This window comes from Cryptomeria japonica, chromosome 10 (genome assembly GCF_030272615.1).
Source record: "Cryptomeria japonica chromosome 10, Sugi_1.0, whole genome shotgun sequence".
Lineage (NCBI taxonomy): Eukaryota > Viridiplantae > Streptophyta > Pinopsida > Cupressales > Cupressaceae > Cryptomeria > Cryptomeria japonica.
In genome coordinates this window covers 218,170,254-218,458,611 of record NC_081414.1, presented here as the reverse complement: position 1 = coordinate 218,458,611, position 288,358 = coordinate 218,170,254, and the positions used below count along the sequence as shown (strand labels likewise).

Sequence of the window (288,358 nt, the reverse complement as noted above, 5' to 3'; positions counted from 1 at the left end):
GGTAATCTTCATATGTTATGGTGGATCTTTGTTGTTGTTAGGCTAGGGTTTTGTGGTTGAATTCATTTAGTCTTTCAACATTGTTGTTATCCATTTTCACCATAAACAGTTATTGTTACAACTCCAATAAATATGGTCACACATCTAATCAATGTAGGACAAAGTCTGTTAACAATTATCAGAAGGCAAAATTCAAAGGGTTTTGTAAAAACTGCAATAGATATGGACATAGTACCGAGAAGTGCTGGCTTAAGCAAAAGAACTATATGTGGTCTACACACCGAGCAAATGCTAGAGATCACCGAACTCACACTTATCCTTACGGACAATATTCTGCAGTACCATGGGATTACAATACATGGATATGAGGTGAATGTTGTGGAAGATATGGACATATAAGTGCCAACTGCTTTATAAGGTTTGGAATGAACAACCGAAGATCATGGAGAAATCCTGGTATGGCATGCTTTCATTGTCACAAAGTTGGACACTTAGCTGGAGATTGCAGAGATCAACCTAGAAAAGACACTAAAGAAATAAAAGAAAATTTGAAGATGATTTGGAAAAATAAGGAAATTGTGTCAAATGAAGAAAGCATCTTACCTACCGAGTTAGGTGCACCTATTCCAAATTAATCAGTAAAGGTATGAAGGGACTGCATTCTCTCAAAGTTAAATCTTAAAAGTTCCTATTTTATCATGTACTTAATTCAAATCTGCATAATTAAGATGTATTAGTAAGTTTGAAATTCTATCAAAGTCTTTTGAAGCACTATACAGGAAACCTGTCAAGCCGGTGAATACAGAAAGCCTGTCTAGTCGGTGAATGAAGGAAGTTTCGTTACTCAGTTAAAATGGAAAAGGAGAGTAAATCAGTTAAAGAGGAATCGAGTGCATTTAATGTTTTTGACCTAACCCGCAAAAAGTTTGATAAGGCATATTGTGTACTTAAAAGCATTTTCGCGATCATTTTCAACTTACCAAGTTTTTGAGAGAGCAGAGCAGAGCGAACCCAAGGCAATCAAACCTCCTACAAAGCAATTCAAGGTATTTACATCAATCTCAATACATTGTTAAGCTGGTTTATCGATCTTATCTAGTTGCCATTATCTGCTAAGTATAAAGCGTCAGTCATTTGAAAATCCTAAAACCTTAAGGATTCTTTGTTAGCTTTTATCTGAAGTCTACAATGGCACCCAAGATCCAAGATCCCATAGTTGTCAAGAATGTAGAGAAGCCCTCACTAAAATACTCTTTGACTCCCAAAGTCGCATCAGAACTGGATGACAAAACCGCCCTTTCACTCATCCCAGATGGAGTGTTGTTAGTAGAGGATGTGAGATTCTTCACCAAATGTCGTGTTGAAGAACTCGGTCATGTTGAAATTAAAGACACCTATGATGAGTTGTGCACCAATGGTAAATTGAATAGAAAGTATGAACACATCAAGATCAAGGGATTAACTGAAGCCCTAACCTATCCCTGTGTGTTCAAACCATAGTGGGTCAAGTTTGTTCTAAGCAGAGTTCATGATGATTTCATGTGGCTAGAAGAGCAACCATTTAAGATTACCAAGGAAATCATTCATCTGATTACCGATTACCCCATTTATGATCATGCCCGAGCCCAAAAGATGATATCATAGAAGGAATTGATCAGTTTAACTGGAGTGGAATCTGATTGCAGAGGATTGAAACTAAATAATGTCATAGATGAAGAACTAAAGTTTTCCATTAGGGTAATGGGTTACTGTTTCTTCCAATCGGCAAGGGAAAACAGTGTACCCTGTGCAGCAGTAGACCTGGCCTACAAAATTGCGAAAAAGGGAATGAAAATTGATCTATGTGAGGTGTTGCTGAAGAACCTATTTGAAAATCTGAACACCATCAGGAAGCCAAAGAAGAACAACTTGGCTAATACTTTAAAGTTTGGATCATTACTGGTATGCATGCTTTTCTATTTTGAAAAATTCTTTCCATCAGTTGGTAAAGTTGTTTGGGAACTACACCGACCAATCACCCATCAGATTAATGAATTCATCAAGAAATTAGGAGATAATTTCAATAATATAATGGATGATTACTTCAGTAAATTTTAGGAAAAAATGCATAACAAATATAGGATTCCACCCCAGCTAGTGGAGAGATACAAAAATGATATATGTTTTGAAGTTGACACCGATTATTGTTATGTGAATGTTGTGGAACCGAGGACTCAATCTTTATCACCGATGGGTTACGAGATTGACTTTGAGATCACACAACAGCAAATTGATGCATTTCTCACATTACCGAGGCATGCTATCGAGCTAAGGTATGGAACCTATGAGGAAGTAAACGAAAAGGTAAAAATGAGCATTGTAGTACCCAAAGCTACTAGAAAGGCATTGTCAGAGAAATTCGGAGAAGAATCTTCCTCTACACCTGTCAAAGGCACCATTGCCATTACCGAAGAGGAATCTGAAGCCCAAGAGGCAGCTATAACACTGACCATTGAATTGCCTAAGGGAAAAGTGTTGAAGAGAAAGAAACAAGACACATCAAAGGCCTCACTGACTCCACCTCCAGTAAAGCAACCTAACACAAGAGCATCTGCAGCCTCACCGAGTAAGAAAACAAAAAGTGTTACTGCTCCCAAGGTAACAAAGACCTACAAGAAATCTACTCAGAGACTCATTTTGGCAAAAGAGTTTAGTGATACCGAATCAGAGGATGCAAGCAAATTCTAGATTGTCAAGAGCAAGAAGGTAAATATACATAGTGTTGAAAACTTTTGTGCTAATCTGAAAGAATGTGGAGGATTTGGATCATTTAGATATGTCAAGTATGAAACCAGGAATAATGATGAGAAGAGACAAATTGAAGAAGCTGTCATCTGCACACTTCTAAAATTTTGGTTAGCTCCATTGGAACTAGCTAAGTCACTTCCGAATGAACTTTACTTGCATATTGATAATAGGTGGAAGTATGCAATGGACTCAGAGAAATAGATCAGAGAGAGAAGTCTGGCTCATCTATTTCCTGACATGTCAGTAGCTGAAATAAAGGAACATCTGACAACCTACAACTCAAAGTTTCTTGTCAAACAAAGAGCCTTAAAACTGATGAATGGGTTGTATATTGAAGTGGAAAATGAGACAAAAGCCAAGTGGTAGGAAATATTTAAAGTCAAGGATGCCAGTGAGTAAGTTACAGTTGAAATTGTTGATGTCACCGAGCAAGATCCTGATGTTACCGAGAAAGACCCTGCTAACACCATTCAAATAGATGAAGATGTCATGGATACAGAGGCACTAGAACAGGAAATGATAGAAGGCAATGCATATGCAAAACTTGTATCTAGTGAATCAGTCTTGGAACAAGTTCAGCCTTATCCACGGGTCAAACAACCTGTCTCAACCGAAACCCCTCATGACACGGAGCAAGGCACCGAAGGTCACAAGTCTACACCAGGAGAAGGTACTACTCAAGAACAGACATCTCAAGCACCTTCTAGCACTACAAATGTTGAAACTGAAACACCGAGTACCGAGACACCAAAGGACTCTACAGAGGCTAAAGAAACCGATCAAAGTGTTACCTCTACCAAGCAACCTACCGAGGGTCATCAAGCCTCACAAGCCCTTGTCTTAGTTCCATCGATGAAAGGTAAAGAAAAGAAGATGAAAAAGCATAGTTTTAAAGTTGATTTGTCAAAGCCAATAATATTGCCCAATGTAGATATATCAAAATTAAAGGGGCAAGAACTCATTGATTTCGGTGAACTATGCAAAGAAAAGGCCGAACAAGAGAAGCAAATGGCCATTCAAAAGAAAAATAAGGTACTTCAGAAGGTGAAAGCACTCTCAATAGATATGCTACCTAAAGCTACAGTATCAACAGATGCAGCCATCCACATTCAACTGGATGAACTCCTAACAAAGATAGAGACATCTGGAGTAGATGCATCGGAGTATTTGAGCAAGCTAAAAGACAAAGAGTTCACTGCAAAAATGATAGAAGAGGTACAGAAAGCTGTAGCTATTGGCAAAGTTAAAATTGTCAAATTTATTGCTGAGTTGACTCCTCAACTCAAGCACATTCTTTATTTATTTCAGAAACTCTGCACATTTTATTTATTCATTAAAGACACTAAGAATAAAATAGAGGCAATTGAGAAAGAGATTACTGATCTCTCAAGCAAGTTGACCACAGAGCCAAATTCAGTTTAGAATTTTTACACAAAACTACAACAGCTCATGGCTCAACAATTGGACCTAAGAAATGAAGAACACAAGATCCGGATGGACATAATGACACTTTAGACATTATTCCTTCCTCATCTTTCATCCGTCCAAGAACAGATCAACCGAGCTACCTCCTTATCTACTACACAAGAGGGAAGCACTCTAGATGGCTTAATATCACTATTGGCTGATATTCAAGCACATAATTCTTTAATGGATAGTGTAAAGAATGCTCTCTCTGTCACTCTCACCGAAGCCTGGACCAAGTACAAATCCATTTTTGATCGGTTACCACCCCCAAATGGTAACTAAGTTTTGATGTTTGTCAAAAAGGGGGAGTAATATGTTACAGTACTAGGGGGAGTGATACAGTATTTGATACAGTATTGGGGGAGTGTAGTATTCAAAGAATCAAAGTATCAAATCAAACAATAGGAGTATAGTATACATGGGGAGTATACCAAGCAGAGAACACAGAGTATCCAAGAGAAGTGAACCAAGTAGTAAATAGAACAGTAAGAAAAGCACACAGAACAGATCATCAAGCATGCAAAATCAGAAGTTTTGTACAGTATATCGATAAGGGGAGTATATATGGATATATTATATTATTGACTATTGTATATACTGTCAGCATAGTCAAATTTTGCAAGTATATAGATTATTGAGTTATAACTTTGAAAGTAGTTTTTGTCAAACATCTCAACTAATGTCAAAAGGGGAGATTGTTACTACTTATCAAGTTGCCATTAGTTTTATGTCAAAGTTATACTATATACTCTGGTCAGTTATCTCTACCAAGACATTCAGTCGGTATGAACAGTCTAGTCGGTTACAGAAGAAAGTAAGTCTCAAAACGTAGTATACACCGAGCTGTCTACCGAGTATCATTTCATGTCTACCGAGTAGCAAAGATGACACACCAAGTTAATATACACCAAGTGAAACGTGTTACCAGATTCATTGAACCTAGACATGCATATGAAAACATGTTACAAGATTGAGGCACATCTAACCATCATCACATTGGAAATTGCACTTAAAGATTGTGTATGATTTTGAGGTCATCTAACCAATGAAATAATTTGCATGGTTATTCATTCGATAAATCATATTTGTAAGATTGAAGCAATGAATGGATCACCGTCATAAGAGATATATTTATACAACATTAGTGAAGAATTAAATAGTGAGCGTGTGTGTACATGAGTGTAAGAAGACTGTTACAAAGACACAGAGGTCACCGAGAAGGTTTTCAAAGAATAGTCGAAGAACAGTGTAAACAGAAGGGTTTACCGAGTTACTATATGGGTTACCGAGGTATGCTATAAGCAAGGTAACTTATTCTGAGCACATAGAATCTGCTATAACATTCTAGATGTAAAGTTGCAGATATTTGTAATGATTTTATTGTAATATTTTGAAGTTGTAAGAGAAACCTTTAACAGGGTAAAAGACTCTAATCAAGTCTATAAATTGTAAAGCCTCTAACCAGGTGTAACATTTAGTTTAAGTGTTGTGAAATCCTTTAGCAACGTAGATCTAACAAATCTTGATACTCCTAACAGGGTAAGCTATCAGAAATAGCTAAACATGTAGCTCTAACCGATCACTCTTTATTATTGCAGTAGTGAAGTTGTGGGTGCCATCCCCACCGCAGTTTTTCTCTCTAACCAAGATTTTCTGTGTAACCAAAATATATGTGTTATGGAGTGAATCATGTATGATTGTTATCTATTTGTTTTAGCTTTATATTATATTACTGCACTATTTAGTTTATACATAACAGTAAAGTTATTATTGAAGAAAAGTTTTGGAGTACTATTCACCCCTCCCCCCTCAGTACATTAGCTTTCCATATTGGGCCTAACACAACTATACATGCCTCCAAGGTATACAAACCAAGTGAATAACATCTCATCAAAACATATGCAACCTGTAACTTGCAACCATAAGCACCAAGTGCAATACGTGCCACGTATGTACACCAAGGAACTCCCATTACATAGGTAATGTCAATATCAGAAATGAATCCACTAACAACATATCATAGAAGTGTAACCATGTAGTATCAAGAACATCCTCATCAAAATAAACATCATGTAAACCGATAACCTGCAAGTACCACTCTCACACCATGTCTCCAACATTCTCCCATATTCTCCATACCAACAAAAGAAAGAGATAAAGTAACCTCTATGCCATCTCCCACATGATAACACATGAACACAAAACCAGTGAACACATAGCTCCAAACAACCTCCAACCAATGTAATGTGAATACGAACATCTAGGAAGATAACTGAAACAAAGAGACAAAACGCTGCAAATCAAATCATGTAGTATGTCCTTCTACCCACACCTGTAATTGCTAAATGTACCAAGTATGATTCTCCATAAAAACCCCAAATGAGAATAGCATAACAACAACCAAAAACCCATTCAGTCCCTTGGACCAAACAAACATATATAACATGTAATCAACATGGATGTAAGCCTCTCAAGAAAACCAAACTAATATCCATTCTCAATCCCAAGGGAATATGCCCAGTATAAACCATCTCCCAAACTAATATCAATAACTACCACCATCATGATAATAACTCAAATGCACAAGGAGATAACCAATGCCATACATCTCTCAAATGAATCATCCAGATCTAACCATCTCCATAGCTCAAGATCCATATATTATGAAAGATAAGCATAAACATAATGCACCTGAAAGGAAATAATGGGAAATACCTCTCAAGTAGTAAATTGTCGAGTAGACCAAGAGTGGGGAATGAGAATGCTCATCCAAGATATCCAAGTCATCATGACTCATCTAAGAACAATCTCCTCTCAAGTCCATACTAGGTGAATGCTCCTCGGACTTTCTGCTAAAACAACAACCTGCCTCAACACATGCCTCTAATCACAAGAGACTACTAGCATCACCAACATCCTCCAAGTATCCATGAGTACCTATAATTGATCAATCCATGTCAAACTCCAAATGCAACATAGCATCACCATTAAGTAATCAAGCAAATAATCATGTACCCAATACAAATAGAACTACCAAGATCAATGTCAAAGCCCCAACTGTAGAATTAGGAACATAAACATGACAACATGACCTATTCATCTCAACCAAAGAGATAACATGCTCCACATGAACATATCAAATATCCATATCATGCCAAAACTTAAAACTAGTATCAAGAGTGCACCATGACATAATATCAACCATCCTATCAAACAAGGACAACATGTCAAATGAAAGCATAAACCACACCTCAACCAAGGACTCCTTGAGCCCTCAAGATGTAAACATCATCAAATATCATGAAGATCACCATCTCCTACAATCACCCACAAATGTGAAAGATCCTTCTGCAATAACAGGATCTAAGGCATCCTCCAAAAACATGCACACTAAGAAGATCATCCACCATCCAATGGAGAATACACATCACTGCTATAATCTCCAATTGAACTATGATACCAAGCTCTCCATAGCATCATGATAACCATCTCCTAAATGAAGATCATCTAGGTCTACACACATACAATTGAAATGTCAACAATATCAAGTAAACCATGAACTCCATCTCAAGAATATACAAAACCACCAACAAACAATCAGGATCAAACCCTACACCACCACATCACATTGTCAAAATCTCCCACTGAAAGTATATAAAAGCTATCCATGATAATATGATAAAACCATCCTCTAATATGAGAATCAACCAAATCCATCTAACAATCAAAGAACTCAAAGTGCACATCATGAGCTCCCAAAAGTCAAAGTAACCATGATCCTCAACCAAGAAGATATACCGCCATAACCAATTAGAAAAACATATCAATTCATAATCAATAAAAGCACCTACGAATCCAACCATGTCATGCCAAATCTCCTAATTAAACACAAGGAACAACCATGGCATCATGATCACATCCACGAAGCAAGCATCTAACTCAATGAGTCCAACCTGTCAGCATCACATAGTCAACCATGTAGGTCCCCCATCATGATTGTATCTGGTAACAACATCTCTCCTCACCATGAGAGCAAAATCAGCAAACCATGTGTGTGAATAAACCAAGCCACCAATCTGAATATGCATAAAAAATGAAAGGTTTATGGGCATAGACAACCCATATCCAAACTATAAATGCAATCTTGTAAGTATAGACCACCTACAACACTGCACAACTTGTAGACCAACCAATGCAACATGCATAACCAAACCAAACCAAATCAATATCCATGTCATCATAAGAGCAATATGAGATACAACACTGAGTATACAATGACATCAATCAAAATCTCCAATATGTAACATGCCATAAACTCATATTGTCACCATAGTCAAAAGAACCCATAAACATCTTAGATAGAAATATCAGCATATAAATCATGTCAAACCTTCTCTAAATCTGAACTAATGTGTAGTGCTCTCCAATAGCTTTCTTTTGACTATTCGAAGTCCAAAATCCGACTCCATATGCTCAAGTTATGACCTCTCAAAGCCATAAAGGTACCTATCAGTTCTAGCTGACATTTCACTACCCAAACAGAAAAATATGGAAAAACTAATCATATATTCATGAAGTACACTGAGTCACCTTTCCAATGACAATAAGAAGTCAAAAAACCAACACCATATGCCCAAGATATGCTCCGTAGAAGAAGAAAAGCCAATTAGGCTATATTTGCAAGCCTGGACTCCAAAAAAATTCTCCAATATGCCATAAAAATCATATTACAGTTATCTCCAATATGCCCATAAAATAAATTTCCATTTTTTTAAATTTAAGGTGGAACCCACTAGCTGGGCCCACCCACCATTCTAAGTGGCATATAAAATATTTCAAATTTATTAAACATGGCATATAAAATAACACTTAGGCGACATTTCAAAGTTTTATTTAAAAACTTTTTAAAACAAATTTAATTTTTAATTGGGCTGATTTAAAATTTTGTTTGTTGAATTTTTTATTTTTTTATTACCACTAGCGGGTGGTGGGTCCCCACTCGACCGAGGGTTTAAATACCGCCAATCGGTGGACCACCCGCCTGCACCGACAGAGCAACCAAGAACTAGTAGCCATCGAGCTTACTGGCCCCGCTGCTGCTCGGGCTAACAGCCCTGCAAACTTGTCGCCTCCGTGCGCAGGGATCACGGGGGTTGGGATGGGATCTAACCCCCTAAAAAACATTTTTTAATCCTTTTTTTCTGTTTTTCAATATTTTTTTTATTTTCAATGATTTTTTTTTCAATTTGATTTTCAAAAAGTTGACGGGATTTTAAATTGCAGGATAAAAAAAATAAAAAATTCTAATGAATGTGTAGGCGGTACGGTCATACCATCTAAACAAAATTCAACTCATTCCTCTGTCACCAAACAGGGTCAAGTTATATATCAAAATTCATCTACCGACCTCCTTGATCACAACCATGAGGTCCGTTTTGTCCCACGAGGTCAAATATGAAACTCCACCCCCAAAACCCCCAAAATGCAAATCAAAGGAAACCCAATTTGAAACATTTTTTTATAAAACCAGATCTGCAACTAATGTCAACAAATCTACAACCCACAACTTGCAAAAAACCCTCATATGTTGTCTTGTCTTTCATTCATACATGCATTCATGGATTCCAACTAGGGTTATAAACACCATAAAACCATATAGCTCTGATACCACTTGAAAGGAAACTTGCAACCAACTTTATGACAATTTCTACATAACCCAATTGAGATCTTAATCAAATCAACATATAAAATCCACATGCAAAGACCATGAAAATGTGACACAAAATATACCCTGGGAAAACCCTCATAAGGGAAAAACCCAGCCTCCAAAAACATCATCCACCATTTATTATCAACAATGCGTCCATTGCAATACAACTATGGAAAGCTTATGAACCCCAGCCATCACAAGCCATCAACAAGCACTCCATATGAGAAAGCATAAATCCACACATCCCATGCCATGTTTCCAACCTTCAAAAATGCTAACCTAGCTAACTGACCAACCCAAACAACTACCCTTGTGGTTGTTTTTATAAACACAAGCTCCCATAAAACCACCAAATGGTATTACATCAAACCATTTGCCCAAGACCATGCGACAATAAAATATAATATTTTTCCTACCTACCCTTGACCCACATTTAATATTGGGTACTTCATCACAATTGCCTTCCCCAATATTAAATAAATACAATATAATAATACCAATGTGTCAATACAACTCATCAAGTGGTTACAAGAATATTCCGAGGGAATCTCTACATGTTGCACGTCCATCTAGTTGCTCCTAGGTGCAACAATACTATATGATATTACAATATAATTCCATGTCCACTTCACACAATAATAAAATAATATATCAATAAAATATTATTATGCAAGGTGTACAACGCCATTTTCCCAATAGTTGATCGAAGGTGACATGAGTTCCTTCTACACACGTTAGGCTTAGGTTGATAACCTTGTCAGTCTAATGTTTTGGCGTGTGATGTCATGTTAGCATCATGTGGTATATTGTTCAACTCTATATTGGGTTGCCTTGTGAGTTATGATTATTTAATTAATTATTAATTAGTTAATTGGTTTATAAAGTTTATTAATATTAAATTAAATTAATGGATGACATTGATATTTAAATATATTTGCATATTTAATTATTAGTGAGGGTTATTATTATTATTATTATTATTTATTAATGTTATTTTTTGGGTCACAATATTTGACATTTGTAATTATGTATGTGGGAGGTATTACGGTATTGAGTTTAAATTATATTGGCTAGAGCATTTATATTTATTTGTGCATTTAATTGATTTAGTTATTTAAGTATTTATTTATTTGTTGATTGAGTTATTTATTTATTTATTGTTCATTTAATTATTTATTTATTGATTGGTAGTTTATTTAATTGTTATTTTTTATTTTACTTACCCTTTGTTATGATTGGCTTCTTGGGAATTGTGTTTGTGAGATAATATTATTTAATTGTTTATTTGTTTATTTATTTTACTTCATTTTATTATTGGCCTTTGGGAGTGGTACATGGAGACTAATATTATTTATTTATTCATTGTTTAATCTTTTATTTATTTAATTATTTTATTTACCTACCCTCTTTTACTATTGGTAGTGAGAATTGGAGATTTAAATAATATTATTTTATATTATCGATTTTTGAATGGTTGGTAAGAAATTATATTTTTTATTATTTTTTATTGGATGGGAGATTATATAGTTTTGGATTAAGTTTTATAAATTGAGCATTTTGAGAATTTCTGGGGGTTCTTTTTGGCTGGAGAATTTTTTTGTATTGTCTGAAGATTTTGGTTTTTGATTGGAATGGAGGTTGGCTTGGTTTTCGTTGGATTGTGGATTGTGTTTTTTCAGCTTTCATAGGCCATGACTTCAATTTACCAGTTTGTACCTTCTTGCATTTTGATTCCTAGAGATTGTTTGTGGGAAGGAAAAATTGGGGTTTGTTGTATATAAACACATATGCATATGTGTGTGTGTGTGTGTGTGTGTGTGTGTGTGTGTGAGAGAGAGAGAGAGAGAGAGAGAGAGAGGGGGGGGAGGGAGAGAGAGAGATCTTGGGTTATTGTATTTTAATGGCTAGTCTCAAATTGGGAGCTAGGATCTTATTTGTCTGTGTTACTGTGAATGTTTGAGTCCGTATGGTTGAGCTTCTAGTAGTTGAATTTGGATACCTATGTAATGATAGATTTGTTCATTGTGCCTCGAAGGGCTTGAGATTTGATTATTTCTATGTTGTTAGGTGTTTTGTTTTGTAAGTTTGGTAGCCTCGTTATTTTGAGTGCTAGTATGATTTTCTCTATCGGGAGTTTTCTTCCTGAGAAGTTTTAAAAGGTATTGTAATGTTGGTTGTTTATTATTATGATGTTTCCCTTGATTTTGAATGCTTGCGCTCATGTGGTTTGGCTTTGGCATCAATTGATCTTTTTAAAGTTATTCATTCTACTTAGTCGATTAATTTATGTCGTGCCTGAGACTATTCAATTCTATCATATATGTGCTACCATTTTAGTCATATGCGCTAGAGTTTGTTCCATATGTGCGAGCCTATGGCATGTATGCACTAACTTGGAAGGTGAATGTGCTATCTGTTTGTATATATGCATTGCACAGTTATGCAAATTTGTTGTTTTGGTGTTCATATGAGCCATCGTTTTGAGTATATGCATTGTCGAATTAGGCATATGTGTTATTTCGTGTTGCATATGTGTTGTACTGGTCTTTATAAGAGCTATTATGTCTTGCAAGTGTTATAGTTTGGTGAGAAAAAGTGCTACTCTACTGTGTATATGCTCAATTCTGGTTTATAGAGGTGCCAAAGAAGGTTCTGTATGCATTGTTTAGTTGTGCAAATGCGCTAGACTGCCCTGATTTTTGTTCTATGGTCTTTTTGTATTTTTTAGTCAATTTTTTTGAGTCTATGTTTGTACCAGAGGTTGTTTTTGGTTCGAACCTATGATTTCCAGGAATGGGCTTATTGATCAAAACTAATTTTATTTGATCAGAGATGCTATTTGTATTGTTTTATGGGTCCATCAAGATGGTTTTACCTTGTTGTGGAGGAATACATTATTATGACTCCAACAAGATAATTTGTGCCTTGTCATCAAGGATTGTATTGATTATGGCTGAGCAAGAGGGATTGTGCCTTTCTCTTTTTTTTTTAATCATTTGATGAGGCTCTTGGTTTATGATGTGATTGGAATTTTGGTTATTAATTCAGATTTGTATATGATGCTATGGTAAATGTCTTCAAGAGTCAAAAGGAAAATCTCAATGTTAGTAGGTTAGTTCAACCATGAAACTAAAAATCATCCAAAGCATATCAAAAGAGATTCAAATAAACATGAAAGAAGTGTAAATAACAAGAGAAAGGGAAAAGAGACTTCCTAAGATGCCTCCATTATAACCTTGTGATACTTATCCTTTGTTGCTCTCCTCTCCAAGTCCCAAATAAGTGAATCTCTCAGCTTTTAGCACAAGCCATGGATGTCATATGGAGATTCAAGATTGTTTAAAAATGCTTTAACAAGATGCTATGTAAATAAAAATGATGATGTTATGAGAAAGCTCTAAATGTCTATGCTAACACCAGTATAGTAACAATACTCTAATGCTTCCTTCTTTGTTTGAAAGTGAGGGCTCCTTTTATAGGGAAAAATGTTGATTGAATGGATAAGACTGAGTGATCTTATGAAGGGCTAGGATTTATGGGTTTGTGATCCATGGGATGGTTTTCAATCCAATCCCATGATGACAAATGTCAACATGAGATAGCTTGAGAGGAGAGGAAGGGAGCATTAAATGCCTGAGGGGACATGAGGGTAACCTCATGTGGTTGGGGTTTTTGAATAAAGTTTTTATCCATGGATAAAGTTTTTACCCAATGGGTAAACTCTTGTGCAAATTTACCCAAGATTAAGCTTTTACCAAAGGGACAAGTCCCATGTGGGTTGGAGTGTTGAAAGAGGAAATGCATTTAAGATTCTATAAGAGCCTTAAATGACCTTTGAAGACTTTTGGGGGGAGGTTTTGGATTAGGATTGTGTAAATGATTAAGAGTGGAATTAGGCTAAGTTGGAAGGGGTTAGAAGAATCTAGAAGGTGGTAAAGTAAGCAAGTGGGCTAGGTGGGTGAGAGAAAATAATATTTTATTTAGAAATAAAATCTATTTATTTGTGTAACTTGCATTTGTAGGAAAATGCAAGTGAGGGGAATTTTAAATAAATATTGATTTATTTAAAAGGGGAATTTGATTTGTGATTTTAAATAAATGTTGAATTTATTTAAATGAGAGGAATGAGGGAAATTAAATAAATCAGATTTATTTAATAATTGGACTATAGTTAGGGATTTTAGTTTAAATAAATTTATGCAATTTATTTAATTAAAATAGCAGAATGGGGGTTGAATGAATTAATTAAATGTGAATTTAATTAATAGAGGGGTATTAGTACATTAAATAAATATTAAATATTTATTTAATTAGTAGACAACTTTATGTGTCTACATTATACATATATGTGGATTTGAATGAGCCTCCTTGTTGTTGTATTGTTGTTACCCTAAGGTCTTGGAACACAGTTAGGGGGAGTGGTCTTTCATGTGATGGTTGGGGTCATGAGAGATAGGTTGTCAAGAGGTTCCTTGTAAGGATGCTTGGATTCTAGACCACTAGGAACACGTTGAAAGTTTTCTTGTGTAAATAAGTGATAACCTTAATAATTAATTAGATGGGATGGGTAATTAGGAATCATATAATCAAGATAATAATTTGGTTTTGGTGCCCCACTTTATATCCATGAAGTGGAGACTCAAGATGAGCCTGGGAAGACTGTGGAGATGGTAAACCGAACTCCCTTGACTCTCTCATAGGTTGAGATGGTTCTGCATTACTATCAAGGTAACACATATAGTTCTCGTGGTTCTTCCTTCTATGTGAGGATAGTATGCAATGAAACTCTTCCCTACATGTGTCCTTGTTCCTTAAGACATGTTTGCTGGAAAGACTCTGGGAGTTTATGCTTTTGATTTAGCCTTGTGATGTGATTTGGATTATTATTCATGTGGGTTTTTTTTCAGTTGAGGTTGTTGGTGTTTATGTCTTTTGGTTGTTAGGTGTCATCCTAGGTGTGGAGTGTATGTGGGACCTCATGTCATTCTCTATAGCATGAGGGGCGATTCCTTATGGTTCCACATGGTCGGGTGGTTTGATGCCTTCTTCCATTGGGATATTCTTCGTTGGATGTTTGTGTGCATGGATGTGGATATTCTATCTCTTTAGTTGAGCTTGGATTCGTGGAGTATATGTTATGCACTCTTGTATTGGTTGGAAGATATTATTGTAATATGTATCATGAGATGGATATATTTCTAGATTGGAATTTATCTATCTTGATTTAAGAGGATATTGTAATCTTGTAAGTTATGATGTGTAATTGAAGATGTGGTATTTATGGTTAGTGGATATGGTTCTTGTTAAGAAAGATATTCTCCTATTAATTTTAGCTTATAGAATGTATATTATGTAATGAGCTTTATGATGGTTTGGTTGCTTCTATTAATGAGAATTAATTAGGCATAGTATAATGATGACATGACATATGTTGTTGGTTATTAATTATGTATATTTTATGTCATTAAAATAAGGATTATGTTCTAGTCTTGAGTGACACCCTACAATATGGTTTGGATAATGAATATTTTTTAGAATTGGTATTTAGTCATGTATTATGTATTGAAAGTAAGGGGATTAGGAAAATTGGATTTGGTGAACCTAAAATGAATATAAGGAATAAATTGGTAATTGGGTTTATGTCAGCATGTCTTCATGGTAGTATAGTCTAAATGAAATATTTCTACATTCTTGTAGAAGTAATGTTAGGAATGAATTATAGAAGGATTTATAATGTGGTAAAGATTTTATGATGTAATCCATGTTCATGTTCTTAGTGGTATGTTAAGTATTGGCATTAAGATACCCTAGGGAAAGATAGACTATGTGATGTTATTTATTTCTGCTTGAGTACTTATGCTATTGTGATCACAATTGTAAGTTGATTATGTGCATATTTAGTTGATCATTAATTAGATGTACATGCTTAATGTGAGAAATGTGTTGTAATAATATATGTTCTAAACAAAATTATTATCTCTATTTGTCAGTTGGTTTGTTAATTTCTCTAGGGTATTTTTGTAGGCATTACAAGATAAAATCCATTATTGAATCTTGGAGATCGAAGATTGAATACTAATAATTTAGATTATAGCCACTCGGGAAAAGGTTACTTGAGGTATTGTGACTCTTTCAGAGTTTAGATCATTGTTTAAGATGCTTAAGTGTTGGTAATAAGTTGTTTGGGATAAGTTATGTTGTAGCATAGTTAATTTTAATAGTTTTAGAAACCCACAACAATCACTGTGTCATTGAACACTCAACCTATACCAAGAATGATGCAATCAAAATTACTTCTATCATATTTATGTTTCCAGTTTAGTTTATTGCTTTCAATTAATTTCTTATAAACAACCAACAGAAAAAACTAGAAGCCTTTTCTAGTGTAGATATACTACCGACATCATCCAAGAAGATACACTTCCTCGATTGATAATTTAATGATCCCATTTGAGTTAGTAGGTTACTTGATAAGGGATTTGTCGATCACTTGAGCCATATGCATTGTGTTTTTTTCTCAATCTACTACACTTAGATGGAGTTAGTCACATTTATTTTATTTTCTCTTTTGGAGAGTAGTTTTTTCCCATGTGGTTTTCTCCTTTTCTTTAGTTATGAGACTCATTTTTTTTTACATGGGTATCTCATTAATTCTTGTAGTAGAGACCTATCCATCCATCCATAATTTCATTCGTGATTAGGTTTTTATCTTCACCCTAAGTTGTACTTAAGGGGGATATTGGAATAAATAGGCCAATCACATAGTAATCAATTAATCACCAATTAATTATTTAGGTCTCGTTTTACTTTATTCACTTAAGCTAAAATTAGGAACTCTACTTTCCTTATTATTAGATTGAACTTATTTTAGGTCATTTTGTACCATTGGGTAGGATGAGGGCACTTATCACAATTTAATATAATTAGATCATCTAGGATTTTGTTCAAGTAATAAAGATAATTACCAAATTATTTAATTAATTAGGTCCTTTAATTACTTTTTCCTGAAGCCAAACTTAGGTACTTTTTTATATAGAGTTGTGCTTTTCTAGATTTCATTCACTTAGTGGTACTTTAGTTTAACTGTAGTTGATCTTAATTTAGCTCCTTCATGCTTTAATTATTTTATCCTAATTTTAGGATTAGGACATCTCTGTCTTTTTATAAATTAATCCTTTATTCATTGTATCTCTAATATTGTGTGTGCAATCAATACAAAATGTTCAGGTTGTTATTGAGCATATTATCTTTGCTTGATCTCTTCTGTACAATAGGTGTTTTTCTTGCAAATGATTCTTAGCTCTTGTGGTTGTATCATCAATGTCTAAATGGTACCAAAGCTAGGTTTGTCAAGTTCCTATTCACATGCTTGAGGGATCCAACCTTGTGTGATTTTTCTATGCACATTGGGGTCAAATGGAGGTTGTCATCAAGTTCACAATGTCCCAAAAACCTAAGATTGATTGTTATTTCATCAAAATTTGAGCAATTGAAGTTTTGGGTTAATTTGGCTAAGGACATGAAAATTAAGGGAAAATCTAGGGGTAGCTGAAAAATCTAGGCACTTTGGAGAAAAACAAAGGTCACCATCGCACTCAAAAGGCCTAAAAATCCTAAAATCACATGTCAAATCATCAAAAAATGTTATCAACATATTCTAGGCATGAGACTTTGTACCATACCTGTATGAATCTTGTACCAATAGGCTATACCTTCCACCACAAATCTGCAATTTTTTAATTTTTGGTCAAAACATTTTCTTTAAAACAAGGTCAAATTTTTCAGCAAAAAGGACGTCAAATTTCCTTGAAAAGCACAATGTAATTTCCTATGTAGGCCCTCTATTATCCCTTGTCAAACACTTATGTTAGCGCTTTTTTTGGCTTTTTCAAGTTTAGAGGTTTTCTAGTAGTGGGCATCATATTTAGCAACCATCTAAATTTAGTTGAAGAATACACAAGGAATCTTTTTGGAATATTTTGATAAAGTGATTTTTTTTCAAGCAAAAAAATATTCTAGGAATATTCCACTAACATTGAAGTAGTATTATCAACCCATTGATCCATTTCAATCCTCCAAATCCTAATCAAACTAGGTATGGTTTTTTGCCATAACTTGGGCATATAGGCTCAAAATCGCACAAACAAGATATCATCAAAAAGTTGGATCTAGTGCCAATCCAGATCTGTAGTGGGTTTTGTCAAATTCTACTCCAATTTTTCGTACCAGGCCTCCAAAGTCAACCTTTAGTTTTTCACTTTCAGGGTCATACCTTACACATTCAAACTCTATTTTTTGATAACCAAATATCATCAAAAAGCTCTCTGAACCGTCTATTCAAATCTTCGATCAATTTTTCAAGAATATTCACTAGGTTCTTAATGATCTTAGTTTTTGTCATTTCTTGATTTTCTAATTTTTAAGCTTATACAAGTGCAAAAGGATTCGTTTTCTTGTTGTTGGTGGATAAAATCACCATCTTTCATATTCCTATATATTTCCCTATCCTTAGCTTAATCTAAAAACCAATTTCTAATGGTAGACCCATCTATTGAGAAAATTGCACCCCACAACTATCATAGTTGGAAGACCACAATGACCAAATTACTAAGGTCTAGGGATTTATGGTCTTGTTTAGATGAAACTCAACTCAATTTGACTCATCAGTTTGAGATCGTTCAATGTATAGAGAAGATAAATGAGGCTATGTGTTTGATTGGCTTACATGTTTCAGATAGTCTCCACTTCCGTATTGATTCTTGCACAACTCCTAGGGCTATGTGGCTCAAATTTGAGCAAATTTTTGGGGGTATTAATGAGTTTCATGCACTTCAATTTGAGACAAATTTGACATCATTGGTGCCCAATTCCTTTCTTTCCATTAAGGACTTTCTAGAGAAGTTTAAATCCATTAGATCACAACTACAAGGTTGTGGCAAGGAGAAGACTGACAAGAAGTGCATCTTCCTAATTTTTTCATATCTTCAAGGCCAATTTTAGTTCTTTGATTCCTCCTATCATTCCACCATGGACTCTTTGGGTACCACATTCACTATGCTTTCATTTGAGGTGTTTTTGTGAGCGCATGAAATAGGAGCAAGCCAAACTGTTATATCTAAAATTCACTTTCTAGTTCCAAATATTAGACCTTGGTTGCTCAAACTCCTACATCTATAGGGGAAAAAAAATAAGAAGATGAACACAGGTACACAAACTACTCATATTTCTATAGAGTCACATACACGTGATTCAGATTATTGCACCTCTTCCAAGAGGTCTTCATCTAGGAAGGACAAGCTTGAGTGTGCTTATTGGACCAAGACAAGATATGATGATCATTAGTGTTATTCAAAGAAGATTGATGAGCTAAAAGATATTAGGTAGAAGAATCATATTCAATTGCCTTCATCTAGTGCATCCTCTTCCATCACTTTAGGACCTACACATTTTGGGTCCTTCTATGACACATGGTGAAGACATGATGAAAGACCATGCTTTGTTTGCAAAGACACATATTTAGTCCTATAGTTAGCTTCTTAATACATGAGCCTCACACCATACATGACAATGATAAAAGGGTATGTTCTCTTCTTTTGAGCATTGTGCATTTCTATAGATTTTTAAGGTTAATAAAACTTACATGAGTGTTAATGGGAGTGGTTCTATTGAGGTTGATGGTGGCACATTCAATAATGTTCTTTATGTTCCTTCATTATCTTCCAACCTCCTTTCCATTTACCAGATTACTCATAGTGGGAAATGAAAGACATTTGAGTTCACCCTTGATTCAGTAATCATTAGATGTCTTCATAGTATAGAGATCATTGTAGTTGGTAGTGCTGATCATGCATCTCAATTGTATGAGTTCTCTCATTTTTCTCCCATTATGCATCCAATTCCATTAACTAGTCTACCTCTCATGCATCAAGAGTAAATCAGGTTTTCAAGGAGAGGTTTAGTAAGTTGAACCTATGTGTGCTTCAATCATCCACAATGGTTCCTAAAACTTGTGTTGATCCTCCTCCACATCCTGCTTCTTCAGAGATTTACTAGTTCAATTCAACAAGTTGATTGTTCCCTTCTAGTTTTAGCAGAGTGGGATGAGTATTTGCCAAATATTATAGCGTTGTTTAATACATCACACACTCCAGACACTAGGGACATGATTAAGAATATTATATTCCTCTTTGATGGCAGTTTGAGAATTCCCATCATTCCATATTTAGTGCCTTTAGAGGTTGTTCATTAGGTATCTACATAGTTGTTGGCATCTATTTTAGTTTATTTGGCATATCATGATATAGACATGTGGACATTTGAGAATTCTTCCATGTCACACATCAAGATATTGTTCCTTCCATATACTTTCATGGAGTTGCTTCTACATTGGCCATGGGATTTATTTCTTCCAAAGTGGAGGAATGTTGTTTGTCACTCTTGGATCATCTTTAGCTTTCAAGCATTCACCTTAGGCCTTGGAGATTCTCTCTTATTAGGGGATGAATTCTCTCTCTCTCTCTCTCTCTCTCTCTCTCTCTCTCTCTCTCTCTCTCTCTCTCTCTCTCTCTCTCTCTCTCTCTCTCTCTCTCTCCTCTCTCTCTCTCCTCTCTCTCTCTCTCTCTCCTCTCTCTCTCTCTCTCTCTCTCTCTCTCTCTCTCTCTCTCTCTCTCTCTCTCATGTAGTGGGATACTCATTGTACTATTATGATAGATTCAGTACTTGGGGGGATAGCTTGAGTCTATGCTTGTCACATGTAAGTTCTCTTTTTAATTTCCTTTTCTCTCTTTTGGAGAAGAGTTTTTTCCCATTGGATTTTTCTCCCTTTCTCTATTTGTGGGAGTTGTATTGCTTTGCATTGGTTTGTACATGAGTACCTGATCAGGCCTAGTTGTTGAGACTCATTCATGCATGATTAGATTTTTAGTTGCTCCCGAAGTTAATCTTAAGGGGGGATATTGGAGTAATTAGAACAATTATCTAATTATTTAATCGATTAGGTCCTTTAATTACTTTTAAACTTAAGCTAAACTTAGGTGATTTTTTATCTAGAGTTATGATTTTCTAGCTTTAGTTTACTTAGTGTTACTTTAGTTTAGCCGTAGTTTAGCTTAATTGAGCTCTTTCATTGTTTACTTAGTTATCCTAATTTTAGGATTAGGGCATCTCTTTATTTTTATAAAGCAAGCCTTCATTCATCGTGTCTCCAATATTGTGTGTGCATTCAATACAAAATTCTCATGTTGTTATTGAGCATATTATCTTTGCTTTATCTTTTGTGTGATTGGTCTTTTGCTTGTAGATTGTTCTTGGCTCTTGTGGTTGTATTATCAACTTCTATAGGTTTTACCTAAGATTTTATTTTTTCTTTATAAGAATTCATTTGTACATTTTAATCCATCCAATATTTAGGTTATTAAAAACAATGCACATACAATTGCTTTTTTTGAATCCATACTTTTCTCAAGATTGTATAATATAATCAATAGCTTTTCCTCTCTAGATGTGATATGTGTTTTGGTTGTAGATTATTTTTGGGAGCTATGAGGTTCATTATCAACTCTAACATCTTAGAGTTTAGGTCATTTATTCAAGATCTTATAGTGATTCTTGATAACAAGGTTATATGTCTTCTGGATTCACCCCTTTGGGGCACATTATACTAGAAACCTCTTCTTTGTTTATATAATCCCATATTTCATATATATTTGACAACATTGAAGAAATAACTTTCCTTTTGTATAGTATTCCTCTATCACCTATTACCTTGTTACAATTGAAAGTCACTTATTTTAGGAGTTATAGTGATTCTAAGTACTAGATTTCTTCATGTTTATAGGATTATCTTCATTGGTAGGTCTACTTACAAGATATTTCAAATTTATTAATCACACTCAATATTTCGGTCTTGATACATTATTAAGGATATATGTCTTCTCTTTGATGAAAAATTTGATGTTGTTGGATATTCCTCTCTTGATGTATATTCCCCACCTCTACATGCTTACATGGTGACACAACCTATAATTACTAAATACTATGATTCACCTCAATCGTCATTTATGTTGATCACTTCTAAAATGTTGGGAAAATGGTGTCTCAACCTTGCGTTTACATAAGATTACTATTTAAAGTAAGCTTTCATTCAGGCATGAAATGGTGTGAAATTCTTCCTGAAGCTTCTGATTGGTTAGATAAGCATGTTGGTAAAGTTACGTTGCAAGATCACAACTAGTTTTGAAGATATTAAAGTTTTTGTTTTGGAGGGGTGCAATTAAAGGTTTAAACTTAATTTTGGGAACTTTAGAACCTCTGAAATGCCCTAAAAAGTGGACATAAACAAAATAGAGGTCTATAAGGCAATAGATCACTTCGTGAGCTTTCTGGTGCTTCAAACAGTTCATCAATTAGACACACGGTTCACAAGTTATGGCCTCCATAAGTTTGTACTCCTGAAATAGGAAATATAATTTGTATCAGACACATAAATTATCTGTAAAAGGGAGGGACACATATTGATGTGTGTTTTAACACGTCATAGGGCATCTAGAAGGGAGATAAGGTCGGCTACACCTTATTGGGTGGTTTTAGCCCATGGTTTTGTAATACCGTTTGATGATTTCTTGTATTGTATCTCCTTTATACAAAGTGTGTGAGATAGAGGTTGTGTGTAAGAGTCTTGTGACTATTGAGTTACCTCCAAATCTCTAATTAGTGATACTGATGCGAAGAGATTTCTCTACGAGTATATTGTAATTTGTTTTTTATTGTTGATTAATGATGGCATGATGAAAGAATAACTATCCGGTAGAATACTGAGAGGGGGGGTGAATCAGTATATTGAAAAACTAATGTAAAGCTCCCAAACTCAAACTTAGTCACACAAAGTAAACATATCTCAGTCAAGATCAATATTCAAAAGAATACTTGGCATCAACCGGTTTAACTGTTATGATAACTTAACAATAAACAACTTCAATCTTGTAAACATCAACAATGCTTAATCATGACTCAACATATTCATCTCTCAATGCTTCTACTTAACATGCCTTATCGGAAGTTAACCAAATCAACAAATAAGAACATAACCACAAAAGAATTCACCACTTAACACAAATGTTTCTACGTGCAAAACCCAAATAGGTAAAAACCATGATGAGATGAGACTCACAAGGATAGCTATCTGAACTCTTCTGAAGTTTGCCCTGTTAGGAGCCAAGCCTGTTAAAGCTTTATAATAAGTCATGTTAAGAACTAGTTCCAGTTAGGAATCACCCGGTTAGGGGATTTACAAATATGCCTTGATGAAAAGCACAATACCCTGTTAGGAGTAACATCGCTGGAGGATTCGAGAATCCAAGCTAATGGACCACCTTGTTAGAGGATTTAATGAGTAACCAAGCTTGTTAGAGCTTACCCGGTTAAGGGATTTCACTTCTGTTGTAATTGTTAGAAAACAACATGTTTTCTTGATCTGTTTGAGTAGCACTATATTTGTTTGATCAGATCCTTCTAAGCTTCAATCTGCCTTCACTCAAAGTGCAGATCCATTCACTGGTTAGGAAACTACACACTCAACAGGTTTCTATAAATCTTGCCAACAACCTTTACAAACAACTTCATCGACCTTAAATACAAATCGGTTAGGTTGGTAACTGTAGCGTCATAAATTGTACGCACTTGCTAGGGCGGTACAATTTCACACCTAGTTTAGCACCCGCCTTGGCGCATTTTGCATTGTATTTCCCCTTTAGCACTTAATTAATTAAATTATTTAGGTCTAAGGTTCTATTTTATCATCTCCCATATCATAAAGTTGGGCCCTTTTCATTAAAGTGTGCCCCTTTCATTTTATTCTTCCAATACATCATTTAATCAAAAACCCTGATTAGGTCCTATTTCGAACTTAGGGGCTTGATTTCGGGGGTCAAAACATCTCGAAATCACCTGTAACTTCGGGATTCTCTCTAAAATCATCATATCCGACGGCCCTGAAAATTTGGTGAAAAGTGGTCGGGACCATGGCGCCCGGAGAGGACCATGGCGCCCGGAGTGCACATGGTCCTGAACATTTTTCCCAAAATTTTAGAAGCGTGATCCAATCATAAAATAAAGCTTAACCCCAAGAAATTGGTGGGAGATTCAATCTCTAGGTCGGCCAAAAGTTGAAATTACGACCTAGGGTTTCATATATAAGAGCTCTCTTTCTTCATTTGAAAGGATCCAAATTTTTGGTTTCAGGGACCTTCTATGCAGCGAAAGAGCAGATCTTTGAAGACTTCAACAACATTCAATATCCATCCATCAAGCATTCATTAATTTCATTCATCCATTTAGGGCTTTGAAGACATTGAAGAGTAATAGGGGATCACCGACTGAAGATTGGCTTGTACCCCTCCCTTGGGGTTGGGTATGATTTCATGTTGTTTTCATGTCTTTGCATAAGCCTCATTATATCATTTGTATTCATGCTTTAGATCACTTTGCATCTTGATTTGGAGCATTTACATTATCATTTACAAGCAATTAGGGTTTACTTTCTAGGTTGCTCTAGTTTGCTTACTTGCATTTTAGGATCTTGCACACACACAAGGTCTGCACACAAATTACTGTTACCATACAACTTGGCTATTCGTGGAGGTGGAAATCACCAAAGCGGGGATTTGACTAAGGCAAAACCCTATATAGCCACCCACCATACCTTTTCAAATATAAGTGCAGGTTTTGGGATTCGGACGACGCCGCAAGTTGCAGATCCGGCAGAAGCAGACAGAAACTGAGCTGCACACCAAATTTCAGTGCAAAAGACCAGGACAGGGGCGTGGGGTGCCCTAGTCCTTCCAGGACAGGGGCACTGGGTGCCCTAGTCCTTCTATCAGACAGCAAGTTTCAACATTTTTCTGACAGCTTTTCAGGTTGCAAAACAGCAGTTTCAGGGGCAGAATCAGGATAGTGGCGCCCACATCCCCGTCCTGAACATTTTCACTCAAATTTCAACTCCAGGTACACATCTGCATTCTTGTCTTGTCCTTGTGTTTACAGCTTTCCATTGTTTAATCTTAATTCTGCAATCTTGTTATTAGTTCATACTTGAACTTTAGGGTTAGGAATTGAACTTGCATCATTTTATCTATCATTTACAATCTTCTCTAATTCTGATTTATGTTTTCAAATTTGAGTGTTTATGCTATTTCAAAATCAAATTTGTATTTACAAGTTTTAATTTCTTGCAAGATTCAAAAATCTAGAGGAAATTTTTGTTATTACCCTAAATTTTTCAATTCAAAGTTGAACTTGTGGATAGCTTAATTGGGATCAATAATTTCAAATCTGATTTAGGAACTCATTTGAATCATAAATTTCATTTTCTAAATCTACATTCTAAGTGCTTGCATTGGTTAAAATTAAATATTTCCTTCTATTTTGCATGTGCTATCATTTGAAAGAGGAAAATTGTTGTCATGATGCATTCATTTCATAGATGTGATAATGGGTTAGCTTCCCTTGTTTCAATTTTTCCTTCTTCTAAAGAACCTCCCCCCATCTATAACAACATTTTAGTGCCTAAAAGAGTTGCTACCAATCCCTTTGAGACTCTCCCATGCTCTAAGGATGAAGACTTTAAGAGTGATCTTGACAATTCTCCTAAAATGTGCCCTTCCTATTTAGCTATCCTAGAGGAAGAGAATGATATCATAAACACCTTTCTTAATGTTACTTCACCTTCCCTACATGATACCTCTCTAAGTGAAAAGGTATTGATGGACATTGAATTATTTTTTCCTAAAGTTGGTCCTTCCAATGGGGGCATGTTAGTGCAACAAGAGGTTATGAACACTTCTTTCAAAGATCTCCTTCCTAAGCATGAATCTTTGTAGAAGTCTGTTCATGTTCCTCCTAAAAAACACTCCCTTCATGAGGATCCTTTTGTGCAAGAAGATGACATTATCCCTACATTCCCTAGTGATGGCATTTCCTTTTCCAACAAAATTCCCACTAGAGATGATGAATTAATGATAAATGCTTACCCTTCTCCTAAAGTGTGTCTTACCCATAAGCATCCCTTAGAGAAAGAAGATGAAATAATAAGAAATTTCCTTAATTCTCTCTCCCCTAAAGATCATATTGAACATATTTTGAGGAAAGAGGATGAGTTTAACACATCTATTGATGCTCTCCCTCCTAAGGATGAGGAGTTAATAAACAATGTTATCTTCTCTCCCGAAATTGACAATACTTCAAACATTCCTTTCAACAACTTCGCTATTTGGGATGAACCATTAGAATAAGGTGTAGATTATTCTCTACCCCATGAGAGAACCCTAGCCAAAGGGGATGAAATCAAGATTGAAAAATCCCTTGATAGTTTCTCACTTTCCCTGAATCTCAATTATTCTCCCTTTCCTCAACTTGGTTCTACTCATAAGGAAACCCTAGTTCAAGGCAAGATGGTTAACATCTCTTTCAAAGATCTCCCTCTCAAAAGTGAGACTTTAGAGAGTAATGTTGATCCTTCTCCTAGAGAGTTTATTCCCCATGTAGATCCTTTGATGATAGAGGATGATATGACTTTCCCTAGTATTACTCTTCCTCCTAGAACATCAATGCTTATCCCTTGTCTCTCCCCTAAAATTGATTTAATCTGTGATAAGATTTTAGTGCAAGAGAAGACTATCAATAATTCTTCCAACACTTTTGTTCATTCCTCTAAACCATCTTCAATCAATTTGATACATGTGAATGAGACACCTAACAAACCTCTCTTCACTATCCAAGGTGTTTGTCCTTCTCAAAATTCTCAACCTTTGAATAAGCCTATCTTAGTGGTTCAAGGTGGTTATGCTAATGATTCTTTTTGCACTCCTAAAAAACCTATTATTACTGTGCAAGGAGGTTATTCTACTAAGAGCCCTTATGAGTATGCTAAGCAACTAACTAGAGAGAGTTATCATGCGGTTGCTCATACCTATAACACAAGAAACAATAGGCAACCTAATCCTCCTCCAGTTAGCCCAACTTCACTTCCTCCTTCTCAACCAATTATTCCACAAGCTCCACGTATTTCACAAGTTCTCGGTAAGGAATATGATCTCATAGAACAACTTAAAGCTACCCCTGCTAAGATATCCCTTTGGGATTTGATCCAAACTTCTTCCGTTCATCATGGAATGTTACAAGATGCCTTGAAAGATTTGAATGTTCCTCCACCTAATACATCTAGTAATATAGTGTCTTTGGTTAACTCTATGATGAATCCTAAAGCTCAAATTGTGTTTACTCAAGATGAGTTGCCTACTAGTGAAATTCAACATCAATATGATCCCTTGATGATTGTGGTTATCATAAATGACACTGCTATAAGATGAACACTGGTAGATAATGGTTCTGGCCTTAATGTGTGTAGCATTAATCTATTGCATAAGATGAATGTGGATACATCCCTTATTGAGCCTGACTCTCGTCCCATTCGAGGCTTTGATAATGTGGCTAAGTCTTCATTAGGTATTATCACCTTGCCCATCACAGTGGGACCTGTTACTTTGCCTACTCCTATCCATGTTATGTCGGGAAATCTAACATACAACCTGTTATTAGGGAGACCTTGGATTCATGGTATGCAAGCTGTCCCCTCTACATTGCATAGACAAGTTAAATTTATTTATAATAATAAGACATATAACTTGATAGGTGATACTAATTTTCAAGCTTGTTTGCAAACATCTACTTCCAAAGGGAGTTCTTCTAAGCCTTCCTCTTCTAGTGATGACTCGTTAAACAAGATACCTATGGATGAATCATCACCCTCTGATAATCAAAATTCTTTGGAAGAGTCTAAAGTTCCTGAAGAAGATTCTTCTCAACTTGAATCTACACATGAAAAGGCTTTTGATCCTGAGAAGGTTCTCGTAGAAGACGATTGGGGATCTCTTGATTTCAATCCCACCTTTGTAGGTGAGTATAGGGTTCCTCCTAGAGAGCTTAAAGTTAAAAAGAAGGAAGAAACTAGAGATCAATCGGTCTTACCTGAACCTATGAGCAATAATTTTGTGGCCGCTTCTCAAACTTCTTCTCCTCACACCTCTAATTCTGAAGAATTTGATTCTTTGTCTTATGAAAAACCACCTTCTCTTTCTAAAATGGCTAATTGTTATGGCCGTGGTTTTCATATTTTGGCTAAGAGTGGCTATAGTGGAAATGGTTGTGGCACAAATGAACAAGGAATTAAAGTTCCTTTAGAACATAACATGCATGAATATTCATTTGGACTTGGATATAATCTTTCTAAGCCCACCAAAGCATCTAAAAGACCATCTCTCAATGTGAATGCTATATTTAGTAGTGATGATGATCTCACTTCAACTAAATCATCTTCTACTTCTATCAACTCTCATTCCCCTCATAAGGAAATCTTGGCGATGAACAAATCTCTTTATGAATCCCCCCAAATTTCTAAATCCACTTATGAATCTTTATCTCCTACTCATCATAAAGTCCTTTCCTTTAGGGATAAGGCTCTAATAAATTACACTCATCCCTCTTCTAAGATTTCTTGTGACTTTTCTTCTTCAATTTTTATCATTTTATACATGGTTTTGATCTCACTTATAGTTGAGCATTTAGCATGTCATATTCAAATACCTCATTCAATCTATCATGTCTTTAAATAACATTAATGGCTATTATGTTGCTCATCATTATGTGACATTGGTAGCTCATTTACTGGGGGCTCATTGTCATTCATGATGGTACAATTTCAAGTGCAATCATATTTTTAAAGCAACATAATAGCCTAATTTTTCTATGTTATCTCTTGTTCCTATGGGGACAAGAGTGATTTCATACATCTCTTTTTTTTATGGTTAAAATTTCCCTTTGGGGTAATAGTGTGGAAATATTGATCATCTTTTCTTTATAATCCTCTTTTCCTAGATATGGGAGAAGATGTGTATTCTCTTTCTTATCCTACCCACTTCTTGTGAGGAGCATTTTACATACACTAATGTCTTGCTTGCATGAACTCATGTGAGTATGTAGTACATTTTGCTTATGTCTAAATCTCTCCCTAGAAGATTGTGTAAGTCCTTCTCATTGTCCTTATCCTTGGGAGGCAATGATCTCTCTCTAAGGATCCACTTTTTCCTATTTCGTGGATGGTGTGAACTTTATTACTTGATGTTATTCCTTGTATGCATTTGTTGTTGTTTGTTCAAGGATTCTCTCTTACAAGAGGTGTAAGTCCTTGACTACAACCTCTTTTGCACTTGGTAAAATACATCCATAATGAATTCACTCTCCCAATTGGGTTAAAAAGAGCGTCATCCGTCATTAACAATCACTTTCTCTTTGCTTATGACATAAACATTACACTTTTTGAACAATGGGTCATTCTCGGAACCAGAGCATAGACTCTTAGAGCGAGATGTCACGCTTTTGTACTATATATATATATAGGTTGTAGCATACTCGAGCATAGACTCCTATGAGGTGCTTCTAACCTCCCTTACACACACATGCACAAGGTTGAGTGGAACTAGCAGCATAAGGCTAGACTTTCTCACTCTCCTCCCTTACATGGATCACCTAGACAGACTCTAGGGGCTGGTTTTCCATGTCCTTTTTCCCATGGATCACCTAGACAAGATCTAGGGGCGAGAAGTCCATGTTTTCTCTCTCACTATTCTTCTCATGGATCACCAATGTGTGTATTCATGCTTTTTTCCTTTCTTTTCTTCTCTTTGCTTTTTGTTTCCATTTACATCCTTCATCTTGTGTTAGAGAACTCTCAAATTCTCACACTCTTTGTTGTGTTGGAATTGAGATTTAGTCCTCTTTCTTACCAAATGATTCTCCATTAGTTTATGATCTCATATCAAATCTTCTTGTGAGCGTTTGTCATCAATATTCTTTAACAATTCGAAGTGGTAAACATGATACCCTGTTTCAACTCACTAAAATTAGCAAGCCGAAACAGGGGGGGCATATAGCTACCCTCAAATTTTCATCACCTTCCTTAGTAAGCATTAGGTGATTTTGTGATCTAACGTGTGTTTTGTAGGGTGCAGTTCCTAACTGTGTACTGCAGATACCGCTGGGGGCTTCGTTCGACAGACTTATGGATATATCCTTTTTCAAATAATGTTTACCTTCTTGTACTTTAGCTTGCATATGCACGTAGTGTTCATATGACCGCTAAAGTGGGGGCTAAATGTAGTGTCATAAATTGTACGCACTTGCTAGGGTGGTACAATTTCACACCTAGTTTAGCACCCGCCTTGGCGCATTTTGCATTTTGCATTATATTTCCCCTTTAGCACTTAATTAATTAAATTAATTAGGTCTAAGGTTCTATTTTATCATCTCCCATATCATAAAGTTGGGCCCTTTTCATTAAAGTGTGCCCCTTTCATTTTATTCTTCCAATACATCATTTAATCAAAAACCCTAATTAGGTCCTATTTCGAACTTGGGGGCTTGATTTCGGGGGTCAAAACATCTCGAAATCACCTGTAACTTTGGGATTCTCTCTAAAATCATCATATCCGACGGCCCTAAAAATTTGGTGAAAAGTGGTCGGGACCATGGCGCCCGTAGAGGACCATGGCGCCCGGAGTGCACATGGTCCTAGACATTTTTCCTGAAATTTTAGGAGCGCGATCCAATCATAAAATAAATCTTAACCCCAAGAAATTGGTGGGAGATTCAATCTCTAGGTCGGCCAAAAGTTGAAATTACGACCTAGGGTTTCATATATAAGAGCTCTCTTTCTTCATTTGAAAGGATCCGAATTTTTGGTTTCAGGGACCTTCTATGCAGTGAAAGAGCAAATCTTTGAAGACTTCAACAACATTCAACATCCATCCATCAAGCATTCATTAATTTCATTCATCCATTTAGGGCTTTGAAGACATTGAAGAGCAATAGGGGATCACCGATTGAAGATTGGCTTGTACCCCTCCCTTGGGGTTGGGTATGATTTCATGTTGTTTTCATGTCTTTGCATAAGCCTCATTATATCATTTGTATTCATGCTTTAGATCACTTTGCATCTTGATTTGGAGCATTTACATTATCATTTACAAGCAATTAGGGTTTACTTACTAGGTTGCTCTAGTTTGCTTACTTGCATTTTAGGATCTTGCACACACACAAGGTCTGCACACAAATTACTGTTACCATACAACTTGGCTATTCGTGGAGGTGGAAATCACCAAAGCGGGGGTTTGACTAAGGCAAAACCCTATATAGCCGCCCACCATACCTTTTCAGATATAAGTGCAGGTTTCGGGATTCGGACGATGCCACAAGTTGTAGATCCGGCAGAAGCAGACAGAAACTGAGCTGCACACCAAATTTCAATGCAAAAGACCAGGACAGGGGCGTGGGGTGCCCTAGTCCTGCCAGGACAGGGGCGCTGGGCACCCTAGTCCTTCTATCAGACAACAAGTTTCAGCATTTTTCTAACAGCTTTTTAGGTTGCAAAACAGCAGTTTCAGGGGCAGAATCAGGACAGTGGCGCCCACGCCCCCGTCCTGAACATTTTCACTCAAATTTCAACTTCGGGTACACATCTGCATTCTTTTCTTGTCCTTGTGTTTACAGCTTTCCATTGTTTAATCTTAATTCTGCAATCTTGTTATTAGTTCATACTTGAACTTTAGGGTTAGGAATTGAACTTGCATCATTTTATCTATCATTTACAACAAAGGAATAGAAATCCTAATAGGTAGCTCATGGCTCTCTCTTCTACAAAAAGAAGTAGCCAATTATGTGATACCTCTAGGCTCTTTCGTATTCCACAAATGTGTGATTGAAAGTGAGATTAGGGCATGTTTGCTTAGTTTCACTTTTTCTCCTACACAATAACACAGCAAAAACCTAATTCTCATCATCAAGATTAAAAAAAAGTCGGTACAATCTTGATCCTTAGAAATCATGACAAGCTCTTCACATTCTTCAAGAAAATTCCAACCGCTCCTTGATCATTGCTTCATTAGACTTTATAACTCATCATGCGTTGGGCATTAGATGCAATCCACTTTTCTTCTTCCCTAGACAAAAAACAAACGTGCCAAAACAATTTGAACTTATCCTTATATAATGATCACACATGTCTCCATCATTACCACTTATCAGATAATAAACCATCAAACTTGATCGGTTAGGGTTTAACAACTGATAGGGTTTATCAGTTACATTGCACAGAAAGGTTTAACCCTTTACACTGGTTCACCAGTTCAACTCACAAAATTTTACATAGCGGTTTACAACATCTTTTATAAATCTTTTCTTACTGGTTACTAGCCAATATCAAAAACAACAATATCAGCAATAACATGAATACCATTACCGGTTCAATTGACATTAATGACAACATATCATTAATCCAATCTCTATGCAAAATGCCAACAAACTCAAAATGCCAACAATCTCCCCCTTTGGCATTGATGGCAATACAAATATCAACGCCTCTGATATCTATTGAGATTGGTGAATAGGAATCTCGGTTTACATTACCAAGTATTCACCTTGCTACTATCTGTCTTCAGCCTGTCGCTGGTTCACCTAATCAGACACATAATTCTTTTCCTCAATCACATAATTCTTCTCCCCCTTTGATAGCAATGCCAAAGTGAAAGTAAAAAGAAAATGTAATTCTGCTCTCACAGTGCATCAACGTAATTCTGCAACATGATGCTCACCCTGTGGAATACATCCACTTCTTCATCAATCCATGTAAAATTCTGCAAGTGGTTCAGGGACTGATGCAATCAGCATCATGCTCAACTAACTTCATGAAGAGGGACAACCCCCAATTGAATTCTAAGATACTCGAAAGTGGTCTTGGGCAGAGGTTTGGTAAAGATATCTACAAGCTGCTCCTTGGTAGAAACATGCTCCAAGATAACATCTTTACTTTGAACTTTTTCCCTCAAGAAGTGATATTTCAATTCAATGTGCTTAGTCCTTGCATTCAAAACAAGATTTTTTGAAATGTTTATTGCACTTGTATTGTCACACAAAATCTTTATTGGTTCTGAGATTTCCATCTTCAAACCTTCCAAAATGTGTCTCATCCACATAGGTTGTGTGAAATTCATATAAGCTGCTACATACTCAGCTTCAACAGTAGATTGTGAAGTACAACTCTACTTTTTACTACTCCATGAAACTAGCCTTCCTCCTAGAAAGAATGCTCCACCGGTAGTACTTTTTCGGTCATCAATATTTCTTGCCCAATCAGCATCTGTGTATGCTTTCAAATCAAAATTTCCACCATATGGATACCATAACCCATAGTCAACAGTACCTTTCAGATATCTAAAAATTCTTTTGGTTGCCATCAGATGTGCCTCCTTTGGATTCTTCTGAAATCTAGCAACAATACCAACTGCATGGGCAATATCCGGTCGACTGTGAACAACATAGTGTAATTTGCCAATCATTGACTTGCATTCCTTTTCATCTACAGAATTAGATGCATCTTCCTTGGATAATTTACAACCTGTAACCATTGGGGTTCCAACTGGTTTACAGTCACTCATACCAAAAGTCTTCAAAACCTCTCTCACATACTTGGATTAAGTAATGAAAATACCATTCTTCATCTGTTGTATCCGTAAGCCTATGAAATTTTTTATTTCCCCTACTAATGACATCTCAAATTCATTATTCATTTCATCTACAAAATAATTACTCATGTTATCATTACCTCCAAATATAATATCATCAACAAATACTTCACTGACCAGTATTTCATCTCCTTCAGACTTGAGATAAATATTGTTGTCATCACTGGTTCTAGCAAAGCCTATCTTCATCAGATGAGTATGAAGCCATTCATACCATGCTCTGGGTGACTGCTTTAATCCATACAAAGCTTTATGCAATTTGCATACCATGTCTTCCTTTTCTGTCAATGCATAACCGCCAGGCTGCTCTATATAAATCTCTTCTTCCAGTATCCCATTCAAGAATGCAGACTTAACATCCATATGGTATACCTTGAACTTCTTATGAGCTACAAATGCAAGCAAATGTTCTGACACCTTCTGGTCTTGCTACTGGTACAAAATTTTCTCCATAGTCTTCTCCTTCTTGCACATAACCTTCGCATATTAATCTTGCCTTATTGCGAACTACAAAACCATCTTCATTTAACTTGTTTCTAAATACCCATTTAGTACCTATAACATTCTTGTTTACCGGTCGGGGTACCAGGGTCTAAGTGTTGTTTTTCTCAATTTGATCTAGCTCCTTCTCCATAGCTTTCACCCAATGATCATCACCAAATGCCTCCTTAGAACTTCTAGGTTCAAAGGTGGAGATCATGCAAGAGTTCTCTCTTATTCTCCATCTAGTTAGTACACCGACATCCTTATCTCCAATTATCTATTCAGGATTGTGATTCAATCTCACATACCTAGGAATAAGATCATCATTCTCTTCAGGTTTAGCTTCCTCATTATCATGTTTCTTTGAATTCATTTGTTCTGGTTGAACAAGTACATCCGTATTTTCTTTACCAGTTTTTGATTTAACAGTTTTAGGTTCCAAAAGCAAAATGCAAGGATCTTCATCCTTCTTCTCAGAACTGGTTCCTTCTGAAACTTCAGGACATTCATCTACACGAACTTCAACACTCTCAACAATTTTCTATGTCTGGTTGTTGAAGCATTTATAGGCCTTACTCTTGGTGGAATAGCCAAGAAATATGCCTTCATCACTCTTAGCTTCAAACTTGCTTATGTAATCACCTCTTTTAATAAAATATTTGCTTCCAAATATCTTAAAATAGCTATCATCAGGTGATCTCCCATACCAATATTCATATGAGGTGTTGTCCTTACCTCTTTTCACCAGAACTCGGTTCATTGTGTAAACACTTTTACTTACAGCTTTTTTCCAAAATGTTTTTGCTACGTCTCCTTGTATCAACATAGTCCTAGCAGCTTCAACCACTGACCGGTTGTTTCTCTCTGCCATACCATTTTGTTGTGGTGTCCTTGGTGTAGAAATCTATCGCTTGATACCATTATCATCACAATACTTAGTGAACTCCATAGAAGTGAATTTGTCGCCTTGATCTGTTCTTAGACATTTTATCTTTTTGCCACTCTCTTTCTTAGCTAAGGCTCTAAATGCCTTGAATTTACCAAAAGCTTCATTCTTATCCTTCAAGAATGTGACCCACATTATCCTTGAACAATCATCAGTGAATATCATGAAGTATCTGTCACCTTGAATGCTTCTTGTTCTTATTGGTCCACATGGATCTGTATGAACCAAATCTAACAAGTTCTCTACTGAGAAGGACTTGCTCTTAAAAGTTGAAAAAGTCATCTTTCCTAGTTGACATTCTTTATAGAGAGCATTAACCGGTTTGTCTAGCTGAGGCAGACCTCTTACTATCTTAGACTTGCTTACTTTAACAATATTGTCAAAATGTATATGACAAAATCTCCTTTACCAAAGCCAGCTATCATCTAATTTTGCAATCAAACAGTTGCTAACTTTATGATTGAGATGAAATAGATTACCTTTGGTTTGTTTCCCGGTTGCAATCAATTCACCTTTATAGTCAAAGATTTTGCATATTCCATTTCTAAACTCCAGTGGGTATCCTCTGTCATTAAGTTGTGCCACACTTAAAAGATTGTGCTTTAGGCCTTCAACCCAATAGACATCATCAGCACTGCTCTTCCCATTAAGAGAAATAATTCCCTTACCTTTAACCATACAGGGTGAGTCATTGCCAAATCTGACAACACCACCATCAAATTCCTTCAAGGAAAGAAATTTGCTCCGATCACCGGTCATGTGATGTGAACAACCACTATCAATGATCCAATCATCAGAGTTATCCATTCTGGATACTAGTGCCTTTTGATCTGATATTTCTTCCTTAATAGCTACAAACACAATATCTTCACTATCATCATCATCAAATTCTTCATCCGGTAATACCACTATCAATAGCTACAAGACAATCTCTCTTGCCTTTACCCTTATACTTCTTAAATTTGTCTTTCTTGTATTCATTTTCACCATTAGGGCAATTTGCTTCTATATGACCAATCTTGTTGCATGCAAAACATTTTAAAGTTAGCTTACCTCTATATTTACCAGTGCCTCTAGGGAGCTGTTTTGTCAACAATGCTTCAAGTTCCACTAAGCAATCTTCATCATCAACATCTCTGTTGGATCTAGATTCATAGCTATGGCCGATATCTCTACTTCTTCTCATAGTTGAGTTAGAGACAGAAGCTCTGAATATAGATTCTAATTTTTGTACACTACCATCATAGCCATTTAGTTCAAAAGCGGTAAGTTTGCCAATAATAGAGTCAAGAGTTACCTTTGTCTTGTCAATGGATTTCATCTCTTGAATAATTGCAACTCGGATAGCATAGACCGGTAGCAGGGTTCTCGGTACCTTACTAATTACTGTGGCATCTTCCACTTTCCCTCCTGCACTCTTTATCTCTCCAACTATCTCTTTAATTCTTTGACCATACTACTGGATATTCTCACCTTCATACTGGATATTCTCACCTTCATACATTCTCATATCATCAAACTTTCCTCTTAAACTCTCCTCTTTGGCAATCTTGACATGTTCATCACCGCTATAAATCTCTTCAATTTTTTCCATACTTCATATGCAATTTCAAGACCATGAACATCTACATATTCAACATCAAACATGAAACTGATAATAGCCTCTAATGCCTGGTGATTTTCTTGTTATTCTTTCTTCTGATCATTAGTCAGGGGTCCAGTAGGTGTAATATACTTATTTTATATATGATCCCAATACTGACTACCAAGACTCTTAATGTAAATCTTCATTCTGTCACTCCATATTCTATAGTTATCTTTGTTGAACTTCAGACCTTCTTTCTTCATCATGATCTACAAGATCTTTTCCTCAAGTTGTTAGGCTTTTAGATTAAGAGGACCCGAGATGCTCTGATACCAATTGATGGTATGATGAAAGAATAAGTATTCGGTAGAATACTGAGGGGGGGGTGAATCAATATATTGAAAAACTGATACAAAGTTCCCAAACTCAAACTCAGTCACACAAAGTAAACATATCTCAGTCACACAAAGTAAACATATCTCAGTCAAGATCAATATTCATAAGAATACTTGACATCAACCGGTTTAACAGTTATGACAACTTATCCATAAACAACTTCAATCTTGTAAACATCAACAATGCTTAATCATGACTCAACATATTCATCTCTCAATGCTTCTACATAACATGCCTTATCATAAGTTAACCAAATCAACAAATAAGATCATAACCACAAAAGTATTCACCACTTGACACAAATGTTTATACATGGAAAACCCAAATAGGTAAAAACCACGGTGAGATGAGACTCACAAGGATAGTTATCCGAACTCTTCTGAAGTTCACCATGTTAGGAGCCAAGCCTATTAAAGCTTTACAATAAGTCTCGGTAAGAACTAATTCTGGTTAGGAATAACCCGGTTAGGGGATTTACAAATATGCCTTGATGAAAAGCACAATACCTTGTTAGGAGTAACCTCGCTAGAGGATTTAAGAATCCAAGCTAATAGACCACCTTGTTAGAGGATTTAATGAGTAACCAAGCTTGTTAGATCTTACCCGGTTAAGGGATTTCACTTCTGCTGTAATTGTTAGAAAACAACAGGTTTTCTTGATCTGTCTGAGTAGCACTACATTTGTTTGATCAGATCCTTCTAAGCTTCAATCTGCCTTCACTCAAAGTGCAGATCCATTCACTGGTTAGGTAACTACACACTCAATAGGTTTATATCAATCTTGCCAACAACCTTTACAAACAACTTCATCGACCCTAAATACAAATCAATTAGGTTGGTAACACAACAAAAACCTAATTCTCATCATCGAGATTACAAAATACTCGGTACAATCTTGACCATTAGAAATCATGACAATCTCTTCAAAATTTTCAAGAAAATTCCAACAGCTCCATGATCACCACTTCATCGGACTTTGTAACTCATCATGCGTTGTGCATTAGATGCAATCCACTTTGCTCCTTCCCTAGACAAAAAACAAACGTGCCAAAATAATTTGAACTTATCCTTATACAATGATCACACGTGCCTCCATCATTACCGCTTATCAGATAATAAACCATCAAACTTGATCGGTTAGGGTTTAACAACTGATAGGGTTTATCGGTTACATTGCATAGAAAGGTTTAACCCTTTACACCGGTTCACTGGTTCAACTCACAAACTTTTACATAGCGGTTTACAATATCTTCCACAAATCTCTTCTTTCCGGTTACTAGCCAATATAAAAAACAACAACATCAACAATAACATGAATACCATTACCGGTTCAATTGACATCAATGACAACATATCATTAATGCAATCTTTATGCAAAATGCCAACAAATAATATGTGGGGCAACTTTTGGAGTGTGGGGCTTTTTATCCCGAAAGGGTTTTCCCCACTTAAATCACTGTGGTGTGGTATGAATGTTATTTATGAGTATTTATGTTAAGTTTTTGTAATTGTTGTGATGATTTGTAAAAGTTTTTGCATTACCCTCCTCTCAAGATTAGTGTAGGAAGTTGTTCCGCTACTTAACTTCCTTACAAGTGGTATCAAAGCTTGATCACCTTTGGTTTTAGTTGTGGGTTGTTGGGTTTTTTGAACTGATCCATATTTGAGTGGGAGCTTGTGCAGAAAACACTTTTTGATCTTGTTGCAGAAATTTTAATATGGCAAGTTCGTCAAGGAAAATAGAGGTGGAGAAATTTAATGGAATGGATTTTGAGATGTGAAATCTAAAGATGGAAAATTTGCTAATAGATCGAGATATATGGGATTTTGTTGATGCGAATGTCTAAAGGCCCTCAAATCCTACTGCGGTTGCTCGGTATGATGTTATGGACCAAAAATACAAGGGTCTAATCAAACTATGCCTAGCAGACTCTATTCTGAACAATGTCCATGAAGAAAACACTATAAAGAAGCTATGGACTAAGATTGGTGAAATGTATCAAGTGAAATCTTTATTAAATCAGATTAACTTGAGGAAGAAATTGTATTCCTTGAAGATGGAAGAGTGTGGACAAATCACATAGCACCTGGAAGCATTCAATATGTTGGTGGCTCAATTAGTATCTGTCAATGTTAAGATGAACGAAGAGGAGAAATGCCAGATCTTGTTTTGTTCTTTGCCTGATTCATGGGATTCTCTTGTTTATGACTATTGGTAGTACTTCTATTGTTTTAAAGTTTGAAGATGTGGTGGGTGCCCTACTTGGTGAAGAGATGCAGAGGAAGGTATCCCTCAGTTCAAAGAAAGCCCCAACTGTTTGTGGAAGACCTAAGGAGAAAGACAAGAAGAATAAGAAGTGTGATAAGTCCAAATCGAAAGGAAGATCAAAATCTCCTAGAAAGTCCAAAGGCATTTGTTACAATTATGGTAAACCAGGTGACATTCGTAAGGACTGCAAAGAAGAAAAAAAGAAGAAAAAGAAGATTGATTCTAATTTTGAGTTTGAGAAGGAATATGGTGATGCATTCATTGCACCTTTGGCGACTCACACAAGTAATGATGCCTAGTTAATTGACTCAGGTGCATCTTTTCATATGACTGCCAATAGAGATTGGTTTTTTGAATATGAAGAATTTAATGGAGGTAAGGTGTACTTGGGTGACTATTCACATTTAGACATTGTTGATTGAGGTAAAGTTAGAATCAGTTTTTTTATGGTAGAATAAAAAAGATTAATGGCGTGTTGCATATCCCTGGATTAAAATGAAATCTGTAATCTGTGAGAAAATTGATAGATGCAGGTGTGCATGTAGTCCTTTCTGAAGTGGGATGTATGATGATTAAGGGTGTTATGGTAATTGCTAGAGGTGTCAAGTTTGGTACTTTGTATAAGCTAGATGCATACATTGTTTAGTGTAATAGCACTTCTGTAAAAAGTAAATCTGTGGAAGATTTGAGGGTTTCACCTTCAACGGATGGAAATGGGTTTTGGGTACCTAAGGGTTCTCTTTCTTCTAAAGCAAAGTTACCTGCAGAGAAGACTATGTTATGGCACTAGAGGCTTGACCACATTGGAGAAAAGGGTTTAAGGACCTTGAAAAATAAAAACCTTGTTGAAGGTTTGAATGAGTGTAATCTTGACTTTGATTTTTGTGAGCATTGCATTTATGGAAAGCAAAATCATGTTTAGTTTTACTCGAGTTCTCATAAAACTTGTGGTGTTTTGGATCTTATTCATTCTGATGTGTTTGGTCTTGTAGATGTTCCTTTGATTGGAAAATCCACATATTATATTTTATTTATTGATGATTTTAGTAGATGGACATGGGTATATTTTCTAAAGAGTAAATCTAAAGTTTTCGGTCGATTTAAAGAATTTAAAGCAATGGTTGAGTTGCAAACTAGAAAGAAAATTAAATGTTTGAGGACTGATAATGGTGGTGAATTTTGCTCTAATGATTTTGATAGATTCTATAAAGACCGTGGCATTAACGAACATAATTAAACTTTGTATTCTCCACAACATAATAGAGTTGCATAAAGAATTAAGAAGACACTAATGGAGAAGGCTAGGAGTATGTTGAGTGGTGGTGGTCTATAACAAAAGTTTTGAGTTGAAGTTGTTGCCACTGCTTGCTACCTAATTAATAGGTCTCCTACATTAGCTCTTGTTGATAAAACTCCTATGGAAGTATGGTCAGGTCACAAGCCTTCATTGAGACATCTTAGAGTTTTTGGTTGTGAGGCATATGCACATGTGTCAAAAGAGAAGCAGACAAAGTTGGAGAACAAGGTTGTGAAATGTATCTTCATTAGGTATAGTTATGGTGTGAAAGGATACAAGCTTTGGGACCCTGTTGCACAAAAGGTAATTCATAGTAGAAGTCTTATTTTTAGAGAAATTAAGTCTCCTTCTATTACATTACAGCTAGAACATACTAAAAAGGAAGATGTAATTCAATTCCCTTCTACACCTAAAAGAGTTGAATCGAGACCCTTAGATAAACAAGAAGTTGAGGAGAGCTTGTCTAGCTTCGAATCTTAAGAAGAGGAGGAAGAACCTCCAACTCAGCTTGTTTGAAGGTCTACAAGACATAGACAACCACCTAAAAGGTATTCACCTGATGATTGGAGATGTATTTTTTCTTTGAATACTAATGTGGATAAACTAAAATATGTAGAAGAGGAATTAGTTATGAATGATGCAGAATCCTGGAAGATTGTTATGGAAGAAGAAATGACAGCTTTAGAAAAGAATGACACATGGGATCTTCTACCATTGCCTGAAGGATAGAAACCTATTGGTTGTAAATGGGTGTTGAAGAAAAAGATTGGTTTGTATGGGAGCATTGAGAAGTATAAGCGAGGTTGGTTGCAAAAGACTATTCTCAGGTTGAGGGGGTTGATTATGGTGAGATATTTTCTCCTGTTGCAAAAATCACATCCATTAGATTTTTGCTTTCTATTGTTGCTGCTTATGATTTAGAGGTTGAGCAAATGGATGTGAAAATTGCTTTCCTTCATGGTGATTTTGAGGAGGATATTTATATGAGATGACCAGAGCACTATGTGGTAAAAGGTAAAAGTAATTTGGTCTATAAATTAAAGAAATCCATGTATGGCCTCAAACAGAGCCCTAGAATGTGATACCAAAAATTTGATACATATGTGTTGAGTTTGGGATTTGAGCGTTCTAAATCAGATCACCGTGTTTATTATAAATTTGATGGTGGTTATTTCCTATGCATTGCATTGTATGTTGATGATATGTTATTCATTGGTAAAGGGAAAGGTATGGTTTCAAAACTAGAGTCTCAACTCACTGCTAAATTTGAAATGAAAGACCTTGGTGCAGTGAAACACATTATTGGGATGGAAATTAGAAGAGATAGAGTGAACAAAAATCTATGGCTAGGCTAGAGTAAGTATGTGAATTCAATGTTATAGAGGTTCAACATGAAGGATTGTAGACCATTGTATGTTCCTTTTACGGCTGGAACAAAATTATCTATTGCAGATTGTCCTACATCCCCATCGAAGATGGAATACATGAGCATAATGCCTTACCCGAGTGTAGTCGTAAGTTTAATGTATGCTATGGTCTGTACTAGACCCAACATTGCCCAAGCAGTGGGAGTTCTATCTAGATATATGTCTAATCTCGATAGAGTTCATTGGGATGTGTCATGCCCACTCTTGGGCACGAACGGAAATTTTTTTTTTCTAAAATACTTACTAATTAGCGACTTTCTTAATTAAAATATTCAACTGAATGCGATTTACTTAAATAAAAAAAATACATTCTGGATTAGATCTTAACTATATTTGCGTAATTCGAGTAATTAAATCCAATTGAAAAACACGGTTTACTAAGTTATCAATGAACTAAGATTTCTCCCAAAACGGAAATTCACTAAGCTTCATTAATAATTAATTAATATCCCAAAATGGCGAATTAATCTCGACCATATACCCTTTTAAAATTTATCTTATTTATCTATCTAATCCACTAGGATTCCTAATTTAATTATCCTGGTAGTTTAAAAACATTTTATTTAATTTGAAACATCGATATTTAAAATTCACTTTATAATCTTTTACTAGATCTGACCCTCTTGGTCCTACAAAGAACTTAATGTTTACTCCCCTTTATTATTATTATATTATTTTTTTTTTATCTCAACTACTAAAGAATTAAAATCCCCCTCAATAAATTAAACCCTCTTAGAATTTGAATTCTCTCTTATAAAAATCCTCCTATAAGGTTCCATCCGCATTTACCCAATATTTAACGAAATATACAAACCTTAACTTTACACCTAACAATTTTAATTCAAACTTAATATTGATACCTATTTATATATATATATTTATAAATTGTCACATACCCATCTGCAAGTTCACTTATAATTCTTATATGTATGAGTTTATAATGATATATCAATAGGGAAGGGGAAAAAGTGGTGCTTATCTCCTTTTTGAGAACACAATTCCATCTTATTTTTTTTTTATTAAGATTAAACTTCCCCCCCACACCCATCTTTCTATTTTAAAAGCAATGGTGCGTTGCCCTAACCCGTAACTAGGGTTAGGGCAAGTTTTAGAACATCTTTATTTTTATTCTTTTTTGTTTATGCGCGAAGTATGTCGCGTGCAGGGTGAGTGGAGGAGAGTCGGCGGCTGAGATACAGCGTGCAAGGCGGCCGAACCCAACCTCCACCCCACCCCTTTTATTTGCGTTGGGTTACACGTAGCCGGGCGGGGGTTTTACCTTGGTTAATCCGCAGCGAGGGGAGCGGGAGCGGCAGAGTGAGAGGGAGCCGAACGGAGCGTCCCATCTACCCGGCGCCGTTGACCATTTTATGCAGTGCGGAGAGGTGAAGGCGGGGGTTGCCACCGGTTACGGCAGCGCCGCCCAGCCTGCGGCCCCGCAGGACCTGGACGACACCGCCCACGGGTCTGCGGTCCCCACAGGCCGTGGGCATCGCCGCCCAGGGGCTGCGGGTTCTGCACCCTGGGGGCGCTGCCGCCCGGTGCCGCGGCCGCGTGAATCCCTAAACGCCACTTTCTTGATGTTGTTTACTGGTTAAAAAGGGTGAATAATATAAATCGTGGGGTATGCTTTGTGATATGTTTTTTTTTAACAAGGTTAAAGCATTTCAAGTTTACGATATGCCCTATTTTTTAAAAAACATTTATAAATATAAATATATATATGTGTGTGTGTGTGTGTGTGTGTGTGTGTGTGTGTGTGTGTGGGGTTATGTAAATCTGGTAAAATAGCATGCATGAGGGCCTCTGTATGATAACAGACAGATTCTCTTATAAGGAATAAATACATATATATAAATATATATATATATATATATATATTTACATATATATATATATTTACATATATATATATATATTTACATATATATATATATATTTTATATATATTTAATCTTATTATCAGATTTCCTTTTTTTTAAGATTAAATCTGTAACTAATCTTCATTGTATTCTTTTATTATTACTGATTTGGAAGAACAGAAGATAAAAGAGTATATATATATATATATATATATATATATATATATATATATATATATATATATATATATATATATATATATATATATATTGTATATTACCATTTAAATCACATGAAAACCCCTTTTTTTTTTGGCATAAAGAATTGTTCATTTATTCATTGCAGTTTCATTACTAAGAAAAGAAAACATTTATATATATATATTTCTTTTTTTTAAATACACTAAGACTGAATGCAAAACTCTAAAAAAAAACAACTAGACTACAACTATTAGGATTTCTTTTTCTGCAAATAATGGAAAATAATTTACTGTTTTTAACTAAATATACAGCAGCATATACTTGAGGAAAAAGGTATAACATCTAAAACTTTAAATTTCAGCTTACTTAATGTGCATACATTTCCCCTTTTTTTTTATATGCAAAACATTGAAATCAAGATGCAAACTAACACTTTATTTTCTTTTTGCAAAAACTACCAAATAGGAAAACACATGGGTATACATTGTCAAATATAAATACAAGGTTAAAAAGGATACAAAATAATTAATATTACAAATGGGATGAAACCCCAGCAATGTTTTTTTTTTTTTCTCTACACAATAACTTGGAATTAATACAACTTTTTTTTTGAAGGAGGATACTACAACATTGAATGCTTCCATTTCTTCCCTATTTTTTTTTTTTTTAAAAAAAAACATTTTTCTGCAACAAAATCAGCCACATAGCTCTTTAATCCAACTTTTCCCATTCCCAAGCAACCTGTAATAAAACATATTTTGACCATGGGAAGCTCACCTCCCAGCCTAGGCTTACTAGAAGCCACCCCCGAGCTTGGAGAACCAAGCACTAGACGGGTTACACACATACAAACCCCACAACAAACATAGAAACACATTTACATACAAATATCCCTTTCCAAGCTACACATTCACCACTTTCATGGTGACTCTCCCATGGGTGGAAGTGGACCAAGTACCTATGGGGAGAATGCATGCCAAAAACAATACTACATTAGCCACCTCATGGCAACACAAATGCAACCCAAATACTTTCACAACCTTATGCCCCCCAAAAAGGCTCAAGGCCATATATGCTCCCCTTATGACCCCCAAATGCATACACAAGGCTATGCATCAAGGGTCACCAAGGACTCCCTTGAGAACACTCTCCATAAGGAGAGCCTCTCACCCATGGCTATCAAACTCCTTCCACCCCAAGATCTTCCTACCCTCCCAAGGATAGGAGATCTTGGACACTCCCAAAAACCACAAGAAACACAAACAAATACATAGAAAGGAAAACTACACATATTAACTTCAACCAAAAACTTCATAAGCACAATCTCACAACAACTCTTTCATTTCACAAAACAACACAAATTATCATTTACAACATAACAAGAGAAGGAAGGGAGTAACCAACCTTATTCTGCCAAAAGGTTTGCTAACTTTAGTTGGGGATGAGCTGCCCAATTTCCACTATCTTTTCTCCCAAAATTCCACTAAAAATGCCAACTCCTACTAACTTCTTCAACACAAACAAAATCTCCAAGAAAGGAGAGTGGGTGATTACTCACTAAGTTTGCAAATTCTTGCCTAAGAAGGCCTCTCACACACTTCCCAACCCCTTGGGTGAGGTGTGAGTTCCCATTGGTTGCCCTTCCCAAACTCTTGCACATTACTCAAATTGGAAAGGGAAAAGGTGGAAGAGGATGGGGAAGAGAGTTTAACTCCTAAAGGGAAGGTTCTCTATCCTAGGGAGAACTTTCTAAGTTCAATTTTCGTGCATCTTGGAATTATCACTTTTTGAAGTGACTTCATAGTCACATGGGAGAAGCCACATGTTGCAAAACACCCCTAACCCATAGGTATACCCTTAGGACCTTTGGAAAAGCCTAAAAACTTACCCTAGGAGTCCATTAAACCCTTTGGAAACTTCACTGAAGTTTACCTACGGGTCAAGCATGAGTTGACCACTCCCATGACTCCCTACCCAAGACAAATTTGGGACCACACTCATGTTTTTGAATGGTTTTGGTAGAAACAAAACTCCCTCCAAGAGACAAGTCAAAATCAATGACACTTAATCAGCACATGTGTCAAGTGACACAACAAAAATTTAATATAAAAATTACACATGGAAATTGTCCCTTGAAGGATTACACATTAACATATAAATTAAATTTTACACTCAAGCATTATACACATCACAAATAAAATACATTACAAGGGGAGGGGTGTTGTCTCTCCAAATAGACAACTCCCGGCTTAACAAACGCACACTGGTCTAGGCTTGGTTCTCCATTAAATTCCATGGTCACATGGATAATTTCCTGCACATCTCAATTAACACATTAGTAACTCCAAATAATCACAATTATTCATAATCAAATACATGGATTCCATTGCAAATCAAACACTCATACATTAGGCAACAATAATTCAATATCTCCTTTGGTTTCAAATTCAATTTCACATAAACAATTAACATAATTTCCCAAAATTGAACCATTCATAAATAAGCATCATTTTCTTTCATCAAAATAAAATCCTGCAAATTCCCAATAATGACATTCACCATCATAATGTAATTCTATTCTAGAAATCATATCTAAAGATTCATAATCATCATGCATGAAATAAAACATCAACATATGTCAGTGTGATCCAAATCATGGGATCATATAAGTTCTAAGTCCATAATGCATAAAATAAAGCATCCATAATAGTCTCAATATGCAAATAACTGAAAATGTCAAACTGAATCGGGGTAGGGCCTCACAGGATGCAGTCAAAAGAGTCTTCAGATATTTGAAGGGTACCTCAGAGTATTCTTTGTGTTATCATGGTAATTCAGTTGGAGATGTGATTCCCCTTGATATTCATGTTTATGTGGATTCAGACTGGGTAGGTGATATTGATAGTAGAAGATCCACCAATGCTCATGTGTTTACTTTATTGGTGGTGCAATTAGTTGGATAAGTAAGTAATAGGTTGTGGTTGCTTTATCCACTACTGAAGCAGAGTCTATGGCAGCTACTCATGCTTATAAAGAAGTCATTTGGCTTAAGATATTGTGTTCAGACATTGGAATAAAAATAAGAAGCCGTGATAGTTTATTGTGATGGTCAGAGTGAGCTCTTCCTAGCTAAGAACCCGACATTTCATGCCCATACCAAACACATTTATGTTCAATATCATTTTATCAGAGATATGGTCGAAGATGGAAGGGTGAAGCTGGTTAAGGTAGAAACTTTCATGAATGTTGTTGATGCTTTAACTAAGGTTGTGAGCACATAGAAGTTCAGATGGTGTTTAGATTCTATGGGCCTCATGGCCCCTAGCAATTGATTTATTGTGTTGATACTCCCTTCTCTTGCAAGGTATTCTATAATGCCCTGCCAAGAAACCCTAAAGGAAACAACAACAAATACTTGAAAAGAGTGATTTAAAAAAAAAAAAATACAGAACACATAAGCATAAAAGATAACCATTACAATAGAAGTTGCACATGCGGAAGACTTAACACAAAATCCTACAAGGTTTCCCAACATGAATTACTTAATTAAACTAATCTTTCTTTAAGGTCAATTAATCCATTTAAGATATGCATTAACCAATAAGAACTTAATTATACAATTCAATGATTGTTTATACATTGCACGTGATAACAATAACATTACTACACTTCGTTCATTTTAACACATTCAATTACATTACATCAGTGATTTAATTAAAGATAGAATTTCCTAACATCTAACTCACATCATAGTGCATTTCTTTACATTGCAAGGATACTTAGTATTACAATAGCACTTATACATCAAGTCACATATAAATTACATAATGATTACATCAAATCCCAACTATGACAAAGACATACATATAATATATGATACAATCAACCACGTAAGGGTCGAAGAGATAAAAACATGATTTGAGGCATCAAAGAGGTTCCAACTCATACAATGGAATGGAATGAGTCCAAGAGAAACATCTAGAGCACTTGTGAAGCTAATCCATCACAAGAAGGCACAAACAAAATACCCAATGGAAAGTGGCACTACCACCCGACCATGTGGCCCAAAAAGGAACCACCCCTCTATGCTAGGAGATAGTACTAAGGCCCTCAAGCAAGCCACAATGAAACATCACATGGTATCACATATACATCAGGTACTCACACAAGACAAAGCATACAAATATGACTCTCACAAGAGTGCTCCAAGTAAAATCAACACATGACTACCCACTAGTGAACATAAGGGAAGAGTGTCATCACATAGATGGTATGGGTTATCCTGGTAGGCCTCTATAGGCCTCGACCCCCATCTTAAGTTATCCCAGTAGCCTCTTCCGAACCCCTAGACCCCATCCATGACTCGTACGGACCCAACAAACCTTTCATGAAGACAAGGTAGTTGGTTTGCCATTCCAGGCCTTCCCACTGCATCCCGAGTCTATACTAGCACTCAACCATGAGCGGGGCACAATTAATCTCAATTAATGTTTGAAACCCAAACCCAGTTAATTAATTTAGTTATCACTTATTTAAAACAACTTTCGATGGGTTATCCTGCTAACCTTTTTGGGCGCGACCCCCACTCAAAAGCCACTCTTCCTTATGACACTACACAACCTCCAAAGAACCCCAAGGCAAAACACAAAATCTAACTAACATAAGGAGTTCAAAAATAAAAATTGAAGAACAAATTGATTAAACAAACCTTCTACTAAGGTTAAACCACTGGAGGTGTGAAATGAACAACTAGTCTATCCACAAGACAAGACCAAACCAAAATAAAGAATTACAACCATACTTAACACTTAATCACTTAATTGCACAATCATCTTGCATTCAACGACATACCAACATAGACACAAAAATATTCTTTCAAATCAACATCATAATCTACCAGTCAGAATACTTACTCAACATGAAACACTTGCACTCTAAACATATCCACGTTAAGGAATCCTAACGATTACTCAAAATATAATTAAAAACTAACATTTTATAACTGCAGCTCTTTCAATAACTGACTCTTTCATGATAAAAACACCACAATAGGGAATAACACATAAAGATGGTCTAAGTAAACATACACCCCAAGTAATCTTGAGCAATGCTTGATATAAAAACATACACCCTTAAAAAGAATAACAACAACTTATAAGCTAAATAAGCCATCACATTGTTAAATCTTTTTCCGATTAAAGCCAATTTGGCTAAAACAATTTGTATTTGCCTTCCAAATTTCAAGTTAATGAAAATAACATTTAAAATACTTTTGGTAACTACATTCAATATATAAATCAAAATAATCTTTTCAATTAAAAGTCATATTGACTAAATGTAATTGATGGCTAACAATATAAACTTTATTTTCACAAAATAAATTGCGATTACGTCTAATCAATCTTTAACATTTAATTTTCAAACTACATATTATATATATATATATATATATATATATATATTTACTAATTAAAATTCCAAATCCAAAAATTATTTTAAAAATCCAATAACCACTAAACCTCTTATTAATTTAAAAATTATAAACACACACACATACACACACACACACACACAAATCTTAATTTAATGCCACTGAAACCATTTTAAAAAATAAAATAAAATAAATGATAAATATCGAACTGCGGGTTTGTTTTTGGGGTCGAGAGGCACCACGCTGTGGTGCCCTCTCCCCACGTCATGGGGTTGGGGATGCACAATGCCCCCCCGCCACGTAATCAATTTTTTTTTTGTATATATATTTAAAAAAAAAATCTCACTGTAGAATTCCACAAATAGTATAAATTTAATTTTTATAAATTTTTTTAACACAAAATTTCATTATGAAATTACAACATGAAGCTTCCAACAACATTTAAAATAACCAATCCAAATAGGGTATGGACATTTGCCAACAAAATTTATTGGTGAAACACTCATAATAATAATTTAATAGCCTGAATTGAAGATTCAACAACAAAATTTTGAAGATATTTCACAGACTAAATTCTCTTCCCAAACAGGAAATTGAAAAGAAAATTCAAAACCCCAAGAACTCATTTTGCTCAAAAAGGAAGGTATAAACTTCTTCCCATTCACTAAATTAATAAAACCCAGCCATAAGAACATCCCCAACAACAATTCTTTCAACCAGACAAAGGAAGGAAACAAACAATCACAAAAACACAAGAAATTTTTTTTCAAAAAAAGGAGAGCAGAGCAAGAGAAGCAAGCAACTAACTTGCATAAGCATTCTTGCAGAAATTTTGAGGAAGAGCCATCCCCAATCCTCCCAAAATTTTGCCAGAGTTTTTACTCAAACCCCAAAATCACAGAGAGCGAGAATTTTCCAACATGAGGAAATAATCCCTCTTTTCCAAAAATAATTCCAAATATAAAGCCATTTCCCCCAAAAATCTATTTTAGGGCATAAATTCATTTTTTTAATGAAAAAATACAAAATCCAATTTCCTTTTAAAACATTTGCATGACTATTTTAAATAAACAATTCAATTTTTAAAATTTTTTTCAACACAAAAGTCAATAAATAGTTTAATAACTAATACTAAAATTCAACTTTCTTTCTCTTTTATTTTTTTTAACAACAATTACTCAAAACATAATTTAATTTTCACTAATAATTCAACATTCACTCTAACTAGACAATTAAGAATAATCGATTGTCTAATTAACCACAAAAAAGATCTTAATTTAATTTATCTTTAATTCCATTTAATCAACACAACACACATTAATTACTCATTAACTACTCAAGAAGGGATTAATCAATCACACAGAACACATAACATGCAAAAATCAACTTAAACCAAAATAGAACATGACCCACATACCAACGTCAGAAAAGTGGCCTACTTGGTGAACCGACAGGGTAGACAAAAGATTGACGACGCTCACAACGAGCAAGGATAGGGTTAACATTAGGGCCTTAGAACCATCTCCACTTCCATAGGGTTAATTAGGTATTCTCAGACCCGTGGATCCAGGTGGAGTCGATACCTTGTACCTGCAATTTCTTGTATCACCGAACCACGCATATATATATATATATATATATATATACACACAAACACGGTAAGCACATCGGTGAAGGAGAATCGTGACTTTCCATGTCTCACCAAAATGAGTGATGAAAAATCATCTCCTCACACCCCATACACTTCCACACAACATGACAACATACACATAAAGCAACTTACACATGAAGCAAATTTGTTAGTCCATCATTAGTAACACATAAATAAACTTGATATTTCATTTTTTATAAAGTACAATACAAAAGAAGAGTTTACAACTACCCATCAATAAACAATAACGCCTAATCAATATCTATTCCTCAATGAGCAATAATGCATATTCATATCCACCTAATCACACTCCAAAGCATAATACTAGATTAAAGCATGAGACTCACAATAAATCAACCACCCACATAAGCCACTAAAAAGTCAACCTTGGTCAACGAGGTCAAAAAGGGTCTAAACAGGGTAGGGGTACTACATGTTCGACAAGTGGGAGATTTGTTGGGAAAATGGTGTCTCAACCTTGCATTTACATAAGGTTACTATTTATAGTAAGTTTTCATTTGGGCACGAAATGGTGCGAAATTCTCCCCGAAGGTTCTAGTTGGTTAGATAAGCATGTCGGTAAAGTTATGTCGCAAGATCACAACTAGTTTTGAAGATATTAAAGTTTCCATTTTGGAGGGGTGCAATTAAAGGTTTAAAATTAATTTTGGGGACTTTAGACCCTTTTAAATGCTTGCAAAGTGGACGTAAACAATGTAGCAATTTACGAGGAAATGGAGCACTTCACGAGCTTTTTGGTGCTTCAAACGGTTCATCAATCAGACACACGGTTCACAAGTTATGGCCTTTGGAAGTTGTACTCCTGAAATAGGAAATATAATTTGTATTGGACACATAAATGAGTTGTAAAAGGGAGGGACATGTGTTGATGTGTGTTTTAACACATCATAGGGAATTTATACAAAGTGTGTAAGATAGAGGTTGTGTGAAAGCGACATACAAGCACATAAGCACTAGTGTTTATACGAAGTGCGTGAGATAAAGGTTGTGTGTAAGAGTCTTATGGCTATTGAGTTACCTCTGAATCTCTGATTAGTGGTACTCCTATGAAGATTTTGCTCTACAAGTATATTGTAATCTATTTTTGATTGCTAAATAATATATTGGGTGGCTTTTGGAGTGTGAGGTTTTTCTCCCGAAGGGTTTTCCCCACGTAAATCACTGTGTTGTGGTATGAATGTTATTTATGAGTATTTATGTTAAGTTTTTGTAACTATTTTGACGATTTGTAAAAGTTTTTGCATTACCCTCCTCTCAAGGTTAGTGCAGGAAGTTGTTCCACTGCTTAACTTCCTTTCATAAAAGAGTGCCCATTTCTTGGTTTAGTTCTTGTATTGATGTTGGGAATCATTCGGGTCCTATTTGGTACTTGAATTGATTCACCAACACTCATCATAGTTTAACATCAATTTTTTTGAGAAACATATACATATATCTTTGTACATTTTGGTGTGGGTGAGGTGTTTTACCTAATTGGTTTATCACCTAATTCATTTTAACACTAAATAAGTTTACTTAGGGTACACATAAGATACTTATCACTTTATGTATCAATTCATAAGGTTAAGAAGAATGTCATAATATAATGCAATCTCATGTCTCACCTTGGTCTATATAACCAAGGGGTTTTCTTTGTATTTTCATTTGATCATAATCGTGTATTTGCATCCTTTGAGATAATAAAAATATTTTCTCATATTTGGTATTTCTTATGCTTTCACTGAAGCTCCTAGATCTTGGGTGGCTACATATTTAGCAAAATATTTCATGGTATAGAGAATTCTATACCAAATGTACGGTACTCCCTCCTCTAGAGGGTTCTCTCTACCTCTCTTTAGGGGAATATCTTTGTGTTTAAGTACCTTACATTTCCTTGTTGCTAGGAGCCATTTTTGTTTCCTTTCTTTTTTGGGGTGATTTTCTATTTGATATAATTTAAGTACTTATAAATCTCCTCTCTCTCTCTCTCTCTCTCTCTCATCCATTTCATGCTTCCTTAGTGTCATCTTCTATAATTATCCTCCTATTACCACCCTTCATTCCATATTTGGAGTGGGAATTCAATATGCATGTAACTTGAAGTTTCTCTCTTCCAAAAGGAAGGTGCATCATTCATTATAAAAGTACCCATTTCAACACACATACATATACATATGTATATGTACATGTATATATACACATATGTATATGTATATATATCTACATATATGTGTGTGTTTACATATATATATATATGCATATATACATATACATATATATGCATATATACATAGACATATACATATATACATATATATGTATATATACATATATATACATATATACATATAGATACATATACATATACATATACATATACATATACATATACATATACATATACATATACATATATGTATGTGTATGCACATGAAAAATTTGAGAAACCCAACTTCTCAGAACCCAAGATCACTTGTATGCAAGAAAAACTGTCACAAGAGAATAATGGAGACAAAAAACCAACAATGGCTCTGAAGAAGGAAATTATCATTCAGAGAGGGAATTGAAAAAGAAATACAATACAATCCTTATAAAAGGAGATTGTGCAACCCTAAAAGGTGTACAACCCTAAATGAAAGTGTATTTAATAATTAGAACAATGCATAACTAAGAGAATCTTAAGAAGGAATAAAAGGTGACTTAATTAAACCAATTAAGTGAAATTGACCTTTTACTCTAACTATATATATATATGTGTGTGTGTGTGTGTGTGTGTGGTGTGTGTGTGTGTGTGTGAGTGAGTGTGTGTGTGTGTGTGTGTGTGTGTGTGTGTGTGTGTGTGTGTAATATGTCATGGTCTTTCTAGCACTTAAAACAATTTGCCAATCAAACACTCGGTTCAAAAGTTATGCCCTCTAGAAGTTGGGTTTCCAGAAATGGGGAATGTAAAAATGTGTTGGACACATGAATGAGCTATAAAATGGAGGTACATGTGCTGGTGTGTATTTTGACACATAATAGGTCATCTTGGATTAAAGATAAGATGAGTGCCACTTTAATGGCTAGTTATAGCCCATAGTTTTGTAATCTCATTCGACGGTTTCATGTATTATATCTCCTATACACGAGGTGTGTGAGATGGAGGTTGTGTGTAAGAGTCAAGTTTAGATATTGACTTATCTCTAGATCTCTGGCTAGTGATACTCTTGTGAGAAGCTTGATCTGCAAGTATATTTTAATTTGTTATTCATTTCTAAATAATTTATTGGATAAATTTTGGAGTGTGGGTTTTTTTCTCTCTCAAAAGGGTTTTCCCCACGTAAGTCATCGTGTTATGGTATGAATGCTATTGTGTTATTTATGTTTATTTTTTTCTTAACTATTGTAACTATCTTAAAAAATTGCATTACCTCGTCTCAATATTAGTGTAGGAATTTTTTTTGTGACCTCAAGTTCCTTACAAGTGGTATCATAGCCTAATCACCTTTTGTTTCAGTTGTAGGTTGTTGGGTTTTTTGAACCAATCTTGATTTGAGTGGGATCTTATGCACAAGAAACTTTTTGATCTTGTTGCAAGAATTTTAGATGGCAAGCTCATCAGGGAGAATAGAGGTGTATAAATTTTCTTGAAGTAATTTTTAGATATGTGGAAGCTAAAGATGGAGGATCTGCTAATAGATTGAGATCAATGAGATGATGTTGATGCGAATGTCTCAAGACCTATAAACCCTATTGCGGTTTTTTAGTATGATGTTATGGACTATACAACCAAGGGTATAATTATATTATTCTTGGCAAACTATTTTCTAATCAATGTCAATGAAGAGACCTTTGCAAATAAGCTATGGAATACGCTTGGTGAAATGTATCAAGCTAAATCTTTATTGAATCAAATTTTCTTGAGGAATAAATTGTATTCCTTGAGAATGGAAAAGGGTGGACAAATTATAGACCACCTAAAATCCTTCAATATGATGGTAGCTCAATTGGAATCTATTGGTGCCAAGATGGATGAGAAAGAGAAATGTTAGATCTTACTTAATTTTTTGCTTGATTCATGGAATTCTTTTGCTATGGCTATCGATAGTAATTTTGTTGTTTCAAAGTCATGGTGGGTGCCTTGCTTATTGAAGTGATATGGAGGAAGGTATTCATTAGCTCAAGGGAAGTCCCAACTATTTGGGGAAGATCCAAGGAAAAAGGCAAAAAGAATGAGAAGCATGATAAATCCAAATCCAAGAGGAGATCTAAATCTCTTGGAAAGTATAAGGTTATTTGCAGGAATTGCAATAAACCTGGACACTTCTTCAAGGACTTCTAAGAAGAAAAGAAGAATAAAAATAAGAAATTTGATTATGACTCAAAGTCTGAGAAGGAAGATGGTGATACATTCATTACAACTTTAGCCACTCATGCAAGTAAGGATGCATGGCTAATTGACTTAGGTGCATCTTTTAAGATGAATTCCAACAGAGATTGGTTTTTGAATATGAAGAATTTAATAGAGGTAAGGTATACTTGGGTGATGATTCCCATTTAGCTATTATTGGTCGTGGTAAAGTTAAAATTAGGTTTCCTAATAGTAGAATAAAAAGGATTAGCGGTGTGTTGCATATCCTTGGAGTAGCTTGAAATTTATTAGCTATGAGAAAACTAATAGATGCAAGTTTGCAAGTAGTCTTCTTTGATGCATGATGCAAAATGGTTAGAGGTGCTATTATGATTGCTAGAGGTGTCAGATTTGGCACACTGTATAAGCTAGATGCATATACTATTGAGTGTAATAGTATATTTGTGAAAAGTGAATCTATGAATACTTCATTAGAAGAGGTGAAAGTTTCACCTTCAGTAGATGGTCATCGCTTTTAGGAACCTAAGGGTGATTTTTATTTTGAATCAAAGTTACTGTACATTTGACTATATTATGGCACCAAAGTCTTGGCCACATTGGAGAAAAGTGTCTAAGGATCTTGAAAAATAAAAAACTTTATTGAAGGTTTGAATGATAGTAATCTTCATTTTGATTTCTGTGTGAGCATTGCATTTATGGAAAATAAAATTGTGTTCAATTTTACTCGAGTTCTCATAAATCTTGTGATGCATTGGATCTTATTCGTTTTGATGTGTTTGATCCTAAAGATGTTCCTTCCATTATAAAATTCACATATTATATTATATTTATTGATTATTATAGCATAAGGACATTTGTATATTTTCTAAAGAGTAAATATGAAGTTTCCAGATGGTTTAAAGAATTTAAAGTAATGGTTGAGTTGCAAACTGGAAAGAAAATAAAATGTTTGAGGATTGATAATGGCAGTGAATTTTTCTAATAATTTGATAGATTCCTTTAAATATTATGTCATTCATAGACAAAAGAAAACTCTATATTCTCTGCAATAAAATGAAGTTGCAGGAAGAGTGAATAGGATGCTATTGGAGAAGGCTACAAGTATGTTGAGTGGTGCTAGTCTAGAAAAAATGTTTTGGGTTGTTGCCACTACTTGTTACCTAGTTAATATGTCTCCTACATCAACTCTTGTTGATAAAATGCCTATGGAGGCATGGTCAGATCACAAGCCTTCATTGATACATCGTAAAGTTTTTGGTTGTGATACATACATGCATGTGCCGAAGAAGAAGTGAACAAAGTAGGAGAACAAGGTTGTAAAATGTAGCTTCATCGAACACAATTATAGTGTGAAAGGATGCAAGCTTTGGGACCCTATTGCATATTAGGTGATACATAGTAGAAGTAATATTTTTAGAGAAACTAACCCTCCTTCTGTTACATTACAACCATAATAGACTAAATAGGAAGATATAATTCAACTTCCTTCTACACCTGAATGAGTTGAATCAAGACCCACAAACAGGCAAGAAGTTGACGAGACCTCATCTAGCTCTAAATCTTTAGAAGAGGAGGAAGAACCTCCAACTCAACTTGTTTAGAGGTATACAATACATAGACAACTGCCTGAAAGGTATTCACTTGATGATTGGAGATGTATTTTTTCTTTGAATACTAATATGTATGAACCTAGATATGTAGAAGAGACATTAAGTATGAATGATGTAGAATCCTAGAAAATTTCTATGGATGAAGAAATGGAAGCTTTGAAAAATAATAATACATTAAATATTGTAATATTTCCTAAAGGACGTAAATCCGTTGTTTGTAAATGAGTGTTAAAAAACAATTGGTTCAGATGGAGGTATTGAAAAGTATAAAGCAAGGCTAAATGTGAAAGGCTAATCTCAAGTTGAGGGTGTTGATTATGATGAGATATTTTTTCCAGTAGCATAAATTACATCCATAAGCTTTTTGCTTTCTATTATTGTAGCTTGTGGTTTAGAGGTTGAGCAAATGGATGTGAAAACTTCTTTCCTTCATGGTGATTTGGAGGAGGATATTTATATGACACAACTGTAAAACTATGTGGTAAAAGGCAAAATTAATTTGGTTTGTAAATTAAAGAAATCTTTGTATGGCCTCAAACAAAGCCTTGGGATTTGGTACCATAAATTTGATGTATACGTGTTTAGCTTTGGATTTGTGTGCTCTCAATTAGATCACTCTATTTATTATAAATTTGATGGTGATTATTTCATGTACATTGCATTATATATAGATGATATGTTATTCATTGGAAAAGGGAAATGTACAATTCAAGAACAAAATTCTCAACTTGCTACTAAATTTGAAATGAAAGATCTTGGTGCAATGACAGAATCCCAAAAGAAATAAATATCCTCTCCAAACTTATTGGCTACTCCCTCTTTAACTACCCGAGCTTTATCCAAAAGAAAAACCCATCTTCAATCCATCAACAAGAAAATAATTTTCCTTATCCAATAATCAATAAAAAAAATTGTTCTTTCTATTCCACACATACAACCATTCTATTGACTTATACATTATGCAATTACAAAGGCAGGTTTCCTTAATATCTAAAACCCAAGAGATAGGAACAACATCAACAACTCGTTGGTTGAAGTTTCAAAGCTTTGATACCATGTTGAAGTTTCAAAGTTATGATACCATGTTGAATTTTACAACACAAAATATTGCAACACAAGCCTACAAGTTCAAATGACAAACAAGAAAACCTTCCACAAACGAGAGCTGCACAAAAAAATGCTATATTACTCAAAAGCAAAGAATACAAAATTACAGGGTGAATTACAATTGTACAATTTGAGGTGCTTATAAGAAAGAACAAAGATAAATTTAGGAGAGCTAAAGTGCAAGCATGAGGTCTTCATCTGAGTCACATGTAGTGCCCTTTTCATTTCATTGCATGTCTCGCTTTTGGAGAGGAGATTTTTCCCACATGGTTTTTCTCCTTTTCTCTGCTTAGAGAGACTTCATTGGTTTGTACATGGGTACCTAATAAGGCCTTTTGTTGCTGAGGTTTATTTTTGCATTCATGCATTTAGAGTTTTTCTACTTACTCTAAGTTTAACTTAAGGGGGGTCTTAGAACATATTTATTGCTTTTTTACAACTAGTTATACTTTTTTTGCTTAAGTTCACTCAGGATTGCTTATTTTAGTTGTGCACCTAGTTTAGCTTATAGTTGAGCTTAATTTAGCTCCTACTTTGCATATCTTTAGTTCTTCTAATTTTAGGATTAAGGCATCTCTTGATTTCTATAAAGCAAGTCTTTCATTCATTGTAATTGTATCTCTAATATTGTTTTGTGCAATAATACATATTTCTTTGGTTGTTATAGAGCATACAATATTTTATTGATCTCTTTTGTGTGATAGGTGTTTTGCTTGCAGATGATTGTTGGCTCATGTGGTTGATCATCAACTTCTACAACATTTCCTTAATTATGGCACGTTGAAATTTTTATTAAAAACTGCAAAATCTTCAAGACTGATGCTAGGGCCATTTAGATACATGCAACCTCCAATGATATACATACAAACATACATACATACATACATATACATAGACATAGACATAGACATATACATACACATACACATACACATACACATACACATACACATACACATACACATACACATACACATACACATACACATACACATACACATACACATACACATATATAGACACACGCACACACACACACACACACATTTATATATATTTCATTTGCTTTTAAAATACTTAATCTTGTACACACACATGTATCTTCATACATATATACACATATCATTGTAATTGATAGAGTAATAATATTTATTCTTCAACTTTAAACAATGATCACTTAATGAATGTTAGTCTAGATAGGGGTTTCATATTTTGAATAAAGCTAGCACTAGACCTTAGATAAAATTATATTGACATAGGCTCAAGACAACACAACACACGATGAGATACAAGGTACTCTAGAAAGATAGAATAAACCACATACCGATATGTAACATGTAACCTATGTGTGTGTGCGTGTCAAACTTGAGATGACATTACTTTCTTGTTCACAATCTCTATAGTTCTCTCTTCGATGATACTCTCCCTCTCTACGTATTTCTAGCTTAAATGCATGAAAAATTAAAAAATTCAATTTATTATTATTTTTTAATTTTATATTATTTTATCTTCACTTCCACCTCTCAAATCCCACTCACTTTGAGTTTAATTGATCAACCATTTTTGTCTATCTCCGTCATGCAATCAATTTTGTCTATCTCCATAATGCAATTAGTTAACTTTGTAATTATCTCAATCAATTCATCTTATCAAGTCTCCACCATTGATCATGTCATATAATTACATTGAAGGCCTATTATACTCACCTATGGATGAAAAAAGTCTTCAATAAAATCTAGAAGCATTTAATTTGAACACTTAAATACATAAAAAAATAAAAAAAACAATAAAAACTAGAAGCATTTAATTTGAACACTTAAATACATGAAAAAAAATTAAAAATCAATTTATTATTATTTTATCTTCACTTCCACATCTCAACTTCCATTCACTCTAAGTTTAAATAATCAATCAATTTTGAGTATCTCCATCATGCAATAAGTTAACTTTGTAATTATCTCAATCAAATCATCGAATCTTCTCATCAAATGTCCACGATTGATCAATACTAGACAATCTATAAATTTGTAGTTTAATAATAGATTAGAAATAAAACCCACTTTTTCTCAACTATAAGGCTAAGAAGGAATATAAAATAAAAATATAATGCTATAATAATAATAATAATAATAATAATAATAATAATAATAATAATAATAATAATAATCTAGTCTTAATAGATTTTTTTGATTTGATCAATAGTTTAATAGAAATATAAGAATATAATACTTTTTTAAGTTGAATAATGAACAAATATGATATCTTCGATGTACTTTACCTATATTTTTCTAAAATAGGTATACTAGTCTATAAAATAGTAGTATAATGATATATAAAAAATAATTTTATAATTTAAGAGGGATTAAAAGTCCAACATAAAATCCACCTTTTTTTCAACTATAATAAAAATAAGAACATATATAAAATAAAAATATAACTAGTATACCTATATTCTAAAAAAAATATATTAAAAATCAATTTTTTGTTATGGATATTTGTATGTCATTGTAATGCCTCTCGACATAATTGACATAATGATATGATAATATAATAATAATAATGTAATCTTAATAGTGTTTTTTGCTTTGGTTAATAGTTTTTTATAGAAATATAATATTTTTTTAAGTGGTAGACATACTTTACCTGTATTCCTCAATTTAGAAGTAACTTAAATAGATAGACATCTAAGACTAATATCTTTTAACAACTTTTATATAGATTCAATGAAGAGATCTATATCAAATTTAACTTAAGATAGAAATCTAAGACTAATATCTCTTAACAATTTTTATATAGATTCAATGAAGATATCTATATCAAATTTATTTAATTTTATATACATTATTTATTGATGAACATAAAAGTTTGTTTTACTTTTCTTTAGATTAGTAAACTATTAACAATTATTTTATTTCACATTGTTTGTTTTAGATTAAAATTATTTTATTTGTAATTTTTAAAATTTTATTTTATAATTTAATTTTTTCAAAATATATTTGTTATATTTTAAATTTTTTATGTAGAGCATTTAATATATTTATAATATATATGCTAATTATATATAAACGTTGATATTAGCATATATGGTTTATTTTCTAGCATATTATTATTGGCAAATCTTAATTTATTTTTAAGCGTTTTATTAATAATAATTTAATATCTATCAAGTAAATATTAAATTAATAATTTAAATTATTGAACTTATAAATTAATAAATTTTTATTTATTTTATTTTTTATATGTAGCATTGCACATATATATTAAATTATAAATATAAAATAAGTCAAAATAATGAAATCTGGAAACTTGAAATTCTAAATTTTAATAAAGTGACATTATTTAATTGAAATAATGAAAAAAATTACTCTCTCTATATATGAATGTGTATGTTAATTATGAACAAAAGTTAATATTAGCATATTTTTCTTTTAAAAGAATTATAGATGATTGATTGAAAATTTTGACATTTAGAAAAGGGCTTATTTTAGATAGATTTAAAAAAAAAAGATCTACTAATTTTATTCTATTTCTTTTATTTTTATTTGAAGAACTATTTTTATTTGTTTAAAAGTAATTTTTATAATTATAAAAATTTATTTAAGAATGATCTTATTTTATTTACTTAAGAGTTATTTTATAATTTTAGTTTTTGAAAAATATGTCAATTTTAAAATGATTTTTGTTAACACTCATATCATTATACTTGATTTATTTATTACTATAATTTAAATTTTTTGAAAAAATATTAATATTTAAAATTCTCATGCAAAAAGATAACAAGTACCCATGATTTCATGAGTTGTCTCACCATAAATATCTAGTCCCTTGGTAAAGTGTTTTATAAGTTCTCTTTTACATCATTTCATCTAATGAAAGCCGTTTCCTCGCATAATTTATTTAACAAAGAGATATATTGAAAACATGGGATGTTTCTCATCTCTTTGAATAAGAAAAGGACTAAACTGACAACGCTGGCATTCCCATAGACTATTTTTAACATCGACTTTAAAAGATCTATGCATCTACATAAATTTTTTAAATACATAATATTTTATAAAAATTTTTAAATATGTTTTTTAAAGACATTAAAATTTTCTCTTTGAGAAATACACTGTCTTGCAACGTAAGTGCCCTCTCAGGATCTGGAGAAAGGCGCCACCTCGTAAAATACTAACTGAGCAGCTGTTCCTTCCGACATTAAATTTATTTAAGCCAAGGTAATAGAGCAAATAACAGCCAATGAAAAACGTCACCGCTTTTACAGGCGCGCTTAATTTCCCATCACAGAAATACCCGCCACTGGCGCATAATAGCTTTGCAAGAGTATAAATAAAACAGAGAGATTATTATTAACTTGGTATAAAAAAGCACACATGCTCGCAAGAGCTCGCCATGCATAGTTTTGCGATTTGAAGGTGGCGTTAAAGGAGTTTGTCCACCGCTGTTCGATTCTTACTATTGCTATCCTCGTTATTTCTCTTAAAATTGTTTTACCAGTGACCCAAGTTTCGGGTTAACTGCATAATACAGAGAATTTCAGCAGTTTGCCTTTTTAGTGTGGATCGAATTGTATGGAATCGCTTGCTTCCAAGAGAGCGAAATGAGGGAAGAGCCACAGCAGAAACGGTAACTTACCTCGCACGCCAATGCAATGGAATTTTAGTTTAACCGCGTAAAGATTTGGGTTTGTACAGTTGAATGAATATCTGCTGAGTTTTAGAAGTTTGTGGTAACCGTGGAAGGACGGGGGGGGTTTAGTCAATCTGAAGATATGTGCTGAATTTAGAGGTAGGTTTTTGAAAAATATTTATTTATGACTATCTTGTTATTTTCCTGATGTAGGTTGCAGTTGCATCAACCATCACAGTTTGTAACACAAGAAGATGCAGTTGCACATTTGAAGGCTACTGAAGAGGCACTCAGTGATGAAAAATCCAGGATTGTTGATAATGCCTACTCATATCTAAAGACAGTCAAAGAAACTTTCAAGAACGATCAAGAGAAGTATATTGGGTTTCTTCAAGTCATGAAAGATTTCAGGCTGTACGGGTATGCTTGCCGCTTTTTCAAATCTTTGTAATCAGTACTTAGATCTGAATCTGTTCAAGGCGTTATAGTCCCAAATATGAGACACACTGTTTATACATGTATATCTTGGGCAATCTGAAATTTATTTGAAAAATTAATAATTTTTTTATATTCATTTTGCTTTTTGGGGAAAGTTAGCAGTTGGAAAAATTGCCATTATAGCAAATTTGTGAGAAATTAACTAACTGGCGAAAAATTCGACTTAAAATAAATGCTTTGAAATTCTGATTGATTTTTTTAATCAACAGTAAACCTTATTGAAATTATCCTTTTCCTTTTTTTTCAGATTTATTACAAATGAGATGATGAACAGATTAAAAGATGTGTTTGAAGGCCATAACTCTCTTCTTCTGGGAATTAATGTTTTCCTTCCAAGAGGCTATGAAATTACGGATACTTCTATAGATCGTCCCCCGAGGAATATCTGTTTTGATTTTGATCAAGCTCTCATTTATATTCAGAAGATTAAGGTAAGCTCGAAGAAGTATAAATAGGCTTGATGTTGACCAAGTTGTCAATTATATTTAAAAGATTGAGATAAGATTGAATAAGTAAAAGTATAAATAGATGGTTTTGGCATTTAAAAGCATTTTTGAAATACATTTATATTATGAAATGTTTCAAAGCACTTTGCCATGTTCAGAGACGGTTTCAAAATGATGACAAAAACGTCTACAAAAGCTTTCAGCAAATGCTGAAAATGTCTCGGGAGGGTGATATATCACTCGATGACTTACATCAACAGGTAAGACACCTATTTTGCAATCATACAGTTTTACAAAAAAGAACGCAGCTGTGATTTTATTTGTTATGCTTTTAAGCTAAAATTTGAAAGAGAACAAAATCTAATCTGTTTTTTAACTTTTTGGCAGGTGAAACTCCTGTTTTGCGATCATAAAGATCTTCTAGAGGATTTCACTAAATATCTTCCAAAACCTATGGATTCTGCTCATGTTACTCACCTTCAAGATTCTGAACAGCCTTCATCTGGACACATCTCTGGATTGAAGTCTGTCAGGTATTCGTACAAAGAAAACATGGCCAAGGTGTGTTGTGACAATCTTGGCTTGATTTCCAGTCCTATTTATGTTTTTAGTTTTCTATAGTTTCTTTTCTTAGCAAATTGTGCTTTAAATTTGATTTTGCAACAGAGACAAAAAACTGCTGATACAAACAGTAATCACCATCAGATTTTCCAAAGTCTTTTAAGGGAAGGTGTTGAGAGAACATCTGTTGGCATAGATAATGGAAATTTGAAGAAGGTTAATAAAGAGAAACACCTCAACGAGGATTCAATGTGGAAGTTAAAAGACGGGGGTAAAAAAAGACCAGCACACAATAGGGAGACAGAGTTGGATGGTATGTATCACTGCCCTGATACAGGGACAATAATTAGCACATCTGGTGTTTTGATGCCTGAGAAGAGACTGACGGAGCAAGTTTATGGATCTCCTGGAGATAATTCTCTGCAAGATCCCCCCATGGACTGTAGTAAAACTTTAATGAGTAAGTAACATTAGAATACTTGCATAACTAATGCATTTGTCTTTAATGAATCTCAACTAAGTTTAGGTTCATTGTTAAAAAATTGTTACTGATAAACTACCTAAAACAAATAAGTAGCCATTTTTTTAAGTTGCAGATAAATTTCTTGGAGATTGCCAACATCTCAGAAATACAAAATATCTAGGTCGCTTGTTTTCCTTCTATAACCGTAGCATGCCTCATTAGTGATCAGGTTAAATGATTTTTCTTGTAAGGCTCATATTTTTTCTCTCCATGCTTTAAACTTCATGTTTGACTACTATGCCATTTGATCCTTATCTTTTTGTCGACATCTTTCATCCTGCAAATTATATTTTACAAGATGGCATTAGGAGTTTTTCTCGAGTTGATGATAAAGATTAACAATGAAACGTTTCAGAACTTTATTTATACATCTTAGTTAATGCCTGTAATTTTATTCTAGACCTGAAGCACTTGTTTTTGCAGATATAGGTCGACAGAAAAGAGACTTTTGCAAGAAAGTAAAAAGAAATATTGTCGATAGAGAGTTGGAGGACAACATGAGAAACACAGAGCAAGATGATAACAAAGATAGACACAGAGATCATGATCAATCCTGCAGGTCAAGAGATAAGTTAAATAATAATGCATCACCTATCTCTAGCAAAGATGAAGACACAAGTCCACAGGCAGGGGACTGTTGCAAGAGAGAAAAACGAAAGCTCAGTAAGACAGAATCAGAGAAGGAAAACAAGAGAAACAAAGAACAACATCATGGAAAAAATAGACATGGAGATAATGATCAATCTTGTAGGTCAATAGATAAATTAAATAACAATGCTTCACCTACGTCAAGCAAAGGCAAAGGCATGGACAAGCCAATTTCGGAGTTTTGTCCGTCTGACTTTGAGCTTTGTACACCTAGTTATTGTTTGCTACCTGAGAATGTAAGAGACCTTTTCATATATGTGTTTTTGTAATGGACACTTGATATTGATAAATAATTATATTTCTCCAGTCATAGAGAGCCATTTTTTTCCTCTTGGAAATCAGCATTGTAAATGCCATTCATTTTGAGCAGTTTTTTAAAATAAAATAAAATGAATACCAAATATAAATTTATAATTTGAACTTATTTATCACTTAACTTTAATTTTTATTTGAAATTAGATGAAAAATTGATGTTAATTGCATTATTTTGCAGTGCCTAAAACCTGTTGCCAGCTACAGTACTGACCTTGCAGCAGAGGTATTGAATGATTGTTGCGTAACAATGACATCTGGTAGTGAGGATAACTCATTCAAACACACACGGAAGAATCTCTATGAGGAGATTCTTTTTCGTTGTGAGGATGATAGGTATTGCTATATATTTTGGACTTAAGGCACTTCTTACAGATTTGTATCAGAGTAGTTATGAACAAATTATAGTCTAGATGAATGTCATATCTTGCACGCTACATACAAGGGGTGTTAATTTATTTCTTGATGCTAGGTGCCTCTTTCTTTTTGGGGATGTTATCCATGTTTACCATTTAGTATATACTGATGAGTTAATTTTATTATCTCTCTCTTATTACTTGAATAAAAGTTCCTTTGAACTTTTGAAGATGTTCTTATGGTTGCTAATGTTTCTAATGTGAATTTTCAGATATGAATTGGACATGCTGATGGAATCCATATCAGCAACAATTATAAATATAAAAGAGTTGCTGGAAAAGAAGCGCAATAGCACAATTAATGGAGACGATCATATCCAAATTGAAGAGCACTTGACAGGTAGAGTTTGTTCTGAGCTGGTGTAACTGCATTTAGAAGTTAGATTCATATCATAGTAGGCTTTGAAGTGGCTCACTATGTGGCAATGTTTTACCTTTGCAGTTTTAAATCTGAGATGCATTGAACAGATTTATGGTGATCATGGACTTGAATTACTAGATCTGTTGCATGGAAACCCAAGTCGTGCTTTACCAGTAATACAGAAACGTCTTCAGCAAAAGAAAGATGAACTGTCGAATTGTAAGGCCGAGTTTAACAAAGTTTGGGCTGGTGTTTTTGCAAAAAACTACCATAAATCCCTTGATCATCGCAGCTTCTACTTTAAGCAGCGAGACAAAAAGAGCTTAAGCACAAAAGGTTAACCACAGTTTTTAACTTCATTTATTTTGAATTCCTAAATTAAGGAGAAACCTTTCTATGGTTTTGAAAATATGGTTGGCAGCAAAACAGTTATCTTCATGAATTTCTTGAAGCTATAATTTTCTATAAAATCCATCAGCAATTTTGCAAAATCTTGTTCAAGATACTTGTTTAAAATATATATGCGTATCTTTTCTTCCATAGTTTCAGATCTAAATAGAACTAGACAAGTTGGATGTTATGATCAACTTTTGATCATGTGCTTACCATCACCCCTCATTTTTTTATAAAGAGAGTAAGCTTATTGATTATCAAAAAGGGGATAGAACCGCCACTAATGTGAAATAGCCAAACAAACTAAGATTAGGGAACATTGGTAAACAAAACTAGAGGACTCTCCATATTAGTTATTTTGGTCCTTGGCCAACACTTTAGTATAGTTGGTGCAGCTTCTTCCTCATCATTATCCTTGCCACAGTGGTTGATGTCCATTGTTTGGTTTAGCATATTCATGTGATCTTCCATTATCTTGTTTGTGGGTGTAACATACACCATTGATTTTTTGTTTTGTTTTGTTTTCTGTTTGAATGTGTTTATAGAAGAAGAGAAATGTGCAGAAGATTTCTATGACAATGATAATACTTGCAACAATGAAATAACTCAGAAAATAACAATATTTAGGAAATCCCACAAACTGATATGCCTCAGATTTAATTTTAGAACTGAAGTTACAATATATCATGAAAATAAGAATAACCTAGTTCATGCATTTTATTACAAGGCCATTACAAACAAACCCAGAAAATTTGATTGACTTTGATCAAATACTGTACTATCAACCAGCTCCAGCAAGATCTCCAAAATGGATGCCACAGCCAAGAAAGGTCTCCTTTGTGGATGAACTAATTTGCAATGCTGTAGGAATCCTATGTGACACTCCCAAGCCAAATAATCAATAACAAAGTCCAGCTGGAAGCTTTGGAAAACCCCACGCCACACCCAAGATGGTATGGCTAGCTAGATGGACGGTATGACCAACAATGGGAGACAACAAAAGCAGATAATCTCACTCGAAACTCTCCAATTGTTTTTATACAAGTCTGATACAACAATAAACTGTGTATGAAACTACCAGTTAATCCTCTAGATTTGATCTCTCATCAATGTGGAACATGCCTATTGCAAGGATTTTTGTCCTCACAAAGCCACATGATGAACAATTTCAACAAGCAAAGAAGTCTTCAAAATATCAATACCAAGCATAATGAAATGAGCTCCCAAAGTTGCTTTTATATCCTCGCCAATTCTGACACCCAGCCAAGGAGTCTTTTACTTTTTTACTTTAAAACCTTATGTCTCCTCCAAAAGTGGTGGTCATCCCCCAAAAGGCTCCCTTTATTAAATTTTAAGACTTCATTTTAATATTTGGGGTGCTCATATAGTCCACAATTAAATAAATTAAAATAACAATAAAGTTAAATCTTTAATTTTAACTTTATAACTTTATAACTTACATTATTTAATTGAGTGGATCAGGAGGAAATAATGCTAGATTGATTGAAATCACACAAATAGGTAAAGGGATGAAAAGAGCTCCATAGAGATGAAAACAAAAATGTAATTTGCAGCCATGAGGTAGAGGACATAACAGAAAAAACTCCTAATGTGTCAACATCTAATGATAAAGGTTTAAAACAAATTCTAATTTTCTGAGTTACAACAGCAGTCACATATCTCCTTGCAATCATGAGATGGCAGTCTTAAAACATGAAGATGTAAAGGTTATTGAATCTCCTAATGAGGGCTATCAAGATTCAAGAGTTATACATGATGTTTTTGGTGTAGATCCAATCTACAAGATGTCTGATTTTATCTATCATAGCATGGAAGATGTGTTGAAGACCCAAAGTTTGTGTGACAGATGGTTACAAAGAGCCAAGAAGGCAAAGTTGTTGGCTGCCCAAGCAAAACAAAATCTACAAGGAATCAAGGAATGTTGCAATTATATAGATCAAGCAAGATAGGAAAGAGAAGCCTGTTCTCGATCATGATTTCTTCCAAGGGAAGAAGACATGGAGATGGAGCATACAAGGGATGAGCCTCTTAAGAGAAGGAAGTAAGAAGAACAAGTAGATGAACCAGCACAATTCTTTTTGGATATCTCGTTTGCATCATGAGGTTCATGAATCCCCTCTTTTAGAGAGCCCATTAAAGGCTCAAATCACAAATGAAGATGGGATAGTTGAGCACACACTTAGTGAACCAGCCACTAACATTCTTCCTACACCTTTGATCATTTGTGGGGAGCTTGAGGAATGAACTTAGGATGTGATACAAACCCATCATGTTAATGACTCTTTGATAGGGTATGAGGCTGCCCTACCTCTGAGACTTATGGCACATGTCATGGAGACATTTGTTTTTGACTGGCACGAATTTTGGGAAATTGAGTTCCAGTTGATGTATGGTCCTAAACATGGGGGAATATTGTTAATTTGTTATAATACTTGACCTTGAGTTACAAATGATTGTGTTACAGCTAGGCTATGGTTCTTGGTATGGGTGTGGGCATGAGGACATTGATGTTCCAGTCCGAATTCATGGATCACTACTCCATGCATCAATAGGAGGTGGCTGTCCTATACTGTTATACATTGATTTCCTAGAGGGGATGTGGAGGACACCACCTGTTTGCGTGCTTGGAGGAACATGGATCATCTTTTCACTATTGGACGTTGGCATAATGATGAAGTGTCATTATCATTAGTCATTAGAGGCACTCCTTACATCATCATAGGTCTGAGTTTCAGATTTATGGGTGCTGTTCTGGTCTACATCAGCAGCCTAGGATGGGATACTATGTCTTTTAGTGCACCCATTATGGATATCTTGCATATCCATAAGAGATCTAGAGTTGGAGAGTTGCTTGTTAATAGCTCTTTGAGATACTTCTATTTTCTCATGATTGATGGATATGGCAGCGTGATGATTTGGGATCCTGGCATTGGTATGTTTGGCGCATTACTTCATTGGAATCATGATAAGTTGTTTCACAATTCAAGGCCTAGTGATGTTTTTATAAGAGTGGAGCAATGGAAATTTGAAGGAGATACACATGGGAAGACATATCGAGGGCATAGATTAATATGGGTTCTAGGTATTGGTGGGAACACTTGAGTCTAATGCAGATTTGATACAAGTGATTGCTTGTGGGCAAGCAATCTCGGGGAGGGCGGACTATAATGTCCCCTTCTTAGCCAACGTCAGCCAATCAGGGTTAGTGTATCATTAGGTTGTCATAGACTAACAAGATGGATAGAGAACCCATGTTCAGTTGATTCTCTGAAGGTTCAGACATTATAATTGAGTGGATCAATAGGTATCAGAGCATCATTTTATGATGTTGCAAAACGGTTGTTAAGTTAAATTAATATTTAACTTAAATAACAAACATCAAAAGTGAACTTTATGATACAATTCACCTAATATCTTAGAGAGAGAGTATGGACGCCTTAGGAGAGAGAAAGTGGAGTTCACTACATTTGATGTTATTTGTAATATTGCTAATGATATTAAAAGGTGACTCTAAAAGCTAGATTTATAAAGTTATGAAAATGACTTTATAATAAAGTCACTTTCCGTGGATACCACTCCAAGTAGAGCTGGAAATAATAATAAAAAAAGAGTGACTTAAGTGGGCGCCCTTTGAGGAGAAAGAAAAAGATATTAATGAGACACTTGAAATTAAATAAAACTCAAATTAAAATCATAAAGTGGGCACTTGAAAAAGAAACCCTAATTAGGGTGTAAGGATAGAAGAGGCTCTAAAGGCAACTTGAGTCATTGTTAGGTTATGTTATGTTGGATGTTACTTCATGCTTGCCTCTTGTGAGGAGCTTAGCTGAACCCTAGGGTTTGAAGCAGCTTGTGGGGACGAAAAACTGCATGAGTCATCACACCTATAGTTGTGGAAGATCAGCTCAGGGTGTGTGAGGAATCTCTACTTCTAGAGTTTCACTTGGGCACAAAGGAAATCAGTTTTGAAGTGTATTTGCTGGTTGTGGCCGAGTGAGGTGCCTTCTTGCTAGGACGACCCCTTCTTGGGCATATTTGGAGCAAGGCAAAGTCACAACCTTTGCTGTTTGGTGTTGGTTGTAATAGTTTTTCTTCATCGTCAAAGGAGGCGGCAAATTTTGTAAGAGCTTCCAAGATTTATGAACCTTTGAAGCAATTTTTTTAGTGAGGTGTCTCCTTGTTAGGCTAACCCCTCTTGGACAACATTGGAGCTCAAAGAAATCATTACAACTGCTATTTAGTATTGGTATTGGCTAGTTTCATCCTTACAGTGGGAAGGCAGATTTGGTATCTGATTTCAAGGGATTAAAGGGATTTTTCTGAGTAAGCTGCCTACTTGTCTAGCCGACCCCTTTCTTGGCCATATATGGAGCTAGAATGACTATTTTGATGCTGTCCAGTCTTTGGGTTGCAAGGCTCTATCATTAACAACATTTTATACAAATTATTTCACCATACTTCAGAGGGTTTGAGTGATTACGATAGCAAAGTCAGAACTACACCAGACCAAACCAGTTCTTGCAAAGTGAGTGTTTCTAGGGTCAAGCACCTAATTTTTGGAGACACACTTCCACACTTTTGGGCACCTAAAACATACTTTACATTTGGGAATAGTTTGGGAGTGGAAAGGAAGTTGTTACAGCTGCTGCAACTCATTTGTGGAGTGACCTATGTGGTTGCCACCTTCTGAATCAGACCTGCAAACAGCTCTTCCAGCCCATTCTTCTTCAAGGTCTCAGAGAACAATTTATGGGTATGCCTAAAAACTGTTTGTAAAATCATATTGCAGAACTAGGGTTCATTTCATCCAGGAAACTTGTATTTCAGATATATAAATAAATCTGGAAACTTCCTTTCCTATGTTGCAAGTTATGTTAATTGATTTTTAGGACTGATATTTGAAGGCAATATTTATTTTAAGTTTATATATGTTTATCATCTCAAACATTGCAAAACACAAACAAAAAAAAACATTCTGCAACTTCTGTCTAGTTCTATAAGATCACACAAATAAAATAAACTTAATACTTTTAATTTAAAAAAAAACAAGACAGGTTGCTGCAGTTTAGTTCCCAGTGTTCCACAACAGGGTGGGACATTACAGGATGTCTTCCTCAAATGAAACCGTCTTCCCTTTATATCTTCCAATGTGAGCGAGAAGTTGCACCCCTTCATCATGTCTGCGCTTTGCAAGAGTCACAACCTTTCACAATTACCACCCTTCAAAAGAGTCACAACCTTTTATAATTACAACCCTTTGAAAGAGTACAACCCTTCATAATTTCTTCTCTTTGAAAGAGTTACAACCTTACACAATTACCACTCTTCGAAAGAGTACAACCCTACATAATTTCTGCACTTTGAAAGAATCACTTATTTTCTTCCCATTCCTTACTTCTTCCATTACTCCTTCCTTGATTCACATGCTCCATTTTTTGTTCCTTCCTCCATATCCCCTTTCAAATGAACTCTTCTCCCTTTTATTTCTCATATTTGAGGGAGTCACAACTCTTCATTTCATACCTTTTAACCATTCATTAAACTTAATTAAATTTTTATTATATTGTATTTTAATTTGATTCTTTTATATTTTAATTTTATTATTATTCTTTATTAGTAAATCCTATTTCAAAAAGGGGACGTTACAATCCACCCTACCCAAGATAGTTTGTCTCAAGCAATGATCATGGAGAGAGCGTTCAAGACGACTCCCAATGGAATTTGCAACTTCTAACTTTGTTTTTTAATGAAGATCTATCTCCTTGGTAAAAATAATTCCCTCTTCTCCAATAAATTATTCTGCAATAGAATCTCTTCATAGATAGGTGGTAGGAATCCAATAAACAAATTTTCCTCTTTTGTATGAAGTATGAACTTATGTGCACTAGTGTGAGTTTTATGGGATGATTATTCAAGGTTTCTTCCAATAAATACCATAACAAGAAGATGAAAAATATTGTATCATGGCCATTTTCCAAGGCATTAGTTAAAATATAATAGTCTACTTCAAAAAAAAGAATAGTCATTTTTATCATTATCGCATCATTTTTTTGGAACACTTGAGCTGTTTTTCTTTCAAGCATTCAAGAATGCACAATGAAGTTTCATGTGATCTTGAAGGACTTAATTTTGTTTTTTGTCACTCGGCCCAACTTTGGTTTTAAAAAGCAAAATAAAATAAAATTGTGGGCCCATGTTTTCAATGGATGAATTTTGTAAAATAGTAATACAAATATGTAATTTATATTCATATAACATTGTGTATGAATTGAATTCATTTTTTGATCTATTAATGAAGGAAAAACCACTTTTGACCTTTGTAAATCTAGTTTTATGCATGTTTTTAAAGATTATTTTACAAGTTTGTGTTTTTCCATATTTGGAAATTTCACCATTTTTGTGTTTCTCGAGTTTGACTTTTTAATTTTTTCCGAGTCTACCAAGGTTTTTCCTCGTCTAATTTTTGAACTATGTATCAAAGAACAAGTGGCTGATAGTCCGACCCTCCTTCATATAGTACATTAAATTTCAAGGCAAAATTATTATATAACCTTATTTTCCCCAAAATAATTGATCCAATGGTTCCTCTAGGTTTTCTTTTCCTTTCTATTAATTGTTTCAAGTTAAGAATTCATAGGTAGGCTTTGTTAAGGTATAGATAGCTTCGGTAAGATAAATGATTGAATGAGAGATAAATGAAGTCTCTCATTCAATCATTTATCATATGAATTATTAAAATGAATAAACTCAAGCATTCAATTGATAAACATTCCTTTTATATTAACTGTTCATTATCATAGTATTCCAAATTTGATAATCTATTCTTATTCACCGATTGACAAATCGAATTAACCTTTGCAAATACGACTTAATGATTATCGGTTAGACTATTGATATTAGTCTATGTTTGCACCGATTAAATATCGGGTGATATATTAAACTCACACCGATTATATCGGCTGTTAAGAATAGTGATAATATAACCATGCACCGTTTGGCATACACTGATTATATCGGGTGTTAAGATAGTGTTAATATAACCATGTACCGTTTGGCATACACTGATAATTATCGGGTGTTTGAATATGCACCGGTTGGTAAAATAAAAGCCATGCACCATTATAGTGAGGGGGCATGATCAAGTGATGTCTTGATCGGCCATGTCCAAAAGACATGGTCGGTCAAGGCATCGCTTGACTGTACCCAGCCCACTATATATGTCAAATGAAATATGTGAGAATGGACATTGAAATTTATAAATGCTCCTCCTCTCCTGCCACATAAAAGAAGACAATCAGATTTATATAATAATTCAGTAATAGAGAAAACAAAATATTAAAGTAGAATATAACTTGCATATTGAATGTATATTGATATTAGTCTATGTTTGCACCGATTAAATATCGGGTGATATATTAAACTCACACCGATTATATCGGCTGTTAAGAATAGTGATAATATGACCATGCACCGTTTGGCATACACCGATTATATCGGGTGTTAAGATAGTGTTAATATAACCATGTACCATTTGGCATACACTGATAATTATCGGGTGTTTGAATATGCACCGGTTGGTAAAATAAAAGCCATGCACCATTATAGTGAGGGGGCACGATCAAGTGATGTCTTGATCGGCCATGTCCAAAAGACATGGTCGGTCAAGGCATCGCTTGACTGTACCCAGCCTACTATATATGTCAAATGAAATATGTGAGAATGGACATTGAAATTTATAAATGCTCCTCCTCTCCTGCCACATAAAAGAAGACAATCAGATTTATATAATAATTCAGTAATAGAGAAAACAAAATATTAAAGTAGAATATAACTTGCATATTGAATGTATATTGAACATCATTTACAGGCTTTATGTCCCATTGTTCCAAGTTAGGAGAGGAAATCTTTATAATCTAAGGAACCTTAGCTTTTGAAAGAGATTCCTAGTTTCTGTTATCCATTCATCATTGTGTTAAAATTGCCTTTAATTATCCATTTGTCATCTCCCTTGATTTAGTAATTTTCCATAAAGTAGTTAAAGAAAGAAAGAAAGAAATAAAAAGAAAGAAATAAAAAGAAACTAGATTCATGTCCACAAATGACCAAAAGTAGGACAATGGGACTAGAGATTACAATAATTAACAATTGAAAGTTCTAGGAAGAGAAAACTGTAGAATCAAAATAATACAAATACATAAGACAAAACAAAGCACCGTGCCACTAACGTATAGCAATACAAATAGCAATGAAGCACAAACAAGAGCCCCAAAAGCATGTGTTGATTAGAATGGAAGGAAATCTCATTGAATATCTCCATCTACATTTGAAATAGAGGAATAACTTAAGTTTTCATTGATAACTTGTGAGAGATAATACTATTTTTGTGAGAAATAATACTCGTCAGGGAGTAACTTGTGGGAGATAACCCTAGAATGAATCAAAGCACTTCCTCTATAAACTCCCGTACCATCCAAGGCCAATATAACTCACATATTAGAAAAGAAGCTCATAATATGAGTTTGCCCCTATGGTTTGGGGTGACCAGTAAGTAGTACATCCATGTTTTGGTATGGAGTTGATTCAAGTTATCAAGAATGAGAAAAGCCATGATGTCAAGGAAGAGCAAGATGGGGAATCTAAGTAACCTAAGTAGTAATGGTTTGTTGAGAGAAAGGCCACCTAACTAATAAACCAACTCTAATCTGCAAGGTATTGGTACCTAAAGGCCATTTTGTGGTTCTTGTTGCCTAGTGGGCTGCTAAAAGCACTCAAGGGATCAAAACAGTGGCTTTAGAGCTTCAAACTCTTGAAGAGATCTATGTCTAAGTGTGATAACCTCAGGAGGAAAAAGAGCTATGCATTGCTAGTCTAATTATTTCAAGAAAGTAGATAGGTTGTTGCTTGAGTCCCTATAGAGGCAAAGAAATCTTCCTTGTGTCCCATAGTAAAAAATGCATCTGAAAGTGAAGTATTCGTTTGTCTCCTCCTCTTGGAGGATGTGAATGTTGGCCATTTGTTGGAATTGATTATGTGTTGCATTGATGTTTTGTCATTGATGTCAACACTAGCTGTTTGGATGCTTTACCGACACCTTTCTGGTCTCGATAGGTTGAGTGGTTTTTGGTTAACTTGGATCCGGTATGATTCGACAGGCTCCGATATAATCTAGTGATGGAATTGGTTTGTTCATAATGCTTATACTCATACTTGGTCAGTTGGTTTTGGTCTGGAGATCGGATGCTATCCTGCTTGCTTAGAAGCTTGGTTTCTGGATCGGTGAGTGTTTCACTGATAGAGCTTTTGGTTGTAATGTTCCCTGACCGTACGGTGTAACTGGCAAGGGAAAGGTCATACAATGAATAAGCCGTACGGTGGTGAGAGGAGTGGCAGTACGGTGGTATGAGGAGGGGGTCGTACGGTGCAAATGTTGTACGATGGAGTGAAGGTTGTATGGTGGTGTGAGGAGGGGTGGCAGTACGGTGTGAATGTCGTACGGTGGAGTGAGGGAGGCCATACGGTGCAAAAGATGTACGGTGGTGTGAGGAGGGGTGGCAGTATGGTGTGAGACCATACGGTGAGGGTGCAGTCCATACAATGTGAAAACCGTACAGTAGTGAAGACTAGTCGCCAAACCAATCGATGAAGCTTGTAATAAGGTATGATGCCAGATAAACGATGAACAAGAAGATTTATATGTTATTGCATGAGCCAGAGAATAGTTAGATTAATGCACTTCAAATTACAACAATCCGGGACAGAGAGCAAGGCAAAGTAGGGTGAGGAGTTACTCCCACTGAAACTGTGAGAACGAAATAGGGAGGGTCTTTCACCTTCGAAATGGTAGATAATAGAACTCCAACTGGAATTCGCACAAACAAGAGAAAATACCAAAATCGCCTACCAACACAAATGACAGACTCGACCATAAATATGAGCTTCGGGAACTTTCCCAAAGGGTTACAAACGGGCCGACATGACCAAACTAAGACTTGACTAATCTAATTAAATAAAGGGCCCGAAAGATTTGTTATTACATTTGGGGCCTTACAATAAAGTATTTATTATTTAATTATATCGGGGACATCACAGTCCTCCCGGGCCAAAAATTGCTTGCCCTCAAGCAATTGCAAACTTGGATGCTCTAGAATTTGCTCGCCTTCCCAGGTGGCATCCTCGATGGGTAGATTCTTCCAGCGCACAAGGAATTGCTTGACTGTGTGTGATCTCAGCCTCTTTTCTCTGACATCGATGATCTTCGCCGACTCCAAAATTAGTTTTCCTTCTTCATCGATGGGTGGCAGATCCTTGGACACTGTGACATGCTGCCTGACGACCTTCTTGAGACATGACACGTGAAAAACATTGTGAATCCGACTCCCCTCAGGAAGCTCCAACTTGTAGGCAACTTTGCCCACCCTCCGAACCACCCTGTAGGGTCCATAGAAACGCAGCTTCAGCTTCTCCTTACCACTTGTCTTCAAGGAGGATTGTCTGTACGGTTGAGGTCGGTACAATTGTGAGGAGAGACCCTGCTAGAGCAATTGTTACAGAACAAGGACACTACTTTCATCAAATAAGGACATATCTCAGAGAAGCAGGGTAGAATGAAGAACAGGGAGAAACAAACGAAGCCCTTGCTCAAGGCTTTGATGAGCATGTGATGTTGTCAAATGAGTTCATGAAAGATGATGACTTTATTAAGTCAGATGAATTTAAAAGTTTTTTGACAAGGTTGAAACAAAATCAATTAAGACAAAATCTGATCATAGAGGAAGGAAATGTAGAAAAGAAAGAGGAGATCATCAAGGCACTGCAGGAATATGATCCTGACAAGGAGCAAATATCTGTGGAACAGGCAAGACAATTGATTAAGTCTATTTTTATTATTGATCAGATTAGGAAGCAAGAGGACCCAATGTTTAAAACTGAATTTGAAATTGGAGATGTAATAAGAGGATTAGGATTTAATCCCAAGTCAAAGACACTTGCTGCTTGGTCTTTGGCCCCTTCCACTCAAAAGCCCCGCCTTCTAAATACCCAAGTAGAAAAGAAAGCTGATAGAATGATCTGGAATTTGCAGAACACAACTAACACGGAGATTGCCTCATTTTTGACTAAAGTTTCTTTCATGAATTTATCAAAAATAGAGGATTTGTCAAGAAGATACACAGAAACATATAGCCAATTGATTGCATTATCTAAAAAATATGAAGAGACACTGATGTAGAAGGGTGCTCTGGAGGAAGAGTTAGTGGAGTTGAAAGAAAAAATTGCAAATGAGCCCCCTCCAATACAGATTACAAAACAAGTACAAGAAATACTAGCTGATGTGACAACAAAAATGGAGGAATACACAAAGAAAATTGAAAAGCTTGAAAAGGAACAAAATGTCAAGGCTATCTCTGTTGTGTCAGGAATTCTGAGACACAGGATTAATGTATTGAAAAGAAAATTGATGGTAGTGCTTGATTTGCACATTTCTTTGAAAGAGGCAAGTAAAACATCCTCTGAGGTTGTCGCTTTTCTTTGACCTTTGCTCAATGTTTGGTCAAGAAGAAGTAGATTAATGGATAAGCTAGATACTGCAATGATGTATAGTGACGAGTTCCCTCCCAAGATCAGTGACACTAAAGACATGGTGGAGGTAATGAATGCAGCTTATGCATTTTTCACAGGGAAGGATGTGCTTATAAATGAAAAATTGCAGACATTTGGGGAAGGTTATAGTAAATTGGTGCCTTCAATTTATGGTAGTAATGGAGATTTGAAATCAGTTTCTGATTGGACCAGCGAATTTGATTTGATTCTGGAGGAAGAAGAAATAATCAAGCATATAGATGAACAGGTTGATGCTGATTTACTTAACGGTATGCTTGATTCGCTGTTCAAGGTTGAGGTTGACCATGCAAAGTTTATTGTTGAGGCCATGGCAGTTACAAATGCGAGATGGATAGATTGAGTTGCAAAGTTGGAAGAGGTAAAGGCATTCAGTTGGCCAATAGACAAAGAGGTGGACAGGTGGCAAGCCATGCTAAAGCAAAAGAAGAAATGCCAAGTTGCTACCCAAGATTCCTCACAGTAATTATAAGCTTGTTGAATCCTCATCTTATAAAAGGATTCCAAGATTAATTTGAGAGGGATGGCCACTTTTTCTTTTTGATCAGTAGAGAGGGATGGCCAGTTGGCCACTTTTATTGATGTTGAAAAGTCTGATATAGTTATAATAGTTCAACTGTTCAAGAATTTGATAAGTGCATAGCTGAATGGCATTTTGAATTTACTTTCTGATATCATTATGAATATAATATCAATATCATTTGCAGTTTGAGATCTTCACATAATTGTCTTTGTGTTGAATTTATGTTTTCACTGTGAATTGAATGGTCAAGGGTTTTTCAGTTTACGTATGAATTTGGGTTGTGTATGTAATGGCATATTCATTCCTATTTATCTGCAAATGAATCTTATTGAAGTTTATTATCAGGTTGTCTTTGAATTGTAAGTGACTCTATGCCCTAGGATAAGGCATTGGTTTGTTGTTTTGATGTTGACTTGGTGAAGTGACCTTCCAATTATAATAGTTGATTCATTGTGGGTGAATATGTTTTCTTGTTTGCCTTTGATTATGAAATTGTGATTTGTCTATAACATCTATCATGGAATTGGATCCTCAAAAGATATTCCCTTTAATTGAGTTGCATGCATGTTTTACTAATTATGTTGTATTCCTATCTATTGTGGTGTTTGATACTTTCATTCTTAATACTCTTATGATTTTATATGCTATGGATGTTTATGTAATATATATGGAGGTGTTCTATGACTATCATGTACATGTTTTCCCTCCTCCATAAAGTTGGCATTTACTCATACCTATAATCTACCCACCAATTACAATGAGGTGAATCCTTAATATGATTCTAGACTAACATAAATTTTGCATTCCTGGGCATAATAGGAAGCATTAAATTAAAATTACATACACCATAACAATGCAACAAATGAAAAAAGTTAAAACTCATGATTCTGATCATTTGAAAGAGATAGAGTTATACACTGGAGAGAAATAGATCAGAATTTAATTTCCATTGAATAAAATTACTACTTCCGTCGACCGTCACAAAATAAATTTATATATAACTCCTTCAAGAATCTGCACAAAGCTTGACACTAAATGCTTTTCATTTGCTTTGTAAATGGCTATACAACTTGCTCCCTTCACCTAGAGTCTAGAATCACTATTGGAACCAGAAAAGGAACCCCAATGACTATACAACTTGCAAAACTGCTTGAGCCATGCCATTATCACCCTGATGCCTTCGGATGGAATGTTAGATGTTAGGTTCTGTCCAACAGATCGTTTCCAAATAGAGGAGGAAGCCTTCATGCCCAGGAACAGAGAAAATGGAAAGAGGAGCTCGAGCCTTCATGCCCACGATCGGGGAAAGTGGAAAGAGGAGCTTTAGGGTAAATGTAATATGTTGGGGAGGGGTTGCAACTTCCATGTTGTCACAAAGATGACTGGCTGCCACTCCCCACCCAAACAAATCCTTCTTTCATTCCTCTGCGGGCTCCTTCTTCAGACCCCTTGCCATCCTGTGGCAGAGTAGAAGTAGAGGATGTGCCATGCTTGGCCTTTCTTGATAAGAAAAGGCTTTCACACCCCCTCTGGCAATCCTTCTCACTTTCACAACCCCTCTGACAATAAACAAACCCACATAGGAGAACAAAAAAACACCCATCCGGTATCATAGAGCACACAACAACTACATGCACGATCCTGCTCAAACATCATCTTCCTTTCTAAGGGAAAAACCACTCTTAGAAAATGAAAAAGGTTTCTTTTTTCTTCTACCAATTAAGTCACCACTCCATTGTATTTATAACCTTTTAACACTTCATTTGCTGATGCTCATTCACGTGAAAAATCATCATTTTGGTGTTTTTCAACATGACTGTAGACTATAGAAGTCATGCCTATCAAATCCACTGTATCCTGCTAAGGCTCATCTATTGTGAACGATTTTGTTCTAATTTTATTCCTCCTTGATTGGACAAATTCTGCTTCAGAATCCCTGACAACAAGCAACCTGAGCTTCGATTTCTCAGAGAAATCCATGATCTCCCATCTCTAACTCAGAAGCTATCCAATCCTTTTATGCCTATGAAGCTGTCGTCCTCGCTTGTCTAATCAACCCCGACTCAGGAGAAACCTTCAAACTAGTTCCTCAGGAATGAGTCGGCATCCAAGCCTAAAAAATTCCTTGTACATATTAGCTTGCCACCACAGTTGTCGCTAGCTCTCATGTTTGTTTAATGTTAGCATTTTTAGGTTGCGAGCTAGTGACCCGATAGTTTGTGGTTAAGTTTTATGGCTATTGCTAGCTCGCGAGGTAAAATGTCTGAAGACGTGATCAAGCCGTGAGCTGGCGACAAGTTGGTTTGGGTTTACATCGCGAGGTCTCTAGCTTTTTGGGTGTTAGTGTTTTATGTTACTGAGCTGGAGATTGTTAATGAAGTTGCTTTGGTTGCGAGGCCTCAAGTTGGTCTGATGTCATACATTATAGCTGTGAGAGTTAGCGAGTAACTCATTTCATATAGTTGTTGCTAGCTCTCATGTTTGTTTAATGTTAGCATTTTTAGGTCGCGAGCTAGCGACCAGACAATTTGTGGTTAAGTTTTATGGTTATCACCAGCTCGCGAAGTTAAATGTCTGAAGACCTGATCAAGCCGCGAGCTTGCGAGTGAAGTGCTAGCGGTTAAGAGATAAACAATTTTGTGTTGGCGAGTACGCGACAAGGGTTAAAGTTACCACTATCTCCAAGTCGCTGCGGTAACGAGGACTTAACATTTTGTGGTCGAGAATTGGCGAGTGGCAGTTCAGTTTCCCTCAGTCGCTAGATCTCGAGGTTATGAAGGCTTAGCATTTTCAGCTTGCGAGTTGGAGATAGAGTCGTAAGGGCTTGTTGCTAGGTCGCAAGATTTTCTAATGGGCAGTCTTTCAGGTAGAGAGTTGATGACTGTGTGCCACGTGTTTTAATTACTTAATATCTTGAAATCGCCAATATATTCTTTTTATGGTTTGAAAATAGCTTGAAATTGCCAATATTTTATTTTTATGGTTTGAAATCACCAATTATTTTTTTTAATGGTTTGAAAATAGGTTGAAATTGCTAATGCAAATATTTTTTTGGTTTTAAAAACATTACAATTCGCCAGGATTTTTCACAAACTTTGAGTGATCACGGCTAATTCGCCAATGGAGATTATTATTTTTTCTCCGTAAACCGCAAAAATTCGCCAGTAAAATTAAAATTTTCCTCAGGAATTATACAACTTTTGCCAAGTTTTTACACCTTGTCCAAGGGGGGGGTTTCTTAAAGTTTTCCCTCTTCGAGTGGTAGGGTGTGCTCAGATTTGTTCTGCTGACAGGTGGAGCATTCCCGCACATACTGTAGGACGTCGTTCTTAAGTCCCTTCTAGGAAAACCTTTCTCGGATCTATCTGTAGGTTTTCAAGTATCTCGAGTGTTCGGCAAAGGGAGAATCGTGCATTTCCTTCAAAATCTTTTCCTTCATCTTGGATTCGGGTACCAGATAAATTATGTCCTTGTGGTAAATGCTGTCATCAACCACTTTGTATCGGTCGTCCTGCACTCGACCATCCATCAGTTCCCAGGCAAAGGTATTCTTGGAGTATTCAACCAACAGGTGTTCCTTCCAATCTGCCGAAATCTGGGATAAAGAACATATGGCAGGCCTTCTTGAGAGGGCATCGACTACCACATTATTCTTGCTCTTCACAATACTCAATGTCAAAATCAAATGCTTGGACTTTGCTCGCTCACTTCTGTTGTCATTCATTCAGATCTCTCCGCTCCAAGAAATATCGCAAGCTATTGTGGTCTGTTTGGACAACAAACTTTGCCCCAACGAGGTACTGCCAAAACTTTGTTAGTGCGTGCATGATGGCGAGCATCTCCTTGTCGTAGATGGAGTACAACCGCTCAACTCCTGAGAGCTTCCGACTCTCGAACGCAATGGGGTGATGGTCTTGCATCAACACTGCTCCAATGCCTTCTCCCGAGGCATCACACTCTAGGATGAAAGGGCGAGTGAAGTCTGGTAGTGCTAGGACCAGACACGTGCTCATAACTTCTTTTAATTTGTTGAAGGTCTGTTGTGCCTGCGCATTCCAATGGAAGGATCCTTTCTTTGTTAGATCTGTCAGTGGTGCACCAAGCTGTGAAAATCCTTTCACAAACCTCCTATAATAACTACACAATCCAAAAAATCCATGCAGCTCCGAGAGAGTCTTGGGTGGAGTCCAATACAAAATTGCTTGAATCTTCTCTTGGTGAACTTGTACCCCTTGGGTGCTGATGACGTGACCCAAGTACAAGACCTTGGTCATTCCAAATTCACATTTGGACCTTTTGGCATATAATGATTGCGATTTCATAATCCCCAATACTTCATCCAAATGTCCCAGATGTTCCTCCCAGGTCTTGCTGTAGATGAGTATGTCATCGAAGAATACCAATAGGAACTTACGCAATTGCTTGTTGAAGATGTGGTTCATGCAGGATTGAAAAGTGGTTGGAGCATTGGTTAATCCAAATGGCATGACCAAGAACTCAGTGTCCGTAATGGCAATGAAAGGTTGTCTTTTCCACATCTTTCTCCCTCATACGGATTTGATGGTAGCCGGAGCGGAGATCGATTTTGGAGAAATAGACCGCGCCATGTAGTTCGTCCAACAACTCATCGATCCTGGGAATGGGGTATCTATTCTTGATAGTCTTCTTGTTCAGTGCACGGTAGTCAACACACATTCTGAGAGTTCCGTCCTTCTTCTTCACTAGTACCATTGAGGATGCAAAGGGGTTAGAGCTGGGCTGGATCCATCCTTTATCGAGGAGTTTCTTTATCGTTTTCTCTATCTCTTCTTTGAACTTCTTCAGGTGGCTGTAGGGTGTGGTGATAATGGGTTTTGCTCCTTCCTCCAACTCGATGGTGTGCTCAAACCCTCGGTGTGGGGGTATACTAGGTGGAATATCAGGGAAGACCAGACTATGCTTACCCAAAACCGACTAAAGTTCCTCATCCTGGTAGTAAGTCGGATGCTCTTTCACAGGCTTTGTCAAGATCAAGCAATGTGCTGCCCAGACTACTTCATCATGCCTGAAGATGGCTTCCATCCGTTTGGCAAAATCTCCCTCGGGTCGCCATTCGACATTCCTCTGAGAACCACCTTCCTGCCATCCACCTCTAATGAGAACTCCATCCTTTTGAAGCTCTGCGTGTACTGGTCGAGGGTCTCCATCCATTGAATGCTCGATATGACATCCGTGTCATCCAGATCTACTACAAAGAAATCGTCGGTCACTGTGTAATTTCCCATGGTGATGCTTAGTTGCGGAACCAGGTGAGTGCATGATAGGAGATTGCCTCCTGCCACCTTGACATCGAACCCTTCATGCTCCTTTGTACACAAACCCCTTCGAGTGACGAGTGATGAGTTTATGAAGTTGAGTGAGGCCCCACTGTCGAGCATAACCAAGACTCGTTGCCCTTGGAGTGTACCATGTACCCTAAATACACTGCACCTTGGTGTACCCGCCAGTGTGGCAATGACTCCTCCTCTCCATACCAATGTGGAGATTCTCTCCGCCAGGCTGGTTTCTTCAGCAGATTCTTCCCTTGGTGGTTCACTTTCCTCAGGATCGTCTTCTCCATTGGACATCACTTCAATATAGGGAATCTTTCCTTTGCCCAAAGATCGGTGTCCTGGTTCCCATGGCTCCTTGCAGGTGAAACAAAGCTTCTTCCTTCTAAGTTCTTGTTTTGTGGCTTCATCAAGAAATAACCTCTTCGGAAAGGGTTTATTATCCTTCTCCTTCGGAACGAAAGGTGGTTTGTTATGTGCAAAATTTCTAGAAGAGGAAGATGTTGCCATGTTACGGGCCTTTTTGATTGCTTCTGTGAGTGTGTTGGGGTTGAACCCTTTTACCCAACCTTTCAGAGGTTCCATCAATCCATCCATGAACAAGACCACCAATCTCCACTCTGAGATGTCTGTTACCAACACAGATAGTCTCTGGAACTCTGTGATGTAACTGTCCACAGGTCCCGATTGTTTTAGTTGCTCCAACTCCTTGAAATTGAGTTCTGGATCCTTCCCGTCAAACTGATCTATGAGCTTCTCTGTGAAGTCGGCATAGGAAGTTATTTGGTCATGGCTGAGAGTGATCATTCCATGATGCCACCATTCGTGCGCGACTCCTTCTAGGTGAAGTGCTGCAAACTTGATAGCTTCATCTTCGCATCGGGTTGAGTTGGAAGTAGGTATCTACTTTTTGAACCCAAGCTTGTGCCGAGGTTGCTCTGGTTCCATCAAAGGATGATAGGTTGATCTTGCCAACCTTTCGCTTGATGTCGTTGTTATAGTGTCCATAATAGCCCCGACTTCTGCCGCCTGAGTATTTCATCCGGAGCTCAGCATAATCCTTGAAGGATATGTTCCCCTCGAGATTTGCATCCCTTCAATCTTGGTTCAACTGTGCTTGCATCTCTTGAAAGGTGGGTTCTTGCTCCCCACGTGGCGCTTCTGATTTCTGAGGAAAAGTCAGCATCAGCGCCCGTGAATGTGAGCATTGGATGTTTGACCTTCCAGTGACCGAGTCATCGCCCTGCCCATTCTGTTCTCCATTCGTTTTTCCCAGGGCCAATTGTCGTAAGGTTTCCTCCATGATTTGTTGTCGTTGCTCCCCTCTGGTTACGGTGTCGTTGAGTTGAGCTTGGCTTTTGGTTAGCTCCCTTAATAGTGCCATGACTTCTCTTGCAAGATCCTGTGGTTCCTCCATTCGGTCGGCCAAACGGTACCTCCTTCTAGTGTACACTTGCATCCACTATACGACAGGCTGGCAAGATCACCAGCTTTGATACCATTGTAATGTTCCCTAATCGTACGATGTAATTGGTAAGGGCGTATGAGTTGGCAAGGGAAAGGTTGTACGGTGAATAGGCCGTACGGTGGTGAGAGGAGTGGCCGTATAGTGGTATGAGGAGGGGGTGGTACGGTGCAAATGCCATATGGAGTGAAGGTTGTATAGTGGTGTGAGGAGGGGTGGTAGTACGGTGTGAATGTCGTATGGTGGAGTGAGGGAGGCCATACGATGCAAAGGATGTATGGTGGTGTGAGGAGGGGTGGCAGTATGGTGTGAGACCGTACGGTGAGGGTGCAATCCGTACAATGTGAAAACCGTACAATAGTGAAGACTAGTCGCCGAACCAATTGATGAAGCTTGCAATAAGGTATGATGCTAGATAAACGATGAACAAGAAGATTTATATGTTATTGCACTAGTCAGAGAATAGTCAGATCAATGCACTTAGAATTACAACAATCCGGGACTGAGAGCATGGTAGAGTAGGGTGAGGAGTTTCTCCCACCGAAACTGCGAGAACCAAATAGGGAGGGTCTTTCACCTCTGAAATGGCGGATAACAGAACTCCAATTGGAATTCGCACAAACAAGAGAAAATACCAAAATCGCCTACCAACACAAATGACAGACTCGGCCATAAATATGAGCTCCAGGTACTTTCCCAAATGGTTACAAACGGGTCGACACAACCAAACTAAGACTTGACTAATCTAATTAAATAACGGGCCCGAAAGATTTATTATTACATTTGGGGCCTTACAATAAAGTATTTATTTAATTATATCGGGGACATCACATTGGTGGAGATATTTCATGAAATGCATAAGTGGTGTTGGTGCAGCTTTGGATGATGTTTCAGGATGCTGTTTGTAATCATGTTCGAGACTTGGCGTTTGGAGATCATTGCTGAAGCGTGTGGACCTATACTTGGTCCCAATTGATCTAGGTTATGGACCGGCATTAACGTAATGTGTGGATATGACCTATTGTTGTATTTCTGGGATGTTTTATGTGTTGTTATTACTTGTTTGGTCTAAGGTCGACATGGTTTGTAATTATGTAATTAGTTTTTTGTCTGGTGGCCGACCTGATTGTTTATGGTCGAGGGTTTGTATAAATAGATGTAAGATCTCATTGTAGATCATCATGGTTAATGTAAGAGGCCATGGTCAAGGAATGTAATGTGTGAATAATGTAATATCATTCAGGGAGAGGAGTTGGTCGATCATTGGAGATCAAATTGGGTTTGTGTAAGTGAATTTAGTCCTCCGGTATTGAGCTTAACTGGAACTGTACTCAGGCATAGGAGATGCTATCTTTTGCAGTTCAACACTTCTCCGGATTGTAGTCTGGATTTGTATGTAGTCAGTGAGACTCCTTTTGTGATGAGTAGTGTGCTTTAGGCTGTTGGCCTTCCTGCAAGTGCAAGCCCCTTCATTGTAATTCACATATTGCAAAAGTATTATCTGACTGTGGGTAGGCTTCCCACTATGGTTTTTCCCTTTATCGGGTTTTCCATGTACAAATCTTGGTATTGTGTGGATGGCTTTTATTTTGTAATTATTGTTTATGCTTAATTGGATTAACTGCTATTCTGGTATTATTGTTTTGGGTTCTGGTATTAAAAGTTTAAGTTGCTAATGCTTCTGGTAATTTGTGACAACTGATTCAACCCCCCCCCCCCCCCCCCCTCAATTGTCTTCCAGTTATCTGAACTGTCTAACAATTGGTATCAGAGCTTTGGTCCTCTCTGCAAAAAGCTTAACCGCTTGAGGAAGATCCTATGGTGACTAACAGTTCAAGTTCATCCAATACTTCTGGATCTATCTTTCGAAGGGATATACCGAGGCTTGAAGGAACAAACTACATAGTATGGAAGATTCGGATGGAGACTCATCTGAGATGTCTTGGCAAGGAGATTTGGGAGATCACACAAAATGGTGTCACACCCTTTAATCCGGGATCTGGCAATCCTCCTCTGGCAAACCTGGACAAGGAGCTTGAGAATGATTGTAGAGCAAGAGAAACCCTCTTGTGTGCTCTTTCTGATCAACAAATAATGGGATTAATCGACAAATCATCTGGAAAGGCTATATGGGATAAGTTGGAGACTCTTAATGAAGGTGACCCTATAGTGAAGATTGCTAAACTTGATGGTTACTGGGTGAGATATGAAAACCTGAAAATGGAAGAAGATGAAAGGATTACTGCATTCATGGAAAGAGTAAATGAGATTGTTATGGGAATTCAATGTTGTGGTGGAACTCTGAGCAAAAGATGAAATTGTTTGTAAAGTTTTGAGAGCGCTACCACCAACTTACAAAATGAAGGCTACTGCTATCAATGAGTTGAGAACAATGGCTAATACATTTGTCAACAAAGATACCTTGGTTGGGAAACTATTTGCTTTTGAGCTTGAGGAATTTGGACCTTCTGGAGTTGTAAAGACTGAACTTTCTTTTCATGCATCTACATCTGCAACCGAGAAGCAAGATTGGAAAGCTTTATATGTGAAAGAATTAGAAGATATGAAGAGAGAAGATGATGAGTTTGAGCAACTTGAAGCACTATTTGCGAGAAGAGTACCGAAAGGACCGGTAGGAAGTAAGTATGGAGGAAAACAACTTTTAAATGTTTTGCATGCAATAAGATTGGTCATTTTGCATGTAGATGTCTTGAAAGGAATTCAAGATTTGAGGAAAGAGTTAAAAGATCATTTAAGCCTAACCCTAGATATCAGAACAAATATAGATTCAAGAAAAACAAAGACAAATCATGCTACATAGCGAATGAGGAAGGCATTACTGATTCTGATGATGAACCGGCAGAAGACTCTGCTAGTGGATCCGGCAATGGGAAAGAATGGGTATTCTTGGCTATCAAGGAAGATGATCCGGCACTCGAAGAGAATGTACCGAAAGAAAAGGCACTTGCTGCTAAAATTGAGGACAAGGATGAATGGGTAATTGACAGTGGTTGTTCACATCATATGACTGGAGATAAAGGGAAATTTTTGTCTTTGCAAGAATTTGATGGTGGACTAGTTAGATTTGGAGATGACAAGGCATGCATGATCAAAGGAAAATGAACTATATCATTGGATGGTAAGAGCAATACTGAGAATGTTTATTATGTTGAAGGTTTGAAGCATAATCTTCTGAGTGTAGGACAATTGGTAGATAAGGGATTTCAATTACAGTTCAAGGATGGAAAATGCAAAATCATTAACAGATATGGCTTGGAGATTGCAACCGGTACACAGACAAAAGGTAATATATTTTATTTGAACTCCGTTGAGAAGACATGTTTGATTACACAAATTGATGAGAGTTGGCTATGGCATAAAAGGCTGTGTCATGTGCATTTTGATTGCATTGTAAAGATTAGTACAACTAAGGCAATTAGAGATATACCTAAGATTATGAAGCCCTATAATCCGGTATGTAAGGAATGTCAAATGGGTAAACAGGTCAGAACCTCTTTTAGGAGTATAAAAGATAAATCAAATGATGTTCTTGATCTTATTCATACTGATTAGTGTGGCCCTTCTAGAATTAAAAGTTTTCATGGTGATAGATATTTCATGCTAATCATTGATGATTATTCTAGGATGATGTGGGTTACTTTTTTGAGAGAAAAATTTGAAGCATTTGAAAATTTTAAAATCTTTTAAGGCTAAAGTGGAAACTGAGACATGATTAAAGATTATATGTTTGAGATCAGATCATGGTGGAGAATTCACATCCGGTGAGATTAATAACTTTTGTGACAAGCATGGTATAAGAAGACAATTTTCTGCTCCTCGGACACCTCAGTAGAATGGAGTTGTGGAAAAGAAGAACAAAACTATCTTGGATGCTGCTAGAACAATGATGATGGAAGCAAATCTACCTCATATCTACTGGAGAGAAGCAGTGAGTACAACGGTTTACACATTCAACAAAGTACATATCAAAGGAGAAACTGGTAAGACACCTTATGAATTATGGTTTGGCAATACACCTATAGTTAAGTATTTCAGAAGTTTTGGTAGTAAATGTTATATCAGGAGAGATGATACTATTGGGAAATTTGATCCTAGAAGTGATGAAGGCACATTTCTTGGTTATTCTAATGAAAGCAAAGCATATAGATGTTATAGCAAGAGATTGCAGAGAATTGTGGAGAGTGCTAATGTCAAAGTAGATGAGCTGAACATAAGTCAAATCAGAGTTTATGAGAAGGAACCGACAGTGGAAATGATTATATCTGAACCGGTAGCACCTTTACCGGAACAAAGAGTTGAACCAGTTACTCTGACAACATCAGAGAATTCTACAGTAACTGAAGAACATGGAAGAGGAACAGAGAGTCAGAAGAGTCCTAGGTATGTGAGACTGAATAATTCTGAAGATCAAATCATTGGGGATAAGAGCAATGGAGTGATGACAAGAAGAAAACTGACAACTAATGAGGTATGTTTAATTTCACAGGTTGAATCGGTATCAGTAATTGAGGCATGTAAAGATGAATTTTGGTTAAAAGCTATGGAAGAAGAATTAGATTAGATTGAGAAAAATAATACATGGACTTTGGTTCCCCGGCCTAAAAATAAAAATGTCATTGGAACTAAATGGGTTTTTAGAAATAAATTGAATGAGGATGGTAAAGTTATAAGGAATAAGGCTAGATTGGTTTGTAAAGGATATTCTCAGAAGGAAGGAATTGATTATGGAGAGACTTTTGCACTGGTAGCTAGGATTGAAGCTGTAAGATTATTTCTTGCCTATGCTGCTTATAAAAACTACGAGGTTTATGAGATGGATGTTAAATGTGCATTTTTGAATGGGGATCTTGATGATGAAGTTTATATTGAGCAACCTGATGGTTTTTTTTTACTATCAGATGATACTGATAGGGTTTGCAGGTTAAGGAAAGCTTTATATGGATTGAAACAAGCACCTAGAGCTTGGTATGTAAGGCTGGATAAATATCTTTTGAAGCTTGGTTTTACTAAGGGCAGTGTTGACAGTAATTTATATTATAAAATCACTGATGATGATATATTGATTGTTGAAGTATTTGTTGATGAGATTATTTTTGGAGGTGAAGATTTTATGCATAGAATTTTCTAAGAATATGGAGAAAGAATTTGAGATGTCTATGATTGGTGAGATGAAATTTTTCTTAGGTTTGCAGATTACTTAGTTTGACAGGTATTTTTATCTGTCAAACTAAATATGCTAAGGAATTGTTGAAGAAATTTGGTATGGGAGATTCTAAACTAGTAAGTACACCTATGGTTACAAGTGAGAAATTGACAAGAAAAGATGTTTCTGCATCGGTAAATGCTACAAGATACAAATCTATGATTGGAGGTCTGCTTTATTTGACTCAGACTAGGCCTGATATTATGAATGTTGTTTGTATTGTTTCAAGATTTCAGAGTGATCCTAGAGAAAATCATGAGATGACAGTGAAAAAGATTTTTAGATACTTGCAAGGTACATCAGAATATGGCTTGTGGTACCCTAAGAATGATAACTTTACTTTATGTGCATATATAGATGCTGATTGGGTTGGAGATGTTGATGACCGGAAAAGCACTTTCGGTGGAGCTTTCTTTCTTGGAAACAAGTTGGTTTCATGGATCAACAAGAAACAATCATGTACTCCTCTATCTACTGCTGAAGCTGAGTATGTTGCTGTAGCTACTAACTGTACACAAGTTTTATGGATGAAGCAAATGTTGAAGGATATAAAGGTGGATTGTGATGCACCGGTAGTTATTCACTGTGAGAACTCCGTTGCTATTGATATATCAAAGAATCCGGTATTTCACTCTGAGACAAAGCACATATCTATCAAGTATAACTTTTTGAAGGAGAAGGTGGAAGCAAATGAAGTTAAATTGGTTTATGTGAACACTAAAGAACAAATTGTAGATATTTTCACTAAATCTTTATCCAAGGAATCATTTGAGTAACTGAGAGACAAATTGGGGGTTTCTGCCGTTTCGGTAGAGACTTGATTGATGCGGTTTGGCATCAGTCCGACATGCATTATCTAAGATACTATTCATTCCGACACTGATGTGGGATGCTACTGCTCAGGGGGAGTGATATTGATGTGAAAAAGTAATAGTCAAAGGGGGAGATATTGATAACAGACAAATATTTAGAGCTATATGCGGGTGATTATTGGCTGTCTTCCACAAGGGGAGACTTATTTGGCATTTCTTGGTACTTAGATGTTTTTCACATCTAGTGTTGCCATCAATGTCAAAGAGGGAGATTGTTGGCCATTTGGTGGAATTGATTATGTGTTGCATTAATGTTTTGTCATTGATGGCAACACTAGCTGTTTGAATGCTTTATCGACACCCTTCTAGTTTCGATAGGTTGAGTGGTTTTTGGTTAACTTGGATATGGTATGATTCGGCAGGCTCTGGTATAATCTAGTGATGGAATTGGTTTGTTCATAATGCTTATACTCATACTTGGTCAGTTGGTTTTGGTCTGGAGATCGGATGCTATCCTGCTTGCTTAGAAGCTTGGTTTTTGGTTCTGGTGAGGGTTTCATCGGCAGAGCTTTTGGTGGAGATCTTTCATGAAATGCATAAGTGGTGTTGGTGCAGCTTCTGATGATGTTTCAGGATGCTGTTGGTAATCATGTTCGAGACTTGGCTTTTGGAGATCATTGCTGAAGCGTGTGGACCTATACTTGGTCCCGGTTGATCTAGGTTATGGACCGGCATTAATGTAACGTGTGGATAGGACCTATTGTTGTATTTCTGGGATGTCTTATGTGTTGTTATTACTTGTTTGGTCTAAGGCCGATATGGTTTGTAATTATGTAATTAGTTTATTGTCTGGTGGCCGACTTGATTGTTTATGGTTGAGGGTTTGTATAAATAGATATAAGATCTCATTGTAGATCATCATGGTTAATGTAAGAGGTCATGGTTAAGGAATGTAGTGTGGGAATCATGTAATATCATTCAGGCAAACGAGTTGGTTGATCATTGGAGATCGAATTGGGTTTGTGTAAGTGAATTTAGTCCTCCGGTATTGAGCTTAACCGGAACTATACTCAGTCATAGGAGATGCTATCGTTTGCAGTTCAACACTTCTCCGGATTGTAGTCTGGATTTGTATGTAGTCAGTGAGACTCCTTTTGTGATGAGCAATGTGCTCTAGGCTGTTGGCCTTCTTGCAAGTGCAGGCCCTTCATTGTAATTCACATACTTACTGCAGAAGTATTATCTGACTGTGGGTAGGCTTCCCACCATGGTTTGTCCCTTAACTGGGTTTTCCACGTACAAATCTTGGTGTTGTGTGGATGGCTTTTATTCTGTAATTATTGTTTATGCTTAATTGGATTAACTGCTATTCCAGTATTATTGTTTTGGGTTCCGGTATTAAAAGTTTAAATTGCTAATGCTTCCGGTAATCTGTGACAACTGATTCACCGCCCCCCCCTCTCAGTTGTCTTCTGGTTATTTGAATTGTCTAACAGTGAAAACAACAAATTTGGTCTTGACGGAGGATGTGGTGATTAGTTTTGACCCATAGTTAGTGGAAATGCACTCTCAACTAGCCAAGGGGAGACATTGATGAGGAGGTATTAGACTGAAAGGATAACCTTGAAACAATCAACCTCTATGGTTCACAACTAAACCAAAACCCTACTACCAAAGGGTCCTATACAACACCAAGTCAACCTATAGTTCAATGTCACTTAACAATACCTAGGGAGAGTCAAAGGCTCCAATATGTCCCCTTCCAAACAACAAAACACTCACAAGTCTTGAGTGACTACACACAACTTTGCTTACATGAGTGGGCTACTACTAGGATTTAGGGGTTTGAAAGGCCCACTTGACCAATCCAACACAACAACCCTTGGAGGGGTGTTCTTACAACATCTTGACACAAATGAAACAAGATTCCATGGTCTAGACTCTCCGTACCATCAATATTGACTCACTTGCTCATAGACAGACCTAATTACAATTAGGCCTCCTTTTAGGGTAATCGGGTAATAACTTTTGATTCCCAAAGGATCTAGACAAACAAATTGTATTTCCAGACACACTTTTGGGAGTTCTCAACAATAGCTCACTTTTAGGTTCCAAGCCAATTTGCATATATCCCAACCTATACTGCAACAACTGACCTAATTAGGCCTTCTTGACTGGACACTTTCCAAAATCTTGTATGATTCTCTTGCTTGATGAATTTCTCTGACCATGGAATGTTATATCAACCTCCAAAACACTCTTCTATAACATTCAAACCCCTTCCCTGTGCTTTGCAACTCAATTTGTACGTACTGTCCTCATTCAACTGGTCTGTCACATGATGATGCCAGACCTATGGATTCTTCATCAAACACACCAGAATGCTGGAGCAACCTTTGGGAACTAGATTCTGACCAATCATACATAGGCCTATCATATTCCATTGTTTCAAGATTTTTGACTGAGAATTGATAGGCCAAAGTCCATTACATTAGTCAAAACCTAAGGTTTTAAGGGTTTCAGACCACCCGGTAAAGTATTGCTTGCCAAACAGAACAAAGATCACTTCAAGACTTCAAACCACTTGCAAAAGAAAGGTAAGTCACTATAATTTCAGGATCTATATCATATTCATGTTTGCCAATCCACCTTCAATGTGGAATCAATAGAAAATCAGACGGTTTTTAGAATTTCCAACACTTTTGATGCTTGTATTATGCTCCAACTAACAACAACTATCAACAACCTTACATATTTCGGTCTTTGGGACCTTTATAGGTTCTTCCCCAACGACCACAACCATCTCCAACTGATTTTCAAATGAACTAACCGTTGGAGTACAAAACCAACCAAAGTTGCATAATTGTCATGACAACAAATGGACAACTTTTGCAACTTGTAACCAACTTAGACTCCGGACTACCTTAGGACCCTAAAGTTATCACATATGATTTGATTTCATCAAAAATGACTTAAATAACCCTTTGGTCACTTGGTCTCACACATTAGACCATTGTGACCCTTATTGACGCAAATTGCTCTACAAGACCCTAAATGACAATTTGACCCACACTTGGACAAAACTTGTCACACTCCTATTACATTGACTACATCAATGACCCATGGGGTCTCATTACATTCATCCTAGACTAGTTGACAACCAACATGACCTTGATCCATGCCTTCATAGGTGGTGCTCCTGCACCATACTCCGCGGGTGAAACTTGTCTCAAGCCCTCTTAGAGACCAAATGCTGCAAATCTCCAGCCTGCTTTTTGATGTCTTCCTCCAACATTCATGTATCTTCCGAGTCAAGTTGTCCTTGCCATTTAACCAAGTGCTTAAAATAGGTCTTGTGTCTTGTCTTCTTGGTTTCCTTGCTATCCAAAATGCACTCCATCTTAGGCGGCTCCTTAGGTGGGAAGTGTTTCATCCATTCTTCATCTTCCAAAATAGATTCACCTGCGCTTTCTCCTGCATTAGGACTCCTGTACAATGTTAGATCAGTAACATTGAATATGGGTGAAATAGCAATATCACCGGGGAGTTCAATTTTATAAGCATTAGGACCATATTTCTCCAAAATTTTGCAAGGCCTAATCTTTCTCATCATCAACTTGCTATGGCTTCCCTTTGGCAACCTATTCTTGTTAAGATGAACCATGACCATGTCACCTACTTGGTACTGCACATCTCTCCTTCTTTGATCCACTCTTGCCTTAGTCTTTTGATTGTTCTAGTGTAGGGTACCCCTGACTTGTTGATGAACCTCTTTCATAGCCTTTGCAAACTCATCAACATGTCCACTCCTCTTGTCCAATCCCTAAACATCTCTCAATCCAAAATCTCCTCTTGGATGACTACCATACACAATCTCAAAAGTACTCAGACCTGTACTTCTGTTTGTTGAATCATTATAGGCATATTTTGCCTGAGTTATCACCCCAACCCAACTACGTCCATGCTCTCTTGTCAAACATCTGAGAAGGTTTCCCAATGACCTATTCACAACCTTAGTTTGGCCATCAGTCTAACGGTGATAGGTTGAACTAAAGCACAAGTTTGTACCCAATCTTTTCCGCAAGGTTCTCCAAAAATGTCCTACAAATTTTCTGTTCCTATTAGACACAATACTCAAAGGCAACCCATGGATTCTGACAATTTCTTTGAAGAACAAGCCTGCAATATAGCTAGCATTATTGGTGGTTTTACAAGGAATAAAGTGAGCCATCTTGCTGAACCTGTCTACAACAACAAACACACTGTCATGACTAGTCTTTGTCTTTGGTAATCCCATCACAAAGTCCATATTCAAACTTTCCCAAGGTTTGCTTGGTATAGGAAAAGGTTGGTACAACCCTGCATTGGTTGAGACCCCCTTTTCTCTCTGACACAGTACAACTCTCAACAAACCTTCTGATATCAGTTTGCATCCTTGGCCAAAAGTAAAATCTCCTAACTAGGTCCAAGGTCTTATTGAGCCGAAAATGACCTCCTAAACCATCACTATGTTTCTCCTTCACTACATTATCCCTCATTGAACACTTAGGGATACATAGTTGACACCCCTTGAACAAAAGACCATCATGCAAGGTGTAGTCAGAAAACTCACTATGGAAAGAATTTGCAAACTCATTGAATACCTTATAGATTTATTTCCTTGAAATCTTGGTCCTCTTCATACAACCCTTTGAGTGCCTCAACACCCATGCTTTGCAACTGCACTTCTTGCACTGTCAACACCCTCCTACTTCAAGCATCAACAACCTTATTGGCTAGCCCTTTCTTATGCTTGATGATGAAGGTGTATGCTTGGAGACTTTCAACCCATTTCATATGCCTATGACTGAGCTTCTCCTGTCCATTCAAAAAGCTAAGAGCATGATTGTCAGTATATACAATAAATTCCTTAGGAAGCAAGGAATGCCTCCACTTTTTCAGAGCTTGTACCATGGCATGCAACTCTAGATCATATGAGGAATACTTCCTCTTTGCTTCATTCAGTTTTTCACTAAAAAAGGCCACAGATCTTCCATCTTGGCTCAATACTACTCCTATAGCCAACCCACTTGCATCACATTCAATGGTGAAGACCTTATTGAAATCAGGCAATACTAGGACTGGGTACTTGACAACTTTCTGTTTCAAACACTCAAAACTCTGATCTGCTTCTTTGGTCCATACAAACTTCACCTTTCCACCACCCTTGATGCTTTCTAACATAGGTGCACAAATATCACTGTAATTCCTAATGAATTTTCTATAAAATGTTGCCAAACCATGAAAACTTCTTACCTCTCCTGCTGTCTTAGGTGTAGGCCAGTTCAGAATAGCCTCTACCTTCGAAGGATCTATCTTCAAGTCACTCTTAGAGATGACAAAGCCTAGGTAAACCAATTCTTGCTTCATGAAGTCACACTTTTCCAAATTTATCATCAACTTCTCCTGCAACTGCTTCAAGACTATCTCCTATTGTTTCAAGTGCTCCTCCTTGCTCTTACTCAACACCAATATATCATCAAGGTAGACTACCACAAACTTCCCTATAAACTCCTGCAACACTTCATTCATTAGTCTCTGTTAAGGCCCAAAAGTGCACCCGAAAACTAAGTTATTATCACCTAGCACTTTGGGATAACATGGGAACAATCATGAGTCTGTGGGTAAACTATTATTATGATTGGACCTCTGGATAGGCCGGTTCTTGATAATGATGGATCACCTACTCTAACAAGACCTTGAAAAACAGCTTCTGGAGAAAAGGGAGAGGGAATAAATGAAGATAAAAGGAAAAAATAAGAAAAACTAAAAGGGTGATACACCATATGATCTGATAAATGACAGGGAAAACTCTTCTAAATCCCCCTGTTTTACACATATAACATCTCTGAATTCATATCACAAAAATGTTTCATGCAAAGGATCATTGCTTAGAAAAATTGAAAGGAAATGACTTTCACAAACAATTAAATTGATAAATCACAATGCATGACCTGTGATTCATGCATGAGACAGAAACTTCAAGAAAGGTTATTTGATAAATAACACAAAAATGATAATTACTCTCAATCACACAATGAAAAATAGCTCAGAAATGTGAAGGCATAAACTGACATTTTAATTGAAATTCACTTTCAGAACTGTAAATGGGTTACAAGAAAGAAAACTCAGCTAGGCTTGAGAAAAAATCCAGAACCCCCTCCAACTGAAATCCTTGCTTCCTTTATGCAAAAGGCCTTCCAAAGGCAAGGATAAGATGACTGCAAATCAACTGAAAGCCTCCTTGAGTGATCTCCAAGTCAAAAATATCTCCAAATCCGAATAGAGAAAGAAACCCCCACAAAAGGCTTCAAACTCTGCATAAATGTGTGAAATCAGGTGTAAACTCTTGGTCAATTGAAGTTTGAACCATGAAATACTCAAAATCAGGCTTTAACTATTGGAGAACTAGGTCAAACTCATGGATAACTGCATTTCAAGTTCAAATTCGACCCCAAATTCTTGAGATAACCTCACCTCTTTAGGATTCAATATTTTCCCTCCATATGCATATTGGGAACAATTTTAAAGACACAAATAACAAATATTAATTGGATTTATAAATTATCCAATTAGAATATTCATTTTACAGTTTTCATGTGTCTTTAAAATTGTTCTTTGATGGATCAAAAAGCAAAAATGGGGCAGGTGGAGGTGCAATGCTTGTATCTCCACAAGGTGACAAATATTTTTCAGCTTATCACTTTGCTTTTCCTTGTTCTAACAATAATACCGAATATGAAGGTTTGATTCAAGGATTGGAGTGGGCTAGGAAAAGGCAAATCAGATGTTTGCAGGTGTTTGGTGATAGTGAGTTAATTGTCAATCAAGTCAGAGGTTTGCATTCTGTTAAGAATGATGCTTTAAACTTATACAAGAATAGGGATTGGGATATTATGGAAGAATTTGATGCATTTAACCTTATATCCATTCCTAGAAGCAAGAATCAACATGCTGATAGACTTGCTGCTGTAGGTGTGCAATTCAATATTTTAGGAAGTATGGAAAATATGCAGCATCATGTAAAAGTTGTTGTTAGGCCATCAATTCTTGATAACAAATTTAATTGGCAAGTTTTTGACAATGATGAGCAGATTTTGAGTTTCCTCATGGAAGAGGATGTGTTTTCAATTGCTGATCAGAACAAGTTGAATTAGCAATTCAGTGATCAGATTATCCAACTAAAATCGAATAAGTTGCCAAGAGGATTGGTCACTTTGGAGACAATCTTTAATCCAGATGACCAAGCAAAAAGGAATAAAACCAGCATACTGAAGAGGTTGAAATATTCAAAAACAAACTCCTCAAAATTGGTAAGATTAATTCTCATAAAGAAAGAGAAGCTTGTATTGCTTTTTTTAAAGAATTTAATGATGTATTTGCTTGGGATTATTCTGACTTAAAAGGATTTGATCCTCAACTTACCCAGCATACCATTGAGTTAGAGCCAAATGCCAAGCCAATAAGGCAAAAGCAGAGACCCATCAGTCCCAGATTAGAGCCCCTTATGCTTAAAGAATTGAATAAGCTCTTAGATAGTGGCATTATTTTTCCAATCAAACACACTTCATGGGTTTCTAATTTAGTTCCAGTTAGGAAAAAGAATGGAGAACTCCGCCTTTGTGTGGATTTTAGAGATTTGAATAGGGCTTCTCTGAAAGATAGACACCCATTACCTTCTATGGAACAAATCTTGCAGTTTGTTTCCGGATCTGAAAGGTTCTCCTTGTTAGATGGTTATTTTGGTTATAATCAAGTCCTAGTAAAGGATGAAGATCAATTCAAAACTGCCTTCACTACCAAGTGGGGCACTATGGCTTATAGAAGGATGCGTTTTGGGTTGTCGAATGTTGGTGCTACCTTCCAAAAGGCTATGGATATGGCTTTTTACAATCTTATGTATAAATTTGTGCTGGTTTATCTCGATGATATTACTGTTTACAGCAAACAAGCTGATGATCACATTGATCATCTCAGACAAGTTCTTCAAAGATGCAAAGAATTTGGTATTTCTCTAAATCCTTAAAAGTCTGTATTTGCTGTTCATGAAGGGAGACTTCTGGGATACCAAGTCTCCAAACTTGGTACTACAGTTGATCCTGAGAGAATTCAAGCTATTTTGGATCTGCCTTTACCAAGTCATAAGAAAGGGTTACAAAGTTTTATTAGCAGAATTAATTTTGTAAGGCGCTTTATACCAGATATTGCTGACTTGTTGAAACCTTTGACAACAATTTTGAAAAAGAATGCTCTTTTCAGGTGGTCTAAAGAGGGAAGGAGCACTTTTGAAGAAATCAAGAAGGCCTTACCTACTGCCCCTACATTAGTAAATCCTAATTTTTCAAAAGATTTCATTTTATATGCTTATGGAGGACTTGACACTATTTCTGCCATGTTGGTTCAAAAAAATGATGATAGACTTGAACAACCCATTGCTTTCTTTAGTAAAGGATTGGAAGAGTATGAACAAAGGTACAGTTTTGTTGAGAAACATGTATTAGCAGTTGTTAAAAGTCTTAAGAAATTCAGACATTTGGTCTCTAATAACAAAATTCATTTGATGGTTACCCACCCAAGTGTCAAAGATTTCTTACTAAGCAGGGATTTAAATGAAAAGAGGGCAGGCTGGATCACTAAAGTGATGGAGTATGATGTCGGCTTTCATGTTACTAAGCTAGTAAGAGGAAAACGTCTATGCATGCAGCTGATTGATGGGGAAGGTTAGAGTGTAGAATCTGATAAAGAAGTTGTCTTGGTTCAAGATGATCCTGTTGATTAGAATCAATCAGCAAGTTGGGTAACTAATATGACCAATTTCCTTTAGATTGGAGAGTGTCCAGCTGGCCTTGACACAATAAAAAGAAGGTATTTCCGTCTCCAATTTGTTCCTTATGTTTTAGTCAATGGAAACTTATTCAGGAAAGATTATAGTGGAATGCTTCTTAAGTGTTTTGATACTGCTAAAACTCATAAGATTCTATCTGAATTCCATGATGGATCTTCCGGAGGTCATTTTAATCCAAGAACCACAGCTTGGAAAATTAGAAGGGCTGGTTTTTACTGGCCAACATTATTCAAAGACACTCACTCTTGGGTTAGAAAATGTGGAAAATGTGCTATGTTTGCAGGAAAGGAAAGACTGGCTGCATTCCCTTTGCAGCCTATTTTAGTTGAACAACCATTTGCAAGATGGGTTATTGATTTTATAGGCCCCATTAATCCAAATTCTAGTACTGGTCATAAATGGATTTTGACAACAACAAACTATTTCACCCGTTGGACTGAAGCTATAGCACTTAGGGAGGCTAATGAGTTTGCTGTCCTAAACTTTTATGAAGATATCATAACCAAATTTGGTATACCCGAGTCAATCATATTAGATAATGCCTTGGCATTTGTTGGTTCAAAAGTCACTGAATGGGCTTTAAAAAATGGCATTGTTCTGAATACTTCATTTAATTATTACCCACAAGGTAATGGGTTAGCTGAATCAACCAATAAGAATCTGATCAGGATTATTAAAAGAAAATTACAAGAGAACCAAAGAGATTGGCATGCTAAGCTTAAATCTGCCCTATGGTTTGATAGAATTACTCCTAAGCAGATTATAGGTAATTCTCCTTATATGTTGGTTTATGGAAAAGAAGCAAGACTGCCTATTTCAACTAAGTTTTCAGCACTTGACCTTGCTAACCAACTTATTTTGTTTGAAGAAGGAGACCCCTTGCAGCAGAGATATACACAATTGTTTCAACTTGAGGAAGAAAGAGCAAAGTCTTTCACGACAATGGAGTATCATCAGCTCCAGACAAAAAAAGTCTTTGCATAAAGGAAGCAAGGATTTCAGTTCGAGGGGGTTCTGGATTTTTTCTAAAGCCTAGCTGAGTTTTCTTTTTTGTAACCCATTTACAGTTCTGACAGTGAATTTCAATAAAAATATCAGTTTATGCCTTCACATTTTTGAGCTATTTTTCATTGTGTGATTGAGAGTAATTATCATTTTTGTGTTATTTATCAAATAACCTTTCTTGAAGTTTTTGTCTCATGCATGAATCACAGGTCATGTATTGTGATTTATCAATTTAATTGTTTGTGAAAGTGATTTCCTTTCAATTTTTTTGAGCGATGATCCTTTGCATGAAACATTTTTGTGATATGAATTCAGAGATGTTATATGTGTAAAACAGGTGGATTTAGAAGAGTTTTCTCTGTCATTTATTGTTAGGATTTCCACAGATACTGAGAGGGGGGGCGCGGGGGGGGGGGGGGGGGGTGAATCAGTATCTAACCGGTTATAAGATTTTCTTAACTTAAAACATGTAGAGCATATCAATACTGTATACCGGTAAACAAGAAATAATGCAATAAACAGAGATAACAACAACCACATGAAAAACACACCATAACACAGTAGTTTAACGAGGAAACCCGGTGTGGGAAAAACCTCGGTGGGATTTGTGACCCACAATATTCACTTACTGGCCAATAAGAGAATATTACTGCTACAAGAGGGGCCTGCACATGCAGGAAGGCCAAGTGCCTAGAGCTCACTGCTCAATTACAAAAAGGGAAGTCTCACTGACTTACAAAATGGATTATATAAATGAAATGTCTTGTACTGCTTCAAAATAGCATCTACTATGCCAGATCCAGTACCGGTTTATAGCTCTGCTTCATACATAAACCCTTAACCTATAATTTGCATAATAGGTCTGCCTTATTTCGCCTATATATTTTCTTCCATCTACTACAATGATCTCTTCTATAGATGAGTCATTTTACAACTTGCCAAGTCGGCTTACAATGATTTTACAATAATTAACAAAATATATTACAAACAAAATTCCTGTCGGCTTTTGTGCCGGTATGCTTCCTTTTACTGCTGGTGGTCTTTGTGCCGGTGTAGAGTCTGTCTTTGCCGGTGCCGGTAAATTGTCTTGCCGGTGTCATAGTATTGTAAGGTTGCCATCAATGACAAAACCTTCAATCACCTACAATATCTTTATTGGAGTGTGCATTTGCCAACATTTTTCAGATCATATGGTGTATCACCCTTTTAGTTTTTCTTATTTTTTCTCTTTATCTTCATTTATTCCCTCTCCCTTTTCTCTAGAAGCTGTTCTTCAAGGTCTTTTTAGAGTAGGTGATCCATCATTATCAGGAACTGGCCTATCCGGAGGTCCAATCATAATAATAGTTTACCCACAGACTCATGATTGTTCCCATGTTATCCCAAAGTGCTAGGTGATAATAACTTAGTTTTCGAGTGCACTTTTGGGCCTTAACAGTCTCATAAGGTGCTAGGGCCATTTGAAAGACCAAAAGGCATCACAAGCCACTCATACAACCCTTCATTGGTTTTAAATGCAGTCTTACACTCACCCTCCTCTCTTATCCTTATTTGATGGTACCCACTCTTGAGGTCAATCTTGGAGAAATAGGTAGCTCCCCCCAAATAATCCATTAGATCCTCTATCCTAGGAATCCTGTATCTGATGGTTATCCTATTGATGGCCTTAGGATCAATACAAAGCCTCCATTTCCCATCCTTCTTTGGGGCTAAAACAATAGGTACTGCACATGGGCTAAGGCTCTTTCTCAGTAACCCTTTGTCTAGGAGTTCTTGGACTTGTCTTGCTATCTCTTCATTCTGCTATGGGGTCATTTTATACACAACCTTGTTAGGGAGTACTGCTCCTGGTATGAGGTCAATCTGATGGCTAATATCTCTGATAGGTGGCAGGGAATCAGGTATGTCTTATGCAACCACTCCTTTGTATCTCTCAAGTAGTTCTCTGACATCCTTAGGTCCTACCTCACTCACACCCTTCTTCCTTTCTTCCTTGGGCTTCACAATCAAAGCAAAGCATACTCCACCTTCCTCCTTTAGTGTATCTAGGAATTCTTTTTCTCCCACCATCATCACACTAGATTCTACATGTTGTGGGTCCCCTTCTACCAATGACTGTATCTTATAAGTCACACCATCCTTTTGGAAAGAGTAAGCATTCTTTTCCCCATCATGTTGAGCCTTCCTATCATACTGCCATGGCCTGCCAAGCAAAAGATGACAAACATCCATAGGAAGGATATCACACAAAATCTTGTCCTTATACCCCCCAATACTGAATTCTACCCATGGTTGTTCATTGATGAGTATGTGTTGCCCCTTGTTCAACCAACTGACTCTAAATGGACAACTATGGGGTATCCTCTCCAAGTTCAATTTATTTACAACTTCCAAAGATATAATGTTATTAGTAGACCCTGAGTCTATGACAACTTTACAAACCTTACCTTGAATCTTGCAGTTGACTCTAAACAAAGCCTTTCTTTGGGGTGGTTCAGTCTTCACTGGTTCCTTGAGCAGTGTCCTCTTTATCATCAGGTTCTCTCCCATTTTGAATCTCAAATTCACTTCCAGAGATGTCACACTCCTTGCATCTTCTTGAGTCAAAGTGATTCTCCCCTCACCACCATGAGAAGTTGAGGCCTTCTCTGGACACTTGTAAGCCGGGTGGCCCATCTGATTGCAGTTATAACATCTCATATTGGAGAACTTGGATCCTCTCCCTGATCCATTTGTCCTACCTCTTTCATTAGGTCTTCTCCCTCGATAGCCCCCTCTGCTACTTGAGTCCCCAACTTGCTCTCCTTGGCTAGACTCACCACTAGACCTTTGGTTAGGACTTCTTCCTCCAAAACTGTCTCTGCCTCTGAAACTTCTCCCTCCTTTACCTCTGTTACCCTGGTCAATCCTTCTCTTTAGCTTCTCTTCCGCTCTTAGGGCCAATTGGAAGCACTTGTTCACTATCTCCGGTGCCAAGATACTAATCTCATCTTGGATGTTCATTCTTAGGCCGTTCAATTACCTGGTCACTTTCTCGGGTTCCTCTTCTTGTCTCTTTGATCTGAGGCCGAGTTTATGAAACTCCTTTGTATATGCATTCACATCAAGGTCTCTCTGTCTGAGGTTCTGCAACTCCTTGTACATCTGCACTTCATAGTCAATGGGCATGAATTGTGCCTTGACTTTAGCCTTCATCCTTTCCTAGGAGGTCATCATACTCTTACCCTCCTTAACTCTCTCCCCTTGTACATAGTTCCACCATGTAAGAGTAGACCCCTTCAACCTTGCCTTTGCCAACTCGAGTCTCTTATCTTCAGGGATTTCCTTGTACTAAAATGATTGGTCAATGCCTCAATCCAGTTGATCACCTCTTCTGCTTCCATGCTACCACTGTATATAGGCAACCCATCTATGTTGTCCCTATTGACTGACTTCAAGGCATCTACAAATGCCTTTTGCTCTGTAGGTATCTCCTCTACCCGGTTAGGGGCTTCCCCATCTTCTTTATCCCCTTCTTCACCAGTGTCACTTCCATCTTCCTTATCCTTACCCTTGTTCTTCTTCAATTCTTCAAGCTTGGACTTAAGCATCTCTTCAATCAACTTCTTCACCGCATCTTGTGACATACTCTTAGGAGACATTTTGCCAGCCTCTACTTCAACCTCTTCCTCTGACATACACTAAGACCACACCACCCAAGTGATCTTCAAAATCATGCTCTGATACCAATATGATGAGGAGGTATTAGATTGAAAGGATAACCTTGAACCAATCAACCTCTATGGTTCACAACTCAACCAAAACCCTACTACCAAAGGGTCCTACGCAACACCAAGTCAACCTATAGTTCAATGCCACTTAAGAATACCTTGGGAGAAGGCTCCAATATGTCCTCTTCCAAACAGTAAAACACTCACAAGTCTTGAGTGACTACACACAGCTTTGCTTACATGAGTGGGCTACTACTAGGATTTAGGGGTTTGAAAGGCCCACTTGACCAATCCAACACAACAACCCTTGGAGGGGTGTTCTTACAACATCTCGACACAAATGAAATAGGATTCCATGGTCTAGACTCTCCGTACCATCAATATTGACTCACTTGCTCATAGACAGACCTAATTACAATTAGGTCTCCTTTTGGGGTAATCGGGTAATAACTTTTGATTCCCAAAGGATCTAGACAAACAAATTGTATTTCCAGACACCCTTTTGGGAGTTCTCAACAATATCTCACTTTCAGGTTCCAAGCCGATTTGCATATATCCGAACCTATACTGCACCAACAGACCTAATAGGGCTATTAGGCCTTCTTGACTGGACACTTTCCAAAATCTTGTATGATCCTCCTACTTGATGACTTTCTCTAACCATGGAATGTTATATCAACCTCCAAAACCCTCTTCTACAACAATCAAACCCCTTCCCTGTGCTCTGCAACTCAATTTGCACGTACTGTCCTCATTCAACTGGTCTGTCACATGATGATGCCAGACCTATGGATTCTTCATCAAACACACTAGAATGTTGGAGCAACCTTTGGGAACTAGATTCTGACCTATCATACATAGGCCTATCATATTCCACTATTTCAAGATTCTTGACTGAGAATTGATAGGCCAAAGTCCATTACATTAGTCAAAACCTAAGGTTTTAAGGGTTTCAGACCACCCGGTAAAGTATTGCTTGTCAAACAGAACAAAGATCACTTCAAGATTTCAAACCACTTGCAAAAGAAAGGTAAGTCACTATAGTTTTAGGATCTATATCATAATCATGCTTGCCAATCCACCTTCAATGTGGAATCAACAGAAAATCAGACAGTTCTCAGAATTTCCAACACTTTTGATGCTTGTATTATGCTCCAACTAACAACAACTATTAACAACCTTACATATTTTGGTCTTTGGGTGATAGGGTTTCCCTAGCTTGCTCACACTTCTCCTATTGGTGTTGCTCACTCCACCAACTCCTCTAGGCCTTGCTATGCTTCAAGACCTCCTAATCCTTCTCAAACTCTGCTAGGACTATTGCTTTGTCTGCCTTAAGGTGACATTCAACAAGTGTCTTCACTAGGAACTCTACCAATTTGATGCTCTTCACTAGTTCTCAATCCTTCAAACTGACATTTTGTCACTCTCACCCCCAATGTTGTCTTGTGTTTTGCAGAGGTGTGGAGGTGTTCATTCAATGTGAAATTTGGTCAACAAGGTCCATTTGTTTTATTGCCAAACTCATCTTCCTTACCGATTTCAAGGAAATGCTCAAAAAGAGGGCTACTAGGAAAGAGCCCCAATCAAGCCTCCTAATCCGGGTTTTTAGGGATTTTTTGGTCATACGGTCCAAAAGACCCTGCAAAGCGTTTTATGATTCTTCAATCACTTGTTGAACCTCAAGAGATTTTGTTGGTTTTAGACCCCCAAGTGTCCGTACAATGCCCTAACCCAAAAATGAGGTTTTGCTAGGGTTTCAATGGCTTTTAGGACTGTGACTGTCCAACTTTGTGAAAAGGGCATCAAATGGATTTGTCAAAGCTTCTCCTTTCATTTGCAACTCTGTATGGACCTAATAAACAATGCCAAATGCTTAGGTTAAGGTTTTGGTTCACCCCTGCAATCTTTTGTCATTTCTTCACCTTGTCTTTCCTAGCCGGGTTGCAATAGGACTCGCCTAGAGCAAGGTGGCAACAATAGTAAACTTCACTTCTAGTACTCCTCCCTACATATTTACAATGTACATTGGGTTGCCTACCATGTCCCAACAGGCCGTGATGGTAGCTTGGTGGGATTTTATGGGGCAACCATATTTCAATGATATGCTATTTACAAGCCAAAACTGGCTGTTTGAAAACAAAACAGTAAAAGAACTAACAAAACCTATTTACAAAGCATGAAATGGACTAAGTGACACTAGAACACACCAAAGAACAATAACCCAAGTTTGGATCAATGGATTTAGTCCATTTGTATTCACTGTCTAATGCAAAATAAGACAAAAACAGTAATAACAGTCTGAAAATGAGTGGTTTCAGATTGTCATTCACAATAATCAATGCTTCCAACCTTGGTATCCGTACAAGAGAGGGTTTAAATAGTCTTCCCCACGTGTGGAGGCATCTTAGGTCAATGTTTGAACCCTAACTCCACTGCTAAGCTCCTTTTAGGACCAACTTGTCATGACAACTTTTACGTTTTTCCACATCTTGCCTTTCTAACTTAGGTAACCTATTACAAATCATTACTAACTTCTTTTTAAACATTTCTAAGGCTATTTTGAACCCCTCTAATACTTTAACCAAACTATGCCTCTTTTGACTATCTAGAAGGCATCATTAACTACTCAAACCAAGAACAACCAACAAAGTGCAAACCTAGAAAGAAACCAATTAAACTAGGCATACACTTGACTCAACCTAGACTCTAATCACACACATTGGACCCTCTTGGAGTCCTTATTGGAAATCTGACTAGGCTAAGGTCAGTACAAGCCAAAATTGAAGAAGGACTATTAGCCTAAGTCCTAGGTGCTCCTGCACCATTGGGACCTTTATAGGTTCTTCCCCAACGACCACAACCATCTCCAACTGATTTTCATATGAACTAAACGTTGGAGTACAAAACTAACCAAAGTTGCAAAATTGTCATGACAACAAATGGACAACTTTTGCAACTTGTAACCAACTTAGACTCTGGACTACCTTAGGACCCTAAAGTTATCACATATGATTTGATTTCATCAAAAATGACTCAAGTAACCCTTTGGTCACTTGGTCTCACAATTTAGACCATTGTGACCCTTATTGACCCAAATTGCTCTACAAGACCCTAAGTGACAATTTGACCCACACTTGGACAAAACTTGTCACACTCCTATTACACTGACTGCATGAATGACCCATGGGGTGTCATTACATTGATCCTAGACTAGTTGACAACCAACATGGCCTTGATCCATGCCTTCATAGGTGGTGCTCCTGTACCAGACATCAAGCTATAGGATTGGTGATGTTTGAGATAGTAAAGGTGGTGAATAAAAGCATTCACCATTTGTAAGGAATGCTTAGTGTAGAAAGCCAACTTTGGGTCTGAGTGGCTCTTGGGCATAGACCTAGGTGGTTTAAATATATTGTTTGTAGTTTTTCTCTCTAGCAGTTCTAGAAAATAACTCTCTTTGGAGACATGTATAATATTGATCATAAAGGTTAGTTTGAGACAAAATCTAGACTAGGCATGCTAATTATCTAATTTTTAGATGAATACCTAATGTAACTAGATGTGGAGTTTGAATCCCAAATTTTTTTCTAAACCGATGCTAGTCATTCAACCTCAATTGCTAACTAGTTACCCTAACTCCATATTATCGTATTATATCTTCCTAAGAAATCGATAGCTAACTTGATTAAAACAACAATAAAATATCTTTCTCCTAACTTAAAACCTGTTAACAACCATTTCTTGAGTGAGGAATCAGTTCTCCAAGTATTCAAAGAGTGGATCTTTTTTAATTTCATTTCCATTTTTTTACTCATTTTAAGCCCATTAGATTTAATTGACACGTAGACCATGAGCTCCCTTTGTAATTGCATTGGCAAATATATATTTTAATTTTTCACTATTTATTTGAATAATAGTGCTTGTTATTTATACTTTAGTGATGCCTTTTTCTACCTATTCTCCAAGATAAAACACTTATTTAGTGATGGCCTCTAAATCTTGTTATTTTTTCAAGTTTTTCCCTTGATCCTTCTGTATTTGTTCATTTACATGCTTGTACTCTATATTTCCTATATACTTCAATAGTACTTGTAAAAGCGCTTCCTTTTCCTTTGTCTTTGTGTTTTCCTGATTTGATGTATTTTCTGCTCTCTTTAATTGTTTCTGAATTAGTCATACCAGGTTTTCTATAATTTCTACAGCTACCTTTGATTGTAAGTCCCTTCTTTTATTTTCTAGAAAGCATCCCTAGTTGGCTAGGGTTTTGCCTTTATTGCTAGAGAAAATTCATTTGTTGGGTGACAATATTCACAGTAGATCCCACAACTAAATAGAATGCATTCATAGTTGTTTGGATATTCAATTGACCAACCTTTGGAGTTATTCTTTAGGGGAGTTTGATCCACTTCCTATAGTTTCCTTAGATACATAAAGAAAATGACCCTTGTAGTCACCCACCATTTAGAAGACATTATATGTTCAAATTTCATCTGGAAGGTGACATTTGTATCTAGATTGATTTCTTTGATGGCATCTCCATAAGTTTTAAATTCAATCTGCAAGTGCTCCATGTATAGTCTTGTGTCCATGTTGAAATGCAGAGAAGTTGGAGAATTTAGTATGGCTAATCCAACAACATTGAAAGGTGACACAAATACATCAAAGCAAGACCACAAGTGATATCAACTAGAGCTATACTTGTTAGTATAGTTTAATCAACTTCTAGATTGGAAAAGATTATTGCACACTTTTATTCTTCATTTTCTCTAGTTATCTTTCATGCATAGAGGAAGTGGCTTGTGAACTCACCCACCATTTGAAAGATATAATATGTCCATAGTTCATTTCGAAGCAATATATTCATATCCAAATTGGTGCCCTGCATCTCCTCCACATTTAAAAAATTTTAAATCAGATGTGCCAATGCTTCATGAATAGTTCTGCGTTGCAGAAGAACCATGAACTTGAAAGATTCTCTCTCAAAATACTTTTAGGAAAAGATTACTAGGAAATGTAGTATATAATCATAGTCACTATCCTATTTTCTTGTCTTTGCATGTACTGTAGTTCATTTTGGCCTATTCATACATACGTTCTTCAATTACATTCCCAAGCAATGATGGTTCAACAGTCAACCCTTTGAAGACCAGCATTTGTATATATGCCTTCACTTTTCCATATCTAGTTTCAAAACTAGTTTATCATTCTTTGCATTTAACCACACATTCTGTTTCCCTGTTGCTCCATTACTTTCAATGCAGGACAACCATGACCCCCCATGTAAAATCCTCTCCATAACTGCTTCTTGGATAAACACTACCATGAAATATTTACATGGTGTTAGCTATTTTCCTACTCTACATCTACATGTCTTCTAGTTATTTTTCTCCCTTTATACCTATCTTCTGCAAACACTCGCATTGCCACAAAATGATAATTTAACCTTAAGGAGGCCAACCTATGAATATATCCTCCTACTTTTCCATATCTAGTTCCAAACCAATGTGTCATTTCTTTCTTTCAAGCATACATAATGAAACATTTGAAATGATGCTACCTTCTGTTTCCTTGGTGCCCTTGTCACCTTTCATGCCAAATACAAACTACCTCCTGTTATGGCCTGTCTAAAGGAAGTATTTGGGAACAAGGGGATCAGAATGCTTTCCCTTCCATTTCTGCATCATCAAGACCCCAAAACAATTTGGAACTTCTGAAATCTTTGAAGATTTGAAATTTCTACAAGTTTTTCTCTATATCAAGCTATATCAGGCACATTTCAAACCCTAGCAGAGCTCAATTGCATGTCCTTTATCATAGACACCTCCCTCACCATTGCCTCTCTTACCTGTATGGTCTTTTGAGAACATCCTTCACGTGGGCTAAAGATCAGAGAGCACTGTTGCTTTATCTTAAGAGTATGCAATAATTCTCCACTGTTTGATGCCATCCCCCATTCAAATAATTTGTTTAAGTGTGATTGACAATTAATGTAGAAAATTTTAGGCCTAGAGCACAGCAGACTATTCTAGAAGTTAAGAATTACTATTTACTTGATAGTTAATTTTATTACTAACTGCTCATAAGGAATGACTCACAACAAGTATTTTTTTTACTGAAATGTTGCTCTATTGTGTCCCCTTTGCATTTTTATTTAGAGCTGATTCATTACATGTTTTGGACAATAAAAGTTTCCCTGCTTGCGCAACTATAGAGTAGTTGAGTTTATTGTCAAAGGGAATAAACATGAAATTTGAAATTCTTAATGTTAAATTATCTTGTGCCATTATTTCTTCTAATAATACAATTTAACTTTTTCACAGCTCTATTGCAAGATATTAAAGATATTAGTGAGAGAAAAAGCAAGGAAAATGGTATACCTATTGCTGTTGCAGTTGGGAATAGTACATCCCCAATCCCTCATCTGAAGTATAAATTTCCTGACCATGCCCTTTATGAGGACTTGCATGAGCTCATCAAACACTCTTTGGACGAAGTGTGCACAAACAAAGAAGAATCTGATAAAACAATGAGGATTTGGACCATCTTTTTTGACTTTTTGTTTGGTCTCCGATCCAATGTTGCAGGTGGTAGAAAGGACTTGGCAGAATTTAATAATTATAATTCAAATCGGATGGATGCCTCTAAAGTAAAATGCTTTGAACTTACTTCTGGGGGTCATCTGAAAAAAAATGTCATGAAATTAAAAAATCGTGGACTTACTTTCATGGGTAATTTGAAAGAATATTCCACAACAGAAGCAGAAACCTCCAATATCCATGATGTGGAAGCTGAGCAACCTACAGTTCAGGACTATCAAATTCATATGGTTGACCAGAGTTTGCAAAATGGTGGAGGACCATTTGGAAGCTCTGAAATGCAATATTCTCAAACCCTCATCCCTAATATTGATGACGTCGCCAATACTGTCAAACCTGGCAGTTGCTTAAACATATTGAATTCAGAAAGAATCAATTTGTCTTGTATAGCAGGTAACTGTTTTTTCTACCAATGAATATAATGTGGACTTCTTATGAAAGGGTTTTTTTAAATGGATGTGCATATGTAGACTTATTATTGAAGAGATTTTTCAAATGGATGTGCATATGAGGCATTGGTGTTAAATGACTCAAAAGTCACATTACCTTTTCATTATTTTTGCCTGTCCATTCTTTCATTGTAGACTTGTAGTGACAAGCAATCCTCTCTTTGCCAGGAACTAGCTTAAAATTTTCAAGTTCCATTAAAGGACTTGATGATTGTGGGGTTCTGTCAACAGAAAAGGACTTGGAAGTAGCAGAGGTATAAATGCACTGTTGTTTTACTTTCTAACCATGTATGTAGGCATATTTCCATCTTTTCAAAACAATCTTTTTGTGCATAATCAGAAGGATATGTGGATGAGGAGATGCCGTAGCATATAGTAAGAATACATCCTTCTGTATCATTGCCATGAATACACATCTTCCTGTCTCTTGTTTATTTATTATGGTGTACCCAATTCCATCACTTTCATCAAAAAAATTTAAGCTTTCTCCATTGATGAAAATTTCTTTGTTGAATCTTGAATTTTAGATCTACAGAGATTATTGCAGTGATGATGTAGCATTACATATTTATTGGCTTGTAAGGCTTTCAGAATTCTTGTGGGTTTGTGATAAGATGAAAATTACAGATTTGTTTTTGTGTCCAGTTTGATCTAAATGCAACTCTACACATAGATGACCTAACTAATTTAGGTTTTTCCACCAAGGTAGGACAACTTTTTTAATCTTATCTTTAATTAAAAGAACTTCACTAAAACAATGCTACATTGTCTTACAACATAAAATGTCATCACAAGGTGGAATTTATTATAAATCTCTTAGTTTTAATGTGTTCTAGTTAATTTCCTTCAATTTAGTGAACCAAATGAATAACACTTGTATCAACAAAATGCTATTAAAAAAATGAATTTATAATCTAAATGTACATATATAGTAAAATTCTCGGGAGTCTGTGCATGTTGTCAGATGCTTCTTTCTTTTGTTAAAATATTTCTTAACAGAATCACAAGGAAACACGAAACTTGAGAGGGCTACAGCCTACAAGGCATTAATAAGTCTTTTCACATCTTCAAAGCTTTGAAGAGATAAAATCTTCTTCTTTGTAACTCCAAAAATATTATATTCTAAAGTTGCATTGTTTCTAGCCAGCTTAAGACTTACTTTGTATCGTCTTATATAGAGGAGTTAAAATCCTATCTTTTAAAAAGAAATCATCTTCAACTATAGATCTGACAAGGAAGCAAAAGGAAACACATCCTTAGAAGTTGAGGAATGTATGTTTAGAAGCTAGGTAGGATAGCCCAGTTCTTGAACTGGATTTAGATCAACTACAAGACAATATACACAAAACTACTCCTAGAATTTTGATTGTTATTTCCTTGGCATACGATTCTCTGTGTTTTGGGTGACTATGAAATTTGATCGTGTCTTTAGGATGTTTCATTGTCACTTTTACTAATGAGGTTGATTGAGAGAACATTTTCTACAAGGGCCTTGGTTTCATTGCATTGCAAATTTTTTATTATGTTTTGGCATATTGGCTGCAAGCCTACTGAGGGTTATATGTTCATCCTAATTTTTTAAAAGAGAATTTTCTTCTTTTAAACTCCTCTGATATTAAATTCTAATGATGCATTGTTTCTAGCTAGCTTAAAAATTGCATTGTATCTTCTTCTTATATAGAGGAGTAAAAATGCTATCTTTTCAGAAGAAATCATCTTCGAGACTAGTCTGATAGGGAAGCAAAAGGAAACAAACCCTCAAAAATTGAGGAATGTATGTTTAGAAGCTAGGGAGGATTCTGCAATTCTTGAACTGGATTTAGATTAACTACAAGAAAATATACACAAAATGGCTACTAGAGGTTTGATTTGTTGATTCCTTGGCATGCACTTCTTTATGGTTTGGGTGACAATGAAATTAGATGATGTCTATGAGGGTATTTTATTGTCACTTTTTCTAATGAGGTTAATCAAGAGAGGGTTTTATAAAGGGGTATTTGTTTCACCACAATGCAAAACTTTTAATTAATTTTTGGCATACTGGTTTCAATCCTATTGAGGAGATATAACATCATCGGAGGATGTATATGTTCATCCTAAGAAACCTTTAGTAGAAGGGATTTGAACTAAACACTTGAATATGCATTGATCTATCAACCTCTTCCAAAAAATGTGACTCCTAAAGTAAGGGTCCTGCATTGGATCCAACCCACAGACTATGGATGCATTTCTTTTAGGTGCAGAAGATTGCAAGAATATTCACATTTGGTTCATGAGTGTTCTCTGATTCTAAGGCCTAAAATAGTGATTCAATGAGAGAATCAAGAGAAAGAAGATGTTGGCTTCAAAAATCGAAGGAACAAATACATAGTGAAAGATGGTTTGAAGTTGGAGAGATAAGTAAGAAGGATCAAGGAAAAATGACAAAGATGTGGTAGAAAGCTCAAGAGAACTCTAACACAAAGGGGGATGATAGAGTGAGTGGATGAGGACAAAGTTCTCATAGTGTGCATGCTTTGGAGATAAATTCCCTTTCAGCTACAGCAGAAGAGGTGCTTTGGCATCAAACTCAAGTTGAAAGGCCTTGAATTATTCTGTTACAAGATGTTGATGATTATCTGATGTTAGAGGATGCTGGGAATGAGCACCAAGAGGATGGAAAACAGGATTAAGATTTCTTTAAAGGTATTAAGAAGAAAGTACTAAAGGATATTGTAAACAAATCCTATGATGATTAAAAAAGGCATCAATACCCAAAATGTTGATTTCAATCCAAAAGGAACTAAATTAATATCAAATCCATATAAGAATAGGAAAAAAAATCAAAAGAATAATAGATGGGAGAAATAGCATGCACAACATAATAAAAATGGAAACCATGGTAGATGAATTTCAGTCTCAAGTCAAAGCTGTATTGGAAAACTACAAAAATCACCATTTGTGCTCAATTTGAAGGAGTCAGTTGGGAAGTCTTTCACATGCTAGAAAAACAAGAATGCATTCAGAATAACTTGTGTATATAGAGAAAACTATGCAGACAAAGAATTATTTTTGGAAATAATCAAAGATAAATATGTGAATGACATGCAATTGAAAAAGAAAAAAACAAAATTGCATGTGTGCTTTTATTTTAACTTCCTTTAGAAGGTTATTTAGGTTTATCTTCTTTGCAAGTAAAATAGTGATTTTATATGTCTTTTGATGTAACTGCAACTTAGTCTTCCTTGTTGATAAGATAATAGTTACCTTTTATAAAATAACAGTTTTATGAAAACATGTTACAACTGCCATTTTTCAACTCCAAATATTTTAATTAATTTGACAAGTTATATAATCAGATCCCATGTTATGAATGTACGAATACAACAATATAACATAAGTGATACCTATTAACAATATAATCTCAGATGAACATCAATACATAAACCAATTAAAAATTTAAAAATGATACGGCCACATAATAGGTACAATATTCAACAGTACAATGGGCCAAAACTCTAACTTTCCAATAATATACATCAAGTACATAGGCCAAATTCTAATCTACCACATATGCAATAGTGTTCCAATAATAATGATACAAAATATAAGTTTAGTCATTAGAACAATCATGAGCAACTCCCTCCAAGCTCTTGCTGTGTATGGGGAAGGTATGGCGAACATGCACATTAAAGGAATGCAATTCTTCCCAACCGTCAGTTTGGCTTGAAGTGAACAAATGGATAATTCAAAAGCAATGAAGTATAGAAGATAAGTATAATGATTATATTATAAGTTCTTTTCCATTTTCACATACAAATATATATCCATAAACAAAGTTCATATACACTAACCATTTTGTTCCAATTTCCAAATGCATGTCGACATCATAGAGGACATCCAGATATAACTCAATCATAAAGACAAGCTATTACAACACCTCACAACACACATGATCTATCAACAACAATCATATAGAGTACACAAAAGAAGACTCAACACATAAGTAAACACGAATCTATAACTCTTAAGCATATTGGATCATTGGCAACATCTTGAAATGGCAATTACTCACAACCCATAGTACAACAACAATCATTCTTTAGTGCCATATGTCTCAATCAACTCATAGTTAGTTCAAGGTGGAAATTCATGCAGCACGTACCACATGATTTCAAGGTAACTTATATCTTTACCTGAAACCATCTTACAATCATACATAAATTACAAGAATGTATACAATAGCAAATAAGAACATAAACTACATGCTAAACACGCTGAATAGAACACACATTAGTTGGGACATAGCACGATCAAGAATACAAACAGGACGTTGGATTTATTGTCATTGATGTCAAAGGGCGCATCAGTGGCTTGGGATTTACTGTGCCAAATCTATAGCACCAAGATCGCAATATCGTAAATCAAGGGGAAGAAAATTGATTTACCAAATTGCCCAAATAATAAATTATGGCATCCATGATAAAGGTGACTAATCTAAGACAAAATAATATTTTATTTTTTGGACAAACCCCCTTTTGGAACTGCCCCATGTCAAGGGTAATTGAAATTATTTTTTAATTATTTTTTGGAGCCTCCTAAAATTGGGCTGACCCCCCCTTCGAGCAAGCGCCCACCTTGGGAAAGGTATTAAATTAAATAAATATATTTCTGCCTATGCTAGCCGACCTGAATTAGGAGGATATGTCTCTTGATAAAGAAGTGTTTTGGAAGAAATATATCTGTTGGGAAAAGGCGTATGTGAGAGGTATGTAAAGGAGTCTTTTGGCACTTCATTTGTCACCAATTTATTGCAATATCTTTGTGATTTTTAGAGCAGATCTGCTTGTGTATGAAAGGCAGAAAGTAAGGTTGATTGCAGCTTATGAATACATGTTAGCTAAAATATTCAAGGTGATACCATGCAAATTGTGTGAAGATTGTATTGCAGATCTGAGTGAGGGTTTTAGAGCAGAATTTCAAGGCAGATTTGTGTGAAGGAGTGGGCAGATTTTTGTTGAAGACCTTGAAGGGATCCAAGGCAGATCCAACAACATTATAATCACTTTTCCTTCGAGGGTTGGTGCCTTGTACTTTAAAAGTTCAGGAGTTTGGAGCTTCTTACTGTTGATGTGTCTTTTGTACACGACCAAACACAAAATAAAATACCTAAAGGTACCTTATCCTCTCTTGAATAAAGCTTCCCCGAATGCTGAAGATCTCGTAGAAGGATCAATCGGAGTAGCTCAAAGGTTCTGATTGTAGGTTCTCTACGTGTGGATAAGCTCTTGCGGTATGATGTGATTTTTTTGGAATCACAAGGGGACTTACATTCGATGACCTGAGCGTCTGATTTGCTTTGGATATCACTGGAACGTGGGTCTTTACTAATCCTTGATTTTTTAAAAAGGGAAAAGGATAAGGGTTGTGTTGTGACCTTTTTCGCACACCGCCCCATTGCAAATGGGGACCCTCTCTTTTTTTGCTTTCTAGGGTTTTTGTTAGTGCCCGTGACCTTTCGCTTCAGTTTTACCAAGCCTTGCTCAGTTTTGAACAGTTCAAGCCTTGACGGTTGAAAGTTAGTTTTTGCAAATTATATGATTCCAGAGTGCAAACACCTTCAAAGCGCTTAGGGACGCCAAAGGACGAAAATCACAATTGATTTGGATGAATTTGGACAACTTTCTTTTTTTAGAAAGTTTGCTTTTTTGCTTTTTCCTATTTTTTAGGAAGTTTCGTTTTTGGCATTTTTGGCCCAATCCCCGGTATGGCTATTTTTAGAAAGTTTTCTTTCTATTTTTAGAAAGTCCTCTTTTTGGCTTTTTTAGAATGGGTACTCAGGGTTTGCATTGCCGCCATTGACCTGCCTCGATCGGGATCCAAAATTCCCAAGTTCCGACCTAAAAAGACAAATCCCTACATTTTAAGGGGCGTGATGCCTCAGATGATCCACCTAGGCATGGATTTCAAATTTTAAGTTAATCCAGTTAAATTTGATTAAACTGTGAAATTTTGAAATTTGTCTAAAAATTCACTGAGTCTGGAATGTCATCCTGATCCTGAAATTTGACTAAGTCTGGAAAATTGGAGAATCCTCCAAAAAATAGATTTTGCATTATTAGTCCTAGAGGTCCGAAACCACTCTCAAACATCTTGACAATATATATGAAATATAACTTAAATGTTATATTTCATATATAGTCCGCCCTCTTGAGAGCCCTCCAAAGTCCGCCATAGGTTGGTGTTGACGTGTTTTTTATGACAATGTCTAACACAAAATAAAGTTGCCTAACGGTCACTTCACTCTCTCTTGATCAAAGTGCGATTGTATGCTAAGATTGCAAGAAGTTCAAACAATCGACTCCAAGGTTCCTTCAATGCGTGGATGTGACTCAGTTGGCTGATATGATTGCTGGTAATCCAAGGGGGCCTTACGTATGTCGAAGAAATTTGTGCAAGCTCAAGAATTTATTGACGCGGATGATTTGCAATAAAGCTCTAAGTTTTAGACTTTAGATTTCGAAATATGCAGAAAGTAAATAGGAATAGGGCAGAGGGGAATTAAACTAAAGGCAATCTAATCCTAGGAACAAGGAGACGGGATAACTTGTGCAAAATCCAACCGTGCTTTGTTTTGCCAACAAAGCACAACTACACGAAGGCGGTGCAATCTTCAGAGGGTGTGTTAAAGATTTTCAAATCATCAAAAGAAACCATCAATCAAACAATCTCTTCTAACAATCGAAGTTGAACATACACATATAACGGGGCTCAGACTAACTTTGCACAGTATGCAACAATCAGCTGCACACCAAAAGTATGAGCATGAATTTGGCAACAAGCGATCCTATCAAATCCAGTTCATCTAATAGCATGAAAACGAATCTAATCTATGAAGAGAACGAGACCATGCGAGTTCCAAAACAACACAAAAACACACCAACAATTGAACAATGTATTAAGTGTTTGCCTCAAAAACTCTTAGCAACAATCTCTGACGATAGTCTCTCCTCCTTACAAATGAGGGGGTCACCCCCTTATATAGGCCTCAAACCCAGATTACATGCAAAACCCTAATTAGGGTTTGCCCTAAAGATTCCCTACTCAAGGTGCAACAAGGTGGGAATCTGCATTAAATAATCCACTATGCCCACTTACAATAAATTTAAAAAGGGCCTAAAATAGTGCCCATGATGATGATCATGCCCGGAATATAACTGACGTCGTCATAAATACCCATCACTCTCCAAGCGACGACGACATGCAAAAAGAATCCGTCATAAAACCATTATGAGGGGACGACATGCAAGAAGATTCCCTTATCCTGGGGTGGCATGCGTTGACCGGTCCCACACCTAGTCAATGTTTCCTTCAGCCATAAATACACCATTATTGTTTAGTCAAAAGATTTTCGTCCAAAAACGGACGACCATTATCTCGCTCATTAATGGCGTATGCAATGAACCTACTGACGACGGCCTCCAATTCTCCAATGGAGACACTTGGCACATTCTCGATGTTGAATTCCATCAAGGCAATCTCCTCTTCACTTCTGGAAAAGAAACTTTCCCAATCCGCCATGGCTTCCTGTGTTTTCTTCATCATACCGGAAAAATGAAGAAACATTTGCAAAATGTTCCTTAGGAAACGAACCGATGAAGAAGAAACTGGGATTTCAAGGAATTCACTATTATTCCCCCGTCGCCGAGTTTCCTTGAAAATAAAGCTTCCATGGCACTGAGGATTTCTTCCTGTATCCCTCTGATAGATTCCTTCAAGGTGACGGAATCAATGCTGAATTTATCAAGGGTGTTCTTCCCTGAACAGATGGTGTAGAACCATCGGGGAAAGTCATAGGCTTCATTCTCCTGGATTACTTTCCCGTCTACCAGTGTTTGCCTTGGGGTCCTCATTAGAGCCCTGAGTCAGGAAATGGTTAAGCCTTGGTAGACATCAACATCTTCCCATAGTCCTGCTGTTTCCAACCTACTTAGGAGGGCCACAAACCTCGAATGGAGCTGAGCTAGATCTTCTACAAATTTCCCTGTCTCAACATAAACATCTTCTACCCATTCTCGGGAATTCTGTGCCATTGTGTTTGTAAGTTCTACATCATCAATTACTTCCTTGGGAAGGAAGGGAGGGGGAGTGGATGAAGGACCTGCTTCCCTGAGGGGTTTCTTGAAACTCCTGACATACTCACATAGAAGTCCGTTTTCCTCCTTCAGCCGCTTACATTTTGCTTTTGATTTCAGCAATTTCTCCTTCACGGCAAAGGAAGAATCGTCGAAATCTCGCATTACTTGACCAGTGGAAGCATGGCCAAGATCCACCTGTCTGATGACATAATCTTCTTGCCTAATCTCACTCCTATCCTTATCCACCACAGGTTCAGCAATGTGTAAGGTCCGGGCTCTGGATTCTTCTCTGACTACCTCGAAAAACTTTCGGGGGGCTTTTCTTTTCGGTGGCTGATCCATCCTCTTCAATAATTCCTCTAATTCCTGAGCAGGATTGGGCTCCCCTCCTGCTTCATTTCCCAATCTGCCTACCAACCAATCTGGTGTGGGGATGGAATGGCTGTAGTCCTCTGCATGCTCTCGTTCTTGAGATTCCTCTTCCATTTCGCCAAGGATAGTCTTATGAAATTATCCTTGCGAACCTCTTCTAGATGCGGGGAAATTCCTTGTCTCTGACTTCTTGGCTGATGACAGCCCTGTGAAGCATTGATGCTAAGTATATCAGGTGCTGGAACGTTCCCTAGAAGTGGGGCCTGCAGGATGTGGGAACATTTCTACTTCTCGCACGCTTGCGGAGTTGACTGGTGAATGTTCCCTTCCTGTCCTCGTTCTCTTTTGTGGAGGCTCCTCCTGCTGGGCTTCTTGCTGAATCTCGCGCAGGACTTCCTGTTGGGTATCTTTTATCTTTGTTACCCTTGGCCTCTTTGGGGCACCTTTTCCTTTGTCTATCCGGGCCTCTCTTCCTGCCTGACCTTGTGAAGAGTCTTCAGTTGCCTCGCTGTGAGAATCTAGATTTCCCATCAGCTGGTATGTAAGAGGGACATGGTTTTCAACCAATTTTCTTGTCTTCCTGTCAATCCAGTGCTTAGTGAATTTTAGCACTGGCCTAGCCAAAATGTTCAAATCATCTACCTCAGGCTCTGACCAATCTGGCAACAAGATAGGTTGATCCTTTATCCTCTTGAATTCCGGTTGCATCAAATCTGAGTCTTCCTTCACCCGATCTGGCACCTGATGGATCTCACTTATTCTGATGGTGTCGAGGGGCAGTCTGGAGTGCATTCTTCTCCAGACCTCAAAGTCATCCTCAACACCGGCCCAGTAATCCTCCAAGTGAAATCTATGTATGAATTTGACACCAGCAACCTTCCTGATCTGGCTGTAAGGATCATATTGGGCCCTGGAAGTGTAAAATGGTAGGCAGTAGAATACCAACTCGCTTGCTGCACTTTCAGCGGCCTCCAATCCTGAGCATATCTCCATGAAATCCCCCAAGACAACTGGAAATTCAATAGATTGCTTCTTCTTCTTCTTCTGCAGCTGATCGTAGGTAGTCAATTGCCTCATGAGCTCGAGCAATATAAGCTTATCTGACGGATATCTAGACAATTTGTAAGACTGGAAGGAGAAACCCTGCGTCCTGATGTAGGTGAACTGCAGGAACGCAGCGTCGTACTTCTGGACTAGAGCACTCGCTTGCGGAGACAATCTCATGTGCAACTTATTTTGCATAAGTCGTGTCAGGTACATGGTGAAGGCGTCATTCGCCAACTTTTAAGAATTCACGTTGTGGAGATGTAGCTGAGGATAACATTCATGCACCTTCAGCTGAGCTGGCCCGCAACCCATGATTCCTCTTGCTGGCAGCCCATCGAATCCTCCCCTTCGTGGAAGCATGTAGAATAGGTAGGAACTCATGGAAAAGGACTAAGACCTTTTCTCTTGCAGGTTCTTCAATTGTTCGTGCAAGTAGTGGCTGATCAATCTAGCCCAGTCGATCAGTGTATTAGAATTCATGATCTCGCCAATGTAGAAGAACATCCAAGGCTCGAAGTTCACCGAGTGTGAGCATCCCATTACTTTGCTCAGCATTTTTATCATGTCCACATATTCCTGCTTGAACTCGAAGATTGTGAGAGTTTTGGGCATCTTGGAAACGTGCACTTTAGGCTTCAGCAACCATTGTTTGTTGATCAAATCAGCACATCTGGCGGGGCTTGCTTCATAGATTGCTTGAGCTCCACTGCTGGTCCTATATGTCATGGAGTAATGTGAAGGGATTCCGAGGGCTTCACCAATCGCCTCTGAAGTCAATGTTGCCAGTAACTTGCCATCTGGCGTTGAGATCGTCTTCCGCTCCAGGTTGTAATGCACTACACATTCCAATACTAGATCTGGGCATTGAATGGTGGGAGGAAAGCCAGTTGTTGCAACTATTCTGCTTCTCACAATTTTGACAACTGTCGGAGATGGATTGTGCCCTACAGTTCCGAACATCCTTATCTTGAATGCAGCCTAGTTGAATGTGCCGAAGTTGGTATCACTGATCTCTTCCTATCTTGAATTCAACCGAGAATGGGGAAGAAAACCCTTCATTTCTGCTTTGATCATTGCCTGCCTGGAAATAGTAGCTGTCCTGCTAGGTTCCGCCATCTTGGGAATACTTCGAAATGATGAAATAGAGACTAAGTATAAAAAACTTTTCACTTCTTTACTCTTCCTTTCCTGAATCTTGCACATGAAAAATGAAATGTTTTTTTCCAACTTATATAGAATTCCCAAGAGGTATCAAATTAATAATTGCATTTATGGCACGTCATACTTTCCTTAATCACTTCGACATGCAAGGCAGTTTCCCATGCGTGTGAGTTCAAATTTAGAACCTTCCTTAAATGCTCCTAGTCATGCGTCATACTTGGAAGATTCCTCCTGCCAACTTGTTGATTTCATACTTTCCAATTTTCGAGGGAGATTGTAGGATCTTTCTCGGGATTTGCTCAATTCCACTCCGACTTGTCATCTCGTGCTGTCGAAGGAACTTTCCCTACTTTTCTCCATATCCCTATTTTTTAGGGATCTTCCTAAATTTTAGGAGTCAGGTTTATTGGAGGGGGGATTTCGTCCTGATTTGGAATCTATAAAAATTTCTATATTTGGCCGAGATCTGATGTCTGAAAATAGCATATTTGAAAATTCGCTCGAGGGGAATTTTTGCTTTTTATTCCTCCTCGACTTCTTGGATTCCGTGCCTTAGGCGAAATTTCAAATTTTCTGCTTGGGTGAAATTTTGCCATGCCAAGGATTCATGAATTTTCCACTTGTGAATGCCTTCATGGATTCAACGCCCCAGACTAGACCTGGGCGCATTTTGGCTCTGTCCATGGAGAGGTGGAATATTGCACTCGTGAATTCATCCTTGGTTTCAGCACACCAGACTTGACCTGGGTGCATTTTGCACATGTCCATGGAGAGGTGGAAAATTCCACTTGTGAATGTCTTCTTGATTTCAGCGCCTCAGACCTGCCCTGGGCGCATTTTGCATATGTCCATGGAGAGGCGGAAAATTGTACTTGTGAATTCATCCTTGGTTTTGGCGCCCGAGACTTGACCTGGGCACATTTTGGCCATGTCCATGGAGAGGTGGAAAATTCCACTTGTGAATGTCTTCTTGATTTCAGCGCCCCAGACCTGACCTGGGTGCATTTTGCACATGTCCATGGAGAGGCAGAAAATTGTACTTGTGAATTCATCCTTGGTTTTGGCGCCCCAGACCTGACCTGGGCGCATTTTGGCCATGTCCATGGAGAGGCGGAATTTCCTGCTTGTGAATGACTTCCAGACTTAGAATATTTTGACCTTCCACTTCAGGGATGATTCTTCAGATTTAGCCATTTTAGACCCCTGCCTGTTTGCTTTCAACTTTCCAGATTTAGAAGTGATTGTGCATGTTGACTCTCCGTTGTCTGCTAGCCTGATCCTACCACAAATAGACTTTCCCGAAATAGAAACTTTCCAAAATGTCAGAGTTAGAGCCCAAGACAAGGCGCAGGATGATTTACTAAAAATAGAAATTTACTAAAAATAGAAATTACTAAAAATAGTAAGTTTGATTTTTGGCAAAATGGTGACATTTTGGGACTCGAAAAAATCCCTAAAAAATAGGGGCTTTCTAAAAATAGAAAGTTACTCCGTTTGGGCTCAAATTTTGCTAGGAGGTCCCCTGAAGGGTCCCGACTCCAGTCGTATGCTTAGTTTTTTCGAAACCCTAATAGGAACCCCTAAAATCTAGGACAGAAGGCAAAACCCTAGAAAAAGGACAAAACAGGCCCTAGACCTCACAGAATTTGCTTGACAGAGAAGCAGATTAACCGCAACTGACTCTCAAACACCCGTAACACGGAGAGATTGAAGAGATTGCCACTAACACACAAAAACGAAAGCCAAATGACCAAAAGGGCCTAAAAGCAAAGGGGAGTCCCTATTTGGGATGGGGTGATGTGTGATTAGGTCACAACAGTTGGGAGGTCATGTAGGAGCAACCTCCAAAGTCCGCCATGGGTTGGGAGGTCATGAAGGAGCAACCTCTAAAGTCCGCCCTATGCCTTAGCCAAAAATTCGTCTTGGTAGAGCCACCTCCAAAGTTCGCCAAGGTTAAGAGAGCCATGAGGAGGTGCCACCAAAGTCCGCCATAGGTTAAGAGAGCCATGAGGAGGTGCCACCAAAGTCCGCCATAGGTTAGGAGAGCCATGAGGAGGTGCCACCAAAGTCCACCAAGGTTGGGAGGGCCATGAGGAGAAGGTCTCCCAAGTCCGCCCAAGGTAGAGAGAGCCATTAAAGTCCGCCATACCACATGGGAAGGCCCTCTAAACTCCGCCATACCTTGGAGAGGTAGGCAAAGTCCGCCAAAACTTGAAGAAGATGGAGATAAACTTCCAAAAAGTCCACCTACACATGAAAGGTCAAACAAAATCAACATGATGTCACAAAACTCCTCCAAAATTTCGAATTCAAAGACCAAAATAGAAAGTTTTCGAAAGGGAGAATATTGGAAGATTGGTAAGGATTTCAAGCCTAAGACCAAAATGGAAAGTTTTTAAAAGGAATATTTGAGGATTAGTGGATATTTTCAAACTTGAATCCAAAATAGAAAGTTTTCGAAAGAAGAATATTGGAAGATTAATAGATATTTCGAACTTATAAACCAAATTGGAAACTTTGGAAGATATTTTCTTCAAACCTAGAAACATGACAACGCTTTCCAAAAAAGACTGAAGATGGAATTAGAAGTATGAGTTGGAAGATTTTAAGGGTTTCTACTTGAGGAGTTGATTTTATTTACAAATACTTCACTTCAGACTTCATTTCTACACCAACAATTTCGAAGTTACTAAGGAGAGCTTAGTAAATTATTTCAGTTCGAAGATCATCTGGAGAAAGTTTTTGACATTTCTGGAAGTTGGATAATCACTTTCGACCAAAGTTTCGCAGATTCTTGGAAGGCAATCAAATACGAGAAGATTATTTAACCTTTACTGAATTTTCTAAGTGTTCTTGAAAGAATTCCTAGCCCTGCTTCTGCCCATTCGAAGGTGAAACCAAATTCATGATGCAGATTTATGGATTTTTTCTGAATATTTTCCAGAACTTGAGAAATATTTTTTCAAAATTTTTGGACAGAAAATCTTTTTTTGGTTAAGTACGAATTTTTTTTGAAAGCTTTAACGCTTGGTGGTAACCACAACCAGCCTCAAGATTGGGGGTTTCGAGGTGAAAATTCGATTTTTATGGCTAACTATGAGAATAAAAATGGAAAATTTTCCAACACTTAGCCATTTCACGGCCCCGTTATTTTTTTTGAAATTTTGCGAAATATTTTCTAACTTAAAATTTTCATTGTTCGTCTGCAGGTCCTAAACACTATGAAATTCCAGGTGGATAAAGATGCACCTCCAGAGTCGAGGATGGCTTCAAAATGGAAGAACGTCAGCGACACCAACCTCGAACACATTAATCGGAGACATGATCGTCCTGCTCAACAGAATAATGGGAAGCCCTCAGGGAGCCCCATTCAAACCTTGGATGTATTATTTCACTAATGAAATAATCAATGGAGTAAAGATGATAGACTGGGCCAGGATGATTAGCGAGAACGTAGACAGCCAACTGAGGAACCTAGAGACGAATAAGACTTTCTTCATGAGTTCTTACTTGTTCTATTCTTTGGCCAGGACCTACAGATACAATGGTCTCACTTGTAAAGGAGAAGTAGGGAGCAAGGAGAACCAGTTTCTAGTATATGATTGCTATCCTCAGCTCCAGATGGAAGAGAAATTCCATTACAAAAGAGTGAATGATACTTTCCTTATGCACATCACTCGGACATTGCAAAGCGGGCTGCACCAGAGACTCTCTCAAGAGTCTATGGACTTCATCAGTTGGTTTGGATGTTGGTACATACAATACCCAAAGTTCACTTACCTCTGAATCCAGGGATTCTTTGGACCTCCATACAAGCTTCCAGCTTACCCTACCAACTGAGTGGTCTTGCTCGAGGTTGTAAGACAATTGGAGGAGTATATAGTCATTCAAAGGGATAGGCAAAATAAGGCAGGGACGTCCTCACTTACAATAGGCAATGGGCTCGTCATCGCAAGCCTTTGCGACCGCTGAGAAGGAGCTAGCTTGGTATCCCCTCTATCAATACAAGGCAAGAAGGAATTTTGATCCATTCCACAGGATAAAGAAGATCGACGGAACGACGTTTGAGCACAGCCAGACTTAGAAGATTACTGGGCTAACGCAGTCAATAGCTTCAAGATTAGGAAGAGATTTTGGTCGAGAATTCCTTTGAGCATGGTGAGAGCAACGGAGGTATTCAAAGTTGCCGATCAAGTGGAAGAAAGCTTAGAGCTTCATCAGTCGAGCTTCGTAAAGATGAAAAACGAACCCCTAGTTTTGATAGATTGGACAGAAGGGGAGAAATTAGATCTAGCAGAACTCATGAGGTCGGTGGTTGAGTATTCAAGGTGGTGGACGTTTGAAAAGACAAGGCAGTTAAAAGCCAAAGGTGTTACCTTGACCTACGAATCAATGGGAGTAGATGATACGCTGTCCATCGATCTTGGTACCTCTGCCGGTGATGCCCGAAATCCAGAAAGTGTTGGGTCTTGGAAGAGGAAGGAGTTAGTGGGGAGCTCGGTGAAAATCACAGAGAAGAAGATCATAGGAGAGAGAAGGGAGTCTAGCGAAGGCCAATCCATTCTAAGTGCCGCTTCTATCATGCCTGATCAGAATGCAGTTAAAGAACGGGAGATGAACATCTGCATGGTTGATGATGAAGAGAGAATGCCTTCTCCTTCAGTTGAAGAAGTAATGAAGGAAGCTGTCCAAAGTCCAGATAGAGAGCAAGTGGAAACACCTACAGTCTTCTTGGACGACATACTAGCAAACCCAGGAGAGGCAAATGATGAATTTGACCATAATACTGTCGAGCAATCAACTATCCCAGATTGGCTAAGGGAAAGAATAAAGGCTAAGGTCCCCAAGGAGGCCTGTTCCGAAGAGGTTACTGCAGCATTTCTGGAGAGGGTGAATGAGCCCACTATGACCAAACCACCCAAGCCCGCCATAAAGTTTTCCTTAAATTCAAAGAGACAGTGCAGGGTTCGGGACAATCCAGATAGTGGTTCCCAAAGAAGGAAAGACTAGAGACAATGTTGCTGCAGATGATTACAAGATCACTACCATAGAGCTGGGTAAGCCCACCTAGGACCAAGAGGTTTAGTATTTTGACAACTCTTGTAGTGTTTTGAAGGCAAGTCTAGCCCATGAAAAAGAAAAGAGGAAGAAGGTCAAAGAGGAGAACCAGTAGTGGAGAAGGTACGTTCTCCATCTTACTAGACCACTTGACCATGAGATCCTAGTTACTCCGCCACAGCCTCTTCAACAGGGATCGATGAAAGATTATGATGATATGAAGGGCTCATACACTCAAGCAAAGGAGTGGATTTCAGACGCTTCGGCGCGTGTTGACACACTAGTAGAGTATTTGGTATCAGCACATGACTCGGCCTTTTCCCTGATCAATCGTATCCAAGATCTGGCCATCAATTGGGAGGATATGAATGAAATTCATAATGAAATACTTCCACACCTGAAGGTTATCCGAGGCTTGTCGAAGAGAAGCCTAGTGGATGCGGGTATCATACAGATCGGAGACAGGTACGACTTCAGCACATGGTACTATGCCTTGGTCACTCGGATTGAAGTTCTAAAGAAATCCGAGACCAAGTGCTTAGAGACAGAGGAAAGTGTTAGAGAAATCCTGGGCAAGGTATTGCATGTGGCGTCACAGATCTGGAAGAATGAAAGCATAAGGGAGAAGCATCTGCAAGCAGAAAACCTAAGAGCTAGAATCTAGTCTAGCTTCTTCAAGTATTCAGGGATGATTGACAAAGGCGATTTCTCGAGAATTGCAAATTTTCTCTTCATCGATGAAAATTTCCTTGCCCAAGCTGTTGAGTGGGAGAGCATTCTCGCCACCTGTACCGATGATGTGGACATCATTGACTTCCAGATTGGCAGTTCGCCAAGTGTCGCCATGGAGGAGGTCAAGCTCGTTCTTTCCAGATACGTCAAATCTTTGAAAGAGGAAAGTGGACACTCACCATAGTCAAATTAGCAGCTGCGCCACGTGTCACCCTCTTATTCATTTGAACGAATAGTGTTTGGGGAAACCCTAATTAGGGTTTGTAGTTATCAATCTTGGCCCTTGATCACTGTTTGATCTTGGCCATTCATTGATTTTCAAAAAACTATATAAGATTGCCTCCTCTCATTTGTCGAGTGTGAGGTTTTTGATATATTGTTGCTTAAGGTCATTTCCAGATAATATATTGCATGTGCGCTGCTTTGTAATCACTATTATTTGAATGATTTGCATGGTTTCAATCTCCTCAACATCTAGTTAAAATTAATATAGATTTACTTTCATTGTTGTTAATTTGAGTGAAGGATTTGATAAGTATCAATTGATTGTGTATCTCCGTTCATACTTTTGGTAAATGGATGATTTCCATTCTACTGTGCAAAGTTACTTTGAGCTTATCCCATGTGCATCCCGATATCTCGATCATAAGCACAACCCACTGAAAATTGCACCGGCTTTGTGTAGTTGTCCCTAGTGTGGCAAAGCAGAGTTTTCTTTCTCGAGAGCACCCAATCGATACCGTCTCCGGAGTTCGTAGGATTAGATTAGCCTTCCTAAACCCTATCCTTTTCTCCTTTCTTTTGAACGTCTAAATCCCCGAAAATCCAAAAAAAGAGAAAGAGCCCAAAATTACCAAATCCATCTAAGTCCAGCAGTTCAAGATACTTGTCAAACGTAAGTCCCCCTTGAAATTTTCAGCATACACTACCCAAGAAGCTATTCCACTAAAGTCACTTGTTCGCACATATAGACCTTGGAATCACTAGTGATTTTTTAGGAGAGGATAGAATGCCTTCGGGTATCCTATCCTAATGTTTGGTAGATGATAAAATAGACACCAACAGGTTGGAGAAGGATCTAATTCTAACACTAAGAATGTAGGAGCAATGGAAGACCTTTGATGAAACTTTAACTAAGTCTTGCTTTGACATGCTAGGATCATCTCCACAAGGTTAGTGCAATCTTCTAAGGAAAGCTTTATGATGTTCGGATCACCGCTACAAGCATAGACACCGTCAGGTTGATGCATATCAATGAAGAAGCGATAATTGAAGTTAAGTGTAATATCTCGGATAATTTTTTTGTTTTTAGACCAATAATAATTACAAACAAACACCATTACCCGTTAAGGTTAGAAAATATAACTCAATATTGCTGAAAGTAATCCTTCCACTTTCTAATCACCAAGAGCCCAATCTGGGAGGGTGAGAGCATACGGTGTTCCGGGGATTGTTAGCACCATAAACCAACTGAAAACTGAATACAATAATAAGCGGCAAGCCAGCCCCTTCCGCTTATTTAGCAGGTAAACAAGAAACTCAGCGGTAAACCAGCCAAGTGAACAACTCACCAAGACATAAATCATTCAACCGCAATGTTTCAGCGGGAGGATTGAATCACATCAAAGCTCAACTCGACCGCTTATTCAGCGGGAGGGCCATTACAAACATGAAATCACTCAACCACTTACTCAGTGGGAGGACAAAACTTCATAACTGAACTACAAAGCAAATAGGCGGCTAAGCCAGCCTCTTCCACTTATGCAGTGGGCAAGCAATACCAGAAATGGTTAGTAGTACTACTACTTAACCTTACAATAATAGAGAGAGTGAGATTAGAAGAGTAATGCTAAACATCAAAGATAATAAACATGAAACTCTACTAACGTCAAAACTGCAGGCTGGAAATGCATAACCAGCAACCTATGAACCCACTAAATCACTCATATCTCTCTCAATACTCACCCAATTCACCCAAAATCAGTCCTAAACCATCACTAGACCAGCAGCGATGAAAACAAACCAAAGCTAAGCTATCAAAACACCCTCATTTATTTGGAACTCATCCCAAGACACCATCTAAAACCCACACCTAACTAGATAATTTCGATTTGCTCTAATAAATTCCATACTCAATGAAACATGCCACAAACTTACAAAATGAATCGGCAGTAGCTGGAAAGATGAATGAGCCGGTACCCAGAATGATAGAATCGCTTGGCCAAGAGGTATGAGGAAAATATATTTTCAGCAACTCTGCGACTAGCAACCAGAAAACACTCCAATCCCACACAAAACACTCCACAATCTGCAAACTCTCTCACCAACAACATTGGAAATACAAGGACATAGCTAGGTACTATCTTCCAAGTACGAAACTGAGACTTAGCTAGGAAGCCACACTTCGAAGCTCAGATTTTCAATCGCCAAACTGGCAGCATAACAATGCAATTTCATAAGATATTCAAATGGGAGGCTAAGCACCTGTATTTATAGTTTTTTCCCCTGAAATTCAAATGTAAATGCCCTCAAATTCACCTCCAATTTGTATTTCATTTCGCTCACATATGGCGTCCAAATGACATTTCGTTTCATTTCCCAAGGTGGGCGTCCAAGTTGCATTTTTACCAATAATTTAAACAAGTTTGAACTTGCCTAAATCTTCAATAATAACATAATGCATTCTTCAAATTTCAACGCCTATCTTAGGAAAATATAACATTGTTATTAGATATAAATATGTCTTTTCCTAAGTCACCCAATATATCATTAATCAGTAATAAAATAATTAAATATTAAACCTTAGGATAAGGAAATAATATTTAATTAAATCACTTATGACTCCAATACTGATTATCAACAAAATCTAGGATGAAGCTGAGTAATGAAGACCACTGAACTGCTACAGGATCAGGACCCTGTCCAAACTGCTAAAAATAGAATTGCTCAATCCTACCACTTACTAAAAATAGTAAGTCATGAAATACTCCTCCGAAAAACATAATCTTCGCACCTAGAGAAAGAGCTTGGAAAGCTCAGTAGAACTGCATCAACCAAACAACCAAACCCTAACTTACTAAAAATAGTAAGTTCTGACTTCACCAAAGAATCAAATGCATGTTATGCCACCCTGGAGTTCATAGAAAACCCAGAAGGAAACCATAAGTAGAACTAAAGAATTCCCTCTTGACAAACCCTAAAAAGCTCGTGCAGAACTCCACAAAGGTTGGAAACCCTAATTCTCTCTTCCAAATAGCCTACAGGTCTTCGGAATAGGCCAATGGACCACTGAACTAATCACTACGAAGAAGGGGATATTACATTAAGCTTAAGCTGAATGATTTCAGTTGACTACGCAAGGCAAGTTTGCAATCGACAAACCGCTAGTAGTATGGATATACAAATTTCACAATTGATCATACAAATTTCTTCCATTCATCTAATAACATGAAATTAAATTTGAGAAGTATAGAGACCATGCAAATTGTAGAATTGACACATAGAATTCACCATTCTTTCAATGAAGTTTACATGTCTTTTGCAACAATCTCTTGCAAACAATCTTTGCCTTCTCATTCTACTATACTCTAAAATGCTATCTACTATTGAGCTACTAATTATTGACTATCTCTCTTTTGCTAACTCCTAACTATTCTCTGACTATTAACCCTTACAAATGAGAAGCCAAGGCTTTCTACAGACAGCCCTTTACAAATTGATAGCTCTGATTGACTTAGAATCAATGGCTAGGATTAAAGGATAGAAACCCTAATTAGGGTTTGTTATAACAAACTTCCTTATCCAATGAGAAAATTACATTCCAGGAGTGAGGACCAATAGGAAGCAGGGGTAGGTACACCAAAGTTTGTGCCGTCCCCGATGAATCAGGTACATTGAATCTAGACATGCTAAGGAGGACCAATCCAACTGGAGGAAAAATGACTGGGATGCGACCTTGTCTGACGTCTGTGTCTTGGTTGATCTCTTTTCTATCTTTTGATGCGATGAATGATGTACCTCCTTGACTCCCATATGCTTGATGAGGCTTCCTCATTGTCAAGTGTTCTTTCTCTGGTAGCATACCTCGCCTTGAAGTGTCATTTTTCTCTGTCATCACGTGGTTTCTTCATGTGGTAGAATGAGGTCTTGAGGCTAGCTTGCAACTCCTCGAACACTTGAAGTCTTCCAACGCTTCAAAACACCTTGAGTCCTCCTTTATGCATTTGGGACGCCCTTGATGGTGATGGGCTTAGAATAGGTCGTCCTTGTCTTGGCTTGATTTTCTTCCACCTGCAAAACAAACCAAAAGATGATTAAGTACACATGATATATTTATCTCACATAGCATTTTCTACCTTAAATCATCAACAAAAAGGCATAAGAATGAAATTCGCTCAAGATCCTCCCCAGGGACAAGCCCTATAAGAATTTTGCTCTGGACCCTTTGGAAGTGTCAGGAGCGAAATTTGCTATTTTGCTCAATTTAGACCTCATTTCATCATTTCATAATCTTAGGCCTTGCCTTGAAACCTCTTCCCATTATAATCTCACAACTAGCCCTTTGCCTAGCTCAAGCAAGGTGAAAAATAGGAGTTTCAAAGGATTTCGCTCTAGACCCATTGGAAGTGTTAGGAGCGAAATTCATGATTTAGGACAAAATCCTTCACTCCTTCACTTCTAATCACTTCATAAGGCAAAAAACATGTCAATCCACTTCCCATTATAATCTCACAACTAAGATGTTGTTCCAAACAAGGAAAAAATGAGGTTTATGGAGAATTTCGCTCTAGATCCTTTGGAAGGGTCAGGAGCGAAATTTGACATTTTAGCCTCTTCGTCAAGATTCATATATGGAATATAACATTTAAGTATAAGTGACATTTCCTTATATCTTTCTTCTTTCTTATAATTTAAGTTATATTCCATATATACTGTCAGGATGTTTGAGAGTGGTTTCAAACCTCCAGGAGTTATAATGCAAAATCTAGTTTTTGGAGGATTCTTCAATTTTCTAGACTTAGTCAAATTTCAGGATCAAGATGACATTCTAGACTTAGCCAAATTTCAAGATCAAGATGACATTCTAGACTTAGCCAAATTTCAGGACATTTGAGGATCAGGATGACATTCCAGAGTTCTCAAGGCGAATTCACTCTGCCCTTGATGTAAGGGATGGGACCTAGGAGGACATTATGCATTCAACCAAGGTTTGATTTAGCAACTTCAAGTGCGACCAGATAGTACACAAAAAAATACCCTAGGAATGATCTAAATTACCCCTAATCACTCAATTGACCTGACCTCTTGAGGAGATCCACCTGACTCAAGCAGAGCCTGCTACCCTAATGAGCCCCTTGATGACCCTTCAAATGCAAAAGGTCAATAGACAAGAACCTAAAAGACCTAAAAGGCAAACCCTAGAAAGCAGAAAGTAGGGGACCCCATTTGCAATGGGGCGATGTGTGAATACGTCACAACACTTAACCAAAGAGATTGGATTCTCTTGTTGAGTTGATGCTTAGTGGACAGGATTGGTTGGTGTCTCCAGTGGGTTGGTGCCTACGAAGTTGCAGGAAGTTTTCTATAAAATGCAATATTTTGTCATGGTTTTCTCCCACAAGGGTTTACACGTAAAATTGTGTGCATCTTGTGTTCTAATTTGCGAGATCTTACTTGTGTGGATGCTGTCTTCTAAAGCAATAAAGTTATAAATTGAAAATACCGTCTTAGTATAAGTGTGTTTTCTTCAATTGGTATCAGAGCAGGTTCCTTCAAAAAATCCTAACTGCTTGAAGGAAAGATCTTGAGAACACACATGGCAAGTAAAGAAGGATTTTCCTCAAGTTGACCTCCATGGTTCAATGGGAACAACTATGCATTTTGGAGTGTAAGAATGCACACTTATTTGATGGCTCATGGATTTGATATATAGCAATTAGTTGTGGATGGCTATATGGCAGCATCTACTCCAAATACCTATCAAGTGAGAAAAAGGGCAAGTGAGAACAATGCTAAAGCTATGAATACAATCCTAAGTGGGCTAATTGAATCTGAATTTGTCGAAGTCATGCATTGCACTTCTGTGAAATAAATGTGGGATAAGCTTCAAAAGACTTATGAAGGAGACGACAAAGTGAAAAAGGCTAAACTTCAAACCTACATGAGACATTTTGAAAGTTTGAATATGAAGGATGAAGAAAATGTTGCTGCTGATTTTCTCTGTGTCTATTTGTGGCCTTGGAGAAAAGATTGAGGATGAGGTTATTGTGGAAAAAGTACTAAGATCTCTTCCCATGAGATTTGATGCAAAAGTTTCAGCCATCGAAGAAATGAAGGATCTAGAAACCTTGAAGATGGACGAGTTGCATGACATTCTTATGGCAATCAAAACGAGGACTGAGAATGGAACAGCATCAAAACGAGAAGTTGTCTTCAAAGCCTCAAGAAGGATGAAGAACAACGTTCCAAGATCAAGAGAGCACAAAGGTAAGTATACTCCCAAATGTTTTAATTGTGGTAATATAGGTCATTATGCCGCCAAATATTCACAGGTTGGAAGTGTGAAAAGGAATAAGTATATTATGACAATAGAAAAGACAAGAAAAATAATCATAGCAAGAAGAAGTACACTCAAGGAAAATCCAAGAAGAAGAATTTTTGAAGACATAGGAAGAGCCTATATGCCCAAGGAAGTAATAGCTCATCTGAAAATGATGAAAGCTTTTCAGAGAACAAAGGAGAAGAAATTATTTTCATAGCCATGGAAATGAGAGAAAGCTCCAAGGAGTAAAGATAAAGAAAGTGAAAAGACTAAAGCGAGGAGGATACTATAGTGGATCTTGAGGAAGAACTTATCGTCGCAATCGATGAAATTAAAAGACTCTAGAAGAGGAACTCAAGGTTCACAGATCAATTTCAAGAAGATGGTGAAAAATTTGAGAAGGCAATTATGGACTTAAACTCAAGATGAAGATTCCAAATGCATTGAAGATGTTTTGAAAGAGCAGCTAAAAGTAAAAATCTCAGAATGTGGGAAGCTTGAATCAGAAATTGTTTTCCTAGAGAAGGAGCTAGAAAAGGCTAAAGAGAAGCTCAACAAAAACACAAAGTTTGATAAAAGTTCTGAAATGTTAGAAGATCTTATTAACTCCCAAAGATCACCATTTATCAAAAGTGGTCTTTTTTCTGACGGTGAAAGGTCACAAATGAAGTCGGATAGTAAAAATTATGCTGCAACTCTTAAAAGTTCCAACAAAGAAGTGAACAATGAGGTGAAAAAAGAAGATAATAAAAGGGAAGAAATCCAAAAGCAAGCTGATGCACATGAAAGGGGACACACAAAAACAAAGCTCAAATGTCAATAAGTTAGGCTCAACCAAAATCAAAATGAACTTTTAACCTTCAAATGCATATCAAAAGAGAATAAAAAGCATATAAATGGAAGCAAAACAAATGAAAAGAAGAGAGAAGAGACTCTGTAAGATGCTCCCATTGAGCTCTTGATGGCTCTCTCTTGTTCTTCTCCTATCCTAAGATCCAAATGCTTGCTTGAGTATAGTTCTCATTTTTCAGCATGTAGCGATGGATGCTAAATGGAGGATTGAATGTGGTTGAAAATCAACTTCTATTGCTATGCAAATGCACAAAATAGAATTGCTATGAGAAAGCTAAGTAGAAATGCCTATGCAACTATAATAACAATGCCAAAAATGCTTCCTTCTTTTGCTTGAGGATGAGGGTTCCTTTTATAGGCAAAATGGGCAATTGAAGGGTCAAGATTGATTTGGCTTAGCAAGGGCTAGGATTGCATGAGGGGGGCTTGATCCTCAATCCATGTTTGCAACTTCCACCAATGCCATGATGACAAGTGACATCAAGAGAGGGCTCGAGAAGAGAGGGAAGGAGCATTAAATGCTTGAGAGGACATGAGGGTAACCTCATGTGGTTGAGTTATTGGATAAAGGGTTTATCCAATGGGTAAATTCTTGTGCAAGGTTTACCCATGGTTAGGCCTTGGTCAAAGGGACAAGACCCATGTGAGTTAGTGTGTTGAAGAAGGGAAGTAAGAGTCTTAAATGGTTGAGATGATGGGTTGAGGGTTAATTTGGGATTAGGATTGTTCAAATGATTAGAAGTAGGTTTAGGCTAAAATAGAAAGGTTTAGAAGAAAATTAGTGAGCAAGTGGGCATTGTAGAAGAATGCAAGTGGGTGAGGATAAATAGGATTTTAATTAAAATAAAATTTATTTATTTCAAATAGCTTCTGCTCATGCGTTGCTGATATGCCCTAAGGTGATTGTAGGCATCTTGTCGCTTCTCATCAAGCAGTTCCAAGTTCTGAAGATGGGAGACTCGGTACTCTTCATCATTAATTCGATTGTGTAAGGAAACCCATAGGGACGGTAATACCACCTCAATAGGCAAGATAGCTTCTGCTCCATAAACAAGTGAGTAGGGGGTTGCGCTTGCAGGGGTTCAAATGCTAGTTCGATATGCCCATAGTGTGGGATTCAGACAAATGTGCCAATCACAACCGGCATCATTGACTGTCTTCTTTCAGATCCTCAATATATTCTTGTTTGAGGCTTCTACATGATCATTTCCTTGTGGGCAATATGGGGTGGAGAAATGGTGTTGGATATGAAACTTTTCACAAAGTTCTTGGACATCCTGATTTTTGAAGGGAAGCCCATTAAATGTGATGATGGACATGTGTACACCATATCGACAGATGATATAATTTAGGATGAATGAAGCGGTCTGCTTTCTGGTGACTTGGGTGAGTGGAAAGACTTCGATTCACTTTGTGAAGTACTTAGTAGCGGTAATGATGAATTTATTACCAGCGGATGAAGATGGATGGATTTTACCCACAAGGTCAAGTCTCCGCTGACAAAAGGGCCATGGTGTTGCGATGGGTTGCAGTTCTTGCGCATGTGCATGTATTGAATCTTCGTGTACTTGGAACTTCTTGCACTTTCTGACAAAGTAATAAGAGTCTTTTTCCATCGAGGGCTAATAGTATCCTATTCTCATGAGTCTCTTGGCCAATGAAGGGCTACTTGAGTGGGCCCCACAGATACTTTCATGTACTTCTAAACCTATGGTCACCTCACCTTGCTCTAAACATCAGAGGAGAGTACCATCAAGACCTCATTGGGATAGGGTTTCGGCAATGATTATGTATCGGGCGGATTGGCATATGAAGGTTTTCCGTTGATTGTTCGATTGGTTTGGTGGAAGGATTTGATCGTATAGGTAAGCGTAAAACTCACCATACCATGGGAATTGGGATTGATGAGTTGACATGCCATCTCCGATTTCAGGACATCATAAGTGGGGATCCAAAGATGTTCAACTAAGAACTCGTAGCGTGTTGACTTCTGTGGAAGATCAAGAAGAGAGGCTATTGTAGCCATTGCATCTGCAGCTCTGTTATGCTCTCGAGGAATCTAATCAAAGGTGATAGTTGTGAATAATTCCTTAAAACTATCAACAATTTTCATGTAAGGCATGAGCTTATCGTCCTTAGTTTGGTAATCATCATTAACCTTTCAACTGACCAACTATGAACCGTCGTATACTTGTAGCTCCTTCAAGTTCCATTGTATGGCCATTCTTAGTCCTGTGATCAAGGCCTCATATTCTCCTATGTTGTTTGTGCATGGGATTGTGAGGCTGTATGATTTTGTAATGCTATCACCTTGAGGTGTGATAAAAAGAATGCCAACACCTGAACCATGCCTAGTGTATGACCCATTAAAATATAGCTTCCATTGCTGTGCTAGCATGACTGTGAAAATCTCCTCATCTGGAAAATTTGAGATGAGAGGACGGTCTCCTATGAGTGGCGCTTTAGCCAATTGATCCGCAATGACTTGCCCTTTGATTGCTTTAGGGTGAACTCACAATGCTGGTTCCCACTTTTTGGTACATCCTGATTTTTGCTGAAATCATAGATTTTTAGAAAATATAATTATTTAAGCTAAAAGAGGTTCCATTTGAAGATTAATTGAAGAGAGTTAGATCAAAGCTCTTAGATCCAAATTTCTTGGATAGAACCTCTCTACTTCTAAATCATACTTGCAATAGAGTCTCCTTTGCATCTATCAAATGTTGATAAAAAGTCAATTTTACATTAGCTTTTGGGGGGTCAAATGAATTCATTTAGAAGTTTAATTTTTTTAAGTATTTAGTTCTTGTTATAAGCTTTCCAAATAGTATAACATTTAATATATTTAATTTCATTAATATATTTTTTATTTTATTTCTTATGAATGTAGGTTTTTCACCAAACATGAACTTTTTTGTTCAATGTATTGGGAAAAATAGTAAAATAATTCAAAAAAATACTGAAAAATATCCATGCCCTAGGTATTGATGTCTTATTTCTAACAAAAAAAATAAAATTGAATTTTGATATATATAGAACAAGTTGTGTTCAAACGTACACCTATATCTAAATTATAATTAGTCAGACTTCAAAACTTAATAAAATGAAAAATATTCAACATATCACTATCAAACCAACTTCATGCCCTGGGTATTGATGTTACAAACCAAAATTCAAAAGAATTAAGTTTTTATCATTTATAGAATAGAAGTTATGCGTTTTGGGATGCATATCACTCTTAAAAGAAATTGTTTGCTGTAAAAAAATGCTTTTTGAGGGAGATGGAAAAATCAATAAAAATTTTTGTTGAAAAAAATATATTTAGAATCTACAAACAAGATGTTACAAATGACTAATTTACATCATCTTCAAATTATTAATGGTTTAAAAGTTATAGGTGTTTGAAAGTGAAGGTTTTTTTCAAAATGTTCATCTAAGTGTCAAAGTTGGTCAAAAAGTGGGAACTAGTATTGTGAGTTAACCCTTTACGGTCCACATACTCTATGTTGAACTCACTGAGGATCATAACCCACTTTGCCAAGCGGCCTGTTAGTGCTACTTTACTGAGTAAATACTTGAGTGGGTCTATCTTGGCAATGAGTTGTATCTTATGCGTCAGCATGTAGTGCCTTAGTGTGGTTGCTCCCAAAATTACTACGAGAGAAGCTCATTCAATAGGCGCATAATTGAGTTCATACCCCATTAGTGTTCTAGAGATGTTATACTGCACATTCTTTTCCTTTTGCATTATGTTATGCTAGTAATACCCCTAAGGTTGTAGCCGTAGCTGATATGTATAATAACAAGGATCTGTTTGGAGTTGGTGGTATTAACAGAGGTGGTTTCATCTGTCATATCCCCTCTTGATCGTATATATATATCCTAAATAAAACAATTATTATTATTATTAATTAATATTATAATTACCAATGAATGATTATTTGAAATTTATTTATTTATTAAATATTATTATTTATTACTAATAATATTCTTGAAATATTCAAATTAAAATAAATTAATACTATATTATGACCATATATTATAAATTATAAACATGATTTACATTTAATGAAGACAGTGATTTTCATTATCAACAATATTGCCGATTTCATACCATTGATATATACGCAGCAATATATAATTAAAGAAAACGTAAGTGCGAATGATTCTATTCTAATTAATATATATTTCTCCTTCTAGTGACATTTTTACCAGTCCCATATAGTCAATTGCCATAATATATACATAATCACAGTATGTTAATATCTATAATACTTTAGATTCCTATTGAATGGAGAAACACGCTTTAATACTTTTATTGGTGTCATCACTTACAACTTATTAATAGATTAATACTACATAATACAAGTCTTCTTTAAAAATTATATATGTGGGTTTAAATCATAATTATCGTGTTAATTACATCCAAATTCCAAACTGTAATTCAACAAACAATGAGTCTATATTAGACATCTTATGAAGTGCGATTTGTTAAAAGAAAAAGAGGGATGCCATGTAATCTTATATAGGTGTGATTAATAAATAGTTTGGCCCAATAACTAATTGGTTACATTAAAAAAAGCATGGTGACTCTTACGTAGAGATGTCTCTTATTCAAGAGATGTGTCTTCTTCAGCATATGAAAAGATATATAAATGAGTTAAATTTACTAGAGGGGGATCATCGATTACTACGGGATTCTTTTTACATCCTTATGGGATCGGGGCGAGATAAGAGAGGTTAATAGTTTGCAAATCGTACAGCTCAGATCAGAAAGGTTATTGAGTTACAGGCAGTAACATTTGTGTTCTTGGTGGTATGCATGGGGATGTGCTTGATATGTATGCTTATATATATGAAGTCTGATAATGTTCTTGTGCAGAATATAATAATAATAATAATAATAATAATAATAATGATGATGATGATGATGATGTTTTATAAGAACTGCATATGTTGTAGTATATATAATGATAATATCTGAGAATAAATAACGTATATAAATAAAATATATGTATATTAATAATAAGTATTAGAATATAAATCACATAGAATCTTTAAGTTAATATCAGAAAGAAGCCTATGTTTCTTTGTTATCATTGATTGGATTCATGTTAAAGATAGTTTTGTCTCCTAATCAATTTGGTTTAAGTCATAAGTACGTTGAGATAGATTAATTATGGTTAAAAAAAGCCTAAACTTAGTAGGGGACATTACATCATCACATAGTCCTTAAGCTGTTGGAATGCTTGCTAACATTTCTCATCCCATTTGAAGCGGATATTCTTATGTAGGAGATGTGTGAATGGATAACATTTATCGGCCAATTGTGCAATGAATCGAGGGATTGACTGTAGCCTCCCTTGTAATGTTCTCAATTGGCTGATGCTCTTAGGGGGTGGCATCTCCATGATTACCTTTACTTTTGCAGGATCAACCTCAATTCTTTTGTTCGAGACAATGTATCCTAGGAGCTTTCCAAAGGTCACTTCAAAGACACACGTCTTTGGATTGAGGCGGACATTATACTGTTCCTGTGTGGTGAAGATTTTGTCCAGCACTGCAAGGTGATTCTCTCTTGTTAATGATTTAGCTAATAAATCATCCACATAGTCTTCCATTAGTGTATGCATCATGTCGTGGAAGGTGGTAGTCATTGCCCTTTGATTTGTGGCTCCTGCATTTTTTAGACCGAATGGCATCACATTCCAATGGTATGTTCCCCATGGGCATGTGCAAGCGGTTTTGTGTTGATCTTAATCTGGTTGTATCCTGAAAACCCATCTGTGAGAGATAGCATCGTATGTCCTGCTGTTAGGTCCATGATCATATCAATGTTGGGTCGAGGGAAGTCATCCTTAGGACATGCTTTGTTTAGATCTCTGAAATCTGTACAGATACGGATGCCCCCAGTCGGTTTTGCCACTAGTACGATGTTGGATATTCATTCTGCATAGTCAGCAGGTCAAATGAATCCAACGTCTAACAAATTTTTGAGTTCACCCTTTACTAAGATGGTGATCTGAGGATGTATTTTCCTTAGCTTTTGTTTCACTAGTTTGGCTCCTTTTGCTACTGTCAAGTGATGCATTACTAGATCTGGATCCAGTCTGGGCATGTCGGTATAGGACCATGCAAAATTGATTTGTATCTTTTGAAAGAACTTTGCAAAATTAGGATCTTCTTCTGGAGTCAATGAAGAAGCTAAGTGTATCATATGGGGATTTTCAGGTGTTCCCAAATTTATTTCTTTTGTTTCTGCCACAAGGATAGATGATCGTTCTTGATTTGTGCTGAAGGGGATAATGTCAAACCTTTCATCCTCAGACACCTCAGAGAGGTTATCACCTTTGGATGCATCCTTTGCTTTTACTGTTTTGGGATCTAGAAGTGTCGCAGTGCGGTTTTCACTAGAAGATCCATTCTTTAATGTTATAGTTTTGCAACAGAAAGGTTTGGCATTTGCTCCAAAGTAAGCTGCGCTGTTGAGTTCAATAGAAAACCTAGCCTTATGATCCCCGCTTGGTATGTTATCCCATAATTCGAGAAAGTCTATTAGAGCCCCATCGTTTTGGAAGGTGTCAAGGCATAGGGGATCTTGCTGGTCCCAGTCAATGAGTTCGGGGTAGATGATTGGCATTGCTTCATCGATTAGGTTGAGTTCGGGGTAGATGATTGGCATTGCTTCATCGATTAGGTTGAGTTCATAGGATGCGTTAGTTATAGTTAGGATGGAGGTATTGAGGTCATTGTCAGTACTCTCCTCATCGTAATCGGGCTCGATAGGTGACATATCTCTTCTAGAAGTATCCTCAGTATCCTGATCCCAAAAGGTTTTGATCCATGCATCTCCTTCAACTCTTCTATCTTCAAAAGTATCAAAAGGATCCTCTTCAGATTCATGTGAAGCTAAAGAACCCCATTCCTATTCATGTGAATCTATCTCAGAATCACTTTGTAGAACTCTGTCACTATATATTATAGGGATGTCTTCAGGTGCGAAAGGTTTGTCGAGAACTGCTATAGGTTTTGTATCTAACGGGGTTGTTGACGCTGCTTAGGTCTTTGAAACGGACAAGAGCTTTAACCTTGGAGTGATGGACTTATAAGTTGGCTGCTTTTGTTTGCTTGTAAGCTTGTGCTTAGAAGAGCCCCTTGGACTAGGATTAAATCTGAGTCCTGTTTTATCTCTTGGTTTTAACAAGGGTTGTAATGGCTCATGCAGTCCTTGTTTGTAGGATCGCAAAGCACTATGGCCATCATAGCCCATCTTTTTCCCTATGGTGAAGCCTTTGCCATACTTTTGTAGGATCCCAAAGCACTATGGCCATCATAGCCAATCTTCTGCATTATGGTGAAGCCTTTGCCATAACTCTCGATGGGAATCTTTACCTTTTGTTTACCTTTGTCTATAGGGTCCTTGTAGATCCATTTGGCTAAATCTTCTTCTACATTCTCCTCCTCATGGGTCCTTCCGGGGGTGAACTGAGTCAGTGTACGTGTATTTGCTGCAACAGGTGGTTGGAGTGAAATTGGTGGTTTGCCATGAGTCCTAGGTGAGAGAGGTAGTTGGCCAACACAGAAAAGTCAACTAATGTTATATTCTTCTGGGCCTTTATCTTTTACTTTCATCTTTAACTTGTTCTGTTTGGGTGTAGGGATCGGTGTATTGATGAGAGAAGTTAGGTGGACGTATGATGATGAGGCGGTAGCTTCTCTGTTGCTAGCCACCGTGATATCCGGATGGTGACTAATGTTATTACAAAAGGCAAATGGATTGGTATCACCAAGGATAGTAATATCTACTCCGTTATGTGGAAATTTGATGCACTAATGGTAGGTGGACGGTACTGCCTCCATGGCATGAATCCATGGTCTGCCTAGTAGGAGATTGTATGGAAGATGGAGATCTAGGACTTGACAAATCACATCCTTCACCACAGGTCCTACCCTTACTGGTAGAGTAACACACCCTTTAGAGGAGTGTTCTACATCGTCATATGCCTTGATGGTGATCTTCATTTTGGCATCAACTGCTCCTTCTGTATATCCCAATGCTGTTATTAATTGTAAGGTGCAAATGTTAAGACCAACTCCATTGTCAATAAAAACTCACTTGATTCTATGTTTATGTATGAATCCCTCAATGTGGAGAGGGGCATTATGCGGTTGTTGAACAGATGCATCGTCACTCTCAGCAAAAGTGAGACATGGTGATGATTTGAGAATTCCAACCATGGCTTGAAATTGATCTGTGTTTAGGTTGGATGGAACTGACGCTTCTTGGAGAGATTGGTCCAAGATAGTTTTGTGTGAGGGTGATAGGCGCAAAAGCTCTAGTATGGAAATGAGTGCTAGTGTCTTATCCAATTGGTCCACGAGGTTATATTGTTTGGGCACGTATGCCGCTCTTGATGGTTCTCCTGGTAAGATAATCTTGCTACTACAGGTAACAATGTTGCATTCGGGATCTTTGCCTTCGATTGTAATGGTTGCAATTTGTTCATTAGCATCATAAAGGTTATTGACAATATAGTCATATGATGTGCGTGTTGGCAATTTGGCACAAAGTTGTCATTGATGTCAACCGGATAAATACTCACATAAGGGTGAGCATAAATAATGAAGACCTACCGGTAGTCTCACACCACCGAAAGTGATGAGGTGTTACCGGTATAGGGTGTTCTACCGGTTTACAGAAGAAGAAAGCTCTATCGGCAAAGAGTTGTACTTGGATGTGTTTTCTGGACCAATTGTGTGTTGGTGGGCCATGTCTTGATTGCTGTGACGCCATGTGAAGCAGAGGTGGCAAATGTGTTGTGGTTGGTGAATCCTCATCGACAGGGTTAATGAAATAGATAATTGCCATTAATGGAGGAGCCACAAATCACGGGATTGTATCTGACTGATTGCGGCTCGAGGAAGAAGGAATGACAGAGGAAGATCAGAGAGTAGTTGGCGCCTGAATCTATGCAAGGGAAATCCGATTCAGGAAGTCCTCGAAAAGAAAACTTCTGAAGCGCTTGATGTGTCGACTGATTTCATGACAGATGATCTGATTCGAGATTGCCATTTCCAGAAAATATGCATTGGATAATGGAAACCGTGTCCAGGTGCATCCTTCTAGGACAAGTGATCGATCTGAGATAGGCAGGATTGGATCTCATGAAGATTGTGTTGAAAAGAGGAAACCCTAACCGCTCAAGTTTTTGAATTACGTTCTGGTGGGAAATCATGAGATAAGAAATGACGCTAAAAGAAAGCTGATGCTGAGAAAGGGGAGAAGAGTAGAGAGAGTAAGCGAACAAAAGATTTGTGAGCCTTAGAAAGAATTCTAAGAAAGTTGCAGTGTGCGTTAGCAAGCATACTAGTGAGAGGATTTTAGCGGCAGTTTTGTAGTCTTGCAGTTAAGCCTATCCGGTAAGGTGTGGCAGAGCAGGCAACATCCTAGTATGATCCAGTAATTCCACTACCGATAGTGTGAGTTTCAGTGGAGGAGAAAAGACTGTCAACCGACAGAGTGTTATTTGATCAAAGAGTTGTAGAATTCATTTGCAACAAGAAGCCTTAATTGTATTCAAATAGTATTTCATTATACATTGCCAAGTTGAAGCTTGGTGCAGGGGTTGGTACCCAAAATCTTTGTAAGTCAATGTTTTACCTGTGAGGTTGGATTGGAGCAGTAGTCTCCAACAACATTTCTTACCGAGGATTTTCCCATATTGGGTTTTCCTCGTAAATCTAGTGTTGTGAGTTTCTTGTGTGTGAATGATCTCTTTGGCTTTCTCTCTTGTATTACCGGTATGATTGTTTAGTGGTTGAGTGAGTAATTGATATTTTGAGATTAGCTTAGAAAAGTAGAAAAGCCAGGAACCACTGATTCACCCCCTTCTCAGTGGTATTCTGTGTTCAACAGTGCGTGTATAGTTTGCCGTGCTATCATGGTTCTTACCTTGATGGGAGGGACCCCCTTTCTCATATGATGGGAGTGGATTCTTGAACATGGTGTGATCCGTATTGGAAGTTTTTGCAGTGTGGCCATCCACTTCTATCTCACCCTGATCAACGAGGTCTTGAATGATGTCCTTTAGCCGATGACAATTGTTTGTCTTGTGCCCTCTTCCTTTGTGAAATTCACAATACTCATTATCCGTCCACCATGGAGGTTTAACTTGAGGCTCGTAATTTGATGTTTTAGGCAACACGATAAGATTGGAAGATATGAGTTACCGTAATACCATTTCAAGAGGTTCTTCCAGGGGTGTATATGTTCGATTCGGTTTGAAGGTAGAGTACCTGCTCGTAGGTCCCTCTTGCTGTGTGTTGGGAGCTTGATTTCCCTATTGTTTGGGGGATTACCTTGGTCGATATTGTTGTTGGGATTGGGGTTGTTCTTGTTACGATTATCAGTTTGCCTAACTATTTTGATCATAGGTTGGCCGATCTTGACAGTCCTCGCGTCTACAATACCATCGTTAACAATGTTTTTGTTCTTGGACCAAAACTTGGGTTTTTCGCTGTTGTAGATTGGTCAAGGACCATCCTTCTTGTCCTTCTAGATTTTGACAAGCCCCTTTTTGATAAGGGTTTTCTTGATTTTGAGAGTTTGGGCTATCACCTCCGCAAAAGACTCTAAACATTTGACTTCCAAGTGGAATTCCATCTCTTCATTTAAGTTTGAAATGAAGATTTCAACTAATTGTTCCTCGGGAATGGGGAAGGAATGTTTGCTAGAAAGGTGTCTCCATCTTTGCAAGAATGTTGAGAGTAAGTCTCCATTCTTTTGTTTAGTGTTGCATAAATCAGCCATCGAGACTTCACGTTTTATGTTGTGCAAATGATGAGTAACAAATTTTTGCATCAAGTCCTCAAATGTCTTGATTCCGCCTGGCAATCGAGAAAACCATTGCATAGCCGAGCCTCCTAGACTTTGAGGAAAAAGGTGCATCAAGTAGGTCTTATCATAGGCAACCTCTAAGCATGCAGAGTAGAATTCTCTCACATGGTCTCTTGGATCTCCCTTTTCTTTGTATTTGTCAAATTTTGGAGTCTCGAAATTGCGTGGGAAAGGAGGCATGGCAATGCTCCTATCAAATGGATAAGGACATATGTCCTCTAGAGAATATCTTTTATGTGATCTCCTTGAGTTCAATTGTTGGGCGAGGTCTTGTACTTGTTGTCTCAAAATATCTATTTTTGTCAAAGGTGGGACATACCCGTGGTTCCCTTGTTGATACTAGTTGTTGTCGTAATTGTGGGTATTCCTCGCCCTTCTCTTAGTTTGATTTCTCTCTTGCTGATGACTGTTTTGGGATTGCTCTGGTGTTTCCCTAAGTTGTGATACGTCAAAGTCTAAAGGGAGTTTTGCAACCTCTTGAGCAAGTCTTAGGAAATGGGCATCAACGTTCCCCTTAAAAATCTCATCAAAGAGTTTGTTAAATCTGGGATCATGTGTTGCTCGTTCAATTTCCTCTTGTGTGGGAGTATCTGGGTCTTCTCCCCTTGCAAATTTTCTATGATAAAAGGGGTTGAGTTCTTCTTCCTCTTATGATTCATGATGTTCTTCATTTTGCTTGCATCTACGAGGCCTTGTCTCAGCCATGTTTGAATCTTGTGTTTGTGAAATGAGATGAAAAGTGGGTGGTTGATCCCCTCTTATAGTTCCAAGATTTGACGATGGTGATGATGAGTTGAAATGTTTGTGGATGAGTGATCTCTTATACTAAAGGTTGGATGTTAACAGAGTCCTCTTTCGGATTACTTGTTGGTGTTCAACAATCGTGAGATGAGGTGTAGCAAGGTTTGTTTTGTTATAACAAGCTACCTAGCTAGGAGAGGAGTACTCAAAAGCTAGTTTTAACCTATCTATGATGCTTAGTTATGGCCCTTAAGATGATTAATCCTAGATGTAGAGACACACTAGAGAGTATTTTTGTTTGCTGTGATGAGAAATATTCTAAATAACTAAAGACAAGACCTATTTGTGTTCAGAGTTGAATGGAATTTTGATATTTGATTGTGAACTTTGAAATGAGTGCAAACCTTGGAATCTCTACTGGATGATTATGAGTTTGATGATAGATCTTGAGTTGAAAATGTTGAAGATGCATGTGTTGAATGACACAAGAAAATGAACAAAAGCAAATGTGGTAACCTTGGAATCTCTAATAGGTAATTGTGGCTTGTGGAATGTATGATGGAGGAATGCGTTGATCGTGATTGTGACGATATGATAAAGCCCTCCTTTGAAAGAAAGCTTGTGATGTTAGGTGTTCTAGTTCAAACTTGTAGGTGAAACTGTGATCAAAATCGTGATAGCGATGGAGGAAGGTGCGATGTTTCAACAAAAGCTTGTGGGTCTTGTACAAGAAGCTTCTTCTCTTTTGGGTCTTCTTTTCACTTGACTTCTTCTTCTTAAGACGACGATAAATGGATTTCTTGATGTACTTGAGTGATTTCCAGACCCTAAGCATTTGATGTTTGAGCCAGTTTGTTCTTAGTTAAGATTTTGTTTTTTGCTTAGTTGATGGGGTGTTCTTGTTTTGAATGTTTGATTCCTTTGACAAGAAGACACATCAAGCACATAAACACTTCTTTTCTTGGTAGGGTAATTTTGAAATGAATTCGATGAAATGTTTATGTTCTAGGATCTTTCCAAACCCCAATGATTTCCACAGGATTTGAACAATTAAATACAGATCAATCAGACTCTTCTATTGTCAAAAAGGTCATTAATAATATCATAGCCCACATCTTGATACTCCGTCAGCTCAAACAGCCTTGTCACACCCAAGGGTGCACCCGTTTTTTTGCCTTTTGCCAGAAGTTGAACCAAAAAGAATTGTTTCTCAATTGGATCTTTTTCTTGGGAGATATATGGTGAGTGTCTTGGGGGTGGATTCTTCCCCACCCTTGCACTATGATATTACAATGTTTGGATAACCGACACAGTTTGGCTTCTACACTTAAAGTTTGTAGTAAGGGTTCCGTTTGGTGCATCAATGATAAACTCCCTCCAAAGGTTTCCCAACCTTTAAAACAAAGGTTTTATGTATCTCGAAGATATTGGGGGAAGGCTCTCAATGAACACTACTGTTAGATGTGATTTTCATCACAATCCACATTTGATTATAGTGGGTTGGAATACTTGGCATTAGCCGTTCCCCACTTAGGTTGTTCCCCTCTCACTGGCCTTATGGGCTTCTTGGAAGCGCAGGCCTTCTAAAAGGATTTATCTTAATAAATGAAAGTGACTGGCATTTTGATCACCCAATTAAGGGGAGAGCATACACATATCACAAGACAAAGCAAACATGTTGTTCATTAACCCTTTGCAATAAGAAAATCTAACTTGTTCTTTTAACTCCATTATTGCAATATGATCAATTGCTACTTGGAGATGTTGCTCCAACAATCATGGTGTTCTTTTTAGCCAAGATAGCAAAATGAACTTAAGAACTTTTGAAAGCTTTGCAAGAAGATAAAACCTTGTAGCAAATGGAAATGTGACTTGTTACTTTTTATCCTGCAAAATGAAGTGTGACTTGTCCTTTTTATCCTTTTTGTCTAAGATACTGGTTCTTGACATTTTAGGCTGGGTCCGGAACTTGGTTCTTGACATTTTAGGCTTGGTCCTCGTCGGGTTCCACCCGGGTCCTGCCCAGGTGGATGAGTTCTCTGTGGGTCCTGCCACAGAGAACCCACAAAGAACCCATCCACCTGGGCAGGACCCGGCTGGAACCTAGGGAGAATCTGGGTGGACCTAGGAGAACCCAGGACCATGGGTTCCCAAAAATGGGGCCCACAAGTCATAAAAACACAAAAACCAATTAAAAAATTCTTTTTAAAATATTTTTTAACATGTAAACCCATGTCTCTCTGATCTTTTCCAATATGCTTCACCTGCTGCTCTAAATTCTATTCTTATCCTCTACATAAGGCTTCTCATATATTCTCTTGTTCTATCGCACCAAGCTGTTCTAGACTACTGCAGATCTGCTTTTATTTATGTCCTTATTTTGTCCTAATGCTATTCTTATTCATCTCTGTCGTGCTCTAACTTAGGATCCTTTTTTTCGTGGTTGAATGATGTTGTATTATATTATTCTCTATAATATCTGATATGTTTTTAACTATTGTAATATATCATTGAAGCAGTCCAATTGTATATTTCATTTTTGTATGGATTGTATCATTGTAATAATTAATAATGGTAGTGATAGTTTATAAATTATATAATTCTATTTTATAATTTTGATGTTTGAACATATATATATATATATATATATATATAATGTAAGGACAAACCCGTACCTGTACCCAAGAATTTTTTTTTTTTTGGCGAATCTACAAATCCGAACCCGAACCGGTAGCTTTTTGTATAACAAGAAAAATGAAATTTACTTGTTCTTTTTAACTTGCACCAAATGAAATGTGAGCTACTTGCAAAAAGGAAATGTTCTTTTGTTGTTCTTTTTAATTTTTTCAATAAAAGAAAGTGAAGTTCTTTTTATTGCACCAAATAAAAAAAATAAGATCTTTTTTTATTTTGCACCAAAATGAAATGTGAAGTTCTTTTTAACTTGCAAGAAATAAAGATGTGTTGTTCTTTTTAAACCTTTGTGACAAGAAATGAAAACTGAAACAAAAAGTAAAATAAAAACTAATCTAACTCCTTGAAAACTTGCAAACAAAATTAGCCTCTCCAAAACACTCAAAATTTTAGTCCAATATTGTGGGCTCACAAGCCTGAAATATTTCTTGGTGTTACAAAATTCGGCTTTTTGCTTGTGACAAATGTGCTACTCTGGTGAAATAGAAGTGCTAAAACAGAGAGCAAATGGGCTAAAACAGAGAAGAAGCACTAAAAGAAGTGACAAAAGCGCTAAAATGCCACAATTGCGCTAAAAGAAGTAACAAAAGCCCTAAAACACTACAATTGCGCCAGAATAGAAATTTATAGAAGTACCAAAACTTAGAACAAGAATGCTAAACCGCTTGACAAATGCACTAAAACGAGACTTGTGCCTGGAAAATATGCAAGTTTCAAAATTTTTAGTAAAAAAAATTAACTTGTTTGTGTTGAAAATGGGATACTCGTCCCCGCGGTGGGCGCCAAAATGATGCACATGAAACGGTACACACAAAAACAAAACTCAAATGTCAATTAGTCTCAACCAAAACCAAAATGAACTTTTAACCTTCAAATGCATATCAAAAGAGAATAAAAAGCATACAAATGGAAGCAAAACAAATGAAAAGAAGAGAGAAGAGACTCCCTAAGATGCTCCCATTGTGCTCTTGATGGCTCTCCCTTGTTCTTCTCCTCTCTAAGATCCAAACGCTTGCTTGAGTATAGCTCTTAGTTTTAGCATGTAGCCATGGATGCCAAATAGAGGATTGAATGTGGTTGAAAATGAACTTATATTGCTATGCAAGTGCACAAAATAGAATTGCTATGAGAAAGCTAAGTAGCAATGCTTATGCAACTATAATAACAATGCTAAAAATGTTTCCGTCTTTTGCTTGAGGATGAGGGTTCCTTGTATAGGCAAAATGGGCAATTGAAGGGTCAAGATTGGTTTGGCTTAACAAGGGCTAGGATTGCATGAGGGCTTGATCCTCAATCCATGTTTGCAACTTCCACCAATGCTATGGTGACAAGTGGCATCATGAGAGGGCTTGTGATGAGAGAGAAGGAGCATTAAATACTTGAGAGGATATGAGGGTAACCTCATGTGGTTGAGTTATTGGGTAAATTTTTGTGCAAGGTTTACCCATGGTTAGGCCTTGGTCAAAGAGACAAGACCCATGTGGGTTAGTGTGTTAAAAAAAGGAAAGCATTCAAGACTTTGTAAGAGTCTTAAATCGGTGAGATGATGGGTTGAGGGCTAATTTGGGATTAGGATTTTGCAAATGATTAGAAGTAGGTTTAGGCTAAAATAGAAGGGTTTAGAAAAAAATTAGTGAGTAAGTGGGCATTGTAGGAGAATACAAGTGGGTGAGGATAAATAGGATTTTAATTAAAATAAAATTCATTTATTTCAATTAAATGTGTGTAATGTCCCCACTTTGAAATACAATATAATGATAAATGATAATAATAAAATTAAAATTAAAATATAAAAGAATACAATTAAATATAATTAAATTTTAATTAAGTTAATGAACAGTCAAAGGCATGAAATGAAAAGTTGCGACTCCCTCAAACATGAGATATAAAAGGGAGAAGAGAACCTCATTTGAGGGGATAATTTTGGGAATCAGAAGTGCAGATCTGATATAAATAAGTGCAGATTTGAATGTGAAAGGTTGTGCTCCTTTCAAAAGGCAGAAATAATGTAGAGTTGCACTCTTTCAAAGTGTGCTAATGGTGGAGAGGCTGTGTCTCTTGCCAAAGGGGCATACATGATGAAGAGGTGTGACCTCTCCCTCACATTGGAGGATACAAAAAGGGGAAAGTCTCATTTGAGGAGGACATCCAAGGGAGATCAATTTGAAGAATAATGTATTATTCTCAAAGGGCAGCAATGAAGAGTGATGACTCATTTCTTATGAAGAGGTGTGACTTCCCACAAATGAAGATATAAAGAAGAGATTAATTCATTTGAGAAGGGGGAATTGGAGGAACCATTCATAAGATCAAAGAAGACAAGAAAGTCAATGGATAAATATCTAATATGAGAATTAATAAGGGTGAAAATTAGCAGACTTTGATATTTACAAGGGCAAGATTTAGGGCAATCCCAAAAGGGGACATTACTATGTGCAACTTGTATTAGATGGATATTTTAATTTATTTATTTAAATAGGGATTTTGATTGGGGATTTTAAATAAATGTCTAATTTATTTAAATGAGAGGAAAGGGGGTGATTAAATAAATTTATAGATTTATTTAATAGTTGGACTATAGTTAGTAATTTTAATTTAAATAAATTTATGGAACTTATTTAACTAAAATAGTAGAATGGGTTGAAATGAATTAATTAAATGTAAATTTAATTAATAGAAGAACATTAGTGCATTAAACAAATATGAAATATTTATTTAATTTAGTGGACAAATTTATGTGTCTATGACTCTACACAAGCAAACAAAGGTGAAAGCAAGAAAGAAGATAAAGCCTCACAATTTCAAAGAACCAACAAGGAAAACCTTAAATGGTCCTTCCCTAAAAGAAAGCCACGCACTACCAGGTTCAACTATTCTTTTTATGGCTATTGTTTTTTGTTGGAGTTATTTGTTCAACCCCACAAGTCCATGAATCACCTGCAAGAAAAACACCTATCACATCTGAAGAGAAGAAGCCATGATTAATGCTATGCAACCTTGAGAGAGATTGATCCAAAGAGGAATCTAATATTGAGATTAACTTGTAAATGAATTTGGATAGATTACAATGAATAATGGATTTGCTTTATAGAAAGCAAGGGAAACCTAATTAGGAAACTAAAATTAGCTGAAAGAACTAAAGATTAGCTCAACTAAGTGAACTTAATAATTTATTAGCCTAATCTAATAAAAGATTAAAAGTACCTAAGTTTAGCTTAAGTGAATAAAGTAATTAAAGGACCTAATTAATTAAATAACTAGGTAATGTCCTAATTAACCCAACATTTTTCATGCAATCAATATGGCCATAGAACATTAGAGTGTAGAGTGTGTACAAGAAATGCTTTCGAATTTTCAAAAAGGAACTTCAACTCACTTGCTCGTCTAATGGATTATAACCTCATATGTTGTAAGTGTAACAATTTTAGGCGAATAGCTAAGTTTTGTAGTACTTTTGCTGAGCCTCCAAGAAAAAATAAGAAAGAGGATGTTCATGACAAGAAAAAGGATGAACTAAACAAAGTTTGGAAAAAAGAGCAAGAGACAAAGGAGATATCTATGCTTGTACAGGTTTCTTTACACGCTCGAGATGAGAGAAACCATGGTATGTTGATAGTGGATGCTCAACTTACATGACTGGTGACAAGAGCAAGTTTCTATTTGAAAAAGAGTGAATGAAGGAACAACAAAATTTGGAGAAAATGATAAACATAAAAGGCAAAGGTACACTCAATCTGGACAATGGAAGAACCAAAACAAAAAATTTCTTATATGTTGAAGGATTAAGGCATAATCTACTAAGTGTGAGTCAAATGTGTGACCAAGGGCACATCTTCACATTTCATTCCGGAGGATGTAAAATTATTAAAAAGATAGAAAACTAATAGCCAATGCGTAGAGAATGGATGAAATTTTTTACATTCTTAATGAGCTCAGAAGTGAAAATTGCTAAATGGGGCAAGAAGATGAAAGTTGGTTGTGGCACAAGAGGATGGGTCACTTGAACTTTGATAACATTGTGAAGAACAGTAAAAAGAAAGCCATAAGAGACATGCCAAAAATAGCAAAACCTTCAAATACCATTTGCAAACAGTGTCAATATGGGAAACAAACAATGACAAGCTTCAAATAAAAGGAGTATTCTACATCAAAGCCTTTGGAACTTATTCACCACGATTTGTATGGGCCAACAAGGACGAAATGCTTGCAATGTGAGAATTAATTCATGTTATTGATTGATGATTATTCTAGGATGAGGTGGGTAGCATTTCTTAAAGGAAAATATAAAGCGATAGAGAAGTTTAAGGCATTCAAAGCCCTAGTAGAGAATGTAACAAGACTGAATATTAGGTGCCTTAGGTTTGACATAGGAGAATTTACTTCAAATGAGTTTGAAGAATATTGTGAAAGGCATTTATTGGAGAATTTACTTTTTGGAAAGAAGCCGTTCATACAATTGTATACATTTTAAACCGAGCACAAGTTAGCGTAAATAACAAAAAAACTCCTTATGAGATTTGGAAAGGAAGGCCCGCATTAATTAAGTATTTCAAGGTTTTTGGAAGCAAATGCTATATAAGAAGGGACAAGGAAAATTTGGGAAAATTTGATTCTAGAAGCGATGCAGGTATCTTCCTTGGATATTCCACAAGGAGTAAAGCTTACAAGTGTTATAACAAGAGACTTCACAAATTTATTGAAAGTCCAAATGTGAGGGTTGATGAAGAAAGGCATGAAAAGGAGGTAGTACAAGAAATTGATTACCGAAAAGAAGAAATTTGAGAAGAAGAGACAAAAGAAGAAATTGATTTTGAAGAGGTTGAGCAAGAAAATCCAAGTACTTCATCCAAGGCACCACCCAAGACACCATCCAGGTTCGTTCAAAAGAACCATCTTAAAGATTTGATTATTGGAGATAAAGGTACAAAAATTCAAACACAAAACATACAAACTTGTGTTTGCTTTCCAAAGTTAACCCAAAGAATTTTTCAGAAGCAAGTGAAGGCAAGCACTGGATCAAGGTTATGGAAAAAGAATTGGATCAAATAGAGAAGAATGAAACTTGGGAGCTTGTCCCAAGACCTAAGGACAAGAACACCATTGGAACCATGTGGTTTTTTTGAAACAAGTTGAGTGAAAATGGGGAAATCCCAAGGAACAAAGAAAGACTTGCATGCAAAGGCTATGCACAATTTGAAGGAATAGATTTCAAAGAAACATTTGCTCCTATTGCAACATTAGAGGCTATCAAAATGTTCTTAGCCCTTGCAAGTTTCAAGAATTTCACAGTTTATCAAATGGACGTTAAATCAACTTTTCTTAATGGAAATCTTAAAGAGGAAGTATATATTGTACAACTTGAAGGATTCATCTTATTAGAAAATGAAGATTATGTTTGTAGATTGAAGAAGGCCCTTTATGGACTAAAACAAGCCCCAAAGGTTTGGTATTCAAGGTTAGACAAGTATCTTCAAGAGCAAGGCTTCAAAAGAGGAATAGTAGATAGCAACTTGAATATCAAGGATGAAGGGTATAAATCAATAATTGTTGTGGTATATGTCGATGACATCATTTTTGGGGGAAACAGTGACAAAATGTGCTAGGACTTTGCCTCCAACCTGTAGAAGGAATTTGAGATGTCTATGTTAGGTGAGCTATCTTTCTTTCATGGTTTGCAAATTTCCCAATTAGATAAAGGAATCTTTATATCACAAACGAAATATGTTAAGGAAATGTTGAAGTTTAGAATGGAGAATTGTAATCCAGTAAGTACTCCCATGATTACTTGGCGCAAATTGGGCAAAGGTGATGAATCCCTTGCAGCAAATTAAACTATGTATAGATCTATGATTGGAAGTGAAAGATCCCTGATGGATCCCCTTGCTGATCTGCTGTAATTTTTAAAATAATAAACTATATTTTCCTGTGATTTTGCTGATGTTCTTACAAAATAGAGAGAAGTTGCAGAATGTTTGGTTTCTTTTTGTATTTTTTTGAATATACAAGCAAGTAATGAATAAAGAACAACAAATAAGGAAGGAAGCTGAAACAAGTAAGAACATTCAATTAAATCAGAATTGATACAAATCGTACCAGGCAGATTTCTGATTTATAATATTCAGATTATTCCCTACGCATTGGGGATGTGCTTACATCCAATAATGGCACCAACTAAAGGGTAGATGATGAACACAAACCAAGAACATCAACTATGGTTGAATAAAAGTCTTCACCACTTCCAGCGTAAAGTGTACCTTCTGTAATGGTGGCATCAAGTTGAAACAATCATGCCTCAGGTGGGAAATTCAACCACCTTGCTGAAACCCTCACCAAGCAATCTGAATCTCCACAAGGAATAGCACATACACTCTGACCAATAATGCCACTGCCAAAAGAATCCACTGCCAATCAATAGCTGAGGGCTACGTCCCAGCCAGTACCAATCATGGGGTTTGCGTCCTAGATTGAAGAATTGCTCTACTAGAGCAATATCGCACCAAACAAGTTTTCAATATGTAAAAGATAATGAGAAATTAGGTTTCCTTCTCCTTATATCTCTTTCCTTCCAAATCGAACCCTAAAGATATATGAAAAGTGTGCTTTAATATAAAGTCATATTTCCTAATATTGGGCGCCCAAGTATAGAGAAAACACCACTTTTTCAATATAAAATAACTCCAGCGCTAAAAGGACCCTGGCAAGTGAAAATCATTTAGAAAAGTTCAAGACCTTTCCAACGAGCTATAACACATGGGCATACGAATCTAGATGAAGCCAAAAACCCCTTATTACTCTGAAATGGCTAGACATAGCCTTATTTAAAATATTAAAATGCTAACTTAGGAACTATTTAAATATATTAAAAATATAACCCAAATAGCTACAAAAAGCTCGAAACACACCAAAAGCCTGAAACTGAACTTGTCACCTGTCTGTGATTGATGTCAGAAATCATGGATCAACTGGCAATCTCATCCCTAAAATCTAGGGATGCTCCTAGAAACTAGGAAACACACCCAAATCTCCTAAAACTGAAACCATCTGAAAGGTCATGAATAACCTCACGACTGGCAACTGTCATGGCCTCCTAAAATTTAGGGATATCCCCTAAAATCTAGGAACTGCTCTGAACTAGCTCCAAACTGCCTGTGAAGCCAAAATCCAGTCACTATATGCACTGAATGAGTCCCAATCAACCTCTGCCATCCTACGAGACTCCAATGATAGGCCAACTCCTCCGTCTCTGATGTCCACTCTAGAAAGGGGACATGACAATCCTCCCCTCTTAGAGTTGCTTGCCCACAAGCAACTGAAACACCAATTCTCCACCATCCCAAATAAGACGTAAACAAATCATTGCATGTAACTGCTGGTCATCTCTGATATAAGCAACATGCAATACCCCAATCTGGAATGGCTCCTCAAAATGCTAAAGCACCTGTGTTGTCAAATCGACAATGCTTGGTTCCCAGAGCGAAGCATAGCTCCCACTGAATACCTCAAGTGAGCAATGGAAAACCATATCATCTCCATAGATCAAATATCCGTAAATGTCAAGATTACTAGTGTGTTTGTGATCACCAACATGCATAACATCCATCATAATATCCAATGAATTGCAATCCATGGAAGACCCTCTGTGATTTGACCCCACCTGACACAAGTGACACACAACTGCCACACACTGCTGCTGATGTGCCGGAAGATCTAATGCCAACTCACTAGACAATATATAATACTGACTAAAATCATCACTATCCAGGTTGGCATCTAAAAATATGTAATCACCAACCAGCAATGAAACAATCACCTTGTTTAGAGAATCAGGTGAAACTGCCACATCAACTGGCTCAAAGTACTCACTAGGAGTAACATCACATAACTCATCCACGTCAGCTATCTGATGACATTCAACCTGTGAATCCATTGTCGTCCCACTCTGCTCGATAAACTGAGATGGATAGTGGGTAAACTCCAGCTCCATCCTCGTGAAATTCCGAACATACCGTCCAAGTGCCAACAACCACTGTACACCCACGACTACATCTATACATGTAAAGTGAAGCAACCCATGTAGGATCCATGAAAGAAACGTACTACACATGTCTATACCATGATCCCACACAAACCAAACTGCTCCTGCTGCTCTCCTCTGATATAAGTGCCATATAATCTTAATATCTGGAGCAACATACTATAATCCCTATAAGATGTCGTATCAAATGAATCAACACCTGGATCTCAAATAAAACTAAATCCACATCCATCTGTCATGAAGAGACAATGATAGTAAGAGGCATCCTCGATACCGTGTCTCTCTACAACCACTGTAAAACTCTCACACCTGTGATAACCATCCACAACAACACACCTACTAATCCATGCATCATCCTTCCCCCATGATCCTGGATGAAGTCTCTGTGTCAAGGAGATGAAAAACTCTGACGGTTGTTGCTCATCATAACGGTTGATTGTTTGCTGATCCCGCAAACAATCCATCCCAAATTGTTGGATCAAGTGCCTGCAATTGATCACTCTATCCTCTGAAGATGGGAGAGCACCATCGCAACATGGATAGTATAAGTCCCGAACCAACTCACATTTGCGAGCCATCCAATCATCTACAATCGGACTAAAAGAGAAATGAAGTGCACTCCTTGTGAGGTAATCTAAATGGACTCTCGTAGGCTCACTCAATGGCTCTGTGTCATAATCTTGTCCATCAAACTCATCATCACTCCCACTGCTCTCAAACCATGAATCCAAAGACAACTCATATGTCTGAGATCCAAAATCCAAAATACACCTCAACTGAGCACTATGGCTCTGCAGTGAAACATACTGGTTTCCCTCGTCAGCTGTAGGAGGTGTAAAAGAAGATTTGCTTTCCAGAGAAGGAAACAAGTCAACAGGAGTATCATACTCCCAACCAGCTGACAAACTGCTAGTCGCCTGTGAAAACAATGATGGAGTAATATCGTGAGTCAAATCACAACTCTCTGGTGAATCTCGCAGTGTCATAGAGAACACTGTACTGTATCTGTCATTGATGATGTCTGTGCCTCTCAATCTATCAGAAAGCTCCTCCAATTTGGAGTTCGCTTCCTGAAGGGACAATTGGGTATCCTCCCATGCAACAACAGTCGCCTCAAGCTCTTGAGAGAGGATATCAACTTCCTCCTCTTCCCTCAACAAAGCACCATAACTAATAAAATCCCTCTGAAGGGATAATCTCGGTCAGCCACTAACTGTAAATACTCATGCTTCAGTATCCCAATGGCTCCATAAAGAGCATGAAACTCTGGTAAGGAGAAATCACTGCTGCCGTGCTCATCAATCATGAGGGTGCTCCAACTATGTGTAGCGAACAGCTGGCGAGTGACATCGAAATGCTCAATAACTGTGTCTATACTCCTGTCATCAACCTTGAGTTGTCCAATTAGGTGATGAGGAGTCTGAGAATGTTGGCTCTCCTGTAACCGTACAAACTCAAAATCTACATTGTGAAATAAAGTTGTACCAGTATCCTGTACCTCTTTGTAGTCAACATCATGTATGCACTCGGCCATGGATACAACCTTATCCAAAGTACTGCTGCTCTGTGCCTCTGAGAACACCACATCCGTCAATGATGATACTACTGAAAATGCACTGTCATCACTCTCTTCTGCATCCCATGTGTCCGCACAACCCACTGGCTCATGATCCTAGGGTCTAGTGCTACTAAGAGAACATACTAGGCTGGATTCTAAGGTCTGATCTATAAAATCAGAATCATCATGATATGAGTTCTCAACATTCAAAGCATCATTGGTACCCGAATTTTGAATACCTTCATGTGACAGCCCATTGGCACCATCTTGTACAAGTGTAGACATTGATACCTCAAGCTGATGCAAAGGTACCTCACTGTTGTTAACCTCTAAATCAGTTGCCTCTTGGGAAATCCCCTGCACGCAAGGTGAGGACAATTCATTATCCAAAGCTGTCCTAATGTCTCCTTGAGTTGAATCCACATGTCTAACAAAGCCATCACATAAATTCTTGTCCCACTCATCGGAACTTGAGGGCACCAAAACATTTTTATGTAGAGGTATATTACCCTAAATGAAAGTTCTCTGTCCATTACTGACTCCTGCACCCTTGATTCTTCTTTCCTTCTTTGCCACTGATCTGAACTTGTAGCTACCAAGTTATCTTCCTCTGCTTTGGGTACACCCATAAATTGTGTGAAGGAAAGGAGCTCACGTATCATCTTAGGAAGAGAACAATACTGATGATAGCTGCTCATAACTGTATCATTAAATATCTTGGCAGGAGGCATTCTACTTTTACGTGTTGGAGAAGATGAAACTTTGGAGTGCCCAATTTTAGTTCTAGCCATGGTATTTACTTGTAACTAAATTGATATCCCAACGGATCCCGGGGGTCGAAATAAAGTTTGTTCTCAACAATTTTGGGACTTTGGCCAACGTATTGTCTTACCAGCTGTCAACTATAAGCATAAATGTGTAGGCTGACAACTACCCAGTTGTTGATATGGATTATCAAAATCTTTTATCAAATACCTAGATGCTGGAATGAATTATCAAAACCTTTTATCCAGTACCCAGATGCTGAAATGAATTATCAAAACTTTTTATCCAGTACCCAGATGTGACAATTTCTCATAAACCCTACAGGCTGACAGGATGTAGGCTCTGATACCACTGAAAGATCCTTGATGGATCTCCTTGCTGATCTGCTGTAATTTTTAAAATAATAAACTATATTTTCCTGTGATTTTGCTGATGGTCTTATAGAATAGAGAGAAGTTGCAGAATGTTTGGTTTCTTTTTGTATATTTTTGAATATATAAGCAAGTAATGAATAAAGAACAACAAATAAGGAAGGAAGCTAAAACAAGTAAGAATATTCAATTAAATCAGAATTGATACAAATCGTACCAGGCAGATTTCTGATTTATAATATCCAGATTATTCCCTACGCACTGGGGATGTGCTTACATCCAACAATGGCGCCAACTGAAGGGTAGATGATGAACACAAACCAAGAACATCAGCTATGGCTGAATGAAAGTCTTCACCGCTTCTAGCGTAAAGTGTACCTACTGTAATGGTGGCATCAAGCTGAAACAATCATGCCCCAGCTGGGAAATTCAACCACCCTGCTGAAACCCTCACCAAGCAATCTGAACCTCCACAAGGAATAGCGCATACACTCTGACCAATAATGCCATTGCCAAAAGAATCCACTGCCAATCAATAGCTGAGGGCTACGTCCCAGCCAGTACCAATCATGGGGTTTGCGTCCTAGATTGAAGAATTGCTCTACCAGAGCAATATCGCACCAAACAAGTTTTCAATATGTAAAAGATAATGAGAAATTAGGTTTCCTTCTCCTTATATCTCTTTTCTTCCAAATCGAACCCTAAAGATATATGAAAAGTGTGCTTTAATATAAAGTCATATTTCCTAATATTGGGCGCCCAAGTATAGAGAAAACACCACTTTTTCAATATAAAATAGCTTCAAGCGCCAAAAGGACCCTGGCAAGTGAAAATCATTTAGAAAAGTTCAAGACCTTTCCAACGAGCTATAACACATGGGCATACGAATCTAGATGAAGCCAAAAACCCCTTATTACTCTGAAATGGCTAGACATAGCCTTATTTAAAATATTAAAATGCTTACTTAGGAAATATTTAAATATATTAAAAATATAACCCAAATAGCTATAGAAAGCTCGAAACACACCAAAAGCCTGAAATTGAACCTATCACCTGTCTGTGACTGATGTCGGAAATAATGGATCAATTGGCAGTCTCATACCTAAAATCTAGGGATGCTCCTAGAAACTAGGAAACACACCCAAATCTCCTAAAACTGAAACCATCTGAAAGGTCATGAATAACCTCACGACTGGCAACTGTCACGACCTCCTAAAATTTAGGGATATCCCCTAAAATCTAGGAACTGCTCCAAACTGGCTCCAAACTGCCTGTGAAGCCAAAATCCAATCACTATATGCACTGAATGAGTCCCAATCAACCTCTGCTAGCCTACGAGACTCCAATGATAGGCCAACTCCTCCGTCTCTGATGTCCACTCTAGAAAGGGGACGTGACAGGAAGTTTTTAATACCTCACAGCTATGAGACTTGATATTATGCAAGCAGTTGGTTTGATAGCACGGTTTGAAGCAGCTCCGATGGAAAGCCATGTCAATGTAGTCAAAAGAATATTAAAATATTTGAAGGGAACTATGGAATTTGGATTGTGGTACTCAAGAGGTAAAGATTTCACTCTTATAGCATATATGGATGTAAATTGGGTAGGAAATGTTGATGATAGGAAAAGCACAAGTGGAGGAGCATTTTTTCTTGGTAACAATCTAGTATCATGGTTGAGTAAGAAACAAGCTTCAGTTTCTTTATCAATAGTAGATGTGGAGTCTACGAGGCTTGATGTTATGCAAGTAGTTGGTTTGGTAGCACAGTTTTAGGCAGCTCCAAAGGAAAGCCATGTCAATTCAGTCAAAAGAATACTAAAATATTTGAAGGGAACTATGGAATTCGGATTGTGGTACTCAAGAGGCAAAGATTTCACTCTTATAGCATATATGGATGCGAATTGGGTAGGAAATGTTGATAGGAAAAGCACAAGTGGAGGAGCATTTTTTTGTTGGTAACAATCTAGTATCATGGTTGAGTAAGAAACAAGATTCAGTTTCTTTATCAATAGCAGATGTGGAGTATATTGTAGCAGCAACTTGTTGTACATAGGTCTACTGGATAAAACAAACTTTGAAGGATATCAAGGTGGAATATGAGCATCCCATCTCCATTTTCTGTGATAATACGAATGCTATCAACATCTTAAAGAATCCAGTTATGCACTCCAGGATAAAGCATATTCCAATTAAGTATCATTTCTTGAGGGAGTAAGTATTTGAGCAATAAGTAAAGTTAAAATATGTTGCTGCAAAGGATCAGATTGAAGATATTTTCACAAAGTCTCTTCCAAAAGAGACTTTTGAGTACCTAAGAAATTAGGAGTGAAGTTATTCTCATCCATTCACTAAGTCTTTCAAGAGAAGCATGAATTCAGATGGAGCTATATATTGTCTTATTCAAGTTGCCCTAGATACCCTTTGCCATTGATGTCAAAGCGGGAGAAGTCAAGTAAGGGGAAGCACTATTGTCAAAGGGAGCATTTCAGTCAAGGGAAGTTGTTAGACCTAGTTGCACTTGAAAGATCAATCTTTTATAGGGTTACCATCAATGAGAAAGGGGTAGATTTTTGGATTTATTGTCATTGATGTCAAAGGGCCAATCAGTAGTGTGTGATTTATTGTGTGCCAAATCTATGGCACCAAGATCGTGATTTTGTAAATCAAGGGGAAGGCAATCTTTTTACTAAATTGCACAAGTAATAAATTATGGCATCCATGATAAAGGTGACTTATCTAAGGCACAATAATATTTAATATTTCGGACAAATCCCCTCTTGAAGCTGCTCCTTGTCAAGGGTAATTGTTGTGACCATTTCACACATCGCCCCATTAAAATGGGGACCCCCTTTTTTTTTGTTTTTTGTTTCTGTTTTGCTTGTTCTTCTCTCTACTTTTAGGATTTTGAGTGAGTAGTCTGTCTGGGCTAGGGCTAAACACTGGGGGTTTCTTTTGAATGTGTTTTTAAGACAAGTCCAATCAAATTTTGAAGGTTATTAAGCATCCTCCCGAGGATTGGGATTGAGACAGTGAGCTCAGATAGATCTCAGGTTAGGTCTAATCAGGGTTTTTGAGGTAAATTCAAGCTTTGTCTAAGTGTTAGCATTTTGATGATGGAATTGTGTATTCTTGCCTAGGTAAGTTTTGATTAAAATTTTGGAGGCAAGATGATGCCTGAAACAGATAAATCGCCCCTGTCCTTCGCTTGAGGCTCAGGGTGAATTTCATTCTAAGTGCAATTTCTTGTTTTGGGAAGGCTTGCTAACTGGTTCCCGGCCTTGAAGATGACCTAACCCTGCCTGGTGAAGTGATTGAAGATTTAAATTGTGGATATTTTAGCTTGGAAAGGTGAAATCGCTCTTGTCCCTCTCCCAGGGACCAAGGCGAAAATGTTATTTAGTACATACTTGTCTCCGACTTTTTCAAAATTGTTTTGTGCAGAGTCTCCAGGGGAGATAATTGGACGTGACTTGATGATTTAAGGATTTTGAAGGTTTGAAAATGATGAAATTTGGAGGATTAAGATAAATTCGCTCCTGTCCTTCCCTGAAGGACCAAGGCGAAAAGGCTTATTTGAGTCATTTTTTGGTCAAATTGAGACGTCAAAGGCATGGTGAAGGACAAAATGAGCATGATAGAGCATCCAGACTTGATAAAAGACAATGAAATGATGGAGCTTTTGTCTAAAAGGATAAATTCGCCCCTGTCCCTCCCTGAAGGACCAGAGCGATTTTCTTTATACACACCTTCTAAGACCTTTCTTGAACTTGAACTATTGTTCATGGTTTGTAACAGGATGATATCTTCCCTAGCAAAGGAATTTCGAGATGAAAAGTGTAACGATTTGGCCTAGAGGGCAAAATTCGCTCCTGTCCCTCACGGAAGGGCCGGAGCTTGAATTCCAAATTTGCATTATCCTTGCAAGATTTAAGTGATTTCGCGATTTGAAGAGGCCAAGGGAAGCGAGTTCTGTCCGTTGAATATAACTTGAGTGGGCCACAAAGGAGAGAATCAACCCAAAAGACAATAAGCGCTCCTGTCCCTCACCAAGGAACCAGAGCGATTTTCTCACAAGGCAAATTTCTTGCAAAGGTAAAGCAAGTTTCATGTTTGAAATGAATGAAAGAGGGCGTAATCGGTCCATTGAAGATAATTTCGAAGGCTAGCAAAGCATAAGTGAGCTCATAATTGCAAAATCGCTCCTGTCCCTCTCCAAGGGACCAGGGCGAAAAACCTAAAAGACTACCTCTCCTCCCCAAATTGGGACGAATCTAGGCCAAGGCACAAGATTGGAATGATATTTAAAGTGCTTCAAGGAGGAATGGAGTTGCAAGGACCACAAATTTTGATGAAAATTGGCTAGAGCGCTCCTGTCCCTCACCAAGGGACCAGAGCGAAATCTTCAAATATGCCTAATTGCCTAGCATTTTGAAATGCTATTTATTGTTTCCAGGACTCAAGATGGAATGGGGAATCATGTTTTATGCCTTGAGGGTAATTGGAGGTTGATGTGGTTGAGAGATTGTGCAATGAACTAAAAGGCGCTCCTGTCCCTCACCAAGGAACCAGGGCGATTTTTACAAAATCAATAATTATACTCCAAAACCACGCCAAGACAAGGTTGTGCAAGATGAAAAATATCTTTCGAAAGATGGTGAACAAGGAATTGCCTCCAAGAATCGACAATCCTAGGCTCAAATGCAAAAATTGCTCCTGTCCTTCACTGGAGGACCAGAGCGAAAATCTTGGAAGAGTCTATTTTGCCTTGAAGAAACGAGTTAAGCATGCATAGAATGGGCGAAGGAGATCATTGCTTACCCCACAACATGAATTGGCAATTTAAAAGATAAAGACCAAGGACAAAAGTGGAAAATCGCTCCTGTCCCTCACCAAGGGACCAGGGCGAAGATGTCCTAAGGTACGCTCCTCCTAAAGATCGAATAAATTAAACTCAAAGTTCCGAATGAAAATCCCATTTTGGACGCCAAGGGTGAGGTTTTGAACGTGAAAATAAGGAATGCAAGGTCTAAAATGCAAGAGCGCTCCTGTCCCTCTCCAAGGGACCAGAGCGAGGTTATTGACATTCGTTATTTTTACCATGCTTGGGCGTTAATATCCTCCAAATCACATTAGATGCCAAGTTCGCTAAAACTTCGAAATATTTTGAAAATTTTTAATTAAATTGGCATTTGATAAAAGCGCATAGCATTTAATAATTAATTTTAAGCCTTGGAAAATCGATTTTTATTATTAATTAAGGCATTCGAAATTAATTATTATTAAATTAAAATTTAAAAAGAGAGCACTTGAGGTATCATTTTCATTATTTTATTAAGTCGGCCTCTTCCTTTTTAATTTTATCTTTTTTTTTAGGCCTATTTTCACCAAGTCGGCCTATGGGAAAATGAAGTGGTGAGCGCCTATATAATGGGAGTGTGTTGAGCGATTTTAATCAATCATTCATTCATTGTTTCAAGTGCGATTTGGAGAAGCAAGGAAGAAGTGCAAAATCTGGTTTAGTTGGAGTGAATTATCCTAAGTGTTGAAGACTAGAGGTGGTGGAATTGATGCTCATGAGGACTAGAGGAAGTGCATTTTGCTCAAGGGAGGACTTCGACCTACTTTTTCCCTAGCGAATTCTCCTATTTTTTTGCATCATTTCTTAAAATTAATTCTCAAGTGGAGATATGGCGTGATCATCCTAGTCCCAATGTTGAAATTTTGAATTTTGAGCTTCAAGTTTTTGAAAATTGCGTAGTTAATTAGGAAATGATAACTCAAAGATTTATCATGAAGTTTCCTAATTAAAAGCTTAAATCTTCCTTTCTACTCTATATTCCTACGTTGCAAAATATATTGCTCATTATGAAATGTTGTGTGGGTGTCAAGATGGCGACCCCAAAAGCAGGAGCATCCACTAGTCGTCTAGCTCTCATGAAGGAAGATCAAAGGAATGAAGAATTGGAGACCAAGATCGTGTCAAAGTGGAGCAACATTGGAGATACCAACTTGGGAAACTTCAGTGTGAAGAAGTTTCGAGAGGTCCCTTACATTGGAAAGCCATCACCTGTCGCAAAGAGAATAATTGAAAGTGGCATCATCAAGGCGGCCGGTTTCCCTCCAGCAGTTCAGTGCCATGAGCTGATGATCGATTGTGCTCGCCATTATGACCCACAATCAAGATCAATCGTGTCCAAGGAAGGGAACACTTTGGCTTACCTTTCAGAGGAGGCTATAAGTGAGGCTCTCCATCTTCCAGAACATAAAGATATGATTTACAAAAGCTTAGAAGGAGCCAGGTCCATGTATGAAGATGATCCAGACACTTGCTTGAGCATCATCAATAAGAATTGGTTACTCAAAAGTCGTCCTCGCCTGAGCAAGATTCCCAACACACCACATAGGATCGACTTCCAGGAGGAGTACAGAGATTTGATAACTTTGCTCAATTGAGTTACAGGGGCTCCTCAGGCCTTCTATTTTGAGAAGTGGATGTTTTACTTCATCCAAGTGATAGTTCAAGGAAAAGGAACAATTCATTGGGCTAGAATTATTAGGCATTGCTTGGACGTGCAATTAAGGAGACTAAAGCCTACCAAGTCATTCCACATGAGCTCATACATCATATATGCCTTGATCAGGAGTTTCGAATATGCAGGACTACCTCACAGAGGAGTGATCGGAAGAGGACCCGGGGAAGTCAGAGTGTGTGACTCTTATGTTCATTTGCATCATCCACCTAGAAGTGACTACAAGTTAGTCAATGATACCTTCACGATGAACATCACCAGGATATTACAAGGCGGGATTCACAATTGGCTATCTCAAGATGCACAAGAGCTTGTAAAGAGGTATGGTGCTTGGTTCATCCAATTCCAAAAATTTACATATATTAGAGTTCATGGGTGTCCTTCACCTCACTACATGTTGCCGAGGTATCCGATAGACGGGATAGTGCTACTTGAGGTAACTAGGCAGTTGGTGGCTTATGCGAAGGCATTCAGACACAAGCATGGAAATGGAATTCCTGTGCCTATCATACTAGGGAATTCAGTTGAGGTATGTCCTAATGCTCTAGCCTTGGATGATGCAGAAAGGGAGTTGGCCTTATATTCATTTTCATTCTTTGCCTTGAGAGAGAATTTTGACCCTTATGGGTATATAGAAGAGACAGTTGGTAGAAAGTACAAGCATGAATTTCAGGTAGAGGACTTTTGGATGAATCTCTCAAGTGATTTAGAAGTAAAAAGAAAGATGCATTCCAGATTGCCTTTAGATTTCATCAGAAGATGCAAAGTTTACAGAGTGACCGATCAAGCTCAGGACAGTGGCAGACATCTCCAATCATCTTATGACCGAGAAGACAAAGCAGTGAGGATAGATTGGAACGAGCCTGAGGTTTTGGACTTAAAAGCTTTGATGGCTCCAGTTTTGTCATGTACTTGCAGATGGGTGGATGTACAACATCAAAAGTTGAGAGAACAGAACATACCAATGACTTTTACTTTGGAGGAAAGACTAGGAGAAGGAGGAGCAAGCGTAAGTGAAGGCAATCCTCATCCTAGAAGCACAAGCGAAGGCAATCTTCGAAGCGTAAGTGAAGGCAATCCTCATCCTAGAGGTGCGAAGAGGAAAGAAAGACTTGAGAAAAGGGAACCCTCCAAGAAGAAGCAAGAGGCCAATCGAGATCGCTCATCCGGCACATCTTCTCGACATGAAACAAGGACAAGTCAAGTTGTAAGACAAGAGAAGAAGGTACCTGAAGTCGAGGAATCTATGGAATCAATGGTACAGAATGATAAACACGAAGAAGGGCAGGCACCTCAACGTTCATCAAGTCAATCTCCCCAAGTCGATGAGCTACATGAAGACAAGAATGATGATGAAGTGACATCTCCTCTCCGAGAAGAAGAACCATTGCCTAAAGAGATACAAGTTAGAGAGACGAGATCTGCCATTCCAGATTGGTTGAAGGAGAGACTAACAAGGGTGATTGTGATCGAGGATGAAGATAATGTGATTGACTTAGAGAGCCTTGTAGGGAATTCTCAGGAAGGAAGGCCACTAAGATGTCCAAGATGATCAGAGATGAGACAGGATCCAGGAAATTGCAGATAGCTTCACCAGCAGTGGACAATTATGAAGGTGAAATCCTTGCAGAGGAGTATGATGTAGAAACATTTGAACTTGGTCCACTCACTGTTGAGCAGACACTGGATGAAGCAACCGATTCATTTGAGGCACTTAAAGACAAGCTTAAGGAAGAAATGGAAAAAAATAGAAAGGGTGAGAGAGAGGTCGGTGCTTGGAGAGGCTACTTTAGCCATCTCAATCAGCCCTTGGGACGTCAGGATCCAGCAGTGTCTCCTGTGCAAGCACTCCCCTTGAATCAGTTGGCGAGGCAGAGAGAGTCAAGAGCTTGGTTCAGCTTATGAGCTCTTGGATTGACAAATCCCACACAGTTGCCGTTGAATTTGCAACAAGAATGATGCAGACAATCCACCGAGCTATCCAGGTTCTTGAGATCATACACAACCTAATGATAACTGTAGCTGCTTTCGCTCATACTAGAGATGTTATCATTCCTGTTCTACAAGTAATCAGGGAAACATCAAGGAAGATCCTAGCGCAAGAAAAGATAATGGATGGAGGAGCTCATAATTTACTCCAGTGGTCAACTCTACTTCAGATGAAGGAAGTTCTTTTTGAAGACATCAGCACCAAATGCAATCAAGTTGAAGAAGTCATCCATCCAATTCAGGACAAGGTGTTTGAGGTGTTATGTACTATTCTTGGCAGGAGTATCGAAGTTGAGACAGATGTGGACCTTCAAGAGTTGGAAGAAAAGGTCAAGGTCAGCTTTTGTAAAGATGAGAATATCATCACAGATGAGCAACGGGATCAAATGTTCACCACTATGCTCCTGAATGAGAAAATCAAAGAACTCGAACCTGGATGGGATGCGGCTCTTCTCAAGGCCTTTGATCAGGTTATCCACTTGGAGGAACGAATGAGGAATCTCCCCGAGATTCCTATTGCTGAGATTGAAGGAATTGTGTCTAGATTCGTTGCATATGCTAAGAAAGAGCATTGGAAAGGGAATAAGGTTCTAGAAGAGAGGTTGTTGTAGATGATGTGGCACCTTAATTATCATTGGTCTATGTTTCCTAGATTTTTGTGCCAATTAAATATTTGGCTATGCATTTGATATTGTTCAATAAAAAGGGGATTTTTTATAACAAACCCTAATTAGGGTTTAGGTGTCAAAAATCTTAGCCATTGATCTTCTTTTGATCTGGGCTGTTCATTGTAATTGAGGATGCTATAAATACCCTCACTCATTTTCATTTTATTATTAGAGACTAGATATTAGAAGAGATATTAGAAATTAGAGAGAAGAAAGTTATTTTGTAGCAAGATTGAGCATTGAAGAAAGAATTTCAAGCAATTGTTGTCTATGTTGGCTTTGAGATCAATAAAATATTGAAGTTATGGTGTTTTATTGCAATTCTTGTGGCTATCTTCATGGTTGTTTACTTTCTTGAATCATTCTCAGTCGAGATAGTATTTAAGTTTGAAGGACTAAGTGTTGAGCTTGATCTTTGGTGAGATTCACATTCCAAACCACTAGCTTCTTATTGATTGTAAGGACGCCTTGTGTGGTCAACTGGAGATATTTGGATTATTTAAACCTTCAATCATTATTGAACTATTGATATGTACCTTCATGGTAGTGTCTATGATTCTTGATGATTTGAAAAATCATTAGTCACCTTAGAAGATTGCATCAATTCCAATAAAGTTGTAATTCCTTGGCAATACTGAAATTGGTAGAATCTTACCAAGTCTAGCCTACATTGAGTCATTCTTAGGATTAGATTAGAACCTATCTCCTACAAACCCTGCCTTTTGATCTTTTTGAGAATTCATTAGTTTTAGGAAATTCTGTTCCTACAATTCGGAAACGTAAGGCCCCCTTGATGAAACAGCATTCACAACGACCATTGGTGCTTATCCACACGTAGAGACCCTACATCAAAGAACCTTGGAGTCATCCTGATTGATCCTTTTTTTGCGACATCTTCAGCAATTAGAGGCTTTATTCAAGAGAGGATAAGGTACCTTTAGGTATTTTATTTTGTGTTTGATAGTGTACAAAATACACGTCAACAGTAATCAAAATAATTTTTAATTATTTTTTAGAGCTCCCTAAAATTGGGCCGACCCCCTTGGAGCAAGTGCCCACCTTGGGAAAGGTATTAAATTAAATAAATATATTTCTACCTATGTTGGCTGACCTGAATTAGGAGGATGTGCCTCTTGATAAAGAGGTATTGTGGAAGAGATATGTCCGTTGGGAAAAGGTGTATGTGAGAGGTATTTAAAGGAGACTTTTGGCACTCCATTGATCAGCAATTTATTGCAATATCATTCTAATTTTTAGAGCAGACCTGCTTGTGTATGAAAGGTAGAAAGAAAGGTTTATTGCAGCAATTATTCATGATATACTTGTGCAAACTTATAAACACTGGTAATTGATTCAAGGCAATACTATGCAAATTGTGTGAAGAATATATTGTGGAACTGAGTGAAGGTTTTAGAGCAGAAATTCAAGACAGATTTGTGTGAAGGAGTCGACCGATTTTTGTTGAAATCCTTGAAGGGATCTAGGGAAGATCCAACAACTTTATAATCACTTTTCTTTTGAAGGTTGGTTCCTTCTACTTTGCAAGTTCAGGAGGTTGGAGCTTCTTACTCAGAGATTGGAGTCTCTTGCTGAGTTGGTGCTCAGTGAAAGGGATTGGTGTCTCTTGTGTGTTGGTTCCTATGAAGTTGTAAGAAGTTTTCTGTAAAAAGCAATATTTTTCCATGGTTTTCTCCCACAAGGGTTTCCACGTAAAATTGTGTGTGCATCTTGTGTTCTAATTTGCTAGATCTTACTTGTGTGGATGTTTTGATTATTGCTTATTATTGCTAAAGCTATGAATTGAAAATGTTGTTCTTATACTCATTGACCCCCCTTCTCAGTATAAGTGTGTGTGTTTTCTTCAAGACAAACACAAAGGAGGAGTATGTAGCACAACTTAACACAAGACAAGACTCATGAACATAACAAGCCAAGACACAAGGGTACCTTGAACAATGATAAGAGTCATCTCCCAAATAGAGTAATGACGACAAACAAGTCTATAACACTCAATTGTTAATTCAAATTCAGTCCTAATTCTATACAACACTCAATCATGAATTCAAAATCAGTCCCAATTCATTTAATTACCAAATTTAAATGTTTTCAAAAGCGTTTCATGCATATGGATCCAGCCTCTCCAAAAGCTCAATTTGATATTCGATGAAGATGCTAACACCCTTGAAGCACAAACCTTTGAATCCAAAAAAAAATTACAAATTTTCCAAAGCTCTCAAGCAATTCTTTGTGAGTGTGTGCCATAATAAAATCGTGTGCTCTCATTAATTTCTAACTTGTATAACAGATTCCATATCAAAAACTTTCAAACCTTGGCTAGAGAAATCTTAATATCTTAATATAAGAAAATAATATTTAATTCATAAGTAAAGCAATTCAATTAAATATAATGTTTCTCAATCTTGCATATCTTTCAACTTAAGCAAATTGAAATATTAAAAACCTATTTAACTCTGATTTTAATAATTTCTTGATAGATTGAATTTTAATTTATATTTTGTCAATGGGGGTGTGGTCAAATGGTAGGGTTGTTTGGTTTTCATGATGGAGACTATGCTTCAACTTTCCCCAAGGATATCTTACAATCGTAAGGTGTGTTAAGTGCAGTAATTTAGATTTTACATACATAGAAAAGATGGCATAGTTGGTGAGTAGTTCCTGAGCCAAACTTCAGGCGCGTTTTTATGCCAAAAATGCACTGAAAAAACTCATTGAGTCTTTGGCCAAGACTTCGGTGACTTCATGTAAAAAACTTGACCACACAGGTAAAAGCGATTGTGGCAGAAAAAAAAACACATTTGATATCAAATTTGCTCCTTTTTTCTGTCCAAGGCAATTAAACCCTCCCAACCAGCAAGAATGCCATTTGCAACGATTTTTCATCAACAAGAGAAGATTAGATGTAATGTCCCCTTCTTGCACCTAGTCAGTTTGGTTTTCCTCCATTATCTTATTCCCATGTTCCCGTAGGCTAAGTGGAGTTAGTTTGGGGACTTAGTGTCCTATGGAGAGTTCGAGCAAGTGATTTTAGTGTGTTCCAGCAGAGTTTCTATTTTAAGCATATGGCTATTTCTAGTAAGTGTCATTTTGGGCATTTGGTCTCAGCTTCTGTTTCTTCTCAGTTTAGAGTGAAGTTTTTTCAAAATTAGTGCCTTGGTGAGTTCTATGGTTGGTTGAATAATATTTATTTGATTTCACTTTAGTGTTACTCTATAACTTAATTTAAAAAGTGCAAAGTGTCAACTAAAAGTCCCCAAGATGCTACACCTAGGAAGGTGGGGCATAACTTATGTTTAAAAAAGTTTATTTTATGAGCTCAAAAAGGGATGCATGATGAGAGGATGCTTTAATATTTTATTAAAGTGAAAAGTGAGGGAAAATAATTCAAATGTGAAGAGTGTTGCCCTAGTTCTTCCCTCCACTTTCATAAATATGAGCTTTGAGCTGTCAATTGCATATTCAGAATTGGTGACTCAAGGAGATGCTGCTGAAATGAACTCTGAAAGTTCTCCCTTTTCTGGTTGAGGACGAAAAAACTCTACAGTGTTGCTGGTTTTGGTGGTGAAACATTCACCCTAGCTGGTTTGTGTGATAAGAATTCACTTTTCAATGATTTTGGCTTGCAAGTGATGTTTTGGGTTTGAAAATGATGAAGCTCTTTGAGGTTTTGTGATGCGGGTATTGAGTTTTCAGTGTGGTGTGTTCATTTTGACAGTGCTGTTTGAGGTTTGTGGTGATTGGATGTTTTTACACAGTGCTGGTCTTTATTTTTGGAGGTTCAAAGAAACCATATTTTGCTTGTAACCCTTGGAGTAAAGTATATCTGCTTCTGGGTATTGTTTTATTTCTCAGGCCTAGCCTAGGTGACTCATTTTGATATATTGTATGCTTTTTTGGTGGAGTACTGATTTCTTAGAGCAAATTGCCTTTCTTGTGGGTTGTACACTTTCCTTGCATTTGGCACATTGGAGATTAGTGGATTAAAATTTGCATTTTGGATTGGTGATTGCTTGCATTTGAGGCATTTGGAGGGATAAGTTCGTTGTGAGTTGATTGGGACAAATGTTTATGAGGATTTTATAACATATGAATTTATAGAGAAATCACCCTTGCTTGGTGGAAGCGCCCAGTTCATTGCAGAAAATTCTGAGTTTTTTGCAACCCGGAAATATCTCTTTCCAAGGCATTTGACTTCATTTTGGGACTGGTTATTGCTCAGGATAAATCTCATTTGTTTGTAGTTTGAGAAGACATGATGTACTGCTTAATGGAAACAATGCCTAATGACAGTGGAATTTAAAATGGTGAAAGCTGATAATCATTCCAAAGATCTTATTTTGAGGTTTGCACTTCATATTTCATCTTATTTTCAGATTTATGAATGAAGTTAATGAAGAGTTGTTAGTAAGCTAGTTTGTATGCATCTTGATCCATTCTATCTTTCAATGCAATGTTTTCTATGTTAAATATTAATGGGGAATGAAATTTGAAACAAGCAATCAACAAATAGTAAACACTTGGCTTCCAAAATATTGGCAAAACATTTTAAAAAAAATCAGTGGTGAACATTTCAGTGGTAGTAGAGCAAACCTTTCCTACCAGCCTCTATTAATCAATAGTTTGAGACACATTTTTTTCTCTGACTGAAAGAGGTCAGAGGTATTTAAACATGGAACAAAGAAGACCTTCTTGGCAGCCCCCATAGGTTCCCGAAGGTGAGACAATTCCAAGTATCCTTGAGATACAACATGACCCTCCTAATCATAGTGAGAGCACTACAGGAGACATGGTTGAGAGGGATAAGGGTAGAGCTCATTCTGTTAGCCCCAAAAAGGATTGAGAAGGAATTTGATACAATGCCGAACATGATGTCACAGTACTTGGGTAAGTTTGGATGGAGCATACCACATGACACAAAATAAAACATAGGGCAATCAGAATAATACACAGGGTAATCAAACATTTAGTGGGGAGAACAGTTCCACAAATCAACACAGGCAACTACAATACCTAGTACTTTCCAACCCATTTTCATGCGAAGAGATGCATTACAGGTTGCTCATGAGACTCCTCTACCATTCGTCAATGAGTTACAGAATACTTATGCAGAATATAACACCCTTCAAGATGCTCTCAAAAATCATTTGACTTATTGAGTTCATGGATCAAAAGAAGGGGGGTGGAGGAAGAGGTGATTATAGCGAACTGACAGTTCAAAGTGACTTACAATAGGCTTTGAGAAAGGTTACTTTGCCCATTTTGATGGAAGTGACAAATGCACAACTAGAGCATGGGTACAAAAGTTGTACTTTTACTTAGCTCTTAAACCTATGGCTGAGGATGAGGCAATTAATTTTGTTACTCTACACTTGGATGGAGTTGCACGAGTGGTGGTACCATTGCCTTATCACCTTGAGTCATAGATCTATCACTAGAAATGATGAATTTACCAATAAACTCATTTATAGATTTGAAAAAAAGGATCCTGAGTTGCACTTTAGGGAGATATCACAGTTAAAGCAATATGGTTCAGTGGAGGCTTGCATAACAAACTTTTAGAGGCTTTCAATTATGGTTTTTGGGATTATAGAGAGGAGATTGGTAGTCTTGTTTAGTGAGGGACTTATTGAGCCACTTAGGGGGTGGATTAAGGCATTTGATCCTCCATTCTTGCATGAAGCTATGAAGAAGGCAAGGATTATGGAGTGGGCTACCCCAAAATCTAAATATGATTCCAAGTCTTTTCCAAACAAGAAAGATAAGAAAACTTTTCTCAAAAGTCTCCAATCAGCAAAATAAATCAGTCATAAGACTTGATAGTGAGGCATTTAATGTCTTAAGAAAAAAGAATTTATGCTTCACATGCAAGGAACCTTGGGCCCCAACATATAAGTGTGCAACTTAAGATAAGGTGAATCAAATAGAGTACTATTCAGTAGAGTTATCATCAGCAGAAAAATCAGGCCAGGAATCTGATTCAGATAAAAAAGAGAAAGAAGAGTCTTTAGAAGAATCTGAAAAAGGTGAGGAGAGTGGAACACTTGCCCAACTCCATAGTTTTCAGAAGAACGAGTCCCTACACATTCGCAAAATATTAGGTGGACAGTGTTTGGTTGTATTGGCAGATATTAGTGCTGCTCATAATTTCATAGATAAGGGACTTGTAGCATGCAGGGGACATCAGACACAGGATGTCGATGGTTATAGATGGTTTTACTATTACATGCACCAAGATGATCCCACAGATGAGTCTACAATTGGGGAACTGTGAACTCAAGGATGACTTTTATGTGGTGAGTATTGGCTATACAGAGGCAGTGTTGGGGATACAGTGGTTACGTTCCCATGGAAAGATTACACTTAATTTTTAGACCATGGAGCTGAAATTCATATCACAGGGCAAGAATGCGGTATTGAGGGTAATGCCTAATGGAGGGCCATGCAGTGTCCTTTCAAACGCATGGAGAGGCTCTTTATACACAATCAGGAAGAGTGGGTAGCAAAGTGTGTAGTTATACCTACGATTATAGAAGAGGAGAAGAGATCATACCCTCTTGACATTTAGGCTTTTCTATCCAAGCAAAGAAAGGTTTTATGTAGAATTCCACTAGGTAGGCCTCTTGATAGGGGCATTGAGCATGTGATTGAGTTGGATGAGGGAGCCAAACTAGTTATCACCATACCATATATGCATCTTAAGAGGCACAAGGATGACATAGTGAAAGCAATTAGGGAGCTTTTGGAGATGGGGCACATTAGAGAAAATAAAAGTCCATATGCTTCTTTAGTTGTGTTGGTGAAGAAGGATGGGACAAGCATATGTGCATAGATTATAGGGCATTGAATAAGAAAACCATTAAGAATAGGTACCCCATCTCATGGATAGATAAGCTCATTGATGAGCTATATGGAATAGTCTATTTGCTTCTACAACCTCTCACAATCTCCTCGTATAATCTGCAGCGAGTCCTCTTAATACCTTCTCTTTATTTGCATTTGTACCACTTCCATTTCTGTATGCATCTGCTCCAACATCACATGAATATCATTGCAAATGCTTTATCAAATATTCTCTCTATATACATTCAGTTTGCTTTAATGCTCTAAACTATCTTCTTGAATAGTCTATTATATTATCTTCATATACAGATTTTCTGATATATATATATATGATTTTCTAATTGTGCACACACTCACCACATATTCGTCTCACAAACTCCTTAATATACCTTCTCAAGAAAGATGAGTTCATAAATGAACACATCCTTCCATAAAAATGTGTCTTTTGTTAGCATGAGATTTTTTATCCTTGATTGCAGTCTAATGTTATTTGTTTATTAATAATCACAAAGAAATGAAGTCGTAGCTTTTCGTAACTCATAAATATCTTTCTTTATGTAGCCACTGCCTTAAGAGCCTTTTATTCACTACTCATAGAAATTGCTCTTTTAGTAATAAATTTCTGTCTTCTTTGATCCTTAATTCCTTTATAATAGAGTTGATATCTTGAGCATGTGGGTCGCTACTTTATTCTTAATAAATTTGGCATATAATGAAGTCGGCTGCTGATCAATGCTGTTTTATCATTTCTTTCACTGATTTTGAATATTCCAACTTATTATCTTATAATCGCCTCATCCATTTAATAACTCACAGCCTTCACATAATTAATAATGCTGTTCTTTATTTTAATATTTGTTTATTTCTTCATACTCGAATTTGTCTTCTTATCGCTATAGATAAACTGATCATGGTGAATTCTATCCGCTGCTCATAATGAAGATTGCTGTCATTGCATATGGATCGCTTGCTTAATTAACCCGCCGCCTTCCAAACAAACTTTTTCATGATGAATGACTTTGTTTCTATCATAATTGGTGGTTTCTGGTTTATGATTTATGAAATGGCTTTGCTATCATAATCGTACCCCTTGAATCGGCTCTTCAGTGGACCATAAACTGCACATCATAAAGTTGACCATTACTTATCAAGTTGGTGCACATAAAGTCACTTCCATGGTCTATAATTAAGTCATTGCCTCTTTCACACAATCGTTACTCTTAATAATTGTTTTCAAGATAATTTCTGTTCTAAATAAATGGTTCGGTTATTAACATGACAGTCTGATAGCTTCTTAATGAAGTCGGCTGTCCATTAAGGAAGTTTCCAATCAAAGAAGTCGTTGCTGAATCAGATTTAATATCATTTCTATCTTTATTGATCAATCCGTCATCTTCGTGTTTTAATATAAACATAAGAGATTAATCACTTTAATGTATCACTTGTCTTCTGTGATATCCCCAACCAAACAAGTGCAGCATATCACCATGGGTCAGATTAGATCAGAACTGTTATTAAGTTACAGGCAGCAACATCCTTGTACTTGATGATATTCATGGGGAAGAGTGTTAAGTATGATGCAGGCTGAAGATGTTCATAACTCATGACGCAAGGAGAACTCTTTTATATATGAAGACAAATCCTATCAATACCATCATACCCGACTATGCAGAAACCACATATTATCCTCACGGTAGGAGCAGAAAATCGATGATTATCTTAATCATTAACCAATTTCGATCTTGACTAAGACATTTACAAAGGGCAGTGATTATCCAAAGGGGGTGCAATGTCAATTAATGATTGTTAAGGCAATTCTCCATGTTAACCACACCTGTCATGAAAGGACCAGACGTGACTCTTCTAGGAGTATCTATTCCGAAGGGGCATGACCTTTAGGAAACCAAGCTATTTAAGGGGGATCGATAGTCATTATCAAGGATCATTGGATTAAATCATTTATTCTTCTTCATATTCCAGATTGGATAGGCTCTATCGCACATTGGCCTTTGGCAGATCGGTTCACATACAATTAAGGAAAGAAATCAGGAGCAGTAACATCTCTGTAAGTGATAGTGAATACAGTTGCACACTTATTGTAGGGAGCAGCAAGATACTGCGTTGTGATAAGTGATAGAAGCAAATTAAAACATATTTCTCTCTGCCACATCAAAGATAGTTATCAACTATGCTAACTGCACGGTTCATATTGTATATCAGGAGTATAGATAAATTAAAATACAATAATCATAAATTCTCTTGTATAAATAGCTGTGATTGCCTAGCCTATTGATTAGTAATACATATTATATCAACATATTATAAGTGATATTTTTTTTGCATTTGGTGGTACCAATTATCATTCTAGTAGGCATTGATTATCAAGATTCATAGGAAATTTGGGGTTGGAAAGAAGTCCCTTGCAATTGATTTACAAGTTAATTGTTTCCTTATTCTTGAGTATCAATATAAGGGGACATTACATCTTCATAAACATGTCTTCTTAAGAAAGTCATTGTTCTTTCTATGAGTCTTCATTATGGTCACTATTTTTTATAGTTGCTGTCTATATATTTATTAATAACAAATTCCTCGATGCTTATTGATCAAGATTCAAAAAACTTAGTGATAAGACTGCTCTCCCTTATTCTGTCTTGTTTAGTATAACTGATGTTTAAACAGATGAGTTCCTTTCTTTGCATAATCACTGCTGCATTTGTTTATCTTATCTTAATCACAAATGGTAGCTAATCTTGAATATGATCAAGCCATGCCACTCATCTTCATAACTTTCATCTCTCATTTGACATTAATGATAATGATGACAATTCAATGAAACAATCTTGCTCATACGTTCTTGCCAAGTTTTCCAACAATCTCGTTATTCTTTCTTTGACATTGATGATAGTAGACTTCATCTTGTGTATCTTTGACATCAATGACAATGAACTCTACTCGTCTATGTAGCCTGGACACCAATGACAACATTTCCAACAGAGAGGAGGTGAAAGGAGCTACTCCATTTATGATAAGGAGATGTTAGCCATAATGCAATACCTTGTTGGAGGGAGGTATACTTCCATGCTTATTCAGTGGAGTGTGCAATTACATTGAGCATGGACACATAATGCTTATTCAGCAGAGTGCAATTACAATGCACAAACACTTGTGCAATAACAGAGCATAGGCACCTCTCGCTTATCTTGTCGAGTGCAATTACAAAGCACGAGCACTTCATGCTTGTTCAACAAAGTATAATCATAAAGCACAATCACTTCCACTTGTTCTATGGTGAGTGCAATTACAACAAGATGCAAATTACGAGACCACTGGTAGTACTACCATCCAGGATATTACAATATGAGATCAAATGTATCACAAACATCATGTATAAAGATTAACTGCTGAAATATGCTGGTCTAAATGCCGATCACAAATAAATTTTGCTGCAACAACCCCAACATGAACCAAATAACAGGAATAAATCAGCTTAACTATGAAAGAACTACAAAATATCTCATATGAATGATATGGAATGCTGGTGTAGATTTGATAGCATTCTGTTGTTGTTGATATAATACCAAATCAAAATTGAACACATTGAGAGCACACTATGAATTGCTAAAGACATTACCTGAGAGTTGTTAATGATTTGTAGCTTCGGTTGGATTACTTCTATCATTGAAATCAAATGCATAAGTGGCCTATCGGCCTTGAGCATTTGATTACTATCCTTTCCTTGTATTTTTACTATGATTGTTGATTGTCTTAATTCATGATTAACTACAGCAAGATAACTATCATGTATACATGACTGACTTTGTCTTGATATTGCTATTATTCATATCAGTCATACAATCATAATCGTGCTGACAATAATCATCGTATTATTGATAATAATTCAGACTTCAATATCGATTTCGATATTCTTATTAATAATATCGATATCATACTATGCTGATAGCATAGTATGATATCGACACCATTAATAATTCTAATATTATTCCTGTTTGATAAAGTGTATCGAACTGATTCATATTTCTAAGGTGCTTTGTGTATCGGCTTAACAAATTGTAATGGTTATTGTCTAAACTTATTGCAAGTGAATTGGTGTTGAGAAAACCGATAATGTAAACCATCCGATAAAGCATGTTTTGGCATGTCTTCGTAGAGACATTGTTGGCGGCAATATTGTACACGGAAATAAAACTAGTTAATTAAGTTGTAATTGTGTTGGTTAGTTGGCAACCGAGGGGTGGCAGTTGCGGTGCGACGGTTGGTGCTCACACCCCCTTGGTATCTTTATATACTTCCGAATGTAACTTGTGGGAGAAGATTTATGAATGGAATAACATATCTTATACTTGTTTGATATCTATGGTGTTATTATTCTACATTATGTACTTTATGCTTTAAGTTATTCACCCGAGAGGGCAAACATTTGGTGCCGTTGCCTAGACGTACTCGGGAACGGAAGACGCGGATGGTGCACGGACGCGATGGGCCTACCCATCGTTGAGATGAACCCAAAGGCTGACGACGCTCACACGGAACAATCGGTGAAGGGGAAATTGAACCTCGTAATAATCTCGGCACAATGTTGAGATAAATTGTGGCCGAAAGGAAAAATAATAAAAGTTTTTTTTTTGTACATGGTGTGTGCTTGCTATGTACGGAAGTGATTTATGCACAATATATTAAATAAAGATAGAAATAAAAAAGCAAAAACGGACGAGTGGGAGGCCGCGCAGAGGGCCTTGATTCTAGAGCAGCAAGTAGAATGTAGACGGAGGCTGAGGCAACTTGCCGAAGGATGACCTACCAAAGGGTGGCCTGAGGTGAACCAAGGAGGTGTCACGGAGGGTGCAAAAGCCGATGGAAATTTCTATGCGTCGCCAAAACATTGTAGGGTGCGGAGCCATGAAGAGTTTCTGGAGGAAACAAGGTTAAGGAGAGATCTAGTCGAAGAGACCCGGGATCGGTTCAACAACTTATCCCTTACACCACAAAGTGAGGATTACCAAAGGGAGCCAGGAGTGGGCGTGGGTGACAACGAAGGGGAGGATAACCGTACGGTAGGTGCCACACTCGGTAGGCAAAACACCGTCACCCACGCAGGACACACCATTGGCACCGAAGGGAGCAGTGCAGGGGCACAGACACAGCCATAGAAACCTCCAGGAAGATGACCCCCATCGATGGGGAGTAAACAGAAACTGCCGAACTTCAATAGCGACGGGAAGGAAGATCCTGTCCGCCATTGTCGAACGTGCGAAACCATATGGTCAGCGAACGGTGTTACCGACCAAAACGAATGGGTAACATAGTTCCTAGCAACCTTGAGAGGAGTGGCCATAGACTGGTACTCAGATACGGACAAGGCCAAAGTCGGCACATGGCCCGACCTGAAGGAGTTTGGGATAGAGTTCCGCCTCTGAGAGATGACAACGAAATAGTCGCTGAGATCTATGGAACGAAGCAGAACAAGAACAAGACTGTCCGAGCCTATAGTCGGTGGCTGAAGAAACTATTGGGAAAAATGGAGAGTCAACTAGCAGATGGGTTGAAAAAGCATTGGTTCGTGGAGGGACTAAAGCATTCCCTCCGAAAGAAGATGAGAATCGTTCCACCTACATCGTACGAAGACGCATACAATAGAGCGATGGATCTCGAGAGCGAGACCAAGACATTGAAGAAAAAGAAGAAGGATAGCTCGTCCGAGGGGGATGACTCGTCACAGGAAAGCAGCAGCGACATCGAGGCTGGCAAACGGGTGCAAGCGCTCCAGAAAGACATGGAGCAAATGAGGAGGGAATTCAAAACAATGAGAAGCACTGGTCGGATCGAAGGGGATATATGGTGCACTGAGTGCAAAGAGAAGGGGCACACAAAGGGTACTTGCCTGAAGAAGGCATTTTGCGAGATTTGCCAAGTGATGGGACACTCCACCAAGGAGTGCCCATACAACATGAAAACCCGGAATACGCAAATGAACCAAGTGTTGTTCACGGAGCAGGCCACAACATCCGCACCAACGGGTACGGCCTAGCAAACCAACACAACGACATCATCTGGAGGTTACCGGGACAACAGACGTGGCGACGGAAGGAATAGCAACAATAACAATAACGGAAGCCGTATCCAGTATGACGCCAAGGGCCGGCCAATTATCCAATGTAGGGCCTGTAATCAGTGGGGGCACTTCGTCCGTGATTGCACGAAGCAAGCCACCCCTCAGCACCTCTGTTGATGGCGTGGGCCAGGTGACCATGAGGATGCAAATTGCCCACAGGCAAGGGTTAATCTCCTCAACATTGAGAAGGGTGAGAAGACTGGTGAGAAAGAAATACTGGTGATCACCCGCGCCCAGACGAAAAAAGCCACTTATCCCGACCCCCGTACGGAGAAGGAGAGATTACGGGAGGCAAAGGCCAATATTGAACGTGAGATGACGACCGAATGACGGGACAACGAGGTGGCGAGTACATCATCCCGTACGGAAGCGGAAAATAACATCATTGGGCAAGTACTATAGATGGAAGTACTTATAAGGGTAAAGGACCTTCTAGAAACAATGCCACAGTTAAGAACCGCCATTTTTAGTTCCATACAAACCATTGCGCAGGCACCTTTGCGTGCCACACGGGCGGACGTTCTGGTCAGCCCCTCGGCTGACCCAATGTTGTTGGCCTTAAATAGTGGTCGGCATCCTGTTGTAGTAGAGATGGGAATTCTCGGGGCTATCCTCAAAGACACCATCGTGGACGGAGGTTCGGGGGTGAATGTACTGCTAGAGGATACATGGAAGAAGCTGGGGAAGCCAACACTATGGCCACCCACGTTCAACTTGGTAGGTGCAGACCAGCACGGCATCAAGCCACTCGACACCCTGATGGCCCAGCCAGTCACCATCAGCACACAACCTTGCATACTAGATTTTGTGGTAATCCCACTCAAGAAGAAGGGGTACGATGCCATCTTAGGCAGAGGGTGGCTGGTTACAGCAAAGGTGAACCACGACTGGAAAAAGAACACCCTTTCTATGGAGAAAGGGGGGTGGAAGTACACCATTGATCTGAGGACCCAAGTTGTTGACGAGGAATTGGCATTATCTTCAAAATCGGAGGATGAAGGAAAAGGCGACCCGAGGGACGAAGGACGGGGCTGCAGGGAGCCCAACAATGAAGGGATTCTCAAACTAGGAGAGTGCTTCGAGGATGAGATAGGGTCATTGAACGGGCTCTTCCATTGGCAGATGGAGGATTATGAAATGTTCCAGAGCTACAGGATCGAAGTAGAGGAACCAGAGTAAGTAATAGAGGAGGCGTACCTGCCAGAATACATAGAATATTGGAAGGGAGACGCCCCAAACCTCGGTGACGTAGATAATCCAAAGATCAATTGTGTCGGCAACGATTGGAACCTTGTGTGGAAGGCCGCAGCTTTCAAAATCTTTATTATTCTTCTTTTTCTTATGTACGGGAAGGAGACCGTGGTCCCTGTAGAATTTGTGGTTCCAGGTCTTCGGATGGCCATTGAAAATAGACTTGCCACCAATGGATCCAAATTGAAACCCTACCACGCGAAGCGCGTAGGGGGCTTGAGAGGCCGGAAGGACACCCGAGAGGCCGGAGGGGGACCCGAGAGGATGGAAGGGGACTCGAGAGGCCGGGCAGGCGACTTGAGAGGCACGGGACCAACGCGGGAGACTCTTGGGCGAGGAAAACCGAGAAGGATGAAGGGCGATCCTAGAGACGGGACTTGAGCCGACGACTCTCTAGACAACTAAATTGGGAAATTGAAAAAAAACAAAATGTATGGCTATACGGGTCCGTACGACAGTTGACCATACGACCGGGAAAAAAGAAAAAAGAAAAAAAAAGGCGCACGATGGTGGGGGCCACTGCATGGTGGACCCACCGTGCGGTGGACCACCGAACAGTGGGACCATCATACGGTGGCAACACCGACGGTGGGCACAACCGTGCGGTGGCAACACCGACGGTGGGCACCACCATGCGGTGGCAACACCGACGGTGGGTAACTGGCGGTGGACACCGCCGCGGGTTAAAGCCGCGCAAATTAAAAGGAAGAAATAAAAACCCCGCACGAGGAAAGACATGCAGCCCACGCCAAGCAAAAAAAAAAAAAAAACGGACGAAGAGAAAAAAAGGAGAGACGAGCACAGCAACGCAGCCATAAACACAACACCGCATGATTGGAGGTGGTAGTGCTGTATGGTTGGGGTGCCATCGGGGACATTACAGTGGACAAAAAAAAACGACAACCAGATTAAAATCATTCGATGGAGTCTGGAGCCAGGACACTATAAATTTAGAGTGGAGAAGAAGGGTTTTTGCATCTTAAAATATCACAGAAAATGATGTGCGCCATGGACTTTCGTATGGTTTTGAAGGTTGTAAATTTAGAGTGGAGAAGAACGGAGCGCACCTGGGGCGCTACCCTCGGACCTCGTGAGGGGTGCTGCCCCTCGACCCCGCTGGGGGCACTGCCCCTAGACCCTAGTTTATTTTTGAGCTACAGTACACTTGTTGGAGTTGGACGGAGGGCATTGGAGATGTCACGGTAAGTGTTGTGGTTGTCCGTACTGTGAGAAAGAAGCCTGCAGCTAAGCATTGGCGGGGAAGCCATAAGCCGTAGAGGGAGACGGATTTGGAGGTTGCGAACAAACAGAGTTTGAGGGAAGGCATTTCAGGTCCGCGCAATTGTATGATAGCAGAGTGTTATTCAGTTCAGTTAGCAGCCTTTGGGGAGTGTGATGGAGGATTTGAGGTGTCTCCTAGCTTTTGTGCCAAAGGGTTGTGGCCACCTCCAGGTAGGAATGGTACGCTTGAGGAACTTGGAGTATGTCTCGGCTGGACGTGAGGTTGCCTTGGTGGATGCAGAGAGGGCTTGGGAGGAGTTGACCACCAAGTTGGAGGCAGTACTAGCGTGAGACATAGCCCAGCGTACCCAGGAGTTGGATGCCGAGAGGCCAGCGCGGGTGGCTATCGATGACAAATTGGCTAGGGAGACAGTATCATTTGAGTAGCAGTTGGTGGAGGCTGAGATCGAAAAGCATGTTTTGCAGAAAAGTTTGGTTTAGGCACAGGAGGATTGTGATGTCAAAGAAAGCACTAATGGTGAAATCCGCACTTGAGCATAGGATGGTAGCAGAAAAGGGTTTTTAAGCGAGGATGCAGCAGGTGTATAAGTTCCAGGCTCGATTGGCGTCAGCAATTCTATTTAATGTCATCTCTATTTTGTATTAAGTCATCTGGAGACGACTTCTTTTCTTTTGGGGGGGATGATGTTGGCAGCAATATTGTACACGGAAATAAAACTAGTTAATTAAGTTGTAATTGTGTTGGTTAGTTGGCAACCGAGGGGTGGCAGTTGCGGTGCGACGGTTGGCACTCGCATCCCCTCGATATCTTTATATACTTTCGAATGTAACTTGTGGGAGAAGAATTATGAATGGAATAACATATCTTATACTTGTCTGATATCTATGGTGTTATTATTCTGCATTACGTACTTTATGCTTTAAGTTATTCACCCAAGAGGGCAAATAGACATGCCTCTATGCGGACTATGTGCGCAAAGGGACATGACTCTACAGAGACATGTCTCCATATATTCCTTCATAAATATATCGGATTCAAAATGACTGGAGAGGCACCGAAATCAATTAGTGCCAATCAAGATCGAATTTATATATATTTGAAGAAAGTTGAAAGAAGTATACAACAGCAATCCATTAGTGCATGCCTTTGAAGATCGGTCCATTCTTAACACTCAGCAATATAATCATACTTGGTGAATCAGCTTACTGTGTGCATATACTAATTCCTCTTTATACATGCAGCAACCTGCAAGAATCGTATGCTAGTAAGAGCATCATTTGTGAAACATAAAATTAAAAGATACCTCTATTTCTATCTACTAAGAAATCTAATCTACATTAACAAGAGTACCCAACAACAAAGTAGAACTAAAACACCACTCCAAATTGTATGGCCAGCAACTCAAAATTCCAAGTAACACCTCTAAAATGCTTGCTAACATTGGATAATGATTGGATAATGGGTGGTTACTATTGAAGATGATAGGAGCCTGTTGATTACTAAAATCTGATTAAGACTAAAAAATTATAAGCTCCTTTGAAAACTAGAATTTGCATTGTAACTCCTAAAGATCCAAAACCCATCACATCCTAAAACTATATATATGAAATATAACTTATATTATACAGAATTTTATTCTTAAATGTTTATTTCATCCCCAAACACTATAAGACATGTCAACATAGAATGACAGTCATACTAAAGCATGTGCAAGTTTGAAAGAAGCTTTTCAGCAGCTAGTATAGTAGGTAGAGTGAAATGTATGACCCCTTTTTTCAATCATGCAAACACCAAAAGTTCAGTTCATAATTGATAGGAATGAGAGCGCCTATGTTGGATACCACCCAAGAGTTAGCCAAATTGGAGAAAAGGGTAGTGCTTGATCTTCTAAATACTCACACCTAGCTACAAATACGACTCAACATATGGTGGTATGGCCTCACCACCAAACTCCTTCAAAAACTCATCAAACTCAACAACAAACAACATTGACATAACCCAAAACAACTCATAAAAACGCATAGAATACCTCCATTTTTGAAGCAACAAACTGAAACTACACAATCCTTGAAACAAGTGTTTCGAGAGGGTTTTCATCCTCAAGAAAATTGGATATGAACATAGTTTCTCTATAAAGTAGAAAAAATATCAAAACATGGCTAACTTCAACAATGAGATCTCAACCTCCTTTTATAACAATCTAGAGGGAAAATAATAATTTTTCTTTTTCCTCCAGAAACACTTTTTTCAAATTAAATAATAATCCTTTTGAGAGAGAAAAAGTCCTCCATGTGCTTAGGCATACCCCTATAGGCACAACTTAAAATGCTTTCAAATAAATTATTGTAATATTTCCTTAAGATAACTTAAACTATAATTTATTCAATAATTTAATAACTCACCTAAGTTGCATAAAGCATCAAAATGAGACAAATATGAAATTTTTACCATACCAACATGTCATTAAGGCCTTAGGACCATAAGATGAAGCAACTTGGCAACTGTTTAAAAATAGCATGCTTTTATAAGAAGTTTGGAGAGCTCCCAAAAGGTTGGAATTGCATTCTGAAAGCATCACAAGGTATTCCAATACCACTTGAACTCACTGCCATGAACAAAACCATTGCTATACCAACCCTGTTATGCCGAAGACTAAGTTACCGAATCGGGTACGGATACGGGTACGGGTACGTAGTTTCGGTACGTGGATACGTCAATTTTTTTGGAGGGGGTTGGGTACGTTTTGGGTACGCCTCTTTAATAAACATATGAAATCATAAATATATACATATTTAATACCTAAAACTTTAATGTCATAATAATATAAATCTATATTATATTAAATTTATAAGTTTATGAACTATTATCTTAATACCATATTAATATAAAGTTATTTGATATTATTGAGTTTTTAAACATGTTAAATATTAATAATAAATATTAACAAAATAAAAGTAAAACTATATTCCTATCACTATTTTTCAAAACCTATTAATATAAATACTACTTAATAGGTCATTCATAAAATAACACATGTACAATAATAATAAAAATAATTAAATTAACAATAAATATTAAATAATATTTAATTTAATATTAATTAATATAATTTAATATAACTAATTTAAGTTTAAATTTAATAAACAATAGAATTCATTAAAATAATTGTAAGCTTCTTAATGTTAATAATAACAATAAACAATATTAAATTTAATAAAATTTTAGTAAATTAAAAACCTAAAATTAAAGTTAAAACTTATATAGAGTAATTATAGGAGAATAAGAAAACACTTCCGTCGAACACAAATTTGGATCCGTCGGGAAGAGGCTATTCGAATGGATGGAAGAGTGAATCTTCGTTGGGAGGAGGCTACTTTGCCCTCGTCTGCCCTCGTTTGACCTCATCGTGCGTCACCTCCCCTTGTCTGCCCTGGTTGTGCGTAGCCTTGCTGCGTCGTCTATGCTTGCATCTGTTCTTCTTGGCTGCACAAAAAATTCGAAGAGAAACCTATGTATTTTGATTTAGGGTAAACACGTTTTCTTTCTAAAAAGTGGAAAAAAAACCCCTCGAAATCCACATTCGACATTGACTCGTCAAAAACGCCACAGAATCGAAAAATAAATGCCACGTCATTCCAAATACGTTTGGATTCATGGTTGAAAACGTGGATACGTTTCAGAGGGCAAATGCAGGAACCCCGTTCGATTCCACAGGGATTCCAGTTCGAATCCGAATCTGATTCGAATCGTACCCGGATCCAGGTCAAAACCTAGACGTACCGGTAACTTAGGCCGAAGAAAGTGAGATTTCTCCCTTTCTCATCAATTAGCATATAGAAAAACTTGAAAAATAGATTAGTTGTTCTTAAACCAATTATGCTTGAAAAGGGGACATTACACCTGGTAGACTCAAAATGCTCAAGTGTTGTAGAAGCATATGATTGAGTTCCCATTAGGCTTACTAACTATTCACTTAGTAGAAAAAAAGTGGTCACAACTCACTAACAAGTTAAAAATTGAACAAACCATGTTGTGAGATCACTTAGAATAATGAAGACTTTCATCCTCGGAATTCAGACGAAGATTGAATTATATCAAAATATACATTATTCCATGGTAATAAAAAACATCAAAAACATAGTCTACAAATTATGTTGGGCCTTCACATGAAATTTGGGACTCAAAACCTAATGGACACCACCACAAAAGTAGTATAGACTGTTCAATTGCAGAATTGTCCTCTTTCAAGACTTATCCAAAATTAATTTACCACAACTGTAACATAGTGTTTGCACTATTGGCTTCCAGTTTTCGTTTTCCAAAACGACACAAGGATTTCTAAGTAAAAGGAAATCAAGATTGCATAAAGCGAAGAGCACTTCCCAAGAAAACTAGAAATTCATCTTTTTTATAGACACAAGTCTTCACAACACTCAAAAATCATAAAATTGACATTCCAAATCACTAAGAATCCTTAAACCCATCTTTCTAACAAACATAGATCATAGTTTCCTTAACACCCAAATCCCAATACCCTTTTGCACAAATTGGTAAAGCATATTGCAACTAGGAATAAATTCACATAGGAATACATCCATTGACATTGCTAATCCATTCAGAAGTGTAAATTGCCCAAACCTATTCTCCTAGGTTTTCAAAATCCATTCCTAGGTTTCTAATTTCTATGCTAATTTTTCCATTTCAATAAATGATTAGCCTAGGGTTTAGATTTCCAATTTCACTTTTCAGATTTATTTCAACAAAATCAGAATTAACATGTTTCCAAATTCATTTGATTCCAATCTTCCACAACTCCAATTTCTCTTAAATTGAATTTTTCTATCTTTTCTTAGGTTTTCCATAGTTCAAATCTGTCCTTTCTAGACAAGAAACCTAAGATTTCATCTCTACAAGTTATTTTTAGATTTGATATATTCAAATATCAGATTTAACAAGTTTTCAATTTTTTTATAAAAATCTAATCCTAAAGATTCCAAGTTCTCTTATATTGATTGCCACAATAAATTCTAAAGTTTACATTTTTCCAAATCCATATTTTTCCATTGCAAATAATTGTATTTTTACACATATTCTCAATTGTGAATTTTAAAATCAGTCCTAATTCATTTAATTACCAAATTGAAAGGTTTTCTAACATCTTTTATGCATATGAGTCCAACCTTTTCAAAAAATATATTTCAAATTCAATGAAGCTGGTAAAGCCCTTGAATCCAAATCAAGCAATCCTTTTTGAGCGTGTGAAAGAATAAAATTAGTGTTCTCTCAAGAATTTATGCCTGTTATAAAAGATTCTCTTTCAAAATCTCTCAAACCCTAACTAGAAAAACCATAATCTAAGAAAATAATATTTAATTTCCAACTAAATCATTTCAATTAAATGTAATATTTTTAATTCATACATATTCTACAACTCAAGAAAACTCAATTACCAAAAGGATTTTTATTTCTAATTTAATAATTTTCTTCCTTACGTATCTAATTTTAATATATATGCTTTATTGCAAAGAAATCAAGAACTATATTTATTCTTTTTTAGATGGAGGGTTTTATGTCAAAACTAGATTGTTGTAACCCAATTTGAGAGCATGAGTCTAAGCTCATACTTCTTCAACTATGAGCCCAGCACTTAGGGATATCCATTTTGTCAAAGTCACCTAGGGCATGATCTTGGTTTCATCCCTTAACAATGTCAAGGCCTTGCACTCATCAAGATTTCGATTGGTGCTGGGATTGTTTAGAGCCATTTAACTTCACCAATTCCAGCTTAAAAAGTTTGCACAATGAACAATCTAAAATAAGAGTTGCAAGTCAATTTTAATTTGACTAATCTACTATTCAAAAATAATATTGATTAGTTTCACATAAATAATAATTAAATTAATTTATAAATTTAATTAAATCAACTTCTAGAATATAAATAAGCAATCACATTTAAGTGTCTAATTTACTTTGTGATGTCCCCGATATAATTAAATAATAAATACTTTATTGTAAGGCCCCAAATGTAATAACAAATCTTTCTGGCCCTTTATTTAATTAGATTAGTCAAGTCTTAGTTTGGTCATGTTGGCCCATTTGTAACCCTTTGGGAAAGTTCCTGGAGCTCATATTTATGGCCAAGTTTGTCATTTGTGTTGGTAGGCGATTTTGGTATTTTCTCTTGTTTGTACAAATTCCAGTTGGAGTTTTGTTATCCACCATTTCGAAGGTGAAAGACCCTCCCTCTTTGGTTCTCGCAGTTTCGGTGGGAGCAACTCCTCACCCTACTCTGCCTTGCTCTCAGTCCCGGATTGTGGTAATTTGAAGTGTATTAATCTGACTATTCTCTGGCTCGTGCAATATTATACAAATCTTCTTGTTCATCATTTATCTAGCATCATACCTTATTGCAAGCTTCATCGATTGGTTCGGTGACTAGTCTTCACTACTATACGGTTTTCACATTGTACGGACTGCACCCTCACCGTACGGTCTCACACCGTATTGCCACCCTCTTCACACCACCGTACGGCCTCCCTCACTCCATCGTATGACATTCACACCATATTGCCACCCCTCCTCACACCACTGTACAGCCTTCACTCCACTGTACGACATTTGCACCGTACAACCCCCTCCTCATACCACCGTACGGCCACTCCTCTCACCACCGTACGGCCTATTCACTGTACGACCTTTCCCTTGCAAGTTCATACGCCCTTGCCAGTTACACCGTACGGTCAAGGAACATTACATACTTAGATTATTAATTTAAAAATATCTACTTCAGCCTTTGGATTAAATGTTTGTAACACTTCACAAACCAGAGCTAGTTTACCTTCCTCATTAATCTTGACACATATGCCTTAGTAGCAATGCTAGCTAAAAAAATCCATTTAATGACATATTCCAATTTATGACATTTACTTACATTGTTAGTGTCTAATCAGACTACTTTCATTTTGGGAGCAAGTATATGAGTAGTGAAGCAATTCAAATCAACATTGATAATCATTGCAAACCTTATCATTCTAGATATATAATATTGGTACTAGACAGTAGACATTCTATAGATTTCTTCCTCAATAAAAGATATATAACACTCGTGTATATGTTTGACATTTATTTTTGTTTGCATTTTTCATCCACCCATCAACCATACAAGAGGCCTGTTTTATTATTGTGCAAGATAAGATTTCTAATATTATTTCTTTAGATTAAACTTTTAACTTTAGATGCTCCTGCATTACATTCCTCCAGATATTTCTTCCAATCTGTTTTTGGTAATGAGTGAGAATCGCAAACCTTCTCAACATCGTACACATTAAATATGTACTTCCTTCAAGCATATCTTTATTAGGGATCTTTATGCCAAATGCTAGTACTTAGTGTGCAATGTCTCAGTTGTCTGTTGTACCAAGGACTTGTTTGCAGTTTATAAATAGCTATTATCTCCTAATTATAGTTGCCAAGAAGGTTTCTTTTGATCTTTGAGCTGAACAGTCATATCTTTATGAACAGTGAAATGCCAGCCTCTGTTTTTATCCATCTATAGGCCTGGTGTATTGTATCTCCTCAACTTTTTAGTACTAAAAATATTTTTAAAATTTTAATTTAACTAAATACTTATATCTTCTTTTTGCTTTCCAATATGGTGCAGGTGAGTGATTGGAAGCCACTGGAACTGGAAAGGGAGAATTGTGTATCAGATTATAAGCCAGATATCTTGAACCCTAAGTGCAATGGTGATGAGCTTGGATATGGTGGTTTGAAAGTTAAAAAAGAGGAAGACAAATTGTTTCTAAGTGTTGTGATAGGGGATCACAAAGAAGAGGATGATGTGGGTTGCCGAGATGATGAACAGAAAGCAGAAGGTGAAAGCAAGTTTGAAAAAATTACTGATCAACATGCAGAAGATTTATTTGGATCACCAGATTGCTTTATGGTCATCACCACGTCTTTGACAGCTCCCATTGATTGTACTATTCTGAGCAACATATCTGGGAAGAATTCTGTTTTTTATGGCAATGATTCTTTTTATGTGCTTTGTAGGTTGTATCAGGTATTTCTCTTTCTTCAATGTTCTAAATACCTTTTTTTGGTTAAAGTAATAATATATATTATATATTACAGTATGGACTTTGGCATATTTCAGAAAAGTATATTTAGTTTTGTTTTTACTCACTCCATTTGCTTACTGCTTTTTCAAATACTTCCTTTACTGTTTATTAAATAGGATTATGGGACTTTTACTGATCTTTTGCTGGTGCAGACTTTGTATGAACGAATCCATTTAGCAAAGAAGAATTTGTTATCTTTACAAAAAGAAATGAAGAATTTGAATGACATACCACCTTCCAAAGTGTATTCAAAGTAAGTTTGCATTTAGATCTTGCTTATAAGACTTGCATGCTTTTTATGTGTAAAGTCTAGTTTTTTCTCAGTTTTCCTATGATTTTTATTAGGTGTTAATGAAGTACTTCTGGATTATGTAATTTGCAGATTCATGGATTCATTATACAGTTTTCTTGATGGATCATCTGGCAATGTGGAATTTGAGAATAATTGTCAAGAAATCATTGGAACAAAATCATATATGTTGTATACATTGGACAACCTCATCTTAAAACTTGTGAAGCAGGTTCAGCTGGCGTTAGTCTTGTTTAATATAATGCTATTTTTTACCCTTGACAATTGAACTTCTGTCATTCCTAAATTAAACAATTTGGTTGCAGCTTCGAAATGTTGCATCAGGTAAAATGGAAAAGGACTTACTTGAGCTAGGATTGTGTCAGAGATTGAGATCAACTTCAAATATTTCAGATGAAGTTTATTGTGTAAATGCTTCCCGAGTACTCAATAGTGAAAAAATTTATCGATTTGAATTTGTAAGTTTTAATGTTTCCTGCTGTGATATCTTGAATTCAAGATTGATGGCTTTTCATTTCTTTAATTTTTTCTATTGATATTGGAAGCAGAAGGTATTTGAGTAGTCAATTATAATGGCTATATGGCATTTCTTAGATGACTTAAACCAGCTTATTTCACTGCAGGCATCTCACTTTTCAGAGTTGTCAATTCAACTAATGGATATTGATGCTAAAGTATTGGAACCTACCTTTTCAGACTATTTGCACACTGATTTGCTTTCCATTGGCATGAAGAGAAGAGGACAAGTTTTCCTTTCAAGGTACCTCATATTTATACATGCATATGTTCTAAAAATAAATTTGCACTTTGAACCTATTACAAGATATGTATTAGCAACGGTTTTTCTGCAGAAATACTTGCAAATATACTAGCCTTGGCGAACACTACTGTATATCTAAGAGGATGAAGGGTGTTACAGTAATGAATGGGCTTGATCAAGTAATATCATGCCAGAGTAAGGTCTGTGAAGTACTTTCTGTAAATGCATAAATTTGAGTTAAATAAAGATATTCCTCTTGACATAAATTATAAGTAGAAATTACATGAAACCAAGGAAAATCAAAAAGTGTGCTACATATACTGGCAAGATTCTTGGCTGATACACCCTGGACATGAAACAGGCTTCATATGTTAGAGGTACAGAAGATTTTATGATTTGGAAGAAACCAAAGAAGCAGAGAATTTCTGCAGAGCCTTCTGAAAGTTCTAGTATTATATCTTCTTTTCGTCATGACAAGAGGGTGTTGCGGTTTCATGAATTGTGGAAGTCAATGTTGAGGTACATATTCTCTTTTCACCTTTATTTGATTTGGGTGTCTATCCTTATAAATTTTGATGATGTTATCTATGGTGAAAAGGCATAGCATGGCTTGTTGTGCTTTGAGAAATAGGTTTTTTCTTTTATGTGTTCTGTTTGGAGGATTCGTTTGCTATAAGTCTAGTTTTTCTTTGTTACTGAAGGATTGATTATATCTTCATGTTGCATTTGGGGTTGTATTTTATTACAACTCATGTTATTTTGCATTGAATAACTCAAATTTATTGAATATCAGATGAGTAGAGAAACAAGCATTACAAATATACATTAATATTTAAAATATACCAATAACCAGATGCTGAAATTTCATTTTTGAAATGATGACGTGCCTTCCCAGGAGACTTGTAAATGCATAAATTGTCATCCCATGATTGTCATATACTTTAGTAACTTTAAATGAGTGGATGAATCTGTCCTTGCAAAAAACTGTTCTTAAACATATTCTATTTGAGAACATCATTTCATTGATGTGATGATTAGCAAAAAGGTGATTGACTGAGGATCTTTGTGCATTTTGTAACATATATTAAGGTCATCTAGTACATTCATGAGGATGTATCCTTATTAAGTAGCTCCTAAAACGTGGTATTTTCAAGCTAGCTGAATTCTAGCAACTCTCTGATTACGTGTTTAAAATTACAATCTTATTGGTACTGTTACACATAATTTCCCATAGGTTTTGAGGTTGATAGAAGTAAGAATGTTTTTCTCAATAGGGGAAGTAAATATCTGGTTGATAAAATGAGGATTGATCTATAAGGTTTTTTCCTATTAAATATCATTAAAGCCAGTTACAAAATCAGCTCACTGGCTGTATTACATCAGTCTAGGAACCAGAGTATATCAGTACATACAAAAAGGATCAATATGTATCATAAACCGTCTGCTGTTGGGCAAATATCAACATTGTATTACAGCCATATTTACAAAAGAGAGACTACATATATCATAATCTACCTGTTGTTGACCAAGCATTAACATATTAGCAAAAAAGGAAAGATAGTATTCTCATTGATCAACAGATGTCCCCATCAGGCTGGATGGAGTCCTATGTCTTCCATCCAGGCTGTCCATCCCTGTGCCCCTGCATTCCATTTAAAGACCTTACCCCACAGAACCGGATCCACGTACGGATGAACAACTTCAGCAACTGGAATATTCTGGATCAGTGCTTGGTGTCCCTCAAGTTCGTTTATTTCTCTCATAAAATCTTCACCATGCTCAAAGGGTGTCTTCTCCATAGAGAACCTAGACCATGTGAGGCAATGAGAAATTCCTGAGGTAAACATCATGGCTGCCCCATCTTGGAGAAACCTCTCGAACTTGTCGTGCTGGATCTTCATGGTGATAGTTGTCTGCACATTTATGTCATGGTAGATGAGTCTCCTGAGAGACCCTGTAAGATTCCTACTTCTGCCATTAAACAAGTTGTCATTCCTGTATTTCCAAATAGTCCACTATATTTCAACCGACAAAATAGACCAAAATAAATTGACATTCCTCTTGAGACCTTGGATATGACCAGTTGCGACCTCTAAAGGGCTGATGTTATTGCCAATTAAAAGACCAAAAGTCCTCCAAATTTCTCTTGCAAACATACAATTAAAAAAAATGCGCATCGCAGATTCTGGGGTCCTACAACAGGAGCAGAGATTAAGTTCACCATCTTTATTAAGCACAGGGAGTTTATGCAGTAACAGATGCCAACAAAAGTACCTCTTTTTGGGTTCAACCAGCTTATACCACAGAGCCTCAAAGGTTTTTGGCCACCGGACAGCAGCAAGGTTGAGCCCCCAACAGGAGTTGGCATGAGAGCTGATATGAATACTATCAACAAGATGGGAGTAGATGTCTTTGGTTTTAGTTTTAGTGAGGAGAGAACCATTAGGCCAAGTGAACGAGCAACATCTATCATGGTCAACAGAACAAGGCTTGGGAAGACTGAGAGGCGCTGAGGCCATACTCAACATAGTGTATGTTCTTTTATGGGAGGGGGGAATGTCAAACTTAGCTGCTAGTTCATTCCAACAGAGAAGACGTCCATCCTGAATGATATCATTAAGGCATGCAATGCCTTTATTTGCCCAGCATTTGGCAGAGCATCCTTGCACTAGTGCTAGGGATTTCTCGTTGTACTTCAGGTTCCACCATATGGAACGCTCACCACATATCTGTCCATCCTTCCAAAGAACATTACTCTGAGAAATAAAGCCCCTAACCCCCTCCCAGGCTTTCCAAATTGATCTGAAGACCTGTGAACATGCTGGCCTGACTTTGAAATCACCCACACGGATGTCACTGAACTCTAGTCCTTTCCATTTAGGACTTTGCTTGGGAACTGCTCTACTAATACTATGCCTGATGAGAACCTTCCAAGGCTCCCCACCTTGTAGAGCCTTGAAAATCCATTTGGTAGCGATGGCTACACCCTGCCACTTTAGATCCTTAAGGCCAATACCACCTCTACTCTTATTCATTACACACCATTTCCATTTAACCGCATGCCTCTTCCTTCCCCCCTTCCCATCCAACCAAAGAAATTCCCTAATCATCTTTTGAATGTGTCCAAACTGATAGTCGCAAAATAACCATGCTGAAGTGTAGTATAGATTGTATGAGGAGAGAATTTTTGGTAAATTTGGCCCCTTCCAGCCAGTGATAATGTAATATCCCAGTAAATTTTATTTTTGGTTTTTTAACATAAGAGATACAAGCAATCACCACAACCCGTTAAGTTAGAGAAATAAACCAAATTGCTAAAAGGGAACCCTTCCACGTTTTGTTCACTGAGAGCCCAGTCTGGGAGGGTGAGAGCATACGGTGTTCCGAGGATCGTTAGCAACAATAATCAAACTAAAATTACAATGCCTGGGTGGCAAGCCAGCCCCTTCTGCTTATCCAGCGGGATAGAAACCAAACTCTTGGCGGTAAACCGGCCAAGGGAAAATGACAAGAAACTGAAATTCAATCACTCTACCGCATATTTCAGCGGGAGGACATTACATTAAACTATCACTCTACCGCATATTTCAGCGGGAGGACAATTGCATTAAACTTATCACTCGACCACTTATTCAGTGGGAGGACTGAGTACATAAACTGAATTTAAAAGTAAGAAGGCGGCTAAGCCAGCCTCTTCCACTTATGCAGTAGGAATTACAAAATAAGGTCAGCAAGAATGATTGATCAGTACTACTGAACGACCTTACAAAATTAGAGATGAAAGGAGAGTAATGCAGATTTCTACAACAAGAATATAATTTTCTGTTACAATCAATCTGCAAGCTGAAAGTACAAAACATCAGCCCATGGAAACACCCAAATGCTCATAACTCCCTCATTTTTCATCCAATTTGACTCAAACCAGTCCCAAACCCACCGTAATTCACTCACAATAGCAACCAATCAAAACCACAACCCAAACAACCCAACAATTATATGGCACACATCCCAATGCAAGCACAAAACCCAACGCTAGACCTAGGAAGTTCAATTTTGTCTAGAAAAATCATTGCTGAATTAAACTTGCTAACAACTTACACAATGTATCGCCATGGCTGGGAAGGAAGGATGAGCCGGTACCCAGAATGATGGAGTCGCTTGGTTAAGAGGTGTGAGCAAAATATACTTTCAGCAATCCCGCGACCAGCAACCAGAAAACACTCAAATCCTACATAGAACACTCCACAATCTGCAACTCATTCACCCACAGCACTGGGAATACAAGGACACAGCCAGGTACTATCTTGCAAGTACGAAACTGAGACTTAGCTAGGAAGCCATACTTCGAAGCTCAGATTTTCAATAGCCAAACCGACAGCATAACGATGCAATTTTCAAAGATGTCCCAAATGAGAGCCCAAGGCTCTTATTTATAACTCTTCAACAACCAAAATCAAATGCAAATTCCTCCAAACGCCACTCCTTCATTTGCATTTCATTTCACCCAAGTGCAGCGCCACTTTTCATAAGTCAAACCTCACACCAAAAGGGAAGGGACCCACGTTAATTACTTGGCAAATAATGGAGATGCAATATAACATAATATTCCTCTAAAATATTTTGCCATCCCATAGTACACATGAGTTTCGCCAAACACTTAGGATAAAATAGGCATTAATCCCAATTTTTAATAAATCAGTCGCAAATAATCAAATTAATTAAATATTAAACCTTAGGATAAGGAAATAATATTTAACTATGTCGCATATGACTCGTACTGATTATTAACACAACTAGGATGAAACTGAGCCAGGACGACCACAAAACTGCTGCAGAATCAGAACCCTGTCTACTGCCAAAAGTAGAATTGTGCCACACTGCCACTTACTAAAAATAGTAAGTCAAGAACTAATGCTCAGAAAAGCATGATCATCGCATCTAGAGGCAAAACATGGAGAGCTCAGTAGGACAGTAACACCAGAATGGCCATTCCCTGACTTACTAAAGATAGTAAGTCCTCGTTTCATCAATGTTGGATCCCTCATTCTTCATTCCACCTAGCCTACGGGTCTCAGGAATAGGCTAATGAACCACTGGAAGGTCATCAGTGAGAAGGGGACATTATAGATAAGTATTGTCTGTTCCACTTCCCAAGTTTCTTGTCAATTTTACATTTCACCCATTCCCACATGGCTTTCAGATTAGGTTCAATAGAGAATGGAATGCCTAGATATCTTACAAGGTGGTTGGGGCCACCCCAACTTAGGGAAAATCTGTTAAACTAGGTAGGGGGTTGTGAAACCCATCCAAGCATAAAAAACTTAGCTAAAGAAATTTTACTTCCTAAAGCATTACAAAATAAATCCAACTTCTCCATAAGATTACTTAGATTATCGTCCTTCAACTTAGCCAATATTGCTGTCATCTACAAATTGTATATTTGAAAGATTCTCTCCATTTGGCAGTCTAACCCCTTCCACCCCCCGGGAGATAGTGAAATCATTCATCAGATATAAAAAGGCATCCGCAACAATGACAAACAATCCTGGAGCAAGGGGGCACCCTTGTCTTATTGACCTAGACAATCCAAATCTTTCCGACCTTACCCCATTGATCTCAACACATGCTTTAGCATCATTCATCAAGACATTAACCATCTTGCAAAAAAACTTAGGGAACCCCAGGCATTTTAACATCATTCTAACAAATTTCCATTCTATCTTGTCGTAGGCTTTTTCAAAGTCTAGAAGCAACAAGGCAATATCTTGTCTTGACTCCTTCCCCCATTCCATAGCTTCCTAGCATGTGATCAGATTTTCCAAAATGTACCTCCCCTTAACAAACCTTGTTTGTGTAGGAGAGATAATCTTAGGCAACACATTTTCCAATCCACGGGCAAGAATCTTAGCTAGTATTTTGTATGAAACATTCCATAGTGTAATCGGTCGCCAGTTCTTAAGCACTGTTTTATCTCCTTTAGGCAGTAGCTTAATTCCCCCTGTATTAATTTATTTTCCAAAAGACCTTGTTTGTTCCCTACCGTGAGTTACTTAAGGTTCCAGAATGAACATAATAAGCACAAAACATATAACCAACAACTATGATTGTACTCAGAACATTAATTAAAGTAATGATCACAACAATATGGTAGAAAGATTTTCTTCTATTGCATTCCAAAATGTTCAATACATCAACATTATTGTTGGGGTTCCCTTACATGGGAATATATACTATTTGGCAGTTGGCCGAGGTACCAACCGTCGTAATTGACAAAGGAACCAACACGGCATACTCCAAAACATAACAAAATGACATAACACTAACATAAAATCTTTATTCCTAATTACGGCCTAACATCAACCCCCCTCAAAAAGAAGTTGTCTTCCAGACGACAAACAAATGGAAGCTGATGGAAGCAATTGAAACTAATGTGAAGAGGGATGAGAGGGCGTCCTTGGAAGTATAGATGACTAAGATGTGCCCGCTCGTTGGAGTCGTTGTGTGGCCGCCAGTTCCTGCTCCCATGCCAACTTAACCATATGAGCAGCCTTAACAATTTTGTTGCAGGTTCTCTGAAGCTCCTGTTCCTACTCCCGCAACTGTTGCTCCTTCTCGGCCAGTCTAGCCTCCAAGCCTGCCACCTTAGCTGTCAGCTCATCCTTCGCCTTGCCACTCACTTCCAACTTCTGCATGTTCCTAGTGACTGTCTCCTCCAATATGGTAATCCGAGAGTGCTCCTGAGCCAACTGTAACTGACACTACTGAATGTGGTGGACCAATGTTTTCCTAACACCCTTTGCTTCCCACACTGCCTGATCTCGCTGGGCCTTCATGGCTTCCATCCTCACCATTGCCAACCGCCGATACTTCAAGACTAGGTCCCTGAAGGCCGTCGCTATTCCACGCATGGAACCATAAATCCTAGTCTCTTCGGTCACAATCATGTTCCTCATCCAAGCATCCGTCATCTCTGGGGTCTCTGACTTCAGCCATCCTTTGGCCGTGAAGCGTTGGAAGAATTCCCCCTCATAGTCCTCCTTGACAAAGGACAACAAGCGCTCGGCCACTTGAGCTATCCTCAGATCCTGTCCAACTTCCACACCCTTCACAACATGGCCGACGTCGCTCAGGAACTTTGCCATTCCCTCCAACTGGAACACACAACACTGCAAAGTGCCAAATGGGTCTGCAGGGTCAGGCCTCTCCAGTCGAAGTATCAATTCTTCTATATGAGGAGAGGAAGATTGCCCCATCCCTTCCTGAACTTCCATGTGCAATGTAAGCTCTCTAGTAGTCCCATGAGTATGGAGATCCCTTCCTCCATCAGATTCCACACCGCCAATCTGCAGATTGCTGGTATCTAGTCCTCCATCCCTGCCAAGTGACGGCGGTAGTTCTGGCAATTTCTCCACCCATACCCTGAGGGTCTCCAACAATCAAGAGTCAATTGTTTGTTCCTAGTGGTCATCAACACGGGTGGGACTCAAGTGTGGAACTCCTCCTCCTATCCAGAGGTCACCCTAGGTGGTGGTGGTGGTGGTGATGCCTGTACGTCCACTACATCAATGACCTGGGTCGGTACATCCGTCGTTTGCTCAACCACATGTGGTTTGTCCAGAGGGTTCTCGGCCACCATCACTTCCACGGCTATGCTACTGTCTCCTACCCCTTCTGTCACCTCCTTAGCCACTGGATTATCACCACCCCCTGTTCCAACCTCAGCGGGCAGTCGACTGAGGGTTGGAGCCAAGCGAAAACTGTCATCATCTCCACTCTCATCATCGGACGAGGATGCCTCCACGACATCTTCCTCACTATCCCCGCTGCCTATATTAGGGGATTGCCCCACATCTTGCCGTCGCCTCTTCCACTGTGGTTCCCGGCTGGCTGTCATGATGCGTCCAGTAAAAGATGGGGGGTTTGTATGGCTCTAGTCTAGCTAACGGTTGCAAGTCACCCCTCTTCTTAGGTGGCACTCCTGTATGAACAGCATCCAGAAACATGACAATGGCATGATCTGACATATAAAAAACCTTGTGCTGCAGCCTTAGGCATTCACGGATGTGCTCAGAAAGGAATGACGCCGAATTGAAGACCGTGCCATTTCGCAACCCGTTCATCAAATACAACATCCACACGGCGATGTCTGACCCTCGACTGGCTCCTGTTAGTCTGCTTTTGATGATATCCATGATACATTGCCACTTTGCATTCGCCAGAAATGTCCGCTTCACACCACGGCTGCTGCCATATTTCCATATACTGTCCTATTTGCCTTGTGTCAGGTCCTCTTGGCAAACCAGTCGAACCAATTGCTGCTTTTGTTCTAATGTCATCTTCCTTTTAATGATAGGGATGCCCTGGTTGGGAATCCCAAAAATTTTGGCATACTTAGGGGCGGAATAAGAAATGGTGAGATGACATCCCTCATACTGTACCATAGACTTGTGTGTATGCTGATCATATCCAGCCACCATTCCCTTCAGTACAGGTTCCAATTCCTTAATACCGAAAACTGGTATGGTTAGAATGTGGTCGACCACTGCCCTGTTTAGATTCATTTTAATAATATTGGTGTTGTCCATCTCCTCCCACCATGTCTTGCAGTCGCAACCATTCAACCCCTCCCATGTCAAAGACTGCACAGTCACGGGCTCATCCCTCTGCACACGCACTTGCACCTTCTTCCCTTTGCTGCTTCCTGGTGTGGCCATGTTCCCTACAAAAATGCCCGTGCCTTTGTCACTAGGGTTTCCAAAACTCATCTACGACATTCCTGGATCAATTTGTATAAGTTGCAATTCCCTGTTCAATCCTCCCGCCTAATCTACCCCGTCGTTGTCAAAGCCGTTAGTCCAACTATTTCCGCAATCAACTGAATTCTGCTAGCTAGTGTTGGCGTACATAAATTTTGCTTGTTTCCTCTAATTGTACCAATCGTACGGATTGTTGCCATCACCAATCCCTTCCGTACCAATCCCCCCAAATTCTTCCTTGTCTCTACCATACGGATTTCTATAGTGGCTAATTCCGTACAAATTTGTGCCAATTCTGTATGGATTTCTGTGACTTTTTCTCGCACCCGTTCATGCCTTGTACGGATTTCCGTATGAATTTTGTTTCCTGTGCTATTGTGGTACGGATTTTCCCCTGCAATACGACCGTCGTACGACTTCCCTCCGTTCTGTTTTTCTTGCCTCACTTCAAATTTCGTACAACCATCGTACAAACTTCTTTCTGCAATTCTCGTACAGTATCCGTACGACTCTTTGCATGCTTGCTTTCCACTGTCTATTCTTCCCGTCGATGCGATCTCCGTACAACCCTCATACGAACTTCTTTCTGCTGCAATTCCCGTACCATTACGGTACGGATTTCCTTCTATCGCACCACCTTCTGCAATGTTCGTACGAGTTTCTTCCTTCCATGCAAATTTCTTCTTCGGCCATGAATTTTGTACAGGAACCGTATGGCCTTCTCCTTTCCATGTGATTTTTCTCTTCTGTAAATTTCGTACAAGAATAGTATGAACACTCTCCTGTCACCCACTTGCTTCCTTCTACTGGCTCCACACATAAATCGTACGGGGTGTAGTCACTAATTTTGTGTTTTTGCCTTGCTCCTTGGCTGTACAATCTATGGGAAATGGCCACTCGGAACAACTTATAAAGTTCTCTCACATTTAGGGTTAGGGTAAATTTCAGCAATTTCTTATAAAATAATCTTTTTTTCACTACAATTAATTTTCCCTTTTCTATTTTCATAATTTCTACCTTTTGTTTTAATTTTTTAATAGCTGCTAATTCCTTCCTTTTAATTTTTAAGTCATGCCTTGCTTTTTCTGTTTTTAGCATTCCCCCTTTAAAATACCTTTTTAATTTTTTAACTTGGCGACTATTTTTAAATTTTAATCCTCGTACCTTTAGGTGGCCATGGTACCGGATCCCCCGTCTTCTTGCTTTTTTGCTTTTCTGTATCCTTGTAGGTCCCACCTCTTTTTCCAATGCCTTTACTGACTTCCTTAGCTTGCGCAGTTTGACTTTTCTTGCCGGATGTTTGGCTCTTCTACTTGGTTTTACCCAATTGTCTACTTCTACTTCGTCTTTTTACTGGATCCTTTAGTATCGATTTCATCATCTGAATCCTCCATTTTCCTCTTTACCCCAGTCCGATCCTCCTGAGGTCAGACTTTAATCTCCGAGTCGTGGAGCCATGTACACATGTGCGGTAGTCTCCTATAACATTCCTCGGGACAACACATGCCCACATATTCCAAGTCCCATATTTTATCTACCAATGGTGTCGGTCCCACCCCTTAAATCTTCCATCTATGTACCGACCTCCATATTGCTGGTACCATGTTACTTTTTTGCCATCCACTTGCCATTCACCTGCGGTGGGCCAGCGGGGTTGGGGATCACCCGATAGAGTGTATTAGGGTCGGCTTTTTGCTCGTCGATTGTAGCGCTATCACGAACAAATCTTCGGCTTTTAGGACCATCTTCAAGCACAATCCCAAGGTTGCACTGTACTCTTCCAAGTCTACCTCCTCTAGGTTGACTGGCTCCTCTTCCTTCCCAGCAAGTTCTGCCTTCCATTTTGCCTCCGCCTCCTCGTCAATGTCATACATAATGTAGCCTTCGCGGAGACCTTTGTAGGGAGCCCTCTTCCTCCAGTGTCCTGTGATCCTTATCCATGTTGCCGGATCACCAAAATAGGCGTTTGTTAGGTGCTTGTGAATTTTGGGCACCGCGATGCCTTCAACTTGCTTTGGTACCAATCACTTTTCTATGAATGTAAGTGGCTTAGCCCAATCTTCGTCGTGTCTATAAGGTTTTGCAGCGACCACAGGGTCCTCAATTTCCTTGCTTCTTCCAATAGTCCAGTCTCCTTTTGTGGCATATCCCAACATGTTGATTGATAGGACTGGTTTATCATGCTCTCGATACAATTTCAACTTCGAGCCATTGATTGTGTCACGAATTGGGTTATCATCCATGGTAGACAACTTCACTATTCCATTCTTCCCCACTTGCCTGATCTTATAGGGTATCAGCCAACGAACTCTGAACTTCCTAGGATGAAGTTCGTTGTGGTTGTTATATTTGAGAACCAACTATCCTGGACAGAAGTTTGTCCATTGGAGATATTTGTTGTGCCAGTACTTCCGCCGGCGTTGGGCCACTTCCGTCGCCCATTATGCCATCATCCGACATTCATCTAGCTTGGTGAGGTTCGTAAGTCGGGCATGCAAACTCTCCTCATCTCCCAACTGGTTATCAACAGCAATCCGAAGGCTTGGTACGGTGTACTCCACCGGTACCACTGCCTCCTAGCTGTACATGAGCTGGAACGATGTATGGCCTGTGGTCACCTTGTACGTGGTACGGTATGCCCATAGTACTTCTGGCAAACGTTCCACCCAGTCCTCCCGTTCCACTCCACAGGATTTATAAATGATAGACACGAGCACCTTTTTTGTGGCTTTCGCTTGGCCATTCGCTCGGGGGTAGTAGGGGCTTGAAAGATTGTGAAAAATTCTAAACTCGGCTGTCATTTTCCGGATGACTTGGTTAACAAAGTGGACCCCCCTATCACTTGTAATCTGAATGGGGATCCCGAACTTGATTACAATCTGTTCGTACAGGAACCTCGCCATACTTATGGCAGTGTTGTTCGACAGAGCTCGAGCCTCGACCCACTTTGTCAAGTATTCTGTGGCTACCACAATATACCGACATCTATGCATATTGCTCACCTCGAGAGGTCCTACGAAATCCAATCCCCATCTTTCAAAAAGTTCCTGTGGCTGGAAGGGAAACAAGGGCATGAAGTCCCGTGTAAGAGGCTTCCCCGTACCCTGACATGTCACATTAAACCACCCATTCACGTGCATCAGTGTGCAAGGTCGACCACCACAGTCTTGCCAACAAAACGTTACGTGTAGTTGCATTAGACCCCATGTGGCCTCCGACCAATCTGTCGCGAGCTTCCTTCAGTACACTTGGAATTTCTTCCTGGATCATGCATCTTTGCAAGATTTGGTCTGGACCCATCTTATACAGTAGGCCATTAATCAGTTGAAAAGTTTTACTTTTAAGTGTCAGATTATGCCATTCCCTTGGTGGCATGTCACATGGAAATGTAGAGGTGGATAGGTACTCGCCAATGCTCTCGTACCAAGAAGGTAGTATGACTATTTGGAACAGGTTGGCATCGGGAAAATCCTCATTCACTCCCTCCCCAGGCTCCCCGGATTTGATTCTCGATAGTTGGTCTGCTATGACATGACTCTTCCCAGGGCATATGATGATTGTAAAGGTGAATTCTTAGAGCAGTAGCAACCATCGGCTCACCCGTCCTTGGATAGTCGGTTTTTTCATAGGTACATCAAGGCTTGATGGTCTACGTAGAAGGTGAATGGTTTCGCCAAGAGGTAGTGGCGTGTTAGGGGTCAAAACGTACGTTAGTGTGAGTAATATTTATAAGTGTGTTATGTTGTGTTATGTTTATGTTTGTCGCTGAGAGGTTCCCGTTGGGTAGTTGGGAGTTGGTGACGGTTGGCAACTTGACCAACCGTCGGGTCTATATAGTGTTTGGTTGGAACCTCGGCAGAGGGAGATTATGTATGGACAATTTTGGACATTGGAATAAAGATATAACTTTCTGGTCTACTTATTATCATTTGTCATTTATGTTATGATTGTTCTATCCCATGAATACTTGGTACGTGTAGGGAATACTGTGTTATCTGATCATTCACCAACTATACATTTAGGACTAAACATTTTGGCGCCATTGCCTGAACAAACCTGGAGATAACTATGGCGGCAGGCGGAAGCAATTAATTGTTCGACCGTTTAACCAACAATTAATTGTCATGGACAACAACATGCACGAAGAGAGTACTGCGGAAGAGGAACAAGAGGATCAGTTGACGACAGACTTTCTGGAGTTGTGGGACATGTCGGTCATGTAGTATGTGCAGTGAGAGGCTCAGGAGAGAGCCGTCTCGGAAGGCATGGTACGTGGTGAACTCACAGTCAGCACCCCCATCTTTGACCTACTCGGGAGTATTCCAAGGTTACTCACCAGAAATTTGATTGCACGCCAAGACCAAAGGGAGGAAACAGCAAAGGAACTTCGGCGGAAACAAGTTCTCCGACGGTACGAGGAACGGAGTTGTAGGGAGAAAGAGGAGAGGGAGGCCAGTCAACGCCGTACCTTTGGTAGTTGATGCCCCTACGGCCGAACAAAGACAGACGTACCACTGCTACTGAAGGAGTAAACGAAGGAACTGTACAGAGATCTCTCCATATAAAAGAACAGTCCGATAGAAGACGACGACTAAGAGAGGTTGCCAACTCGAGGACCCCGAAGAAACAAAAACTTCCAAAATTCATGGGCGACGGGTCAGAGGACCCCGTACGACATTGCAAGACATGTGTCACCATCTGGGAAGCAAATGGCCAAGATGACCGGGACTACTGGGTGAAGGCATTTCCAGCCACTCTGCGAGGAATAGTTATTGACTGGTACACAGACCTTGATGCTCAGCATAAAACATCTTGGAGCAATCCAAAGAAGGCCTTCGAGGAAGAGTTCAAACTCCTATGGGATGACAACGAGATTGTGGCGGAAATTAACAACACCAAACAGGGAAAAAATGAAAGTGTGCGGGCATATAACAGAAGGCTGAGGGAACTACTTAACAAAATGGAGAACCAGTCGGCAGATGGCCTCAACAAGCGGTGGTTCGTAGAAGGATTGGTACCATCCTTGAGAAGGACGATGAAAGTGGTCCCTCCGCCATCATACGATGAAGCATACAACTGCGCCATGGATATTGAAAGTGAAAACAAGACATCTCGAGGGAAGTGACGAACCAGTGATGCTGACAGCACGGACGACGACAGTGACGTGGGATCCAAAATGGTGCAAGCACTCCGGAAGGATATGATGAGGATTATGAAGGAGTTAAAAGGTGACAAAGAAAGTGGTAGGGAAGGAAAAGAACTATGGTGTATTGACTGCAAGACTAAAGGACACACTAAAGGAAGTTGTCCCCATAAAGTTTTTTGTGACATCTGCCAAGTAACGGGACATTCTACTAAAGAATGCCCATACAACTTGAAAGCACGAAGCACACAAGTGCTCTACGCCCAACCCGACCAAACCACACCGTCGGCAACACCACTGAAGCCAACAACAAACTCTGACGCCTCACCTGGAGTGTACAGAAACAGTTGGCGGGGTAACAACATATCCAATAATAACACATCGAGGAGCAGAATTCAATACGACGGGAAGGGGCGACCCATGATTCAGTGCAGGAAGTGCAACGAATGGGGTCACTTTGCCAGAGAATGCTAAAACGGAGGTGATGTAGGAAGTTTGCTGTGTAGATGGTGCGGTCCAGGAAATCACAAGAACATAAATTGTCCAAAACAAAAAGGGGTGAACATGCTCGATGTGGAGGGATCAAGAGAAGAGGTATTGGCAATCACAAGGTTGCAAAACAAGAAAGCCATGTACTCGGACCCTCGCATAGAAAAAGAAAGACTCCAAGAGGCAAGGACGGATATCCAGCAGGCGATGGCTGGAGAGCGGAGGGCCTTGCACCTGGCTGTCGATACACCAGTCCGGTCGGAACCAGGGAAGACTATCATCAAGCAGATGTTACAAACCACAATACTCGTACGGGTGTATGACCTTATGCAGACCATGCCACAGTTAAGGATGGCTCTGACAAATGTAATCATGGACACTACCCTCGGTCAGGAACACCAAACGGTGGCGGAACTATGTAGTACGGACCCGGTGAAGGAATCTAGTACGGATGCCATGAATCCTATGCTACTCGCAATGGGCGTCGGACAGAAACCGACAGTAGTAGAGATGGATATAATGAGACAAAATCTTACAAATAGCATTGTTGATGGTGGGTCTGGAGACAACGTACTACTGGAGGAAACTTGTCGAAGCCTCGACAAGCCTACACTCTGGCCACCAACCTTCCACCTGGTTGGTGCTGATCAACACGGTATCAAACCCTTCGATACCCTCATGGCACAAAAGGTGGTAATTGGGATGCAGCAATTCCTTCTAGTCATTCCGCTGGAAAGGAAAGCGTACGACGCTCTTCTAGGAAGGGGGTGGTTGATCATGGCCAAAGCTAATCATAATTGGAAAAGGAATACGCTCTTGATCGAGAGTGACAGTTATAAGTATGTAATTGATCTCAGGAACCAGTCTGTCAGTGAAGACCTCGCGTCATCGGACTCCGACTCAGAAGATTCCAATCGATGGGAGTGGAGCTCTGAAGGACATAGAGGAGGGAAAGAGCCCGACGAGGAAGGAGTGTTGGAATTTGACGGGTGTTCGGAGGATGGAGCTAGTTCACTGGCGGGACTTTTTCATTGGCAAATGGAGGACTATGAGGTGGGAAAGAGCCCGATGAGGAAGGAGTGTTGGAATTTGACGGGTGTTCGGAGGATGGAGCCAGTTCACTGGCGGGACTTTTTCATTGGCAAATGGAGGACTATGAGGTCTTCCACCCAGAATGTCACATGCTACAAATATGTGAGATAGGAGAATCAAGCAGCAGGACGGAAGAACAATCCTTTCCCCCAAAGTATGGTAGATATCAAGAGGGAATGGCAAGAGTGGATGACACGCCAGCACACCAGTTTGAAAGGGATAAACCCATCAAGTACGAGGAACGAGATGTGGAGAAAATTAATCTGGGCAATGAAGCAGAACCACAGGTGATACTAGTAGGAGATGACTGGAACCCTGTGCTGAAGGCAGCAACCTTCAAGATATTTTTGGAATATAAAGATGTCTTTGCCTGGACCTACAAAGACTTGAAGGGGGTACCGCCGGAGCTATGCGTGCATCACATAACCCTCGTACTAGGAGCCAAACCGGTATGAAGGAGGCCATATAGGATGAACAAAAACTATGTAGCCAAAGTCAATGAGGAGATCAATAAAATGTTGGAAGCAGGGATTATATTCAAAGTGGAAACAAGTGACCGGGTTTCTCCAATAGTCATCTCCCTTAAAAAAGGGGCTAATCAGATAAGGATATGTGTGGATTTCAGGTACCTAAATGCAGTAACCATCAAGGATCCATTTCCGATCCCATTCACTAACAGTATCCTGGAAGAAGTCGCCGGGCACGAAATATACACATTTCTGGATGGATTCTTCGGGTACAACCAGATAAGTATTGCGGAAGAAGATAAGCTAAAGACCACATTTGTGGTGGAGGAAGGAGTGTATGCCTATAATCGCATGCCCTTCGAGCTATGCAATGCACCTGCGACCTTCCAGCGAATAATTTTGCATATTTTTGACAAGATGTCAGTAGGGAAATTTAGAGCATTTCTGGATGATTGGTCGATTTTTAGCGATCAGGACACCCATTCGAAGGCTTTGGGAGAATGTATGGAAAGATGTCGGAAGGCTAGGTTAGCCCTGAATCCAAAGAAGTGCAGGTTTATGGTACCACAAGGGAAACTCCTAGGCCACATCGTCTGTAAAGAAGGATTGAAGACATACCCAAACAAGATAGGAGTAATCGTCAACATGGAAAGCCCAACAAACGTAACAGGGGTGAAATCATTCTTCGGCCATATCAGCTACTACCGGAGATTCATCAAAGGCTTTGCGCAGGTGTCTTGGCCATTAGATAAGTTGACAAGGAAGGGAGAGCCGTTTGTGTGGGGTACGGAGCAAGAAGAAGCCTTCAAGGAATTGAAAGACCGGCTGGTGAGTGCATCGATATTAGTGTACCCAGACTAGAACAAGAAATTTCACGTACACGTCGACGCCTCTAACTTTGCAATTGGTGCTACTCTTGCCCAGGTAGGGGCGCAAGGACTAGACCATTCCGTCTTCTTTGCAAGCCGACTTCTGTCATGTTGGTGTCTGTTTTATCATCTACCAAACATTAGAATAGGATGCCCGAAGGCATTCTATCCTCTCCTGAAAAATCACTATTGATTCCAAGGTCTATATGTGTGAACAAGCGACTTTAGTGGAATAGCTTCTTGGGTAGTGTATGCTGAAAATCTCAAGGGGGACTTATGTTTAACGACTGTCTTGAACTGCTGGACTTAGATGGATTTAGCAATTTTAGGCTCTTCTCTTTTTTGGATTTTCGGGGATTTAGACGTTCAAAAGAAAGGAGAAAAGGATAGGGTTTAGGAAGGCTAATCTAATCCTACGAACTCCGGAGATGGTATCAACTGGGTGCTCTCGAGAAACCAAACTCTACTTCGCCACACTAGGGACAACTACACAAAGCCGGTGCAATCTTCAGTGGGTTGTGCTTATGATCGAGATATCGGGATGCACATGGGATAAGCTCAGACTAACTTTGCACGGTAGAATGGAAATCATCCATTTACCAAAAGTATGAGCGGAGATACACAATCAATTGATACTTATCAAATCCTTTACTCAAATTAACAACAATGAAAGTAAATCTATATTAACTTTAACTAGATGTTGAGGAGATTGAAACCATGCAAATCATTCAAATAATAGTGATTACAAAGCAGTGCACATGCAATATATTATCTGGAAATGACCTTAAGCAACAATATATCAAAAACCTCACACTCTCCAAATGAGAGGAGGCAACCTTATATAGTTTTTCGAAAATCACTGAATGGTCGAGATCAAACAGTGATCAAGGGCCAAGATTGATAGCTACAAACCCTAATTAGGGTTTCCCCAAACATGATTAGTTCAAATGAATAAGAGGGTGACACATGGCGCAACTGCTAATCTGACTGTGGTGAGTGTCCACTTTCCTCTTTCAGAGATTCGACGTATTTGGACACAATGAGCTTGACCTCCTCCATGGCGACACTTGGCGAACTGCCAATTTGGAAGTCGATGATGTCCACATCATCGGTACAGGTGGTGAGGATGCTCTCCCACTCAACGGCTTGGGCAAGGAAATTTTCATCAATGAAGAGAAAATTTGTAATTCTCGAGAAATCGCCTTTATCAATCATCCTTGAATCCTTGAAGAAGCTAGACTGGATTCTAGCTCTTAGGTTTTCTGCTTGCCGATGCTTCTCCCTTATGCTTTCCTTCTTCCAGATCTTTGATGCCACATGGAATACCTTGCCCAGGATCTCTCTAACACTTCCCTCTGTCTCTGAGAACTTGGTCTTGGATTTCTTTAGAACTTCAATTTGAGTGACCAAGGCATAGTACCATGTGCTAAAGTCGTACCTATCTCCAGTCTGTATGATACCCGCTTCCACTAGGCTTCTCTTCGACAAGCCTCGGATAACCTTCAGGTGTGGAAGTATTTCATTCTGAATTTCATTCATATCCTCCCAATTGATGGCTAGATCTTGGATACGATTGATCAGGGAAAAGGCCGAGTCATGTGCCGATACCAGATTCTCTACTAGCATGTCAGCACGCGCCGAAGCGTCTGAAATCCACTCCTTTGCTTGAGTGTATGAGCCCTTCATATCATCATAATCTTTCATCGATCCCTGCTGAAGAGGCTATGGTGAAGTAACTAGGATCTCATGGTCAAGTGGTTTGGTAAGATGGAGAACGTACCTTCTCCACTGTTGGTTTTCCTCTTCGACCTTCTTCCTCTTTTCCTTTTCATGGGCTAGACTTGCCTTTAGAACACTGCAGGAGTCATCAAAATACTGGACCTCTTGGTCCTGGGTGGGCTTACCCAACTCTATGGTAGTGATCTTGTAATCATCTACGGCGACATTGTCCCTAGTCTTTCCTTCTTTGGGCATCGCTATCTGGACTGTCCTGAACCCTGCACTGTCTCTCTGAATTAAGGAAAACTTTCTGGCGGGCTTGGGTGGTTTAGTTATAGAGGGCTCATTCACCCTCTCTAGAAATGCTGTAGTGACCTCTTCAGAACAGGCCTCCTTGGGGACCTTAGCCTTTATTCTTTCCCTTAGCCAATCCGGGACAGTTGATTGCTCGACAATATTATGGTCAAATTCATCATTTGCCTCTCCTGGGTTTGCTGGTATGCCGGCCAAGAAGACTGTAGGTGTTTCCGCTTGCTCTGTGTTTGGACTTTGGACAACTTCCTTCATTACTTCTTCAACCGAAGGAGAAGGCATTCTCTCTTCATCATCAACCATGCAGATGTTCATCTCCCGTTCTTTAACTGCATTCTGATCAGGCATGATAGAAGCGACACTTAGAATGGATTGGCCTTCGCTAGACTCCCTTCTTTCTCCTATGATCTTCTTCCTTGTGATTTTCATAGAGCTCCCCACTAACTCCTTCCTCTTCCGAGACCCAACACTTTCTGGATTTCGAGCATCACCGGCAAAGGTACAAGGATCGATGGACAGCGTATCATCTACTCCCACTGATTCGTAGGTCAGGGTCACACCTTTGGCTTTTAACTGCTTTGTGTTTTCAGACGTCCACCACTTTGAATATTCAACAACCGACCTCATGAGGTCTACTAGATCTGATTTCTCCCCCTATGTCCAATCTATCAAAACTAGGGATACGTTTTTCATCTTTTCGAAGCCCGGCTGATGAAGCTCTAAGCTTTCTTCCACTCGATTGGCAACTTTGAATACCTTTGCTGCTCTCACCATGCTCAAAGGAATTCTCGACCAGAATCTCTTCTTGATCGCGAAGCCATTGGCTGCATTAGCCGAGTAATCTTCTAAGTCCGGTCTGTGCTCAAACGCCGTTCCGTTGATCTTGTTTATCTCGTGGAATGGATCGGAATTCCTTCTTGCCTTGTATTGATAGAGGGGATACCAGGCTAGCTCCTTCTTAGCGATCGCAGAGGCTTGGGATGACGGACACGTTTCCAGCCCATTGCCTATTGTAAGTGAGGATGTCCTTGCCTTCTTTTGCCTATCCCTTTGAATCACTATATACTCCTCCAATTGTCTTACAACCTCGAGCAACACCACTCGATTGGTAGGGTAGGCTGGAAGCTTGTATGGAGGTCTGGAGAATCTCTGGATTCAGAGGTAAGTGAACTTTGGGTATTGGATGTACCTGCATCCAAACCGACTGATGAAATCCATAGACTCTTGAGAGAGTCTTTGGTGCAGTCCGCTTTGCAATGTTCGAGTGATGTGCATAAGGAAAGTATCATTCACTCTTTTGTAATGGAATTTCTCTTCCATGTGGAGTTGAGGATAGCAATCATATACCGGAACCTGGTTCTCCTTGCTCCCTACTTCTCCTTTACAAGTGAGACCTCTGTATCTGTAGGTCCTGGCCAAGGAATAGGACAAGTAAGAACTCATGAAGAAAGTCCTATTCGTCTCTAGGTTCCTTAGCTGGCTGTCTAGGTTCTCGCTAATCATCCTGGCCTAGTCTATCATCTTTACTGCATTGATTATTTCATTAATGAAATAATACATCCAAGGTTCGAATGGGGCTCCCTGAGGGCTTCCCATTATTTTGTTGAGCAGGACGATCATGTCTCCAATGTCTTCCTTGAAGTATGCTCGCACTAGGCTTTTCCTCTTAAGTTTGGAGGTGCCCTTCCTCGGCTTGTCTAGCCAGGAATGGTTAACTATGGCGTCATATTCTTCCAGGTGGTCCTGATATAGACTGTTTGCTTCGTCCTTTGCCATATACACTGCGTTGTGATACTCCGGGATCCTGAAGGCCTCTCTGATGGCCTCATCACTGATGTTCGCCAGTATCCTTCCATCAAGTGCAACGTCCTTGCTGATGGGGTTGTAATGTTTGGCACATTTGACTACTAGTTCATTGCATTGTATGGTGGGAAGGAAGCCAACAGCATGCACAATACCACTCTTCATCATCTTTCGCACAATGGTGGTAGGCATGAGGTTGTCCAGACCAAATATTCGCTTCTTGAATTCCCTCAGATTGACGTGTTCGATGTTGGTGTCGCTGACGTTCTTCCATTTTGAAGCCATCCTCGACTCTAGAGGAGCTTCTTTATCCTCCTGGAATTTCATAGTGTCTAGGACCTGCAGACGAACAATGAAAATTTTAAGTTAGAAAATATTTTCTCAAAATTTCGAAAAAAATAACGGGGCTGCGAAATGGCAAGTCTTGGAAAATTTTTTATTTTTATTCTCATACTTAGCCATAAAAATCGAATTTTCACCTCAAAACCCTCAGTCTTGAGGCTGGTTGTGGTTATCACCAAGTGTTAAAACTTTCAAAAAAAATTTCATACTTAACCAAAAAAAGATTTTCTTTCCAAAAATTTTGAAAAAATATTTCTCAAGTTCTGGAAAATATTCAGAAAAAATCCATAAATCTGCATCATGAATTTGGTTTCACCTTCGAATGGGCAGAAGCAGGGCTAGGAATTCTTTCAAGAACACTTAGAAAATTCAGTAAAGGTTAAATAATCTTCTCGTATTAGATTGCCTTCCAAAAATCTGCGTAACTTTGGTCAAAAGTGATTATCCAACTTCCAGAAATGTCAAAAACTTTCTCCAGATGATCTTCGAACTGAAATAATTTACTAAGCTCTCCTTAGTAACTTTGAAATTGTTGGTGTAGAAATGAAGTCTGAAGTGAAGTATTTGTAAATAAAATTAACTCCTCAAGTAGAAACCCTTAAAATCTTCCAACTCATACTTCTAATTCCATCTTCAGTCTTTTTTGGAAAGCGTCGTCATGTTTCCAGGTTTGAAGAAAATATCTTCCAAAGTTTCCAATTTGGTTTATAAGTTCAAAATATCTATTAATCTTCCAATATTCTTCTTTCAAAAACTTTCTATTTTGGATTCAAGTTCGAAAATATCCACTAATCCTCAAATATTCCTTTTAAAAACTTTCCATTTTGGTCTTAGGCTCGAAATCCTTACCAATCTTCCAATATTCTCCCTTTCGAAAACTTTCTATTTTGGTCTTAGAATTCGAAATTTTGGAGGAGTTTTGTGACATCATGTTGATTTTGTTTGACCTTTCATGTGTAGGTGGACTTTTGGAAGTTTATCTCCATCTTCTTCAAGTTTTGGCGGACTTTGCCTACCTCTCCAAGGTATGGGGGAGTTTAGAGGGCCTTCCCATGTGGTATGGCGGACTTTGGAGGCTCTCTCTACCTTGGGCGGACTTGGGAGACCTTTTCCTCATGGCCCTCCCAACCTTGGCGGACTTTGGTGGCACCTCCTCATGGCTCTCCTAACCTATGGCGGACTTTGTTGGCACCTCCTCATGGCTCTCCTAACCTATAGCGGACTTTGGTGGCACCTCCTCATGGCTCTCTTAACCTATGGCGGACTTTGGTGGCACCTCCTCATGGCTCTCTTAACCTTGGTGGACTTTGGAGGTGGCTCTATCAAGGCGAATTTTTTGGCTAAGGCATAGGGCGGACTTTAGAGGTTGCTCCTTCATGACCTCCCAACACATGGCGGACTTTGGAGGTTGCTTCTACATGACCTCCCAACCTATGGCGGACTTTGGAGGTGGCTCTATCAAGGCGAATTTTGGCTAAGTAAGGTAGAGCGGACTATATATGAAATATAACATTTATGTATAAGTGGTATACTTTAAGTTATATTTCATATATATTGTCAGGATGTTTGAGAGTGGTTTTAGACCTCTAGGACTAATAACGCAAACTCTAGTTTTTGGAGGATTCTCCAATTTTCCAGACTTAGTCAGATTTCAGGATCAGGATGACATTCTAGACTTAGCCAATTTTTAGAGAAATTTCAAAATTTCACAGTTTAATCAAATTTAACTGGATTAACTTAAAATTTGAAATCCATGCCTAAGTGGATCATCTGAGGCATCACACCCCCTAAAATGTAGGGATTTGGCTTTTTAGGTCGGAACTTGGGAATTTTGGATCCTGGTCAAGGCAGGTCAATGGCGGCAGTGTAGACCCTGAGTACCCATTCTGAAAAAGCCAAAAAGAGGACTTTCTAAAAATAGCCATATCGAGGATTGGGCTAGAAATGCCAAAAATGAAACTAACTAAAAAATAGGAAAAACAAAAAAGCAAACTTTCTAAAAATAGAAAGTTGTCCAAATTTGTCCAAATCGATTGCAATTTTCGTCCTTTGGCGTCCCTAAGCGCTTTGAAGGTGTTTGCACTCTGGAATCATATAATTTGCAAAAACTAACTTTCAACCGTCAGGGCTTGAACTGTTCAAAATTGAGCAAGGCTTGGTAAAACTGAAGCAAAAGGTCACGGGCGCTAACAAAAACCTTAGAAAGCAGAAAAAGAGAGGGTCCCCATTTGCAATGGGGTGGTGTGTGAAAAATGTCACAACATGTCAAAGGCTGAACAAAACTATAGCACAACGGAGCGAGAAGCACTGGGGATGGTGTACGTAGTACAAAAGTTCCAGCACTACTTGTTGGCTACGTCGTTCACATTTTATGTGGACCATCAAGCACTATACAGCCAGGGAAGTCCCATGTGATAGCTGACCAACTATCAAAGGATCAGATTAGGGGAATCGGCAAAGGGAGTAAATGAAGACTTTCCTGACGCACACTTGTTTCAAATTGCAATACTACCAACCTGGTATGAAAAGATAGGCCAGTACCAATCTACCTCCACATTGCCAAGCGAGATGCCTTCAGGAGAACGGAGAAAGTTGGCACTAAAGAGCAAAACCTTCCAACTAATCAATGGACTTTTATATAAGATGGGTCTTGACCAGATCTTGAGGAGGTGTGTCATGGAGGAGGAAATTCGTGGTGTACTAAAGGAGGCACACGACGGATTGGCAGGCGGACATATGGGACCAGATGCAATCGCTAGGAAAGTGCTTCTAGCAGGTCTATGGTGGCCAACCCTACATACCGACGCCTGAGAGTGGGTGATCGGATGCGACACTTGCCAACGAGCGGGAAAACCTCTCAAAAGGGACTTCATGCCTCTCTTCCCTTCGCAGCCACAAGAACTGTTCGAACGATGGGGTTTAGACTTTGTGGTACCTCTCAAGCCAAGTAACCTACACCGGTGCAAATATATTGTAGTTTCCACAGAATATCTCACCAAGTGGGGAGAAGCTAGGGCCTTGCCGGATAACACGGCTCTGAGTATGACACGGTTCCTGTACGAATAGATTGTCACCAGGTATGAGATACCCCTCCAATAACCAGTGACAGAGGAGTGCACTTTGTCAATCTAGTAATCTGTACCATGACCGTGGAATTTAAAATATTCCATAACCTATCCAGTCTGTACTATCCCATGCGCTAATGGTTAGGCAGAAGCAACCAACAAGGTGTTGGTATCAATAATCTATAAATCGTGTGGGGTGGAACACGAAGACTGGGAGGAAAGACTACTAGCCGTGCTATGGGCCTACCGAACAACATACAAAGTCACTACTGGGCATACACCATTTCAGCTCATGTACGGACAAGAGGCAGTGGTACTAGCGGAGTACACCGTACGAAGTCTTTGAGTGACGGTGGAAAATCGATTGGGGGACATAGAAAGCATGAATGCAAGGCTTGATGGTTTGATAAAGATGGATGAACGAAGGCTGATGGCACAATGGGCAATTGAGGTGGCACAACGCCGACGGAAGCATTGGCATGACCAACATCTGTGGAAGGCCAACTTCTGGCCGGGACAGTTAGTTTTGAAGTATAACGATCGGAATGAACTTCAAACAGGGAAGTTCAAGGTCTGTTGGCTTGGACCCCATAAAATCAGAGAGGTTGGTAGGAACGGAGCAGTAAAGCTTGTGACTCTAGATAACAATCCGATTAGGGACCTCGTGAACGGTTCCAAGCTAAAAATCTACAGGGAAAGAAATAAACCTGTGATTGGGATCAACATGCTAGGATATGCCACGAAAGGGCATTGGACCATTGGTTGAAGCAAGGAGGTCGAAGAAGACCCGATGGTAAAGGGAGAACCCTATCAAAGGGATGACGACTGGGCAAAGCCCTGGGCGGCCATGGAAGAACGACTTGTACCAAAAAGGGTGGAAGGTGTGGCGGTTCCTAGGACTCACAAACATCTCACGAATGCGTACTTCGGGACCCAGCTGTGTGGGTACGAGTTTCCGAATATTGGAAAAAACGGCCCCCATACGAAGGAGCTCGGGAGGGATACGTAGCATATGACATTGATGAAGAAGCAAAAGCCATGAGGAGAGCTGAGAACATAATTAAAGAGGAGGAACCGGTGGACCTGGAGGAAAAGCTCAACCTGGAAGAATATGGGGCAACCCTAGGCCCATGTTTAAAAATTGAATTCCAAATTGTCCTTATCGGTGTACCATTACGCGGATGCTGCATTACTCTGATTTTATTAACCTAATGATCTTTCCTCCAACCGAAATAGATGCCATGGCTGGCCTCATCTTGACAAATGAGAAGATTTGGTTCAACCATAGAGTCAAACTCCATTTGTGATCTTGCAGTAGGTTAGGAAATCATTGAAATGTATATAATTAATCGTATAAATCTTCTAAGAAATATAATTAAGCATATTCTTTATACTTAGGGTTAGAAACATTAACTTAACTATAATTTTGTTCAACTCCTTATTGGAACTCAACCATAAGAAAGTGGGAGTAAGAGGAATGATAAGGTGTCCAAGAGACCCTCTACCCCAAGTCCAAGAGTGGAGTGAAAGCTAGAGCCCCCTTGGCCTCATGGGACCATCAATCAAACTACCATGAGGTGATCTACCTAGTGAGGCATCCTATCATCGTTCTCCTTCGTTGTTTCCATCCTCATCCTTCTCTTGTGGTTGGAATTCCCTCAATAATCAACCATGATAGAGGTTGGAAAGATACAATAGGGTGTCCTGCACACCCTTACCCTCTAAGTCCAAGAGCGGTGGACTCTGTCTACCCCCCCTTGGCCTCACGGGACCATTGGTCAACTACCATGAGGTGGCGTACCTAGAGGAGGAACTCATCACCATTCTCCCTTCTTGTACTTCCTTATATTACTATCATGGCAGTTCGCTCAATATATTCATCATGGGTTATTCTTCATACAAATGATAATATGAATTACATATACATTTTATAATTATGTAATTTTAAGACAAGTTTTCTCTCATCCTCACTTACTCATTATTGTAGGAACTAGTTAGATACTATAGATCTTGGGGATGTATGGATTCATGATCACTGGATTGGCTCTTCCACAAAACTACATTTGTTTACTATCTCGTCCTCTTTGGTTTGAAGGATTTAAAGGTTTCCTTCATCATATCTTATTTTGTTGTAGGGGCTTTCTCCTTCCTCCCTACTCTCTCTCCTTTAGTGGGTATAAATTGAATATGATGGGCTTGACTTTTTCTCCCACGTTTATGTCTCGGCTCCCAACTTTCTTTGCACCCCTAGCATAAGTTTTTACTCTTACAATCACTACGGTTGCAAGTATGCCCCTCCTCCCAGGGGTCTTTACACTTGTAGCACAACTTTTCCTCTTGGTGTTCTTTGCATAGTTTTAGGACTCTTCGAGTCTTGGTGAGTCTCGAGCCGAGTGACCCTACTTGAGTCTCAAGGATTCGAGACTCTCCAGGAACTCGCTCTAGGCGAGACTCACTAGAAATTGGTTTTTTGCCGAGTCCTGCCGATTTTTTGCAGTCTCGATTCGGGTCAGCCTTGCCGAGTTCGTGCCAAGTACGAGTCTCGTTTCTATGGTTCTTTGTTACAAATATTCCCATGCCCCCATGGGTCTTTACACTTGAAGCGTAGATTTTTCTTTTGAAGTTCTTCTCGTGTGTCTTGAGGAAGAAATATTCCCTCATGCCTGTCCTTTCCATAGAGATGTTTGTCCTTTGATATCTTCTTTCTAGAGGGATCCATTTCCCTTATTTTGGTGGAGTCAAACCGAGTAGCTTTTAGGATTGCTTCTTCTAGGTTTGGTGGGTCTAGGGCATTCACTATGCTCTTGATTGATTCCTTTAGTCGTTCAATGAATAAATATGTGAGTCTTCTCTGAGAGATTTCTAGTACCATCACAACTAGTTTTTTGGAATTTAATAGCATAGTCTTCAACTGCTCCATATTGCTTTAGTTGAGTGAGTTCTCTAAAATACCACTCAGGATGTTTCTAATCGAACCTTGTGATGAGTTTTTGGGTAAATTCATCATAGGTAGTTGTGACGTATTCACACATCGCCCCATTGCAAATGGGGACCCCTACTTTTTTTGCTTTCTGGGGTTTGCTTTCCAGGTTTTTAGGGTTTTGTCTATTAGCCTCTGCATTTTGAGTGTCGCCAGGGGGATCACTAGGATGGCAGGCTCTTCTTGAGCCAAGGGGAGTTAGCAGGTGCTCCAGGTTAGGGTTTCTTTGAAAGTCTCCCTTAGGCCTAGTTTTGCCCTTGTTGCTATTAGTGTCTTGTTTGAGTTTCAGGAGGTCAATGAAGTTTGGTGAGTAAATATCATCTTTGAAGATTTGAGTGAGGTCAAATGGGTGAGTGATGAAGTTTGGAATGTCATCCTGATCTTCAAATGTCCTGAAATTTGGCTATGTCTGGAATGTCATCCCGATCTTCAAATGGCCTGAAATTTGGCCAAGTCTGGAATGTCATCCTAATCCTGAAATTTGACTAAGTTTGGAAAATTGAAGAATCCTCCAAAAACTAGATTTTGCATTATAACTCCTGGAGGTTCGAAACCACTCTCAAACATCCTGACAGTATATATGGAATATAACTTAAAGCACTTATACTTAAATGTTATATTCCATATATGAATCCTGACGGAGAGACCAAAATGTCAAATTTCGCTCCTAACCCTTCCAAAGGGTCCAAAGCGAATTTCAATTTCGCTCCTGACCCTTCCAAAGGGTCCAGAGCGAAATTCTCCATAAGACATTCTACTTTGACCCAAACTTAGAACTAACTCATTCCCAAGCATTATTGAGGGCAAAACACTTGTTTGGATGAAGAAATGTGAGAAATGAAGTCAAGATTTGAGCCTAAATGTGAATTTCGCTCCTGACCCTTCCAAAGGGTCCAAGGCGAAATTTCACAAAACCACTCTTTTCTCTCAATTTTATGCTAAGTCAAGTGTGGGCTAGGGTAAATTAAGATGGGATGTGTCTTTAAGCATGACTTTGACTTGTTGGTGATCCTCAAACTTGAAGGAATTGAGCAAAAACATGAATTTTGCTCCTGACCCTTCCAAAGGGTCTAGAGCAAAATTCTTAAAATCATCTATTTTCCCTTCAAAGCAAGTCAAGTCTTTGGTTTTTGTGGCTTGGATGAGTGTGAAGTGGCGTGACCTTGCCTTCAAAGATGAATTGAAGTGAGAGGAATGAAGGAATAAGCTCAAAATAAGAAATTCGCTCTTGTCCCTTCCAAAGGGTCCAGAGTGAAATTCCTTAAAACACCCTTTTCCTTTCATTTTTATGCCAAGCTAAGCCTAGACCAAGGTGGGAGAAGTTGGGGGATGCCCCTAGGATTGCCCTTGAATGGATTGTTGCCTCCAAAAATGAAGATTCTAAGCTTGGACAAGGATTTCTCTCCTAACCCTTCCAAAGGGTCCAGGGCGAAATCCCTTATAGGTCTTGTCCCTGGCAATGTTTTTTTTTTTTAGCGAAATTCTCCTTTTAGCCATTTTTGAGGCCAAGTAAATGTCATCAAGCAAGTTGAGAGATAGATCCAGAGGTGAAAAGCAAGTTAGAATAAAGTGAGAGGAATGGAGTTGAATGAGGGAAAACAAGCAAAACATGAATTTCGTTCCTGACCCTTCCAGAGGGTCCAAGGTGAAAATCCCAAATAGGTCCTGTCCTTGGCCAGGGTCCAGGGTGAAATTTTATGGGGCCTGTCCTTGGGAAGGATTTCAAGCGAACTTCATTTTGATAACTCTTATTGATGATTTAGGGTAGAAAATGCTATGTTAAATGAATTTATTATGTGTCCTTAATCATCTTTTGGTTTGTTTTGTAGATGGAGGAGGATCAGACCAAGATAAGGACGACCGGTTCTAGTCCATCATCATCAAGGACAATCCAAAGGCATAAAGGTGAACTACATGTGTTCTAGGAGTTTCCATCTACCTCCAAAACCTTCACTTCGCCACACTAAGGAATCACAAGATGACAAAGAAAGGCTTCGCCAGCACTTCAAGGCAAGGTATGCTACCGGAGAAGGAAGACTTGACGATAAGAAAGCCTCGTCAAGCACTTGGGAGTAAAAGAGGTACACCATTCATCAAATTGAGACAGAAAAGAGATTAACCAAGTCACAAGTGTTAGACAAGGTGGCATCCCAGTCATCATTCCTCCAGTCGGATTGTTCCACCTCAGAATGACCAGATTCAATGTACCTAATTTATCGGAGGCGGCACAAACTTTGGTGTACCTACCCTTGCTTCCTATTGGTCCTCGCCCCGGGAATGTAATTTTCTAATTAGCTAAGGAAGTTTGTTGTAACAAACCCTAATTAGGGTTTCTATCTTACAATCCTAGCCATTGGTTCTAACTCAATCAGAGTCGCCTATTTGTAAAGGGTTCTCTGTATAAAGCCCTGGCTCCTCATTTGTAAAGGTTAATAGGGGGTGAATAGTTAGAAATAGTGAATAGTCAGCTGATAGAATAGCAATTAGAATAGATTAGGAGGACAAGGCAAGAAATTGTTGCCATTGATTGTAAATAAACTCCATTTTCGTTGAAGTTATGGTGAAGTGTGTTGTTTCTTTGCAATATGCATGGTCTCTTGTTGAATCTTCATTTTAGATGATAGATAATTAAATTGAATGAAAGAAGCTATTGAATGCAATCACATGGAATCCACCTAGTCCAAACCACTAGCCTTTTGCTGACTGTAAGAGCGCCTTGCGTTGTCAATTGGCATAGAACGATCTTAATCCTGAGTCATAGCACCTCTGTTGCTCACGCATTATCTTGAATGGTGATCAGCATCTGATGGTGTACGATTTGGACATATTTGAAACATCCCTTAGAAGATCGCACTGAGTTGGTGTTGAATTGTTCAACCTGATGGTGAGACCTAGCCCAGTAGGATTCCACCTAGTCATTCATCCATCTTCTCACATTCTAGGTCTTAGAGTAGACTTCCTGAACCTTGTATCTTTTGCCATTTCTTTATCTTCCAGTTAGTAAATAGGACTTGTGATTCTAGCAAATCAGACGTTTAGGTCATTGAATGTAAGTCCCCTTGTGATTCCAGCAAAATCACATCGTACCGTAAAGAGCTTATCCACACGTAGAGAACCTACATATCAAAACCTTGGAGTTACTCCGATTGATCCTTCGGCGAGATCTTCAGCAGTTGGAAAACTTTGTTCAAGAGAGGATAAGATACCTTGTTATTTTATTCTGTGTTCGCATGTGCATGAAAAACACATCAACAGTAGTGTAGACACCTAAAATTGTCCTAGCCTAATTAAATAAATATTTTATTTATTTAATTATTTTATCCTTAGCCCTCTATTAATTAAATAGATTTTTATTTATTTATTTAAATAAATGTTCTGATTTATTTAAATTATCTTTTTCCTAAATTAAATAAATATTTTATTTATTTAATTAATTCACTTATCCTCTTCTAGCCTTTCCCTATTTAAATAAATGTTCTGATTTATTTAAATTATCTTTTTCCTAAATTAAATAAATATTTTATTTATTTAATTAACCCCACTTCTTTTATTAATTAAATAGATCTTTATTTATTTAATTAATTCATTAGCTTTTTCCCTCCATGATACTTGTCATTCATCTCTTAATTTACCTTTAACCACCTCTCTAATATTTTCCCATTTTCTATACCTACCCTCTAATTTGAGCCGACCATTTATCCTTCCACTTCTTAATCCTATCCCTTCATTTTCTAGGGTACTCTCTATATAAGAGGATCCTTTTATCCTTATGAATCCTAATGCTAATGCGATCATAACCCCTAATCACTCAATCAATTAATGCTTATGCGACCTTTCATTGCGATCAATCACTTAAGCATCTACACAACTACAATTCGTTTTTTGCTGAGCTCTTTTGCATAATACAAAATCTGAGAGTTACCATATCAAAGCAAGATCAATGGAGATAGGAAACAATGGAGATCAAACCCTACTAAGCATGTGAATGGTATAATTTTCCTATTTTGATGTTTTGCATATTTTTAGGTTCTTCATTGATGTATGACGGATTTCATTGTAGAACTAGCGTTTTATGTGGTTGGATCTTTGTTTGGTTTTACAATAATTTAGTTTCCGATCTCACCATATACAGGTGGTAATTTGTTGGTGGCCTTGAGTAACAAGGCCATGGTGCCACTAATGAACTTAATAGCATTTTCTTCGGTCATAGGACTAAGTCATAGTTAGGTATCTAGTTTTTGGACCCATGATCGTGTTGTGCATCTCCCAGATCCATCAAATTTTGGAATGGTCATCTTACTTATTCTTTCCTTAAGGTCTCTATTGGGGTGCTTAGGTATCTAGTTTTTGGACCCATGATCGTGTTGTGCATCTCCCGGATCCATCAAATTTTGGAATGGTCATCTTACTTATTCTTTCCTTAAGGTCTCTATTGGGGTGCCTTCTGCTCGTATTAGGGGTATCTCGGGCTTTTGCTTCACAATAATCCCTAAAGAATATACTCCTTTGTACTTCAGGATTTAACCTAGACTATATTTCAGCAAGATCCTCTATGTTATCTATAGCTGGATCCTCTTCTTCTAATATGTGTTCTCTTGGCAAGAAAGGAGGCACAATGGGTCTAGGAATTGACACCCTTGTGGGGTGATCATTTTCGGAGTGACTGGAATGAGTATCCCTCCAATGGTTTTGATTGGATCTAGAATTGTTATTATTTATGCTTTGGATGGCTTGGAGGAGAAGTTGGGTTCTTTTGTCGAACTTTTCATTTTGATTAATGAAGGTCTGATTGGTTTGTTCCATGAAAGCCCTCAATTCGTTGCCCAATTGCTCACCCATGTTAGATCTAGTCCCCCTTCTTTGGTAGGTTTCCATTAACTACTCTTCATAGGATGCTCTAATACCACTTGTAATGTCCCCTTTAGGATTTCTTCAAATGATTATACTTATGACTTGATTGAAACACTTTGTGTATTTATTGTTATGGAATATTAAGATTAAAGAGGACTAATTTGATATATATATATGTATGAAACTGGAATGTAATAATGAAACCTTCTTGTCTGATATAGTATTCAGTGTGCAAAGGAATCTACGTTCATGGGAAATTCTGATTGTATTGATGTTACAAAGTTATAATTTCAGATCTAGAGATTGCTTTCTCTGTTATGTCTTTATGACGATGTGATAGCTTGGTTCATAAACCTGGTCTGAATAGTATTCTTTGGTTGCCTTTCCTAATATAGATTTATGTTTGTGCAACTATGATGTTGTCCTTGATATAGTCTCTTTCAATCATGCGCCCTTTAACCTTGCAATAGGATGGGTATCCTCCTCCTCTTACTCGGCTGTCTCTTGGCTCGTGGGAGCACCATAGAAATACAGAAATTTCTAAACAAAATCCGATGCCTTTGGAAGATCTCGAGTTTTTCTTTAAATATCCCTCAATAAGGCATGATGTGAGAAGTTGTATCTCACCATCATACCCTTTAATTAGAGTCTCTTCATTATGATTTACTTTGTCATCGGTTAACCAATCTTAATGCGATTTGTAACTAAACACAAATCATAGTCATCCCCCTTGGCAGCGATAGTAGAGAAGATAATCTCTCCTCGTAGTTGATCTTTGATAGCGATTGTATTAGAAGATTATGGACAGCGATAAGGTAATGATATATGTTTCAAACTGATACCATTGATCCTATATTGTCACTAATCAACATGTCCTTGGCCTTTTCAATTGTGATTGCCTAAATGTTTATTCTTACTTGTCATCACTGTTCTTTTGTTCTGACTTTCACTACTGAATCACCGATCGCACCCGCTTTGTCTTTCTTGTTTACAACAATTCATACTATTCCAATAAATATCTCTTGGTTCATTCTGCAATTTTGTCTTTTTTAGAGATTTGACAAAATTGAAGTAGTACTAACGTTGTAAGGTCCAAGTTTTGGGACATTACAATGTTCCACACATTTTTTTCTAAATGTTTGCAAATATTAATGTGAAATGAAAATTCACAAAGATACTAATGTGGGCAAGGTGAAAGCATACATTGATTGAGAAACTAACATATCAGTAGCAAGTCACATAATTATATAATGTATGCAATACAAAATATTTAAGCAATTAAGCATGTCTTGGTGGCATTTCCATTTAGACTTACATTCCATAGGTAATCTAGTAGTAAGTTTCACAGATATTTACAAAATGAGTGACAAAAACAATGAAATATTCTTATGGTTTAATTGCAAGAAATATAGCAAATAATTGTTTAACAATCTTGAAAAATACATTTTGTCAAATAGTTGGAAAGCAAACTAGATAACACATAAAATGTAAAATACCTGGAATGTGACACATGGCCAAATGTAGATGAAGAGGCTGATATAAACTTTAGAACTGATCCTAGCTGATTATAAAACTATGCAACAACATTTACCACTAATAATACATGTACCAGCCAAGGATAGCGGCTATCCCCAACATTGAAAATCTGTATGGCCTGAAGAAGTGCAGCCAACAATAGCATATGGCTAGATATTGAATTGGTGTCACTTGTGGTAAGTCTGCAGGTACGAATGGAAGATAAGTAGCCCAATCAAGGTGCAGCAATTGTAACCAGTAATTTATAGTAGGCCACTTACACTGTTCAATCGCCCTTCACAAATGCTTGAATTGTGGGCTGATATGGCAGCAATTGAGGTATGGACCTATCTGAGAAAAAATAGCAAATTAGTCTTCTCTTATGGAAGCTGTACAGCCTATTTTTATCAGCAGCAAAGAGTTCTATGGTTCTTCATTATTCACCCTCCTAGAATGGCTTGATTTGTTCATCAATAAATAATAGAAATCTCTCACAAATAGTAACCAGATATTTTAGTTTTCAACTATAGGAACTATAATACTAAACCCCTCAAAAAATCCAATCAAATGATATGCAAAAATTAGGCATTCACCCAAAACAACAATGCTTAGCCCAATTGTGACCCCTATATGAAATTACATAAAGGGATTGGGGGGTTTTCACCTAAAACTCGAGGGTTTTTGTCCTTAAGAGAAAGATGCATATTATTCAATCTTGGAAGAAGAATTTTTTTTACAAAATGGATGCCTTTCTCATACCCCAAATCCCTCTTCTATATCTTTTTGAGGGATTTTATTGTTATTTCCTTTTTTCACCTTTTCTCTCTAAATATAATTAAAGTGTCTTTTTAAAATATTTAAACACTTTAGCAGAAATCCAAGTCATCCCTTTTTTAAATAAACCATTTACCTTTCTGGATGATTTAAATTAAATTATTTTTATTGCATCCGAATAGCCTATGGAAAAAGGAAAAACTAAAGATAGGCTAAGGATCTTTTGCCAGACTATGTCTCAGAAGGCAATAGATAAGGAGTCTCAATTCACTTGTATTCCTACTTCAGATTTTTTATGATTCCCCTGATTCAGCCAAAGAGATTCATTGTATTGATGGTCATATCGTATATTTACATAACAATTTAGATTATGGGACACATATTGTGTATTTCCATGATAGACATAGTGATCATATTGAGGATGTACACAATCACACGTTTGTTAATGTTGTTGCTTTTGACTCTTCTTAAACACCTATTAAGGGCTCTAGGCCTAAGTGGGCTAAGAAGCTTTGGAATATGTTCCTAACGAATCATGAGAGTTTGTTAGTGTGGAAGGGAAGACCCATTAGAAGAACAATGTGACCTTTTCACTCGTGGATAAGGTCAAGGTAGGGGAAGATCCTTCTACCTTCAAGAAAGTATGTGGGAGACTTGGGAAACTTGAACGAGAAGCAACAGTGAGATGAATGAGGCTTTTTCCATGATCAAGGTTACTTTTGATAAGGGAGTGTTCTATAGGGAGAGTAGTCCAAGTTGATTGGTTATTTAGATTATGATTATGGAGGTGATGAGAATGACCAAAGATCTACTTTTGGTCACATTTTCACCTATGCTGGTGGTCTTGTTGCATGAATAAGAAAAAACTAGAAAGTGGTTTCCAAGACTTCCATGGAGATAGATTATCATAGCTTAGCTCAGATAGGACAACATTTACAATAATCATATCGTCTACTTGAGGAACTTGGCTTCACATAGGATTGGCCCTATAATCACATCGTCTACTGGAGGAACTTGGCTTCACATAGGATTGGCCCTATAGGATTTGGATAAATAATCAAACACTGTCTGTATGGTGAAAAATCTAGTGTTGTATTGACAATGGAACAGATTGAGACAAATATGCATTGGATTCACAAATGAGTTTAGCATGAAGAGATTGGTGTAAAATATATTTCAGCTATCGAGCATCCAGCAGATATCTTCACTAATTCTATGGCAAAGGTTCCATTTGTTGATCAATGACATATGGTTGGGATATGGGATGCTATCATCAAAGAAGCGTGTTTAGTTAATGACAACTCAGACTCCCTAAGTCAATCTTAAGAGAGCATGTTGAATATTAATATTAATATATTGCTTGTGTTCATTACAATATTTTTGTTACTTAGCTCTCTCATATACTTAGTGTGTTTATTATTTTGATCTTTATGATCAATAGTCATGATTTAACCCCCTGTATGTTGTTAATCAGTGGGTGAGATTTATATGGGCACATCCACATAGATCATGTCTTGGTTGAAGTTGACTATATATTTGTCCACAAAAAAATTTATGTAAGCAATAAAGTTCATTCATTATTGCTATTCAAGTGTGTCCTACAGCATGTCTTAATTCAGTGTTCATATCTTTCCTTTCAATTTTCTTTTTGTTTTTGGGTGATCGATCATGTTGCAAGGATCAATCCTATAGGCCCCTGGCCCATGAACATCTAAAACAACAATTTGGACACCTTCAAAATAAAAATTTGTCACATGATCTAATTCATGATGATTGTTGCCAGAAGTGCTAACTCCACATCCATGCATACGCACTATAGCTATAATATTCACCATGTTCATCATGGTTTTTGAATAATGTAGAATAGAAAACATGGCTTACATGAGAAAAATGATGGCAAGTCATGGGAAATTTATTAAGTTGACATTTTTTTATTTTGGTCCAGAAGGCTCAAACCTTTTAAAAGAATTGACAATTGGTAAAAAATGCTCAAGGTTCTTAACGTGCTGTTAAGTAGGACCAGAACACTTGAATAATGAGACTTTTCTGCCAAAGGCTACCTAATTACTAAATTTCTTATCTCATTTTTCTGCTGGGTGATGCTCGTTTTCCCACGATCTGCTAATTTTTGCTACTCTGCTATTGGCTGCTTCTTTTCTCCCCATTCCATATTAAAAATGTTATCTAATTTGCCACAAAATTTCTCCACACTTGGTTATATTTTTGTGTCATTCAGTGAGTATGCTCTTTTCTTTAGTTTCAGGATTTGAGTTCAGTGGGTTGGTGAGCAAGTAAATGGTCAGTTTAGGATATATTTTATGTAGTAGATAATTGTAAAGATTTCATTTAAGCCCATTATGTTTCTGCAGTTCATGAAAATGTTTACAGCAGTTTGGGAGCCCTCTATAGAAGTTCTCAGTGATGGGACAAGAATGTTTTGGAATCCAGAAAGATGGTTTCCCACCAGCAGGAATGGTTTCTGTGATTCACACAATTCTTTATTCAATGAGCTTTTTAGATATGGTGATTAAGTTGTGTCTTAAGAGTAAATATGCAAACATTATGTAGCATGCCATCATACAAAAGGGCAATTCCTTGAAAATAAAGGACTCAGGAGCATCAGGAATTACTTTTTGATCATTAGAATATGTAAACATAAAGCTAGTTACAAAATGGGGAATTCAATCATGCTGATTAATTTATAGGATACCTTTGAATATATGTACTTGTAGGTTCTGTGTCTTCTAAATTGTAAGCACCCCTTGACAGATAGGGAGAGAAGTGAGCATCAGCTGAATGACACATCCTTTTAATAAAGATTGACCAGTAGGAGAACATTTGGTCAGTAAGTGGAGGAAAATACTTGATCAGTAGTGAGATGGCCTTTGGGCACTTAGTTGAGGGTCTCAAGGTTCTCACATTAAATATTATCTTTTCAATGGTTTGTTTGCCATATGGTTTTAAATCCTCTCTGTAAACCAATGAGGATAACCAAACTCTTGAAGGAATAAAGAAATGATGGGCAACACTAATATGCTTTTCCAAATACCATTATCTGAATTTCTAACTATTTCCCTTTGTTAAAATGCTGCCTTTTAAGTTTTGGGGAAATTTTAGGTCTGGGAAATACGGATCAGTAATTCTAAAAGGCTGTTTCCAACTGTTTCAATTTTTATAAATACACATTTTTGGCAGAACCAAAGAAATCAACTAATTGTATCTGTTTTATTTGGCAGCTGCTCTGACAAGGCTTCTCTTTCCCAGGGAAGCAAAACAAGTCATGGATATTGCTTTTGTTAATGCAATTTCGGATTCAAAGGTAATGTGCCTAGTGTTGCTTCAGATTATTGTGGAACCAATGTAAATATTAGTAAGACACCTATTATGATGAACTGGCATGTCTTAAACTTCTCTGTCTTCACTATATCTTTTTGTCACTATGAAAGAAGAGTCTCACTGTTAGGGTTGATCTTCTTGCAGTTGAATTGAAGAGGCCATTCTTTCCATGCCATTTAAAAAATTTGGAAATGATTGTTGATGATATTTCAGAATTTGGTGGTTTGAATGAAAGGCACTTTTGAAGAACAGAGAATATAATGACAATGAAATAATGAAGTCAGACCAATTCTAATATAAGGTATCCGAAAGAATACGAATTATCAAATCAAAGTATTTTATCATCATCTCTAAGACAACACCTAATCATTTTTGAAGATGAGGAAACTTATATGCTATGGTATAGCCATTGGAAAATGCTGAAACTATAGTAATTATTCTTTACAATATGATAATATATAAATGGATGGACACAACAAGCAAGTTGTTGGGTTCATTCTGCTTCAATATTTTATGACAACGATTGAGGTAGTAATACTGTCATGTCTATCAAAGTTTTGAGCAAGAACTATTTGTTCCTGCATAGTTCACAACATTATACAATTTTGGTACAATGAATTTTGTTACTGCTTATAAGAGCAGGGCTGTGGCCATTGGCTATAGGATTGTTAATGAGTGAATCAACTATGCAGAATGTGATAATCTGAGTCGAATCTGTTTCTCCACGTAGCTTGCAGAAAGGGCAAAGGAGAAATCCTGATTATTTTGACAGAAGAGACAGGGCCATTTGGAATTTGTATTTATATAGGTAATTGCAAAATTTCTCTTCATTGTATAACTGTATTTATGTGTGGATGTTTTTATTCCATGATATATGCCTCGAAATGACAATGATTGACTAGCACATCAAAATATACTTTGCAATGTAGCTTTGAGATACAACTAGGTCACTTCTTGTATCACTAATTTTTCAGTTGTACAGGATCATGATAGCATAAGTTTTCAGATTTGATTCAAACAGATATTTATTGTGGGGAGAAATCATTGAATATATTGCATTAAGAGCATTTGATTAATCCTTAGGACATCACTGCAAGAAATATACTTGTCAATCCTGGGTGACACAGTTCAAGGTTATACACGTTTATTCAATGCAGGCAAGTGTTGCTTCACATTTCGGCAGTTCAATTTTTCTCTGGTTAAAATATGGACATCTTTTTTTTTAACTATCAACAAAAGTGCACTGCAATTGTATTCCAGTTTATCATGTTTTAATTTTATATTCCAGGTTTGACTGGCAAACCTATCTCTTAATGTGAATAAAAGCAATGAACCACAACCAAGGAAAATTGAATCCAAAAATTATAGATGAAATTCAATATATACTGCAGTTTGAATAAAGAATCTATAGAACAGGAGAGCTATTTTAGTAGCAACCTGAATGAAATTACCCTGCCCTCCTTTTTGGTGGAGCACCCCATTTGATCTGCACACTATTGTGAAAACTTGCATGCCAGTCTCTGTCATGCAACCACGTGCAGCTTCGTGCTTCATGCACAACCTATATTGTGCTGAAAACCATGCTGCAGAATTGTGCATAGCTCCTTGCTTTAGTGCTTCAAATTGTGCTACACAACTCGTGTGCAACCCTTTTTATCATGTGCCATTTGTACAACACCAAGGATCATGCTACCTTCACAGACAATTCAGTCTAAGATTTGTGTCTCATTTACACCTACACACATTAGCATACATAGAGCACATGATCCAGAAGTTAGAGAAAAGATTTGTGCACATCCCAAACTTCCATGCAACAATTGCACACACCTTCTGGAGCTGTTTCATGACACACCTCTTGTTGGCTTAGTGTGTGAACTGAATTTTAACCATTGCGAGATGAGGTGTCACACATGAAAACCCAACCAATTCAATCTCCATAGCTACTTTATTTTCACGTTCATGTAGTCTATAAATGTATATACCTAACATAAATGGATGAGTACACGCAAGTTATTGAGTAAAATAGATAGGATAAAATGCATAGCCATACATCTCCTTGGAGAGTATGCCATGTACAAAATGCACAGATTAAAAAATAAGTTTTTACAATTCTTGTATTCTTCTTCTTTCTACAACACATCCGGGTCCTCATCTAGAGAGTTGTCCCTTAGACCACATAGAACTTGATTCATTGCTATGAGATAAATGTACTTTTCATGTCCAATTTAATAAAATTGAAGTATTTGAGCCTCAATGTCAAACTATGAGATCCATCAGATTACCTCCCAAGCCATTTCAAATGATTTCAAATGGAAGAAGCGGAAGATGCAGTCCATGTGATGATGAAAGATGAAATTGCAAAGGCTTGTCAAGAGCAACAAACATTTCTATTCAACCAATTTGTTGAAGTTAGGTGGCTCTTTTAGATCAATCATTGTATAAATATTTTAATGACTCAGTCCCCTAGATCCTAAGTGAATGTAGATGTTACTGTGTTTGAGGGTAAAATAGATGCAGATGAAGGAAATAATGAGTTAGATCTCTATGAATGCATTTTTTGATGAAGAAAAGATCAATATTGCACTTCTCAAATTTTTTTCACCTGTAAAGAATTAAAGTGAGAGACCCATGATTTGTGGGAGGAGGACCAAACAAAAGGAAGACTTGAGCCAACCTAGGGAAACTTCTTGGAAGATTTCAAGGATCAATACTATCTTAAAGATGTTTATGTCATGACTTACCAAACTCTGCCCTTACAAGACAATCCACAGTCTGAAGTAAATCTAACCCAAGCCTTTATTTATATTAAACTTGGATGATAGCATATGGGAGGCCGACTAGACTCATGGAAGAAGGCCAACCAGTTTAAGAAGATACAGTTTCTGACCAAGGATAAATATAATAGCAGAGGCCGACTTAGGATAACGTTTGCTTACGAAGGCCGACCTAGACGAATTATGGCAGCGATTGTATTAAAGTTAAATAATGTCATTAAGATGATCGGTGGCTCCTTCAGAAAACAAATAATAATTAAATAAGCAGCAATTCGTCAAAAGGTTCAATTAAAACTGAACAAAGTGTCTCTTGGCAGTGGTTAGCATAAGGTGAAGAGGTGTGATTCTTGGAAAGGAAATAGTGGGATGAAGAAGTGACTCCATCCTAAATTGAAGGCATAAAAGAAGGAACAATTCATTTAAGGGGAAAGGCTATTCAACCTCTAGAATGCACCAAAAATCTATTATAATGAATTAATAATGTATAAAAGATAATGATATCTTGGTACATTCTAGGGGTTGGATAGCCGTTTCCTCATTTAAGGAGGGCATCCAAAAAGGATCAATGGAATTGAAAGAAATAAGCAGAAAATAAGAAAACTAAGAGTAGGATCAATGGAATTAAAAGAAATAAGCAGAAAATAAGAAAACTAAGAGCAGGATAAGAGTGGATAATAAATTCTGAAATCTGAATCTGAATTCAAAAAGGCATCAATAATGAATCATCTAATGGAAATAAGCATTTGATCTGTAATCAGAAAAACAGATATGACTTGAATAACAAGAATGGGCATCGAATAAGATCAGGAATTCTCATATATATATATATCAGTAAGACATAACCTACTTATTCAATTTTTAAAACTATTTGGTATGTCATATGTAGAATCTAATATGGCTATAATTGCATATTGATTTAAGAAAGCAATCTTATTAGAAATAGCAAGGGGAAACACAAGGAATGTGGGAATTTGAACTCCTCCCCATTAGGTGGATGCCCATTCAGTCGGTTACTTGTGCATACCCATTGTGGGCCAAGGCGTTGGATTGAGTTGGTTACGCGTTGGATTGAGTTGGTTACTTGTTTGACATTCTTGGGCTTAACTGGGGTGGATAGTCCCCTGACATCCTATAGTGTTTTTTCCCTCAAGTTTCTAATTGGGTTGCAACTCTAATATGCATGTATGTAAATAAGAATCTTCACTGCTATTGTTTTAATGCTAAATAATTAACTTGATGCAATTACTAATATGTGATATAATGAGAAAATACTCTTGCAAACAAATTATGTTATTGCTATTTTTTTTGTGTGTAAATGCTAGGTATATCCCAAAGGAGACATTACAATTGGTGTCAAAGCATCAATCCTGTCAAGTTGTAGGACAAACCTACTTAACTGCCATACAATAAGGGTTAACTATTCAACCCCTTCTTAAATGAATCAAAGATAAAATCAAATAGGCCAACATCGCAACTCTATATGTGTGTGCCTTTCAAATGTATATTGCATGCCTTCGTATATTTGTGTGTTTAGTTCCTGCCTTGAGTGTAATTCTTCCTTCCTTAATATGTAGATGCTTCATGGCTTATGTGTATACTCAATGCCTTATGCCTTCCATGTATTTTTGTGTATGCTTCATGCCTTATGTGTATACTTCATGCCTTATGTGTATTTATGCGTATTCTTCATGCCTTACATTCATATGTAACGTGTATTTATGTGTATGATTCATGCCTTAGTGTATTCATGTGTATACTTCAATCTTTATGCCTTACATTTATTCATGTATGATTCATACCTTACATGTATTCATGTGAATGATTCATGCCTTACGTGTATTTGTGTATGCTTCATGCTTTAGATGCATGCTTGATGCCTTATGTGTATTCATTTGTTTACTTCATGCCTTATGTGTATTCATGTGTATACTTCATGCTTTATGTGTTTGCTTCATACCGAATATGTTTTAGCATATTTACTCGTGTTATATATGTGTATACTTCATGCCTTATGTGTATTTATGTGTATGCTTCATGCCTTACATTCATATGTATTTTCCATGCCTTACGTGTATTCATGTGTATGATTCATACCTTGGTGTATTCATGTGTATACTTCAATCTTTATGCCTTACATGTATTTATGTGTATGATTCATACTTTATGTGTATTAATGTGAAGCATTCATGCCTTACATGTATTTGTGTATATGCTTCATGCTTTAGGTGTATGGTTCATGCCTTATGTGTGTTCATGTGTTTACTTCACGCCTTATGTGTTTTCATGTGTATACTTCACGCCTTATGTGTTTGCTTCATACCGAATATGTTTCAAGATATTTACTCCATGTGTGTTATATATGTGCACCTTTCTTGGGTACACTTTGTATATATGTGCGTGCGTGCGTGTGTGTATACTTAATGCTTTATGGGTATGCTTCATGCCTTACATTCATATGTATGATTCATGCCTTACATGTATTCATGTATATGACTCATGCCTTAGATGTATTCATGTGTATACTTCAATCTTTATTCCTTACATGTATTCATGTGTATGACTCATGCCTTAGATGTATTCATGTGTATGATTCATGCCTTACATGTATTTGTGGGTATGCTTCATGCTTTAGGTGTATGCTTCATATCTTATGTGTATTCATGTGTATACTTCATGCTTTATGTGTTTGCTTCATATTAAATATATTTGATCATATTTACTCCATGTGTGTTATACATGTGTACCTTTCTCAAGTACACTTTGTGTATATGTGTGTATACTGTGTGCTTTATGTGTATTTATGTGTATGCTTCATGCCTTGCATTCATATGTATGCTTCATGCCTTGCGTGCATTCATGTGTATGATTCATGCCTTAGGTGTATTCACGTGTATACTTCAATCTTTATGCCTACATGTATTCATGTGTATGATGCATACCTTACGTGTATTCATGTGAATGCTTCATGCCTTGCATGTATGCTTCATGCTTTAGGTGTATGCTTCATGCCTTATGCGTATTCATGTGTTTACTTCATGCCTTATGTGTATTCATGTGTATACTTCATGAGTTAAGTGTTTGTTTCATACCAAATATGTTCTAGTATATTTACTCCATGTGTGCTATATATGTGTACCTTTCTTGGGTACACTTTGTGTATATATGTCTATACTTCATGCTTTATGTGTATTCTTGTGTATGATTCATGCCTTAGGTATATTCATGTGTATACTTCAATCTTTATGCCTTACATGCATTCATGTGTATGATTCATACCTTATGTGTATTCATGTGAATAACTCATGCCTTAAGTGTATTTGTGTGTATTCTTAATGCTTTAGGTGTATGCTTCATGCCTTATGTGTATTCATGTGTATACTTCATGCTTTACGTGTTTGCTTCATATCGAATATGTTTTAGCATATTTACTCAATTTGTGTTATATATGTGTACCTTTCTGCCTTAAGTGTATTTGTGTGTATTCTTAATGCTTTAGGTGTATGCTTCATGCCTTATGTGTATTCATGTGTATACTTCATGCTTTACGTGTTTGCTTCATATCGAATATGTTTTAGCATATTTACTCAATTTGTGTTATATATGTGTACCTTTCTCGGGTGCACTTGGTGTATATACATGTATGCTTCATGCCTTACATGTATTCATGTGTATGATTAATGTCGTAGGTGTATTCATTCTTAATCGCTAATATATGATTAATCACTAATGTTTGGATCGAGGGCAATCACAATTAAATACAAATTTGACTCCTACCTTCCACCCACAAAGATACATTCTTTAGACTGAGATATCATTGACGTTGACATCGGCCATGTGGACTTGAATGAATTCCTACAGAGCATGACCAGACCAGATGGGAGGACCACTTGGGCCACTTCATTGGTGTGCTCAGGGCTTGTTCAAGTTGCAAGATTCCAAATGGCTTTGCAATCTCTTGACTTGATAATGGCCTATGCTTACAAGTATAAGCCAGATGAAAGATGGGTCTATGATCCACTTGATAACGTAATCTTGGATATCTCTCCTAATTCCATCAAAGATTCTCTTACACATCCCCAATTATGATTCATATGCATATGTCACAATTACTTGTGAAGAGGGATACTACTAGGAAGAGAAATCCAATGGGTTATATCAATGTTAATCTAATAGAGAAGACCAAGAAGCCCAACCAACTAGAACAGATAAAGATATTTCATAGGGCTTATTTACACATCAATGCCAAGGACTATGTCAAAAATAGGGTGGTAGGACTTGTTAGACAATTCAAATAACCAGAGGACAACTAAAGAGGGGGGGGGGGGCGGGGGGGCGGAGGTTGAATCAGTTGTCACCAAATTACCGGAGCCTTAAGCAATTAAAACTTTAATACCAGAACACATAAGATCAATATCAGAATACATAAACCAATTACCGAAATAGCAGATAAACCAATTAAGCATAACCAATAATTAGAGAATAGATACCATCCACATGACACCAAGATTTGTACGTGGAAAACCCGGTAAAGGGAAAAACCACGGCGGGAAGCCTACCCACAGTTAGATAATACTTCTGCAGTAAGTATGTGATTACAAATTGAGGGGTCTGTACTTGCAGTAAAGCCAACAACCTATGGCACACTGCTCATTACAAAAGGAGTCTCACTAACTACATAAAAATCCAAATTACAATCTGGAAGGAAGAATGAATTGCAATAATAGCATCTCCTATGCCTGAGTACAGTTCCAGTTAAGATCAATACCGGAGGTCTTAAACCTCTTGCATAAACCCAACTTGATCACCTATGATCAACCAAATCTCGTGCATGAATGATTATTACATTATTCGCTTGCATACTATTACCATGATCTACAATGAGATCATACACATATATATACAAACCCTCTACCTTAAACAATTAGGTCAACCACCCAAACAATAAAACCTATTACATAATTATAAAACATGTCGGTCTGAGACCAAACAAATATCATTCAACCCATAAGTCATTCTGAAAACAGATTGAGAAGTCCCAACAACACGTTCCATTAAGTCGGTCCAAAACCTAATAGCATAGAATAGCCACCGGACCTATAATAGGTCGTCATAAGACAAATGAAACACCACGAACAACTGGAACACAGACATGATAACCATTAGCATCTCGAGAACCTACTAGAAACCGCACCAACACCACTTATGCATAGGATCAAAAGATCTTCAACAAAGTTGTGTCGGTGAAACCCTCATCGAATCAATAAACCAGCCTTACCAACATATAAGATAACATCCAATCACCAAACCAATACCAACTGATTGAACATTTATCTGAGTAGCATGAGTAGTAGATCTAAGCCAATTCCATAAGCCAAAGCATACCAAAGTGTATCGGATCAACATGATCTAACCAACCAGAAACCAAACATCCTATCGGGACCAAAAAGATATCGAAAAACAACCAAAACAGCTAGTGTTGACATCAATAACAAAACATCAATGCAATACATAATCAATTCTTCCAAATTGCCAACAAACTCCCCCTTTGGCATTGATGGCAACACTAGATGTGAAAAACATCCAAGTGCCAAGAAATGCCAAACAAATCTTCCACACAAGAATATAGCAATGAAGTTTTGATCTATACTCCCCCTGTAGACGATATCACAGTTAAGTTCTACAAATTTCTCCCCCTAATGCATATAACTCCTTAACTTTTTCACATGAATATCTCTACCCCTTTGACATCAATGCCAGAGATCTGACATAAATATCAAAGCAAAATCATAAACCACTGAATCACAAGATTAACTATTCCCCCTGAGTAGTAGCATCACCATATCAATTCGGAATGAATAATAGTTTTGATAATGCATAACAGACTGATGCCAAATATCATCAATCAGTTTTCTGTCAGAGGGGTAGAAACCCGTAATCTGTCTCTAAGGTACTCAAATGATTCTTTAGGCAAAGGTTTAGTGAAGATGTCTGCAATATGCTCTTTAGTGTTCACATAAACCAATCTAACTTCATTTTTTTCAACCTTTTCCTTCAACAAGTTATACTTGATAGACATGTGCTTTGTCTTAGAGTGAAATATCAGATTCTTTGATATGTCTATAGCAGCAGAGTTATCATGGTGAATAACTACCAGTTCATTGCAATGCACTTTTATGTCCTTTAACATTTACTTCATCCATAGAACTTGTGTACAGTTAGTAGCAACAACAACATACTCAGCTTTAGCAATAGATAAAGATGTACATGACTGTTTCTTGCTAATCCATGAAATAAGTTTCTTTCCAAGAAAGAAAGCTCCATTAGAAGTACTTTTCTAGTCATCAACATCACCTGCCCAATCTGCATCTGTATACGCACATAAAGTAAAGTCATCATATTTAGGATACCACAAACCATATTCAAATGTTTCTTTTAAGCATATAAAAATCCTTTTCACTGCACTCTCATGATTTTCTCTAGGATCACTTTCATATCTTGATGCAATGCAATTTGCATTCATTATATCCGGTCTAGTTTGAGTCAAATATAGGAGACCTCCAATCATAGACTTGTATGTTGTAGGATTTACCGGTGTTGGTTCATCTTCCTTTCTTAATTTCTCACTTGTAACCATAGGAGTACTAACCGGTTTACAATTTTCCATACCAAATTTCTTTAACATCTCTCTAGCATACTTAGTTTGACAGATGAAAATACTTTCATCAGTTTGGGTAATTTGCAAACCTAAGAAAAAATTCATTTCCCCAATCATAGACATCTCAAATTCATTCTCCATGTTGGTAGAAAATTCCATGCACAACTTATCTTCACCTCCAAAAATGATGTCATCAACAAAGACCTCAATAATCAGTATATCATCATCAATGACTTTATAATATAGATTACTATCAGCATTACCTTTGGTGAAACCAAGTTTTAAAAAATATTTGTCCAACCTTGCATACCAAGCTCTAGGTGCTTGTTTCAATCCATATAAAGCTTTCTTTAACTTGAAAACCATGTTTTTATCGTCTGAAAGTGAAAAGCCATCAGGTTGCTCAATATAAACTTCCTCATCAAGATTCCCATTCAAAAAGGCACACTTGACATCCATCTAATAAACCTTGTATTTTTTATGTGCAACATAGGCAAGAAATAATCTTACAGCTTCATTCCTAGCTACAGGTGAAAAAGTTTCACCATAATCAATTCCTCCTAAGAATATCCTTTACAAACCAATATAGTTTTATTCTTCACAACTTGTCCATTTTCATTTAGTTTATTCCTAAAAATCCATTTAGTTCCAATAACATTCTTATTTTTAGGCGGGGAACCAAAATCCATTTGTTATTTTTTTCTATTTGATCTAATTCTTCTTCCATAGCTTTCATCCAACATTCATTTTTACATTCTTTAATTACTGATACCAGTTCAACTTGAGAAATTAAACATACCTCATCAGCTGCCAAACTTCTTCTTGTCATCACTCCTTTGTTCTTATCCCCAATGATTTCATCTTCTGAACGATTCAACCTCACATACCTTGGAGTCTTCTGACTCTCTTTCTCTTCCCTGATCTTCAATTACTTTTGAATTTTCTGATATTGCCAGAGTAACTGGTTTAGCATTTTGTTTCGATAAAGGTGCTACTGGTTCAATTATGATCATTTCCACTATCAATTCTTGCTCATAAATTCTGTTTTGACTTCTATTCTGCTCATCCACCTTGACATTAATGCTCTCCACAATTCTCTGCAATCTTTTGTTATAACATCTATATTATTTGCTTTCATTAGAATAACCAACAAATATTCCTTCATCACATCTAGGATCAAACTTGCCAATGAAATCATCTCTCTTGATATAACATTTACTACCAAAGATTCTGAAGTACTTAACTGTAGGTGTATTGCCAAACCATAACTCATAAGTTGTCTTATCGGTTTCTCCTTTGATATGTACTCTGTTGAATGTATAAACTGTTGCGCGCACTGCTTCTCTCCAATAGATATGAGATAGATTAGATTCCATCATCATGGTTCTAGGAGCATCCAAGATAGTTTTGTTCTTTCTTTCCACGACTCTGTTCAGTTGAGGTGCTTGTGGAGTAGAAAATTGTCTACTTACGCCATGCTTCTTACAAAAGTTATTAAACTCACCAGATGTGAATTCTCCACCATGATCTGACCTTAAGTACTTAATCTTCAATCCTGTCTCATTTTCAACCATAGCTTTAAAGATTTTAAACTTTTCAAAAGCCTCAAATTTCTCCCTTAGAAAAGAAATCCACATCTTTCTAGAATAATCATCAATGATTAGCATAAAATATATCACCTTGAAAACTTTTGATTTTAGCAGGACCACACAAATCACTATGAATGAGATCAAGAACATCATTAGATTTGTCTTGTATACTTTTAAAAGAGGTTCTGATCCATTTTCCCATTTGACATTCCTTACATACCAGAATATAGGGCTTCACAATCTTATGTATATTTCTAACTGCCTTAGTTGAACTAATCTTTACCATGGAATCAAAATTTACATGACATATCCTTTTATGCCAAAGCCAACTCTAATCAATTTGTGCAATCAAACATATCTTCTCACCAGAATTCAAATGAAATATATTATCTTTGTCTGAGTACCAATTGCAATCTCCAATCTAGATCTATTGATGATCTTTCATTTTCCATCTTTGAATTGTAATTGAAATCCCTTATCCACCAACTGTCCTACACAAAAGATTTTGTCTTAAAATTTCAACATAATAAACATTATTAGTATTGTGCTTACCATCTAATGATATGGTTCCTCTTCCTTTGATCATGCATGCTTCATCATCTTCAAATCTAATCAGACCGCCATCAAATTCTTGCAAAGATAGAAACCTCCTTTTATCTCCAGTCATATGATGTGAACATCCACTATTAATTACCCATTCATCATTATCTTCAATTTTACTAGCAAGGGCCTTTTCTTCAGGTACATTCTCTTCCAGTACCGCATCATCTTCTTTGATAGCCAAGAACACCCATTCCTTTCCATTGTCGGAACCACTAGCATAGTCTTGTGTTGGTTCATCATCAGAATCAGTCACGCCTTCCTCATCAGCAATGTAACATAATTTTTCTCGATTTTTCCTATACTTATGCTTGTTCTGATATCTGGGGTTAGGTTTACAAGATCTTCTAGCTCTTTCTTCAAATCTTGAATTCTTTTCAGGACATCTAGATGCAAAATGACCTATCTTATTACATGCAAAATATTTAAAAGGTGATTTTCCTTCATACTTACTTCCTACCGGTCCTTTAGGTACTATTCTAGCAAATAGGGATTCAAGTTGCTCAAATTCTTCATCTTCTCTCCTCATATCATCCAATTCCTTTGCATACAAAGCTTTCCAATCTTGCTTTCCGGTTGATGATATAAATGCATGAAAAGCATGTTCAGACTTCACAGCTCTAGAAGGTCCAAATTATTCAAGCTCAACAACAGATAATTTCTCAACCAAGATATCCCTATTGACAGAAGTATTAGCCATTGTTTTCAATTCATTAATTGCAGTAGCCTTCATTTTATAAGCCGGTGGTAAAACTCTCAGAATTTTAGAAACTATTTCATCTTCACTCATAGATCCACCACAACATTGAATTCCCATGACAATTTCATTTACCCTTTCCATAAATGCAGTAATCATTTCATCTTCTTCCATCTTCACATTTTCATATCTCACCTGGTAACCATCAAGTTTAGCATTCTTCACAGTAGGGTCACCTTCATTTAGAGTCTCCAATTTGTCCCATATAGCTTTTGCTGATGATTTGTCAGTCAATCCCATTATCTGCTGATTAGAAAGTGCACACATGAGGGTTTCTCTAGCTCCACAATCATTCTCAAGCTCCTTATCCAAGTTTGTCAGAGGAGGATTGCTAGATGCCAGATGAAAAGGAGTAACCCCATTCTCAGTGATCTCCCAAATTTCCTTACCAAGAGATCTTAGATGAGTCTCCATTTGAATCTTCCATACTTTGTAGTTTGTTCCATCAAGCCTAGGAATTTCTCTCCGAAAGACAGTTGTAGATGAACTAGATGAATTTGAACTGTTAGATGCCATAGGATCTTCCTTAAGCGGTTAAGCTTCTGTAGAGAGGACCAGAGCTCTGATAGCAATTGTTAGATAGTTCAAATAACCGGAGGACAACTAAGAGGGGGGGGTGAATCAGTTGTCACCAAATTAATGTAACCTTAAGCAATTAAAACTTTAATACCGGAACACATAAGCTCAATATCGAAATACATAAACCAATTACCAAAATACCAGATATACCAATTAAACATAACCAACAATTAGAGAATAGATACCATCCACATGATACCAAGATTGTATGTGGAAAACCAGGTAAAGAAAAAAACCACGGTGGGAAGTCTACCCATAGTCAGATAATACTTTTGCAATAAGTATGTGATTACAAATTGAGGGGCCTGGACTTGCAAGAAGACCAATAGCCTAGAGCATGCTGCTCATTACAAAAGGAGTCTTATTGACTACATAAAAATCCAAACTACAATATGGAATGAAGAATGAACTACACTAATAACATCGCCTATGCCTGAGTACAGTTTTAGTTAAGCTCAATACCGGAGGTCTTAAACCTCTTGCATAAACCCAACACGATCACCTATGATCGACCAAATCCTCTACATGAATGATTATTACATTATTCACTTGCATACTATTACCATGATCTACAATGAGATCATACACATATATATACAAACCCTTGACCTTAAACAAATAGGTCGGCCACCCAGACAATAAAACCTATTACATAATTATAAAACATGTCGGCCTAAGACCAAAAAATATCATTCAACCCAAAAGTCATCCTGGAAACACATCAAGAAGTCCCAACAACACGTTACATTAAGCCGGTCCAAAACCTAGATAGCACAGAATAGCCATCGGACCTATAATAGGTCGCCATAAGCCAAATGAAACACCACAAACAATTGGAACACGAACATGATAACCATTAGCATCCTGAGAACCTACTAGAAGCCGCACCAACACCACTTATGCATAGGATCAAAAGATCTTCAATAAAGCTCTGCCTGTGAAACCCTCACCGGATCAATAAACCAGGCTTACTAGCATATAAGATAGCATCCCATCACCAAATCAATAACAACTGACTCAACAAATATCTGAGTAGCATGAGTAGCATATCTAAGCCGATTTCATAAGCCAAAGCATATCAGAGTATACCAAATCAACATGATCTAATCAACCAAAAACCAAACATCCTACCGGGACCAAAATGATACCGGTAAACAACCAAAACAACTAGTGTTGACATCAATGACAAAAAATCAATGCAACACATAATCAATTCCTCCAAATTGCTAACAATCTCCCCCATAACAATCTCCCCCTTTGGAATTGATGGCAACACTAGATGTGGAAAACATCCAAGTGCCAAGAAATGTCAAACAAATCTTCCACACAAGAATATAGCAATGAAGTTCTGATCCATACTCTCCCTGTAGATGATATCGCAGTTAAGTTATGCAAATTTATCCTCCTAATGTATATAACTCCTTAAGTTTTTCACATGAATATCTCTCCTCGTTTGACATCAATGCTAGAGATGTGACGTAAATATCAAAGAAAAATCATAAACCACTGAATCACAAGACTAACTATTCCCCTTGAGTAGTAGCATCACCACATCAATTCGGAATGAATAATAGCTTTGATAATGCATAACAAACTGATGCCAAATATCATCAATCAGTTTTCTGTTGGAGGGGCAGAAACCCCTAATCTGTCTCTCAGGTACTCAAATGATTCTTTAGGCAAAGGTTTAGTGAAGATGTCTGCAATCTGCTCTTTAGTGTTCACATAAACCAATCTAACTTCATTTTCTTCAACCTTTTCCTTCAACAAGTTATACTTGATAAATATGTACTTTGTCTTATAGTGAAATACCAAATTCTTTGATATGTCTATAACAACAGAGTTATCATAGTGAATAACTATCGGTTCATTGCAATGCACTTTTATGTCCTTTAACATTTGCTTCATCCATAGAACTTGTGTACAGTTAGTAGAAGCAGCAACATACTCGGCTTCAACATTAGATAAAGAAGTACATGACAGTTTCTTGTTGATCCATGAAATAAGTTTCTTCCAAGAAAAAGAAAGCTCCACCGAAAGTACTTTTTTAGTCATCAACATCACCTACCCAATCTGCATCTGTATATGCTCATAAAGTAAAGTCATCATCTTTAGGGTACCACAAACCATATTCTGATGTTCCTTGTAAGCATCAAATCCTTTTTCACCGCACTCTCATGATTTTCTCTAGGATCACTTTGATATCTTGATGCAATGCAATCTGCATTCATTATATCTGGTCTAGTTTGAATCAAATATAGAAGACCTCCAATCATAGACTTGTATCTTGTAGGATTTACCGGTGCTGATTCATCTTCCTTTGTTAATTTCTCACTTGTAACCATAGGAGTACTAACCGGTTTAGAATTTTTCATACCAAATTTCTTTAGCATCTCTCTAGCATACTTAGTTTGACAGATGAAAATACCTTTATCGGCCTGAGTAATCTGCAAACCTAAGAAAAATTTCATTTCCCTAATCATAGACATCTCAAATTCATTCTCCATATTATTAGAAAATTCCATGCACAACCTATCTTCACCTCCATAAATGATGTCATCAACAAAGACCTTAATAATCAGTATATCATCATTAGTGACTTTATAATATAGATAACTGTTAGCATTACCTTAAGTGAAACCAAGTTTTAAAAGATATTTGTCCAACCTTGCATACCAAGCTCTAGATGCCTATTTCAATCCATATAAGGCTTTCTTTAACTTGCAAACCATGTTTTTATCATCTGAAAGTGAAAAGCCATTAGGTTGCTCAATATAAACTACCTCATCAAGATCCCCATTCTAAAAGGCGCACTTGACATCCATCTAATAAACCTTGTAGTTTCTATGTGTAGCATAGGCAAGAAATAATCTTACAGCTTCAATCCTAGCTACAGGTGAAAAAGTTTCACTATGTAATCAATTCCTTCCTTCTAAGAATATCCTTTACAAACCAATCTAATTTTATTCCTCACAACTTGTCCATCTTCGTTTAATTTATTCCTAAAAACCCATTTAGTTCCAATAACATTCTTATTTTTAGGACGGGGAACTAAAATCCATGTGTTATTTTTTTCTATCTGATCTAATTCTTCTTCCATGGCTTTCATCCAACATTCATCTTTACATGTTTCAGTTACTGATACCAGTTCAACTTGAGAAATTAAACATACCTCATCAGCTGCCAATCTTCTTCTTTCCATCACTCCTTTGTTCTTATCCCCAGTGATATGATCTTCTAAATGATTCAACCTCACATACCTAGGAGTCTTCTGACTCTCTATTTCTCTTCCCTGATCTTCAGTTACTGTTGAATTTTTTGATACTGCCAGAGTAACTAGTTCAACATTTTTTTCCGGTAAAGGTGTTACCGGTTCAGTTATGATCATTTCCACTGTCGATTCTTGCTCATAAATTCTAATTTGACTTCTATTCTACTCATCCACCTTGACATTAGCGATCTTTTGTGATAACGTCTATATGCTTTTCTTTCATTAGAATAACCAAAAAATATTCCTTCATCAAATCTAGGATCAAACTTGCCAATGAAATAATCTCTCTTGATATAACATTTACTACCAAAGATTCTAAAGTACTTAATTATAGGTGTATTGGCAAACCATAACTCATAAGGTGTCTTACCGGTTTCTCCTTTGATGTGTACTTTGTTGAATGTATAAATTGTTGCGCTCACTGCTTCTCTCTAGTAGATACGAGGTAGATTAACTTCCATCATCATGGTTCTAGCAACATCCAAGATACTTCTGTTCTTTCTTTCCACAACTCCATTCTGCTGAGGTGGTCAAGGAGCAGAAAATTGTCTCTTTATGCCATGCTTCTCACAAAAGTTATTAAACTCATCAAATGTGAATTCTCCACCATGATCTGACCTTAAGCACTTAATCTTCAATCATGTCTCATTTTCAACCTTATCTTTAAAGATTTTAAACTTTTCAAAAACCTCATATTTTTCCCTTGGAAAAGTAACCCACATCATTCTAGAATAATCATCAATGATTAGCATAAAATATCTATCACCTCGAAAACTTTTGATTTTAGCAGGACCACACAAATCAATATGAATGATATCAAGAAAATCATTAGATTTGTCTTGTATACTTTTAAAAGAGGTTTTGACCTATTTTCCCATTTGATATTCCTTACATACCGGATTATAGGGCTTCACAATCTTAGGTATATCTCTAACTGCCTTAGTTGAACTGATCTTTACCACCCAATCAAAATTCATTTGACATATCCTTTTATGCCAAAGGCAACTCTCATCAATTTTTTCAATCAAACATGTCTTCTCACTGGAATTAAAATGAAATATATTACCTTTTGTCTGAGTACCAATTGCAATCTCCAATCTAGATCTAGTAGTGATCTTGCATTTTCCATCCTTGAATTGTAATTGAAATCCCTTATCCACCAACTGTCCTACACTCAAAAGATTATGCCTTAAATCTTCATCATAATAAACATTATCAGTATTGTGCTTACCATCTAATGATATGGTTCCTCTTCCTTTGATCATGCATGCTTTGTCATCTCCAAACCTAACCAGACCGCCATCAAATCCTTGCAAAGATAGAAAGTTTGTTTTATCTCCAGTCATATGATGTGAACATCCATTTTCAATTACCCATTCATCCTTATCTTCAATTTTAGCAGCAAGGGTCTTTTCTTCAGGTACATTCTCTTCTAGTGCCAGATTATCTTCCTTGATAGCTAGGAACACCCATTCCTTTCCATTATCGGAACCACTAGCATATTCTTGTGCCAGTTCATCATCGGAATCAATCACTTCTTCCTCATCAACAATGTAACATGATTTGTCTCAATTTTTCCTATACTTTTGCTTGTTCTGATATCCAGGGTTAGGCTGAAAAGATCTTCTAGCTCTTTCTTCAAATCTTGAATTCCTTCCAGGACATCTAGATGCAAAATAACCTATTTTATTACATGCAAAACATTTAAAAGGTGATTTTCATTCATACTTATTTCCTACCGGTCTTTTAGGTACTCTTCTAGCAAATAGGGCTTCAAGTTGCTCAATTTCTTCATCTTCTCTCTTCATATCATTCAATTCCTTTGCATACAAAGCTTTCCAATCTTTCTTGCCGGTTGATGATGTAAATGCATGAAAAGATGGTTCAGACTTCACAACTCCAGAAGGTCCAAATTCTTCAAGCTCAAAAGTAGATAATTTCCCAACCAAGATAGCCCTATTGATAGAAGTATTAGCCATTGTTTTCAATTCATTAATTGTAGTAGCCTTTATCTTATAAGCTAGTGGTAAAGCTCTCAGAACTTTAGAAACTATTTCATCTTCACTCAGAGATTCACCACAACATTGAATTCCCATGACAATTTCATTTACCCTTACCATAAAAGCAGTAATCCTTTCATCTTCTTCCATCTTTAAATTTTCACATCTCACCTGGTAAACATTAAGTTTAGCATTCTTCACAGTAGGGTCACCTTCATTTAGAGTCTCCAATTTTTCCCATATAGCTTTTGCTGATGATTTGTCAATCAATCCCATTATTTGTTGATCAGAAAGTGCACACAAGAGGGCTTCTCTAGATCTACAATTATTCTCAAGCTCCTTATCCAAGTTTGTTGGAGGAGGATTTCCAAATGCCGGATGAAAAGGAGTAACCCCAATCTCAGTGATCTCCCAAATTTCCTTACCAAGACATCTCAAATGAGTCTCCATTTGAATCTTCCATACTCTATAATTTGCTCCATCAAGCCTAGGAAGTTCTCTCTAAAAGACAACTACAGATGAACTAGATGAACTTGAATTGTTAGACACCATAGGATCTAGGATCTTCCTCAAGCGATTAAGCTTCTGTAGAGAGGACCAGAGCTCTGATACCAATTGTTAGACAGTTCAAATAACTGGAGGACAACTAAGAGGGGGGGGGGGGTTGAATCAGTTGTCACCAAATTACCGTAACCTCAAAAAATTAAAACATTAATACCGAAACACATAATATCAATACCAAAATACATAAACCAATTACAGAAATAACAGATATATAGATTAAGTATAACCAACAATTAGAGAATATATACCATCCACATGATACCAAGATTTGTACATGGAAAACCTGGTAAAGGGAAAAACCATGGTGGGAAACCTACCCACGGTCAGATAATACTTCTACAGTAAGTATGTGATTACAAATTGAGGGTCCTTCACTTGGAGGAAGGCCAACAACCTAGAGCACACTGCTCATTACAAAAGGATTCTCGCTGAGCACATAAAAATTCAGAACATAATCCAGAAGGAAGAATGAGTTGCAACAATAACATCTCCTATGCCAGAGTACAGTTCTGGTTAAGCTCAATACCAGAGGTCTCAAACCTCTTTCTTAAACCCAACTTGATCACCTATGATCGACCAAATCCCGTGCATGAATGATTATTACATTATTTACTTGCATATTATTACCATGATCTACAATGAGATCATACATAGATATATACAAACCCTCCACCTTAAACAATTAGGTCGGCCACCCAGACAATAAAACCTATTACATAATTATTAAACATGTCAACCTAAGACCAAACAAATATCATTCAACCCATAAGTCATCCCAGAAACAATTGGATAGGTGTAGGAAGGATCATCACATTGTCAATAATTTCTTCATATTTGTAGTCATCAAGTGAATTGAAGGAGACATCAGCAAGAGGTAATCCTTTGAAGCTGGCAAACAGATCTGACGCTTTGGTAGCTATTTCACCCAGTTCAAAACATTCACATTCACAAGGGTTGTTGGCTGCATATTGCCTCCTTACAAACTACTCTGATATCCTTGTGATCGGCTAATTATGTTAGAATTGGGCAGGCAAGTGGTAGATGTCCATAATTTAATAAAAAGCTAATGTAAGCCATGCTTTCAACTTTTGATCACTGCAGGAGCACATTTGTGTGCAAACATGAACATGGCTAAGAACATTGAAGTTGAATTTTTTAATCTCTTTAGACCTGCTCAAAATTGATCGCAACAAATTTGACCCAGTTGACACAATTAGCAAAGCCACAGGTTCTCATTTCACTCATGTGTTGCATCTTGAAGATCACTGGCCTAACTACATAAATGACCATGAAGTCTGAATTAGGGACTATTGTAGATTGAGCTTAGACTTGGCATCTGATGTAGCAAATTTATGGGTCTCAAAATAGCTCAAGGCATTAGATGATGGGAATGTACTACATCACCTTTATGAAAAAGAATAAATTTATGATATCCCCTTTCATAATGTCGATTCTCATCTAGTTGAACAAGAAGATATTGACTTAAAGGCTAAGGATGTGTTGTTTTGGACTAAACACTAGATGGGAAACCCCTATGATATGCATCTAGTTCCTTTAGTGGAAATTCCATCCCAAGAGCACACACTTGTAGCTGCTAAAGGAAAAAAATACTACTGGTTCTTCCTCTCAAAGAAATGCTCTCCTCCCAAGAACACAACAGGTCATGTTAGGCCATATGTGGAGAAAATCCCTTCAAAGGTGCAAAAGCAAATGAAACTAAAAAGCACAAAACCAAGTGCACCTTCCTCTTCTAATCCTCCTCAATTTGGTAAGAGAAAAGAGAAATCCAGTACTCCTTTAATAGTTACCGCTTCCTCGATTCATCAAAGGACTAGGTCAGCAACGGTGAAAGCAAGAGAAAAGAAAGGGGTTAGGGCTCCCCTATCTGAGGGTGCAAATATATTTAAAAGATTGAGGAAGCTAAAGGAGTCCTTCCCATCAATATCTTAAGGTATTATTTTGAAGAAGAGGAAGAAGAGGAAGAAGAGGATTTGGGCCCACAACTCATAAGAAGGAAGCAATCAAGGGTAGAGTCTTCATTGCACCAATCTAAAGATCCTTCTTCTCAAGGTCCTAATGTTTCACAAACTCCAACTCTCCAAGGAGAAGTCCCATTAGCTTCATCCACAAAGCCCTCTTCTCAAGAACCACATAATGATACGATTCAAATAGAAACAAACATTGATGTAGAGCTTGAGAAGGAGAAGGATTAACACTAGCCACCCTATGGAGAAGATGAGGGAGAAAAGCTTGATATCGAGGAAGCGACCCTCAAGGTGCAACATGAGAATATAGAGATTCCTTCAGCTCAAGAACAACATGCACCCTGTGACACTCTTCCTGATATCGAAGTTCTTGATAAGGTTGCTAAGGATGCGCTACTTTCAATGTTGGGGAAAGATTTGGGAGAAATAGATAGAGAAAATCAAGATACATTTCCTCCCAACTCTCAGCAGTAGATGGACCAAGCCCAAATACAAGGTGATAAGAGAACTATAAATGAACCCAAATAAGAGAATATATCAAAAGAACCAACAAAACATGTCTATATTGAAGAGAAATGATTGGAGGAGAGGCAGGAACAACATCAAGAGATAAGGAATGATTTGTAGATTACAAGTGTCAATACTAGCTCTATGCCCGTTGTCTTGCACACTCCATTGCTCACAGACAAAGGACTTACAAAGAGATAATAGAGGAAAATTTCTTTGTATTGGAGAAAAAATTCAAAACTCCTGAGAGAAAGAAGCAAGCTAGAAGACTGGTAGTCATAATAGTTAGTGAATCCGGGCATCAAAAGACCCAAATTGCCATCCCACAACAAAAAAACAAACCAGAAGCATAAATGACTGGAGTGGCTTACCAAATTCAAGAAGTATATTTGGGTAAGCAAAATAAAGAGGTAGAGAGGCATTCTTAGAGGCAAGTAGTAGATACAATCTTCCAGAGGATGGATAAGGAAGAGCAAACAAAAGAAGAGTTGAAGGCATAAAATGTTGAGCCAAAAAAGTATATCAACCAACTCTTGTGGCCAATTGATTCAACTGTTCCTTCGTCAAGTATCTAGGTTGCCCTCACACAAGGTTTGTCAAGGGCAAGTATGATAAGAGATTCTTTCATTCCTATGACATTGAGTTGGAGAGCAAAGATTGAGAAGTTAGGGGTGGATGTAATCCATCAAATTTTGACTAACTATGATCAGTTACAAGTCCAAATAATTGCATTAAATGATCTCTTGCAATGGAGCAACAAAAGAGGAAATAAATATGACAAGGTTCCTTTCTTTTGTGGGAAGATTATTTCCCAATATTGAGAAAAACAAAAAAAAATGATTTAGATTTCTTGCATGAAAAAACTATTTTAGAAGAGGATGCTGAAAATGATATGGAAGTAGAATGGATAAGGGCCACAAAGATGGTGATAAAGGAATATACTAAGGTCCGAGAAAAAGCTATTGAACAAATGAATTCAATTCATTCTTTGATGTCTCATATTGAGGAATTCATTGAGGGTCTACATGGAATTGTCCGAAATGAGAAGATGGATAAGGAAGTTGTTGTGACTGTAATTTAGTCCTTCAAGGAAAAAATGTATGAGAATTATTCTCTACACATGATTGAAGAAATGATGTCTACAAAGAAACACTTGAAAACAATGCAAGCAGAGCTTTCTCAATTGGTAGATGCAAATAAAAAGTCTAGATCTTTTGTGAAAAGTATGATAATAAAATAAAAAATATACAAAGACCCCAAATGTGGATGAGTTGTAGGCAGTATTAGGGAGTTTTAAACAACATTTTCCCACTAATGATTAAATTTAGATAGCAACAAAATATAACTTCTGAAAATAGAAGTCAAAAGTCATTCAAAAGGGATATAAAATTCAAACTTTAGTTTTGGGCAAAGAGCTCTCAGTCTTTGTGGGGTCAAATTTTGATGATAAGGGGATTTTTTTTTTGTTTTTCACATCTAGGGCACCCAATTAAATCTTAGTTGATCACATAAAGCTGGGAGAAGAACAAAATAACCGTTTTTGTGCATTTTTCATAGGTAGAATACAGTTGGTCAATGACCATTCAAAATGATGGATTCAACTGTTCTTTTGCATGGATTTGGTCACACAAATTAGTTGTTTAGATTTTGGTTAGAGTTTAGAGGAGTCAAGATTTAGTTTAGACTTTCAGTTAGTTTTATTGAGATTCGAGTTGTAATTTTGCCAAGAAACCCTAGTTTCGGGTTTGATTATTTTTAGTTTTAAACTATATATAAACCTCTCCCTTGTTTGTAATATGGGGTTAGATATTTTGCATAGACATTGAGATATTAATGGAGTTTTGGTGTAATATTTTTGCCAAAATTTTATGGAATGTGAATGAAGTTTGTTCATGTTTTGATATTTCAGTTTGTGCTTAATGATCCAAACGACTTAGATAGATGGAATTGTTGATCATTGAATGGTTTATAAGTTATGGAAAAATTAGTTGCAACAAATCTTAGAGAAGAATATTAAGAATTTTGTCATGCATATGTGCATTCAAGTCAGATGTGCAATGTGATGGATTATGAAAATTATTACAATATTAATTGTTCTTTGGATGATTGCATCCTATTCTCATAAATTGTGTTAAACTAATTTATGTGTATATGGTTTATTGTTGTAGTTTTACCTTCTATGCTTTGAATTAATCATTGATTAACTTTGTTAGATTTTTTTTTCTTCTGAAATCGATTATCTCTCAGCTCTATATCTTTTGTAATTTCTTTACAATCTCCAGTAGTATATGACAATTAGCATAGATTATAGTTTTTAGATTTGCATTTCATCCAAATATTTTTAATTTTTTTTTTTGCATGTGTGAGAAATGTTATTATATTTCCAGTAAATAAATCAATAGGCCCTCTTGTTTACAACATATTTGTTCGCATTGATTTATCCTATGTGGCTAAGATGTAGCCTTCTGAAACCTTGGAGCATACTTCGTGTGCTTTTCAAGAGAGGAGTTGTGTTTTGGATCTCCTTTTGTTGGTTGTGCTAACACCACAATCAACATAACTAGCACTAGAAGGAGGGCCCAATAACATCAATGCTTAAAATATAGTGTCTTTCTCACCAGAAAGGTATCAGCAGTTGCTCAAATCTACCCCGAGAAGAGTGAATTGCTTGAAATCTCCCAACATAGGAAGATCTGATCTGATAAAGGGAAATCCAAAGGTGGGAGTTCCTCTACAAGAAATCCCCCTCAAAAAATTCATATCTTAGTATTTGTAACACTTCCGATTACTCAACCTGTGATAGCAAATGTTGCCCAACAACCCCTTCCAGTGGCTTTGTTTACAAACGATGAGAGTTTGCCCCTCAATCTAACTCAATATGTGCCATTGCACAATTTATCAAAGAACCCAAAGAAATTTTACCCAAAGTTCATATATGGAGAGTATTGTACTACTAAACAACTCATCAAAATGTTTAAAGAAACTTGTAACCATAAAAACATTCAACATCAAGATGTGGTAGGCAGACTCTTCCCATTTACTCTCGGTGAATTTGCTTATAGTTGGTATGTTAACCTACCTCAAAACACTTACTTGGCAAGAATTAGAGGACAATTTAAGATTTATGTTGATCCAACTGTTCTCTACCATCAGTTTGTCACAACAAAGAGGGAACCCAGTGAGCCCGTAGCTATTTACAACCATTGATTTCATGGACTTCACTAACAATTGGAATCATCATATAACATCCCACATGATGCTGCAATTCAAGTCTATCTAAACTCATTGGATCTTCTCACTATTGTCTTTATAAGGAGGCTTCCCCAAGGTGACACTGACACCTTGCAAAAGGTATATGAATTGGTTGTAGTAATTGCTAAGTAGATGGATCCAAAGGGAGTAGGTAATTTTGGCAATGGCTACGTAGCGGACAAAATGACCCGCCCCATGCCATGCATTCCCTTCTCCATGCCCCCATGCCATGACGCTGCCGTCCACTCAAAGGGTCCAATCAAATCGTACATCACCATACTAGACTATGCATGAAATTGTAGGTGGTATAAGTCTTGATGGCCCTAAAGTTTTATTTTTATTATTAACCTTGTTTTAATTTATATTGTTTTAAGTTTTACTCGTTTAACTTCTTTTAAATTTCATTTTTATTGTTTATGTTTTTATGTTTTATTTATTGTTTCTTTTTATTCTTTTATTTTTATTAAATTATTATTTTAATAATAAGTTATATATTTAAATTTTTTATATTTATTTATTTTAGTAAAATTGTATTATAATATATAATTATGTGATTTTAACACACACACACACACACACACACACACACACACACACACACACACACACATATATATAAATTTTAATAGCATTATTTTTTAACTTTTTAAAATACATTAGGTAAATAATAGTAATTTTAAAATTATATATATATATATATATATATATATATATATATATATATATATATATATATATATATATATATATATATATATATATATATTTTATTAATAAGTCATATGTTTAATTTTTAATGTTAATTTGTACGTTTTTATTTTAATAGTTATTATGAACTAAAATATCCATAATATATTGTAATTTTAAGATATATATTATTTTAAACTTTTAATAATATTATTATTTTGTTTTTAAAAATTACATATTAAAAACATTAAAATAAGAAGTTCTTAATAAGTATAATTATTTTTGAATTTATATATATACAATGTTTTAATCATATATTATATATTTAACTATTCTAAAAATATTAAGAATAAAGTCACTGTATATGCTACTCAGTTAGTCTTTTTTGGTTTCATTGCTTGACAATTGAGGCCCTGCCTCCCCTGAACTCTTTTGTATAAACTCTTTTTTCGGTCTCTCAATCTCTAATACAAAAAAAAAATTAAAATATATTATTACTTTTAATGTTTTTAATATGTAATTTTTAAAAATAAAATAATAATATTACTAAACTTTTAAAATAATATATATCTTAAAACCATAGATATATTATGGATGTTTTAGTTCATTATAACTATTAAAATAAATAAGTACAAATTAACATTAAAAATTAAACATATGACTTATTATTAAAAAATAAATATATAATTTAAAAATTAAACTATTATTTACCTAATATATTTTAATAAGTTAAAAAATAATGCTATTAAAATTTACATATATATATATATATTATAATACAATTATATTAAAATAAATAAAAATAAAAAAGTTAAATATATAAGTTATTATTAAAAGAATAATTTAATTAAAAAAAACAAAAAAAAAACATAAAAACATAAACAATAAAAATAAAATTTTAAAAGAAAACAATATAAATGCATAGTCCAGTCCGGTGATGTACGGTTTGATTGGACCGTTTGAGTGGACGGTGGTGTCATGGCATGGGGACATGGAGAAGGGAAGGCATGCCATGGGGCGGGCCGTTTTGTCGGCTGCATAGCCATTGCCGATAATTTTGGTGTCATTTCATCTCTTGGAGGGTTAGGACAGGATAACTCCATCCTTGCTATCAATCAGGAAATTGCTAATCATAGTCCCTTAATTTAGTACATGTTCCTTCCACGACTACCCCAACTCCATTGTTGATATACCCAAATCACGAGCCCCCACGGATAGCCTTCTTCTAACAACAGGCTGAACAAAATAAAGAACAAAATTCATAATTGATGTCTGACTTGGAAGCTATTAAGAAAACATTGTCCCAAGTGACTAGTGAGTTAACTAAGTTGAGATTAAATCCTCCTCCATATCACCAACAAAGTTTGCATAATGCAAACTCAAGTTTTAGCCTGCAAAACTAAACCAAAATATCCAGAAGTTTGGGAATAAACCTTTTAGATAGCCTAGAACAAATAGGCAGTGGAGTACAAGACCAAACAATGGGCCACTTTCAAATTAGGCGGAAACAACAAATGTGTGTGAATTTATTGATTCTAATCTAGTTATTAATAGATGTAGGTTGGATGAAACATTTGATCATCTGTAAATTCATTGTGGAGAAATATAGAAAGCTTCACAGATCATGCAGTCCAAGCAACAAACACCTTCGGAACGTATGAACACCATGGTGTTGGATTCATATGTGTGTGTGACTGAAACCGCCCCATCTTCAACAACTATAAAAGAATCGCTAATGTTTCCTTTTCAAAGGGAAGGCAGACCAAAGTATTTAGAAGTGCATGCCTTTCAAAATTGAACTAACTACAAGCTTAGGAGTAAGGATTCCTTGAATGATGGCATTCCTCCTAAATCCCAACCAATCCACCAGATCCACACACAAGAAACACCCAAGTTGCTCCTAAAGGACTCGATAATTTACCATCCGAGCCCATATATACTTATGTTACAAGACCATCAACGACAGAAACAAAGAAATACAATGTACAGTTGACAAGATAAAGAGAGTAAAATCCAAGAGTAAAGTCCAATACATCAATGTTTGAAGCGTTGCAAAATTGTCCAGCCCATAGAGAAGCTTTGATCGAGTCCTTGAACCCCAAGAAGAAGGATATTGCCACTCCGGAACCTACAAAACAAACAGTGAGTATCAATACAACAAAGGCAATGCCCACAATGATCAAAGATGCAACTGAATCACTTCCATTCTTGCTAAGTGTTAGAATCTTTGGTAAAAACTTGCATAACTATTTGGCTGATTCAGGGGCGTCATGTAACATTATGCCATATTCTATTTGTCAAAAGTTACTCTAGCCAACTGAGTGGTTATCCAGTTGGATAAATTAGGAGTAAAGGTGATAGGAATCTTGAAGAATGTTCATGTACAGTTGGTAGCAGATCCTCGAATCTAGGTCTATATTGATATCCATGTTGTGGATATCCCAGAGTTTAATGACATGTTGCTCAGTCAAGATTGGACTAAGAGCTTGAAACGTTGGTTCTCAACAAACTTTACACAGTTGTGGGTCCCATGGAGGGTTGTGAAAAATCGGATTAAGATTTATGTTGAGCCCAAACTCAAGAGAATGATAACTAAGTATAATGTCCTGAATGGAGTCGTGAATTTTGTGGAAGCTGACCTTGGAGTGTATAGAATGGTCCAAATATTTGCATTCGTCTACCAAGAGGAAGACAACTCAGAAGGAAGCCTTATTTTAGGTCTATATTAATTTACCATAGATGATGAGTACTGCAAAAAGTTTGTAATTAAGATGGTCATGAACATAAAACGTTTAGGAGATCTTGAACCATTCGTGTTGTTGTTGCCCGGTTGGTGTTGTATTCATAGAAATGAGCATTCAAAGTTTAGTTGCCTGGCTTGTCAAGATGCTATGGCTCGATTTCAATTTTGGCTTCTCCAATAAACCGTTAACCCAACTTCATCCTCTTCCAAATTTGGTTCCTAGTATGGCCAATCAGATGATGATTCATATGTATATAGCTTAGATACATTTGGAGCAGACCAAGAAATTAATTCTCTCCATAAAGATGGTACTCCTTTAGATGATCAGACCCCAGCTATGTCAGATGAAAGTACTCAACTAGAGCTTGTTCCTTCAAAAAGTGAGACAAACTAAGAAGGCTTAAATTTGAAATATCCAACAAAAGTTGATGTAGCTGATCAGGCCCAAAACAATCCAAGTTCCAAAGGAAATATGAACAAAGACTTATTGTCTCAACTATCAAATTCATGCCTGAACCAGTACAACTTGGAGAGGGAGACACTATTCAAAATATAACAACCCAACAACCATTTTCCATGGTTCCAGAACCTATCAAACAAGTTTCCAAGCATAAATGCAAGAGTAAAACCAAATGTCAAGCTAATAAAAAAGCTGGGTATTTGGACACTTCGATTTCATTGCTTAAAAAGCAACCAAGGGAGTGGAGATGGAGTTGAGTTGATTGTTCCGAATGGGAAATATTTCTTCGCTACCCTTATATTATAGTTTACTTGTATAAACAATATGGAAAAATATGAAGCCCTCATACAGGGTTACTACTGATGCATATCAAGACGGTCAAGATCCTGACGGTTGAAGGAGATTCACAATTAGTCATCAGATAAATCAGATGCCTACCATGACAAGCGCCTTAATGCGTACAAAAATAGGGTTTGGGACTTAATACAATATTTTGATGCATTTAACATTAAGTCCATCCCACGCTGAAGGAATAATGTAGTTGATTCTTTCGCAGTAGTGGTTATCTCCCTTGAGCCGATCAAGAGTTCTAAATTGAAAAGGTTTGTAGTAGAATTGGTGGCCACCCCTGCAATTCCTAAAAATGTAATAAAATTTCAATTATTCGAAGATGATCAACATATACTCGATGAATTGAAGGGATTAAAAGAGGTGATATAATAGGGATATAAAGATCTAAAGACCTATGATACTTTGATGATTGTACACACCATTCCTTTAAAGCCAGGAGCCAAGCCATTTTGACAAAGACGTTGCCCTGTTATTGCCCTCATAACACCATTGATTCTTAAGGAGGTCTCTAGAAGCTTTTGAATTCCAAAACCATATTTCCAATACGACATTCCACTTGGGTTGCAAATTTGGTGCTCGTACGGAAGAAAAATGGAGAAATCATGTTGTGTTTGACTTCCATAACGTCAACAAGTCTTTGGAGAAAGATAATTATCATTTCCCCTCACTTATAATTATCATTTCCCCTCACTTAATGAAGAGAAAGATAATTATCATTTCTTCTCACTTAATGAAGTCTTGAAAATATTCAATGGGTCCTAGATGATGTCTTTCCTCGATGGATATTCAAGGTACAATCAAGTGATGGTTCAAGAGGAAGATCGTTTAAAAATGGCATTTACTATAAAATGGAGAACTTTTGCATATCATAGGATGTTGTTTGAGCTCATAAATGCTGGAGAAACCTTTCAATGCACAATGGATATGGATTTTTCTAGTTTGGTTGGCAAAAGTATTATCATTTATATGGAAAACTGAACAATATTCTCAATGGTGAGAGCTGATCATGTGAATGACTTCAAGAAAGTTTTACAACAGTGTTGTGAATTTGGTATTTCGCTTAATCCCAAGAAGTGCATTTTTGGAGTGACAAAGGAGAAACTTATTGGCCATGTCGTATTGAAAAAGGGAATTGCCATTGATCTAGATCAAATCAAGGCCATCCAAAAACTTGCATTTCTTATAGTAAAAAGGATCTCAAATCTTTCTTTAGAAAGATTAATTTTTCATGTAAGTTCATTAGTGGATTTGTTGAGATAGTATGCCTATTGAATGATATATTGAAAAATATGCAAAGATTGAGTGGACCTCGGATACTAAAAAGGCATTTGACGAGATTAAGGTTGCCATAGCTAGTGCCCCAATACTTGCAAGTCCAAATTACTCCAAGCCTTTCAAGATTTATTCCTTTGCTTCAAAACATTCTTGTGCAGTAGTCTTGACCCAAAAGGGGGATGATTTAGGAGAAAAACCAATTGCAGTCATGAGTGCTTCTTTTAAGGACACCGAGTTGAGGTATCCTAATCTTGATAAGTAGTCCCTTTCTCTCGTTAAAGCAGTAAAGAAATTCTGGCATTTCATATTAAGGAACAAAGTTTTTGTTATCATTCTTGACTTAGATATGAAATCTATGTTGATGAAAAATGACTTGGGTGAAAGAAAGGGCAAATATATGGTGATCTTGCAAGAATTTAATATTGACATTCAGCCCATGAAACTCGTATGAGGACAAGGGGTTTCCAAAGAATTAGCAAGATTAGACAAATAGTTCACATGCTAACATCATACGCTTCAAGATATTACAATCTATGAATGGTATAAAGATGTGGTCTATTACTTATTGCAAAATCACTGCCCCGATGGAATGACAGGGTCTCAAAGGAGAGCCTTGAAGATCAAAAGTTATTCTTATATGATTAAAGATGCCAAGATCTATAAGAGAAACCATGAGGGGTTGTTCTTGAGATGTTTGGATAAAAATGAAGCTTTTGAAGTCTTGAAGAATTTTCATGACAAGTATGGAGTAGGTCGTGGGTCTGTTGAAGCTACTACACACCAAATATTGAGATTAGACTATCATTGGACAACACTTCAAAGATACACATGAACACATGTGCACATGCCATATTTTCCAAACAAGTGCTAGCAAAGAATGCAATGTAGCGATGCCCCTACAACTAGTATATGAGGTGCGTCCTTTTGCTCAATGGGGGCTAGACTTCATAGGAATGATTAACCCTCCTTCTGTAGGTGATAGATAAATTCTTACTACTACTGATTATTGTACTCGATAGAGTGAAGAGTCGGTGTGTAAAATTTTTACCATTGAGGTGGTAATTAAATTTTTGGAAGATTGCATTGTCACCAAATTTGGAATGCCCTTTTTTATGGTATGTGATAATGACCCTTCTTTTTCTTCCACACATTTTCTTCAATAGGCTTTTGAACATGTGGTAACCTTAAAATTTTCCTCTAATTATTAGCCACAAGGAAATGGTGTAGTAAAATCCACAAATAAGAACTTGATCAGTATAATAAAAAAATTGTTGGAAAACAATCCTAGAGACTGCCATACTCAATTGAAATTTGCATTGTGGACAGATAGAGTCAGAATCAAGAATTCCCTAGGAAGCTCACCCTTCAAATTGTTTTATGATCTGGAACCAATTTTTCCCATGAATCTTAAAATACTAGTCCTTAGGTTTATGGAGGGGTGTATGGAAGGAGACGATCATGTGTGCACTAGGTTGATGAACTCGTTAGAATTTTTTTGGTTTCTTTCTTTCTTTTCCTTTTCTTCTTTCTTTCTTTTCTTTCATTTTTTCTTTCTTTTGGGGGATTAGTGATTGGGATATCCTTTTCCCTTTTCTCTTTTCAGTGAATTGGGATGTCCTAATCCTCGACTCCACTTTGTGTTTCTACCTATTTCTTGTCTCCTTTTTGGGGATTGGGGATTTCTCCATCCCCAAACCTCAATTCCCATTGTGAGGATTTTCCATCCTCGACCCTCAATGGGCTCCACCTCTCTTTCCTACATTAAATATCCTCTCATGCATATAAATAAGCATTGTTCACTTCATTTTGCTCACTTGCGCTTTCATATTTGATTTAAATTCTCTGTGGATTTTTTTCTAACTTGTCCTTCATCTCAACTTTGTGTGAGTGGATATTTTGTGGTGAGCTTTTTTTTGTACCTTCGAGATTTATCTCTTGAGATAGGCCTATCTATTTGTACCTCCTTTTTTGTTCTTGCCATTGTTTTGGTTTGTATTCTATTTTCCCTTGCTCTATCTTTTGTTTCACTCCTCTATTTCTTGGTTTCTCTTTGTTTATGTCTTGTTTGTGTTCTTTGTTCTTTGTTTATTTTTCCCTTTATTTTGTTTGTGTCATTTCTCTTTGCAGTTGGCCTTTTGAATTTTCCTTTGTGGTGTCATTATGTTTTTGAAACCCTAATTAAGGGATTGAGGATCCCCAATCCCCAAATTCCCAAACTAGGTGTAGCATTGTAAATTATTACTGGTCCAATTTACACCTCATGTTTGTGCTCCCACTTTATTGTGTCCTATCCTCATCCCCTCTAGAGATTTGGTTTGACATGCCATTCTTTAGCTTTGAGGCTCAGAACACCGATTGGTGGGTCCCATGGTGAGGTACCCTTCCTCCTTGTGCCTTATATTGGTCCTATTTGCAAAGGGACTAGGGTGTGGAACACCCTGGTTTGGACCATGGCACCCTAAAATGCCACATTCCCTCTCAATGAGGTCCGAATTTGGACCATGGTAGGTGCTATATCTCCTTGATGGAAATTGATCCTTGTGGCTACACATGACCGTTGGAGGTCGACCTAATCGGTAAATTACCTATGGAACCCTATATAAAGACATTTTATCAACTTATTTTCATCTAGGCAATATAAGACTCCATCCTTAATATGCATGCATCTAGGAGGTATTCATAATCAAGCATTTTTCATAGATCTTCAAGGTTGCATATTCATCATTTAAGCACTGTGGAGAAAAATTACATTGATCTTGTGCAAGCATGTGCCTGCGATTAGGGTTTTTCATGTTCATTTGTTTGTCATTCCATTATATAAATCATTTGTGATTACATTCAAGGAGCATTGCATCATCATCAACAATTGCAGATAAAAGGTATACCTATTTAACATTTATTTCAGTATTTGCATTATTTCATTCAAGGTTAATTTCTAAACCGAGGTTTGACTTAGACAAACCCCTATCCCCAACAACTTTCCCTTTCTTTCTACATGCAAGAAACAAGTCCAAAGCTATACTCATGAGGATCAATAGAGTTCATAGAGATGAACAAGTTCAACTTTTGATGGTAGAAAATTTTGAGAACCATAGTGAATTGATTCTACTTGGTCTCAAAAAATCAGGCCAAAGTTCTTAGAAAAGATTCCAGACATCTTATTTTTCCTAGATCTAGATCACTGGCTCCATGGGACAACTGTAGCTTACTGTTTTTGTCAGATTACTTCAATTATCACCTATTTTGCCCTAAATTCAATCAATCCAATTCCCCTCTTTCACGTTGTTTTGGTCAATTTTAGATTGTTTGTTGTTTTATCATTAAAACCCTAATTTCCAAATTTGTACAATTACATTTTGGTGAACCCAACTTCTTACATCATTATTTTTGATGTGTTCTCAAATCTGATATGTATGCATTTTAATTTTTAATTTTGCAATCATAGATTATATTTTTAATAAAAATGTACATAAATTTAGTGGTTGAATTCATAACAACCCTAATTTATTTAGGTTAATTTGATTTTGTGGGTTGCATAATTTGTAACTTGTGTTTTCAAATCTGATCTGAAGCATTCATAATGACACTTAATAGATCTATTTTTTTTTTCTATTTCACATATTATTACATTGTTTTTTACTTATATTTATCAAAATGATGTGTTGGATAATGGATTCTTTCACTTTACATTGCCTCTTTTCATTCATGGCACTTTGGCAATTGCATTTTTAGAATTCCAAAAACATTTCCTATTAATTGATTAAATCTCAAAGCCTTTGTCCATGATTCATGTTGTTTTATGGTGGCATTTTTAAGAAAATGCATTACATATGTAGATCACATAAAAGATTTTGTAGGTAATGATAATCCTAGAGATGCTAGTGAGAAACCTAACTCTTGTACCTCTCTTAGGGTATCTCATGTGAATGAAGAAGGAGTCAATACTCCTATCAATGATCTCTCTAATGGAGAGCAAGCATTTAAGAGAAACATGAAATCATCTTCTTCTCATACACATACCCTAGTGCAAGGGGGGCAAGGCCAAAATATTAGTGTTTCAATATCTCTAGATCCCCCTTATTCTCCTAGAGCTCATCTTAATCATAAAAAAATTTGTAGAGAAGATGTTATGCATTTTATTCATGATCTATCTCCCAACATAACATTAAGTAGAGACGAGGCCTTAGATGATAAGGATATTCCTTCCCAACTTATCAAAGTGGATATACATGATGATACAAAGGAGGATATCCTTAAAATGGATATTAATTCTTCATCTAATTCTCCCTTTGATCCTTCTAGGTGTCCTTACACTATAATTTTTGAGGAAATTCATTATAATACTACTTCTCAATTAAAGCATTCTTATCAGAGTGGCTATAACAAAATATCAAAACAAGGTTATAGAGGACAAGGACTTGGAAAATATGAACAAGGGATCAAAGTCCCTATAAACCCACCTTTCCAAGCTAGTACACAAGGTCTAGGACATTCTCATTATTCAACTATGGATGATCTCCTTAGGGTACAAAATCTAAGGATTACTTTGCAAGACCTAAACTCTATCATCCATTTAAGGGTGCTTCTTCCTCAAACACTCCTTTTTGCTCACATCATCAAACTAATGACCATGATAGTCTAGATTTTCAAAATGGAATGCAATGAATCATTGATAATGGAATAGTCAAAATAATAGAAAATAATCCATCTCCTTCTACTACCACACAAGAGGCAAAACCTACTCCTATTGACAATAAAAAAAATTTAGCTACAAGATTTTTTTGGAGATTGGGGTATTGATAGGAATGTTGTTTTTAGCTTCATCAAACTTAACTACAATTATAAGAATAAGGAAGGTGATCAGGATATTATTTTTCATCGTAGATTTTTTTGGAGATTGGGGTATTGATAGGAATTTTTTTTTTACCTTCATCCAACTTAACTACAATTATAAGAATAAGGAAGGTGATCAGGATATTATTTTTCATCATAGTTGTTCTCAATCTATTGGAAATTGTAAAGCATTTAAAAAATTTATACAAGACCAATATGATCGAGCACACATAGCTCGTACAACCGATTTTGCAATTTTCTTGGTGAAGAGGTAGTGCCTTAGCACTCCATTCATCCTATCATGTTGCTCCTTACCCTATGACACTAGTAGTTGACTTCATTGGGGGCTCTTTGTCATGAGAGGTGATGATATTTTTAATAAAAATCATGTTGGGGAAACAACATAGTTCATTCTTGTTCCTATTCTTGGGGGGAAATAATCTTATCTTATCTCTTTCCTCTTTATAAGGTTTCACTATTTCCTTTATGAGTTGCATTTTCATATCGTGATGTCCTTTCTTGCATGTAATTATCCTTTATGTAAGTACATGTGTGTTCCTTGTCTAGGATCTATTCTTTTTTTGAAAATGTACGTCTCTCATGAATAATCTCTCCTTAGGGGGTGTGTGATCCTTCATCTTAATTCTTCTTGTCTTCTTGCTTAGGGGGAAAGGCTAGCATTTTCCTTCTATCTCTCTCTCCTTTTTGAATATTACCTCTTCTTTTGAGTTATATCTTATATAAATTGATGTCTTTTCTTGCATAGAATATTTCTTTCATGCGAGTACATGTGTGTTCCTTGTTTAGGACCTTTTATTTTCTTGAAGAGCTACATTTATTTATGCATAATATATATTTGGAAGTTGTGTAATGCTTCTCTTTATCCCTTTGCTTTGGAGGCATTGATTTTCCCTATCCTTTCTAAGGATCCACTTTTCCTTTGTTGAGTGGTGCTTGCTTACAGTACAATGTCATTCCTTGTGCGAAGTTGTTTGTTTTCTCAAGGATTCTCTCTTATGCAAGAGGTGTGTATCTTTGACTATAACCTCTTCTTAATTTGGAAATGTATATCTATTCTAAACAAACCACTCACTTAGGTTCAAAAGTGTTTCATCCTTTATCAAGAATCCTTTTCACTTAGCAATAAGGGGAAGACACGCATTATTTTTCTCCTTCCTCTCTTTTGGCCAATAATGATATTTTTGTTCAAATAAATTCCTCTTGGAGGTAGATGTATTTTGAGCAAATATATCTTCTCCTCCAAGGATTTCCTTTACACTTGTTGCAAGATATCTCTTTCAAATATCTTTTCCTTTCTTATAGGAGTTAAATCTCTTTGGCTTTGATTTATGCACATTGTTTCCTAAAAGGATATCTCCTTGGTGTTGAAGGTGTGTATCCTTGTTTCTAGCTTCCTATAGACATCAACATAGGGCTATGTTGACATCTTAAGTGGGGGGCATTGAATATCGCCCTCTTTGTACTATATTATATTATATTTTTCATGTCTTAAATGGGTTGTTAATTCTCAAAACCAGACAAAATGAAGTATTACACGAGATTCTTCATGCTCGAAACCAGAGGCAAAATTTATCTTATACAGGGTTACACATTCTCAAAACTAGAAAAAACAAAGTCTTACACGAGATTTTCCCAAAACCAAGCATATATTTGTCTTACATGGGGTATTCATTCTTGAAACCAGACAAAACAAAGTCTTACATGAAATGCTTCATGCTTGAAAATAGAAATATTTTCTTTTTCATTTCATGTGTTACATAGGTTGTTGCATGCTCAAAACCAGACAAAAAAGTCTTATATGAGGTGTTTAACTCCTAAAGCTAGACAATTACATATGGAGATGAGTGAAACCAACAAAACATAGCTAGACTATTCCAACTCTCCTCCCCAACATGGATCACCTAGCAAACACAACTAGCTCATAGTATCCATGACCTGTCTTCCTCTTCCTCTCATGGATCACCTAGAGAAACATAGCTAGCCTATGATATCCATGTTTCCCCTTTCTTCTCTCCATGAGCTCATAGATTTTCTATTTGTGGTTCATGGTTTTATGCATGATCTTTCTCTTTTAATGTGCTTGTGCTTTGGTGATGGCATTTCAAGAATGATATTAGTGGTTGATATGTTTTTATTATCGATCTTTATTCAACTAGTTGACTTGAGGGCTTATTTTGGTTTTTAGATTTGTGTTGTGCCTTTATTTGCCTTTTTGTCTTTGTCTTGTTTTATGTGCCCTTGCATGCAATTGTGGGAGTTAAGATTCTAAGATTGGGAGCTTGATTACTCAAAAGTAATGATGTCTCATACTCTTGGTGGTCTCGCTCCTAATTGCTCGTCTCTCTTATCTTTCATCTACTTTATCATGAGTATTTGCATAGGCTCATACTCCCGTTAAAGTGGGGGCTAAATATAGCATCGTAAATTGTCATTGATCTAATTTACACCTCATGTTTGTGCTCCCACTTTAGCATGTCCTATCCTCATCCCCTCTCTAGGTCTGGTTTGACCCCATTCTCCAACTTTGTGGCCTTGAACATCCATTGATGAATCCCATGGTGACATACCCTTCCCCCTTGTGCCTTATCTTGGTCCTATTTGCAGAGGGACTAGGGTGTGGAATGCTTGGTTTGGACTATGGTGCCCTAAAATTCCATGGTCCCTCTCAATGGGACCCTAATTTGGATCAAGACATGTACTATATCTCCTCGATGGAAATTGATCTTTATGGCTACACATGACCATTGGAGGTCGTCCTAATCAGTAAAATACATAGAGAACCCTATATAAAGACATTTTATGAACCTACTTTTGTCTAAGAAATCTAAGACTCCATCCCTGATATTTGTGCATCTTTAAGGTATTCATAATCAAGCATTTTTAGATACCTTCAAGGCCAGGCATATTCACCATTCAAGCATTGTGGAGAAAAATTACATCAATCTTGTGCAAGCATGCCTGTGTATTAGGGTTTTTCATCTTCATGTGTTTGTCATGCCATTATATACAATAATTGCTATTAAATTGAAAGAAGACTGCATCATCATCAACAATTGCAAATCTAAAGTATACCTATTCAACATTTATTTTAGTATTTGCACTATTTCATTCAAGGTTAATTCCTAAACCAGGGTTTCACCTAGAGGAATCCCTATCCCCAACATCCTTCTCTTTAATTTTATGAACATGAAACATTTATATAGAGCTATACACGATAGGATCAACAAAGTTCATAGAGACGAAAAAGTTCAGCTTTTGATGGTGAAAAATCCAAAGGACCATGGTGAATTGATAGTACCTGGTCTCAAAAAATCAGGTTAAACTTCTACGAAACAAATTCTAGACATCTTATTTTTGCTTAGATCTAAGTTGGTGGCTCCATGGGACATTTGTAGCTTATTGTTTGTGTCAGAATACTTCAATTATCACCTATTTTTCTCTAATGCCAATTAATTGATTTCAAACCTCAGAAAGAGGTAGTCAAACCCTAATCCAAGTGAATATAATCAGAATTATCAGCCCTTCCTCAATGGGATTGAGACTAGACATATTAGGTTCACCCCTCTTTTCCATTTTTTTGGTCAATTTGGGATTGTTTGTGGCTTTATACTTAAAATCCTAATTTCCAAATTTGCACCATTACACTAGGGTTCCCTTTCTTTTATTTTTCCCATTTTTTTTGCCTCTGTTTTTATTTTATTTTATTTATTTATTTATATGTTAGACTCCTTTTTAGGGATTAGGGATCCCAAATCCTCAATTCTCGCTTGCAAGTTGCAATAATTAGTTTTCCCAACCTCTGACTTGGCTACCTTAAAGCTTGGGATTGGGGATGGAAATGTCTCTGACCCCTGCCCTTATGCATCAATCCTTTAGGGATTGAGAGTGCTATAATCCCTGACGCTCTCTATTTCTATTATCCATAGAAATTGAGGATTAGGGATGATTGTTTCCCCAACCCTCAAGCATCTCGTGCTTGTGTTAATATGGGGATCTAGGATGTCACCATCCCTGAACTGAGATAGTTTGTAGATTATAAAGTATACTAGGAATATAATAAGGTGTTTGCCACCAATTGATTAGTTCTTTTGTTCTTTTCTCAATCTTAATAATAAGACTCCTAATACTACTTTTTTGGGTGCAAAGTTGCTATTGTCTGGATCAAGGGTAGTCATGGTGAAATACAAATTTGACTCCTACCTTCCACCCATGACGATACATTCTTGAAACTAAGATATTATTGACTTTAACATTGGCCATGTGGACTTGAATTAATTCCTATAGAGGATGGCCAAGCTACATGGGAGGACCACTTGGGCCACTACATTGGTGCACTTAGGACTTGTTCAAGTAGCCTGATTCCCAATGGATTTACAATATGCCGAATTAATAATGGTTTGTGCTTATAAGTATAAGTCAGATGAAATAAGGGTCTATGGCCCACTTGACAACATAATCTTGGATATCTCTCTTGATGCAATTGAAGATGTCTTCCACATCCACAAGTATGTTTCACATGCACATGTCAGAGTTACTCACAAAGAGCGATACTACCAAGAAGTGAGAGATCCTATGGGTTATATCAATGATTATCTAATGGAAAATACCAAGAAGCCCAACCAGATAGAATAGATAAAGATCTTTCATAGGGCTTATTTCCACATGGATACCAAGGACTATGTCACTCTCCTTAGTAGGGTGGCAAGACTTCGAGATGCAAAAGAATTTCACCCTTGGATGTTGTTTTTAATCAAAACTATCTTGACAAGGAAGGAGTACAATGAAGTGACAATTTGGATGACCAAATATAGTAGATCAAGACAAACCCAAGGTTTTACATGGCTTTGTATGTGGTATACTTACTTGTAGACCACACCACCTACCTCAAGTTAAGAAGAGGAGGTTCTCTCCTGAATACTCCTATATGTCAACACTATCCTCATCAAAAATTAGATAGGAGTAGGAAGGATCATCACATTGTCCATGATTTGTTAATATTTGCAATCATCGGGACAATTGAGGGAGACTTCAACAAGAGGTAATCCCCTAAAGTTGACAAGTAGATATGATGCTTTGACAACTATTTCACCCAATTCAAAACATTCATATACATAAGGGTTGCTAGCTACATTGTGTCTCCTTACAAACTGCCCTGTTATCCTTCTGATCAACTAAATGTATTAGAACTATGCAGGCAAGTGGCAGATTCCCATAATTTCATAAAGAAAAGAAAACATAAGCCACACTTTCAACTTTCAATCATTGTAGAAGCACATTCGTGTTTAGACAAGAAGGTGGCCAAGAATATTGAAGTTGAATTTATTGAATTCTCTTTAGATCAGGACAAATTTGACCCAATTAGCATATTCAACAAAGTAATGGGTTCTCATTTCACTCATGTTCCACATCTTGAAGATCAGTAGGCTAATTGCATAGATGACCATGAAGTCTGAATTAGGGACTATCATAGATTGAGCTTATACTTGGCATTTGATGCAACAAATTTATGGTTTTCAGAACAACTTAGGGCATTAGATGATGGAAATATACTATGTCCCCTTTATGAAAAGAAGAAAAATTATGATATCCCCATTCATAATGTTGACTGTTATCTAGTTAAACAAGAAGATATTAACTTAAGTGCTAAGGATGCATTGTTTTGGACTAAAAAGTGGATGAGAAACCCCTATGATATGTATCTAGTTCCTTCAGTGGAAACCCCATCCCAATAGAAGGCACCTGTAGTTGCTAAAGGAAAGAAAACTCTCGGTGGCTCATCTTCAAAGAAATTCTCTCCTTCGAGGAACCCAATAGGTCATGTTAGCCCATATGTGGAGCAACTCCCTTCAAAGGAACAATAGAAAATGAAATAGAAAATCAAAAAACCATCTACACCACCTTCCATTCCTCCTCAATCTGGTAGGAGAAAAGAGAAATCTAGTACTGCTTTAAGATCTACCACTTGATTCATCAAAGGACCAAGTCAATAATGGTGAAGGTAAGAGAAAAGGAAGAGGTTAGGGTTCCCTCAACCAAGGGGGAAAAGGTATTTAAAAGATTAAGGAAGCATAGAGGAGTCCCTCCCATCAACATCATAAGGAATTGGTATGAAGAAGAGGACTTGGGCCTATAGCTCATCAGAAGGAAGTGATCAAGGGTAGAGTCTTCACAACACCAATTTGAAGACCCTTCTTCTCACACTCCTGATGTTTCATAGATTCCAACTCTCCAAGGACAAGAACAATTACCTTTCTCCACAAAGACCTCTTCTCAAGAGCTACATCATGATAAGATTCAAATAGAAACACACACAAAGGTGGTGCCCGAGAAGGAGAAGGATTTACAACAACCACCTTATGGAGAAGACGTGGAAGAAAATCTTGATATAGAGGAAACAACCCTTGAGGTGAAACATGAAAATATAGTGATCCCTTAAAATCAAGAACAATAGGTACCCCATGATGCTCCTCTCAATACCAAAGTTTTTGATAAGGCTATTGAGGATGCATTGCGTTCAATGTTGGGGAAATATTTGAGAGAAGTAGAAGGACAAAATTGAGATACAATTCCTCCCAAATCTTAGCACTAGATGCACCAAGCCCACATACAAGGTGATAAGAATGATGTATATGAACCCACACAAGAGAATATATTAGAAGAACCAACACAACAAGATGTCCATAATGAAGAGTAGCATCAAAAGGAGGGACATGAAAAACAACATCAGAAGATAAGGAATGATTTATAGATTGAAAATGCTAGTACTAGGTCTACCCCCACTTGGCTCACATGCTCCATTGCTTGCAAACAAAGAACCTACAAAGAGATAATAGAGGTAGATTTATCCATATTGGAGAAAATATTTAAAATTCCTACAAGCAAGAAGCAAGATAGAAGACTGGCAGTCATAACAATTGATGAAATCGAGCATCAAAAGGCTCAAGTTGCCATCCCACACACAAAAAAGAAGAAGTGGAAATGACTAGAGAAGATTACCAAATTCAAGAAATGGACTTGGGTAAACAAAATGAAGAGGGTGAGAGGCATTATTTGAGGCAAGCCATAGATACAATCTTTTCGAGGATGGATAAGGAAGAGAAAACAAAAGAAGAGTTGAAGGCACAAAATGTTGAGCTAGAGAAGTATATCAACCAACTACTGGGGCCAATTGATTCAACTTCTCCTTACTCAAGTATCTAGGCTACCCTCACAGAAGGTTTGTCTGGGCCCAGTACGATCAAAGATTCTTTCATTCCTGCAAGATTGAGTTGGAGATCAATGATTGAAAGTTAAGAGACAATATAATCCATCAAGTTTTGACTAGCTATGATTAGTTACAAGCCCAAATAATTGCATTAAATGATCTCCTACAAGGGACTGACAAAGAGGAAATAAATATTCAGGATTCCATTCTTTTGTGGGAAGATTATGCAATGCCCCCTTTCTAGAACATGTTGTATGATGTTTTTGTTAGCCTATTTCTCCATGGTTCATGGGCTAACTAGGACATTTAAGGGATATTGATGATATTTGATCTAGGTAGTTTCAGTTGGAAGCATTTCTGAGGTGTTTTGATGTGTTTCTGGAACACTATATATAGTAAGTCAATTAGGCCAGGTTTGGATCATCAGGGACAATATCATGTTAATGGAGAATATTCAATATCAACTGGAGAATTTATTATCATTGATATGATTTATTTATGCATTGACTAAGTTAGATTATAGAGTTAAATATTAATATTTAACTTTATTAATGTGTTACTATAGTTAAGTGGGAAATATTTAAATTAAAATGCTCCCTTATTTAATAACAAATTGAAGACATAAAATGTAAATGGGGAGTTATGTTATTTATCCCACATTGGTGAGTTGAGTGAGCAAGCTCTTATGTGGGCATTATAAATACTTCCAATAGCTCATTTTCAGACATGCTTGGTTGATTTGATAAATTGTGAATCTATTGGAGAGTTAATCTTTAAGGGTTTGTGAGGATGAAATTGATGCAAGAGCATCCCCAGTTTATGAACAATCTTGCATGCACCAAAAATATTTCCTTTCAATTTAGTTCTTGTTTAGTTCAGTGTGAAGTTTTTTGTGTTCCTACTGGTAGGTACCGATAGTTGCTTTCTTTTTAATGCAGATCCTATTTTCAGTTTTCAGGATGGTTCATGTGCTTAATTCCATATTTTTAGTCCAATTGGATTCTTTTATGGCTAGTTATCGCTCCCAGTTGACTGTTTCTGAGTTCCGGGACAGTTCTTGAGCTTACCGGTTAGTCTTCCTTCATTACCAGAGTGGTTCTTGGCATATGGATCTATTTGGAGTCTTGTCTGATGTTCTTTGGTGTGTGTCTGACCTTCTTGCTGATCTGCACTGCTTCGTTGTTATTTTCTAGAAGTATTTCTTTCATTCTTAGGGCCGACCTAGTTACATGTTTCATTTTCCTGCATTGGTAAATGTAATCTTTTGTGGCCAACCCAGATATGTTCCAGAGGATATATAGGGTATTATGTAATGAATTGTAGGACAAAAGAAGTAGAAATGAGAATAAGGATTTAGATTCATGATTAGGGATCCGGTTGATTCTGAGAGTCTCGATTGGATTGTATTTGGCTTGTAGCCTACATGTAACTGGTTAACTATTAGATTTTTTATGATGATTGTATGATGATAACTGGTTAGTTGCCGGAGGTTCTAAGATAATAAAATGATCTATTTTTGTGATCTCTCTATGTTTCTTTTTGCTTTCATTGTGTTACTCTTGCTGCATAAGCCAGTTAATTCTCTTTTAAGGGTTTTACCAGTTATGGCTGCATCAATTGGTATCAGAGCTGGTTATGAACCGGTTGGTGGAAGAGTTGTTTACAAACCTTGAGGCATTACTTTGGGTGGACAAATCACTGATTGGAGGTAGGTTGTGTGTGTGTTCAATAGATCATTGAGGAGAGGCCATTGAAACCAGTAGTCAGATCATCGAGTTGAGGTAGTTCACCGGAGCGGAAGAGGAGATGCTGCCTAGAAGGACAAATCCCTGGAGGGTAAAGCAGATGATGGAGGACTTCAAGAATAAGGTGAGGAATGGATTCTGGAATGCATTGGCTGGTTTGCAGAGGAACCTTGAATCTGAGGATGAGTATGAAGAAGTCAATGAAGAGCTTGAAGCGGAAGAGGCTGAAAGACCGAAAGATGAAAGAGAAGAAAGATTCTTGAGATAAGTGGCACAAGCGAGTAAATTTCATAAAGTAGAAGTTTCAAACTTTTCTAGAAAGCTGAACCCGAAGGATTTGAATGATTAGATTGGAGAGTTAGAGGATTACTTTGAGTTTGAGGATATCAAGGACCCACAGAGAGTTCGGTTGGCACAAACTAAGTTGAAAGGGTATGTTGCCTTATGGTGGAAAGAATTATAGAAAGATAGAGTGGAGAATGGTGAAATGAAGATCACCCGGTGGAGACAAATAGTTGCAAGATTGAAGGCCAAGTTCATACCGAGAGACTATGAGTTGGAATTGTTTAAGAAGTTACAAAACCTGAAACAGAGAAACATGAATGTGAAAGAGTACACTGAGGAATTCTACAAGGTGATGATTAGATCTGGATATAGAGAGATGGATAGAGAAAAGGTGGTGAGGTACATAAATGGACTTGCATTTAACATGCAGGATGAGATAAGTATGTTGAGGGTTTCCACAGCTGAAGAAACTTACTAGTATGCTTTGAAGGCTGAGGAGAAGATAAGAAGAAGACAACCGAATAACCCTAGAGGGAAGGATAGATTCAAGGGGCAGATGAGTACAAATAAACAGAATATTGAAGAAGAATCAAAACCTAAGTGGAGTAAAGAACTGGAACATAAAAAATAGAGGAAAGGCAATGGCAGTACCAATAGAGAATTTCTGGGCAAATGTTTCAAGTGTGGGGAAACTCGACATATATTTTATGAATGTAAGTAGGGAATGGCAAGAAGTTGTGTGGAGAATGAGGAACCAAAAGGTGAAGTTACTAGAACTAACTGTACATCGGAGCAAGGAGAATCCCTTATGTTTAGAAGAGTCGTGATGGAGCAGAGCAATGAAGATACTAGATCTACTTAGAGAAAGAGTCTTTTTTGGACTATGTGCAAATTAGGTGGTAAGTGTTGCAAGGTTATTGTGGATAGCGGAAGTACTGATAATTTGGTATTTGAAGAGATGGTAGTGAAGCTTGGATTAAAGAGGCTTGAGAATCCTCATCCTTACAAGGTAAGTTGGTTACAAGATGATCAAAAGAAAGAAGTAAAGGAGAAATGTTTGGTAAATTTTAATATTGGACCTTTTAGGGATGAGGTTTTGTGTGATTCTATATCTATGAGTGCTTGTCATGTCTTGTTGGGGAGACCTTGGTAGTTTGATAGAGGAGCTATTTATGACTATAGAAGAAACCTAATCACTATTAAGAAGGATGGGTAGAAGTTCACATTGACTTATTTGAAGGAGAAAGAGAAGGAGGTGAAGAATCTGAGTCTTGAGAAAATTTGCAATACTGAGAAACTAGTTGTAGAGGTTATACTGAAAGATGGCATGAGTTTGCAGAAGGATCTGATAGATAAGACTGATAGACAAATAGAACCAGATGACAAAAAGCTTATTGTGAAAAACCAGATGAAGTCTTATGGCAGAAACAAATCAGAGTTGCAGAAGAAAGAGAGCAGTAAGAAGAGACAATGTGTAGATCTGAAGCAAAGGAAGAGAAACAAAGAGAGTCAGGGGTTAGAGAAGCTGGTTGAGATCCCGAAGGAGCTAAAGAAGAGGTTGGAAGATAAGGAGGATGTTTGGATCAGAAATGAGCATGAGGTCTATACCTCAAATCATTTTAGATGTTCATGAGTTGCCTCTCATGAAACATCTCTTTCTACCTGGGGTGTTTGATGCAGGAGCATCCTTGGTCTATGAACAATCTTACATCCACCAAAAATATTTCCTTTCAGTTTAGTTCTTGTTCAGTTCAGTGTGCAGTTTTATGTGTTCCTATCAGTAGGTACCGATAGTTGCTTGTTTTTTAGTGCAGATCCTATTTTTGGTTTTCACGTTGGTTCATGTGCTTAATTTTATATTTTCAGTCCAATTGGATTCTTTTCTAGGTAGTTATTGCTCCCGAATGACTGTTTCTAAGTTTTAGGACAGTTCTTGAGCTTATCGGTTAGTCTTCCTTCATTATCAGAGTGGTTCTTAGCATGTGGATCTATTTGGAGTCTTGTCCAATGTTCTTTGGCATGTGGTCGACCTTCCTACTGATCCACGCTTCTTGGTTGTTATTTTATAGAAGGATTTGTTTCATTCTTAGGGTTGACCTAGTTACACATTTTATTTTCTTGCATTGGTAAATGTAATCTTTTGTGGCTGACCCAGATATGTTCCAAAGGGTATATATAGGGTATTATATAATCATTTGTAGGATAGAAGAAGTAGAAATGATAATATTAACCAACCCCATCAATCTCCACCAAGTACACCAAAGCTTGGGACACTTTCTGGGGTAATTGGCTCTGATCCACAATATTCCAATTATATATTTGATCCAAGGTCCATTTGGCCAAACAATCTGTAACACCATTCCATTCTCTAGGGATATAAATGAAAGAAATAAAATCCAAAGCACACAAATTAATAATTTGTTTAATAACCAAATCTAGCTGCCAACAAACATCATCTAACTACCGCTTATTCAACAAAGTCACTACAACTTGGGATTCAGACTAATAGATGACCTTTCGCCACCAACGAGCATAACTATGCTCCACAATATATAATATGAAAAGTTCCTCCATAAAATTGTTAGAATGCAGGCCCTTATAAACAAAGAAAGTAAACTAGACAATACCAAAACTATCTCACCCAACTCCACCAATACTGACATGACCTGTATTTCCATGAGAGGAATCATTAGTATTGATTTAGAAAACCCCCTGAGGTGGAGGGCACCAATGCCCCTCCCTTCTTATCTTTCAAAGAGGATGGCAACACCTATTTCACATGATCTATTGAACTCTTGGAATACCCCCTATAAGAGGAATATTGAGGAGATCACAAAGAAAAACATCTTCTGGATCCACATGTTCAACCAAGTCACACTTGGTCAAAATAGTTTCATGAAGAGAGTGAAGAATTTTCCACCACAAATGCCTGACAACCATCTTAACATCTTGAAAAATCCTCCAGTTTATCTCCACTCAAATATGCCAAATGATTAAGATAGGACCAAGAGCCCAAACAAATTGAAGAAAAGAAGTCTTAATAGAGGCTTTACCCCATTGAGCAAAAAACTTATCCAAAGAAGAGGCATGCCAACATGTCTAATTGTACACACCCCACCGGAAGTGCCAAATCTCCCTTGAAAAGGAACATTAAAGAAGAGATGAGAAACACTCTCAGTAATATTACAACACAAAACACACATCAGGGGACCTTGGAACCCACACTTATTCAAATTATCCAAAGTAAGACACCGATTTTGAATCACCAACCACATGAAAAAGTCACACTTATGTTGCAATAATTTATTCCACACCTTTTTCCACCAAGAAACCTCCATGTCTCCAAATATTTGTCTAACAAGCTTCTCATACCTTGTAGAGACATAATACTTGCCAAGAGAATCAATCCCCCAAGAAATAACATCATGCCTACCCAAAACATTACACCCACGAGAAGCTAGAGTATGAGCCAACTCATTCCTATCCTCCTCTGAACCACCTAGCGGCCATTCACTAGAATTATTCCATCTATAGCCAACAGTCTGACCAAAATTACAAGCTACCTTGTAATGCTCAACCTTATCCCAACCAGCCTCCATAAAAATATCACAAAGGGAATGGAGATATGTATTTACCATCCCAAGAATCCAACCAAAAAAGAGCATCAGACCTTGAATGACAAATCCAAAAAATGCCATCCTTAACCAACTGATCCCCCAGTTTTAGAGTATACTAAATCATAGAACCCCTTCCCTCCAAAGGATAGCAAGGAATATCCAAAGGGTTAACCCCTTTGAGATACTTGTTAGGGAGAATCCGAGCCCAAATCTGATGTTGATTAGTACACCAATGCCAATAAAGTTTGGCAATAATGACTTGGTCATTCAAAATAGTAGACTGAAGACCAAGGCCCCCATCCTTCCTTGTCCTACACACAGATTCCCACTTAACTAAGCTCCATTTTGCATCATGTAAAATACTACTTCAAAGAAACTATCAAGAGAGAGCATCAAATTCCCTACGAAAATACATATGATTCACTTGAACAAAACAAATGCAAATAGGAGGAGCCTGAATGATAGGTTGAAGAAGAGTTACTCTACTAGCAATAGATAACCAATGAAGAGTCCAATGAGTAACCTTAAGATGCAACTTGTCAAGAAAATGCTACCAAGAAGCCTTGCGTTACCTACCAATTGTAAGAGGAATACCCAAATAGATAAAGGGAAGAGATCCAATCTGAAACTGCAAAATGTTAGCAATCCTCCTTTAAATAGCTTCAGAAGTATTAAAAAAGAAGATTGAAGACTTATGTTCATTAATAGTTTGGCCCAAAGTAGCAAGATAAATATCCAAGGTCCATCTAAAATATTGAGATTCCTGAAGATGAGCCATCCCCATTAGAGCAGTATCATCAACAAACTGAAGATGAGAAAGTATTGGTAGCCTGTTACCCCACCCCATCTCCAACCATGAATAACACCTTGAGAAACCTAAGATTTAATGAATCTACCTAAACCCTCAGCCATTATAATAAACAAATAGGGGGGAATAGGGTCACCTTGGCGAAGGCCCTTGGAAACTCCAAAGAGCTGAGAAGGTTCACCATTCACAATAAAAGAGAAAGATGAAGTGGTAATACAACTCATTGTCCAATTGACCTACTTTGAACAAAATCCTGGCTGAGAGGATTTTTTGTAGAAAATTCCACTAAACTCTATCATAAGCTTTGGCCATATCCAATTTTATAAACATAGACTTCTCCTTAGATGTCACCATAGAGTGAATGGTTTCAGAGGTAACCACAACCCCATCCAAAATCTGTCTGCCGACCACAAAACCCCCTTTCTCTTCTGAGATCAAAAAAGGGAGGCAAACTTTGAGTCTTTATGCAATCAATTTAGTAACAATTTTGTAAACAACATTACAAAGAGAAATATGCCAAAAGAAATATAGTTGATCAAAACCTTCTTTTTTAGGAATGAGAACTAAGAAAGTAGAGTTCAAAGCCCACAATATTTGTTTCTTGTGAAGAGATTCCTAAACAACCTCCAATAAATCAAAATTAATAATAACCTAAAATTCTTGAAACAATTCAACTAGAATTCCATCTGGGCTTGGAGCTTTACCCTTATTCATCCCAAAAACCACCTCCTCTAATTCAAACAAAGATATTGGACAGATGAGGGAATCATTCATCTCATTCATGATTAATGAGGGAATACAAGCAAGAATCAAAATTTCCTCAGCCTCCACAAGAGGAGAATCTTCAGAAAAGAGAGAAGAATAAAATTGCCTAGCCTCCTAAGACAAGGCCTTCAAAGAAGATAGGCGAATACCTTGAGAATTAACTAGAGATGAAATATAACTCCTATTTTGCCAAGCCTACATAAAATGATGAAAAAAAAATAGTATTCCTATCCCCTTCTTGAAGCTAATCAATTGTAGCCTTCTACTTCCAAAAAATCTCCTCACGAAGTCCCCACTCCTCCACTTCTCTAGTAGCCTGAGATTCCATAGCGCCTAAAGCTTCTAAGAAGATAGAATCACAGATTTGGTGAGTAATCACAACATGACATGATTGATCATTCATCTTCATATCCTGAAGGTTACCAAAACACACTGCCAATTCCATTTCTTAAGGCGATATTTCACATATTGTAGCTTCTTAACAAAAGAGTACATAGTAGTACCATAAAAAGGGCCTCCATCTTCCCACCATTGGTCCACAAGATCATGCAGAGAAGAATCCCTTAGCCACATAATTTGAAACTTAAAAGGAGGATTCTTATGGATTGTAAGAGAGATGCGACGAATTTGATTGTCCAATGATCAGAAACCCTCGAGTCAAGAATCTCTGAGCTAGTAGACAAATTACCCCCACCCAAAAACAAGAAACAAGAAACCTGTCCAACCATTCAAAAATATCTTCCTCCTCACTCCATCTATTATTCCAAGTAAAAATACCATTAGAATGTTTGATATCAATTAAAGAAAGAAGGTCCACATTTGCACAAAAGAGATCAAAAGAAGGACCCAATCAAGGAAACCCTCCCCATTTTCCCTCCAAACTCAAAATTGCATTGAAATTCCTAGCTAAAACCCAAGGGAAAAAAGAAGCACATGATCGCACATACCTTACATGAGACCATAGCCGAGATTTCCTCCTGATATCAATTAGAGCATAAACATTGGTAACCAGAATAACCTCCCCAGAATCCAAACTAGAGGCAACCAGAGATAGAGTAGATTGCCTCAAAATCCACTAAGTGGAACAACCTTTCATGAATCCCAAAAAAGAGCCAAACCATAAGAACAACCTTGGAAAGCAATACATTGACACTAACCACTATGCTAGATATGAGAGACACACTGAAGCATGGAATCAATTGAAATCTTAGTCTCTTGGATACAAAAGATATTTGGAGAGTGAACTACAACTAGTTCACGAATAACCTTTTGTCTAGGGATGCTATTCAACCCCCATGCATTCCAAGAGAGAATAATTATTGAAGAGGTTGGGAAAAGTGAGCATCAATGGGTTTGACAGACCCAAATTCCACCAATATCTCTCCAACACTTTTAATTTTATCCTAGTCCTTCTTGCAACCAAATTTAGAAGAGTTATGAAAGGATCCCTTGTTAATAGGGCATTAGGGAAACCCCAAAGTCAAAAAAGACCCTTTACTTCTACCAGATGCTACCACTTCCTTAGCTATATTTTTCAAAAATATATCATCTTGCATAAAATAACTATCCTCTCCTATAGCACATAGAACCTAACCATGCAGAGAGCCCTGATGGTTGCAAGGGCCTTGCAAAGGAGGAAGAACCTAACTAGTCCCCTACCCTTGTGCAAAATTAGAGCCCAAATCAGCAACTCCTACAACAACATCAACTAGGTTCCCTTCCTCCAAAGCCACGATATCCAAAACCTCAAATCAATTGAAACTCTAATCTACCTACCCATCCCTAAAGGGTTTTTTAGGATCTGCCCATTTGCCTAAGGCTTCACAAGAACAAAACAATCCTTAGTTAGATCCCCTTCCACACTAGGGGGATTTCCTTTATCCCCCCTTATCCAAATTTGATATCGATGAAGGAGAAAATATATTAGGTGGAGAATTTTTATTAACCCTAGGACACTGCCTTTCAAGATGACCATACTCATGGAAAATCTGACAATAGAAAGGAAGAGACTCATAATCCAACTGTTGGACCTAGAATGAAGAGCCAAGACAAATTTACATAGAATCTGACAAAGGATTATTTAGATGAATCTCAACACAAATATGGGCAAAAGAAATCACCTTTCTATCCAAGGTTTGTTGGGCAATTGTAGTTGGTTTACCAAGCAAAGCTACAATTTGCTGCAAAATATCCTCTCCCCAAAACTCCAATGGAAGGTGATGCAGACAAACCCAAACATGAATTCTCAAAGGTAATTCTTTAGCCGAGTTGAAACCCACATGCTAGGGTTTTAATAACAAACCCACATGATTATAAAAATAAGGTATGTCCTAAAAAACATGGTTTCTATCCGCTATGCTAGAAAAACAAAACCATAAAGTTAATATTCATAGCCAACATTATTTCCATCTCACCCTCAACCTACCAAGAATGATGGATCCAAGAATCCAATGCTAATAGAGAAATTTAGATTCAAAGAAATCTGCAAATGAGAGCATGCCAAATCCAATACGAAACATCCTCCATCATTGACTCCGAAGAGAGAACCAGAACCATACTATCTTGACTCTAAGGTAGGAAACCATTAAATTTCTTCAATTTTGGGCCTTCACCCACATAAAAAGAGTTCGATGACTTTGCATGTGTACCTGACAAGGAGCCCTCGTGAGCCTTGGCATCTGCAACCACGAAGATAGAAGAAACCCCTTGGTCTTCCATGATCTGACTCACCAACCACCCCAAATAACAAACCTAAGTCCCAAGAACTAGTGAAACACTCACCCACAACCTACCCACAAACACCCACAACCAAACCACAATCCCTAATACCCACTACAGGAATGAGCCAACACCCACAAACAACAAACAACACAACACGCAAAGCAAAAAGAATAAAACAAAGAGAATGAAGGAAAAATGTGATGACAAGAGTAGATAACATAGAGAATGAAAGAAAAACATGATGGCTAGGGCACATTCCTAGCCATCGAAGGAACAAGGATCAGACGAGGGGAACATTTCCGCCATGAATATGTTTTCATCTAATAAGAAAGATAAAGAAAATTGATTTAAATTTGTTCAATGAAAAAGAAATTTTGGAAGAGGATGGTGATAGGGATATAGTAGTAGAATGTATAAGGGCCACGAAAATGGTGATAAAGGAATATACTAAAGCCCGAGACAAAGTTATTGAGATAAAAAATTCAATTCATTATTTGATGTCTCATATTGAGGAATTCATTGAGGGTCTGCATGGAACTATCCCAACTGAGAAGATGGATAAGAAAGGTGTTGTGGCTGTAATTCAGTCCTTCAAAGAAAAAATGTATAAGAATTATTCTCCATAGGTGATTGAATCAAAATATACAAAGAACCTAGATGTGGATGAGCTGCAAGAAATATTGGGGAGTTTTAAACAATATTTTCCCACTAATGATTAAATTTAGATAGTAGCAAAATAAAACTTCTAAAAATAGAAGTTAGAATTCATTTGAAAGGGATGTAATATTGAAACTTTAGTTTTGAGCAAAGAGTTCTCAATCTTGGTGGGGTAATTTTGAGGATAGGGGGATTTTTTATTTTCTTATTTTTACATCTAGGCAACCGAGTTAACTCCTAGCTGATCACATGAAACCAATAGAAGAACAAGAGAACCATTTTTTAGCATTTTTGCGGGTAGAATACAATTGGCCAGTGGCAGTTCAAAATGGTAGATCCAGTTGTTCTTTTGCATGGATTTGGTTGAAACCAAATAAGTTGTTTAGATTTTTTTTAGAGTTTAGGGGAGTCAAGCTTTAGTTTAGACTTGTTTTCTTGCAGTTTTCTAGTCAACTTTATTTAGTTTCGGGTTGTGATTTTTCCTAGAAATTCTAGTTTTGGTTTTGATTATTTTTAGTTTTAGACTCTATATAAACCCCACTCGTGTTTGTAATAAGGGGTTTGATATTTTGCATAGACATTTATTGAGATATTAGTGCAATTTTGGTGTGATATTTTTGCCAAAATTTTGTGTAATGTGAATGAAGTTTGTTCCTGTTTTGATATTCTACTTTATGCTTAATGATCCAAATGGCTTATGTAGATGGAATTGTTGATCATTGAATGATTTATAAGCAATCGATTAATTTTCGGCAAACAAATCTTGGAGAAGAAAATTAAGAATTTTGTCTTGCATATGTGCATTTAAGTTGGCTATGCAATGTGATGGATTTTGAAAATGATTATGGTATTAATTGTTCCTTGGATGATTGCATCGTATTCTCAAATTTTTTTTTAATTTTATTTATGCATATATATGGTTTACTATTGTAGTTTTACCTTCCATGATTTGAATTACTCTTTATTTAACATTGTCCATTAGATTTTGTTTTTTGAAATCTATCATCTCTTAACTCTATATCTTTTGCAATTTCTTTACAATCTCTAGTAGTATAGGACAAAAAGCATAGATTATAGTTTTGATATTTGTATTTCATCCAAATATTTTTAAAATACACACACACACACACACACACACACACACACACACACACACACACACACACACACACACACACATTCATGTGTGAGAAAGGTTATTATATTTCTAGTAAATAAACCAGTAGCCCCCCTTGTTTATAACACATTCATTCTCATTGATTTATCTTGTGTGGCTAAGACCTATCCTTCTGGAACCTTGGAGCACACATCATCTTCTTTTCAAGAGAGGAGTTTTGTTTTGGATCTCCTATTATTGGTCATGCTAACACTAGTAAAAAACAATCATATACTTCAAATTTCCCTAAACAACATTGGCAAGACATTAGCAACATAGGGATTATTGAATGGTTAATTCCATTAAAAACTATAGGGTGTATGCCAAAGAATAGGAAGGAATAATGTGTGAGGATAAAAATGCTCAAACACCAAGAAGTGAGAGTGTAATAACTTGTTGAGTATAGAACATTTTTCTATAAAATTATGATAAAATATATTAAGCATATTGTCAAACAATATAATAATAGCCATTTCAGAATATATTCCTAACAAACAATAGCAAGAGGAAAATAGTAAAGTCATATTCAAGGATAAATATGACCTCCAGATAAAATCTAAAGTGAAAAGAAAAATCCATTGAAAAAATTCAAGCCATATATAGATAGATAGATAGATATATTTACATGTGCACACACACATAGATTTACACACACAGACACACACACACACATACATACATACATACATACATACATATATGTATGTATATGTATATGTATATGTATTTGTATATGTATATGTATATGTATATGTATGTATATGTATGCATATGTATGTATATGTATCTGTATGTATATGTATGTGCATAAATGTAATTGTATATTTACATACACATGCACATACGCATACACACACACATACATACATACATACATACATACATACATATGTATATATACTATATGTATGTATATGTATATATACATACATACATATACATATACATATACATATACATATACATATACATATACATATACATACATATATTATATATACATATATATGTATGTACATATGTATATATAGACCACATACATACATATATATACATATGTATGTATACAAACACACACACACATATATGTATATATATTTGTGTGTGTATATATATGTATATATGTATATGTATATGTATATGTATATGCACATATGCATAGACATATGTATGTATGTATGTATGTGTGTGTATATATACCATTAAGAGAATGTAACCACTCATTGATGACATTCCTATTACTAATGTGTCAATTATAAGATAAAATTCGATATCATCCAAGAATTAATAAAAAAATGACTCACTCCTTTGTCAATCATACTATCCATTACTTGATTGCTTCATCTACACACCCCTAATTGGAAACTAAATTGTCATTTATATTACCGTTACGAGCATATCTTCTCACTGGTTGATTACTTTCCAAAAATTAAATCTTCAAATTCAACATACACTTCTAGTCTTAAACATTTTTTATATTGACAACTTTGACATCAAATTAAGTGTAGTTATTACTATTAACATTTCACAATTTCTTCTAGACCTATCTAATTGATCAAATGTCCTTCAT

General features: G+C 37.3%; 1 protein-coding gene across 1 annotated transcript; it reads left to right on the top strand.

Annotated features, from left to right (window-relative positions):
* The first annotated feature begins 62,347 nt into the window (after nt 1–62,347).
* LOC131040431 (paired amphipathic helix protein Sin3-like 6) lies at nt 62,348–233,977 on the top strand. Its single transcript, XM_057973336.2, has 21 exons — nt 62,348–62,832; nt 63,049–63,255; nt 63,581–63,764; nt 63,938–64,039; nt 64,167–64,340; nt 64,446–64,800; nt 65,287–65,747; nt 66,005–66,159; nt 66,452–66,579; nt 66,682–66,936; nt 111,886–112,554; nt 112,779–112,864; nt 193,885–194,286; nt 194,497–194,597; nt 194,727–194,865; nt 194,960–195,112; nt 195,278–195,414; nt 195,506–195,614; nt 195,776–195,933; nt 232,828–232,910; nt 233,072–233,977. Exons 1-20 carry the CDS (start codon nt 62,807–62,809, stop codon nt 232,889–232,891), a joined length of 4,065 nt encoding a protein of 1,354 aa, XP_057829319.2. The 5' UTR covers nt 62,348–62,806; the 3' UTR covers nt 232,892–232,910; nt 233,072–233,977.
* Nucleotides 233,978–288,358: the final 54,381 nt, after the last annotated feature.

What these genes read in the sequence shown, in the direction of transcription:
- LOC131040431 (XM_057973336.2), top strand. Translation starts at nt 62,807, where the DNA reads ATGAGGGAAGAGCCACAGCAGAAACG. An exon ending in AAAGATTTCAGGCTGTACGG is followed by an intron (nt 63,256 to 63,580) that starts GTATGCTTGCCG and finishes CTTTTTTTTCAG; the next exon opens with ATTTATTACAAATGAGATGA. An exon ending in TTTATATTCAGAAGATTAAG is followed by an intron (nt 63,765 to 63,937) that starts GTAAGCTCGAAG and finishes TGCCATGTTCAG; the next exon opens with AGACGGTTTCAAAATGATGA.